At 51.2% G+C, this 285717-nt stretch overlaps 2 protein-coding genes across 4 annotated transcripts; both read right to left on the bottom strand.

Moving 5' to 3' along the window:
• Window positions 1-49624: 49624 nt before the first annotated feature.
• Window positions 49625-178614, bottom strand: CPQ (carboxypeptidase Q). 3 transcript variants are annotated; one of them, XM_068164318.1, is made up of 8 exons: window positions 178456-178614; window positions 152107-152568; window positions 143514-143721; window positions 129097-129304; window positions 71578-71689; window positions 69496-69587; window positions 64873-65074; window positions 49625-50107 (listed from the first exon to the last, which is right to left on the bottom strand). In XM_068164318.1, exons 2-8 carry the CDS (start codon window positions 152531-152533, stop codon window positions 49947-49949), a joined length of 1410 nt encoding a protein of 469 aa, XP_068020419.1. In that variant the 5' UTR covers window positions 152534-152568; window positions 178456-178614; the 3' UTR covers window positions 49625-49946. The 3 variants fall into 3 exon arrangements, with proteins under 3 accessions (XP_068020419.1, XP_068020420.1, XP_068020418.1); XM_068164319.1 differs by having other exon boundaries at window positions 152107-152565; XM_068164317.1 differs by lacking the exon at window positions 178456-178614 and adding an exon at window positions 177401-177510.
• A 19538-nt stretch (window positions 178615-198152) lies between these two features.
• On the bottom strand, window positions 198153-284923 carry SDC2 (syndecan 2). The gene is made up of 5 exons (XM_068164332.1): window positions 284580-284923; window positions 214147-214258; window positions 203811-203944; window positions 201657-201792; window positions 198153-198425 (listed from the first exon to the last, which is right to left on the bottom strand). The coding sequence occupies exons 1-5, from the start codon at window positions 284637-284639 to the stop codon at window positions 198262-198264; spliced, it is 606 nt and encodes a 201-aa protein (XP_068020433.1). The 5' UTR covers window positions 284640-284923; the 3' UTR covers window positions 198153-198261.
• Window positions 284924-285717: the final 794 nt, after the last annotated feature.

The raw sequence follows: 285717 nt of genomic DNA, 5'->3' as shown, positions 1-285717 counted from the left end.
GCCCTCTTCAATCAACTCATTAACTCTGAGAAAGGAAAGCATTATTTTCTTTCCCTGCCACAGTATCCATCATCCTCCTCTGAGGTCTTCCTCTTTATTATTGTTTCCAGAGTCTGCCCGTGGCTTGCTTGCAGCACAGCAGCAGGAGCCACTAATTCCCTCTGAGCAGAGGGGAATCCAGGAGGCTGGAACTGCTTCCACTAGGTCAGAAGGGTAAAACAGTCCTGGTTTGGATAGATTGGCATTTCTAGATCCTAGATCTGGGTCCCAGGAGAATCATAGATCAATAAGGCTGGAAGAGACCTCAAAGATCCTCAAGTCCCAGCCTGTCACCCAAGAGCGTGGTTGCTCTCCATGGCTTTGGGGTTCCTTTTCCTGCTGCCCTGAAGTCATTGATGGAGAAAAGCAGTGAAGGAGAGTTGTTCAATCCTGTGACCAAAAAGAAAAGAGGCAAAAGCAGAGTCATACTGCAGATTAATTTACACTAATAGGAGTCTTGGTCTCCACAACCACTGATTATAGCTTCAGCTGGAGTGGAAAGAGAACAGTGGGTACTAAGAATCTATATTGCACATGAAGTGAAGTCATAGGACTTGGCTATAGTCACCAAAGGCTCAGGGTGACCTCAGGCACACAGAATTCACACTGAAGCTCTTTTGGTTTTCCTGCTGCCTGGACATTCAGGCAAAGAAATCACTGAGCTGAAACACAGTCACATACCTTCTGTGTTAAAAAGCAAACAAACCAACCAAACCAAACGAGCAAACAAAAATGCAGAGCTCCTAAGTTGTTAGGAGCACTCTGGAGGGTTATCACTCCAGGCATTCATTACTTCAGGCTTCACCCTCTTTGGTTATCTTAAAGCTAAATAATGGTCACAGGATCTCAGGATGTTAAGGGTTGGAAGGGACCTCTGGAGACCTTCCTGTCCAACCTCCCTTGCCAGAGCAGGACCATAGAATCCAGCACAGGTCACACAGGAACACACCCAGGCAGGCCTGGAAAGGCTCCAGAGAAGGAGACTCCACAACCTCTCTGGGCAGCCTGCTCCAGGGCTGTGGGACCTTCACAGTCAAGAAGTTCCTCCTCATGCTGAGATGGAACCTCCTGTACTGGAGTTTATATCCATTGCCCCTTGTCCTATCCCACGGTGCAACTGAGCAGAGCCTGTCCCTGTCCCTTCCTTCCTGACCCCCAGCCCTCAGATGTTGATAGTCATTGATCAGATCCCCTCTCAGTCTTCTCCTTTCCAGACTAAACAGCCCCAGGGCTCTCAGCCTCTCCTCCCCAGGCAGTGCTGCAGTCCCTTCAGCATCCTTGGAGCTCTCCCTTGGACTCTCTCAAGCAGATCCCTCTCCCTCTTGAACTGGGGAGCCCAGAGCTGGATGCAATATTCCAGGGGAGGTCTCACCAGGGCAGAGTGGAGGGGGAGGAGAACCTCTGGCTCTGCTGGACACACTCCTCTGAATGCAGCCCAGGATCCCATTGGCCTTCTTGGCCCCCAGGGCACATTGCTGTCCCATGCAGAACTTGTTGTCCACCAGCACTCCCAGCTCCTTCTCCCCAGGGCTGCTCTCCAGCAGATCCCCTCCCAGCCTGTGCTGCTGCAGTTGATTCTTCCTCCCCAGGTGCAGGACTCTGCACTGATCCTTGTTGAACCTCCTTAGGTTCCTCTCTGCCCAGCTCTCAGTCTCTCCAAGTCTCTGAATGACCTCACAGCCTCCAGGTGCCTCAGCCAAGCCTCCCAGCTTGGTATTGTCAGTCTGGTATTGTCAGCCTGCCTTGCCTCCATTATGTGAGCTGGGTGGTTTGTTTCCTTTTTTTCCTGAATAAGAAATACATCACAAGCCAGAGAGAAGTGGTTTAACTATCTTTGTAATTCAGAGCAAAAGCAATTTCTCTTTCACAGCTGAAGGAGCTTACACCACGCCTGTTGAAGATGAGAGTTTAATGGAAGAGTTTAATGGAAGCTGTAAGTTCTCTCTGACAATTTCCCAGAAGAACAAACCCAAAGCTGTTTGGAATAGTGACACTCTCTGGGTGGAAATGTAAAGTGAAAAATGTCAAAGGAAGCCTCACTGCTTTCCTTCAGGAAGCCACAGCAGCTGCAAAGGAGCAGCACCTGGACAAACTGCTAAAGCTAGGAGCTTGAGCTGGGCTTGCTCAAGGCACTCTGCCAGAGCTTCCCAAGCTCTCTGAACTCTCAGCACTTCCCCAGCAACATGTTTGGCCATGCAAACCAACAGGCACCCCCCTGGGCCCCGCCCAGCCAGGACATAGGGATGGGCAGGGAGTGAGGTGGATGGGAACTGGTTGAAGGGAAGAAGTCAGAGAGCTGTGGTCGATGGGAGAGAGGCTAGTTGGAGGCCTGTGCCTAGTGGAGTCCCTCAGGGCTCACTACTGGGACCAGTACTACTCAATATATTCATCAGTGACCTGGATGAGGGCACAGAGAGCACTGTCAGCAAGTTTGCTGGTGGCACCAAGCTGGGTGGAGTGGCTGACACAGGAGGGTGGTGCTGCCATTCAGCCAGACCTGCACAGGCTGAGAGTTGGGCAGAAATGGAATGGAATTCAAGAAGGGCAAAGGGAGAGTCTGGCACCTGGGAAAGAACAACCTCATGGAGCAGGAGAGGTTGGGGACTGAGCTGCTGGAGAGCAGTGAAGGGGAAAAGGACCTGAGGGCCCTGGTGGATGGGAGGTTGACCATGAGCCAGCAATGTGCTCTGGTGGCCAAGAAGGCCAAGGGCATCCTGGGGTGGATTAGAAGGGCTGTGGTGAGTAGGTCCAGAGAGGTTCTCCTGCCCCTCTACTCTGCCCTGCTGAGGCCACATCTGGAATATTGTGTCCAGTTCTGGGTCCCGCAGTTCAGGAAGGACCTCAGGGAACTGTTTCAAAGAGTCCAGCACAGAGCAACAAAGATGAAGGCAGTGGAAGATCTTCCTTAGGAGGAGAGCCTGAGGGAGCTGAGGGCTCTGTAGCTTGGAGAGGAGGAGCCTGAGGGTGACCTCATTGATGTTGATAAAGATGTGCAGGGTGAGTGCCCAGAGGCTGGAGCCAGGCTCTGCTGGGTGATGCCCAAGGACAGCACAAGGGGCAGGGGTGGAAGCTGAGGCAGAGGAAGTTCCATGGAAACAGGAGGAGGAATTTTTCCCTGTGAGGGTGACAGAGCCCTGGGACAGGCTGCCCAGAGGGATTGTGGAATCTCCTTCTCTGGAGATATTCAAGGCCTGCCTGGATGTGTTCCTGTGTGACCTGCCCTGGGTGCTCCTGCTCTGGCAAGGGGGTTGGACTGGATGAGCTTTTAATGTCCCTTCCAACCCCTAACATTCTGTGACTCTGTGACTCTGTTACAGTGCCTGCCAAGAGCCACTGCCAAGATGTCCCTGTCATGGTCTGAAGGGGTTGAGCTCACTCATGCTAATGAGGGATGCCCTCCGTGCTAGCTGCAGGGCTACAGGCAGGAGGTAGACAGACACAGAGGGACAGACACAGCCTGTGAGCCTAGGGCTGCAGGGAGAAAAGATGCAGCCAGACACCAGGGGATGTTGAAATTAGACACAAATGACCTGAAGGTTTCCTGGAGTAACACCATTTAAATTAGCTGATGTTCACCAAAATGCCCCCTGAAGCCTCTGACACATTTCCTTGCCTACAAGGAGAGTTTTCACTGCTGCTCCTCTGCAGCATGGGCAAGCCCATGCCCCCCAGGCTGTGCTTACACCTTACAGACTCACAGCATTGTCAGAGTTGGAAGGGACCTCAAGGATCAGCCAGTTCCAACCCCCCTGCCATGGCCAGGGACACCTCACACTACAGCAGCTTGCTCACAGCCACAGCCAGCCTGGCTGCAAACACCTCCAGGCATGAGGCTTCCACCACCTCCCTGGGCAACCTGTGCCAGGCTCTCACCACCCTCATGGAGAACAACTTCTTCCTCACATCCAATCTCAATCTACCCATTTCTAGTTGTGCTCCATTCCCCCCAGTCCTATCACTTCCTGACACCCTCAAAAGTCCCTCCCCAGCTTTCTTGGAGCCCCTGCAGATACTGGAAGGCCACAAGAATGTCTCCTTGGAGCCTTCTCTTCTCCAGACTGAACAGCCCCAACTCTCTCAGTCTGTCTCCATAGCAGAGCAGCTCCAGCCCTCTGATCATCCTTGTGGCCCTTCTCTGGACACCTTCCAGCACCTCCAGATCCTTCCTGTCCTAGGGAAGGATGCTGGATGTGGGCTGCTGGGCTGGTTTGTGGCAATGGGATCACTGCCTGGGCCCATCTGGAGCATCTCTAGGACCTGTCTGTCCAGCACAGCTCAGGCAGGAGCACAGGATACACAGTGGGGCCAGGGGACACTGATGGCTGCTCTGTCCACATGGCAGTAACAGCAAAAATGGAAGTTGCCTGAAAAACACTGGGCCATAAGCTTTAGATATCGGCAAAGGCTCTCCAAAGAGAACATGGATGTAGTCTCCCTACCAGGTCCCATACCTGGGTGGGATTTTGCCTTCTTGCAGTGCTGGGGACACTGCAGTAGGAGCTGATCTGTGGAGGGAGATGGCACAGAGCTGTTGGAGTGAGTCCAGAGAAAGTCCACAAAGATGATCCAAGGGCTGGAGCAGCTCTGCTGTGAGCACAGGCTGAGGGAGCTGGGGGTGTTCAGCCTGGAGAAGAGAAGACTCTGGGAGGACCTTAGAGCTGCCTTCCAGTAGCTGAAGGGATCCTCCAGGAAGGCTGCAGAGAGACTTTTCCTAAGACAGGCCAAGGGGGAATGGTTTGAAGCTGAGGGAGAGCAGGGCTAGACTGGAGCTGAGGAAGAAGTTTCTCAGTGTGAGGGTGGTGAGACTCTGGCACAGGCTGCCCAGGGAGGAAGTGGCTGCCTCCTGCCTGGGGATGTTGAGGGCCAGGCTGGATGAGGCCTTGAGCAGCTGAGTCCAGTTGAGAGGTGTCCCTGGGCATGGTGGGGAGGTTTGAGCAGATGATCTCTGAGGTCCCTTCCAACCTGAGCCATTCTGTGAAGTCCAGAGCAAGCACCAACCCTTTCTGGCTGGGTCAGCAGGGCTTGCCACATGGATGTTGCCATGCCATGCACACCACCAGGGCAGTTTGCCCCAGCTGCTGCATGAGCAGGGGCACAAACCATTGCAGCTTACCCACAGCAGCAGGTTGCTCCCAGCAACGTTGTGAACTTTAGCCTGAAGCAGGAGGAGGCTGTTTGTGGGGATGGGCTCCAGAACAAAGAGCCAGAAGTGGGTCCAACATCGCAGCAACATCAAAGCAGCCTTGTGCTTGTGAAAGACATGAAAGGGATTTGAAGCCAGACCCTGCTCTAAGGAGAGGTCTCAGCTTATTGCTGCTCTTTGTCACATTGCAGTCTCCCCAGGAAACTATGAGCATGAACAGGGGGGAAATGGCTTTTTCTTCTTTCTGAGAAGAAATGATCACTTCTGCTAGTTTAGCAAGTCAAATGCTGCTTCTGGAGTCAGTCTGAAGAAGCTGCCAGGGAAGCCCTCCCAAAAGCAGAGTTACCTGAGCTGGAAGGCAAATCCCATGAGTTTCTGGACATAAGCAGGTCACAGCCTTCTTCTGAACCTCTGCTGGTTTAAAACAGGCTTCAGCATCTCATTCCTTAAGGAATTAAATCCAAGAGAACCAAAGGACTTAGAAAACAGCAGTGACAGGGAAAGGAGGCAGCGCTGCCAGGGACCAGGGCTTCTGGAGAGCAACATGAGCAGAGGTGTCCTGTGGAGTTACAGATTCACAGAGGGCATAGGGATGGAAGGGAGCCTCAAAGGGCAGCTTGGCCAACCCCCCTGCACTCAGCAGGGACACCTCCAGCTACAGCAGGCTGCACAGGGACACATCCAACTACAGCAGGCTGCACAGGGTCACATCCAGCCTGATCTTGAATGGCTCCAGCATGGGGCCTCAACCACAGCCCTGGGCAGCCTGTTCCAGTATTTCACCACTCTCACTGTGCAGAGCTTCCTCCTGATGGCCAACCTGAATCTGCTCTGCTCCAGTTTCAAACCCTAGCCCCTCATCCTATCCCCACAGGCCCTTCTGAACAGTCCCTCCCAGCCTTCCTGTAGGTCCCCTTCGGATACTGTAATGCAGCTCTAAGGTCTGCCTTCTCTTTTCCAAGCTGAACAGCTCCAATTACACAGTAGTATCACAGTATCACCAAGGTTGGAAGAGACCTCAAATATCATCGAGTCCAACCTATCACCACAGACCTCATGACTAGACCATGGCACCAAGTGCCACATCCAATCCCCTCTTGAACCCCTCCAGGGATGGGGACTCCACCACCTCCCTGGGCAGCACATCCCAATGGCCAATGACTCTCTCAGTGAAGAACTTTCTTCATTCAGCCTGTCTTCATCTCAGAGGTTCTCCAGCCCTCTGATCCCTTTGGTGGCCTCCTCTGGACCCACTCCATCAGGTCTGTGCCTGTCTCATGTTGGGGACCCCAGAGCTGGAGGCAGCACTGCAGGTGAGATCTGAGAGGCCCCCGTCTGCTTCTTCAGAGCAAGACTAAGGCTCATGTCATGACCTAGTCTCCACAGCTCACACAAAACTTCAGCTGCTACAAGGTTCTCACGTAGATTTCATTAACTGGAGAGAAGAGTGCAGAAAGAGAAGCATGGGCTAGAACAAAATGAATGAGTCAATGCCTCAGGCAGGGGAAGCACAAGAAGAGCCTGAGCTGTGTGCCCATGCACGTGTGTGACCTGCTAGATGGAATCATCTTTGCCAAAAGAGAAGGAAACCCACACTCTTCTCCTCACAAGAGTGGGTTGCTGGACACCTAGCACCTAACAACTGGACCCTGGTTTCTCCTCACACCTTGGAACCCCTCACTAACCTCCCACAGCTTTGCCAACCCTCCTGCCTGTCAGTAGGCAGAATTCACCTCCACGGCTGTTGAACTGTGGAGTTGTGTCAAGGATTGATTCCCCCTCCAGTCTGGGTCCTCTAAATTGCCTACTAACCCTCCTCCCCCCTTCCTCAAATTCAAGGAGCACAGGAAGTGGCTTTCTGTTGAAGCCCTCACATGGTTCTCTATTGACTCAAGGCAGATAAGGCTCTCAGGCAGGTTTGGGGAATCAGCTGAGCAAAGATGTGCAAATTGTTTTGCTGGGAAGAGATAAGTGGGGAAAGATTAAAGCTGCAGAGCAACTGTACTGCTGATTGTGGGCTGGATCAGTGCAGAATAACAACCTAACCCAGCAGCAGGAGCCAAAGGGGCAGCCAGTATCTAGCCACCTAGAAGGCATCATCCTTTCAAGACCCAGTGAGCAGAGGGAAGGCTACCAGGCAGCTCTTCAGTAATGCCACCAGCCTGGCTGCCAGGGAAAGCAGAACTGATGCAGCACCCCCCAGAGAGCAGGGTGTGAGGCTGTCACATCCCAACAGGAGGCAACCTGCACCACTGCTAGATAACAGAATCATAGACTCACAGCATTGTCAGGGTTGGAAGGGACCTCAAGAATCAGCCAGTTCCAACCCCCTGCCATGGCCAGGGACACCTCACACTACAGCAGCTTGCTCACAACCACATCCAGCCTGGCTGCAAAAACCTCCAGGCAGGAGGCTGCCACCACCTCCCTGGGCAACCTGTGCCAGGCTCTCACCACCCTCATGGGGAACAACTTCTTCCTAACATCCAAGCTCAATCTACCCATTTCTAGTTTTGCTCCATTCCCCCCAGTCCTGTCACTCCCTGACACCCTCAAAAGTCCCTCCCCAGATTTCTTGGAGCCCCCTTCAGATACTGGAAGGCCACAAGAAGGTCTCCTCAGAGCCTTCTCTTCTCCAGGCTGAACAGCCCCAACTCTCTCAGTCTGTCTCCATAGCAGAGCAGCTCCAGCCCTCTGATCATCCTCATGGCCCTTCTCTGGACACCTTCCAGCACCTCCAGATCCTTCCTGTCCTAGGGGCTCCAGAACTGGACACAGAGCTCCAGGTGTGGTCTCAGCAGAGTGGAGCAGAGGGGGAGAATCCCCTCCCTGGCCCTGCTGGCCACACTTCTCTTGCTGCAGCCCAGGCTCTGCTTGGCTCTCTGGGCTGCAAGTGCTCACTGCTGGCTCCTGTTGAGCATCTCATCCCCCAGCACCCCCAAGGCCTTTTCTCCAGGGCTGCTCTCAAGCCAGTCCCTGCCCAGCTATATCAGTGCTTGGGTTTGCCCTGACCCAGCTGCAGGACCTTGCCCTTGGTCTTATTGCACCTCATGAGGTTGTGATGGGCCCAGCTCTGCAGCCTGTCCAGGTACCTCTGAATGGATCCCTTCCTTCCAGCCTGTCAGCTGCAACACACAGTTTGGTGCTGAGGGATCCTCAGTGCCACTGTCCATATTGCCAACAAAGATGTTAATCACAGAATCAGCCAGGTTGGAAAAGACCTTTGAGATCATCAAGCCCAACCTATCACCCAGCAGCATCTAATCAACTAAACCATGGCACCAAGTGCCTCATCCAGGGTCTTTTTAAACACCTCCAGGGGCAGTGACTCCACCACCTCCCCATCCAGCCCATTCCAATCTCTTTCAGTGAAGAATTTCTTCCTCACATCCAGCCCAGACCTCCCCTGGCACAGCTTGAGGCTGTGTCCTCTCCTGTCACAGGCTGCCTGGGAGAAGAGACCAACCCCCACCTGGCCACAACCTCCCTTCAGGGAGTTGTAGATGGCAGTAAGGTCTCCCCTGAGCCTCCTCTTGTCATCTTTGTCCTTGCAGCCAGCTCTGGTGGGGCAGGCAGGACCCGAGTGTGCTGCTCAGCTGGCACCAGTCCATCCATGCTGCTCTTCAGGACTGACAAAGCCTCTTGGTGAGGTCAAGCCCAACGAGGCAGTGCCCTCCCTTGGGTAGGAACTTCAGGATGATGTCCAAAGGCAGCTGTGTCCTGGCACCTAGCCCAAGATCCCTCCCCAGTGCAAGGAGAGAACCTGTCTGTGAGCTTCACCTCAGCTTGCAAGCTTCACTCTGCCCTCAGGCAGGGGAAAGGGATGAGAGCAAGGAGCAGGCTACACCCCGAGCTGAGCAAGGGCTCTGGGGGTCCACCACTGCCTCCTTGAGTACTCTCCAACCTGCCACAGGTAGGAGTGGGCCCTGCCATTACAGACAGCAACTGGAAGCCACTGGTGGGCCTCACCAGGGGAATTCAACTTGGATGGCAGACTCTAGGGTGAATAGCTGCCAGAGGACAGACTGCAGATGCTGTGCTGGGTAGCCACTGTGAATACATTTGTCCCAGCCCTTCCTCTATTGTGTTCCTACTTCAACCTTAACATTATCTGACAGAATCAGAGAGATACCTGAGTGGACCAGCTGAGAGATGGAGCTGGATTTATCACCACAGGAGTCCTGGATGCTGTGACATTCGATTGAGTTGTTTTGCAGAGCCAGAGCAGACAAAACTCATGGCTATTCAGGCCCTCTCCAGCCTCTCAGAACCCCAAGGTTCAGCCATTAATCACAGGAAACATCACTCTTCTCAAACCTGGCTGCTGCTTCTGATGGGTTACCCTGCTGCTCACATCCCTTCAGGGGACCACATTGTTCCTCCTCCTGCTCAGCCACTGCATCCAGCTGCCTTGTAAGCTGCTTTTCAACCTGGAGAGAACTCATCCATTCTTTCTGACAGACACCAGAACAACTTCTTCAGCTGAGAAGGCTCATGGAAGATTCCCATTTCGTGGCACAGGGAGCTCAGCATGAATCACTGCTCTGGGACACCAGGACTCAGGCTCACACAGCTCCTGGGAATGCCAGGCAGGGTTTGTAGCAGAGGTGGAACTGGGCAGAAGGATGATTGCAGCACAGGCACTGCTCCTTTGCAGGGCATCCCTGGAGTGTTTGCTATCACTGATCACCACCAGCACCCTAGATGTGCCCAGATCTCTCTCTCTCAGGAAAGCATCAACAAAGCAAACACATTTCCATGGAAACATGAGGAAATGTTTGCACTGTGAAGGTGACAAAACACTGGAACAGGCTGCTCATGGGGGTTGTGGAGTCTCCCTGTGTGGAGATATTCCAAACCCACCTGGAAGTGTTCCTCTGTGACCTGCCCTGAGTGACCCTGCTCTGTCAGGGGTTTTGGACTGGATGATCTCTGGAGGTCCCTTCCAGCCCCTACCATTCTGTGATTCTATGATATGGAACTGTTTTCCATAAGGAAAGACCATAAAGAAAGATGTCTCTTTGCCCTTTTCTTTACTTCCTTTCTTTTTTCCTGTGAATGATACACTTCATTGTCATTATTGAGAGAGAAATGTCTGTATCTGTTGTGCTGGTTTGTTGTTTCATCAGCATCACTCAATCACAGAGTGTTACAGGTTGCAAGGGACCTCCAGAGCTCAGCCAGTCCCAACCCCCCTGCCACAGCAGCATCACCCAGGGCAGTCTGCACAGGAATGCATCCAGGTGGGGTTGGAAAGGCTCCAGAGAAGGAGACTCCACAACCTCTCTGGGCAGCCTGCTCCAGGGCTCTGCCACCCTCACTGCAAAGAAGTTTCTCCTCATGTTGAGTTGAAACCTTCTCTGTTTGTATCCATTGTTCCTTGGCTTATTCCTGTGCACCACTCAAAAGAGCTTGGCCCCCTCCACTTGACACCCACCCCTCACATATTGATAGACATTGATCAGATCCCCTCTCAGCCTTCTCTTCTCCACACTAAACAGCCCCAGGGCTCTCAGTCTCTCTTCACAGGGGAGATGCTCAAGTCCCCTAATCACCCTCATGGCTCTCCCTTGGACTCTCTCCAGCAGGTCTCTGTCTCTCTTGAACTGGGGAGCCCAGAACTGGACACAGGATTGCAGGTGTGGCCTCAGCAGGGCAGAGCAGAGGGGGAGAAGAACCTCCCTAGCCCTGCTGGCCACACTTTGCTTGCTGCACCCCAGGATCCCAAAACTGGGACTACTTGCTGTGTGTTCCTCCTGCTCAAGCCTGGAGGGATTTTCTTCCTTCTCCTCTGTGAGCTAAGATGCTCTTCACCCACTGTGCTCCTGCTACCACTTGAATTACTTCAAAACCTACAATATAATTAGCCTAAAGGAGCCAAAATACAGGGGGAGGGGGGATAGAAAAAGACAAACAAAATGAGTTTCCTCTTCCCTGCCTTCTTGGAATCAAACCAGGACTTAATGAATGAGAAAGTTAAAATTAAGTTTGAAATTAACTGTAATGAATTACTTGCTCCTGCAAATGTGATTTGCATGCAGGAGCAGGCAGCAGCCCTCTGCAAAAGGACAGAGCCACCCAAGGCTCATGGCAAAGGCACTGCTTATTCAAGCTTTATTTTTCCCCCTCCTGCTATCTCATGCTGCAAAACTTTGTCTTGTTCCCAATTTCTCTACCCTCTTCTTCAGGGAATGATGGATTATTCTTTATCCAAGTAATAAAGTGGGACTAAGTGCTTGACACCAAACACTGCTGAGCTGGCTGCTGCAAGCCTTTCTAAAGAGAAACCAAACCCAAACAGCAGAACTGAAGCCTTCTGCAGGTCATGGGATGGGTTGGGGTGGTGCTTTGAGCCTTAACTGGGGTTTAAGAGCTCAGATGGGGGCAAGGATGAGAATACTTCCCCTGCTTCCCCCCAATACCCCCCCTTTCCCAATAGAGAGGAAAAGAAAGGGAAGGAGCAAATCCACCAAGAAATAATCTGGAGTTGGCTTGGAAGTAGAGAGGCAAAGAATTTTCTTTAAACAATATAGAATCATAGAACCAATAAGGTTGGGAGAGACCTCAAAGATCATCAAGTCCAACCTGTCACCCAACGCCTCATGGCTAACTAGACCATGGCTCCAAGTGCCACATCCAATCCCCTCTTGAATACCTCCAGTGATAGTGACTCCACCACCTCCCTGGGCAGCACATTCCAATGGCTAACAACTCTCTCTGGGAAGAGCTTTCTCCTCACCTCCAGCCTAAACCTCCCCTGGCACAGCTTGAGACTGTGTCCTCTTGTTCTGGTGCTGCTTGCCTGGGAGAAGAGACCAACCCTCTCCTGGCTACAACCTCCCTTCAGGTAGTTGTAAAGAGCAAGAAGGTCTCCCCTGAGCCTCCTCTTCTCCAGGCTAAGCAACCCCAGCTCCCTCAGCCTCTCCTCACAGGGCTGTGCTCCAGACCCCTCCCCAGCCTTGTTGCCCTTCTCTGGACACCTTCCAGCAACTCAACATTCTTCCTAAGATGAGGGGCCCAGAACTGGACACAGGACTCAAGCTGTGGTCTAACCAGTGCTGAGCACAGGGCAGAATGACTTCCCTGCTCCTGCTGGCCACACTGTTCCTGATGCAGGCCAGGATGCCATTGGCCTTCTTGGCCACCTGGGCACACTGCTGCCTCATGTTCAGCTTCTGTCAACCAGTCCCCCCAGGTCCCTTTCTGCTTGGCTGCTCTCCAGCCACTCTGACCCCAACCTGTAGCTCTGCATGGGGTTGTTGTGGCCAAAGTGACCAAAGATATTTAAGGTGAGGCTCAACAAGGCTTTGAGCAACCTGATCTAATTGATGATGTCCCTGCTGACTGCAGGGCAGGTTGGACTGGATGACCTTTGGAGGTCCTGTCCAACCCAGACCATGCATGGGGTTGTTGTGGCCAAAGTGCAGCACCTGGCACTTGGACTTGTTCAATGCCATCCTGTTGGACTCTGCCCATCTGTCCAGCCTGGCAAGGTCCCTCTGCAGAGCCCTTCTACCCTCTAACAGATTCACACCTGCCCCCAGCTTGGTGTCATCTGCAAACTTACTGCTGATGGACTCAATCCCCTCATCCAGATCATCAAGATACTGAACAGGATGGGGCCCAGCACTGATCCCTGGGGCATCCAGCAGTAGCAAACCCTTGACAGGTTTCCAGTGCCATTGTGCAGAGTCAGGGAGGAAAGCACTAAGGCAGCCAGCATGCCGGATGAGGAGGAACATGAAGAGGAAGGCATCTCCTCCACCTCTTTGCTTTGCTGCTGAGCCTCCACCTCTTTTCATTCAGAGCACAGCTGGTCCTTTGGGTAGAATTGGACATGCTCAAACTCTTTCTACACTTCTTTCTCTTCCTTTTGTGCCATCAAGCAGTTGCCTTTAAAACTCTTCTGGCTGGGCAGCATCACAGGATCCTAGAATGGCTCAGGCTGGAAGGCAGCTCAGAGCTCATTTAACTCCAACCTTCCCACCATGGGCAGGGACACCTCTTAATCAAACTCAGCTGCTCAAGGTCCTGTCCAGCCTGGCCTTGAACACCCCCAAGGAGGAGGCAGCCACAGCATCCTTGGGGCAAGCAATGGCAACAAACAGAGGCAGCAGCAGCAAGTGAAGGGGTGCCAATGCCCATTTCATAACTCTTCCACAGAATCTCCATTTTGTCAGTTCATTGATATCCAGAGGAGGCCACCAAGGTGATCAGAGGGCTGGAGAACCTCCCCTATGGGGACAGGCTGAGAGAGCTGGGGCTGTTTAGGCTGGAGAGGAGCAGGCTCCAGGGACAACTTAGAGCAGCCTTCCAGTACCTGAAGGTTTTACAAGAAGGCTGCAGAGGGACTGTTTCCTGCAGGAAAGCCAGGAAGGGACTTTTGGCAAGGGCTGGCAGTGATGGGATGAGAGGGAATGGATTGAAGCTTGAGGAGGGCAGACTTAGATTGGAGATGAGGAAGAAATTCTTTGCAGTGAGGGTGGTGAGACACTGGCACAGGTTGCCCAGGGAGGCTGTGGATGTCCCCTCCCTGGAGGTGTTCAAGGCCAGGCTGGATGAGGCCTTGAGCAAACTGAGCTGGTGGGAGGTGTTCCTGCCCATGGCAGGGGGTTGGAACTTGGTAATCTTTAAGGTCCCTTCCAAATCAAAGCATTCTATGAATCTACCTCCATGATGCATAATTCATAGTTGTCAGTCTCTCTGCTGGCATATGAAAGGGAATTGAAAACTCCTCAGCTGAGGAGGCAAAATGATTTATCAGCTCAGCACCAGTTAGCAGCTGAAGCTGGGAGGTATTAAAAGCTATTTTTCTCTAGGAATGTTTGCTGGGCTGCCTGGTGGCATTTCTGGTAACCAGCTGGACTCCTTGAAGCAAAAAGGTGCAGACTGACTTTGGCAGAAAGGCCAAGCTTGGAGGCAGGCTGGAGGCTTTGATTTCAGCTGAGCTTTCAGCCCTTGTTTCCCTCACTGCAATCTGCTTCCCCCCCTGCTGACTCTGATGCTGTGCCCATCTTCAGGGGAGCTTTGTGAGGCCAGCCTTCTCAGTTCTCTTTTAGCACCTCCTAGGCTTGAAGGATGGAGACATATCCCCACAACATGGTATAGCTAACATTTCAGGGGAGCTTTGTGAGGCCAGCCTTCTCACTTCTCCTTTGATACCTCCTAGGCTTGAAGGACAGACAAAGGTCCCCACAACCTTGTAGAGCTAACATTCCAGGGGAGCTTTGTGAGGCCAGCCTTCTCACTCCTCCTTTGATACCTCCTAGGCTTGAAGGACAGACAAAGGTCCCCACAATCTTGTAGAGCTAACATTCCAGGGGAGCTTTGTGAGGCCAGCCTTCTCACTCCTCCTTTGATACCTCCTAGGCTTGAAGGACAGACAAAGGTCCCCACAATCTTGTAGAGCTAACATTCCAGGGGAGCTTTGTGAGGCCAGCCTTCTCACTCCTCCTTTGATACCTCCTAGGCTTGAAGGACAGACAAAGGTCCCCACAATCTTGTAGAGCTAACATTCCAGGGGAGCTTTGTGAGGCCAGCCTTCTCACTCCTCCTTTGATACCTCCTAGGCTTGAAGGACAGACAAAGGTCCCCACAACCTTGTAGAGCTAACATTCCAGGGGAGCTTTGTGAGGCCAGCCTTCTCACTTCTCTTTTAGCACCTCCTAGGCTTGAAGGATGGAGACATATCCCCACAACCTTGTAGAGCTAATATTTCAGGGGAGCTTTGTGAGGCCAGCCTTCTCACTTCTCCTTTGATACCTCCTAGGCTTGAAGGATGGAGACATATCCCTCCCCACAACCTTGTAGAGCCAACAGTTCCAAAAAGCCACAAAGTGGCTGTAAAGGAGAGGTCCCCAGCATGGGGCTGGGCTCTGACATCATTTCTGTTTCCAGATGAAATGAAGAAAGCTTCCTTTTGCCCCACACAGCTTTCCTCCCAGCACGTGGCTGAACTGAACTTCAATGGCACTGTCTGGGTCCTGCTCAGGAATTTTCCCTCTACTGTGCTTGGGATGAAATAAAAAGTGCTGAGGCTCCATTAAAGTGGCAAAAATGTGCTGTCTGAGATTGCTGCCCTGGGCTCTGCTGTGCAAGAAAGACAAATGGAAGAGGCGTTTTTCCCTTCAATCCCTGCTGCCCTTCGCTTCAGCTTTTGACTCTAATCCTCCTTCCTTGTAAGAAGTTTAGTATTTGTTTAATGTTTTCCTTTTGCTCCTCTGGAAGTGAGGGAATTAAGAGAAACAGGATGATTAATAGCTGCTTGTGGAGACAGCAGCCTGACAGCCCCCTCCCACCAGCTCCAGCCTGTGGCACTGGGAGCCCATGGGGACAGTGATGCTGCCAAGCTGCAATGGAGGGAGCTATGCCCAGGCCTGGAGCTGCAGCACTGGGGCAGTCTGAGACCTGTGTCCCAACTCACACCTGAATCAGGCTCAAGCCTGGGCCCCAACCCACATCTAAACCAGACTCAAGCCTGTGTCCCAACTCACACCTGAATCAGGCTCAAGCCTGTGCCCCAACTCACATCTAAACCAGACTCAAGCCTCATGGGCACAGCCAGGAGACCACCACTGCTTATTCTTGTAGAGAAGCAAGGGCACAATGCCAGGGTTTCCCACAGAGAGGAAGGAGAGTTCCAAGAGGTGGGAGGTGACTGGAGAAGCAGTGCCAGAGAGGCAGTGGCAGCCTGGCCACAGTGTTTGTGAAATGGGCAGAAAGTCACTGTGCCCTCTGGTGTGCCCTGAGGGGCTGCTTTGCCTCAGGCACCAGGTCCTGCTGCTGCTGCTCAGTCCAGCTGGGAACACAGGTACAAGGCTTGCCAGGTCAAGGCTTGGGAGGTGGCTTAACCATGGAAGAGTGGAACAGGGAGCTGCATTTCATAGAATCATGGAACACTTGAGGTTGGAAGCGACCTCCAGTCTGACCCCCTGCCAGAGCAGCATCACCCAGGGTAGTCTGCACAGGAGCACATCCAGGTGGGGTTGGAAAGGCTCCAGAGAAGGAGACTCCACAACCTCTCTGGGCAGCCTGCTCCAGGGCTCTGCCACCCTCACTGCAAAGAAGTTTCTCCTCATGTTGAGCTGAAACCTTCTCTGTTCAAGTTTGTATCCATTGGTCCTTGGCTTATTCCTGTGCACCACCCAAAAGAGCTTGGCCCCCTCCACTTGACACCCAGCCCTCAGCTATTGATAGACATTGATCAGATCCCCTCTCAGCCTTCTCTTCTCCAGACTAAACAGCCCCAGGGCTCTCAGTCTCTCTTCACAGGGGAGATGCTCAAGTCCCCTAAGCATTCTCATGGCTCTCCCTTGGACTCTCTCCAGCAGGTCTCTGTCTCTCTTGAACTGAGGAGCCCAGAACTGGACACAGGATTGCAGCTGTGGTCTCAGCAGAGCAGAGCAGAGGGGGAGAAGAACCTCCCTAGCCCTGCTGGCCACACTTTGCTTGATGCACCCCAGGATGCTGTTGGCTCTCTTGGCCACCAGGGCACCTTGCTGTCCCATGCAGAACTTGCTGTCCACCAGCACTCCAAGGTCTTTCTCCATGGAGCTGCTCTCCAGCAGGGCAGCTCCTAACCTGTCCTGGTGCCTGCTGTTATTCCTCCCCAGATGCAGGACCCTGCACTTGTCCTTCTTGAACTTCCTGAGGTTTTAGGACCGTGATTGCTTCCTCTGCCTTTAATCACAAATGGAAATGTAGATGCTATGCTGCTTGGGGAGATTCTCATTCTCCATGTGGCAGTGAGCTGACTGTGCTTCCAAAAAGAGCTTTCTGAATGAGCAATGCAAAGGGAAAGAAAGAGAAAAGCTGCACTTGAAAAGTGCCAGTACAATGATGTGAGGGGCACAAGCACAGCAAACCTGAAGGGGGAACTGTGCGTCAAAAGCAAGCAGAGCTCATCCCACTGGAAGAGGAGAAGCAGCTGCTAGTCCCATCAGCCCCCCAGAGTCCGGGACTCCGGGTGTATTCCAGGTAAAACCTCCAATCTGGAGTGAGAACGGACCTGGGCTCAGGCAGTCACATTCAGCAATGCCTCTTCAGCTTGGCAAAAGAGATTTGTCACCTCAGATTTGCTCTGCTGTCCCAGCATGACCTGCTCTCCTCCTGGGAGGCCGTGCTGCTTGACACGCTTCGGGACCGCTGCCGCCACCTCCCTCGACCGCCGCTTCTTGCCTGCAGCCCCTTCGGCGGCACACCAGGCTCTGGCACTTGTGTCAAGAGACATAAAAGCCAGCTGGAGTGATGTGAAAGTGCAGGTGCTGCTCTGTCCTCAAACTCAGAAGCTGAGCTGAAGAATTTCACCACCTTTTGCTGAGAACAGGTTCGACAATGGGGACAAGCGGTGTCGGTGGAGTCACCCACCGCAGCAGTGCCCCTCAGGAGCTGCCCCCCGATGTCAGTAGTGCTGGCTGCCATTTACTGGAGTGGGGGAACAGCTTCCTGCAATGCTCTGTCATGGGGATGCTCTCCAGTTCTGGGCCACTCAGATGGTCTCCCCTGGGCAGGGAGACACTGAATGAAATCCAACGAGGGGAGAGGCTGGCCTCCAGGAAAGCACAACCCCAGGGAGCAGGACAGGTTGGGGACTGACCTGTTGGAGAGCAGCAAAGGGAAGAGGGACCTGGGGGTCCTGGTGGAAAACAGGATGCCCAGGAGCCAGCAGTGTGCCCTTGTGAATATGAAGGCCAAGGGCATCTTGAGGTGGATTAGAAGGGCTGTGGTTAGCAGGTCCACAGAGGTTCTCCTCCCCTTCTACTCTGCCTTGCTGAGGCCACATCTGGAATATTGTGTCCAGTAATGGCCACTTCACTTCAAGAAGGACCTCAGGGAACTGCTTGAGAGAGTCCAGCACAGAGCCACAAAGCTGCTGCAGGCAGTGGAACATCTCCCTGCTGAGGACAGGCTGAGGCAGCTGGGGCTTGGAGCAGAGGAGCCTGAGGGTGACCTCATGGCTGGTGACAAAGATGTGCAGGGCAGTGTGGGGAGGATGGAGCCAGGCTCTGCTCAGGGATGCCCAAGGACAGCACAAGGGGCACTGGGGGCAAGCTGGAGCAGAGGAGGTGCCACAGGAACAGAAGGGGAAACTTTTTCCCTGTGGGGGTGGCAGAGCCCTGGAGCAGGCTGCCCAGAGAGGTTGTGGAGTCTCCTGCTCTGGAGACTTTCCAACCCCACCTGGATGTGTTCCTGTGTGACCTGCCCTGGGTGATGCTGCTGTGGCAGGGGGGTTGGACTGGGTGATCTCTGGAGGTCCCTTCCAACCCCCAACATTCTGTGATTCTGTGACTGGGACAGCACAGAGGAACCTTCCCTTTCCCATGACAGCCCTCAGTACAAAACCACTTCAGCCACCAGCAGCCAAGCTCTCCTCCCAGGACAAATGCCTCCCTCCTCCTCGAGTGGTGTTTGAGAGGGCATCGGGAGGATGGACAACCTTCCCCTCCTTCTCCTTCAGCAGGCAGCATGGGCCAAGGCAAACCGTGGAAGGGAGCTGCTGCCCCCCTGCTGCATTCGGTGCCGTGCAGCACAGCCAGTCAAGGCCACTCGCTGAACTCTGGGGAGAAAAACAACCCCTGAGCAGCTGCTCTTCCCAGCAGCATTCCTCACCCTCTGCAGCAAGAAGAGGCAGGACCCCCAGGGGAGGCACTCTGCTGGTGCCAGGAATGCACAGAGGATGCTGCCATGTGCAAGGGGAGGAGCTGCAGGTCCTGGTACCATCTTCTGCCTTTTCCTCACTTCAGGTGCCTGGCTTCCTACCTTTACAATGCCCCAAGAGTGAAACTGTGATAGTTCTGGAAAGAGAGATTCTTTCTTGTGTGTCTTTGGCACTGCTAAAACAGAGCTTAGTGCTGCTGAGAGCCCTGAATTCATCACTGCCTGCCACATTCTTCTTCCCAAGCTACAGAAACTCCTCACAGCTTGTGCTGATCTCCAGATCTCATCCTATCGCAGAGACCTCAGACTTCACCTTGTCCTTACCTGCTCAATACTGGCAGCCCTAAAAGCCTGGCCAGGGCTTTAAGTGCCTTATTCCTTCCTGCACAAGTGTTGCACTGAGCTGCTCAGCCACCTCTTTACAAACTCTATCTGTGGACCAGAGCACTCTGGCACCTCTTGGGCAGGCTGAAGCAAAGAGCAAAACAAACTAGGGATGAAGAAACCATCAGCCCACCTTTTCCTTCTGTCACTTGCCCTTCTACCAACAAGTTCTGCACCATGAGGCTGGTGACACACTGCAACAGGTTGCCCAGGAAGGTAGTTGAGGCTCCATCCCTGGTGAGGCTCAAGAGGACTCTGGGCAACCTGATCTGTTTGAGGGTGTCCCTGCTGACTGCAGGGGGGATTGGACTGGAAGAGCTTTGGAGACCCAGACCATTCTTTGATTCTATGACTCTATGATCTGTAACTCTATGATCTGTAACTCAATGACTGTATGAGTCCATGACTCTATAATTCTATAATTCTATGACTCTATGATTCTATGATTCCATGACTCCATGGCTCTATGACTCTATGACTCTATGATTCTATGACTCCATGACTCCATGACTCTATGATTCCATGACTCTATGACTCCATGATTCCATTACTCTATGACTCCATGAGTCTATGATTCCATGACTCTATGATTCTATGACTCTATGATTCGATGACTCCATGATTCTATGACTCCAAGAGTCTATGACTCTATGACTCACTCTATGACTCTATGATTCTATGACTCCATGACTCTGTGATTCTATGACTCTATGATTCGATGACTCCATGATTCTATGACTCCAAGAGTCTATGACTCTATGACTCACTCTATGACTCTATGATCCTATGACTCCATGATTCTATGACTCCATGACTCTATGATTCTATGACTGCATGATGCTATGACTCCATGACTCTATGATTCGATGACTCTATGATTCTATGTCTCTATGACTCTATGATTCCATGACTCTAATATTCCATGACTCTATAATTCCAAGACTCTATGATTCTATGACTCTATGACACTATGATTCTATGATTCTATGACTCCATGACTCTATGATTCTATGACTCTATGACTCTATGTCTCTATGACTCTATGATTCCATGAGTCTATGATTCCATGACTCTATGACTCCATGATTCTATGACTCTATGGCTCTATGGTTCAGTATCAGAAGGAAAATGCTTGGTGCTTTTTAATGTGGGTGAGGCACTGTGATATTGCTGGAGCGGGAGCTGATGAGACATCCTCTGTGAGACTTCACTCTGGCACACAGCAGAGCAGATTGTTGTCGACCCCTGCCTCAGGCCAGGCCAGCTCAGATCAAGCAGGAAACCAAATGTTGATGTTTCAGGGAATTCTTAGCTCTGAGGTACTCCACCACAGCGAAATATTTGTGCCACAGAAATGGGATTCAGTGCCCTCGCTATTTTCTCACACTGCTCGAACGCCCACGAGGGGTTCCCATGAAGGCCTGCCTGGAAGCAGGCAGGGGGCTGCTGATGCCATAATTATCTTGAAATGCTTGCATTGCTTCTTTTTTTATTGGATTAGCATTGAAAGCCCCAAATGTGAGCTTTCTGTGGGGTGCTTCAGTGTAATTAGATGTTAGAGGACACGTAGATGTGTATGTGCCAGGCAGGAACATCATCTGTCACTTGGAAGCAGGCAAAAGTGCCACTGCCACTGTCGTCTCTGCATTGCAGTCACAAGATCACAGGATCCCAGGATGTTAGGGGTCAGAAGGGACCTCTGGAGATCATAGAATCAATGAGGTTGGAAAAGACCTCAAAGATCATCAAGTCCAACCTGTCACCCAAGCCCTCATGACTACTAAACCATGGCTCCTCTTCCAGTCCACTCCCCGTGCCAGAGTAGGACCAGAGAATCCAGCACAGGTGACACAGGAATGCATCCAGATGGGGCTTGAAAGTGTCCAGAGGAGGAGACTCCACAATCTCTCTGGGCAGCCTGCTCCACAGTGAAGAAGTTCCTCCTCATGTTGAGGTGGAACCTCCTGACCCAGCTGCAGGACCTTGCACTTGGTCTTGTTGAACTTCCTGAGGCTGGCTTGGGCCCAGCTCTGCAGCCTGTCCAGGTCCCCCTGGATGAATCCCTTCCCTGTAGTGTGTCAAACAGCCCACACAGCTTGGTGCCATCATTGCAAGGGGAAAATCTGACACTCATGGAAGCTCAGCAGAGGCAAGGAGCTGGGCAAGGTTCACCAGGCCTCAGCAGCACTGGATGCCAAGGGCAGCTGTGGCAGGCCCCACTTCAGCTTTTCCTTCCTCTCAGGGTACAGAATACAGATGAACCAGGTTGGGAAAGACCTCAGAGATCATCAAGTCCAACCTATCATCCAACAACTTCTAATCAACTAAACCATGGCACCAAGTGCCTCATTCAGCCTTGTTTTAAACACCTCCAGGGATGGGGACTCCACCACCTCCCTGGGCAGCACATTCCAATGGCCAATCTCTCTTGCTGGGAAGAATTTCTTCGTCACCTCCAGCCTAAACCTCCCCTGCCACAGCTTGAGACTGTGTCCTCTTGTTCTGCTGCTGGCTGCCTGGGAGAAGAAACCAACCCCCACCTGCCTACAGCCTCCCTTCAGGGAGTTGTAGAGAGCAAGAAGGTCTCCCCTGAGCCTCCTCTTCTCCAGGCTAAGCAACCCCAGCTCCTTCGGCTGCTCCTCACAGGACTTTTGCTCCAAACCCCTTCTTCCTGGAGCCTGAGCTTGTGACCTTTATCACTGTGAGCTTTATTTACAGGCTGGGGAAATGGCAGGGTGTCCTTTAAGATGAAAGGAAGCAGACCACAAGGGAGAAAGGAAGGTTTTGAAGAAGCACAAGATCTGAGTGTAGAACTGTTTAGAGAAGTCTGTATAAACAGCCCTGCCTGGCTGCTATCTCACATTTTAGCCACAGCTTTTTTGGGAGCCTTTAACTAGATAATGAAGGGAGCTTCAGGCTTTGGACTCCCTCATGCATCTGCCATTTAACAACACCTCTTTCCTCACGCCTTTGCAGCTGACCCCAGTGTCACTTTCCTCTGCCTTTCATGGCTCATTTTCCCTCTCTGTTCTCTCACCAGTTGTCAGCAGGTAACAGCCACTGCTTTAACATTTAAATGCTTTTTTGTCCTGAAGATGCTAGAAAACCTTTTGCAGCCTCCTGGCCCCATCCAGTCTGTTGCAGCCTATGAAAGAGGATTAATTGCTGTGCTGCTAATAGCAGCCCCTGTGTGATGGGTACACACAAATTAATCCAGGCTCAGCAAGAGGCAGATGACCGGTGCAGGCACCAAACAGAGATGTTCCCTACCACCCCCAGCCCCACTGCATTATACACAGCATGGGGGAAAGAGCAGCTGATGCCAGGCAGTTGAGCAGGATCTCAACAGCCTGGTCCAGTGCCAGAACCCCCTCTGGTAGCCCAAAGTGGGACCCTGGACTGCAGGCTGTTTGTGACTGCCCAGGCTACAGAAATAGACTTCAGCTCCCAGGGCAGTGCACTCAGATCCACCCCAGGGCTCAGCCAGGCAGACAGCAACACACAGAAGCACAGAACGTTAGAGGTTGGAAGGGCCCTCCAGAGATGATCCAGTCCAACCTGCATCCAGGTGGGTTTTGAAAGTCTCCAGAGAAGGACTCTCCACAACCTCTCCAGGGTTGCTCACAGCCTGCTCCAGGGCTCTGTCACCCTCACAGCAAGGAGGTTTACCCTTATGTCGAGGTGAAACCTTCTATGTTCAAGTTTATATCCACTGCTCCTTGTCTTATTACTGTGCACCACCAAGAAGAGCTTGTCTCCTTCTCTGGAGCCTTTCCAGCCCCACCTGGATGCATTCCTGTGCAGACTGCCCTGGGTGATGCTGCTGTGGCAGGGAGGTTGGACTGGCTGATCTCTGGAGGTCCCTTCCAACCCCTAACATTCTGTGATTCTGATAAGTCAATACGCCCAACAGATCCCAGGATCCCAGGATGTTAGGGGGTGGAAGGGACCTTGACATCTTCGAGTCCACACTCCTCTCCTCTGCTCTGGAACAGACTGGCCAGGGGGTTGTGGAGTCTCCCTCTCTGGAGATATTCAAAACCCACTTGGATGAGTTCCTGTGTGACCTGCCCTGGGTGATGCTGCTGTGTCAGGGGGGGTTGGACTGGCTGATCTCTGGAGGTCCCTTCCAGCCTCTAACATTCTGATAATGTGAATTCTTTCCAGAAATGTTACTCTTTCTTGGGGGAAATAAAATGCAATACAATAAAATGATTCATGCAGAAAATTCCCACTGGGTCCTGCCCTAACATCTTTGCTATTTGAAGTGCTGGTGTGTAACCAAACTGCATCCTGCCACCCATTTATGGACATCTGTGTCATCCAGAGGATGCAGCCTTGAATGTAGTCAGTCACATAGAAGAATTTGAGTTGATCATAGAGTCACAGGATGTCAGGGGTTGGAAGGGACCTCTGGAGATCTTCCTGTCCACCCCCCTGCCAGAGCAGGACCAGAGAATCCAGCACAGGTCACACAGGAACACATCCAGACAGGGCTGGAAAGGCTCCAGAGAAGGAGACTCCACAACCTCTCTGGGCAGCCTGCTCCAGGGCTCTGGGACCCTCACAGTCAAGAAGTTCCTCCTCATGTTGAGGTGGAACCTCCTGTGCTGGAGTTTCCATCCATTGCCCCTTGTCCTATGCAAATGAGTGCAAATGTCCTATGCAAATGGGTGCAAGTGAGCCGAGGCTGTCACTGTCTCTTCCTTCTTGACCCCCAGCCCTCAGATATTGATAGACATTGATCAGATCCCCTCTCAGTCTTCTCCTCTCCAGACTAAACAGCCCCAGGGCTCTCAGCCCCTCCTCACCAGGCAGTGCTGCAGACCCTTCAGCATCCTTGTAGCCCTCCCTTGGACTCTCTGCAGCAGATCCCTGTCCCTCTTGAACTGGGGAGCCCAGAGCTGGATGCATTATTGCAGGGGAGGTCTCATCAGGGCAAAGTAGAGGGGGAGGAGAACCTCCCTGGCTCTGCTGGACACACTCCTCTGAATGCAGCCCAGGATCCCATTGGCCTTCTTGACCACAAAGGCTGCAGCCTTGAGCTTAGCCAGTCACATACCAGAATCTGACCTGATCTAAAGTTCATTTATTTGACCTCATCCTGTAGGGAGAGTTCACTAACAGGCCACTAAAAATAAAACACAGAACAAAACAAGATAGGAAAGAAGAAAAAAAAAAGAGAATCTGTTTATAGATTCATGGAACAGGTTGGGTTGGGAAAGACCTTAAAGATCACCTAGTTCCAACCTTCCTGAGTTTAAAGCCCTTGCTCTGCTCACAGCTGTACTGGTGACTCACAGGTATCTACCTGAATTAGAGCTTCTGAGGGTAATCAGGACCTGCAGATCTCCCATGCAGAGGGCAGGTGTGGGAAGCAGCTGAAGGTTCATGCTTTCACATCACTTGCACTGTTAATGCACTTTGGAAAGAGTGGAAGGACAAGCCTGGGTTCACTCTGCCAAGGGTCTGCATGCCTCCTCTGATGCATTTAATGCCTTAGAGCTGGGGGGAGAAAAAAATTAACAAGCAAACAGAAGATGTTGTCAGCAGTTGGGCAGGGTGAGCAGGGAGAGAAACCTCTCCCAGGTCAGTCACTTAGCACTCCTGGGCTGCAGGCAGAGCAGTGTGGGCAGCAGGGCAAGAGAGGGGATTCTGCCCCTGGACTCTGCTCTGCTGAGACCCCACTTCCAATCTTGTATTTCACCACTCTCACTGTGCAGAGCTTCCTCCTGATGGCCAACCTAAATCTGCCCTGCTCCAGTTTCAAACCACTGCCCCTCATCCTATCCCCACAGGCTCTTCTGAACAGGCCCTCCCCAGCCCTCCTGTAGGTCCTCTTCAGATACTGAAATCACAGAATGTTAGAGCTTGGCCCCCTCCACTTGACACCCACCCCTCAGCTATTGATAGACATTGATCAGATCCCCTCTCAGCCTTCTCTCCTCCACACTAAACAGCCCCAGGGCTCTCAGTCTCTCTTCACAGGGGAGATGCTCAAGTCCCCTAATCACCTAATCTCCCTTGGACTCTCTCCAGCAGGTCTCTGTCTCTCTTGAACTGGGGAGCCCCAAACTGGACACAGGATTGCAGGTGTGGTCTCAGCAGGGCAGAGCAGAGGGGGAGAAGAACCTCCCTAGCCCTGCTGGCCACACTTGGCTTGCTGCACCCCAGGATGCCATTGGCTCTCTTGGCCACCAGGGCACATTGCTGTCCCATGCAGAACTTGCTGCCCACCAGCACTCCAAGGTCTTTCTCCATGGAGCTGCTCTCTAGCAGGGCAGCTCCTAACCTGTCCTGGTGCCTGCTGTTATTCCTCCCCAGATGCAGGACCCTGCACTTGTCCTTCTTGAACTTCATGAGGTTTGCCTGCACCCAGCTCTCAGCCTGTCCAGCTGTGGTTGGATGTCAGCACAGCCTGACAGGTGTCAGCCTCCCCCAGTTTGGTATCATCAATGAACTTCCTGAGGGTACAAACACTGGAGGGGATGGCTGATGCAGCTCTGATATCAGGAGAATCAATTCCCAAAGACCACAGGGAAGTATTTTCCTATTAAAAAAGCAGTAACCAAAGCTTAACTTGGAGCAACCATTCCAACTCCCTTCCATTGCTCTGTGTACAAAGCTGCACAGGGCTGTGCCCACTAGTCCCAGATGAAACACAGCCAAGGAATAGTCTGCAGCTCAGGAATGGGTAGATCAGGATGGTTTGATCTCACACAGTTTATCTCAGGACTAGGGCTAAGGACTGCAAACAAATCCCTTGGCCAGAAGCCCATAAAGTCCTACTCAGTAGGCCTTGTGCTCTGTAGTGGTGGTCAGCCCTCAGTGGCACACAGCCTTTGCAGGCTCTCTGTGGGCTCTTTGGAAGAGTTTCCACTTCCAGCACTGCCCAGGCACCACAAGTAGGAGAGCACAAATGCGGAGCTTCTGCTTCAGCACAGATGTACTTCTGAACAAGTCACTTGGCTGCTGCTGATGGCCAGGATGCCCAGGCAACAGAGTTTGAAACAGCTCCCTCTCATCAATCCTTGCTTGGATGGGACAGAAGTTAGATGGATTGAGTGGAGAAATAATGTTGGAATCACAAAATCACAGAATGTTAGGGACTGGAAGGGACCTCGAGAGACCATCCAGTCCAAGCCCCCTGCCAGGGCAGGGTCACCCAGGGCAGGTCACACAGGAACACATCCAGGTGGGTTTGGAATCTCTCCAGAGAGGGAGACTCCACAACCCCCCTGGGCAGCCTGTCCCAGGGCTCTGTCACCCTCACAGGGAAAAATTCCTCCTCCTGTTTCCATGGCACTTCCTATGCCTCAGCTTCCACCAGTGCCCCTTGTGCTGTCCTTGGGCATCAAATCCACTTGTCTCCTATCAGAAGTGACCCAGGTCACAGAGGCCTGCAGCAGCAGTCCTTTCTCAGCGCTGTCAGGCACAGTTCTGGCCTGCTGTTTGTGGTTTCCATCTTATCAAGCCCTGTTTGCAGGTCAAACACAAGCACCCTGCCCACACACGGGCAGCCAGTGCCACAGGCCAGCAGCACGCCAGCAGCAGGCAGCCCCAGGGCTCTGCAGCCAAAGAAAGCTGCACCACTGCCCTGAAGTTTGCTTTGCAAACAAGGGCAGAGCCTTGGGTCATTGCTGATCTCAGTTCTGAGTGGCTGCTGGCAGCGCTGTAAGCTGATACAATTGACTCAGGCTTGGATTTCAGAGCTATCATTTCATTGTGCACCACTTTCTACCAGGCAGTGTAACTTAGGACCACAGAATGGTCTGGACCAGAAGGGACCTCCAAAGGCCATCCAGCTCAGCCCTCTCTGCAGTCAGCAGGGACATCCCCAACTAGATCAGGTTGCTCAGAGCCTTGTCCAGCCTCACCTTGAATATCTCCAGGGATGGGACCACAACCACCTCCCTGGGCAACCTGTTCCAGTGTTCCAGAACCCTCATGGTGCAGAACTTGTTCCCCACATCCAATCTAAATCTGCTCTGCTCTAGTTTGAAGCCATTGCTCCTGATCCTGTCCCTGCAGGCCTTTGCAAACAGTCTCTCTCCATCCTCCTTGTAGCCCCCTTCAGGTACTGGCAGGCTGCTATTAGGTCTCCCTGGAGCCTTCTCTTCCCTAGGCTGAATACCTTCATCTCCCTCAGCCTCTCCTTGTAGCAGAGGTGTTCCAACCCCCTGATGATTTTTGTGGTTCTCCTCTGGACCCTCTCCATCAGCTCCATGTCCTTCCTGTGTTGAGGGCTCCAGACCTGAACACAGTACTTCAGGTGAGGTCTCCCCAGAGTGCAGTAAAGTGACAGAATCACAGAATGTCAGGGGTTGGAAAGGACCTTGAAAGCTCAGCCAGTCCAACCCCCCTGCCAGAGCAGGGTGACCCAGGGCAGGTCACACAGGAACACAGCCAGGTGGGTTTTGAATCTCTCCACAGAGGGAGACTCCACAACCCCCCTGGGCAGCCTGTCCCAGGGCTCTGTCACCCTCACAGGGAAAAAAATTCTTCCTCCTGTTTCCATGGCACTTCCCATGCCTCAGCTTCCACCACTGCCCCTTGTGCTGTCCTTGGGCATTTCATTTCATCTCTATCACAAAGGAAAGACAGGGCTGAGCTTTCCTCAAGGCCAAAGGAATTGGTTTGTTCCTCCACAACCAGTCAGGGACAGAACTCAGCTTTTGGGGCAGTGGTGCCAAGGATGGGGGTAATTGTGAGGATGGTTTTCAGTTTCTTGTGAAAGCTCCTGTTTGGCACAAACTAGAGAGATGTAATGACCTCACTTTCCTTCACACAACTTCTGACCAACTTTGTACCCAGGAATAGGATCCAAGGGCTGCAGCAGCTCTGCTGTGAGGACAGGCTGAGGGAGCTGGGGGTGTTCAGCCTGGAGAAGAAAAGATCCTGGAGGGACCTTAGAGCTGCCTTCCAGTATCTGAAGGGATCCTCCAGGAAGGCTGCAGAGGGACTTTCCCTGAGGGTGTCTGGAGACAAGGGGGAATGGTTTGAGGCTGAGGGAGAGCAGGGTGAGAGTGGAGCTGAGGAAGAAGTTCTTCGGTGTGAGGGTGGTGAGACTCTGGAATAGGCTGCCCAGGGAGGCTGTAGCTGCCTCCTCCCTGAGTGTGTTTAAAGCTAGGTTGGATGAGGCTTTGGGCTACCAAGTCTAGTTTAGAGGTGTCCTTGCCCATGATGGGGAGGTTGGAGTAGATGATCTGGTGAGTGGTCTGGAGCACAGCCCTGTGAGGAGAGGCTGAGGGAGCTGGGGTTGCTTAGCCTGGAGAAGAGGAGGCTCAGGGGTGACCTTATTGCTCTCCACAACTCCCTGAAGGGAGGTTGTAGCCAGGTGGGGGTTGGTCTCTTCTCCCAGGCAGCCAGCAGCAGAACAAGAGGACACAGTCTCAAGCTGTGCCGGGGAGGTTTAGGCTGGATGTTAGGAAGAAATTCTTCCCAGCAAGAGAGATTGGCCATTGGAATGTGCTGCCCAGGGAGGTGGTGGAGTCACCATCCCTGGGGGTGTTTAGGAAGAGACTGGATGAGGCACTTGGTGGCATAGTTGAGTTGATTAGATGGTGTTGGGGGACAGGCTGGACTCGATGATCTCTGAGGTCTTTTCCAACCTTATTGATTCTATGATCTCGAAGGTCCCTTCCAACCTGAGCTGTTCTATGATTGTATGACAAAAACCTTTGCAGGGCAGGGAGGCAAATCCAGGCACATCCTTTATAAGGAAAGGTGAGGCAGAAATGGCCTTTGGATTTTGTAAGCCTTGTCTGGCTGTGATGCTGAGACATTGAATTTGCAGTGGCATCTGGAAGGCAAATAGCACTGCAATGGGATGACGGACAGGCCCTGCCTCGGCTTTCCATGTAGCAGTTCTCTTTTTACCTGCTATTGCCAGGCTGATGCAGGGGTTCCAGAAAGCTGCTGACCTCAAAAGACTGCAGGAAGCAGCCAAACAGTTGGGGTTTGCTTGCTTTCCTTCTTCAATTAAGGTTCACTGCATGCAACACAAATAACTCATCAGCAGTGGCAGGAAGGTGGTTTTCTCCTCGAAGACAAATTAGAGGGCAGGTTTGGGGTTTTTCCTTTGGTGCCTGCAGATTGTGCAAGCAGACTGAAAGCCAAGCCTTAGCCCACTGCTAAGTTACAAGCCCCAGAGAAGTTTGGAGAGAAGATTTCATGGCAAAGAAAACTTGCTCAGGGGCAATCGTGGGAAGCCCAGCAATTTGGCCACAACAACCCCATGCAGTGCTACAGGCTGGGGTCAGAGTGGCTGGAGAGCGGCCAGACAGAGAGGGACTTGGGGGTGTTGATTGACAGCTGCCTAAACATGAGCCAGCAGTGTGCCCAGCTGGCCAAGAAGGCCAATGGCATCCTGGCCTGCATCAGGAAGAGTGTGGCCAGCAGGAGCAGGGAGGTCATTGTGCCCTGGCTAGCACTGGTCAGCACTGGTTAGACCATACCTGGAGTCCTGTGTCCAGTTCTGGGCCCCTCAGTTTAGGAAGGACATTGAGACTCTTGAAGGTGTCCAGAGAAGGGCAACAAGGCTGGGGAGAGGCCTTGAGCACAGCCCTGTGAGGAGAGGCTGAGGGAGCTGGGGTTGCTTAGCCTGGAGAAGAGGAGGCTCAGGGGAGACCTCACTGCTCTCTACAATTACCTGAAGGGAGGTTGTAGCCAGGTGGGGGTTGGTCTCTTCTCCCAGGCAACCAGCACTAGAACAAGAGGACACAGTCTGAAGCTGTGCCAGGGGAAGTTTAGGCTGGAGGTGAGGAGAAAGTTCTTCACTGAGAGAGTTGTTAGCCATTGGAATGTGCTGCCCAGGGAGGTGGTGGAGTCACCATCCCTGGAGGTGCTCAAGAGGGGATTGGATGTGGCACTTGGTGCCATGGCCTAGTCATGAGGTCTGTGGCAACAGGTTGGACTTGATCTTTGAGGTCTCTTCCAACCTTGGTGATTCTGTGATACTGTAATTTCAGGCTGTAATGTGGATCTTGACAAAAGGCTCAGCACTGGCTGCTGTCTCGGTCTGGAGAGGGAAAGAGCCTCAGCTCCTTTGAATATTCCTGTGTTGTGAAATGAGAGGCATAGCAACAGCCAGGATATTTATTACACAAATAAAGTGGATGGATCAGAAGGAGAGAGAGAAAATAGAGAGGGAGAGAGAGAGGAGAGAGAGAGAGAGAAGAGGAAAGGAATTATTTTACCACACCCCTCACCCCCCAAGACAGTTTGAGTCTGTGGAGGAAAGGTGCTGCAGGAGATGTTGGGTCTGCAGAGGAAGGCTGATGAGGCTGAGGCTGCAGGCAGAGGAGTGTGGGCAGCAGGGCAAGAGAGGGGATTCTGCCCCTTGACTCTGCTCTGCTGAGACCCCACCTCCAATCCTGCCTCCAGTTCTGCTGTCCCCAGCAGAAGAAGGACACAGAGCTGCTGGAGTGAGTCCAGAGGAGGCCACAAGGATGATCCAAGGGCTGGAGCAGCTCTGCTGTGAGGACAGGCTGAGGGAGCTGGGGGTGTTCAGCCTGGAGAAGATAACACCCCAGGGGAACCTTAGAGATGCTTTCCAATAGCTGAAAGGATCCTATAGGAAGGCTGCAAAGACACTTTTCCTGAGGGTGTCTAGAGACAGGAGAAGGGGGAATGGTTTAAGCTGAGGGAGAGCAGGGTAAGAGTGGAGCTGAGGAAGAAGTTCTTCAATGTGAGGGTGGTGAGACTCTGGAATAGGCTGCCCAGGGAAGATGTAGAAGCCCCCTCACCCAACCTGGCCTCAAACACTTCCAGAGAGGGGTTACCCACAATCACTCTGGGTGATCCAGAAGAGCAGTTTTGCACAGTCCAGTTGTGGTGCAATGGCTTTTGTCAAAGAGGTTCATTTAATAGCAGCCATCAAATCCAGAGCTGGGGCTGGTTGCTGAAAAAGTGAATAATCAAAGTAGGGGGGTTGGAAGACTGAGTACTGGGTAAAGGACTCCTTAAGCCTTCACATTTTAACTGGATTTATGCCCTGAGAAGCCTTCAGTGCTGCTAATTGTATCCACTAAGAAAAGTGAGAGGACAGTGGATTAATTTGTAATAAAACTGAACATAGAGGGAAATCCTCTGGCATTTCACTACCTTGTAAAGGTGTTTTATGGGGGCTGACTCCTAATGATGAGTGCTAAAGGCTCAGGAAGCGCCAGGAGAAGAAGCAGAAGATGTAAGGTTCCTGCAGATTTATGTTCAGGGTACTGAAGATGGGTTGGACCCATTCTGTTTGCTGAATTCCCTCTGATTTGGCTCCAGTTGGGTTGATTTCCTGCAGCCATAGGAAACTTACTGTGGATAAACTTACTTAATATCACTGAATCAGTATCATCACCTGGACTGCAGCAAGGCCTCTGACCCCATCCCCCATAGCAAACTCCTGGCCAAGCTGTCAGCCCTGGCTTGGACAGCAGCACTCTGAGCTGGGTTAGGAACTGGCTGGAGGCTGAGCCCAGAGAGTGGTGGTGAATGGTGCCACAGCCAGCTGGCAGCCAGGCACCAATGGTGTCCCCAAGGGATCAGTGCTGGGCCCCAGCCTGTTCAATATCTTATTGATGATCTGGATGAGGGCATTGAGTCCATCATCAGTATATTTGCTGACAACACCAAGCTGGGGGTAGGGGTTGATCTGCTGGAGGGTAGAGAGGCTCTGCAGAGAGACCTCGACAGGCTGGACAGATGGGCAGAGTCCAAGGGCAGGAGATTGAACACATCCAAGTGCCAGGTTCTGCACATTGGCCACAACAACCCCATGCAGTGCTACAGGCTGGGGTCAGAGTGGCTGTGAGAGCAGCCAGGCAGAGAGGGACCTGGGGGTACTGGTCCGTGGTAGGCTGAACATGAGCCTGCAGTGTGCCCAGGCAGCCAAGAGGGCCAATGGCATCCTGGCCTGCATCAGGAACAGTGTGGCCAGCAGGAGCAGGGAGGTCATTCTGCCCCTGTACACTGCACTGGTTAGGCCACACCTTGAGTCCTGTGTCCAGTTCTGGGCCCCTCAGTTTAGGAAAGATGTTGAGTTGCTGGAAGGTGTCCAGAGAAGGGCAACAAAGCTGGGGAGGGGTCTGGAGCACAGCCCTGTGAGGAGAGGCTGAGGGAGCTGGGGTTGCTTAGCCTGGAGAAGAGGAGGCTCATGGAGACCTTCTCGCTCTCTCCAACTCCCTGAAGGGAGGTTGTAGGCAGGTGGGGGTTGGTCTCTTCTCCCAGGCAACCAGCCCCAGAACAAGAGGACACAGTCTCAAGCTGTGCCAGGGGAGGTTTAGGCTGGATGTTAAGAAGAAATTCTTCCCAGACAGAGAGATTGACCATTGGAATGTGCTGCCCAGGGAGGTGGTGGAGTCCCCATCCCTGGAGGTGTTTAGGAAGAGACTGGATGGGGTGCTTGGTGCCATGGTTTAGTTGATCAGATGGTGTTGGGTGATAGGTTGGACTCCATCTCTGAGGTCTTTTGCAACCTGGTCTGGTCTATTCTATTCTATCCTATTCTATCCTATTCTATTCTATTCTATTCTATTCTATTCTATTCTATTCTATTCTATTCTATTCTATTCTATTCTATTCTATTCCATTCCATTCTATCCTATTCCATTCTATCCTATTCCATTCTATTCCATTCCATTCCATTCCATTAAATGAATATTACTACATTACTATCACTGAATTAACATTATCACTGATTTAATATAACTGAATACCCTTAAATGAATGTTACTAAGTTAATGTTACTAAATGAATGTTACTAAATTAATATCACTGAGTTGCTACCACTAAACTAATATAATTGTGTTAATATTACTCAATATCACTAATTTACTATCACTGGATCAGTATCACTACATTAATATCACTAAATTGGCATCACTGAATCAATATGGCTAAATTAATGTTACTAAGTTAGCATCACTAAATTAATATCATGAAATTAATATCACTAAATTAGCCTCACTGAATCAATATGACTAAATTAATATCACTGAATTAACATCACTAAATTGGTATCATGAAATTAATATCACTAAATTAGCCTCACTGAATCAATATGACTAAATTAATATTCCTAAATTAGCATCACTGAATTAATATGACTAACTTAATATCACTGAATTAACATCACTAAATTAATACCATTAAATTACTAGTACTAAATTAATATCATGAAATTAATGTCACTAAATGAGCATCACTGAATCACTATGATCAAATTCATATTCCTAAATTAGCATGCCTAAATTAATACAATTACATTAATATCACTAAATTAGTATCACTGAATCAATACCATTAAATTAAAACTACTTAATATCACCAAATCAATATCATTAAATCAATATCATTAATATCACTAAAGTAATAGCATTAAATTACTAGCATTAAATTAATATTACTAAATTACTAGCATTAAATTAATATCATTAAATTAATATTACTAAAGTAATATCATTAAATATCACTGAAGCAATATTGCTAAGTGAAAATCACTTAATGAATAGCACTGGATCAATATCAATATCAATATCATTACCATTCCTGCATTAATAACACTGAATTAACATTGCTGCATTAATGTCATTAAATGGCTCTCACTGCTCTCACTGCATTAATATCACTGAATTAATCAACTTAATTAATATCACCAAATGAACATGACTAAGTTCTTCTTGCTCTGCAGTTTCATTATCCTCTTATTCTACAAACAGCAACACAAAAATCCCACAGGAAAAAAACAGACACCCCAAAGACAAGCCCACTAAAAAGCTCCCACAAACCACACAGGCCCCAAAAGAGCCCAAACCCACCAAAGGATGCCAAGCCCAGCACTCCTGTTTGCATGCTCCTGGCATGACTGCTCCTGAGGGTTTCTGTACCAAGCAGTTACTGTGTTCACAGCATCACACAATGCTTTGGGTTGCAAGGGACCTCCAAAGCTCATCCAGTCCAACCCCCTGCAGTCAGCAGGGACATCCCCAGCTAGATCAGGTAGAGCCCTGTTGAGCCCATCATTGAATATGTCCAGGGATGGAGCCTCAACCACCTCTGGGCAACTTGTTCCAGTGTTCCACCAGCCTCATGGTGCAGAACTTGTTCCTCATATCCAATCTAAATCTACTCTTCTCTAGTTTGAAGCCATTGTCCCTCATCCTGTCCCTGCAGGCATTTGCAAGCAGTCTCTCTCCATCCTTCCTGTAGCCCCCTTCAGGTACTGGCAGGCTGCTATTAGGTCTCCCTGGAGTCACAGTATCACAGAGTCACTGTAATGGGTTGGGGCAGACCCCCTCCCCACCACGCGCAGAAATAATGACTCAAACAAACAGATTGCAAAGGTGATGGAAAGTTTAAATAGAACAGTGAGTGTGTGCAGGAAAAAAACTAAAAATACAGTGACGAGAGAGAGAGACCCAAAAACAAACCCAGAGAAATCCCATCCCTACCTGAGGGTACACCCGAGACCCCCAGGGCTCCTTCTTCCCCCTCCCATTGCTAGGCTAGTCTCAGCTGGCCAGATCTGAGACTGCCCATCCCCCCGTGGCCTTGGGCCTAGCCAGGCCCATGGCCGGGAGATCTCTCCCCCATGTTACCGACTGACGGAGGAGGAAGAAAAGAGGAAGTGCCAGACCCCGCCGCGAAACTTATAGTGGTGCAAGGGATCATGGTAGGAAATAACCTAATTTCCTGTGTCCACCCACTGGGCTGGACTTCTGGACACAGGAAACACCCCTGTAGCAGAGGGCACCCAGCCCAAACTACGACAGGAGCCACCCCTTTATTTCAAACCATGATGCCTGCACCCAAACACATCATCAAATCAGAAAACTGATGACATGTCCGGCGAAGTCCGTGTCTTCATCTGGGCGTCCACTCAAACAGTCTCTCAGTCAGGCTCTAGTGTCTGTCCATTCCAGTTCTTCTTCCTTCATCCAGTGGAACCTCCCGGCAATGCAAAGCTCATTCTCCTGCGGTGCAAGTTCTCCATGGATCCGTTGGGCATCCTGGTCACCTGGAACAGCCTCACGACTTCTCAGCCAAGCCTCTACTTTTCACCCATGGTCACTCGGCGGCATATTCTCCACCCCTGGGGCAGGCCAGTCGAAACAATCCAACCCGCGACTGCCTTTTTCAATCCATCCAGGGTGCCGCAACCAACCGCTTCCAACTGCGGTCCCACTACACGGATGCTTGTCCGAGGTACTCCGCCCCCCCACCAGGCGTACCCGTACCAAAGCAAGACAGCATCCGGCTGCACACCCCCCCCCCTTGGAAAGGGAGGGGCTGCACCACAGCTCACCGAGAAGAAGGGAGGTGGAGCCAGGTGCTCGGCGCCAGTTTCGGAACTCGTCCGAAAAAGTCGGGGAAGAGACTAGGGCCGGGCCCGCCGCAGCCCGAGCGTACGGCCGGGTCCGCCGGCGCCGCTCGCCATGCAGCAGGGCTCCGCCCACCTCTGCCGCCGCGGCACAGAATCAAAATCACCTCCACCCCTCGGACACTCAAACGGCTTCTCCAGCGAAAGCCATACGCGCGTTCTCAGAGCCCTTGAAAACGGCTTTCCAGCTGGAGTCCCCGTCGGCCCCCCGGGGCTTCGGGAGCTGGCTCGCCCACTCGCAGCGGCTGGCTCTATCCCCGCAGCGAGAACGGACCTGACTCTGATCTGCTTGCCGCTGCCCCTCCCCCACTTCACTGCCCGCCGCGGAGGAGGGGCAGGTTCCGCATTCTCAAGCGGTACCCCGATGCCGATGGTCGAGAACCACCCCTGCCTGAAATAGCAGGGGAGGGTCCGTGCCACTGGCAGCGCACCAGTCATCCCCCCACAATCCACAAGAGCTTACACGGTCGCCCCGGCAACATCACTTGAGCCCCCAACTGCCAAACCCAAACCGACGCCCAGAACTGAATTTAAACTCTCCATCCTTTGCAATCGATCTGCAGAGTGGGCACAACAGCCAGCCCCACGTTGGGCGCCAAAATGTAATGGGTTGGGGCAGACCCCCTCCCCACCACGCGCAGAAATAACGACTCAGACAAACGGATTGCAAAGGTGATGGAAAGTTTAAATAGAACGGTGAGTGCGCGCAGGAAAAAAACTAAAAATACAGTGACGAGAGAGAGAGACCCAAAAACAGACCCAGAGAAACCCATCCCCACCTGGGGGTGCATCCAAACCCCCAGGGCTCCTCCTTCCCCCCCCCCCCCCCCACTGCTAGGCTAGTCTCAGCTGGCCAGATCTGAGACTGCCCATCCCCCCGTGGCCTTGGGCCTAACCAGGCCCATGGCCGGGAGATCTCCACCCCAGTTACCCGGTGGCGAGGAGGAAGGAAAGAGGAAGTGCCAGACCCCGCCGCAAAACTTATAGTGGTGCAAGGGATCATGGTAGGAAATAACCTAATTTCCTGTGTCCACCCACTGGGCTGGACTTCTGGACACAGGAAGCACCCCTGTAGCAGAGGGCACCCAGCCCAAACTACAACCGTCACCAAGGTTGGAAGAGACCTCTAAGATCATTGAGTCCAACCTGTCACCACAGACCTCATGACTAAACCATGGCACCAAGTGCCACATCCAATCCCCTCTTGAACACCTCCAGGGATGGGGACTCCACCACCTCCCTGGGCAACCCAATACAGTGGCAAACAACTTCTCCAGGCTGAACACCGCCAGCTCCCTCAGCCTGTCCTCCTAGCAGAGCTGCTCCAACCCCCTGAGCATTTTGGTGGCTCTCCTCTGGACCCTCTCCACCAGGTCCATGTCCTTCCTGTGCTGGGAGCTCCAGAGCTGGCCACAGTGCTCCAGGTGAGGTCTCAGCAGAGCAGCACATCAGAATCCCCTCTCTCCATCTCTGGCCATGCTGCTTTTGTTGCAGCCCAGGCTGTGATTTGCCTTCTGTGCTGCAGGCTCACACTGCCTGCTCATGTCCAGCTTCTTATCCACCAGCACCCCCAAGTCCTTTTCCTCAGGGCTGCTTTCTGTCACCTCCTCTCCCAGTCTGTACTGAGAGTGAGGATTGCTCCAGCCCAGGCACAGCACCCTGCACTTGCTCTTGTGGAACGTCATGAGGTTCACCTTGGCCTATCTCTTCAGCTTGTTCAGGTCCCCCTGATGTTATTTCCTAGAAGCCATTCTGCAGAGAACCTTGAAGGGGAACCATCTATGCAGTTTAACAAGCAGAAAGCCCACTTTTGCTTTTAGCCACCAGAAAATACTCCATGGCTCCCAGGTTCCATCTCTTCTGAGGTCATAAAAAAGACCTCACCAAATTCTGATGTCTTTTCCATTCCAAACTGTGAATCAGCCCCTGTGAAGACAGCCCACATCGGGATTCAGCTTGCAGCCAAACCTGACCACTACCCAGATGCAAGGCAAATTCATCTAAGGAGTGGAAATTAAAAGATGCCCCAAGTTCAACTGTTTTCAGGTTGTGACTGGAGACAGAGGATACCTCACTGGAACAAGCTGCATCCCATGCCTCCAGGCTAGGAAATGGACCAGGGCTTATTCAATCCTTGACAAATTAAACCTGCACAGAGCCTTGAGGGTGTGCCAAGACCACCCAGCAAGGTGGTTACTGAGGCAAGGATTAGAACTTGGGAGTTCCTGGTTTATTGTCTTTAAGTTAAAACCACCAGACTGAGCTTATTCTGAAGGGGGGTGGGGAGGAAACCAAAATCATGTGGCCAGAAAGGAAACTTTTACAGCATGGCAGTGAAGTTAGAGCTTTGTAGGATGTTGGAGATTAATGGCAACAGGAGGGCTTTCACCAAAGCATGAGGATAACATTAGGAAAAAGAAAGAGCCTCACAGGACTGCAGGCTCTGCAGTGCAGGACACCCAACACCATCTGCAAAGGTCTTTAAAGGAATGCCTGCTGAGGTGACCAGTGCTTCCCTGAAGCTGCAATCTCTGCTGCTTCACCTGGACAGGCTTGAGAAGTGTGCCAGTGCCAGCTGCATGAGGCTCAACAGGTCAAAATGCCAGGTCCTGCAGCTGGGTCAGGCCAACCCCAGGCACAAATCCAGGCTGGGTATAGAGTGGGCTGAGAGCAGCCCTGAAGAAAGAGACTTGGGGGTGTTGGGTGCTGAGCAGCTCCCCAGGAGCCAGCAGTGCCCTCATGCAGCCCAGCAGGCAGCTGTGTGCTGGGCTGCAGCCAGAGCAGTGTGGGCAGCAGGGCAGGAGAGGGGATTCTGCCCCTTGACTCTGCTCTGCTGAGACCCCACCTCCAATCCTGCCTCCAGTTCTGCTGTGCCCAGCAGAAGAAGGACACAGAGCTGCTGGAGTGAGGCCAGAGGAGGCCACAAGGATGATCCAAGGGCTGGAGCAGCTCTGCTGTGAGGATAGGCTGAGGGAGCTGGGAGTGCTCAGCCTGGAGAAGAGAAGACTCTGGGGGGACACACCGTAGAGCTGCCTTTCAGTACCTGAAGGGATCCTCCAGGAAGGCTGCAGAGAGACTTTCCATGAGGGTGTCTAGAGACAGGCCAAGGGGGAATGGTTTGAAGCTGAGAGAGAACAGGGTTAGACTGGAGCTGAGGAAGTTCTTCAGTGTGAGGGTGGTGAGACTCTGGAACAGGCTGCCCAGGGAGTAGATGATCTCTGAGGTCCCTTCCAATCCAAGCATTTCTGTGATATTTGAAGCCTGTGTACATTAACAGAACTCTGGGACCTCTTCCTACCGTTATTTTAAACTGGCCTGAGGCAGGTTTTTCCAGGGAGGAATCTGAAAGTGGCAAGGTGAAAAAAAAAAAGACCAAACCCAAACCAAAACAACAAAAAAAAAGCCCACCCCAAAAAAATCCAGCAACAGGAACCTGAATTTCACTTTGTCAGTTTACAACAGCAAGGCAGCAGAGGTCTTTCACAGCTTTAGCTGGTCAGCAAAATGTTTCTGCAAGCAGTGCCAAACTCTTCCCCTTTCAAAGTCTCATCCACTGCTACCCTGTGAACACACCAAGCTGCTGCATGTGCAGCTTCCCTGGAGTCTGCCCACCTCCTGGTGTCTCCCATAATCTTACACCTCAGTCTAGGAGTCTTGTAGCTGCAGCACTAAGAGTGACTGCTGCAGAAGGGCAGAGCAGTCATCTTCTCCCCATCCATCACTTCACAGATGAGGGAGGGAGGGAGGAAACTCTCCCTTGGCACCTAATAGAGCAGGCACAGCCAATGTTTACCCCGGCTCTTCTGCTTTGAAGATACTGTCAAGTGCTCTGCTGACAGCCATTCCTGGGGCCTGCTTGTTTAGACACAGCTCTGAAAGGCTCAGATGTGGAACATGCAAAGTCTCAGAGTTTGGTGATGGCACAGTGTGGTGACAACGTGACAAATCCACTGCAAACCCAGGCCTAAAGGACACGGCTGTTTGAAGGGGAATTCAGGCTGTTTGGGAGGGAAAAAAGAGCCTCTGAGCCTGGGCTCCTGCTGAACTTCTAGCAGTGGAGTGAACAAAACCAAAGGTATTCATCTCCACAGGGTCACCAAGCACCAAAACTTCCCTCTCATTCTAGTCCTACGGCAGCATGGATGCAAAAGAGCTCTGCTGCACCAGGGAGTCAGCACAAAGAGCTTCTGTGGCGATCCCACATTAGTGCTACAAAGGTCAAACAAGCAGGTGATTGACCCCAGCTCTGGTCAGTGACCTTCACAGAATCACAGAGTGCTTTGGGTTGGAAGGGACCTCCAAAGGTCATCCACACCAACCCCCTCTGCAGTCAGCAGGGACATCCTCCAGTAGATCAGGTTGCCCAGAGCCTTGTCCAGTCTGACCTTCAATATCTCCAGGGATTAGGCCTCAACCACCTCCCTGGGCAACCTGTTGCAGTGTTCCAGAAAGCTCATGGTGCAGAACTTGTTCCTAACATCCAATCTAAATCTGCTCTGCTCTAGTTTGGAGCCATTGCCCCTCATCCTGTCCCTGCAGGCCTTTGCAAACAGTCCCTCTGCAGCCTTCCTGTAGCCCCCTTCAGGTACTTGCAGGCTGCTATTAGGTCTCCCTGGAGCCTTCTCTTCTCCAGGCTGAACATCCCCAGCTCCCTCAGCCTGTCCTTGTAGCAGAGGTGCTCCAACCCCCTGATCATTCTTGTGGCCTCCTTTGTGGTGAATCCTGCAGAGCTGACAAACCTGAGAAGGGACCTTTCTTCTCCCTGCATATCTAACAAGTAGGTCAGACAGGAAGGGGGTCACCTTCAAGGGAAGCTAACAATTTTAGTTCAAAATGGTTGCTTGATTTATTGCTATTTATTCTGACATTGAGGTGTTTTGCTCAACCAAGCAGTTCTGGTGCATGCCCTGTACATAGAATCATAGCATCAAGCAGGTTGGAAAAGACCTCAGAGATCATCAGGTCCAACCTGTCAGCTAATACCTATCACTTCCTGACAACTAAACCATGGCTCCAAGTGCCACATCCAATCCCTTCTTGAACACCTCCAGGGATGGTGACTCCACCACCTCCCTGGGCAGCACATTCCAATGGCAAATTACTCTCTCTGGGAAGAACTTTCTCCTCACCTCCAGCCTAAACCTCCCCTGGCACAGCTTGAGACTGTGTCCTCTTGTTCTGGTGCTGGGTGCCTGGCAGAAGAGACCAACCCCCACCTGGCTACAACCTCCCTTCAGGGAGTTGTGGAGAGCAAGAAGGTCTCCCCTGAGCCTCCTCTTCTCCAGGCTAAGCAACCCCAGCTCCCTCAGCCTCTCCTCACAGGGCTGTGCTCCAGACCCCTCCCCAGCTTTGTTGCCCTTCTCTGGACACCTTCCAGCAACTCAACATCTTTCCTAAACTGAGGAGCCCAGAACTGGACACAGGACTCAAGGTGTGGCCTAACCAGTGCAGTGTACAGGGGCAGAATGGCTTCCCTGCTCCTGCTGGCCACACTGTTCCTGATGCAGGCCAGGATGCCATTGGCCTTCTTGGCCAGCTGGGCACACTGCTGGCTCATGTTCAGCTGCTGTCAACCAGCACCCCCAGGTCCCTCTCCACCTGGCTGCTCTCAGCCACTCTGACCCCAGCCTGTAGCACTGCATGGGGTTGCTGTGGCCAATGTGCAGAACCTGGCACTTGGATGTGTTCAACCTCATGCCCTTGGACTCTGCCCATCTGTCCAGCCTGTCCAGGTCCCTCTGCAGAGCTCTCCTACCCTCCAGCAGATCAAGTCCTGCCCCCAGCTTGGTGTCATCTGCAAACTTACTGATGACGGACTCAATGCCCTCATCCAGATCACAAATAAAGATACTGAACAGGATGGGGCCCAGCACTGATCCCTGGGGCACACCACTGGTGCCTGGCTGCCAGCTGGCTGTGGCACCATTCACCACCACTCTCTGGGCTCAGCCTCCAGCCAGTTCCTAACCCAGCTCAGAGTGCTGCTGTCCAAGCCAGGGGCTGACAGCTTGGCCAGGAGTTTGCTATGGGGGACGGTGTCAAAGGCCTTGTTGAAGTCCAGGCAGACTACATCCACAGCCTGCCCCACATCCACCAGGCAGTCACCTGGGCATGGAAGGAGATCAGGTTGGAGAGGCAGGACCTGCCCTTCCTAAATCCATGCTGTCTGGACCTGATCCCTTGGCCATCCTACAGGTGTGCTGTGATTGTCCCCAAGATGGTCTGCTCCATAACCTTGCCTGGCACTGAGGTCAGGCTGACAGGCCTGGAGTTTCCAGGCTCCTCCCTCTGGCCCTTCTTGTGGATGGGCATCACACTGGCCAGTTTGCAAGCTTCACAGTATCACCAAGGTTGGAAGAGACCTCAAAGACCATCAAGTCCCACCTGTCACCACAGACCTCATGACTAGACCATGGCATGGAAGGTGGTTTGGCACTGCTTGGTTGATGGTTGGACTCCATGATCTTAAAGGTCTCATTCAACCAAAATTATTGGGCAGAAGGGTAGGGTAGAAGAAGAAGTAGGGGAGATTTAGACTGGAGATTAGGAACAAATTCTGTGCAGTGAGGGTGGTGAGACACTGGAACAGGATGCCCAGGGAGGTGGGGCATGCCTCCCCCTAGAGGTGCTGAAGGCCAGGTTGGATGAGGCCTTGAGCAAGCTGGGCTGGTGGAAGGTCTGCCCCAGGTGGTCCTGCTGTGGCACTCACTGCTCTCTACAGCTCCCTTCCAGCCCCTGGCATTCTGTGACTCTGTGATGGTCCAAAAGCAGATAACAAACCACCCACACCTGAAAGCTAAAAGGACTGAGCTGTTCCTGCTGTGGCTGTTAGCAAGCTTCAGGTCACCAGGAAGATGAGTTTAATGAAAGGGATTACTGGAAAGTGAGTCATAAGGCATTTAACCATGGAAAGTTTAGCAGGCATAAATCATTACAGAGTTTCTGAATGGAAAGAAAATGGTGACAGCTTCCCCCCTCCTAACTGCTCATGACAGAAGCAGAGGAAGCTATAAATATCCATAAGGGAACGCATGCTTCCCTCCAGCAGTGATTCCCAGTGCTGACTTCTGCACTGCAGTTATTTTAAGCCTCTCTAATGAAATCTGAACCTTTTAACATGAGAATTCAAGAAGTAAATCCACAGTCACTGTAAATTCCTCCATGCTTTCCCTGCCCTGATAAACAGGATGCAGCTCTGCTGGGGGCTTAACCTGGCATTAGTACTGCTGTTTCTTCAAGCAGCAGCCCCTCCTGGCACTGTGGCAAAGCTACTGACAGGATCCAATCAGCCTGGAGAAGAGAAGGCTCTGGGGGGACCTAAGAAGAGGCTGCCAGTACCTGAAGGGGGCTGCAAGAAGGCTGCAGAGGGACTGTTTGCAAAGGCCTGCAGGGACAGGGCAATGGTTTGAAATGAGAGCAGAGCAGATTCAGATTGGATGGTAGGAAGTTCTGCACCATGAGGGTGGTGGAATCATAGAACCACAGAATTGTCAGGGGTGGAAGGGACCTCAAGGATCAGCCAGTTCCAACCCCCCTGCCATGCCCAGGGACACCTCACACTACAGCAGGTTGCTCACAGCCACATCCAGCCTGGCTGCAAACACCTCCAGGCAGGAGGCTTCCACCACCTCCCTGGGCAACCTGTGCCAGTCTCTCACCACCCTCATGGGGAACAACTTCTTCCTAACATCCAAGCTGAATCTACCCATTTCTAGTTTTGCTCCATTCCCCTAGTCCTGCATACAGGCTGCCCAAGGAAGGGATAGAGGCTTCATCCTATGAGATACTCAAGGCCAGCTCTACAAGGCTCTGAGCAACCTGACCTAGTGGAGGATGCTCCTGCTGCCTGCAGGGAGGGTTGGACTGGATGCCCTTTGGAGGTCCCTTCCAACACAAACCTGTGGTAGCCCACTCTCTGGGCTCAGCCTCCAGCCAGTTCCTAACCCAGCTCAGAGTGCTGCTGTCCAAGCCAGGGGCTGACAGCTTAGCCAGGAGTTTGCTGTGGGGGACAATGTCAAAGGCCTTGCTGCAGTCCAGGCAGACTACATCCACAGCCTGCCCCACATCCACCAGGCAGTCACCTGGGCATAGAAGGAGGTCAGGTTGGAGAGGCAGGACCTGCCCTTCCAAAGTCCATGCTGGCTGGGCCTGATCCCTTGGCCATCCTTTAGGTGTGCAGTCATTGCCCCCAAGATAATCTGCTCCATAAGGAACATCCAGGATCTGCTCCAAGGTACATCAAGCCCCCTCCTTGGTACCTCCTCAAAGACAAGATGGACCCTGCACACAACAAAAGTCTGACCAGGCTCTCCTATTGTTTAGCAGAGAAGAGGAACACATAGGTGAATGAAATGCTTGCCTTCCAGAAAGTCCTGAATTTCCCCATCCAGGAGCTGTGATGCATGCACTATTAATTTCCATGCAGAAAAAACATTGTTCACTTCAACCAGCAATTAGTGAGCAACATCTCCAGCCTGTGCAGTGATGTGATTTTTATGCTAATGGCCCCACAGCAGTAAATTAATCATCTGGGCACATTTAGCTGGGATGTATATTTCATGAGACAGATACAGATATCAAGATCAGTTTGATATTTACCCCTGGCAAATGAAGTGTCTCAAATGGTGGTGGGGGAAGCATGCAAAGTGAATACACAGCAAACAGGGATGTTAGCAGCTGCAGCACTGCTTCAGCTCTTGCTCCAGGAAACAGCTCTCTTTTCTTTGCCTTTAATTATGTTAGGAGAGGTCAAAAACTCGTGGGATCACCCAGAACTGAATCATTGGATGTAACCAGCTGGATGGATGATGGTAGAGCAGGGGCTGTGGTTTGTCTTGACTTCAGTAAAGCATTTGACACTGCCTCCCACAGCATCCTCACAGCTACACTGAGGCAGTGTGGTCTGGAGGGTCAGGGAGTGAGGTGGATGGGAACTGGTTGAAGGAAAGAAGTCAGAGAGTTGTGGTCAATGGGACAGAGTCTAGTTGGAGGCCTGTGTCCAGTGGAGTCCCTCAGGGCTCACTACTGGGACCAGTGATCTTCAATATATTCATCAGTGACCTGGATGAGGGCACAGAGAGCACTGTCAGCAGGTTTGCTGATGGCACCAAGCTGGGTGGAGTGGCTGACACAGGAGGGTGGTGCTGCCATTCAGCCAGACCTGCACAGGCTGAGAGTTGGGCAGGGAGAAATGGAATGGAATTCAACAAGGGCAAAGGGAGAGTCTGGCATCTGGGAAAGAACAACCCCATGGAGCAGGAGAGGTTGGGGATTGAGCTGATGGAGAGCAGTGAAGGGGAAAAGGACCTGGGGGTCCTGGTGGATGGGAGGTTGACCATGAGCCAGCTCATAAACCAAGGGCTGTAGTTAGTAGTTTGAGAGAGGTTTTCCTCCCCTTCTACTCTGCCCTGCTGAGGCCACATCTGGAGTATTGTGTCCAGTTCTGGGCCCCTCAGTTCAGGAAGGACCTCAGGGAACTGCTTGAAAGAGTCCAGCTCAGAGCCACAAAGATGATGAAGGGAGTGGAACGTCTTCCTTAGGAGGAGAGCCTGAGGGAGCTGAGGGCTCTGTAGCTTGGAGAGGAGGAGCCTGAGGGTGACCTCCTTCATGTTGATAAAGATGTGCTGGGTGAGTGCCCAGACTGGAGCCAGGCTCTGCTGGGTGATGCCCAAGGACAGCACAAGGGGCAGTGGTGGAAGCTGAGGCAGAGGAAGTTCCATGGAAACAGGAGGAAAAAAATTTCCCTGTGAGGGTGCCAGAGCCCTGGAACAGGCTGCCCAGGGGGGTTGTGGAGTCTCCCTCTCTGGGGATATTCAAGACCTGCCTGGATGTGTTCCTGTGTGATCTGCTCTAGGAGACACTGCTCTGGCAGGGGGGTTGGACTGGATGATCCAGCCCCTAACTGTCTGTGATTCTGTGATTGACCAAGGCAGTGGAACTCCAATAACATCGTGACACATGGAAGACAAAAGCACCAACTGGGTTTCCCATCCTGCAGTTCTTCTTTCACTACTGGCAGAATTACCTCTGTGGCATTATGCAGCACTGAACAGATACTTTTCAGCATCAGTTTTGCTGGAGTCTAGGCTGTTGGATGAATTATCCATTGGCCCCTGTAACTATGCCTGAAAGCTTTGAGTTGTGGCAGGCAAACAAGCAAGCTACCCAGGGGCTTCCCTCTTCAGCAGATTCCAGAGGCTTGTTCACACCTTAAAGGAAAAGTTTCTTTGAGATGTACAATTTGGGACACATATTGAAGTATTACCTCTGCTCTGTCACCTCTCAGCTCACAATTTTGCAGGCAGAAAGCAGCCTAGTCCAAAGGTGAGATTGCTTTGATTTACTGGAAGGAAATGTGCACATGGTCCCTCTGGCTTAGAATCACAGAAGTTTAGGGGTGAGAAGGGACTTCCAGAGATCAGCCAGTCCAACCCCCTTGCCAGAGCAGCATCACCCAGGGCAGGTCACACAGGAACACATCCAGGTGGGTTTGGAATGTCCCCAGTGTCAGATGTGGCTCAGCTGGTAGCGCATCAGACCCTTAATGGGAAGGTCTTGAGTTCAAGCCTGCAGTGGGCAGTAGTGTCCTCCCTACTCTAGTCATGAGGTCTGTGGTGACAGGTTGGACTCGATGATCTTTGAGGTCTCTTCCAACCTCTGTGATACTGAATACTGGGTATCATAGAAGGAGACTCCACAACCTCTCTGGGCAGCCTGCTCCAGGGCTCTGCCACCCTCACCACACAGAAGTGTCTCCTCAGGTTGAGGTGGAACCTCCAGTGTTCCAGCTTCTACCAATTATTTCTTGTCCTATCACTGGGCACCACCAAAAAGAGACCATCCCCTTCATCCTGACACCCACCCCTCACCTATTGATAGACATTGATCAGATCCTCTCTCAGCCTTCTCCTCTCCAGACTAAACAGCCCCAGGGCTCTCAGTCTCTCTTCACAGGGGAGATGCTCAAGTCCCCTAAGCATCCTCCTGGCTCTCCCTTGGACTCTCTCCAGCAGGTCTCTGTCTCTCTTGAACTGGGGAGCCCAGAACTGGACACAGGATTGCAGCTGTGGTCCCAGCAGGGCAGAGCAGAGGGGGAGAAGAACCTCCCCAGCCCTGCTGGCCACACTCTTCCCCATGCACCCCATGCTAACTTTATTTCAACACAGCTTCTTTACAAAGGAAAAGCAGAGCCCCCCCAGGCAGCTTTTGTGTTCCTGAGGTTATGTGGAGGGAAACCTGCACTGTTTAATAAATCTGACATAAAGCTGCTATTGTCATGGCAAACAGATGTGATGGTTATTCATCCTGTAAAAGCAAATGGTTCATCACTCAGGCAGGGATCACCTGCAGGAGTGATTCACAGCTCCAGGGACCGCCTGCCATTGGCTTTGATGGTGCTCCTCACGGTAGCTGTCTGCTGCTGATTGTACTGCAGCAGCTCTTCACATCAGCAGCTTCTAGGATTTAACAGCACAAAGGAGGAGCACACCACAGAGAATTGAGCAGAAATCATACCTCTTCAAATATTCCCCAACACCAGCTGGGCCTTCTCTACAGACAGCCCTGAACCTCATCTGAGTGTTGGGGAAACAAAACAAACCACAAACAAACCAACAAAACCCACAGCCAAGTAACCAGGAACTGAATTCCCAGCTGAAGTCCTCCACCAAAGTGCACACACAGCAGCACAGGGAGACCTCACCTGCAGGGCTGTGTCCTGCTATGAAACCCTCAATGCAAGAGGGACATGGACCTGATGGAGCACATCCAGAGGAGGCCACCAAGATGCTCAGAGGGCTGCAGCACCTCTGCTGTGAAGACAGGCTGAAAGAATTGGGGATGCTCAGCCTGGAGAAGAGAAGGCTTCAGGGAGACCTTAGAGCTGCATTTCAGTATCTGAAGGGGACCTACAGTCAGGCTGGGGAGGGACTGCTCAGAAGGGCTGTGGGGATAGGACAAGGAGCAATGGTTTGAGACTGGAGCAGGACAGATTCAGGTTGGCCATCAGGAGGGAGTTCTGCACAGTGAGAGTGGTGAAATACTGGAACAGGCTGCCCAGGGATGTGGTTGAGGCCCTGACCCTGGAGACATTCAAGCTCAGACTTGTGGCTCAGTTGGTAGTGCATCAGACCGTGAGCTCAAGCCTGCAGTGGGCAGTAGTGTCCTCCCTACTCTAGACATGAGGTCTGTGGTGACAGGTTGAACTTGATGATCTTTGAGGTCTCTTCCAACCTTAGGAATACTGAATACAGACTGGATGTGTCCCTGTGCAGCCTGCTGTAGCTGGAGGTGTCCCTGCTGAGTGCAGGGGGGTGGCCAAGCTGCCCTTGGAGGCTCCCTTCCATCCCAATGCACTCTGTGAATCCTCTTGCCCAGCCTCCAGCAGGGGAGAGCATCCCTTCATGACATGAGTAGCAGGGAATGGCTTCAGGAGCCAGAATGACAATCTGCTCTTACACTTTGCCTATCAGCTGGCAGGTGGTGAAGGTCACAAATCACAGCTGGGATGCCACGTGTGAAACATGAAGGCATTTCAGAGTACAACCTGCCCTGCAGAATTCACTGCACATCTCTGTGGCACCTCCCCCACCACAGAGAAAAGGACACACAGCTGTCCCCAGGAGGGGCCTGCAGAGGCACAGGACATCTGCCTGTGCTGTGGCTGCCTTCCTGTCCTGTGTGTTCTGGTTTACCTGAAGTCTGACAACAAGCAGCCTTTCCTAAGGTTGAACAGGGGCACCTGAATGAGAACAGACTGAGGGAGCTGGGGGTGTTCAGCCTGAAGCAGAGAAGGCTCTGGGGGGACCTTAGAGCTGCCTTCCCATACATGAAGGGATCCCAGAGAAAGGCTGCAGAGAGACTTTTCCTGAGGGTGTCTGGAGACAGGCCAAGGGGGAATGGTTTGAAGCTGAGGGAGAGCAGGGTGAGAGTGCAGCTGAGGAAGAAGTTCTTCAGTGTGAGGGTGGTGAGACTCTGGAACAGGCTGCCCAGGGAGGTTGTGGATGCCTCCTGCCTGGGGGTGTTCCAGGCCAGGCTGGATGAGGTGTCCCTGCCCATGGCAGTGGGGTTGGAGTAGATGGTCTCTGAGGTCCCTTCCAACCTGAGCCACTCTATGACCTTTTCAGAGCCCTCCTATTTTAGCATTTTAACCATTATTTGACCATTTTATCCTACACTACCATGGAAGCAGCCGAGATTAATTTGTCCTATAGCCTTATGACCTGAAAACTGCACACAAACTGCAGTATTATCAATGTTATTACATAAACAGTAGTGATGAGGATGATGATGATCACAGGATCACCAAGGTTGGAAGAGACCTCAAAGATCATCCAGTCCAACCTGTCACCACAGACCTCAGGACTAGACCATGGCACCAAGTGCCACATCCAATCCCCTCTTGAACACCTCCAGGATGGTGACTCCACCACCTCCCTGGGCAGCACATTCCAATGGCCAATCTCTCTTTCTATGAAGAACTTTCTCCTCACCTCCAGCCTAAAACTCCCCTGGTGCAGCTTGAAACTGTGTCCTCTTGTTCTGGGGCTGGTTGCCTGGGAGAAGAGACCAACCCCTCCCTGGCTACAACCTCCCTTCGGGGAGTTGGAGAGAGCAAGAAGGTCTCCCTTGAGCCTCCTCTTCTCCAGGCTAAGCAACCGCAGCTCCCTCAGCCTCTCCTCACAGGGCTGTGCTCCAGACCCCTCCCCAGCCTCATTGCCCTTCTCTGGACACATTCAAGTGTCTCAATGTCCTTCTTAAACTGAGGAGCCCAGAACTGGACACAGGACTCAAGGTGCGGCCTAACCAGTGCTGAGCACAGGGCACAATGACTTCCCTGCTGCTGCTGGCCACACTGTTCCTGATGCAGGCCAGGATGCCATTGGCCTTCTTGGCCAGGTGGGCACACTGCTGGCTCATGATGATGATGATCTACAGCATTATTAAAAGAGTAAATTAACAAACAGAAGGGTTGGTTTATTGGCTCCATTCTAATGCAGAGAGTGACCAACCTGAACACTAACTCAACACATGAATTATTCTGATGCAACAAGTTTATTTGCTGTATTTTCCTTTGCACCCTGATGCTCAGAGGGGTATCAGCCCCTCATCAGGCATTGCAGAAGTCATCACAAGAAGATATTTTGAGTGAAAAATCCCAGATGGAAGAAAAAAAGCCAAAAACAACAACCAGAAACCAGGAAGAAAGTGGGAAAGAGCACATGATTGGAGGAAAACAGACATAACACTGTATAAAATCAGGGGGGAGAGCAGAACTGCCCACAGCTGTGGCCAGCATGCCTTAGAGGACTCCCAGTCTTTAGGAAACAAGGGAAATCTTCTTTCTTGCTGCTTTGATTACCTTGGCAACATCTCCTCCATGTCAGCAATTACATAGGAGACCACAGTCCAAACAGCAGCACAGAGGTTCATCTGGTGTGGATCCTGAACTGTCATCGTGTCCCCTTCAGAATGATGAAACCAGAAGTATTTGCTGAGGTCATCCCGCAGGCTGGCACCTACAGAGGCAGATGGGCAATGCCCCATGAGAGGAATACAAACATGTCATGAGCAATACTAACTGGCATCCATCCCTGGGCTGCCCAGCATCAAATCCACATGCAGCTGCATGATGGCCTACAGGAAGGATGAGCAGAGACTGTTAGCAAAGGCCTGCAGGGACAGGATCAGGAGCAATGGCTTCAAGCTAGAGAAGAGCAGATTGAGATTGGATGTGAGGAGCAAGTTCTTCACTAGGAGGGTGGTGGAACACTGGAACAGGTTGCCCAGGGAGGTGGTTGAGGCTCCATCCCTGCAAATATTCAAGGTGAGGCTCAACAAGGCCCTGGGCAGCCTGATCTAGTTGGGGATGTCCCTGCTGAGTGCAGAGGAGGTTGGACTGGATGAACTTTGGATGACCTTCTGGCCTGGCCCATTCTATGACTCTATGACTCTATGATTCTATGACTCTCTGACTCTGATTCTATGACTCTGACTCTATGACTCTGACTCTATGACTCCATGATTCTATGACTCTATGACTCTGATTCTATGACTCTGACTCTCTGACTATGATTCTATGACTCTGACTCTGATTCTATGACTCTGACTCTCTGACTATGATTCTATGACTCTCTGACTCTGATTCTATGACTCTGACTCTATGACTCTGACTCTATGACTCTATGATTCTATGACTCTAAGACTCTGATTCTATGATTCTGTGACTCTATGACTCTGATTCTATGACTCTCTGACTCTATGCTCCATAGAAGGGCTGCACTGAGCTGTGGCATTTGCAGTTTGCAGCCCCTGGATTAATTGCCTTGAGTGAGCATGAGGCAGCAAACACTCACACTGGGGAATAGTTGACCTTCCCCTGGAACACTTTTCTCCTCAGTGACAGCAGACAGCCACCTTCCTCTAAGGCTACCAGAATCCAGGCAGAGCAATCCCTCCAGAAACCCCACAGGTGGCAGAGCTTCCTCCAGTCTTCATCCCATTGAACTGATGAACCTCTCCTTGCTGCTGTTTGTATCAGGGAATGATCTGGAGTTTGCTTCTGAAGGGAGCCTACAGCAAGGCTGCAGTGGGACTTTTCCTAAGGGTGTCTAGAGACAGGGCAAGGGGGAATGGTTTGAAGCTGAGGCAGAGCAGGGTGAGACTGGAGTTGAGGAAGAAATGATGTGGCATGAGAGTGGTGAGACTCTGGAACAGGCTGCCCAGGAAGGTTGTGGCTGCCTCCTCCCTGGAGTTCAGGGCCAGGTTGGATGAGGTTGTTCAGTGCTGCAGGTGGGGTCTCAGCAGAGCAGAGCAGAGGAGCAGAATCCCCTCCCTGTGCTGCTGCTCTCCCTGCTCTGGCTGCAGCTCAGCACACAGCTGCCTGCTGGGCTGCCAGGGACCATTGCTGGCTGCTGGGGAGTTTGTCACCAGCTGACACCCCCAAGGCCTTCTCCTCCAGGCTGCTCTCCAGCCACTCTCAAGCCAGTCCTTGGCCCAGGATGTTTCCTTCAGAGCACATGTGCCAGAGTTACCAAAGCAAAACACCAGACAGAAGAGATGGAGAGGAACATCACTTCTCCTTCTGGTTTTTCTAGTTACTTTGTTTTCATTTGGAATCTTTCCAAAACCTGGCAGAGTCACAAATCTGAGGTGGTCAGGGAGTGAACCTGCTGCAACAGGAGGTGTTTGGGGCAGGCTGGCTGGAAGGCTTGCCCTGTGCCACATCATCCCTGCCGCTGCCAGCCCTGTGGAGAGCTCAGCCTGGTGAGCTGGGTGCTGCACAGGTGCTTTGTGAGCTGGCCTCACTTCAGCACAGCCTGCAGAACTGTTCCTGCCATGAAAACTCAATTATTGCCTTGCCTGTGTTTCAGTGCCCACATTAACCTCTTCTTTCACAGGCTAACCTGTAGCCCATAGCTGCCTTTCATGCCAATTAGTTCATTCTCCACATTTCAATTAAGCAGAAGCACTGGAGAAGGCTGATGCTGGTTTGAGTGGGGCACTGGCAGCAGTCCCTCTCCTGTCATTTAGGCTCAAATGATGAGAGCTAAGCTGCTTGAGTTTCACAACTACAGAGACTGAAAGTTTCCAGTGCAGGGCTCATAAATGCCACCAGAAGCCCTGCTGTGCCACCTGCCTTGAGTCATGCTCTCAAAGGAATCAAACAAGAAGGCAGAGGGAAAGCTTTCAGTGGGCTAATTAAATGAGACTGGAGTGTGAAGGAGACAATCTGAAGTGTGCATTATTTCCTGTTTGGCTTAACAATGCCTTAGAGAATTCATCCTCTGGCTACACTGAACTGACTAAATTACAGCTCAGGATTATCACAGTTACTTTGGCAACATGTTAACTTCTCCCTCCTTGCAGCAGAGGAGCTGTGACAGCTGGGGATTCAGGCTGCACTCACATGAAACCCTGTGGAGGAAGGTCTCAGGGAAGGCAGCAGCTCTACTCCATAAAGCACAGGGGAACAACACTCTAAAATGCCAGCACAGAAGCATGGAATGCCAGGAGTTGGAAGGGACCTCCAGAGATCAGCACAAAGGGAAGACCTGGATGAGGCACTTGGTGCCACGGTTTAGTTGATCAGATGGTGTTGGGTGATAGGTTGGACTTGATGATCTCATAGGTCTTTTCCAAACCTGGTTAGTTCCATTCCATTCCACTCCACTCCACTCCATTCCATTTCATTCCATTCCATTCCGTTCCATTCCATTCCATTCCATTCCATTCTATCATCTTTGTGGGCTCCTCTGGCCTCACTCCAGCAGCTCTGTGTCCTCCTTTTGCTGGGGATACCAGAACTGGAGGCAGGATTGGAGGTGGGGTCTCAGCAGAGCAACGGGGCAGAATCCCCTCTCTTGATTCTGACAGGCAGCCAAGTTCAAAGCTCAACTTTACATTCCAAACAGTTACTCTTGCTGCTGCACCCTGCCCTGCTTCACCTGAGGGGAAGGAGGTGGAAGTGACACAGAGGGGAAGACCTTTGTGGGTTTTTTTCTTGCTTGTTTTATTTTGTTCCACCCTCAGAGCACTCTCCCTTCCCAAGGAATGTATCCTACACAACCTTGGTGCCTGAGCTTCATGCTGCCACCTGACAGGCTGGCAGAAGCTTGCTCATCAAGAACACTGTGTGAGGCACTAGCTAGTGGTTGGTGTCCCAGCATGTGTGGTGAGAGCTGTGGGGTGTGTTGGTCTAAGGGGCTCCTGTGAACAGCCAACTTGGAAAAGCTTCAGAGAGTATTAGACTCTTACTCAGTGGGGGTAAAAAGAAGCAGAGCTCTCCCCTACACACCCAGGTGAGCACACTGCAGTTTGAGAGACTGTGAAGGGATCTGACCCTTGGAAATAAAATACCTTTCATCATTCATCTCTCATCTTCATGGGTCCCTCCTTTCTGCTACGAGAATCAGAGAATCACAGAACTGTCAGGGTTGGAAGGGGCCTCAAGGATCAGCCAGTTCCAACCTCCCTGCCATGGCCAGGGACACCTCACACCACAGCAGGTTGCTCACAGCCACATCCAGCCTGGCTGCAAACACCTGCAGGCATGAGGCTTCCACCACCTCCCTGGGCAACCTGTGCCAGTGTCTAATATAAGTCTCCCCTTCTCTCACTTTGTCAGGGTCAAAAACCAGACAAGTGAGATTTTAAAGGAACTCATTCCAGCTAAGCACAGCCAAATGATCATAGAATCAATAAGGTTGGAAAAGACCTCAGAGATCATCAAGCCCAACCTGTCACCCAACACCTCATGACTAACTAAACCATGGCACCAAGTGCCACATCCAATCTCCTCTTGAACACCTCCAGGGATGGTGACTCCACCACCTCCCTGGGCAGCACATTCCAATGGCGAATGACTATCTCAGTGAAGAGCTTTCTCCTCACCTCGAGTCTAAACCTCCCCAGGCTGCCAGCAGGGTCCCTGCTGTGACTCCAAAGGTGGCTCTGGGTTTGGATAAATCTTGGGTGTGGCAGAGAAGGCAATTAATCATTACTTCAGCAATTAGTCTTGTGCTGTGTACTAGGAGGCCAAGGCTTATCTGCAATTAGAGCCTTTGCAGCTCTCTGTTGGAGTGTCTGGAGCAATCAGCCACCCTCTTCTGGAAAGAGTGAAAGAGCAATCACACTTTTCCTGGCTCAGTGAATTTACAATGCACTGCACATCACAGAGGAAAAGAATGACTGGAGAACAGCAGCAAAGGGCAAGGCCTAACTCTATCCACGGTGAGGACAGGCATTCAGTGCTGTTTTCCATAGGAAGGATGCTCTACACCCCAGCAGATGAGATAGGAGCCCAAGCCAAGACTTGCAGAGGGGAGGGGGAGCCAAGACATGAGCAAGAGCAGACACAGCACTGCTGTCTATTGCCAGAGGCAGGCAGCTGGCTCGGCAGGCAGGAGCTCTCCTGCCTGGGAAATGACTGCAGGAGGGTTTCTTAGCACTCTCTTAACTCAGGCTCCAGGGACCACACACAGCCCCTTCCCACTTGCTCTCTTAGCTGAAAGTTGAAGTTGTTACTTGGGCCAAGGGACAGAGAATGAAATTGTCACTAGGTTGAGGATGGAGTGGAAAAATTTGTAGAGGTTCTCAGCACTATGATTCTATGGCTCAGAGCTGGTTTAGCATTAGTATTAGCATTGCTGAGTTGCACCCTGGGACAGGACAAGGGGCAGCTGATACAAACTCCAGCATAGGAGGCTCCACCTCAACATGAGGAGGAACTTCTTCACTGTGAGAGTCTGAGCAGGCTGCCCAGAGAGGCTGTGGAGTCTCCTTCTCTGGAGCCTTTCCAGTCCTGCCTGGATGCATTCCTGTGCAACCTGCACTAGATTCTCTGGTCCTGCTCTGGCAGGGGTGGTTGGACTGAAGGATGTTCAGAGGTCCTTTCCAACCCCTAACACCCTGTGTGCTCCTGTGATTAGTAGGTGGCTTAGCAGCTACTTGTCTGGCAGGAAGAGAGAAGCTGCATGGAAAGGAAGCAAGCAAGCAAATGACATTTCTAACTGTCTGATGATCCCTTCTTTCCCCCAAGCATCCTGAAGTAAAACCCATCAGTGCAGAGCACTTGGAGGCTTCAGCAGCATCAAATGCATATGCTTTTAATCAGGAGTGCATGGGAACATCTGCCCTCAACTCAGGCCAGCAGCTTTTAGTGGACAAGAAAAGTACTCTTAGTAATTAACAACTCAAGCAAGAGGCAGGCAGGCTAAGTAACTCTCCTCCATGCTTCCCACCTGGCACATCTTGGGGATTTAAAATCAGATGCTTTCAAAGTCAAGATGTCTTAAACCCTGCCCATTAGTTCTAGCTGTTTCTTAGCTAGGAGGTAGAAGGGATACAGTTGTTGAGACCAAGAAAAGATGCAGCTGCAGTGGAGTGTTGAAGCCCTGACATCTGCAGCCTGTGGTTCTCACACTCCAGCACAGCAGGAGAGGGAGAGCTGTCCTGTCAGACCTGATTCCTTCATGCTGCTGGCATTTTTAAGATCAAGAGTAATTGTGGCTGAAGAGCAGGTCCAGATGATGATCAGGGGACTGGAGCACCTCTACTATGAGGACAGGCTGAGGGAGGAGAAGGTATTCAGCCTGGAGAAGAGGAGGCTTCAGGGAGACCTAATAGCAGCATAACAGTACCTAAAGGGGGATGCAAAAGGCTGCAGAGAGACTGTTTGCAAAGGCCTGCAGGGACAGGACAAGGGACAATGGCTTCAAACTAGGCAACAGCAGATTTAGATTGGATGTTAGGAACAAGTTCTGCACCATGAGGGTGCTGGAACACTGCAACAGGTTGCCCAGGAGATATTCACCAGGGCTCTGGGCAACCTGATCCAGTGGAGGATGTCCCTGCTGACTGCAGAGGGGGTTGGACTGGATGACCTCAGCAGCTTCCTTCCAACCCAGACCACTCTATGATTCTGTGATACTGTTCAAGGCCAGCAGTGGCACTGTGCACACAGCTTAGGAACCTCCCCAGCCCTTTTGCATAGGGAAAAAAGTCACCCTCAGAATTAAGCTATGCTTTGCCGAAGCCAGGGGCCTGAGCTATGAGTGCCAACCTATTTCACAGTATCACAGTATCACCAAGGTTGGAAGAGACCTCAAAGATCACCCAGTCCAACCTGTCACCACAGACCTCATGACTAAACCATGGCACCAAGTGCCACATCCAATCCCCTCTTGAGCACCTCCAGGGATGGTGACTCCACCACCTCCCCGGGCAGCACATTCCAATGGCTAACAACTCTCTCTGGGAAGAACTTTCTGCTCACCTCCAGCCTAAACCTCCCCTGGCACAGCTTGAGACTGTGTCCTCTTGTTCTGCTGCTGGCTGCCTGGGAGAAGAGACCAACCCCCACCTGGCTACAACCTCCCTTCAGGGAGTTGTAGAGAGCAAGAAGGTCTCCTCTGAGCCTCCTCTTCTCCAGGCTAAGCAACCCCAGCTCCCTCAGCCTCTCCTCACAGGGCTGTGCTCCAGACCCCTCCCCAGCCTTGTTTCCCTTCTCTGGACACATTCAAGTGTCTCAATGTCCTTCTTAAACTGAGGGGCCCAGAACTGGACACAGGACTCAAGGTGTGGCCTAACCAGTGCTGAGCACAGGGCACAATGACCTCCCTGCTCCTGCTGGCCACACTGCTCAGAGGCTCTCTAGGGACCTCCTTGCCAGCTCTGTGGTTCTTTGAAATCTCTGTTTATAAACAGCTGAAATAGCTCCTTAGGGGGCTACAGATCTTAGCTCTCTGTTGCTTGACTTGACCCATGGCTACAGCCAGCTTTGGCCTTGTGAGCCTGAGGGCAATTCAGGATCACTATTCCAAGTGACCCTTGCACACAGCATTAAACCAGGCAGCAAACATCTGCAGTAACCTTGCTGCATTTTACAAACAGCTTAGGAGTAAGAACTTTCCACCAGAGAAATGCCCTGCTGCTGTACTTCACAGAAGTTGCAATGCATGGGTGAGGTTCATTAAGGTAAAATGCAAGGTCCTGCACCTGGGCAGGGCCAACCCCTTCCAACCTGATCCATTCTATGATGAAGAAGGGTTTCTGGCTCTTTGGCTGGAGAATTTGAATGAACTGCTGCATACTGCTTTGCTCTGGCAGACAGAGTTGTCTACACATCCCTAAAGTACATTTGTAGGAAGCTCTTTCCACAGACACTGCTACATTCATAGCATCAGAGAACGACTCAGGTTGGAGGGGACCTTAAAGATCATCTACTCCAACCCTCCTACTGCCATAGGCAGGGACATCTCTCAGCTAGACTTGGTTGCCCAAGGCCTCATCCAGTCTGGCCTTAAACACCCCCAGGGAGGAGGCAGCCATAGCCTCCCTGAGCAGCCTATTCCAGAGTCTCACCACCCTCACACTGAAGAACCTCTTCCTCAGCTCCAGTCTAACCCTGCTCTCCCTCAGCTCCAAACCATTCCCCCTTGTCCTGTCTCTAGACACCCTCATGAGAAATCCTCTGCAGCCTTCCTGTAGGAGCCCTTCAGGCATTGGAAGGCAGCTCTAAGGTCCCCCTGGAGCCTTCTGTTTTTCCAGAGCTGGGACAGTAACCCTGTACCTTCTCTCTTGCACTCCTGTGCAGCCCATCATCCCTTCCTGAGGATTTGCCACTCTAAAATTCAGCTTCTTTCACACTTGTGTTTTTCACTGGTGTATTCCATGGCTGAATTACCTCTCCTATGAGGACAGACTGAAGGAGTTGGGGCTGTTCAGTCTGCAGAAGAGAAGGCTCCCAGGTGACCTCATTGTGGCCTTCCAGTATCTGAAGGGGGCTACAGGAAGGCTGGGGAGGGACTGCTCAGGATCTCAGGGAGTGATAGGACTAGGGGGAGTGGAATTAAGCTGGAGGTGGGGAGATTCAGGCTGGAGGTGAGGAGGAAGTTCTTCCCCATCAGAGTGGTGAAGCCCTGGAATGGGTTGTCCAGGGAGGTGGTTGAGGCCCTGTCCCTGGAGGTGTTTAAGGCCAGGCTGGATGAGGCTCTGGGCAGCCTGATCTAGTGTGGAGTGTCCCTGCCCATGGCAGGGGGGTTGGAACTGGATGATCCTTGTGGTCCCTTCCTACCCTGACTGATACTGTGATACTATGTTACTATACTATGAATTGACTGGGATTACATCACTGGAAAGAGTGCTAAATAGGGGGGGGGAAATTGGTGCTCAGTAATTCTGGCCTTCAGAAAGTCAGTAGCACTGTAGGTCACATCTGTAGAATCAGTTTTGAAGACAAACAGGTAGAAGGGCTCCAGTTTTGGAGTAGATAAATGTTAACAGTGTCCTGAAGAGACTGAGACTGAAATCATCCTGAACTTTCTGCTGTGAGGAAGATGTCTCTACAAATGGTTTCTGAGCTTTGTGTTTGCTCAGCTAAGCTCCGCTATCAAAAGCCTTCTCCAGAAGCCTCAGACATTTACACCTCAAATGTCACCTGCAAATGAAAGCCTGAGGTGTTTGCTGCTCCAGGAAGGGATGAGTTTGCTGAGCAATATCTAAGGCGCTGCCAGTAAAAAGCTTTCAGATCCATACCAGACTCAAACCTGCAATGTGCTCTGCAGAGGCAGGATGCTTTTACAGCCTCCTTTCCAGGTAAAACTATATTGCATGGGAGAAAATGCTGTGCAAGTGCTCTGTTATTGGCTCTAATGAGTACAGAAAGGAGAGTAAGGAACACAGCCCTGTGAGGAGAGGCTGAGGGAGCTGGGGTTGTTTAGCCTGGAGAAGAGGAGGCTCAGGGCAGACCTCATTGCCCTTTACAACTACCTGAAGGGAGGTTGTAGCCAGGAAAGGGTTGGTCTCTTCTCCCAGGTACCCAGCACCAGAACAAGAGGACACAGTCTCAAGCTGTGCCAGGGGAAGTTTAGGCTGGAGGTGAGCAGAAAGTTCTTCACTGAGAGAGTTGTTAGCCATTGGAATGTGCTGCCCAGGGAGGTGGTGGAGTCCCCATCCCTGGAGGTGTTGAAGAGGGGATTGGATGTGGCACTTGGTGCCATGGTCTAGTCATGAGGTCTGTGGTGACAGGTTGGATTTGATGATCTTTGAGGTCTCTTCCAACCTTAGTGATACTGTGATACTGTAATTGTAGTTTAAAGTAACTCTCAGGTCTCTGCCTGTCAGCAGGGATGGGGAAAATGGAGAACAGGTACTGCCCATGGTACAGGAAAAGGAACCTGGGGATTCAGCACCACAAAGATGATCCAAGTGGGCTGGAGCACCTCCCTATGAGGATAGGCTGAGGGAGCTGGGGGTGTTCAGCCTGGAAAAGAGAAGGCTCCAGGGAGACCTTACAGCTGCCTTCCAGTACCTGAATGGATCCTACAGGAAGGCTGCAGAGGGACTTTTCCTGAGGGTGTCTAGAGACAGGACAAGGGGGCATGGTTTGAAGCTGAGGGAGAGCAGGGTCAGACTGGAGCTGAGGAAGAGGTACAAGGGATGATGGGGATGGGGGGACAAGGGTCAGCATGCTCCAGAAAAAGGGTGAAACTGAAAGATTTAACCTCTTCTGAAGTAAGAAAGGAAACCATGCATGTCAAAGTCTAGGGCCCAAACAGATCTGCTCTCAGATGAAGGTAATAAAGCAGCACTCTGAAAACATAAAAATGAGAGAGCTGATCTATGCTAGTCTTTATGTGCCACCTCTGAGGAAATGCCTAATAGTCTGGGTTAGCACTGAGTTTTTTCTTTGTGAAGAAGCATTACAGTTAGATGAACTCCTGCTTTATTAGTTCCTGGAAGAATAATTCCCCCTCTTGTGCAGTGAAACACACAGCAAGAAAAGTAAGAGGAGGCCACTGCGGAGGCAGAGAGACACAAGCAGCCATCAAGGTTCAGGCTGACATTGTCACAAAGGAGTTTCACCTGTAGGTCACTGGTTGAATTTTAAATAGAGGAGTTGCCACATGTGCCTGGGGAGTTGTTTGATGTCCTGGGTCACCTTGATCTCACATGCAGCTCAGCTCTTACCTGACAAGTGCTCCCAGCATGGGCGCTGCAGCGACAGATAACTTCCCCGAGGAGCCCAGAGAGGAGCATCCTCGAACCAGCCCTCCTGCAAGCACTGTGCCACAACAGCCTTCCCTCTGCAGAGACAGCACAGCTCCTGTGCTCCTCTCCCCCAGCACCTACAGCTGAACTAGTGTTCACTGGATGCCACAGCACAAATATCATCACTCCAGCCTCCCTTCTCAGTCTCTGAAGCTTTGCTCTGCTGCTGTTAGAATCATAGAAGTGTTAGGGTTGGAAGGGAACTCATCTAGTCTAGTCCTATCATTACCCAACAGCCTAAAAACTCCCTCCCCAGCTTTCTTGGAGCCTCCTTCAGACACTGGAAGCACACAGGAAGGTCTCCTCAGAGCCTTCTCTTCTCCAGACTGAACAACCCCAACTCTCTCAGTCTGTCTCCAGAGCAGAGCAGCTCCAGCCCTCTGCTCATCCTCGTGGCCCTTCTCTGGACACCTTCCAGCACCTCCAGATCCTTCCTGTCCTAGGGGCTCCAGAACTGGACACAGAGCTCCAGCTGTGGTCTCAGCAGAGTGGAGCAGAGGGGCAGAATCCCCTCCCTGGCCCTGCTGGCCACACTTCTCTTGCTGCAGCCCAGGCTCTGCTTGGCTCTCTGGGCTGCAAGTGCTCACTGCTGGCTCCTCTTGAGTTTCTCCTCCACCAGACCCCCAAGGTCTTTTCTTCAGGGCTGCTCCCAAGCCAGTCCCTGCCCAGCCTATATTGGTGCCTGGGCTTGCCCTGACCCAGCTGCAGGACCTATTACCTCAGGAAGTGGTTTAAATCACGTTTGAAGCATCCCTGTGACCAGCAGATCCCTCACTTTTCCAGTAGAAATACCCAAGTCCTGGTCTAGCAGGGCTTGCTGAATGTCTTTTCAAAATCATTTCAGACACTGACAAAGCCTGTAGTGAAAAAGCAGGCAAAGAAACCAACCAACCAAAGCCAAGCAACTCATCTCATCATCCTGGAGAGCTACCCTATGAGGAGAGGCTGAGAGCCTTGGGGCTGTTTAGTCTGGAGAACAGAAGACTGAGAGGGGATTTAATCAATGTTTAGAAATATCTGTGTGCTGGGGCTCAAGAGGGAGGGGACAGGCTCTGCTCAGTTGCACTTTGGGATAGAACAAGGGGCAATGAATGGAAGCTACAGCACAGGAGGTTCCACCTCAACATGAGGAGGAACTTCTTCACTGTGAGGGTCCCAGAGCCCTGGAGCAGGCTGCCCAGGGAGGTTGTGGAGTCTCCTTCTCTGGAGCCTTTCCAGCCCTGTCTGGATGCGTTCCTGTGTGACCTGTAATGGATTTTCTGGTCCTCCTCTGGCTGGTGGTGGACTCAATGACCTTTGGAGGTCCCTTCCAACCCTAACATCCTGGGATCCTGGGATCTCCAAACCCAGACCTGCATGTTTTGACCAAACTTGATTAGCACTTTGCCTTGGGAAGCAAAGGCTTTAGGTGTCAATAGTTTAGATGTATCCCTACCTAAAAATAACTACCTAATGGAATCCTTAAAAAGGGAGCTGTGGAAGATCATTGCATAGTGACTAAAGGAGCAGCCTGGGAACCAGTGGTCAGCTCCAAGTGTGAAAGCACAGCATGAAATGTGAGCCCAGGAGAGCTCCGATTCGTTTTGATCGATGGTTCATGAGAAAGGAAAACAAAAGATACACAAAGATTTCCAGGAGCTGGAAACTGCCTCTCACTGGGAAAACACAGCTACAGACGTTCCTCACTGAACTCTTGGAATCATACCATGGTCTGGGTTGGACAGGACCTCCAAAGGTCATCCAGTCCAACCCCCTCTGCAGTCAGCAGGGACACCCTCAACTAGATCAGGCTGCTCAAAGCCTTGTTGAGCCTCACCTTAAATATCTTTGGTCACTTTGGTCACAATAACCCCAGGCAGAGCTACAGGCCGGGGTCAGAGTGGCTGAGAGCAGCCAGGCAGAAAGGGACCTAGGGGTAGTGGTTGGTAGTAGGCTGAACACAAGACTGCAGTGTGCCCAGGGGGACAAGAAGGCCAATGGCATCCTGGCCTGCATCAGGAAGAGTGTGGCCAGCAGGAGCAGGGAAGTCATTGTGCCCTGTGCTCAGCACTGGTTAGGCCACACCTTGAGCCCTGTGTCCAGTTCTGGGCCCCTCAGTTTAAGAAGGATATTGAGACTCTTGAATGTGTCCAGAGAAGGGCAGCAAGGTTGGGGAGGGGTCTGGAGCACAGCCCTGTGAGGAGAGGCTGAGGGAGCTGAGTCTCAGGGGAGACCTTCTTGCTGTCTACAACTCCCTGAAGGGAGGTTGCAGCCAGTGGAGGTTGGTCTCTTCTCCCAGGCAACCAGCACCTGGAGGACACAGTCTCAAGCTGCGCCAGGGGAGGTTTAGGCTGGAGGTGAGGAGAAAGTTCTTCCCAGAGAGAGTAATTTGCCACTGGAATGTGCTGCCCAGGGAGGTGGTGGAGTCACTGTCCCTGAAGGTGCTCAAAAAAGGCCTGGATATGGCACTTGGAGCCATGGTTTAGTTGTGAAGATGTGTTAAGTATTAGGTAACAGGTTGGACTCGATGATCTCTGAGGTCTTTGCCAGCCTTATTGATTCTATGATTCTGCCTCCAGGGATACTCAACCACTACCAAGGACAACCTGTTGCAGTGCTCAGCAGCCTCATGGTGCAGAACTTGCCCCTATCATCCACTTTGAATCTGCTCCTCTCTCCAACCAATCCAGTCTGGGGGAAGTGTTTCTAACAGCATTCACCTGCTGTGTTTGGGGCAGCTCACCCTGCCTCTGCTTTAGCAGCACAACCTATTTGACACTGAAAAGAAGGAATTCTTCTTGAGAAACCCTATCAGAAACTGCTGTCATTGTTCAAGCAGAGCACCATAGCTCCTCTCAGTGTTGCAGAAACAAAGCCATCAAGTGCATTTTCACACAAATAGTTCCAACAGAACTGATGAAGTGTCAACAGTTGACTGCTTGTTGAAATTGGCCTCAATTAGAAAAGCTGTTACAGGGTGTTCCATTTGTTGCACTGCTAGGAGACACCAGAAGGGCTCACTCGGAGCAGTCAGAAGCCTGCAGACAAAGCATGGAGCTCACCAGATGCTTCAGACTTTTTGCCCTGCTCCAGGGCAATCTAAAGCAGCTAGAAGCATTTTGGTGGAGCTAATTCCTTCCCTCTGGGGCGCAAGGGGGCAAAAAAAAAAAGCATCCCTGTTCCTTTATGCTGCAGGAACTCTTTGGTATTTGGTTAACAGGCAGTGCTCCATGACATGGGGCTGCTGGAGAGAGGCCAAGGGAGGGCTGCAAGGATGCTGAAGGGACTGCAGCACTGCCTGGTGAGGAGAGGCTGAGAGCCCTGGGGCTGTTTAGTCTGGAGAGGAGAAGGCTGAGAGGGGATCTGATCAATGTCTATCAATATGTGAGGGGTGGGGGTCAAGAGGGGGTGGACAGGGACAGCTTCTGCTCAGTTGCACCTTGTGATAGAACAAGGGGCAATAGATATAAACTACAGGACAGGAGGTTCCACCTCAACGTGAGGAGGAACTTCTTCACTGTGAGGGTCCCAGAGCCCTGGAGCAGGCTGCCAGAGAGGTTGTGGAGTCTCCTTCTCTGGAGACTTTCCATCCCTGCCTGGATGTGTTCCTGTGTGACCTGTGCTGGATTCTCTGGTCCTGCTCTGGCAAGGGAGGTTGGACTGGAAGATCTCCAGAGATCCCTTCCAACTCCTGACATCCTGGGATCCTGTGATCCTCCCCTAGATCAGGTTGTTCAGAGCCTTTTAAATGCCAGGCCTCAAAAAGATTGTTTCTTTGGCATACAAAACAGGGAGGAAAAGCCCTGCATTTCAAACTCAAAGTGTTAATAACAAAAAAAAAAGGATGATTTGCTCTGCATTGGAGAATTCACCCTTGCCTGAGTTTACTATTTATAAACCAGCAGGCTGGGATTAATTATTACAAATCCTTAAAGCTGAAAAGAAGATTTCAGGCCTGTTATGCTCTGCATAATCTACAGCGCTTGCAAGCGGCACCGCTCCGTGGCCTAGTTCTGTTGCTCACCCTTGAACAGCTCAGCATTTCCCCTACAGCAAATTTTCCTTCTTGGGAGAAAGCAATTCCTCCCCCTGAACCTGTCCAGAGAAGGGCAATGAGGCTGGGGAGAGGTCTGGAGCACAGCCCTGTGAGGAGAGGCTGAGGGAGCTGGGGTTGCTTAGCCAGGAGAAGAGGAGGCTCAGGGGAGACCTTCTTGCTCTCTCCAACTCCCTGAAGGGAGGTTGTAGCCAGGTGGGGGTTGGTCTCTCCTCCCTGGCAACCAGCACCAGAGCAAGAGGACACAGTCTCAAGCTGTGCCAGGGAAAGTTTAGGCTGGAGGTGAGGAGAAAGTTCTTCCCAGAAAGAGAGATTGGCCATTGGGATGTGCTGCCCAGGGAGGTGGTGGAGTCCCCATCCCTGGAGGTGTTCAAGAGGGGATTGGATGTGGCACTTGGAGCCATGGTTTAGTGGTCAGGAGGTGTGAGGTATTAGGTAATAGGTTGGACTTGATGATCTCTGAGGTCTCTTACAACCTGGCTCATTCTGTGATTCTCTTTCCAAACCACCTCTCTGAATGGGCTGCCCAAAGAGTTTGTGGAGTCTCCTTCTCTGGTGACTTTCCAGCCCTGTCTGGTGACCTGCAATCGATTCTGTGCTCCTGCTCTGGCAGGGGGGGTGGAATGGAAGATCTCCAGAGGTCCCTTCCAAGCCCTCACACCCTGTGATGCTGGCAGTGCCAGTCAGGGGGATGCTCACCAGGTACCCCTGCTCTCATCCAGTAGGCAATGTCAGTTCCGTCAGCGCCGTCGTAAAGCTGTGTAGCGTTGATGGGCTGCAGCAGAGCCAGGACCTCCTTCATGATGGCCTGAGCTTCAGCACTGCCAGTAAAACCCACTCCAGATGGCCTGAAGGTGCCCTCATCAGACTCCATGACAATGTCGAAGTTGGAGATGTTTTCCTGAGCAGGGAAAGAGAGAAGAGATGGTTTGGTGATTGCTCTTTGTGCTGCTGCTCTGTGCTGTGTTCTAGAGGTCAGGGTGAGCACAGCCACACACAGCTGCTTCGGACATGCTTCCTCTGCTGCTGTGCTAGAAGCATAAATGAAGGGAGCTGATCCTTGGGGTGAGTGTTGGTCTGGTAGAGGGTAGCAGAGCTCTGCAGAGGGACCTTGAGAGGCTGGACAGATGGGCAGAGTCCAGGAGCAGGAGATTGAACACATCCAAGTGCCAGGTGCTACACTTTGGCCACAACAACCCCAGGCAGTGCTACAGGCTGGGGGCACAGTGGCTGAAGAGCAGCCAGGCAGAGAGCGACCTGGGGGTACTGGTTGACAGCAGCTGAACATGAGCCAGCAGTGTGCCCAGGTGGCCAAGAGGGCCAATGGCATCCTGGCCTGCATCAGGAACAGTGTGGCCAGCAGGAGCAGGGAAGTCATTGTGCCCTGTGCTCAGCACTGGTTAGGCCACACCTTGAGTCCTGTGTCCAGTTCTGGGCTCCTCAGGTTAGGAAAGATGTTGAGTTGCTGGAAGGTGTCCAGAGAAGGGCAACAAAGCTGGGGAGGGGTCTGGAGCACAGCCCTGTGAGGAGAGGCTGAGGGAGCTGGGGTTGCTTAGCCTGGAGAAGAGGAGGCTCAGGGGAGACCTTCTTGCTCTCTACAACTCCCTGAAGGGAGGTTGTAGCCAGGTGGGGGTTGGTCTCTTCTCCCAGGAAGCCAGCACCAGAACAAGAGGACACAGTCTCAAGCTGTGCCAGGGGAGGTTTAGGCTGGAGGTGTGGAGAAAGTTCTACACAGAGAGAGAGATTGGGCATTGGAATGTGCTGCCCAGGGAGGTGGTGGAGTCCCCATCCCTGGAGGTGTTCAAGAGGGGATTGGATGTGGCACTTGGAGCCATGGTTTAGTTAGTCATGAGGTGTTGGGTGCTAGGTTGGACTTGATGATCTCTGAGATCTTTTCCAACCTTATTGCTTCTATGATTCTAAGAGCTTTTGGTTGACACAGTATGGCAGCTCTTGCATTCTCATCAAGCTCTGAAGAGCCAAGAAACCTCTCACTACTTCTAATGATCAGAAAGCTCTACAGGAATACCCAAGTGAGCGAGGTCATGCCATTATGGGGTGCTTGGTGCCAAGGTTTAGTTGATTAGGTGGTGTTGGATGATAGGTTGGACTTGATGATCTTGAAGGTCCCCTCCAACCTGGTCTATTCTATTCTATTCTATTCTATTCTATTCTATTCTATTCTATTCTATTCTATTCTATTCTATTCCATTCCATTCCATTCCATTCCATTCTATGCTATTCTATCCTATCCTATCCTATCCTATCCTATCCTATCCTATCCTATCCTATCCTATCCTATCCTATCCTATCCTATCCTATCCTATCCCACTCTATCTACTCAATTCTACTCTACTCTACTCTACTCTGCTCTACTCTATTCTATTCTCTTCAGGGAAATGAGTTAAGTATTGGCACCATACTAAAACCACCCTGCTGCTGCTGCTGCTCTCTGTTATTTCTGCAGGACCTTAACCACTTCCTAGCATTGCCACCCTACCATGACAGATGAGGGAGAAGGACCTCAAATGAAATGGAAAGAAATAATAAAACAGGCTACAAAAGTACTTGTACTTGCCCAGTACTATATTGTCTTCATCTCTCCTCCCTTGCCACATGCCCACTGGCAGGAGGAGGTAATTTACCACCTCAAGGTAATCCATGTCTGTCTGTGCTGAATTACTGCACTCATATTTCCACTGGCTTGTAGCTAACTAAAGCCATAATAAGCCCAGCCATGCAGATGAGTCACAGAGACAATCTTTCACTTCACAAGGCATCTTGAAATACCACTCACAGTTAACTTGCACTCATTATCATCAGCAAGCAACGTTCCAGCCACCCTACCCTAATTGCCAGAAATTTGCCAGAGTAAATCATGAAAAGGTGAAGCTATTTTTCATGCTAAATATGATGCACAACAGTCATCTGCTTTATTTTGCTGCTCTGAGTAATGCAGTGTCCCACACTCCTAGCTAGATATCATTCTGCCAGATCAGATGGCTGGGGTGGGGGGGAAGGAAGAGGAGCCACAACCAACAGAAGGGTGTCATGCCTGCTGAAATTCTCTGTGTAGAACTAGAATTAGAAATAGAATTAGAATTAGGATTAGAAATGGAATTAGAATTAGAATTAGAATTAGAATTAGAATTAGAATTAGAAATAGAATTAGAATTAGAATTAACCAGGTTGGAAAAGACCTTAGAGATCATCAAGTCCAACCTATCACCCAACATCATCTAATCAACTAAACCATGGCTCCAAGTGGCACATCCAATCCCCTTTTGAACACCTCCAGGGATGGTGACTCCACCACCTCCCTGGGCAGCACATTCCAATGGCAAATTACTCTCTCTGTGAAGAACTTTCAGTGGAATGTGCTGCCCAGGGAGGTGGTGGAGCCCCTATCCCTGGAGGTGTTCAAGAGGAGGTTGGATGTGGCACTTGGTGCCCTGGTTTAGTCATGAGGTCTGTGGTGACAGGTTGGACTTGATGATCTTTGAGGTCTCTTCCAACCTTGATGATTCTGTGATTCTGTGATCTTTAAGGTCCCTTCCAACCCAAACCATTCTATGAATCTCTGAAAGCTATAGCAGACAGCACCATGAAACACCTGCTGCAGAGGAGGTTTGTGACAGTATCTGAGGTCAAGTGGAACAACATGACACTTGCTGTTGGATGTTGTGAGAGACTAAAAGTTTGTCTCTCTTGGTGTGACTCAACAAAGATAAAATCACTTGCTGTTTGCCCAGACAACATGTGTTGGGCAGAGCCACTAGAAGGACTCTTGGAAGGTGCAAAGATAACATTGCTCACTGGGCCACAGCTGGCCTACAACAATGACCCAGCCATTCACGCCTTCAGGACAAGATAATCTCCACTCATCAAGTACCCTGGAAAGGGTAGACAATGACGTGTAATGAGTGTGGGGGTTTGTCTGGAGGGAGACGGAGGAGGCAGAGGGCCCCCCTCCACCCCCCATCCAGATCTCTTGCCCAAACACACAGAAATGCACAGAAAGATTTCCAGGGGGAACGATACCGGAACATTTACCTAAGGATGTTTTCCTGGCCCCTGGAATTCCTGAGGGACAATACTTGGATACATACCTAAGGACTAAAAACTTTATAAAAGACTTAAGGAACTATTGGCATGTTAGGGAGAAGAAAAACGGAGATGAAGGAAAACACAGGAGAAGGACCATGCCGCTGAGGAGGAAAAGTTCTGCCTGCTGCAACTCATGGAGAAAAGAGGCTGCCCAGAGAACCACAGCTCTTCTCCAGCCAAAGCCTCAGCATCCTTTATTTCTAAATAAAGGTTTATTCTAAATAGTTTAAAAAGTGCTTGGAAAATGTTACTACATCAGCAGGCAACCAATACTGAAATACTGTACATTTCCTTCAAGACTGAGGGAGCTGGGGTTGCTCAGCCTGGAGAAGAGGAGACTCAGGGGTGACCTTAGCACTCTCTACAACTACCTGAAGAGAGGTTGTAGACAGGTGGATGATGGTCTCTTCTCCCAGGCACCCAGTACCAGAACAAGAGGACACAGTCTCAGGCTGTGCCAGGGGAGGTTCAGGTTGGATGTTAGGAAGAAGTTCTATACAGAAAGAGTGATTGGCCATTGGAATGGGCTGCCCAGGGAGGTGGTGGAGTCACCATCATTGGAGGTGTTCAGGAGGAGACTTGATAGGGTGCTTGGTGCCATGGGTTAGCTGTTTGGGTGGGTTGGATTGGTTGATGGGTTGGACACGATGATCTTGAAGGTCTCTTCCAACCTGGTCTGGTTTATTCTAAATAAAAGTTTATTCTAAATCCTTTCTCTACAGACCCAGGCTGCCCAGAGGACCACAGCTCTTCTCCAGCAAAAGCCTCAGCACCGTTTCTCTACAGACCCAACATCTCCTGCAGCACCTTTCCTCCACAGACTCAAAATGTCTTGGGAGGTGGTGAGGGGGTGTGGTAATACAATCCCTTTCCTCTTCTCTCTCTTCTCTCTCTCCCTCTCTATTTTCTCCCTCTCCCTTTCTTATGTCCACTTTATTTATGTAATAAATAGTCTAGCTGTTGATACTTTGGCCTCGTTTGTGCCTCTCATTTCACAACACGGGAATATTTAAAAGAACTGTGTCTCCGGACCGAGACAGATGTACAATGAAGTTTACACTTAGGGTGGAAAGCCAAAACCAGACATCCAGGCAGAACCGGAATCACTGCGCTGAGTCTGACACTGAGCTGAACATTTTGACACAAAACAATATGCAAGAGAGAGGACCAGGAAGAAAAGAGCTGTGAAGCAGACCATCTGAAGAGATCACTCACCTTGTGCAGCTGATAGTACTGCTGGGCACCTACTCCTCCTTGCTCTTCTCCTGTCCACAGCACCACACGCAGAGTCCTCTTGGGGCGCAGGCCTAAACCAGAAGGGTAAATATTGGCATGAGTATCAAATCCCTACACACCTGAGCACTTGGACTGCACTCAACACCTCCAGGGAGGGGGCATCCATGGCCTCCCTGGGCAACCTCTTCCAGTGCCTCACCAACCTCACTGCAAAGAATTTCTCCCTCATCTCCAGTCTCAATCCTGACAACTAAAACATGGCACCAAGTGCCACATCCAAGCCTTTTTTGAACACCTCCAGGGATGGGGACTCCACCACCTCCCTGGGCAGCACATTCCAATGGCTAACAACTCTCTCTGGGAAGAACTTCCTCCTCACCTCCAGCCTAAACCTCCCCTGGCACAGCTTGAGACTGTGTCCTCTTGTTCTGGTGCTGGCCTCCTGGGAGAAGAGACCAACCCCCACCTGGTTACAACCTCCCTTCAGGGAGTTGGAGAGAACAAGAAGGTCACCCCTGAGCCTCCTCTTCTGCTGGCTAAGCAACCCCAGCTCCCTCAGCCTCTCCTCACAGGGCTGTGCTCCAGATCCCTCCCCAGCTTTGTTGTCTTCTCTGGACATGTTCAAGAGTCTCAATGTCCTTCTTAAACTGAGAAGCCCTGAACTGGACACAGGACTCAAGGTGTGGCCTAACCAGTGATGAGCACAGGGCACAATGACTTCCCTGCTCCTGCTGGCCACACTGTTCCTGATGCAGGCCAGGATGCCATTGGCCTTCTTGGCCCCCTGGGCACACTGCTGACTCATGTTCAGCTGCTGTCAACCAGTCCCCCAGGTCCCTTTCTGCCTGGCTGCTGTCCAGCCACTCTGACCCCAGCCTTTCCTTTGCACAACAAAGGAACAGGAATTCACAGGGGTGTCTGATGTTTGCTGTTGAAGTGTGAGAGTGGCTAATCACACAGCAGAGCTCACCTACAAAGAACTCTTCCATTATCAAGGAGATTGTTTCAAGTGCACAGATCCTACTCATGGGCAGCAGGGAAGGTTTGTTCATTACTGAAAACCTGCCAGAGCCAAGAGCAGGAGCAGCAGCTGATTTTAGTTGCTAAGGAATTGATGGTGCATTCCCCTTGACCACAGGTGACACCTCTGGAAAAGAGGGAATACTGAGGAAAAACAGATTCCAGCTGATGAAGGAGGAAAAACCTCCTGGGATATCAACAAGGCAGTCTGGGAAGTTTTGAAATAGTTCTGCCTTCTCTACAGACATCCCTGAAACTCATCTGAGTGTTGGGGAAACAAAACAAACCACAAACAAACCAACAAAACCCACAGCCAAGTAACCAGGAATTGAATTCCCAGCTGAAGTCCTCCACCAAAGTGCACACACAGCAGCACAGGGAGACCTCACCTGCAGGGCTGTGTCCTGCTATGAAACCCTCAACACAAGAGGGACATGGACCTGATGGAGCACATCCAGAGGAGGCCACCAAGATGCTCAGAGGGCTGCAGCACCTCTGCTGAGGAGAGAGGCTGAAAGAATTGGGGCTGCTCAGCCTGGAGAAGAGAAGGCTTCAGGGATACCTTAGAGCTGCATTTCAGTATCTGAAGGGGACCTACAGTCAGGCTGGGGAGGGACTGCTCAGAAGGGCTGTGGGGATAGGACAAGGAGCAATGGTTTGAGACTGGAGCAGGGCAGATTCAGGTTGGCCATCAGGAGGAAGCTCTGCACAGTGAGAGTGGTGAAATACTGGAACAGGCTGCCCAGGGATGTGGTTGAGGCCCTGACCCTGGAGACATTCAAGCTCAGACCGGATGTGTCCCTGTGCAGCCTGCTGTAGCTGGAGTTGTCCCTGCTGAGTGCAGGGGGGGGCCAAGAACCCTTTGAGGCTCCCTTCCAACCCAATGCACTCAGTGAATCTGAGTTTAAGAGACAAACTTGCAATACTAAACATGAATATCTGTGCTCAGAGGACTGGCTGCAACAGAAAAGCTGCTAAGACCCCCTTCAATATGCCCTGCAAACACAGTGCAGTAAAACTAAATTCACATTTAGTATTTACCTAGATCCTTAATGAGTGACAATGCTTCCCAGGATATAAATGCTCCACCACCATCATCCATTGCTCCCTGCCCAACATCCCAGCTATCCAGATGTCCGCTGATCAATACGACCTGGAAAAGCAATGGGGAGAAAACACATCCACATGAAAACACCGAATCAGGAAAGCCAGCCCAGCATTTCAGTGTTTCAATCAGTCTGTCACCAATTTGCCTTTCATGTTTAGAGCAGGAGGAAGAGAACATTTCAGCTGAAGTCTTGTTCTGTAGTCATTCAAGTGTCAAGTCTGGCACCTGGGAAAGAACAATCCCATGGAGCAGGAGAGGTTGGGGACTGAGCTGATGGAGAGCAGTGAAGGGGAAAAGGACCTGGGAGTCCTGGTGGATGGGAGGTTGATCACGAGCCAGCAATGTGCCCTTGTGGCCAAGAAGGCCAAGGGCATCCTGGGGTGGATTAGAAGGGCTGTGGTTAGTAGGTTGAGAGAGGTTCTCCTGCCCCTCTGCTCTGCCCTGCTGAGGCCACATCTGGAATATTGTGTCCAGTTCTGGGCACCTCAGTTCAGGAAGGACCTCAGGGAACTGCTTGAGAGAGTCCAGCACAGAGCCACAAAGATGATGAAGGGAGTGGAACATCTTCCTTAGGAGGAGAGCCTGAGGAAGCTGAGGGCTCTGTGGCTTGGAGAGGAGGAGCCTGAGGGTGACCTCATGGCTGGTGATAAAGATGTGCAGGGTGAGTGCCCAGAGGCTGGAGCCAGGCTCTGCTGGGTGATGCCCAAGGACAGCACAAGGGGCACTGGGGGCAAGCTGGAGCAGAGGAGGTGCCACAGGAACAGAAGGGAAAACTTTTTCCCTGTGAGGGTGGCAGAGCCCTGGAGCAGGCTGCCCAGAGAGGTTGTGGAGTCTCCTGCTCTGGAGACTTTCCAACCCCACCTGGATGTGTTCCTGTGTGACCTGCCCTGGGTGATGCTGCTGTGGCAGGGGGGTTGGACTGGATGAGCTTTTGAGGTCCTTTCCAGCCCCTAACATTCTGTGATTCTGAGAGATGACCAAAGGCATCCTCCTGCTTCAACCCACAGCCTCAATCCAACTAGATGTGCTGTGAGAAATGTTCCCATGAGAGGCTTTGTCTGGAACATGAACAAAGTGTCTGCTTCCCAGAGAGACAGGACAACCACACTGCAGAAGGGTGAAGATGTCTTTCATACTCCAGCTGTCTAAGCTCTTAGGCCTGAAACTTGATTAACCTTATTTTTAGGTGCATGAAGAAGAAATATGAACTTAGACTGAAGTGCTCCCAGAAGAGAGGCTGTTGGTTTATTTTGTATCTATCATACCTGGCACAAAGGAGCTGTAGTTGATCACTGGATCCCACATGTGCTACAACAAGGACAAGGTATTTAAACTATCTCTATGACTAATGGAACTATAAAACTAAGTATTACATGGTAGCAAGACCCAGATGAGCCTTCTGCAAAACAAATGTTGTACTTACAGCAGGGGATAGTAGTCTGTGTATCACCAGGTACTTGCCAAAGCTCAAAACCAGCCATTCCTCCTAGCACCTTGTCCCAGTGAGAATAAATGTGATCCTCCTGGAATATCATCTCAGCCTTCATTCATTTGGTGACACCAGACCTGGAATATTGTGTCCAGTGCTGAGCTCCTCACTTCAAGAGGGACCTCAGGGAATTACTTGAGAGAGTCCAGCACATAGCCACAAAGCTGCTGCAGGCAGTGGAACATCTCCCTGTGAGCACAGGCTGAGGGAGCTGGGGCTTGGAGCAGAGGAGCCTGAGGGTGACCTCATTGCTGGGGATAAAGATGTGCAGGGCAGTGTGGGGAGGATGGAGCCAGGCTCTGCTCAGGGATGTCCAAGGACAGCACAAGGGGCACTGGGGGCAAGCTGGAGCAGAGGAGGTGCCACAGGAACAGAAGGGAAAACTTTTTCCCTGTGAGGGTGGCAGAGCCCTGGAGCAGGCTGCCCAGAGAGGTTGTGGAGTCTCCTGCTCTGGAGACTTTCCAACCCCACCTGGATGTGTTCCTGTGTGACCTGCCCTGGGTGATGCTGCTGTGGCAGGGGGGTTGGACTGGCTGATCTCTGGAGGTCCCTTCCAACCCCTAACATTGTATGATTCATCCCAGGACAACTACCCTAGCACAGGCAATGAGAACACAATGAATGCTTCCCCTTATCACCCCTGGAGGGTGATAGCCTTTGCTGTCACATGCACAGCTCTCTTTGCAAGGGACTAATTTGAAGCCCAAGAACAAAAGTTCTCTTATTTTCCCCTACACATGAGAGAAATCTTAGTATGTTCTCACCTGGTATGCAAAATAATGGGCAGGCAGATCATGGCAAGACAAAAATAAACCTCAGCCCACTGAAATTTCTCATGCAACCCAATATGAGCACAGGTCACAGAAACATAGAATCATAGAATGGTCTGGGTTGGAAGGAACCTCCAAAGCTCATCCAGAACAACCTCCCTGCAGTCAGCAGGGACATCCTCAACTAGATCAGGTTGCTCAAAGCCTTGCTGAGCCTTGGTGAGCCTGACCTTCAGTATCTCCAGGGATGGGGCCCAACACCTCCCTGGAAAATCTCTGCAGCCTCATGGTGCAGAACTTGTTCCTAACATCCAATCTAAATCTGCTCTTCTCTAGTTCAAACCCATTGTCTCTCATCCCTGCAGGCCTTTGCAAACAGTCTCTCTGCAGCCTTCTTGCAGCTCCCTTCAGGTACTGGCAGGCTGCTATTAGGTCTCCCTGGAGCCTTCTCTTCTGCAGGCTGAACACCCCCAGCTCCCTCAGTCTCTCCTCAGAGCAGAGGTGCTCCAACCCCCTGATCATTTTCATGTCCCTCCTCTGGACCTGATCCATCAGCTCTATGTCCTTCCTGTACTTAGGCTCCAGAGCTGGACACAGTGCTCCAGGTGAGAGCAGAGCAATACAACTACAACTCCCCTTTATATCAAACCAGATCAACTACTAGACAGAGCCAGGCTATGTGCAACCAGAATGCACCAGACCTCTTCCAATTCAGAAAGCACACTATGAAATGTTTATAAACACATCAGACACATCAGCAGTGTCATGATTCAGAAGGTGGGAAAGTTTGTGATCACAATCTAAAGAGCAGCTTGTTCTTTCTTTCTCAGAACTTTCAACTCTCTTTGCTTCCTCTCCAAACTTAACTCACCACGTGCTTGCTTGCCAGCACAGGCTGATGTGCTTGCTAGCAGACAGACATGCCACAACCTTTATTCCCAAACCATAGAATCATAGAATAAACCAGGTTGGAAAAGACCTCAGAGATCATCAAGTCCAACCTGTCACCCAACATCTCCTGACGACAAAACCACGGCTCCAAGTGCCACATCCAAGCCTTTATTGAACACCTCCAGGGATGGGGACTCCACCACCTCCCTGGGCAGCACATTCCAATGGCCAATCTCTCCTTCTGGGAAGAACTTTCTCCTCACCTCCAGCCTAAACTTCCCCTGGCACAGCTTGAGACTGTGTCCTCTTGTTCTGGTGCTGGGTGCCTGGGAGAAGAGACCAACCCCCACCTGGCTACAACCTCCCTTCAGGGAGTTGTAGAGAGCAAGAAGATCTCCCCTGAGCCTCCTCTTCTCCAGGCTAAGCAACCCCAGCTCCCTCAGCCTCTCCTCACAGGGCTGTGCTCCAGACCCCTCCCCAGCTTTGTTGCCCTTTTCTGGACACCTTCCAGCATCTCAACATCTTTCCTAACCTGCGGAGCCCAGAACTGGACACAGGACTCAAGGTGTGGCCTAACCAGTGCTGAGCACAGGGCACAATGACTTCCCTGCTCCTGCTGGCCACACTCTTCCTGATGCAGGCCAGGATGCCATTGGCCTTCTTGGCCACCTGGGCACACTGCAGGCTCATGTTCAGCTGCTGTCAACCAGCACCCCCAGGTCCCTTTCTGCCTGGCTGCTCTCAGCCACTCTGACCCCAGCCTGTAGCACTGCCTGGGGTTGTTGTGGCCAAAGTGTAGTACCTGGCAATTAGACTTGCTCAATCTCATGCCCTTGGACACTAAGCAATATGCTTTATTACTGCTTACCCACACAGCAAAGCTGCCACTGGGACCCACAGCAACCTTCCCCTTTTAAAGGAATGAGTCTGCAGGCTGTCTGTTTCCCTCTTTTTAGGACAAAGTTCTATCATCTGGATCAAAATGTGGTTGATCTTTTTCCCTGACCCATTGTCTTCCTTGCTCCACCTCAAACCTTCAACTCACAGAGCAAAATGAATGAAAACTTCAAGAGTTATTAAAACTTTCAATTGGATATTCCATGGCTGGACAGAATCATCTTCCTGTACACAAACCAACACTCCTCAGGTTTCAAAGTATTTCCATCAGCTCTTTCTTTGTCTCCTGCAGTAAGACTCTGGAAATGAATTGCCTGTAGTTTTTTTTTTTACCAAAGGCCTCCCAAAATCTAAACAATCAGAACTTGTAACCTAAGTGCTGCAGCAGCACACAGGCTGCAACAGATGCTTCACACATCATCTTCCTTTCTGGAATCCAACCCAGACCTTCCAACAGCAGGAGAGAGACTGGAAGGGAATGTCTCAAGCACTGCATCATAAAGATAAGCATTTAAAGAGCTCTTGCAGTGACACTGTGTTTGGCATCCACACAACCATTAGTTAAAGCACAGCTTCCCAGCATCCAGGGAGAACAACACTGATGGAGTTGAGTGCTCATCATCAAGAGACTTACATGCAAGGTTAGAGATACATTTGAAACCCCCTGGGGGTACTGGTTGACATTAGGCTGAACATGAGCCAGAAGTGTGCCCAGCTGGCCGAGAAGGCCAAGGGCATCCTGGCCTGCAGCGGGAACAGTGTGGCCAGCAGTAGCAGGGAAGTCATTCTGCCCTGTGCTCAGCACTGGTTAGGCCACACCTTGAGTCCTGTGTCCAGTTCTGGGCCCCTCAGTTTAGGAAAGATGTTGAGTTGCTGGAAGGTGTCCAGAGAAGGGCAACAAAGCTGGGGAGGGGCCTCGAGCACAGCCCTGTGAGGAGAGGCTGAGGGAGCTGGGGTTGCTTAGCCTGGAGAAGAGAAGGCTCGGGGGAGACCTTCTTGCTCTCTACAACTCCCTGAAGGGAGGTTGTAGTCAGGTGGGGGTTGGTCTCTTCTCCCAGGCAAGCATCACCAGAACAAGAGGACACAGTCTCAAGCTGTGCCAGGGGAGCTTCAGGCTGGAGGTGAGGAGAAAGTTCTTCCCCCAAAGAGTAATTGGCCATTGGAATGTGCGGCCTGGGGAGGTGGTGGAGTCACCATCCCTGGAGGTGTTTAAGAAGAGCTTGGATGAGGCACTTGGTGCCATGGTTTAGTTGATTAGATGGTGTTGGGTGATAGGTTGGACTTGATGATCTTTGAGGTCTTTTCCAACCTGGTTTATTCTATTCTATTCTATTCTATTCTATTCTATTCTATTCTATTCTATTCTATTCCATTCCATTCCATTCCATTCTATTCTATTCTATTCTGGTCTAGTCTAGTCTAGTCTAGTCTAGTCTAGTCTAGTCTAGTCTATTGCTATGAATTTGAATGTAAACTCTCCTGTATTTAAAATTTTGTCTTCATTACTACCAGACAAAGAGAATTGATATTTTTGTCCAATTGTGTTTAAACACTGCTGAGTAGAATTCATAGATTCACAGAATGGTTTGGGTTGGAAAGGTCCATGAAGATCATCCAGTTCCAACATCCCTGCTGTTGGCAGGGACAGCTCCCACCAGCCCATGTTGCTCAAGGCCTCATCCAACCTGGCCTTAACCATGTCCAGATGATTAAGGCCTCCCTGGGCAGCCTGTTCCAGTGTCTCACCACCCTCACTGCAAGTAATTTCTTCCTAATCTCCAGTCTCAATCTGCCCTCCTCAAGCTTCAGTCCATTCCCTCTCATCCTATGACTACAGCCCTTGTCAAAAGTCTCTTCCTGGCTTTCTTGTAGCCCCCTTCACTTACTAGAAGGCTGCTCTAAGCTCTGCCTGGAGCCTTGTCTTCTCCAGCCCCCACTCTATTAGCCTGTCCCCATAGGGAAGTTTTTCCAGCCCTCTGATCATCTTTATGGCCTCCTCTGGACCCCCTCCATCAGCTCCATGTCTCTCTTGTGCTGGGGGCACCAGAACTGGAGGCAGTGCTGCAGGTGGGGTCTGAGCAGAGCAGAGGGGCAGAATCCCCTCCCTGTGCTGCTGCTCTCCCTGCTCTGGCTGCAGCTCAGCACACAGCTGCCTGCTGGGCTGCCAGGGACCATTGCTGGCTCCTGGGGAGTTTGTCACCAGCTGACACCCCAAAGGCTTTTTCTTTCAGTCTGCTTTTGAGCCTCTCCTCACCCAGCCTGGATTTGTGTTGGGGATTGCCCCAAACCAGGTGCAGGACCTTGCACTTGGCCTTGTGGGAACTTCATGAGTTCCACTTCAGCAGCTGAATTCAAGGACAGAGCTGTATCAGAGATACTCAGTTGTAAATGCTTACATGGTAAAAACTCCTCCTGAAAGTCTACCTTGACCCTTTCCCAAATACTTGGTTTGGGCTACAACTATGTGAGGAAAAAAAAGACTTGTGAGCTTCTGCACTTGTCCTGCAGAGAACACTGCCTGCCTTCAGCTCTGGTGCAGCTGGATTAAATCATGCCCTACATGTAAGGCAGGAACATTACCACACTTAGTGGCTTTTATTTTGGGTATGGAAGAGTATTCCTCCAAATGACTTTTCAAGCTTTGGTGTCCTAATGATGTGACTCCGTGGTGCAGCTCCTTTCATTAGATTTCATGCACATTAGGAATGGTTCTTAGCTGATCATTTTAGCTGTCTCAAGTAATTTACAGCCCTAAAGAGACAGTGAAGTTCAGAAGGAGAAGGAAAAGGATTCAAGCAAAAAGAATTGTCTTTTCTACTTAATATGCACTGTAGTAAAAACTTAACTCCCAGGCTTCTGATTAAATGACAGCTCTGCTCCTCACACAGAAGTGACTCATCAAGTCACAGAAGAATCCAACCCCACTATTGCTGATTAACCTTCCAAGAGCTTCTGTGGCACAGGATACAGGAAACTCTTGGAAGCTCAATCTCTGCTTTGGAAAAAGGGATTGCAAATGGAAGTGTCCTCAGAAAGCACTGCAACCAAAGCTCCCTTGTTGAAGGCAAGCTCCAAAGCACTGAGTAGTTGATATAGCATTGGCTGGGATCATTTGTGGCAGATAGGAGAGTGAAGGAGGAGAAGAATAGAATAGAATAGAATAGAATAGAATAGAATAGAATAGAATAGAATAGAATAGAATAGAATAGAATAGAATTAACCAGGTTGGAAGAGACCCTTGAAATCACAAGTCCAACCTATCACCCAACACCATCTAATCAAATAAACCATGGCACCAAGTGCCACATCCAGGCTCTTCCTAAACATCTCCAGGGATGGTGACTCCACCACCTTCCCGGGGCAGCACATCCCAATGGCCAATCTCTCTTGCTGGGAAGAACTTTCTCCTCACCTCAAGCCTAAACTTCCCCTGGTGCAGCTTAAGACTGTGTCCTCTTGTTCCGGTGCTGGGTGCCTGGGAGAAGAGACCAACCCCCACCTGGCTACAACCTCCCTTCAGGGAGTTGGAGAGAGCAAGAAGGTCTCCCCTGAGCCTCCTCTTCTCCAGGCTAAGCAACCCCAGCTCCCTCAGCCTCTCCTCACAGGGCTGTGCTCCAGACCCCTCCCCAGCTTTGTTGCCCTTCTCTGGACACCTTCCAGCAACTCAACATCTTCCTAACCTGAGTAGCCCAGAACTGGACACAGGACTCAAGGTGTGGCCTAACCAGTGCTGAGCACAGGGCACAATGACTTCCCTGCTCCTGCTGGCCACACTGTTCCTGATGCAGGCCAGGATGCCACTGGCCTTCTTGGCCCCCTGGGCACACTGCTGACTCATGTTCAGCTGCTGTCAACCAGTACCCCCAGGTCCCCTCTCTGCCTGGTTGCTCTCCAGCCACTCTGCCCCCTGCCTGTAGCACTGCCTGGGGTTGTTGTGGCCAATGTGTAGGATTACTGATAATGGAAGTGCAGTAAAGTTAAGGAGCCATAAAAAGCATACAAATGTGGGGGAGATAACCAAATGTTGGAATGCCTACCCCCTTGATGTCACATTCAGCACTTGGCATGTCCATTGTTTAAATCCCTAGAATCTCTCACTCCCTATTTTTGAGCTGAAACATTTCAGAAGTAAGAGCACACTTGTTCAGACTGTCTTTTGAAACTCAGGATTTTAATTGCTGCATTTCAGACTGGCTCAGGGTGGTTTAAGAGGAAGAGACATAATAATGACTGCCTCTGAACAAAACCCAGGTACCACTCACCCCTGCACAAAGTAGTTGCTGTTTTTGTAGTTCTAAGATGAACAAAGAATCTCTGCAATGTCCCTGAGGGAAAGCTGAAACAGCTTCAGACCTGAGGTACAGAGAGAATCATCCTTGAGAGAGGGGAGGGGAGGGGAGGGGAGGGGAGGGGAGGGGAGGGAGGGGAGGGGAGGGGAGGGGAGGGGAGGGGAGGGGAGGGGAGGGGAGGGGAGGGGAGGGGGAGGGGAGGGGAGGGGAGGGGAGGGGAGGGAGGGGAGGGGAGGGGAGGGAGGGGAGGGGAGGGAGGGGAGGGGAGGGGAGGGGAGGGGAGGGAAGGGGAGGGGAGGGAAGGGAAGGGAAGGGAAGGGAAAGGGAAGGGAAGGGAAGGGAAGGGAAGGGAAGGGAAGGGAAGGGAGGAAGAGGAAGGGAAGGGAAGGGAAGGGAAGGGAAGGGAAGGGAAGGGAAGGGAAGGGAAGGGAAGGGAAGGAAGGGAAGGGAAAGGGAAGGGAAGGGAAGGGAAGGGAAGGGAAGGGAAGGGAAGGGAAGGGAAGGGGAAGGGAAGGGAAGGGAAGGGAAGGGAAGGGAAGGGAAGGGAAGGGAAGGGAAGGGAAGGGAAGGGAAGGGAAGGGAAGGGAAGGGTAAGGGAAGGGAAGGGAAGGGAAGGGAAGGGAAGGAAGGGAGGGAAGGGAAGGGAAGGGAAGGGAAGGGGAAGGGAAGGGAAGGGAAGGGAGAGGGAAGGGAAGGGAAGGGAAGGGAAGGGAAGGGAAGGGAAGAAGGGAAGGGAAATGGAATGGTGGCAAGCAACATGATCAGAGGAAATGGTTCCAAAGTGCACCAGGGAAGGTTGAGTCTGGATGCTAGGAGAAACTCCTTCCCAGAGAGGGTTCTCAGCCACTGGAATGGTCTGCCCAGGGCAGTGCTGGAGTCACCATCCCTGGAGGTGGTTAAGCAGCTGTAGGCCTGGTGCTTAGGGACGTGGTTTAGTGTTGACCCTTCTGCAACAGGTTGAAGGTCGGACTGGATGAGCTTTGAGGTCTCTACATCTGGATGTTTTATGTGATTCTGTGGACCTTCCAAAGGTCATCCAGAACAACCTCCCTGCAGTTAGCAGGGAAATCCTCCACTAGGTTTAGGTTGCCCAGGGCCCTGCTGAGCTGCACCTTCAGTATCTCCAGGGATGGGACCTCAACCACCTCCTGGGCAACCTGTTCCAGTGTTCCACCACCCTCATGGTGCAGAACTTGTTCCTCACATCCAATCTAAATCTGCTCTGCTCTCATTTCACACCATTGTCCCTCATCCTGTCCCTTCAGGCCTTTGCAAACAGTCCCTCTGCAGCCTTCCTGTACTCCCCTTCAGGTACTGGCAGGCTGCTATTAGGTCTCCCTGGAGCCTTCTCTTCTCCAGGCTGAACACCCCCAGCTCTCTCAGCCTCTCCTTGTAGCAGAGGTGTTCCTGGCTCTTGATCATTTTTGTGGCCCTCCTCTGAACCTGCTTCACCAGGTCCATGTCCTCCCTGACACGAGGGCCCCATGGGAAGCTTTTTGAGCTCGTGCTGTTCACAGCAGCATTTTCCCCCCACCCCCATGCCCAGCTACAGACAGGAGAACAGAAGAAAAGATCCAGGAAGAGCAGCTAGGCCCAGGTTATACAGGCTAGCTTGTGATGCGGGTTTCTGTCTACTTGGACTTACCATCACATTTATGTCCCTAGGCCACTCAAAATCTGTCACTGCTAACAAACACTCCCTGTCACTGTACCTTACATTTGAATCCCTGACCTTCCTCTGAAAGGTTGAGCCTCTCATTGCCAGTGACACATCCATTTTCTTTCCCTCCCCAGAGTTCTAAGCCGATATAACTAATTTACTGAACTCCACCATTTCCCACATGGCAGAGGGATGAACGCCCACAGGAGCTCTGACATCCACACAGCACTAGCAAGCACCACTGTCTGCCATCACACATCACAGATCCCAGGATGTTAGGGGTTGGAAGGGACCTCTGGAGATCTTCCTGTCCAGCCCTCCTGCCATATGCAGGACCAGAGAATCCAGCACAGGTCACACAGGAACACATCCAGACAGGGATGGAAAGGCTCCAGAGAAGGAGGACTCCACAACCTCTCTGGGCAGCCTGCTCCAGGGCTCTGGGACCTTTACAGTGAAGAAGTTCTTCCTCATGTTGAGGTGGAATCCCCTGTGCTGTAGTTTACATCCTGTCCCTGTCCCTTCCTTCCTGACCCCCAGCCCTCAGATATTGATAGACATTGATCAGATGCCCTCTCAGTCTTCTCCTCTCCAGAATAAACAGCCCCAGGGCTCTCAGCCTCTCCTCACCAGGCAGTGCTGCAGTCCCTGCAGCATCCTTGGAGCCCTCCCTTGGACTCTCTCCAGCAGATCCCTGTTCCCTCCCTGAACTGGGGAGCCCAGAGCTGGATGCAATATTCCAGGGAGGTCTCAGCAGGGCAGAGTAGAGGGGAGGAGAACCTCCGTGGCTCTGCTGGACACACTCCTCTGAATGCAGCCCAGGATCCCCTTGGCCTTCTTGGCCCCCAGGGCACATTGCTGTCCCATGCAGAACTTGTTGTCCACCAGCACTCCCAGCTCCTTCTCCCCAGGGCTGCTCTCCAGCAGATCCCCTCCCAGCCTGTGCTGCTGCAGTTGATTCTTCCTCCCCAGGTGCAGGACTCTGCACATAGTCCCAGATCACCTTTAAAACATGCATAGAAGAGACCCTATCCTCATTCAGCCTCCACAACCCTGACACAAACACAATGAAGGTTATGGGGCTTGTGAATGAAACCTTGAGTCACCCTGAAGGGATTCCTGTTCTGTTTTGTACTTCACTTCCTGCCTGTTCATGTTGAAATGAATTCACTTCCCCTTCAGGCCCTGTTCTTGGAGGCTCCTGTTCCAATGGTATTTGAGCCTTTAACTTTCAGCATCACACCCAGTGCTGTACACAAAACTGAAGACATGTTCTGGATTGGTAAGTCTGGAAGGCAGATTTAGTTGAGATCATATCAGGGCTGTCCCTGATTAAAATCTTGCAGTGGTGGAACATCAGAAGAAACTTATCCCAGCCTTCAAATACACTTCTGAGAAGGCTGTGCACAGAATCAGGGGCATGAGGAGCAAGATTTTCCTCATGCAGCCCCTCCAGCCCCTGTTGTCAGATGTAACTGCATGATAAAGCTGCTTCACATGGTCAGAATTTGAGTGCACTCAGCAAATTTTATTCCCAGGTTAAAGGATTGAACAGCAAAAGAATTTCAGAGTCACTGATAGCAATCTGCAGCTCTCCCTAAACTCTTCTCCTCCCACTGATCTCTTAGAAAATCTACTACTGACTTCCCAAGGCATTCCTGGATGTCTCACTCCTGCTGAAAGAAGAAAAGATGCTTGAATGCTGGCCAGCATTTTGGTCCACCAAGTTCACAGAATCAAATAGTAGGGCACAGAACAGACACACTTAGAATTCACTCCAGTTCTGGGCCCCTCAGTTTAGGAAGGAGGTTGACTTGCTGGAGTGTGTCCAGAGAAGGGCAACAAAGTTGGTGAGGGGTTTGGAGCACAGCCCTGTGAGAAGAGGCTGAGGGAGCTGGGATTGCATAGCCTGGAGAAGAGGAGACTCAGGGGTGACCTTATTGCTCTCTACAGCTCCCTGAAGGGAGGTTGTAGACAGGTGGGGGTTGGTCTCTTCTCCCAGCCAGCCAGTACCAGAACAAGAGGACACAGTTTCAAGCTGTGCCAGGGGAGGTTTAGGCTGGAGGTTAGGAAGAAGTTCTATACAGAGAGAGTGATTGCCCATTGGAATGGGCTGCCTGGGCAGGTGGTGGAGTCACCATCACTGGAGGTGTTCAGGAGGAGACTGGATGGGGTGCTTGGTGCCATGGGTTAGTTGTTTAGATGGTGTTGGATTGGTTGATGGGTTGGACACGATGATCTTGAAGGTCTCTTTCAACCTGGTTTGGTCTATTCTATTCTATTCTATTCTATCCTATCCTATCCTAGCCTATCCTATCCTATCCTATTCACCTTCAAAACCAGCTGCCTTCAAGTTTGGTGGCCCTCCAGCACCCTTTTTACATGGGTTTGTTGTGATAGGACAAGAGACAATGGATTGAAGCTTGAGGAGGGCAGATTTAGACTGGAGATTAGGAAGAAATCAGTTGCAGTGAGGGTAGCAAACAGGCTGCCCAGGGCGGCCTTAATCACCTGGACATGGTTAAGGCCAGGTTGGATGAGGCCTTTAGCATCCTGGGCTGGTGGGAGGTGTCCCTGCCCATGGCAGGGGGGTTGGAACTGGATGGACTTTCAGGTCAATTCCAACCCAAAGCATTCTGTGATCCTGTTCTTTTTTAAACTTCAGGGTGGAATGTGGATTCCAGCACAGCTGACACTACAGAAACCTCACAGGTGTGAGGGTAGGTCACCTTTGGTGGGTTACTGTGACTACCTGGCATACCAAAAGAGAGAACATTTCTCTCCTCAGCATGTTCCTTCTCCTCTCCCACTGCCCAACTCAGGCTGAATTTGAGTAACTTCACCTGAAAGATAGGAAAATGAATACTCACAGTAAAGACAGTGGGGAGGGGACAGCCTACCTTTGGTAACCAGAGACTGTGAAAATGAGACATGCAGGGACTCTGTCACATCCCTGGAAAGCTACTTTATCATCCAGTATCAGCCTGCAATCCTGCATTTCAAGTATTCTGCTCCAGTTCCACACAATCACAGAACTGTCAAGGTTGGAGGGACCTCATCCAATTCCAACCCCCCTGCCATAGCCAGGGACACCTCACACTACAGCAGCTTGCTCCAGCCTGGCTGCAAACACCTCCAGGCAGGAGGCTTCCACCACCTCCCTGGGCAACCTGTGCCAGGCTCTCACCACCCTCATGGGGAACAACTTCTTCCTAACATCCAAGCTCAATCTACCCATTTCTAGTTTTGCTCCATTCCCCCCAGTCCTATCACTCCCTCACACCCTCAAAAGTCCCTCCCCAGCTTTCTTGGAGCCCCCTTCAGATACTGGAAGGCCACAAGAAGGTCTCCTCAGAGCCTTCTCTTCTCCAGACTGAACAACCCCAACTCTCTCAGTCTGTCTCCATAGCAGAGCAGCTCCAGCCCTCTGCTCATCCTCATGGCCCTTCTCTGGACACCTTCCAGCACCTCCAGATCCTTCCTGTCCTAGGGGCTCCAGAACTGGGCACAGAGCTCCAGCTGTGGTCTCAGCAAAGAGGAGCAGAGGGGCAGAATCCCCTCCCTGGCCCTGCTGGCCACACTTCTCTTGCTGCAGCCCAGGCTCTGCTTGGCTCTCTGGGCTGCAAGTGCTCACTGCTGGCTCCTGTTGAGCTTCTCCTCCCCTAGCATCCCCAAGGCCTTTTCTTCAGGGCTGCTCCCAAGCCAGTCCCTGCCCAGCCTATACTGGTGCCTGGGATTGCCCTGACCCAGCTGCAGGACCTTGCACTTGGTCTTGAACTTCATGAGGTTGTCTTGGGCCCAGCTCTGCAGCCTGTCCAGGTCCCTCTGGATGGATCCCTGCCCTCCAGCCTGTCAGCTGCACCACACAGCTTGGTGCTGAGGGAGCCTCACAGCCACTGTCCATGTCCCTGATGAAGATGTTAAACAAGCCAGGTCCCAGTACTGGTGCCTAAGGGACTCCACTTGTCACTGGACTCCACTTGGACATGGACTCATTGACAGCCACTCTCTGGGTGGCTCTGAATTAATTCATCCCTGAGATCCTCTTTACTGACAGCTTGACCACCATGAAGGACACAGAGAATAAAACCAGGAAAGACTTCATCAAGCACTATTCACCTTCAGAACTTCATCATGGGTCAGCTGTGACATGTGCACACATTCTAGCCAGGAAATGCAACATTTCAAGCACCCTTAAATGCCCACAAGTTATTAAATGTTAAGTTTCTAGACTCTAATCTCAGATCAAAGGCTTAACTCAACAACAGTTTATGCCTCAAATGAGAGGCACATGTTTTTCAGGGTGGGAAAGTGCATGAGCATCCACAACACAACAGAGTGCTGCAAGATCAAAGTTCATGTAGTACGACATGTGCAACAAATTCCTGTACTGAAGGAAAACTGCAGAGCCCAGAACCACAGAGGAAGATCTCCTTGCATTTGAGGGAAAATCCCACTGATAAAACTGTCCATGGCTGTGTTAAAAATGTGTTAAAGAACCTGCCCTCAGTGCCTTTGCATTTGGATAGGATAGGATAGGATAGGATAGGATAGGATAGGATAGGATAGGATAGGATAGGATAGGATAGGATAGGATAGGATAGGATAGGATAGGATAGACCAGACCAGGTTGGAAGAGACCTTCAAGATCATTGTGTCCAACCCATCAACCAATCCAACACCACCTAAACAACTAAACCATGGCACCAAGCACCCCAGCAAGTCTCCTCCTGAACACCTCCAGTGATGGTGACTCCACCACCTTCCCAGGCAGCCCATTCCAATGGGCAATCACTCTCTCTGTGTAGAACTTCTTCCTAACCTCCAGCCTAAACCTCCCCTGGTGCAGCCTGAGACTCTGTCCTCTTGTTCTGGTGCTGGCTGGCTGGGAGAAGAGACCAACCCCCACCTGGCTACAACCTCCCTTCAGGGAGTTGGAGAGAGCAAGAAGGTCTCCCCTGAGCCTCCTCTTCTCCAGGCTAAGCAACCCCAGCTCCCTCAGCCTCTCCTCACAGGGCTGTGTTCCAAGCCCCTCACCAACTTCGTTGCCCTTCTCTGGACTCGTTCCAGCAAGTCAACCTCCTTCCGAAACTGAGGAGCCACTCAGGGCCACTCACTCAGGGCCACTGCTCTGCTCTGATGAGACCTCACCTCAGTGTTGCGACCTCACTTCAGTGCTGTGTCCTCACCTCAGTGTTGTGTCCAGCTCTGGGGCCCCCAATGTAAGAGAGACATAGACCTGCTGGAACCAGTCCAGAGACCACCAAGATGCTCAGAAAGCTGGAGCACCTCTGCTATGAAGACAGGCTGACAGAATTGGAGCTGAGCCTGGAGAGGAGAAGGCTCCAGGCAGACCTTAGAGCTGCATTTCAATATCTCAAGGGGACCTACAGTCAGGCTGGGGAGGGACTACTCAGAAGGGCTGTGGGGATAGGGTGAAGGGCAAGGGTTTGAAACTGGAGCAGGGCAGAGTTAGGTTGGCCATCAGGAGGAAGTTCTGCACAGTGATTGTGGTGAAATACTGGAACAGGCTGCCCAGGGATGTGGTTGAGGCCCTGACCCCGGAGACATTCAAGCTCAAACTGGCTGTGTCCCTGTGCAGCCTGCTCTAGCTGGAGGTGTCCCTGCTGAGTGCAGGGGGGGTGGCCAAGATTACCTCTGAGGGTCCCTTCCAACCCAATGCAATCTGTGAAGCTGTGAATTTTTCATAACCCACTATTTACCAGCTAGATAAGAAATCATATTCCTTGACTCCAGACACCTATTATTTGTTTTTTGGAAGCATTTTCTTCATGCTACAGCAAGAAAACTTCTCCAAGCAGTTTTCACTAGAAGGGAAATTACTGAGGAGATTATTACCAGGCTAGGAACATTTAATGGTGACCATGCAATCAGTTGAAATTCCAGTGAACAGATACCTGAGGGGGGTTTGGGCCATAGGAGACAAAAGAGCTTTTGAATCCAGGCAACACATGATGTCAGTGGCACTCAAAGACATTAACCTGCCAGCCTGGAGAAGAGAAGGCTCCAGGAAGACCTCACAGTGGCCTTCCAGTATCTGAATGGGGTACAAGATAGGATGAGAGGGAATGGAGTGATGCTTGAGGAGGGCAGATTGAGACTGGAGAGTAGGAAGAAATTCTTTGCCTTGAGGGTGATGAGACACTGGCACAGGTTATCCCCTGCCTGGAGGGGTTCAAGGCCAGGTTGGATGAGGCCTTGAGCACCCTGAACTGGTGTGAGGTGTCCCTGCCCATGGCAGAGGGGTTGGAACTGGATGATCTTGAAAGCTCCTTCCAAACCAAACCTCTCTGTGAATCTATGACAGGAGTGCAAGTAAGAACACTCCTATCAGCAGAGCAACAAAGCAGAGAGGGACACAGTCTTTTCTCATGGCTTTTATAGCACAGGGACATTCTAACCCTGCCTAAAAGCCTTTGAAGCCAGATATGGGCCAAGAAACAGCAGGCAAGAAACAATGTTCTGTCTCTTATCTCAACTCTTCTAGCAAATCCCCTTTAAACCTAGCTGTGATTAGTCTGGTTGCATCCATCAGGAGCAATGTTTACTGTATTTTCTCCTCTCTTTTGGTTTGCAGAACTTGCTCCATGCATTAACCATATGCATAACCAGCAATGAGTACCAATGTCTAGCAAATGGCCTCACATTTCCTGTAGCCTCATGAGGTAAAACTTCTGATACAGCAGACAGTCAGCTCATCTCTCTTTTCCATGAGACACTTGGATGGAAATACACAGACTAGAACTGATCCCCAAGTTGGACAAACTGTCTTGACAATAATTTTGTTGTAGCTTTCACAGAGCTCAGCAAAATGCATTCAGCTTGGAGAAGTCACAGCATCCCAGGATGTTAGGGGTTGGAAGGAACCTCTGGAGATCTTCCAGTCCACCCCCCCTGCCAGAGCAGGACCAGAGAATCCAGCACAGGTCACACAGGAACACATCCAGACAGGGCTGGAAAGGCTCCAGAGAAGGAGACTCCACAACCTCTCTGGGCAGCCTGCTCCAGGGCTCTGTGACCCTCACAGTAAAGAAGTTCCTCCTCATGTTATAGTTTACATCCATTTCTCCTTGTCCTATCCCAGGGCACAAGTGAGCAGAGGCTGCCCCTGTCCCTTCTTTCCTGACCCCCAGCCCTCAGATATTTATAAACAGTTATAGATTCCCCTCTCAGTCTTCTCCTTGCCAGCCTCAAGGTCCCTCAGCCTCTCCTCACCAGGTAGTGCTGCAGTCCCTTCAGCATCCTTGTAGCCCTCCCTTGGACTCTCTCCAGCAGATCCCTGTCCCTCCTGAACTGGGTAGCCCAGAACTGGATGTAATATTCCAGGTGAGGTCATAGTATCATAGTATCAGTCAGGGTTGGAAGGGACCACAAGGATCATCTAGTTCCAACCCCCCTGCCATGGGCAGGGACACCCCACACTAGATCTCCCCAGGGCAGAGGCAGAATACCTTGTCTTGAGAGCTGGCTTTTACTCTGGAGGAGCCCTATAACCAGGTCAGCAAAACAGACACTGGGAGAGGATGAATTGTTTCAGAGAGTGGAACACATTATCTCCAGCAAGCTGCCATGAGAGCCCAGGCTAGTTTCAATTTTCATCAAAACAGAAGAGATCAAAGGATTGGATGAGCAGGAGGAAAACACACTAACTGCACACTGTGAATACCAAAGCAACAGCAAAGATCTACAAGGCTGCAATGCACTGCCAGCAGAAAGAAGTTCAGCCAGTGCCAGAAGTGTCTTACACAAATCAACTGCAATGGAGCCTTCTCCCAACAGCTGTACAATTGCTGCCACTGCTGCCTTGGGGCTGATTCCCTGACTGGGCAATCACCAGATGCAAACCACCTCTCTCTCCTCTGCAGCCTGCACATGCAGCTGTTTTACAAACTCCTTGCTTTCTCCTTTCTCCCAAACTTTCCAGGTCACAGGAACAGTCCCACATGAATCAAATGAAAGCCTTCCTCACCAGCTCTGACATGCTTCTGTCACAGAATCATAGAATGGTCCAGGCTGGAAGGGACCTCCAAAGCTCATCCAGTCCAAACTTCCTGCACACAGCAGGGACATCCCCAACTAGATCAGGCTGCCCAGAACCCTCTTTGAGCCTCACCTTGAATATCTCCAGGGAAGGAGCCTCAACCACCTCCCTGGGCATATTCACTGAGTAAGGTAAAAAACAAACCCAAAACTCAACTTTGAGGAAAAGCAACTGCAAGGCTTGAGGTATGGATCTGCCAGCTCACAATCCTGCAGCCCTCTTTCCTTTTTGGATTGCACACATCCCAAGGACTCTCCAGCAAGCAGACAGCTGAGCAAAGGTTATTTATCACAGTATCACAGTATCACAGTATAACTTAGGTTGGAAAGGACCTCGAGGATCATCAAGTCCAACCTATCAACACAGACCCCATGACTAGACCATGGCACCAAGTGCCACATCCAATCCCCTCTTGAACACCTCCAGGGATGGTGACTCCACCACATCCCTGGGCAGCACATCCCAATGCCGAATGGCTCGCTCGGTGAAGAACTTTCTCCTCACCTCGAGTCTAAACCTCCCCTGGCGCAGCTTGAGACTGTGTCCTCTTGTTCTGGTGCTGGGTGCCTGGGAGAAGAGACCAACCCCTTCCTGGCCACAACCACCCCTCAGGTAGTTGTAGAGGGCAGTGAGGTCACCCCTGAGCCTCCTCTTCTCCAGGCTAAGCAACCCCAGCTCCCTCAGCCTCTCCTCACAGGGCTGTTCAAGGCCTCTCCCCAGCCTTGTTGCCCTTCTCTGGACACGTTCAAGTGTTTCGATGTTATCCATGCATTGGAATATGGTTTGCCTTTTTAAAGCAGAAGTTTGTTTGACAAGATAGTGGAACTAAAAGGTTGCCCAGGGATGGGTTTGAGGCCCTGTCCTTGGAGACATCAGAGTGGCTCTGGGTAGCCTGCTCTAGTTGGCCTGCAGGGGGGTTGGACAAGATGACCTTTGAGGATCTCTTCCAAGCCAAAACACTCTGTGAACTGAGTATGTGGTGGTGTGGCAGCTTTGGGAATTCTGCTCCAGAAAAGTGCTGTATTAGCCTAGGAAAAAAGTGATGAAGAGGAATTACCTGTTCTTGAAATACCAGTCACAGAAAGGGCTGGGGGGGGGGGGGGGGGGGGGGGAAATCACATTGGGAGAATTTAAACCCAGATGCAAACAGCAAGAACAAAATCTCTGAAGAGTGGCAGACACCTCTGGGACCTGCAAGAAATGCTGGCTGTGCAAACAGCCTTGGGTTTCAGAGGAGCTGAACAGAGCCTTTCAAAGCTATTATCTGACAGCTCTCATTTCTCCCCCAGGGGTTTAAAAATCTTGGCTCCCCTGTCCCTCACGACCCTATGAAGTCATTCATGTTTCAATTCCCAGGGCACACACTGGGATCCACACCTCCTGTCTCCATCCCTTTTTGCTCTAACCTCCTTTTCTCTGGCGTCCCTAATTCCTCAGTTAAACATGAAAGAGTAAAAGGATTTCTCCTTCTACTGCCCAACCATGTCACTCCCCATGCCACAAAATCCTCTTAGTGGGTTTAATCCCTCAGCTCCCCCCCACACACACTTCCCTCCAGCAGCTCTCTGTACTTGCTCTGAACTTTGGAACTTTCCTTTCAAAATCTCTACTTCCAAACCTTTGCCACAGCAGCATTTTAATAGCTCCCTGCATGTCAGCCAGCTCTGCCCTCACCCCCAGTTTCACCTGTAGAATCTTTGGGGGAGCAACTACTCTGTCATTTTATTTCGGGGTCCTCTTTGGCTGTTAAGATTTGAGCTTGAGGAGGGCAGATTTAGACTGGGCATCAGGAAGAAATTCTTTCCAGGGGGGAGACACTGGAACAGGCTGTTCAGGGAGGCTGGGGATGTCTAAGGTCAGCCTGGATGAGGCCTTGAGCAACTTGGGCTAGTGGAAGGTGTCCCTGCTCATGACAGGGAGGTTGGAACTGGGTGATCTTTGAGGTCCCTTCCAACCTAAACCATTCTATGAATCTATGAATAAAAATGATACAGACACCTAAGTGGTTTACCTCATGCAACCTCTTCACCAAACACTATGGAGTGGCATAACACACCTTGAGTCCTCTGTCCAGTTCTGGGCCCCTCAGTTCAGGAAAGATGTTGACTTGCTGGAAGGTGTCCAGAGAAGGGCAACAAAGCTGGGGAGGGGTCTGGAGCACAGCCCTGTGAGGAGAGGCTGAGGGAGCTGGGGTTGCTTAGCCTGGAGAAGAGGAGGCTCAGGGGAGACCTTCTTGCTCTCTACAACTCCCTGAAGGGAGGTTGTAGCCAGGTGGGGGTTGGTCTCTTCTCCCAGGCAACCAGCACCAGAACAAGAGGACACAGTCTCAGGCTGTGCCAGGGGAGGTTTAGGCTGGAGGTGAGGAAAGTTCTGTAATTGGCCACTGGAATGTGCTGCCCAGGGAGGTGGTGGAATCACCATCCCTGGAGGTGTTCAAAAAGAGATTGGATGTGGCACTTGGAGCCATGGATTAGTTAGTCAGGAGGTGTTGGGTGACAGGTTGGACTTGATGATCTCTGAGGTCTTTTCCAACCTGGCTGATTCTATGATTCTATGATAATTCCTCTCAAATGCTCAGAAAACTGACAAACAAAAGAATGCTGGGTTGGAGGTTTCCACACACTTAAAATCATGCTTTGCCCACTTTACATTCACAGATTCACAGTATCACAGTATCACCACGTTTGGAAGAGACCTCAAAGATCATCGAGTCCAACCTGTCACCACAGACCTCATGACTAAACCATGGCACCAAGTGCCACATCCAATCCCCTCTTGAACACCTCCAGGGATGGGGACTCCACCACCTCCCTGGGCAGCACATTCCAATGGCTAACAACTCTCTCTGGGAAGAACTTTCTCCTCACCTCCAGCCTAAACCTCCCCTGGCACAGCTTGAGACTGTGTCCTCTTGTTCTGGTGCTGGTTGCCTGGTGGAAGAGACCAACCCCCACCTGGCTAGAACCTCCCTTCAGGTAGTTGTATAGAGCAAGAAGGTCTCCCCTGAGCCTCCTCTTCTCCAGGCTAAATAATCCCAGCTCCCTCAGCCTCTCCTCACAGGGCTTGTGCTCAAGATTGCACTGGGCTGGAAGGGACTCTGCGAGGTCATCTTGTCCAACTCCTCAAATATGATGGCATCTGCATTGCTGTCATTTTTGTTTTGAATCCTTTGTAAACAATTTAGAGAAGCAGAGCAGTTCCCATGATCAGCTTTTTAGATATAGGTACAATCTTTTGCCTCCCCCTCCCTCCCCCTGCTGAAGCCTTCCCTTACACAAACCACCATCCTCTCACCCCATTTTTAAACCTTTTAGAAAGGCAGAAGAGAAAGAAGCCAAGCATGGTTCAGATGATAAAAAGTTCCTGCAGGGAGGGGACAGTAAAAGCTAAACCAGATTCTTTTGCCTGGGTTTTGGGGCTGGGTTTTTTTTTGTGTGTGTCTTTCTTTCTTGCTTATAAAAATATCACACTTAATTAAGGGGCTTTTGAAAACTTTCTGACTGAGCATAAGATTGGCAAAAACACATCAGGCAGCAGTCAAAACAAATAATGCCTTTGATTTACTCCTCTGCCGACTCGGACTGGTTGAGTGTAATTCATTCTTGAAAGAGCCCTGCTCCCCTCCCCCTCCCCCCCCCAAATCCCACCCTGTGAGCAGCTTTTGGGCCCTGTGAACAAAGTGAAGTGGTCTCTGTGTTTTTCCCGGGGAGGCTTCAGTGATGTGGAGAACCTTGGCAGGGCTACAAAGGCTCCACAGAACGGAGGCAGTCTAAACAGAGAGGGCTGTTTGGTTTCTCTGCCGGAACTGCTGAGCACAGAAGTAAACTGTACGAACCCTGTTGACTCGCTCAAAGCACCACACAGAGCAGAGCTCAAGCTGAAGTCAGCTTCCTCCTACAAGTGTGTTCACAACAATCCCTGGACAACAAGTGTGTGCAGGAAAAAAAACCCACCCCAGACAATCCAACTCTCAGTGTGAGCGATGTGAAGGGTTCTGTGCAAACAAAGGAACACCAGCCCTGTGAGGAGAGGCTGAGGGAGCTGGGGTTGCTTAGCCTAGAGAAGAGAAGGCTCAAGGGTGACCTTATTGCCCTCTACAACTCCCTGAAGGGAGGTTGTAGCCAGGAAGGGGTTGGTCTCTTCTCCCAGGCAACCAGCACCAGAACAAGAGGGCACAGTCTCAAGCTGTGCCAGGGGAAGTTTAGGCTGGAGGTGAGGAGAAAGTTCTTCTCTGAGAGAGTCATTGGTCATTGGAATGTGCTGCCCAGGGAGGTGGTGGAGTCCCCATCCCTGGAGGTGTTCAAGAGGGGATTGGATGTGGCACTTGGTGCCATAGTCTAGTCATGAGGTCTGTGGTGACAGGTTGGACTTGATGATGTTTGAGGTCTCTTCCAACCTTAGTGATACTGTGAGACTGTGATCAGCTGAGACTGCTGAAAGCAGAGAGGAAACCTGAGCAACACAAAGGACACAACCTGAGGCAGGAAATGAAACCTTGTTCTGCCTCCCAAACACAGACACAGAAGTAATTTTAAAGCAGAAGTTTGTTTGACAAGATAGTGGAACTAAAAGGTTGCCCAGAGATGGGTTTGAGACCCTGTCCTTGGAGACATCAGAGTGGCTCTGGGCAGCCTGCTCTAGTTGGACTGCAGGGGGCTGGACAAGATGACCTTTGAGGGTCTCTTCCAAGCCAAAGCATTCTGTGAACTGAGTATGTGGTGGTGTGGCAGCTTTGGGAATTATGCTCCAGAAAAGCTCTATATTAGCCTAGGAAAAAAAATGATTGAGAGGAATTACCTGTTCTTGAAATACCAGTCACAGAATTTAAAGCCAGATGCAACCAGCAAGAACAAAACATCTGAAGAGAAGGGTGGCAGACACCTCTAGGACCTGCTAGAAATGCTGGCTGTGCAAACAGCCTTAGGTTTCAGAGGAGCTGAACAGAGCCTCTCAGATCTATTATCTGTCACTTCCAATTTCTGCCCCAGAAGTTAAAACCCTTGGCTCTCCTGTCCCTCACTACCCTCTGAAGTCTCAAGCTGAAGTCAGCTTCCTCCTACAAGTGTGTTCACAACAATCCCTGGACAACAAGTGTGTGCAGGAAAAAAAACCCACCCCAGACAACCCAACCCTCAGTGTGAGCGATGTGAAGGGTTCTGTGCAAACAAAGGAACATCAGCTGAGACTGCTGGAAGCAGAGAGGAAACCTGAGCAACACAAAGGACACAACCTGAGGCAGGAAATGAAACCTTTTTCTGCCTCCCAAACACAGGCACAGAATCACAGTATCACTAAGGTTGGAAGAGACCCCAAAGATCATCGAGTCCAACCTACATCAGGCACTCAGTGGGTACCTGGAAATCCTTGAAGGAGATCCTTGTCTGAGAAACTTCACACTTCAGTAAGGGGAAGAAACAGAAATACAGATCAAGAGGTGCTGCACCTAGGATGGGGCAATCTTACATATCAATCCAGGCTGGGGGAGGAGAAGATTGAGAGCAGCCCTGCAGGAAAGGACTTGGGGGTGCTGGTGGCTGAGAAGCTGGGCAGGAGCCAGCAATGGGCACTGGCAGCCCGGAAGGCCAATGGCAGCCTGGGCTGCATCCAAAGCAGTGTGGCCAGAGATGGAGAGAGGGAATCCTGCCCCTCTGCTCTGCTCTGCTGAGACCTCACCTGCAGGGCTGTGTCCAGCTATGGGACTCCCAACACAAGACAGATATGGACCTAATGGAGCAGGTCCAGAGGAGGCCACCAAGATGGTCAGAAGGCTGCAGCACCTCTGTTATGAAGACAGGCTGAAAGAATTGGGGCTGTTCAGCCTGAAGAAGAGAAGGATCTGGGCAGACCTTAGAGCTGCATTTCAATATCTGAAGGGGACCTACAGGCAGGCTTGGGAGGGACTGATCAGAAGGGGCTGTGGGGATAGGATGAGGGGCAAGGGTTTGAAACTGGAGCAGGGTAGAGTTAGGTTGCAGGGTAGAGTCAGGAGGAAGTTCTGCACAGTGAGAGTGGTGAAATACTGGAACAGGCTGCCCAGGGATGTGGTTGAGGCCCTGTCCCTGGAGACATTCAAGCTCAGACTGGCTGTGGCCCTGTGCAGCCTGCTGTAGGTGGAGGTGTCCCTGCTGCCTGCAGGGGGTTTGGATGGGATGACCTCTGAGGGTCCCTTCCAACCCAATGCAATCTGTGAAGCTGTGCAAGCAGCCTGATGCTCCTGGTTTAAGGTAGTAAATCCCTGCCATGGAATCACCTAACTGCTGCTTCCTGGGTTCAGTTCCTCCAACTTCATGGAGACACCTCCAGGGCCATGAATGTCTGTGAGCTAAAGCTGGAGCAGACTGAATGCAACCATATTGGTGCAAGTGGGTCTCGATGCATCTCCATTTGGGCCTCATTGCCCTCACTGGCTGGCTTCACAGAGCTGCTCCTGCAGACTTGCTGTCACAACATGGCAGAGTGGCCTGGAGCACAGGAGGGCAACTCCAGTGCTAAATCTGGATGGGTGAAGAAAGAAAGGGCTGCATTTCTCCAGCACAATCACTTGTGGCATCTCAATGAATCTAGTGCTCCATATTCTGCCTGATATCCCAAGCCTCTCCCCACTAAGGCTCAGTAAAATGATTTATTCCACACCAGAAAAAAAAGGGCTGCATTAGCTTGTCAAGGAAAGAAAGCACTGCTCAAAATATTTAATTTCCCTCTACAAACCTTTTGTTGTGGCTGTTGCCTGATCCTTTTGGTAATTCAGTTACAGCAAAAGTGATTTGCTTCAAGTTGCTAAGGCAGTAATTTATTAATCATTCTGTCTAGCCAAGTAACTGCTGCATAAAATGCACTCAATAAAAGTCACAGGCTCTTTCCTCCTGAGCAGCTTTCCCTGGATACACAGCAAGCCACTCACAGCAGGCAGGGACAAGTGGGTGATGGGGTTAGAACAATTTCTTTCATCCTTGCAATCACAGAATCACAGAATGGTCTGGACCAGAAGGGACCTCCAAAGGTCATCCAGCTCAGCCCTCTCTGCAGTCAGCAGGGACATCCCCAATTAGATCAGGTTGCCAGAGCCCTGTCCAGCCTCACCTTGAGTATCTCTAGGGGTGGGGCTTCAACCACCACCCTGGGCAACCTCTTCCAGTGTTCCAGCCCCCTCATGGTGCAGAACTTGTTCCTCACATCCAATCTAAATCTGCTCTTCTCTTATTTCAAGCCATTGCCCCTTGACCTGTCCCTGCAGGCCTTTGCAAACAGTCCCTCTGCAGCCTTCCTGTAGCCCCCTTCAGGTACTAGCAGGCTGCTATTAGGTCTCCCTGGAGCCTTCTTTTCTCCAGGCTGAACACCCCCAGCTCCCTCAGCCTGTCCTTGCAGCAGAGGTGCTCCTGCCCCCTGATCCTTTTTGTGGCCCTCATCTGGACCTGCTCCATCAGGTCCATGTCCTTCCTATACTGAGGACTCCAGAGCTGGATGCAGTACTCCAGGTGAGGTCTCACCAGAGCAGAGGGATCAAAATCCAGCACCATGAGTGTGCTGGAACACTGCAATAGGCTGCCCAGGGAGGTAGTTGAAGCCCCATCTTGGGCAATCTTCAAGGTCAGGCTGGACAGGGCTCTGAGCCTCCTGATCTAGTGGAGGATGCCTCTGCTGACTGCAGGGGAATTGCATTAGATAACCTTTGGAGGTCCTTTCCAACCCAAACCATCCTGTGGAAACAATGCACAACATCCACTGGGTAGGTTACCAATGGTGCAGGTATGGGAGAAAAAACAAAATGCCCCAACAAAGAGCAAGTGAATCTCTTGGCTTCAGTCACTGCACCTTGCTGTCTACAACTTGGTTGTCTACAGCTCCCTGAAGGGAGGTTGTAGCCAGGTGGGGGTTGGTCTCTTCTCCCAGGCAAGCAGCACCAGAACAAGAGGACACAGTCTCAAGCTATGCCTGGGGAGGTTTAGGCTGGAGGTGAGGAGAAAGTTCTTCACAGAGAGAGTTGTCAGCTGTTGGAATGTGCTGCCCAGAGAGGTGGTGGAGTCACCATCCCTGGAGGTGTTGAAGAGAGGATTGGATGTGGCACTTGGAGCCATGGTTTAGTCATGAGGTCTGTGGTGACAGGTTGGACTCGATGATCTTTGAGGTCTTTTCCAACCTTATTGATTCTGTGATTCCTTTCTAACCTTCTCCTCCACCCAGCCTCTTGAATAAACAGCTGCATAAATCCAAATCAGAACTTGAGTTTGCAGATGCAATCCTGGTTATTAGATATAATTGAAACAGAACTCTCTCCTGAGATTCTCAGCCAGATTAGAATTCCAAAGCACACTGAGCTGCTCTTGAGTTGTTGTTCTATGAAGCTGTGCTCTGGGCCATGCCCAGTTCTGACAACGCTCACTGGATGTCTTCCTGATTAGATCACCAAGAACAATGTTGACTCCATCCCCAAGCACGTCAGGCAGGCATTAGCTGTGTGCTGTCACACCCAGAAACAAAGCATCTCCTGCAGCAAAACCTTCTCCCAAAGCCTGCCAACTGGCCTTGCACTGAGCAGGGTCAAGTGAACAAAACTATCCCCACTTCAGAGCAGAGAGCGCCTTTCCAGCCCAAAAAGCTTGCTCCAGTATGCAAGCCTGGATGTGCAGCCCAGCTTTCAGCAAGCAAAAAGGAGATGTAGCATATTCCAGAGAAGGGCAACAAAGCTGGGGAGGGGTCTGGAGCACAGCCCTGTGAGGAGAGGCTGAGGGAGCTGGGGTTGCTTAGCCTGGAGAAGAGGAGGCTCAGGGGAGACCTTCTTGCTCTCTGCAGCTCCCTGAAGGGAGGTTGTAGCCAGGTGGGGCTTGGTCTCTTCTCCCAGGCACCCAGCACCAGAACAAGAGGACACAGTCTCAAGCTGTGCCAGGGGAGGTTTAGGCTGGAGATTAGGAAAAAATTCTACACAGAAAGAGAGACTGGCCATTGGAATGTGCTGCCCAGGGAGGTGGTGGAGTCACCATCACTGGAGGTGTTCAGGAGGAGACTTGATGGGGTGCTTGGTGCCATGGTTTAATGGATTAGGTGGTGTTGGGTGATAGGTTGGATGCAATGATCTTGAAGGTCTCTTCCAACCTGGTCTATTCTATTCTATTCTATTCTATTCTATTCTATTCTATTCTATTCTATTCTATTCTATTCTATTCTTTATCTATTCTATTTACTTATTTATTTATAGTAAAAAACAATTTAGAGTAAATTTTCCTTGGTACTTAAGGACACACAGACACACCCCCCTTGGCATACCAACATATTCTCACATATGTAAAAAGAGAAAAATCTCTTCCCTCAAGCCCTCTTCATGACACTGTGAAGAAAGGAAGCTGTGGTCCCAATCCCTGGAGATATTCAAAGCCAGGCTTGACAAAGCTCTGGGCAACCTGATCTAGTTGGGGATGTATCCATGTATCATAGTATCACAGTATCAGTCAGGGTTGGAAGGGACCACAAGGATCATCTAGTTCCAATCCCCCTGCCATTGGCAGGGACACCCCACACTAGATCAGCCTGGCCACAGCCTCATCCAGCCTGGCCTTAAACACCTCCAGGGACGGTGCCTCAACCACCTCCCTGGACAACCCATTCCAGGGCTTCACCACTCTCATGGGGAAGAACTTCCTCCTCACCTCCAGCCTGAATCTCCCCACCTCCAGCTTCATTCCATTCCCCCTAGTCCTATCACTACCTGAGAGCCTGAGCAGTCCCTCCCCAGCCTTCTTGGAGCCCCCTTCAGATACTGGAAGGCCACAATGAGGTCACCTTGGAGCCTTCTCTTCTCCAGACTGAACAGCCCCAACTCCTTCAGTCTGTCCTCACAGGAGAGGTGCTCCAGCCCTCTGCTCATCCTCCTGGCCCTTCTCTGGACACGTTCCAGCACCTCCAGATCCCTCTTGGAATAGGGGCTCCAGAACTGGAGGCAGTACTCCAGGTGGGGTCTCCCCAGGGCTGAGCAGAGGGGGAGAATCTCCTCCCTTGCCCTGCTGGCCACACTTCTCCTGATGCAGCCCAGGATCTGATTGGCTTTCTGGGCTGCAAGTGCACACTGAGAGCTCCTGTTGAGCTTCTCCTCCCCCAGCACGCCCAAGTCTCTCTCCTCAGGGCTGCTTTCCAGCCAGTCCCTGCCCAGCCTGGATTTGTGCCTGGGATTGCCTCGACCTATGTCCCTGCTGACTGCAGGAAGGTTGGACTGGATGAGCTTTGAAGGTCACTTCACATATGTAAAAAGAGAAAATTCTCTTCCTTCAAGCCTTCCTCATGACACTCTGAAGAAAGGAAGTAGCTGTGGTCCCAATCCCTGGAGATATTCAAAGCCAGCCTCAAAAAGGCTCTGGGCAACCTGATCTAGTTGGGGATGTCCCTGCTGACTGCAGGAGGGTTGGACTGGATGAGCTTTGGAGGTCCCTTCCAAGCCAGACCATTCAACTACTGGTTGGGACAAGCAGGATGTGAGCAGAAGGGGAAGTTGAAATTCTAATCAATGGATATGAAGTCTGATTTTGTTTTGTGTCCCCTTGGGAGAATCCACTTCATCATCTTCATCATCTATATTCATATCCCCTGGCAGTTGTCTCCTGTTCACTGGCAGACAAGTGAGCTGCAGAGGTTTTGAAAAGGACATAGTTTTAACTGGACAGTGAAGTCATGCAGAGCATTCCAATCAAGGTCCAGCAGCAGATCAGGATTCTGCAGCCAGCAGAAAACTGCTGCAGTCAGCAGATCTCTGGCATGGAGGCTGAGCACACAGGCTGCTGCCATTTGGTAGTTGCTGTCTCTCTGAAAAGCTGATGAATTTCTTGCAGAAGAAAGAAAGGGAGGATGAAGAAAGGAAAAAAAAGATAACAGCTCATCATGAGTCATGGATCTGGCCCTGCTGCTGCATCTTTGGCAAACTCAGCTTAAGCCAGCATCTACTAGCATCACAATCAGCTGGGCAGCCACACAGACTACAGAATCCAAGAGAATCCCCAGGAAGCACAGAAAGCATCTGGTTGGAACAGACCCTCAGCATCATCCAGTCTAACTCTCTACCCAGCACTGGAGGGTCAACACTAAACCCTAGGCACCAGGCCCACAGGCTGCTTAAACACCCCCAGGGGTGGGGACTCCAGCACTGCCCTGGGCAGAGCATTCAAATGGCTGAGAACCCTCTCTGGGAAGAAATATTTCCTAGCATCCAGCCTGAACCTCCATTCATGCAGCTTGGAGCCGTTTCCTCTGGGCCTGTCTCTTGCCACCAAGGAGCAGAGGCTGCCCTCTCCTCACTCCAACCTCCCTTCAGGGAGCTGTAGAGAGCCAGGAGGTCTCCCTCAGCCTCCTCTTCTCCAGGCTGAACACCCCCAGCTCCCTCAGCCCCTCCTCATAGCCCAGCTGCTCCAGGCCCTTCTCCAGCCTCCTTGCCCTTCTCTGGATACTCTCAAGCCCCTCAATGTCCTTCCTGGAGTGAGGAGCCCAGAACTGAACACAACACTCAAGGTGTGGCCTCCCCAGTGCTGAGCACAGGGGGATGGTCAGCTCCTGTCCCTGCTGCCCACCCTGTTCCTGATCCAAGCCAGGATGCCTTTGGCTTTCTTGGCCACCTGGGTACTGCTGGCTCATACTCAATTGACTGTCAACCAACATCCCCAAGACCCTTTCCAAGTTGCAGCTTTCCAACCACGTATGCCCAATCTGTAGCTTGCCATGGGGATGTTGTGACCCAGTTGGAGGAGCTGGCACTTGGCCTTGTTGAACCTCCTACAACCAGCCTTGGCCCATGGGTCTCACCTGTCTAGATCCCACTGCAAAGGCTGCTTACCCTCTAACCATCCACTCAACCATCAGGCTTGGTGTCATCTGCAAACTTACTGAGGCAATGACTTCACCAAGAAGAGAACTTGCATACAGTTGTGGTCCTTTCACCTGCTGGGTCCCACCTGTGAGCCCTCCCAGGGATGGCTGCTCTGGCCTCTGTACCACCATGGTCATTCCTCTGCACAGGGAAATAGAAATGTGATCTTTAAGTGCATGACCAGTCCAGATGCATCTGGCAGGAAGATGAGAGAAGAAAGGCTTCCACAGCCCAGATACAGAATGAGAACACTTCAGCCAGGTGCCATTCTGCTGCTCCTTACCCTGAGTTCAGGTGATGTCCTACCTCCTGTGGGAACGCCCTGCAGTTGAAAGAGCACAGCACCACACAATTGGAGAGTAATAGAGAAGGATCAATACCTTGCATACAACTAAATAAACTTCATCACTATAATGTCCAAGTCTTCAGCAGGAGACAGAGGTCCCAGGTTTGCACATTGTTCAGGTCTCTTTCTCCCAGCAGGATTCTCCTGTCTCAGGTTCACCTTCTTCTAGCTCCTCTTAACTCATTAACTAATCTCATCTAAGCACAAGATCAATATCTTGGGGGAGGTGATTCTCCCCCTCTGCTCCACTCTGCTGAGACCACAGCTGGAACACTGTGTCCAGTTCTGGAGCCCCTAGGACAGGAAGGATCTGGAGGTGCTGGAAAGTGTCCAGAGAAGGGCCATGAGGATGAGCAGAGGGCTGGAGCTGTCTGCTATGGACACAGACTGAGAGAGTTGGGGCTGTGCAGTCTGGAGAAGAGAAGGCTCTGAGGAGACCTTCTTGTGGCCTTCCAGGATCTGAAGGGGGTTACAAGAAAGCTGGGGAGGGACTTTTGAGGGTGTGAGGGAGTGATAGGACTGGGGGGAATGGAGCAAAACTAGAAATGGGTAGATTGAGATTGGATGTTAGGAAGAAGTTGTTCCCCATGAGGGTGGTGAGAGACTGGCACAGGTTGCCCAGGGAGGTGGTGGAAGCCTCTTGCCTGGAGGTGTTTGCAGCCAGGCTGGATGTGGCTGTGAGCAACCTGCTGTAGTGTGAGGTGTCCCTGTCCATAGAAAGAGGTTGGAACTGGCTGATCCTTGAGGTCCCTTCCAACCCTGACAATTCTGTGAGTCTATGATTCTATGAATATAATCTTGGTCCCATGGTTACAGAAACCTGTGGCAAGGAAGAAAGGACATGTGGACTTTTCTCAACCTCATGTTATCAGTGCTTGAGTCCATGTGGCCTTATCAGCTCACCCCACAATTCTAAGGCTGCTGAAAAGCAGGAAGAGAGAACTGAACAAGAGGAGTTTCTTTACCACCCATGGAGATGGCTTCAGGAAGGACATGGAGCATTTTAGCAAGGAAGTCAAGAAGCAGTGAATGTTGTCCCTCTTTTAACCATTAACATTGCATTGTCTGGCCTGGACACTCACCCTGCCAATTCTAGAAGGTTAAATTGTCAGACAAGCTTCTAGAGGCATTTGAGTGATCCCTCTCTGGTTTTGCCTGGCAAGGAGAGTTTCAGAAGAGGACAGCAGCTGGCACACTCCCTTTCTTAGGAGTTGCTTTAACACACAAATACCTGAAGGAGAAACTACCCCTAGAGTGCTTCTCCCATTTCCTTTCAACTCATAAATCAGAGAAGAGGTTACAGCACTGGGCAGGAGAGGCAAACCTCTCTAGGTCACCCTGAGCTCAGAGAGCAGCTACTTTAACTTTGTAACTGAATGGAATGTGCCTCACAGGGCTGGTACTGCATGGATTACATCCAGGAGTCACCAAGCTTAGAAACAGCCAGAGGCAAACCTCCACCTCCAACTGCCTTCAGTTTTACCCAGGACTAGTCCTTGTAGAGCTACCACTCCCCAGCCCACACCATCAATGCTGGGCAAGGGTTAGAATAGAATAAACCAGGTTGGAAGAGACCTTCAAGATCATCGTGTCCAACCTATCATCCAACACCACCTAATCAACTTACAAGCAGGAGCACAGGAGGTTCCAACTCAACACCAGGAGAAACTTCTTTACTGAGGGTGTGGCAGAGCCCTGGAGCAGGCTGCCCAGAGAGGTTGTGGAGTCTCCTCTGGAGACTTTCAAGACCTATCTGGATGTGTTCCTGTGTGACCTGCCCTGGGTGGTGCTGCTCTGGCAGGGGGGTTGGACTGGATGAGCTCTGGAGGTCCCCTCCAACCCCTACCCCTCTGTGATTCTGTGATTCATTCACCACATGCAGGCAAGGGAAGGGCAGAGCAGGCACAAATCAAGCACCACACGAATAAGTCAGGTTGACAGCAAGAAACAGAATGGAGATGCCAATGCAGCTCTTCATTCAAAACCATGCTGCCAGCCCACTTTATGACCACCCATTCATGGCAGAGCCACAGAGCTCACAGGCTGGGGACCTGCTCAGCACTTCCTGCCTCTTCCCAGCATTGCAGCCTGCCCAGCAGCTGACTCCTTTTATCAACCACCACAAAGGCCTCCAGCATTTGCTACTCCGAAGGCCACAGTGCCAGAACCTGACTGTAGCACACAGCAGAACAACTCCTCCTGCACTTAACATCAAACAAATGGGAGAAGGAGGAAAGGCTCCACACCACTTCAAAAAGTGACTGCAGCAAGCCAGATGGTGTGGGTGAGGACTGGGGGAAGGCTGCTGCTTTGCAACCACAGGATGTGAAGGGAAGTCAGCTGGAAATGGAACATCCCCAGCAATGCAAACCTAGCACTTCAGCGCAGCTCCTCTTCTAGGGAGAGTGTCCCAGTGGGGAACATTGCACCTCCAGGTCCAAGGCTGAAACAGGTGGCTACATAGACTCATAGAATCAATAAGGTTAGAAAAGACCTCAGAGATCAGCAAGTCCAACCTATCACCTAATATCTAACACCTTCTGACAACTAAACCATGGCTCCAAGTGCCACATCCAAGCCTTTTGTGAACACCTCCAGGGATGGGGACTCCACCACCTCCCTGGGCAGCACATTCCAATGGCCAATCTCTCTTGCTGGGAAGAACTTTCTCCTCACCTCCAGCCTAAACCTCCCCTGGCACAGCTTGAGACTGTGTCCTCTTGTTCTGGTGCTGCTTGCCTGGGAGAAGAGACCAACCCCCTCCTGGCTACAACCTCCCTTCAGGGAGTTGTGGAGAGCATCAAGGTCTCCCCTGAGCCTCCTCTTCTCCAGGCTGAGCAACCCCAGCTCCCTCAGGAATGATGGTGTCTTGAACTCACCTGTCCCTTGGCTTTGTAAATTTGTGTGAGAGAGGTTACCCTCAGAGAGGTTTTAGCCATCACAATTCAGTACTCTTGTGCCATTTGTTATGCATAGAGTAGAGTAGAGTAGAGTAGAGTAGAGTAGAGTAGAGTAGAGTAGAGTAGAATAGAATAGAACAGAATAGAATAGAATAGACCAGACCAGACCAGACCAGACCAGGTTGGAAAAGACCTTTGAGATCATCAAGTCCAACCTATCACCCAACACCATCTAATCAACTAAACCATGGCACCAAGTGCCTCATCCAGGCTCTTCCTAAACACCACCAAGCTGGGGGCAGGAGTTGATCTGTTAGAGGGTAGAAGGGCTCTGCAGAGGGACCTTGACAGGCTGGACAGATGGGCAGGGTCCAAGGGCATGAGATTGAACACATCTAAGTGCCAGGTTCTACACACTGGCCACAACAACCCCATGCAGTGCTACAGGCTGGGGTCAGAGTGGCTGGAGAGCACCCAGGCAGAATGGGACCTGGGGGTACTGGTTGACAGCAGCTGAACATGAGCCACCAGTGTGCCCAGGCAGCCAAGAAGGCCAATGGCATCCTGGCCTGCATCAGGAACAGTGTGGCCAGCAGGAGCAGGGAGGTCATTGTGCCCTGTGCTCAGCACTGGTTAGGCCACACCTTGAGTCCTGTGTCCAGTTCTGGGTCCCTCAGTTTAACAAGGACATTGAGAATCTTGAACGTGTCCAGAGATGAGCAACAAAGCTGGGGAGGGATCTGGAGCACAGCCCTGTGAGGAGAGGCTGAGGGAGCTGGGGTTGCTTAGCTTGGAGAAGAGAAGGCTCAGGGGAGACCTTCTTGCTCTCTCCAACTCCCTGCAGGGAGGGTGTAGCCAGGTGGGGGTTGGTCTCTTCTCCCAGGCAAGCAGCATCAGAACAAGAGGACACAGTCTCAAGCTGTGCCAGGGGAGGTTTAGGCTGGAGGTTAGGAAGAAGTTCTTCATAGAAAGAGAGATTGGCCATTGGGATGTGGTGCCTGGGGAGGTGGTAGAGTCACCATCCCTGGAGGTGTTCAGGAGAGGATTGGATGAGGCACTTGGAGCCATAGTTTAGTTGTCATGAGGTGTTGGGTGACAGGTTGGACTTCATGATCTTTGAGGTCTTTTCCAACCTGGTTGATTCTATGATTCAACTAAACTACACTAAGGTAAGCTAAGCTAAACTAAGCTGAACTAAGCTAAGCTACACTAAACTACACCAAACTAAACTAAACTAGACTAAGCTAAGCTAAGCTAAACTAAACTAAACTAAGCTAAGCTAAACTAAACTAAACTAAACGAAGCTAGTAAAATAAATCAGTTCTCTGCTGCAAAGATTCAACCCAAGGTTTTAAAGCATTCATAGGAGCAAAATTAAGGTACTGAAAAGCCACCGGTACCTTTCTGCCCCATCCAGAGAGAAGAAAGCTCAATCTGCTTCTAACAGCTCCCCATTCCCATGAAAATGCAATCACAAAGAAGCTTCCTTCAGACCTCTCAACCTGCACTTCCAGCAGAGCTGCAAGGCCACTAGATTGAAACAGCTGAGCTCACAGCAAGCCAGCAGCTCTTTCCTCAGCTCCTTCCTGGCTTTCAAAGGTCATCTTGATGAGAGATACGAAGTGATTCCCGGTTAAGCAGGGAAAAGCTTGGATGCAACCTGTTGCTCTTCCTATGAAACACACAGAGCCTTTCCCAAGTAGGGCAAAGTTTCTTATAACAAAACAACAACAACAGCAGCAACAAAGAGATTTATTTGTGCCTTCACCACAAACTGGGATGCTTTTATCCTTTCACCACACTGAATTTAGCAGCAAGTGATTTGGGTGTGACAGACACACAAACGATGTATTTCCCTCATCTACATATTATTGGCTGGATCTTAAATAGCAAACATTGGGGCTTTGTGATCCTGCAGAACCCTCTGGTGAAAGGTCACTGAAAGAGCTTTAAATATGCTACAGAGAGAACTAGAAGAACAAAGCCTTAGCGCAGAGGCTTTGAAACAAACTGCAGCAAAGAGAGCATGCCCAAAGCTCAGATGCTCTCCCAGGAGCCTGAGCTGCTTGTGCTCAGGAAAGATTGCCTAGATGCCTCCACTCATCTCTGTACAAACACAGGACCACAGAATGTTAGGGGTTGGAAGGGACCTCCAGAGATCATCCAGTCCAACCCCCCTGCCAGAGCAGCATCACCCAGGGCAGGTCACACAGGAACACATCCAGGTGGGGTTGGAAAGTCTCCAGAGCAGGAGACTCCACAACCTCTCTGGGCAGCCTGCTCCAGGGCTCTGCCACCCTCACAGGGAAAAAGTTTTCCCTTCTGTTCCTGTGGCACCTCCTCTGCTCCAGCTTGCCCCCAGTGCCCCTTGTGCTGTCCTTGGACATCCCTGAGCAGAGCCTGGCTCCATCCTCCCCACACTGCCCTGCACATCTTTGTCACCAGCCATGAGGTCGCCCTCAGGCTCCTCTGCTCCAAGCCCCAAGCCCCAGCTCCCTCAGCCTGGCCTCACAGGGAGATGTTCCACTGCCTGCAGCAGCTTTGTGGCTCTGTGCTGGACTCTCTCAAGCAGTTCCCTGAGGTCCTTCTTGACCTGAGTGGCCCAGAGCTGGACACAATATTCCAGATGTGGCCTCAGCAGGGCAGAGTAGAGGGGCAGGAGAACCTTTGTGGACCTACTGACCACAGCCTTTCTAATCCACCCCAGGATGCCCTTGGCCTTCTTGGCCACAAGAGCACATTGCTGGCTCATGGATATCCTGTTCTCCTCCAGGACCCCCCAGGTACCTCTTCCCTTTGCTGCTCTCCAACAGGTCAGTCCCCAACCCGTCCTGCTCCCTGGGGTTGTGCTTTCCTGGATGCCAGCCTCTCCCCTCGCTGGATTTCATTCAGTGTCTCCCTTGCCCAACTCCCCAGCCTGCCCAGGTCTGGCTGAACCTCACAGGTTCCTTGGGTGTTCTTCAGTGGCCCAACTTGTGGATGTGTCTGCAGCTGTGAGGGCAGGACAGCCCTTCCAAGGAAAAGCTGAAAGTCATCCCTTCACTTTCATGCTCCAATTCTCACCTTGCAGCTGTGCTTGGCCAACATGGACCCTGTCTGAGCCCACCCCCCTGCCAGGAGCATGCTGTAGGTTGAGTTTCTGCCTCCTGCAGAGAAGCAGCTCACATTTCATCCTGATGAGCACTGATGATACCCAGCAATCTGCCCAGCCTATTCTGACTTGTTTTGCTCTCCTCCAGAGGATTTAGCACTTTATCTCTGTGACCCTGGCAACGCTTGCAATTAATTCTTCATTCCCTCACCCTGGTGCAGAAACCACAGTTATCACAGCATCACAGTATAACTTAGGTTGGAAAGGACCTCGAGGATCATCGAGTCCAACCAATCAACACAGACCTCATGACTAGACCATGGCACCAAGTGCCACGTCCAATCCCCTCTTGAACACCTCCAGGGATGATGACTCCACCACCTCCCTGGGCAGCCCATCCCAATGATCAATGACTCGCTCGGTGAAGAACTTCCTCCTCACCTCGAGTCTAAACCTCCCCTGGCGCAGCTTGAGACTGTGTCCTCTTGTTCTGGTGCTGCTTGCCTGGGAGAAGAGACCAACCCCTTCCTGGCTACAACCACCTTTCAGGTAGTTGTAGAGGGCAATGAGGTCTCCCCTGAGCCTCCTCTTCTCCAGGCTAAGCAACCCCAGCTCCCTCAGCCTCTCCTCACAGGGCTGTGCTCAAGGCCTCTCCCCAGCCTTGTTGCCCTTCTCTGGACACACTCAAGTGTCTCAATGTCCTTCTTAAACTGAGGGGCCCAGAACTGGACACAGGACTCAAGGTGTGGCCTAACCAAAGCAGAGTACAGGGGCACAATGACCTCCCTGCTCCTGCTGGCCACACTATTCCTAATGCAGGCCAGGATGCCATTAGCCCTCCTGGCCACCTGGGCACACTGCTGGCTCATATTCAGGTGGCTGTCGATCAGCACCCCCAGGTCCCTTTCTGCTTGGCTGCTCTCCAGCCACTCTGACCCCAGCCTGTAGCTCTGCATGGGATTGCTGTAGCCAAAGTACAGCACCCAGCACTTGGACTTGTTGAATGCCATCCTGTTGGACTCTGCCCAGCTGTCCAGTCGGTCGAGGTCCCTCTGCAGAGCCTTTCTACCCTCTAACTGACTAACATCTGCCCCTAACTTTGTGTCATCTGCAAACTTGCTGATGACTGACTCGACCCCCTCATCCAAATCATTGATAAAGATATTGAACAGGATGGGGCCCAGCACTGATCCCTGGGGCACACCACTGGTGACTAGCCTCCAGCTGGCTGTGGCACCATTCACCACCACTCTCTGGGCTCAGCCTCCAGCCAGTTCCTAACCCAGCTCAGAGTGCTGCTGTCCAAGCCTAGAGCTGACAGCTTAGCCAGCAGTTTGCTGGGGGGGACGGTGTCAAAGGCCTTGATGAAGTCCAGGTAGATCACATCCACAGGCCTCCCCACATCCACCAGACAGGTCACCTGGGCATAGAAGGAGATCAGGTTGGAGAGGCAGGATCTGCCCTTCCTGAATCCATGTTGGCTGGACCTGAGCCCTTGGCTATCCTTCAGGTGCGCAGTTATTGCCGCCAGGATAATCTGCTCCATCACTTTCCCTGGCACTGAGGTCAGGCTGACTGGCCTGTAGTTTCCAGGTTCCTCCATCCGACCCTTCTTGTGGATGGGGACCACGTTGGCCAGTTTCCAGTCATCTGGGACCTCACCTGTGAGCCAGGACTGGAGGAAAATGATGGAGAGCGGCTTGGCCAGCACATCTGCCAGCTCTCTCAGCACCCTAGGATGGATCCCATCCGGTCCCATGGACTTGTGAGTGTCCAAGAGGCTCAGCAGGTCCCAAACTAATTCCTCATGGATTTCCGGGGCATTACACTGCTCCCCGACCCCATCGCCCAGCTCCGGAGACCACTCGTCCTGAACTCCTGCCGTGCTGTTAAACATTGAGGCAAAGAAGGTGTTCAGGACCTCAGCCTTTTCCTCCTCTTCAGTCGCCATGTTCCTCTCCAGGTCCAATAGGGAGACCACACTCAGAAGGGGACACTCAAGCTGGGAACATTTCCAAAGCCCTTCTGAATTCACAGAAAGACCTGCTGCAGACCAAGGAAAATGGAAGGAATATGAGCTTTGCCAAAGCTGTCTTTGTGCAATGAATGGTCTCAGGCACTGCTGGGTGTTTTGCAGGGGCAGGCAGGGCTGGGCTTGCTCTCTAGCAGGAAATTCTGTGCATAACCAAGTGCAGAGAGAGGAGGATACAAATCTTCACATAATCTACAATATCAGCTTTACCAGTTTGGTTGAAATGCAGCCCACCCAGCAAAGTTAGGTTAGTTGTGTTTCTTTCCACTTTGCTGCATCTTTCCTGAAGCTCAGTGTTTGGTGCCCCATGCAGGATGGCAGCATCAGTGTGCCTGGGCAGCCAAGAGGGCCAATGGCATCCTGCCTGCATCAGGAACAGTGTGGCCAGCAGGAGCAGGAAGGTCATTGTGCCCTGTACTCAGCACTGGTTAGGCCACACCTTGAGTCCTGTGTCCAGTTCTGGGCTCCTCAGGTTAGGAAAGATGTTGAGATGCTGGAAGGTGTCCAGAGAAGGGCAACAAAGTTGGGGAGGGGTCTGGAGCACAGCCCTGTGAGGAGAGGCTGAGGGAGCTGGGGTTGCTTAGCCTGGAGAAGAGGAGGCTCAGGGGAGACCTTCTTGCTCTCTACAGCTACCTGAAGGGAGGTTGTAGCCAGGCAGGGGTTGGTCTCTTCTCCCAGGCACCCAGCACCAGAACAAGAGGACACAGTCTCAAGCTGTGCCAGGGGAGGTTTAGACTGGATGTTAGGAGGAAATTCTACACAGAGAGAGTGATTGCCCATTGGAATGTGCTGCCCAGGGAGGTGGTGGAGTCACCATCACTGGAAGTGCTCAGGAGGAGACTTGATGGGGTGGTTGGTGCCATGGGTTAGTTGATTAGATGGTGTTGGATGATAGGTTGGACTCAATGATCTTGAAGGTCTCTTCCAACCTGGTTAATTCTATTCTATTTTATTCTATCTGCTGCCCCCAGCAAAAGGGCTGCTGGACCAGGTACATGCCACCAAGATGATCAGAGGGCTAGAGATCCTCCCTTGTGGGGACTGGCTGAGAGAATTGGGGCTGTTCAGGCTGCAGGGAGACCTTAGAGCAGCCTTCCAGCACCTGGAAGGGGCCTACAAGAAAGCCTAGAAGAGGCACTAGAACAGAATGCCCTGGGGCTTGTGGAGTCTCCCTCTCTGGAGATACTCAAACCCCACCTGAATGAGTTCCTGTGTGATCTGCTCTAGGTGATCCTGCTCTGGCAGGGGGGTTGGACTGGATGAGCTTTTGAGGTCCCTTCCAGCCCCTAACATTCTGTGATTCTGTGACTTTTGACAAGGGCTGGGAGCGATAGGATGAGAGGGAATGGATTGAAGCTTGAGGAGGGCAGATTGAGACTGGAGATTAGGAAGAAGCTCTTTGCAGTGAGGGTGGTGAGACACTGGCACAGGTTGCCCAGGGAGGCTGTGGATGTCGCCTGCCTGGATGTGTTCAAGGCCAGGCTGGATGAGGCCCTGAGCAACCTGAGCTGGTGTGAGGTGTCCCTGCCCATGGCAGGGGGCTTGGAACTGGATGACCTTCAAGGTCCCTTCCAACCCAAGCCATTCTGTGAATTCATGAAGTTATAAAGTTATCCAGGGACTTTTAAATTAAGCTACCAAATTAATCAATAAAGGAGAAAATGCAGCAGCCTTAGTGGGCAAGGGATGCAATCCAATTATTCTGTCAAACTTCTCTGAAGGCTGGAAACTAATGAATGAGAGAAGAAAGAGAGAAAAAAACACCCATACAAAACAAAACAAATTAAAAAGAAACCCTCAGCATCAACTGGGGCTGGCTATTAATAGGCTCATTAATAGGCCTATTTCTATGCACAGCTGCAGCCCTCCAGAAAGGCTTGCAGAACACTTGCAGGATGTGCAGAGACACAGACAACGAAAGGATCATCTGAACAGTCATTCCAGCCAAGCTCACAGCTCCCTGCAGCACTTCAGCACAGAAGCTGAGCTCAGTGGAGCAGGTCAGGCAGAAGTGGAGAACATAAAGCCACAAATTCAGGTTCACAGTGCTAAGAAACCAAATCCTGCAAGGAGAATCCTGCATCAGGAACAGTGTGGCCAGCAGGAGCAGGGAGGTCATTCTGCCCTGTGCTCAGCACTGGTTAGGCCACACCTTGAGTCCTGTGTCCAGTTCTGGGCTACTCAGGTTAGGAAAGATGTTGAGATGCTGGAAGGTGTCCAGAGAAGGGCAACAAAGCTGGGGAGGGGTCTGGAGCACAGCCCTGTGAGGAGAGGCTGAGGGAGCTGGGGTTGCTTAGCCTGGAGAAGAGGAGGCTCAGGGGAGACCTTCTTGCTCTCTACAACTCCCTGAAGGGAGGTTGTAGCCAGGTGGGGGTTGGTCTCTTCTCCCAGGCAGCAAGCACCAGAACAAGAGGACACAGTCTCAAGCTGTGCCAGGGGAGGTTTAGGCTGGAGGTGAGGAGAAAGTTCTTCACTGAGAGAGTTGTTAGCTCTTGAAATGTGCTGCCCAGGGAGGTGGTGGAGTCCCCATCCCTGGAGGTGTTGAAGAGGGGATTGGATGTGGCACTTGGTGCCATGGTTTAGTCATGAGGTCTGTGCTGACAGGTTGGACTCGATGATCTTTGAGGTCTCTTCCAACCTTAGTGATACTGTGAGACTGATACTGAGAACAGCCCATGAGCTGCAGTATCTGCTTGTGAGATAAGACAGGGAGGAGCATACTTGTCAACAGTGCAAGGTCTTAGTTTCATAGTTTCATAGTTTCATTCAGGGTTGGAAGGGACCACAAGGATCATCTAGTTCCAACCCCACACTAGTTCAGGCTGGACAGAGCCTCATCCAGCCTGCTCTTAAACAAATCCAGGGACAGGGCCTCGACCACCTCCCTGGACAACCCATTCCAGGGTTTCACCACTCTCCTGGGGAAGAACCTCCTCCTCACATCTAGCCTGAATCTCCCCACCTCCAGCTTCATTCCATTCCCCCTAGTCCTATCACTCCCTGAGATCCTGAGAAGTCCTTCCCCAGCCTTTCTGTAGGCCCCCTTCAGATACTGGAAGGCCACAATGAGGTCACCTGGGAGCCTTCTCTTCTCCAGACTGAACAGCCCCAACTCCTTCAGTCTGTCCTCACAGGAGAGGTGCTCCAGCCCTCTGCTCATCCTTGTGGCCCTTCTCTGGACACCTTCCAGCACCTCCACATCCCTCTTGTAATAGGGGCTCCAGAACTGGACACAGTACTCCAGGTAGGGTCTCACCAGGGCTGAGTAGAGGGGGAGGATCACCTCCCTCGATCTGCTGGCCACACTTCTCCTGATGCAGCCCAGGATCTGATTGGCTTTCTGGGCTGCAAGTGCACACTGAGAGCTCCTGTTGAGCTTTTTGTCCACCAGCACCCCCAAGTCTCTCTCCTCAGGGCTGCTTTCCAGCCAGTCCCTGCCCAGCCTGGATTTGTGCCTGGGATTGCCTCCACCCAGCTGCAGGACCCTGCCCTTGCTCTTATATTTCCTTTCATATATGTCTTGTATTTCCTTTCATAGAATCAGAGAGAATCACAGAATCAATAAGGTTGGAAAAGACCTCAAAGATCATTAAGTCCAACCTGTCACCCAACACCATCTAATCAGAATCACAGAATCAACAAGATTGGAAGAAACCCCAAAGATCATCAAGTCCAACCTGTCACCACAGACCCCATGACTAATCCATGGCACCAAGTGTCACATCCAATCCCCTCTTGAACACCTCCAGGGATGGGGACTCCACCACCTCCCTGGGCAGCACATCCCAATGGCGAATCACTCTTTCTGGGAAGAACTTTCTCCTCACCTCCAGCCTAAACTTCCCCTGGTGCAGCTTGAGACTGTGTCCTCTTGTTCTGGTGCTGCTTGCCTGGGAGAAGAGACCAACCCTTTCCTGGCTACAGCCACCTTTCAGGTAGTTGTAGAGAGCATCAAGGTCTTCCCCGAGCCTCCTCTTCTCCAGGCTAAGCAACCCCAGCACCCTCAGCCTCTCCTCACAGGGCTGTGCTCCAGACCCCTCCCCAGCCTTGTTGCCCTTCTCTGGACACATTCAAGTGTCTCAATGCCCTTCTTAAACTGAGGAGCCCAGAACTGGACACAGGACTCAAGGTTTCCTGCAAAGAATGATGTGACCTAAGGTACTCTTCCTGATTTAAAGAAGAGGATGGAGGACGTCATGTTTTAGAGCTCAGTGATGGTTCTTCTGGCAAGGAGCTGGCTGACAGACATACCATGGGATGGCAGAACATGCTCTGCTCTGCTGGGCAGCCCACCACAGAAGGGGGTGTCTGAAAATCACATACACACCTCACAGCATCAAATTCCATTACAGTGAAGGAACATTACTGCACTAAATACCTTCTCCTACAAGCAGCACATTAAACTTGGCACACCCAATGGAGGAAAAAATACCTTCTGTCAGTTGACAGCACCAAAAGCAGCAGTTAAGCAGAATGATTATTAGACCAAGCACACAACTGAAATAAAGCTTAGCAGATGGAATGTTGTGTCCAGCTCTGGGCCACTAAGGTCAAGAAGGACCTCAGGAAACTGCTTGAGAGAGTCCAGCACAGAGCCACAAAGCTGCTGCAGGCAGTGGAACATCTCCCTGTGAGGACAGGCTGAGGCAGCTGGAGTTTGGAGTAGAGGAGCCTGAGGGTGACCTCATGGCTGGTGATAAAGATGTGCAGGGCAGTGTGGGGAGGATGGAGCCAGGCTCTGCTCAGGGATGTCCAAGGACAGCACAAGGGGCACTGGGGGCAAGCTGGAGCAGAGGAGGTGCCACAGGAACAGAAGGGGAAACTTTTTCCCTGTGAGGGTGGCAGAGCCCTGGAGCAGGCAGCCCAGAGAGGTTGTGGAGTCTCCTGCTCTGGAGACTTTCCAACCCCACCTGGATGTGCTCCTGTGTGACCTGCCCTGGGTGATGCTGCTCTGGCAGCGGGGGCTGGACTGGATGATTCTTTGAGATCTCTTCCAACCCCTAACATTCTGTGATCCTGTGAATTTTAAGTGACATGTAAGTAGTGAGGCAGCATTAATATCCTTCCTTGCTGACTTCAAATACTGTAAACACAACCAAAACCCTGCTTTGCTTTGCTTCTGTGGCAAGGATAAAGCACTGACCTGCTGCCATCTCTAAAGCACTTTTGTTTCCAGACTGTTTCATCTTCCATCAGGACATTGTTCCATTCTCCACCCTCTTATGTGATAATGTATGCATGATGAGATGAAATGGGCCACAGGGGGAGGTTTTATGAGTAATTTCTACCAGGACATGATACACTGTTCTTGAGACTCATATTTCACAGTGATGGCTGTAAATTTGAATGCTATGATAAAAATCAGATGTCAAGGGACTCTGTAACCATGAGCAGAAAACACAGTTCAGTTTATTTTTGTCCCAGTTTGTAAACCAGGCTGGGGGATAAATGACAGAACAAAAATCTGGTGGGAAAAAGCAAATGCAGGCTCTGAGGAATGTGATGTTTTGTTTGTATAAAGAAGGAAATCACAGAATGGCTCAGGGTGGAAGGGGCCTCAGAAATCATCTATTCACACAATCACCAAGGTTGGAAGAGACCTCTGAGATCATCAAGTCCAACCTGTCACCACAGACCTGCCAACCCCCTGGCCACGAGCAGGGACACCTCTCAACTGAATCACAGAAACATTCAGGTTGGAAAAGACCCTCAGGATCACCAAGCCCAACCATTAGGATAGGATAGGATGGAATGGAATGGAATGGAATGGAATGGAATAGACCAGGTTGGAAAAGACCTCAGAGATCATCAAGTCCAACCTATCATTCAACACCACCTAATCAACTAACCCATGGCACCAAGCACCCCATCAAGTCTCCTCCTGAACACCTCCAGTGATGGTGACTCCACCACCACCATTAACTCTGTCCTGCAAGGGTCACCCCTAAACCACCTCCCCAGGCGCCACATCCAAACCACTTTTAAACACACCCAGGCTTGGGGACTCCACCACCTCCCTGGGCAGCTCATTCCAGTACCTGACCACTCTTGAGGGGAAAAAAAATTCCCTGCTGTCCAGTCTAAACCTCCCCAGTCACAGCTTGAGGCCATTCCCTCTTGTCCTATCACTAATCACCTGTGAGAAGAGACCAGCACCAACCTCTCCACAAGGTCCTTTCAGGTAGCTGTAGACAGTGATGAGGTCTCCCCTCAGCCTCCTCTCTTTCACACTAACCATCCCCAGCTCCTTCAGTTGCTCCTCATCACATTTATTCTCCAGGCCCTTCACAGCTTCCTTGCCTTACTCTGGACTCACTTCAGCACCTCCACAGCTCTCTTGCATTGAGGTGCCCAGCTAGACTCAGCTGCTCAAGACTTCATCCAACTTGGCCTTGTACACCCCCAGGGAGGAGGCAGCCACAGCCTAATCCAGAGTCTATAGGGCAGCCTATTCCAGAGTCTCACCACCCTCACACTGAAGAACTTCTTCCTCAGCTCCAGTCTCACCCTGCTCTCCCTCAGCCTCAAACTATTCCCCCTTATCCTGTCTCTAGACACCCTCATGGTAAGTCCCTCTGCAGCCTTCCTGGAGGATCCTGTAGGACTACAAAGTCCTGTTCCCAGTAAAAGAAACAGACAGAGAGGCAACTGCTTCCTCCAGCAAGTACTGATACAGAAACTTCCAGGAAACTACCTCATTTGTCATGGGGTGAGTTGAATCTGCTGCTGGTATTCAGTCCCAGGCTGCCACCATGCCAGCTTCAAAAGGAAAGGACTTGCTGGAGCAAAGCACTAGGGGGCTCGACCTTCAGACTGGAACAGCAGAAGCTTCCTGTTCCAGTTGCTGCTTTCTCTTTCTCATCACTAAGTGGTGGACTCATTCTCAAACCTCAGCCTCCATGGGCACCTCCTAAATTCTTCTAAAGTGTCTTCAGTTCTGGCAGTGACAACCACGAGCTCACAGTCACAGGAGAGAGGCTTGCAGAGGTGCACTTAAAGGCTCACAGCTTGCATTGGGTGGGAAGGGAGCCTCCAAGGGCATCTTGGCCAACCCCCTGCACTCAGCAGGGACACTCCAACTAGAGCAGGCTGCACAGGGCCACAGCCAGTCTGAGCTTGAATGTCTACAAGGACAGGGCCTCAACCACATCCCTGGGCAGCCTGTTCCAGTGTTTCACCACTCTCACTGTGCAGAACTTCCTCCTGATGGCCAACCTGAATCTGCCCTGCTCCAGTTTCAAACCATTGCCCTTCACCCTATCCCCACAGCCCTTCTGAACAGTCCCTCCCCAGCCTGCCCGTAGGTCCCCTTCAGATATTGAAATGCAGCTCTAAGGTCTCCCTGGAGCTTTCTCTTCTCCAGGCTGAGCAGCCCCAATTCTTTCAGCCTGTCTTCATAGCAGAGGTGCTGCAGCCCTCTGACCAGCTTGGTGGCCTGCTCTGGACCAGCTCCATCAGATCTCTCCTGTGTTGGGGACCCCAGAGCTGGACACAGCACTGCAGGTGAGGCCTCAGCAGAGCAGAATAGAGGGGCAGAACCACCTCTCTCCACCTGCACTTCTGATACAGCCCAGCTCCTCACCATTTCTGGGCCCCTCAGTTTAGGAAAGATGTTGAGCTGCTGGAAGGTGTCCAGAGAAGGGCAACAAAGCTGGGGAGGGGTCTGGAGCACAGCCCTGTGAGGAGAGGCTGAGGGAGCTGGGGTTGCTTAGCCTGGAGAAGAGGAGGCTCAGGGGAGACCTCCTTGCTCTCTATAACTCCCTGAAGGGAGGTTGTAGCCAGGTGGGGGTTGGTCTCTCCTCTCTTAGGCAAGCAGCACCAGAGCAAGAGGACACAGTCTCAAGCTGTGCCAAGGGAGGTCTAGGCTGGAGGTGAGGAAGAAGTTCTTTATAGAAAGAAAGATTGGCCATTGGAATGTGCTGCCCAGGGAGGTGGTGGAGTCACCATCATTGGAGGTGTTTAGGAAGAGCCTGGATGAGGCACTTGGTGCCATGGTTTAGTTGATTAGATGGTGTTGGGTGATAGGTTGGACTTGATGATCTCAAAGGTCTTTTCCAACATGGTTAATTCTATTCTATTCTATTCTATTCTATTCTATTCTATTCTATTCTATTCTATTCTATTCTATTCTATTCTACCCACCATAAGGCCTTCAACATTCTGCAATGTACAGCAAAGCCATCCACATGCAGAAAACATGGTCATGGAGCCAGAACTTGATGGCATCAGGCTCTTAAACATTTATAGCCCAGGCTCTGTTGTTTGCATGATCTAGTTTGAGCACAGGGCTATCTGGGAGCCACATCCCAGTGCTAATGGACAGACATTTTGTTAACACATGTACAAGTGATGCCAGGCCATAAAGTAACACTGCTGTGAGCATTTCCCATCTGCAGGCAACTCTTGGGTTGCTTTTATTGTTGTGCTTGGGTGTCAGGGTTTCTTTCTGGACTAGGAATTACTTCATCCCTCAATGTGCATGAATGCCTAACAGGCTCAGAAGCCTGGCCAATTTTCATGTTCTCTTGTTCCCTGGAGCTCTGCCCAGTAGCACAAATCCCAAAAGACTTTTGAAGTAAAAAGTAAGAGAAGGAAATCAGCTGCAATTTCCTTTGCAGAACAGGGTCTGTGACATCAGCCATACCCTGGTAAAGGACTTCATAATCCCTTGCCTTAGCATTGCTGATCCTCAGGTCATTCCTAGGACTGCTACTTTTGAAGTGCTCAGAGCTATAGATGATTTATTAAGAGTCTGTCACCCTTTTTGATGCCCCTGTGTTCCAAATAGAGTCACTGTTCAAAGGAGACATTATGGAGATACAGCACTCCCTAACAACAGGAGGCAAAAGGGCTGTGCAGAATCAGTCCCTGGAAAAGCTCCTCAGCATGCCAAAAGAGCCACTTGTGAGCTCCTCAGTTTCTGCTCTGCAGTATGTATGCCAGATCACAGAATAATGAGCAACCATTACATTCAGACACTTTCCAGGACACATAGGAACCCAGTTTTCCATCACTCAGTAAGCTGAATAAATCTGCACTGCACCCCAAGAGATCCACAGCACAGGAAGATGCTGAAAGTCAGGATTGCACTAGAGTTGTGTCTTTATCTAATTGATACCTTTGCATCACAGAATCACAGAATGGATTAGCTTGGAAGGGATCTCAGAGATAAGAATAGAACAGAACAGAAAAGAATAGAACAGAACAGAACAGAACAGAACAGAACAGAACAGAATAGAATAGAATAGAATAGAATAGAATAGCAGTGAACCAGGTTGGAAGAGACCTTCGAGATCATGAGTCTAACCCATCACCCAACACCATCTGATCAGCTAAACCATGGCACCAATTGCCCCATCCAGTCTCTTCCTAAACACCTCCAGGGATGGTGACTCCACCACCACCCTGGGCAGCACATTCCAATGGCCAATCTCTCTTGCTGGGGAGAACTTTCTCCTCACCTCCAGCCTAAACCTCCCCTGGCACAGCTTGAGACTGAGTCCTGGTGCTGGTCACCTAAGAAAGGAGAGACCAACCCCCACCCGGCTGCAACCTCCCTTCAGGAAATTGCAGACAGCAAGAAGGTCTCCCCTGAGCCTCCTCTTCTCCAGGCTAAGCTCCCTCAGCCTCTCCTCACAGGGCTGTGCTCCAGACCCCTCCCCAGCTTTGTTGCCCTTCTCTGGACACCTTCCAGCAGCTCAACATCTTTCCTAACCTGAGGAGCCCAGAACTGGACACAGGACTCAAGGTGTAGCCTAACCAGTGCTGAGCACAGGGCACAATGACTTCCCTGCTCCTGCTGGCCACACTGTTCCTGATGCAGGCCAGGATGCCATTGGCCTTCTTGTCCACCTGGGCACACTGCTGGCTCATGTTCAGCCTACTATCAACCAGTACCCCCAGGTCCCTTTCTGCCTGGCTGCTCTCAGCCACTCTGACCCCAGCCTGTAGATCATCTGCTCCAACCTCCCAACCATGGGAGGGGACACCTCTCAACTAGACTCAGCTGCTCAAGGCCTCATTCAGCCTGGACTTGAACACCCCCAGGCAGGAGGCAGCCACAATCTCCCTGTGAAGCCTATCTCAGAGTCTCACTACTGAAGAACTTCCTCAGCTCCAGTCTCACCCTGCTCTCCCTCAGCTTCAAACCATTCCCCCTTGTCCTGTCTCTAGACACCCTCAGGGAAAGTTCCTCTGCAGCCTTCCTGGAGGATCCCTTCAGCTATTGGAAGGCAGCTCTAAGGTCACCCCAGAGTTTCCTCTTCTCCAGCCTGAACACCCCCAGCTCTGTCAGCTCATCCTCCCAGCAGAGGTGCTCCAGCCCTTGGACCTTTTGGCCTCTCTCCAGCAGCCCTGTGTCCTTCTTACACTGGGGACAGCAGAAGTGGAGCCAGTATCATTTTGAGCTCATCAAGTGTTTTGTGGTTCCATGTTTGGCAGGTTAGGTACATTGAAGCCAGCCTAACAAGAACCAGCTGCTATTTATAGCATTGCCCTGGAGAAGGGAACAGTTGCTTCTACACTTTCAGCCCAATCATGTTACATTTGTATTGAAATGAGAAGACAAACGTGTTTCACTGCCAGCTCGGCCTGAACTGCAAATGAAAACCACATTAGCCACATTCTGAATTCCTCAGTCCCTCTCCAGTGGCAGCTTTACAGGCTGGAAGTGAAGCATCTCTCCCATGCAGCACAGCAGGATGCTAACAACAAGGGCTCAGCTTCAACCTGCTGCTTCAGAAACTCCTCCTGCAAGACAAAAGTTGGGAATGGACTGCCAATGTCCCTAGCCTGCAGCAGGCTGGCCCTCAGCAGGTTCTGCTGCTCCACCTATCTTATTTCCCAGACCCCTGTGGCTCAGCTGTCAGCAGTCTGGCAGAAAGAATAGAATAGAATAGAATAGAATAGAATAGAATAGAATAGAATAGAATAGAATAGAATAGAATAGAATAGAATAGAATAGACCAGGTTGGAAGAGACCTTCAAGATCATCGTGACCAACCCATCAACCAATCCAACCCACCTAAAAAACTAACCCATGGCACCAAGCACCCCATCAAGCCTCCTCCTGAACACCTCCAGTGATGGTGACTCCACCACCTCCCCAGGCAGCACATTCCAATGGGCAATCACTCTCTCTGTATAGAACTTCTTCCTCACATCCAGCCTAAATCTCCTCTGGCACAGCTTCAGACTGTGTCCTCTTGTTCTGGTGCTGCTTGCCTAAGAGAGGAGAGACCAACCCCCACCTGGCTACAACCTCCCTTCAGGGAGTTGGAGAGAGCAAGAAGGTCTCCCCTGAGCCTCCTCTTCTCCAGGCTAAGCAACCCCAGCTCCCTCAGCCTCTCCTCACAGGGCTGTGTTCCAAGCCCCTCACCAACTTTGTTGCCCTTCTCTGGACACCTTCCAGCAAGTCAACCTCCTTCCTAAACTGAGGAGCCCAGAACTGGACACAGGACTCAAGGTGTGGCCTAACCAGTGCAGTGTACAGGGGCAGAATGACCTCCCTGCTCCTCCTGGCCACACTGTTCCTGATGCAGGCCAGGATGCCATTGGCCCTCTTGGCTGCCTGGGCACACTGCAGGCTCATGTTCAGCCTACCATCAACCAGTACCCCCAGGTCCCTCTCCACCTGGCTGCTCTCCAGCCACTCTGACCCCAGCCTGTAGCACTGCATGGGGTTGCTGTGGCCAATGTGCAGAACCTGGCACTTGGATGTGTTCAATCTCCTGCCCTTGGACTCTGCCCATCTGTCCAGCCTGTCCAGGTCCCTCTGCAGAGCCTCTCTACCTCCAGCAGATCAACTCCTGCCCCCAGCTTGGTGTCATCTGCAGATTTACTGATGCTGGACTCAATGCCCTCATCCAGGTCATCAATAAAGATGTTAAAGAGCACAGGGCCCAGCACTGATCCTTGGGGCATACCACTGGTGCCTGGCTGCCAGCTGGATGTGGCACCATTCACCACCACTCTCTGGGCTCAGCCTCCAGCCAGTTCCTAACCCAGCTCAGAGTGCTGCTGTCCAAGCCAGGGGCTGACAGCTTGGCCAGGAGTTTGCTATGGGGCACGGTGTCAAAGGCCTTGATGAGGTCCAGGCAGACTACATCCACAGCCTGCCCCACATCCACCAGGCAGTCACCTGATCATAGAAGGAGATCAGGTCGGTCAGGCAGGACCTGCCCTTCCTGAATCCATGCTGGCAGGATGAAGTACCTCAAGCCCCACAAACCACACGTTTTCCACCCTCCTAAGAACCGTGAGAATGGGCTTGGCTCTGACAGGCTGAAGAGGCATCAGGTCCTGACTTGTTTGGTCCTACTGCTTCCAATCTGCTTATGTGAAGAACAGCTTGATCCTGAATCACAGAAGTTATCTGCTTGGAAGAAGCCTTCAAGATTGCCCAGTCCAACCTTCCACCCCCCACTAACTCATGTCCCTAAGCACTAGGTCCACAGGCTGCCTGAACACCCCCAGGGATGGTGACTCCAGCACTGCCCTGGGCAGCTTGTTCCAATGTTTGAGAGCCCTTCCAGTGAAGAAGTATTTCCTAACAGTCATGATCTTACAGAGACAGGCTCACCTTTGGGCAGTCCAAAGGTATTCAGGCCTCAGGAAGCATTAAGTGTGGGACCACCAGTGAGGATGGTGGACCTCTGCTCAGGTCATGCATGGTCATGCCCACCCTGATATCACCAAGGGTCAGAATCACAGAAAGCATCTGGTTGGAAGAGACCTCAAAGATCACCCAATCCAACCTTCCACCCTGTTTGGGGTCAATCCTACACCACATCCCTAAGCACCAGGTCCCTGTGCTGCTTGACCTCCTCCAGGGATGGTGACTCCAGCACTGCCCTGGGCAGAGCATTCCAATGGCTGAGAAACCTCTCTGGGAAGAAATATTTCCTAGCATCCAGCCTGAACCTCCACTCATGCAGCTTGGAGCCATTTCCTCTGCTCCTGTCTCTTGCCACCAAGGAGCAGAGGCTGCCCCTGCCTCACTCCAACCTCCCTTCAGGGAGCTGTAGAGAGCAATGAGGTCTCCCCTCAGCCTCCTCTGCTCCAGGCTGAACACCCCCAGCTCCCTCAGCCCCTCCTCAGAGCCCAGCTGCTCCAGACCCTTCTCCAGCCTCCTTGCCCTTCTCTGGACACTCTCCAGCCCCTCAATGTCCTTCCTGGAGTGAGAAGCCCAGAACTGAACACAACACTCAAGGTGCTGAGCAAAGGCGGATGGTCAATTCTTGTCCCTGCTGCCCATCCTGTTTCTGATCCAAGCCAGGATGCCTTTGGCTTTCTTGGCCACCTGGGCACTGCTGGCTCATGGTCAGTGACTGTCAACCAACACCCCCAGGTCCCTCTCCAAGCTGCAGCATTCCAATCACACTTTCCCAAGTCTGTAGCTTGCCATGGGGCTGTTGTGACCCAGGTGGAGGAGCTGGCCCTTGGCCTTGGTGAACTTCATACAGTCAGCCTGTCTGTGGAGAGCAGTCCTGCCCTAACTCAGAAGGGCTAATGGAAAGGCAAGAACAGAGACATTGGTGAGGCACTGAACTTTACTGACAGCCATGACAAAGCTCTTTACTTGTTCTATTCAGATGCTTTCTTCATCACTCAAAACCTTGGCAGTGCAAAGCTGCAACCTAGGGGAGGTTTCAAAGTCCATTTTTCTCACTCAGAGCAATCGAGGCTACAGCACTTGCTGACTGCTGCTGGCAGGCCAAACAGAAGCACAAAGCAGAACAGGACACTGAAATACCAGTGGGTCAGCTTTTCATCAGCACCTGCACACCCTGGGTGCAGAGCTGCCTCCAAAAGAAACAGGACATCTGCACCCACATCACAGAACCACAGAATGGGTTGGGGTTGGAAAGGATCCTTCCCCCCTCTGCTCAGCTCTGGGGAGACCCCACCTGGAGTACTGTGTCCAGTTCTGGAGCCTCTATTACAAGAGGGATCTGGAGGTGCTGGAAGGTGTCCAGAGAAGGGCCACAAGGATGAGCAGAGGGCTGGAGCACCTCTCCTGTGAGGACAGACTGAAGGAGTTGGGGCTGTTCAGTCTGGAGAAGAGAAGGCTCCCAGGTGACCTCATTGTGGCCTTCCAGTATCTGAAGGGGGCTACAGGAAGGCTGGGGAGGGACTGCTCAGGATCTCAGGGAGTGATAGGACTAGGGGGAATGGAATGAAGCTGGAGGTGGGGAGATTCAGGCTGGAGGTGAGGAGGAAGTTCTTCCCCATGAGAGTGGTGAAGCCCTGGAATGGGTTGTCCAGGGATGTGGTTGGGGCCCTGTCCCTGGAGGTGTTTAAGGCCAGGCTGGATGAGGCTCTGTCCAGGCTGATCTAGTGTGGGGTGTCCCTGCCCATGGCAGGGGGGTTGGAACTAGATGATCCTTGTGGTCCCTTCCCACTCTGACTGATACTATACTATGATAAGGTCACCCAGTGCAACCCCCCTGCAGTCAGCAGGGACATCTGCCAATACAGCAGGTTGCTCAGAGCCCTAAACAACCTGACTGGAAAGGTTCGGGATGGGGCACCTACCATCAATAAGGACAACTTGAACCAGGGTCTCATCACCCCCAGTGACAAAAATTGCTTTCTTCTCTTTTAGTTCAAACCATCACCCCTTAGACTAGACTAGAATAGGATTAACCAGGTTGGAAATGACCTTTGAGATCATCAAGTCCGACCTATCACCCAACACCATCTAATCAACTAAACTATGGCACCAAGTGCCTCATCCAGGCTCTTCCTAAACACCACCAAGCTGGGGGCAGGAGTTGATCTGTTAGAGGGTAGAAGGGCTCTGCAGAGGGACCTTGACAGGCTGGACAGATGGGCAGGGCCCAAGGGCATGAGATTGAACACATTTAAGTGCCAGGTTCTGCACATTGGCCACACCAACCCTAGGCAGAGCTACAGGCTGGGGGCAGAGTGGCTGAGAGCAGCCAGGCAGAAAGGAACCTGAGGGGACTGGTTGACAGCAGCTGAACATGAGTCAGCAGTGTGCCCAGGTGGCCAAGAAGGCCAAGGGCATCCTGGCCTGCATCAGGAACAGTGTAGCCAGCAGGAGCAGGGAAGTCATTGTGCCCCTGTACACTGCACTGGTTAGGCCACACCTTGAGTCCTGTGTCCAGTTCTGGGCCCCTCAGGTTAGGAAAGATGTTGAGAGTTGAGCTGCTGGAAGGTGTCCAGAGAAGGGCAACAAAGCTGGGGAGGGGTCTGGAGCACAGCCCTGTGAGGAGAGGCTGAGGGAGCTGGGGTTGCTTAGCCTGGAGAAGAGGAGGCTCAGGGGAGACCTTCTTGCTCTCTCCAACTCCCTGAAGGGAGGTTGTAGCCAGGTGGGGGTTGGTCTCTTCTCCCAGGCAAACCATGGCACTAAGTGCCTCACCATCTACCTCCAGGGATGGTGACTCCACCACCTCCCTGGGCAGCACATTCCAATGGGCAATCTCAACTAGATGATCCTTGTGGGCCCTTCCAACCCTGACTGATTCTATGATACTGTATGTGAGATCACTTGGGGGAAAAAAACCTACTTTAAAAGGGGGACCTGAACTGGACATGTGGCAAGGCTGGTGAAAGAAAGCAAAACCAGGAGAACAAGCACCCCAAAAAGATGACCTGGGTTAAAAACAAAACAAAACAAAACCCCAACCCAACCCAATGAAACCAAACTCCAATCAAACAAAAAACCCTCCTACCAACCAGCAACACCAAAACCTAACTGAAACACACCAAAACCCCAACTACAAAAACACAACCAGCCCCCAGAAACTGGTGGGGTTTTGCTTTCTTCCATGGATTTTAATATCCAACATTGCTTGGAACAGATACAATTGTCAGACAGAAAAAAATGTTCTGGGTGATTGTTTCTAATAAATATGCTCAAGACTCAGGGGAGGAATGAATGAATTATTTAGAAGTCAAGCAGCATGTTAAATTCTGGTCAATACATAGATGAGCACAGGCATGCCTGCTGTGGAGTTACACCCTGAACTCTATCACTTCTCACCAGACTGCTTCAGGATCCTTCAGCAACACTAAGGGTATGGTTGGTAGGTCAAGAGAGGTTCTTCTCCCTCTCTGCTCTGCCCTGATGAAGCCTGCATCTGGAATGTTTTATCCACTACTGGGCCACTCAGGTCAAGAAGGACCTCAGGGAACTGCTTGAGAGAGTCCAGCACAGAGCCACAAAGCTGCTGCAGGCAGTGGAACATCTCCCTGTGAGCACAGGCTGAGGGAGTTGGGGCTTGGAGCAGAGGAGCCTGAGGGTGACCTCATGGCTGGGGATAAAGATGTGCAGGGCAGTGTGGGGAGGATGGAGCCAGGCTCTGCTCAGGGATGTCCAAGGACAGCACAAGGGGCACTGGGGGCAAGCTGGAGCAGAGGAGGTGCCACAGGAACAGAAGGGGAAACTTTTCCCCTGTGTGGGTGGCAGAGCCCTGGAGCAGGCTGCCCAGAGAGGTTGCGGAATCTCCTCTGGAGACATTCCAAACCTACCTGGATGTGTTCCTGTGTGAGCTGCCCTGGGTGATGCTGCTCTGGCAGGGGGGTTGGACTGCATGATCCCTGAAGGCCCCTTCTAAACCCTACCACTCTGTGACTCTGATTTGAGCTCCACTTCCAAATGCTGTCACTTGCTGCAGTGCCTGTGACCAGTTACCTTTCACAGCCTTCAGCCTCATTTCAAACTGGTTTGCTTTAAAGCTTTGCAAGAGAAATTCCACCCACTGCTGATTTCTCCCCCAGAGTTCAGAGATCCAAAATGCCTCTTGTTTCACTTCACAACTCCGAACTGCAAACTGTTGGCTGGTGGAAATGGCACCTTTCTACTCCCCTGCATTTGCACTGCATTTGCAAACACTTTGGCTAAAGGGGCATTGTAAGTGTTTGGGTCTGGAGTGCATTCCACTGCTTTAAGAGTGAGATGGCTCCCATTTTTAGCAGAGGAACACAGAGGAATGAGTGTGGTGAGGCACCCATGAAGGCTCCAAGAGGAGCTGACTACTACAAAAAATCCAAGCATTCACTTGTTGTATTTTTCTGTTTCTTGGTTACATTCTCAAAGTGTGGCCACTACCACTGGCATTAACATCAGCAGGGGGCTTGACAAGAACTCTTTACCCAGTGTTCCAAATCCAAGCCTCTCACTGGAAGAAGTGAGGAGATTCCAGCCCCTTTCTTTACTTAAAGAAACAGCACAGGCCAGCAAAGAGAAAACTGGAGCACAGACAAGCACCTAGTTGAAAGGCATCCCTGTCCATGGTGGGGAGGTTGGAGCAGATGACCTCTGAGCTCCCTTCCAACCTGAGCCATTCAGTGATTCTATGATCTTTGGCAGTTACATTTGGACACTTCATAACCTGAACTTAATGCCAGCTTTTGCCATACATCAAGGCTAATTCAACAAAGATAGCCTGAGTTATGCCATCAGCATATTTCTGTTAGCTGATCCTTGTATGAGCTGATTGGAAGCATGGCTGGAGATTCAGATGGCTAAATCTAATTAGCTGCACTCTGATTGCAAAGTTGGGGCATTGTCTTTGGCTTGATAAATGTGCTTCATGAAGCTAGACTTGTAGGTGATAGGATGTAAACCAGCCAGGAGGGTTGTTATTTTCTCCCTGCCTACTCATCATAGAATCACAGAATTGTCAGGGTTGGAAGGGACCTCAAGGATCAGCCAGTTCCAACCCCCCTGCCATGCCCAGGGACACCTCACACTACAGCAGGTTGCTAACAGCCACATCCAGCCTGGCTGCAAAAACCTCCAGGCAGGAGGCTTCCACCACCTCCCTGGGCAACCTGTGTCAGTCTCTCACCACCCTCATGGGGAACAACTTCTTCCTAACATCCAAGCTGAATCTATTCACTTCTAGTTTTGCTCCATTCCCCCCAGTCCTATCACTCCCTGACACCCTCAAAAGTCCCTCCCCAGCTTCCTTGGAGCCCCCTTCAGATACTGGAAGGCCACAAGAAGGTCTCCTTGGAGAAAACCACCAAAATTTCTCTTCTCTTGCTTTTAATATGAAGAAGCTGGAGTCTGCCTCTATACCTAATGTAGGGAAGAGTCTATCCAACACAGACAACCATGAAGCTAGACTTGTAGGTGATGGGATGTAAACCAGCCATGAGGGTTGTTATTTTCTCCCTGCCCACTGATCACAGAGTCATAGAATTGTCAAGGTTAGAAGTGACCTCAAGGATCAGCAAGTTCCAACCTCTCTGCCAGGGGCAGGGACACCTCACACTAGATCAGGCTGCTCAGAGCCACAAGGTTCCAAACCCACCCCTTCATGAAAGCACTGAGGATCCCCCTGCCAGTACAAGAAGGCTGCAGAGGGACTGTTTGCAAAGGCCTGCAGGGACAGGAGGAGGAGCAATGGTTTGAAATGAGAGAAGAGCAGATTGAAACTGGATGTTAGGAACAAGTTTTGCACCCTAAGGGTGGGGGACCAGTGCAACAGGTTGCCCAGGGAGGTAGTTGAGGCTCCATCCCTGGAGATATTCAGACTCAGGCTCAACAGGGTTCTGAGCAACCTGATCTAGTGGAGGATGTCCCTGCTGAGTGCAGTGGGGTTGAAATAGATGAGCTTTGGTGGTCCCTTTCAACCCAGACCATTCCAGGAGCTATGACTCTCTTTAAACCAACACTGCCTTTATTGGAGTGCTATGATGTCACCTCTGCTTGTATACAGACTGGTTTTGTCAGTCTATGCATGTGAGGCTGCTTAAAATGAGCTTTAACATAGGGAAACAAAAAGGAGGAGGTTCTGATGTGGTGGAGTCCCCATCCCTGGAGGGGTTCAAGAGGGGATTGGATGTGGCACTTGGTGCCATGGTCTAGTCATGGGGTCTGTGGTGACAGGTTGGACTTGATGAGCTTTGAGGGCTCTTCCAACCTTGGTAATACTGTGATGTGGACAGTCTAGTTGGCTTTCTGCTCTTAGAACAGTCATCCTTACAGTTCTCTAAAGTACATCCTGTTAAGGTAGAACTGAGCCTGGTGGGTTCAAACCTGCTGCCTGCAAAAGATCCAAAGGCTGAGCTGTCTGAAATGTGGAAGAGTAGGTGGGTGAGAGTTCCTACTCCGAGGGATTTCTCAGGCAGGGCTGTACCTTGGGGTTGTCTTTTCCCTGCTTTTAAACAACAAACCACATTTATTCATTTTCATCTGCTCACTCACCTGCTCTGGGTACTTGCTTCCAACTATCTCTGCCACAGTGTTAAAGGAAGGAGAGTCTGGGTAGGTCTTTGCCCCCATCCTCAGGTGCACGACGATCTTGGAGCCCCTGAGGGCCATTCGTGCCATCATTTCAGCATCTTCCACAGAGATGCAAGCAGTGGGAATCTGGGGCACACCAGCCTGGTAACTCTGCCACCCTGTGTGTGGGCTGTGAATACACAAACACTGCTAAACACCCAAGCCCTGAAGTTATCATTATTAGACAGTTGAAAAGAACATTTATAAGACCATCCCCAGGAGACTCTCAAATAAGATATATAGACAATAGAATAGAAGAGAATTAACCAGGTTGGAAGAGATCTTTGAGATCATCAAGTCCAACTTATCATCAAACACCATCTGATCAACTAAACCATGGCACCAAGCACCCCATCAAGGCTCTTCCTAAACACCTCCAATGATGGTGACTCCACCACCTCCCTGGGCAGCACATTCCCATGGCCAATCTCTCTTGCTGGGAAGAATTTCTTCCTCACCTCCAGCCTAAACCTCCCCTGGCACAGCTTGAGACTGTCTCCTCTTGTTCTGGTGATGGTTGCTTGGGAGAAGAGACCGACCCCCACCTGGCTACAACCTCCCTTCAGGGAGTTGGAGAGAGCAAGAAGGTCTCCCCTGAGCCTCCTCCTCTCCAGGCTAAGCAACCCCAGCTCCCTCAGCCTCTCCTCACAGGGCTGTGCTCCAGACCCCTCCCCAGCTTTGTTGCCCTTCCCTGGACACCTTCCAGCATCTCAACATCTTTCCTAACCTGAGGAGCCCAGAACTGGACACAGGACTCAAGGTGTGGCCTAACCAGTGCTGAGCACAGGGCACAATGACTTCCCTGCTCCTGCTGGCCACACTGTTCCTGATGCAGGCCAGGATGCCATTGACCTTCTTGGCCCCCTGAGCACACTGCTGGCTCATGTTCAGCTGCTGTCAATCAGCACCCCCAGGTCCCATTCTGCCTGGCTGCTCTCCAGCCACTCTGCCCCCAGCCTGTAGCACTGCATGGGGTTGCTGTGGCCAAAGTGCAGCACCTGGCACTTGGACTTGTTGAATGCCATCCTGTTGGACTCTGCCCATCTGTCCAGCCTGTCGAGGTCCCTCTGCAGAGCTCTCCTACCCTCTAACAGATCAACTCCTGCCCCCAGCTTCTTGTCATCTGCAAACTTACTGATGATGGACTTGATCCCCTCATCCAGATCATCAATACAGACATTGAACAGGATGGGGCCCAGAACTGATCCCTGGGGGGACCTCACCGGCAGTGCTGTGTCCACCTATGGGGCCCCCACTAGAGGAGAGAGATTGGACATGATGGAGCAGGTACAGAGGGGAGGCCACAAAGATGATCCAAGGGCTGCAGTGCCTCACCTATGAGTACAAGCTGAGGGAGCTGGGGGTGTTCAGCCTGGAGAGGACTCTGGGGGGACCTTAGTGCTGCCTTCCAGCACCTGAAGGGATCCTACAGGAAGGCTTCAGAGGGTGTCTAGATAAGGGTCATAAGGGTGTCTATAGACAGGCCAAGGGGGAATGGTTTGAAGCTGAGGGAGAGCAGGGCTAGACTGGAGCTGAGGAAGAAGTTCTTCAGTGTGAGGGTGGTGAGACTCTGGAACAGGCTGCCAGGGAGGCTGTGGCTGCCTCCTCCCTGGGGCTGTTCAAGGCCAAGCCGGATGGGGCCTTGAGCAGCTGAGTCTAGTTGAGAGGTGTCCCTGCCCATGGCAGGGAGGTTGCAGTAAATGATCTCTGGGGTCCCTTCTAAGCTGAGCCATTCTATGAGTGCCTATTCTGTGACCACATGGACTCCATTTGCCATTCAGAAACCTGCATCTCATCAGCTCCAGGCACTCATTAAAATCAGGCCTCAAAAAACAAGCAAAGCAGCTTTGAGGTCATTAGCTCTGTGGCAGGGCACAGAAGGCAGCTCTCACAGACATGTTCAGATCTCACTGGCACATTCAGTGTCCCACACACACCAAGGGAATCCTAGAACCACAGGAGTGTTTCAAAGCTCAGTGCAGATGAGCCATGGCTTGTGAAGCAAGCAGCAGAACACAACTGTGCATGGGAACATGATCAAATGAAGCAAGCCCAATGAACCCCACCCTGGGACTGTCCAGCTGCTAGGAAAGCAGGAAAGCCTGCAGCATCCTTTCCAAGCACCTGTAGGAAATGGAGCTTTGCTCAGCTGCTCTGCAACTGGAAAAGGAACTCTCTGCCTCTTACAGACTTGAGGATCATCCTCCAGCAGCTGACAATACCTTGAGGGAACCATTTCTTTCATACACCTGTTTGGCCTCCTGCTCCAACTGAAGAATCAAGCTCCCTCCTCCCATGCTTTCACATCTGCCCTGGGAGGACACAGCTGCTGGCTGCACACCACCAGAGCTCTGCCAGCCCAGAGCTCCTGGAGGGACCCCAGTGACAACCCTGACTGCCAGCAGCTGCAAGGCTTCTGCCTTCATGGGGTGGCTGTTTTGTTGTTGGTCTCCTGGCTTCTCAGCTTGGAGAAGAAATCACATTTATAACCTCAGTGACCCCTCCATCACCAGAGGCCAGCGAGCACACAGGGCACATTAAAAACCCCTCAGTACTAACAGCTGCTCTGTTGTGTGCCTGTAGCAAGGATATAAATAAATCCAAGCAAAAACCCCAAACCACCACCAGAAAACCCACCTCAGACCTCCTTCATTTGGAAAGCAGAGAATAGGACAAAAAATGCATCACAGGGTTAGCAAGACATAAGCTCAGGGAGGGCAGGGAGGCCATCCAGAAGTTTCTTGACAGGCTTGAGAAGTGTGCCAGTGCCAGCTGCATGAGGCTCAACGAGTCAAAAAGCAAGGTCCTGCAGCTGGGTCAGGCCAAGCCCAGGCACAAATCCAGGCTGGGTGCAGAGTGGGCTGAGAGCAGCTCTGAAGAAAGAGACTTGGGGGTGTTGGGTGCTGAGCAGCTCCCCAGGAGCCAGCAGTGCCCTCATGCAGCCCAGCAGGCAGCTGTGTGCTGGCTGCAGCCAGAGGAGTGTGGGCAGCAGGGCAGGAGAGGGGATTCTGCCCCTTGACTCTGCTCTGCTGAGACCCCACCTCCAATCCTGCCTCCAGTTCTGCTGTCCTCAGCAGCAGAAGGGCACAGAGCCAGAGGAGGCCACAAGGATGATCCAAGGACTGGAGCAGCTCTGCTGTGAGGATAGGCTGAGGGAGCTGGGGGTGTTCAGCCTGGAGAAGATAACACTCCAGGGGGACCTTAGAGCTGCCTTCCAATAGCTGAAGGGATCCTAGAGGAAGGCTGCAGAGAGACTTCTCCTGAGGGTGTCTGGAGACAGGCCAAGGGGGAATGGTTTGAAGCTGAGGGAGAGCAGGATTAGACTGGAGCTGAGGAAGAAGTTCTTCAGTGTGAGGGTGGCGAGACTCTGGAACAGGCTGCCCAGGGAGGCTGTGGCTGCCTCCTCCCTGGGGGTGTTCCAGGCCAGGCTGGATGAGGCCTTGAGCATCATCTGACACCCTCAAGTCACCCCCTTAACACTGCTCTCCAGCCACTCCTTGCCCAGCCTGGATTTGTGCTTGGGAATTGCCCTGACCCAGCTGCAGGACCTTGAACTTGGCTTCACCGAAATTCATGAGGTTGGCTTGTGCCCACCTCTCCACCCTGTCCAGGTCCCTCTGGATGGATCCCTTCCCTCCAGCCTGTCTGCTGCACCACACAGCTTGGTGTCATCAGCAAACTTGCTGAGGGGGGATAGGATAGGATAGGATAGGATAGGATAGGATAGGATAGGATAGGATAGGATAGGATAGGATAGGATAGGATAGGATAGGATAGGATAGGATAGGATAGGATAGGATAGGATAGGATAGGATAGGGTAGGATAGGATAGACCAGGTTGGAAAAGACCTCAGAGATCATCAAGTCCAACCTATCACTCAACACCATCTAATCAACTAAACCATGGCACCAACTGCCTCAGCAAGTCTTCTCCTAAACACCTCCAGGGATGGGGACTCCACCACCTCCCTGGGCAGCACATTCCAATGGCCAATTACTCTTTCTGGGAAGAACTTTCTCCTCACCTCCAGCCTAAACTTCCTCTGGTGCAGCCTGAGACTGTGTCCTCTTGTTCTGGTGCTGCTTGCCTGGGAGAAGAGACCAACCCCCACCTGGCTACAACCTCCCTTCAGGGAGTTGGAGAGAGCATCAAGGTTTCATAGTTTCATAGTTTCATTCAGGGTTGGAAGGGACCACAGGGATCATCCAGTTCCAACCCCCCTGCCATGGGCAGGGACACCCCACACTAGATCAGGCTGGACAGAGCCTCATCCAGCCTGCTCTTAAACACCCCCAGGGACGGGGCCTCGACCACCTCCCTGGACAACCCATTCCAGGGTTTCACCACTCTCATGGTCTCCCCTGAGCCTCCTCTTCTCCAGGCTAAGCAACCCCAGCTCCCTCAGCCTCTCCTCACAGGGCTGTGCTCCAGACCCCTGTCATTTCCAATTCCATTTAGGGTCTGAGGGTGGCCCTCAGAGGAACAAGCTGCATTCTCCTCTCCTTCCTCAGCTGCATGGTGATGTTCTTCAGTTACCTGCCATCTTTTCACACTTGTCTGGGTTCTGCCTTCTCTTCATTAACTTCTAAGTCATTCCACTAAGCACCACTGACAGATCCAAGGACTAAAAGGAGCTGTGCTACATGGGAAAAGGTTGCATGGATGTCAACCCATCACTGATTGCCACTCAGAAGGACCCTACAAAGATTTACACCACTGAGGCCTAATTTTAGGCACTGAGATAGAGTTGTGCTTCTAAAATGCTAAATTGCAGCTGCACTAATTATTCCAAGTGGCTCTGCTAAACTTTTCTCAGGGGTGTGCTTATTCACTTTGTATTTTTGGCAATACTGCAATGCTAGAATTCTCTCAGACACTGCAGGAAACCGTTTCTGCTTCCCTGGACTGAGAGATTAAAAACAAAGTGAAGGAAGTTGGGGGGGGGAGGGTGGAAACCTGCATGGGTTTCATAGTATCATAGTACCAGTCAGGGTTGGAAGGGACCACGAGGATCATCTAGTTCCAACCCCCCTGCCATGGGCAGGGACACCCCACACTAGATCAGCCTGGCCACAGCCTCAGCCAGCCTGGCCTTAAACACCTCCAGGGACAGGGCCTCAACCACCTCCCTGGACAACCCATTCCAGGGCTTCACCACTCTCATGGGGAAGAACTTCCTCCTCACCTCCAGCCTGAAGCTCCCCACCTCCAGCTTCATTCCATTCCCCCTAGTCCTATCACTCCCTGAGATCCTGAGCAGTCCCTCCCCAGCCTTCTTGTAGCCCTCTGCAGATCCTGCAAGGCCACAATGAGGTCACCTGGGAGCCTTCTCTTCTCCAGACTGAACAGCCCCAACTCCTTCAGTCTGTCCTCACAGGAGAGGTGCTCCAGCCCTCTGATCATCCTCCTGGCCCTTTTCTGGACACCTTCCAGCACCTCCAGATCCCTCTTGTAATAGGGGCTCCAGAACTGGACACAGTACTCCAGGTGGGGTCTCCCCAGAGCTGAGCAGAGGGGGAGAATCACCTCCCTTGCCCTGCTGGCCACACTTCTCCTGATGCAGCCCAGGATCTGATTGGCCTGTGTCCAGTTTTGGGCTCCCCAGTTCAAGAGTGACAGAGACCTGCTGGAGAGAGTCCAAGGGAGAGCCAGGAGGATGCTTAGAGTACTTGAGCATCTCCCCTGTGAAGAGAGACTGAGAGCCCTGGGGCTGTTGAGTCTGGAGAAGAGAAGGCTGAGAGGGATCTGATCAATGTCTATCAATAGCTGAGGGGTGGTTGTCAAGTGGAGGGGGCCAAGCTCTTTTCAGTGATGCACAGGAATAAGCCAAGGATACAAACTTGAACAGAGAAGGTTTCAGCTCAACACGAGGAGAAACTTCTTTCCAGTAAGGGTGGCAGAGCCCTGGAATGTGTCCAGCAGATCCAGGGAGGTTCTCCTCCCTCTCTACTCTGCCCTACTTTGACCTCCCCTGGAATACTGCATCCAGCTCTGGGCTCCCCAGTTCAGGAGGGACAGGGATCTGCTGGAGAGAGTCCAAGGGAGGGCCACAAGGATGCTGAAGGCACTGGAGACTGCCTGGTGAGGAGAGGCTGAGAGCCCTGGGGCTGTTTAGTCTCCTGTCTCAGAGTATCTGCAGTACTCCCATTAGACAGCCAGTGCAGGAGTGCTGTGGACAGTGATTAGCAATGGAAGGTAATGGGGACACAGTTTAGCAGAAGGCACAGACCCTGCTCATCTACCCAGCTACCACCACATGGAAATGGTCTATAAATACCAAACTAAAGGTCAGATTCAGAAAGGAAAGCTGGCAGAAAGCCACAGCTTTAGGTTTGCAACATCCTCCTAAACAGAGAAGGAAAATGAGAGAAAAGAAGGTGCCTGAAGGAGAGGAGAAGAGGCAAGTAATCAAAGCTGGCATTACTGGCAGAGCACAGACAGCAGTTGGCACCTCTCATTTAATAAACCAGATGGAGAAGGATCTCACCACTTAGCTCTACCCTGCAGGCAAGACCAAAGGATTAGTATTTGATGCAACAAGATGGACATGCGAGAGGCTCAGGTGACTGATTGGGTTCGAAGGGGAATACAAAGGAGAAAACTGTTAGTTGAAATGGTTACACTCAGAAGGCACAAGATACCAGTTCCAGTTCTGGAGCCCCTATTACAAGAGGAATCTGGAGGTGCTGGAAGGTGTCCAGAGAAGGCACTGGAAGGCTGCTCTAAGGTCTGCCTGGAGCCTTCTCTTCTCCAGGCTGAACAGCCCCAACTCTCTCAGCCAGTCCCAGCAGGGGAGACTCTCCAGCCCCCTGATCATCTTCATGGCCTCCTCTGGACCTGCTCCAGCAGCTGCATGTCCCTCTTATGCTGGGCTACCAGCACTGGCAGCTGTGCTGCAGGCTGAATCAAGGACTTGCTGTGTAACTTGGTATCAATGGAGTTAATTCTAGAACACATCTCCAATAAGCAGACTCTTGACTCTCTCTTACATTTCTCTGTTGTTTTTTGTTTTCACTGAAAAAGCAGAGCATTATGCTAGGATACCCCAAACACCACTGCTGTACCACTCTGGCACAACCATTCTGGCACTATTTAACCTCTTCCAGTTGTGCAGAGCCAGGTGCTCTTGTGCTCTGCAAATGATTGCTGCAGGTGAAGCCCAGAGTGCTGCATTTATACCACCAACCAAAAACAAAAGACCCCACAGAGGATTACAGAGACATGGAATTACAGCCTACAGACCTCTCAGACCTTATCAGCAGTGGAAAATAAATAACCCCCTTGTGAAAAGAATTCACTGCCATTGGTATCACTCAGATCCTTCTCTGTTCAGCCTGGAGAAGAGAAGGCTCCAGGGAGACCTTAGAGCTGCATTTCAATGTCTGAAGGGGACCTACAGGAAGGCTGAGTCAGAAGGGGCTGTGGGGATAGGATGAGGGGCAAGGGTTTGAAACTGGAGCAGGGCAGAGTTAGGTTGAACACCAGGAGGAAGTTCTGCACAGTGAGAGTGGTGAAATACTGGAACAGGCTGCCCAGGGATGTGGTTGAGGCCCTGACCCTGAAGACATTCAAGCTCAGCCTGGATGTAGCTCTATGCAGCCTGCTCTAGCTGGAGGTGTCCCTGCTGAGTGCAGGGGGGTTGGCCAAGCTGCCCTTGGAGGCTCCCTTCCATCCCAATGCACTCTGTGAATCTGTAACTCTACAGCACACCTCTGCTCATGTTGCATTATGTGCTCTCCAGAAGCCCTGGGCCATGGCAGCACTGCTTCCTTTCCCTACCTCTGTCCCTGTCTCTGGAGACATTCAAGCTCAGACTGGATGTGCCCCTGGGCAGCCTGCTGTAGTTTGAGGTATCCCTGCTGTCTGCAGGGGGTTTGGATAGGATGCCCTTTGAGGCTCCCTTCCACCCCAATGCAATCTCTGTATCTACAATCTTCATCTGCATGTTGTTGTCTGTTTTTCCTTCAGTTCCATACATGTAATGGTCACCATGTACTAGTGAGCCACTTACTCAGTTTCCTTACTTACCCTGACACTTGTGAGAACATTAAATCAGATCCTGCAGTTGATGAGGACAGCACAATCATGTCAGATGGCTCTGAACTGGCTGCCAGGGCTTTCATAGGCACAGCAGCTCATTCAGACTCAGAAGGGGCTGTGAGCACTGAAGAAAGGCAAAGCTGATTAGGGAGAAACAGGAAATCACAGAAAACAGCTCCAGTTCCCAGTGCTCAGCCCACAGCAAGCACAGCTGTAACTCCTTAAAGATCAGCACAGCAAGCTCAAAGCTTGGCAGTTTTATGTGCTCAACATCTTTGTACTCCTGAACCAGTAAGGCAGAGGAAGAACAAAACTGTTCCTTGAGCCCTTATGAACTCCAGAATGTTACCAAATCAAATCAGTGGTGCTCATGGCACCCAAATCAGACCACATGTTGTCCATGCTATGGGTGGCCAGCTAGCCACCAGCAAAACCTCTCAGCCAGCTATGTTAGCAGAGTGGGTGGGCCAGAAGAGGAAAAACAGCACCACTTGAACACTGCAGTGATAAAAGTTTGCCTGGGGTAGCTACTGGTGAGGAAGCAAGGATTCCAGTATCTTTCTTGATGGTCAATATCTACATTGATGGTCTGGATGAGGGCATTGAGTCCATCATCAGAAAGTTTGCAGGTGTCACCAAGGTTGGGGCAGGAATTGATCTGTTAGAGGGTAGGAGAGCTCTGCAGAGGGACTTTGGCAGGCTGGACAGATGGGCAGAGTCCAAGGGCAGGAGATTGAATACATCCAGGTTCTACACATTGGCCACAACAACCCCATGCAGTGCCACAGGCGAGGGGCAGAGTGGCTGAGAGCAGCCAGGCAGAGAGGAATGTGGGGGGACTGGTTGATAGCAGGCTGAACATGAGCCAGCAGTGTGCCCAGGTGGACAAGAGGGCCAATGGCATCCTGGCCTGCATCAGGAACAGTGTGGCCAGCAGGAGCAGGGAAGTCATTCTGCCCTGTACTCAGCACTGGTTAGGCCACACCTTGAGTCCTGTGTCCAGTTTAGGAAAGATGTTGAGTTGCTGGAAGGTGTCCAGAGAAGGGCAACAAAGCTGGGGAGGGGTCTGGAGCACAGCCCTGTGAGGAGAGGCTGAGGGAGCTGGGGTTGCTTAGCCTGGAGAAGAGGAGGCTCAGGGGAGACCTTCTTGCCCTCTACAACTCCCTGAAGGGAGGTTGTAGCCAGGTGGGGGTTGGTCTCTTCTCCCAGGCAACCAGCACCAGAACAAGAGGACACAGTTTCAAGCTGTGCCAGGGGAGGTTTAGGCTGGAGGTGAGGAGGAAATTCTTCCCAGCAAGAGAGATTGGCCACTGGAATGTGCTGCCCAGGGAGGTGGTGGAGTCGTCATCTCTGGAGGAGTTTAGGAAGAGCCTGGATGAGGCACTTGGTGCCATGGTTTAGTTGATTAGATGGTGCTGGGTGATAGGTTGGCTTGATGATCTCAAAGGTCTTTTCCAAGCTGGTTAATTCTGTATTCTGCTTTCTGAAGGACCATTATCCCCACAGCATCTCTCTGGATAACAGAATCTGTTCTCCCTAGCCCTATACCCACCTCTACCACAGTTTCCTGACACTGCTTACATTACTGACACTGAATGGATGAAAATCTTCCCAGTTCCATGAGCCAGCTCCTGAGGAGGAGCAGCCAGAGCCAGGAGAAGGCAGAGCAAGCCCTTGTCAGTCTCAGCAGCATTTGACTGACTTTATCAGAAAGCAAACATACCAGCTGAAGGAAACCACCCAGAGGTTTCAGGTGTCACATCAAGTTCTCTCTACTGGAAACAAAGAGTTAGGCAGTTCAGAGCAGAGAGGGGAAAAAAAGAGGGGGGAAAAAAGAAAGGGATGCTATGGGAATTAAAAAGTCATCACCTCCAGATTTCTCCCTGGTACAAAGTTCCCTGAAACTGGACTCCTAAAGCACTGCTCAAGCAGCAAGAGCCCACTGTGCAGTGCATCCATCTCCTGAAGCACAGGCTCCACTTCTTCTAAGGACATCCAAGTTGTCTTGCTGACAGCTAGGATTTGCCCCAAAGGCAGCACAAAGGCTGCACAGCAGAATGCAGTCTGGCATGTTGGCCTTCAGGGAACACAGGGAGCAAAGCCACAATCACTGATTTGTCAGCCCCTCACAGCCCCAGAGCTCCTGGAGGGAAAGGCCCTAACTGAATCCCACAGCACAGCACCACTTCAGCTCTCTGAAGGCAGCAAGACAACGTGCCCAGCACTATGACACACAACTTTCCTCAGCTCACCAGAGCCTTAGGTCTGCTCTCATCTCTTCTTCTCACACCACAAGCAAGGGTTTCACCTTTGCTTCCTGGTCCCTCAGTAGAACAATCTGGCTGTATCCTGTTGCCACAGGACGCTGCCTTAGGACAGGCTCCCAGTGAGATGTTGGGAGGTTGATGGAATGGAATGGAATGGACCAGGTTGGAAGAGACCTTCAAGATCACTGAGTCCAACCTATCAACCAATCCAACACCACCTAAACAACTAACCCATGGCACCAAGCACCCCATCAAGTCTCCTCCTGAACACCTCCAATGGTGGTGACTCCACCACCTCCCCAGGCAGCGCATTCCAATGGGCAATCACTCTCTCTGTAGAACTTCTTCCTAACATCCAACCTGAACCTCCCCTGGCACAGCCTGAGACTGTGTCCTCTTGTTCTGGTGCTGGTTGACTGGGAGAAGAGACCAACCTCTGCCTGTCTACAACCTCCCTTCAGGTAGTTGTAGAGAGCAATGAGGTCACCCCTGAGTCTCCTCCTCTCCAGGCTAAGCAACCCCAGCTCCCTCAGCCTCTCCTCACAGGGCTGTGCTCCAAGCCCCTCCCCAGCTTTGTTGCCCTTCTCTGGACACCTTCCAGCAACTCAACATCTTTCCTAAACTGAGGAGCCCAGAACTGGACACAGGACTCAAGGTGTGGCCTAACCAGTGCAGTGTACAGGGGCAGAATGACCTCCCTGCTCCTGCTGGCCACACTCTTCCTGATGCAGGCCAGGATGCCATTGGCCCTCCTGGCTGCCTGGGCACACTGCTGGCTCATGTTCAGCCTACCATTGATCACCACCCCCAGGTCCCTCTCTGCCTGGCCGCTCTCAGCCACTCTGACCCCAGCCTGTAGCTCTGCATGGGGTTGCTGTGGCCAATGTGCAGAACCTGGCACTTGGATGTGTTCAATCTCCTGCCCTTGGACTCTGCCCATCTGTCCAGCCTGTCGAGGTCCCTCTGCAGAGCCTCTCTACCCTCCAGCAGATCAACTCCTGCCCCCAGCTTGCTGTCATCTGCAAATTTCAGGCCCCATCCCTGAAGATGTTTCCTGTGGGCAATTCCTGCCACCACACCCATCCCACAAGCAAAAAGTGTTCACAAGCTATCAGTGGTGCTTCCTGATCTCTTCAGTCAGGTTACAGCATTACCATTCCATCTCCAGAGTTTAGCAGCCAGATTCCTGCTGCCTTAATGGCCCACACATTCCCCAAGCCTCCACAAAGCAGCAAGAGGATGCTGCCTGCTCAGAAGGAGCCTACTTTTGCAACACAGAATCACAGAAGGTTAGAGGTTGGAAGGGACCTGTAGAGAGGACCTGCAGAGGGAGGTGGTTGAGGCCCCGTTCCTGGAGGTGTTTAAGCCCAGGCTGGATGAGGCTGTGGCCAGGCTGATCTAGTGTGGGGTGTCCCTGCCCATGGCAGGGGGGTTGGAACTAGATGATCCTTGTGGTCCCTTCCAACCCTGACTGATACTGTGATACTATGAGATCACCCAGACCAACCCCCCTGCCACAAGCAGGATCACGCAGGGCAGTCAATTCTGCAGCATCAAGAGGAAGCACACACAGAATCAAGGAGAGCAGAGTGAGGTTCAGCAGCCTCCCAGTTCCCTCAGAGATCTACTCTAAACTATCCTGACCACAACTGCATTCTTCTCCCCAGTGAAAGAAAACAACTCTTCAACAGGCACAGTCACCACTTCACCTCCTGTGCCTAAACCTCACATGCCAGGAAGGAAAAGAACCACTTAAAAAACCACAAGAAGGCACAAGAAGAACAGGCACTCTGTCAGCAGGAGATAAGGAGCCAAGCAAGCTCTCAGTGCAAGCATTAGATCCACACAATGGAGGCAAACTCCTGATCTTCAATGCTGGAACAAGTACTGGACAATTGGACAAGTATGGGCTTGAGGAGTGGCCACTAGCTGGACAAGGAATTGGCTGGATGGCCACACCCAGAGAGCTGCAGCTCAAGGTCCAAATGGAGACCAGTGGCAAGTGGTGTCCCACAGGCCTTGGTGCTGGGCCCAGTGCTCTTTGACATCCTTGTCAGTGACATGGAGAGTGGGTGGCACTGAGGCACCCTCAGCAAGTTTGCTGATGACACCAAGCTGTGTGGTGCAGCTGACAGGCTGGAGGGAAGGAGGTGTTCAAGAGGGGACTGGATGTGGCACTTGGTGCCATGGTCTAGTCATGAGGTCTGTGTTGATAGGTTGGACTTGATGATCTTCGAGGTCACTTCCAACCTTGGTGATACTGTGAGGGACCTGGAGAGGCTGGAGAGCTGGGCCCAAGCCAACCTCAGGAAGTTCAGCGAGGCCAAGGGCAAGGTCCTGCACCTGGGTCAGGGCAATCCCAAGCACAAATCCAGGCTGGATGAGGAGTGGCTGGAGAGCAGCCTGGATGAGAAGGCCTTGGGGGTGTCAGTTGGTGACAAACTCCCCAGGAGCCAGCAATGGTCTCTGGCAGCCCAGCAGGCAGCTGTGTGCTGAGCTGCAGCTAGAGCAGGGAGAGTAGCAGCACAGGGAGGGGATTCTGTCCCTCTGCTCTGCTGAGACCCCAGAACTGCCTTCAGTTCTGGTGCCTCCAGCATAAGAGGGAAATAGAGTTTCTGGAGTGGGTCCAGAGGAGGCCATGAAGCCTTTTTATAAGGGATTGTATTGATAGGAGAGGGAAGGGATTGAAGCTTGGGGAGGGCAGATTGAGACTGGAGATTAAGAGAAATTCTTTGCAGTGAGGGTGGTGAGACACTGGCACAGGTTGCCCAGGGAGGCTGTGGATGTCCCCTCCCTGAGGTGTTCAAGGCCAGGTTGGATGAGGCCTTGAGCAACCTGAGCTGGTGTGAAGTGTCCCTGCCCTTGGCAGGGGGGTTGGAATTCGATGATCTTTGAGGTCCTTTCTAACCCAAACCATTCTGTGAATCTATGAATCACAAAGCCTGCTGCTGAAGTGTTCTAAATAATCCTATTCCAAGCAGCCTGCTCCTTCATCTAGTACAAGCCAGCCTTGTGCCAGGAAAATGGCCAAGAAAAAGCCCCTTGCACAATCAACACTGCAGTCAACCACACAGCTCCTATCCACACTGACAGTCTTCTACAGGTTCCTCACTGAACACATCTGATTTGGGTTGATCTCAGAACACTTCTGGCAGCCTGGAGAATGCAGGAAGTTCTTTACAGAGAAACAGGATACAAAATTGGGAGCAGTAACAAGGCAAAAGAAATGAAAACTTTGGGAAAGAATGACCAAGCACAGAGGGAAAGAACTTTTTGTGCAGCCAGTGGTTTCAAAACCAAACACCCACCAGTAAGTGGCAAGGTTTAAGTCCTGGAGAACAACATGACATGTGGACTAAAGGCTGAAATGAGAGAATCATAGAATGGCTCAGGTTGGAAGGGACCTCAGAGATCATTTACTCCAACCACCCTGCCATGGGCAGGGATGCCTCTCAAGGCCTCATCCAGCCTGGCCTTGAACAGCCCCAGGCAGGAGGCAGCCACAGCCTCCCTGGGCAGCCTATTCCAGAGTCTCACCACCCTCACACTGGAGAACTTCTTCCTCAGCTCCAGTCTATCACAGTATCACCAAGGTTGGAAGAGACCTCAAAGATCATTGAGTCCAACCTGCCACCACAGACTAAACCATGGCACCAAGTGCCACATCCAATCCCCTCTTGAACACCTCCAAGGATGGGGACTCCACCACCTCCGTGTCTCACCCTGCTCTCCCTCAGCTTAAAACCTTTCCCCCTTGTCCTGTCTCTAGACACCCTCAGGAAAAGTCCTCCTTCCTGGAGAATCCCTTAGAATCCTAGAAGGCAGCTCTAAGGTCTCCCTGCAGCTCTCTCTCCTCCAGGCTGAACACCCCCAGCTCCCTCAGCCTGTCCTCACAGCAGAGCTGCTCCAGCCCTTGGATCATCCTTGTGGCCTCCTCTGGCCTCACTCCAGCAGCTCTGTGTCCTTCTCACGATGAGGACACATCCCCATCATAACTGCAAGTGCAAGGGAGAGAAGAGAAAGCTGCTCACCTGTGTATGGAGAAGGCAGCAACAGATCTAATGAGGGATGCCACTGCTCCAACCTTCGCAGCCTCCACCGCTCCCTGCGCTCTGTACCTCACAGTCTCACCATAGCTGAGGAAAGGTTCATTGTAGACAACAATCTTCCCCTTGGCCTCCTGAGCTCTTCTGTGCAGTTCATCAAAGGAGGTGACCACTATGACCTCTGCTGTAATTCCTGAAAGAAAGCATCCCAAGTGGTTTACCACTGCTTGCCTGCAGCTCTCCTGCAGCAGGCTTTCACAGGCAGCCAGGTACAGCCTGTGAGGAACACAGGAAATCAGATTTAACCTAAGACTGGAAAAGGAAGACTGCATGAAATGCTTCATCAAGATGGGCACTGAAGAGCTGTAATGGCACCCAGAGCCAAGTACACAGTTCTCTGAATCACCATGGAATGGCTCAGGTTGGAAGGCATCTCAGAGATCATCTACTCCAACCTGCCTGCCATGGGCAGGGATGCCTCTCAACTAGACCCAGCTGCTCGAGGCTTCATCCAACCTGGTCTTGGTTGGATAAGGCATCTACAACCTCCCAGGGCAGCCTATTCCAGAGTCTCACCACCCTCACACTGAAGAACTTCTTCCTCAGCTCCAGTCTAGCCCTGCACTCCCTCAGCTTCAAACCATTCCCCCTTGCCCTGTCTCTAGACACCCCCATGGAAAGTCTCTCTGCAGCCTTCCTGGAGGATCCCTTCAGGGACTGGAAGGCAGCTCTAAGGTCCCCCCAGAGTCTTCTCTTCTCCAGGCTGAACACCCCCAGTTGCCTCAGCCTATCCTCACAGCAGAGCTGCTCCAGCCCTTGGATCATCTTTGTGGCCTGCTCTGGCCTCACTCCAGCAGCTCTGTGTCCTTCTTCTGCTGGGGACAGCAGAACTGGAGGCAGGGTTGGAGGAGACAGGCCTGTATTAAAACATAACTTGAGGGGCAAGAAGGCTACAAGGATTCTCTGCAAGGGCCTCAATGCCTCACTGCACTCATCTCAAGTACAAAACCATTTGCAAAAGCTGCCTGTGGAATTAATAAAAACAGACAGGAAGCTTTTCATGGAATTGTTTGGATATGTTGCTAAACAACTTAGCTGAACATTAGACAACTGGAAAGACAGACTGAGAGGCTTACAAAAATAGTTAATCCATAAATGAAAAGAAATTAAATCTCTGAAGTTTCAGCAAATTTTACAGTACAGAAAAGCCCAGGCAAACAAACTGAAAAACCCAAACCACCAAAAAGAAGTGTGCCAGTGCCAGCTGCATGAGGCTCAACAAGTCAAAAAGCAAGGTCCTGCAGCTGGGTCAGGCCAAGCCCAGGCACAAATCCAGGCTGGGTATAGAGTGGGCTGAGAGCAGCTCTGAAGAAAGAGACCTGGGGGTGTTGGGTGCTGAGCAGCTCCCCAGGAGCCAGCAGTGCCCTCATGCAGCCCAGCAGGCAGCTGTGTGCTGGGCTGCAGCCAGAGGAGTGTGGGCAGCAGGGCAGGAGAAGGGATTCTGCCCCTTGACTCTGCTCTGCTGAGACCTCACCTCCAATCCTGCCTCCAGTTCTGCTGTCCCCAGCAGAAGAAGGACACAGAGCTGCTGGAGTGAGGCCAGAGGAGGCCACAAGGATGATCCAAGGGCTGGAGCAGCTCTGCTGTGAGGATAGGCTGAGGGAGGTGGGGGTGTTCAGCCTGGAGAAGAGAAGACTCTGGGGGGACCTTAGAGCTGCCTTCCAGTACCTGAAGGGATCCTCCAGGAAGGCTGCAGAGAGACTTTTCCTGAGGGTGTCCAGAGACAGGACAAGGGGGAATGGTTTGAAGCTGAGGGAGAGCAGGGTCAGACTGGAGCTGAGGAAGAAGTTCTTCAGTGTGAGGGTGGTGAGACTCTGGAATAGGCTGCTCAGGGAGGCTATCCTGCCTGGGGCTGTTCAAGTCCAGGCTGAATGAGGCCTCGAGCAGCTGAGTCTAGCTGAGAGGTGTCCTTGCCCATGGTTGGGAGGTTGGAGTAGATGATCTCTGAGGTCCCTTCCAACTGAAGCCATTCTATGGTGCTATGACTATCTGCATGGCAAAACTCCCACCACCTCCATACAAGTACAACCCTTAGTCCAACCCAGTTTACTGCAGAGGGGATTGGATTAGATGCCCTTTGGCATCCAACCCAGACCATTCCATGAGTTGATCATTGTAAGCCTGGATCAAGTTTCATTGACAATTCAGCAAAAACACCCATGACTCCAACACAAAAACTAGGGACAAGTCTGCTAGGACATCACCTTCACATTTATATTCTTTCAGCTTTTGTTTTTCAACCTTCACCTCTATTTAGATTAGAATAGAATTAACCAGGTTGGAAAAGACCTTTGAGATCATCAAGTCCAACCTATCACCCAACACCATCTAATCAACTAAACCATGGCACCAAGTGCCTCATCCAGGCTCTTTTTAAATACCTCCAGTGATGGTGACTCCACCACCTCCCTGGGCAGCACACCCCAATGGCCAATCTCTCTTGCTGGGAAGAATTTCTTCCTAACCTCCAGCCTAAACCTCCCCTGGCACAGCTTGAGACTGTGTCCTCTTGTTCTGGTGCTGGGTGCCTAAGAAAGGAGAGACCAACCCCCACCTGGTTGCAATCTCCCTTCAGGTAGTTGTAGAGAGCTAGAAGGTCTCCCCTGAGCCTCCTCTTCTCCAGGCTGAGCAACCCCAGCTCCCTCAGCCTCTCAAGACACAGCACACAGGGAGCCTGTTCCTTTGCCCAGGATACAGCTCAGGAAGGCTGCACTCTGGAGCTGGTTCTCCTTGTCACTATTCCTTTAAAATGAAAGGGCAGGGTCACCCACCAGGAGAAGGAAAAACCAAGAGTGCAATTTAAAACAGATGCCCAGAAATGAATTCTCTGATAGTTTATGGTCAAACATCTGCTGAAGTGCTGCTTTCTTTCAATTATGGGATTGCCCAAGCAACAATTATATCTATTTTCCTCCTAGTTTAGGGATATAATCAGTCCCACCCCAAAACAACACAGGCTCTACAGAGCTCTATATGTTTTGCCAGTGTTGAGCCACTGGAGATGATTTGAGGACACTAAATATGGTAAAACTCCAGTCTGTCAGCTCCCTACACTGAGCCCATTCAGTCCTGGTTGCTGCCTTGGCATCCTCCTTCCTCAAGGAGGTGACCATTTTCAATTTGCCAACTTCTGGAGATCCAGGTCACCCTTCATAGAATCACAGAATGGTTTGGGTTGGAAGGGACCTCCAAAGGTCACTCAGTCCAACCCCCACTGCAGTCAGCAGGCACATCCCCAACTAGATCAAGTTGCACAGAGCCCTGTCCAGCCTGACCCCGAGTATCTCCCAGGGATAGAGCCTGACCACATCCCTGGGCAATCCACTGCAGTGTTCCAGCAGCCTCATGGTGCAGAGCCCCAGGGATCAGTGCTGGGCCCCATCCTCTTTAATATCTTCATTGATGATCTGGATGAGGGCATTGAGTCCACCATCACCAAATTTGCAGATGACAGCAAGTTAGGAGCAGATGTTAGTCAGTTAGAGGGCAGAAGGGCTCTGCAGAGGGACCTTGACAGGCTGGACAGATGGGCAGAGTCTAACAGGATGGCATTCAACAAATCCAAGTGCCAGGGGCTGCACTTTGGCCACAACAACCCCAGGCAGAGCTACAGGCTGGGGTCAGAGTGGCTGGTGAGCTGCCAAACAGAGAGGGACCTGGGGGTGCTGATTGACAGTCACCTAAACATGAGCCAGCAGTGTGCCCAGGGGGCCAAGAAGGCCAATGGCATCCTGGTCTGCATCAGGAACAGTGTGGCCAGCAGGAGCAGGGAGGTCATTCTGCCCTGTGCTCAGCACTGGTTAGGCCACACCTTGAGTCCTGTGTCCAGTTCTGGGCTCCTCAGGTTAGGAAAGATGTTGAGTTGCTGGAAGGTGTCCAGAGAAGAGCAAGAAAGCTGGGGAGGGGTCTGGAGCACAGCCCTGTGAGGAGAGGCTGAGGGAGCTGGGGTTGCTTAGCCAGCAGAAGAGGAGGCTCAGGGGTGACCTTCTTGCTCTCTACGACTACCTGAAAGGTGGTTGTAGCCAGGTGGGGGTTGGTCTCTTCTCCCAGGCAGCCAGCACCAGAACAAGAGGACACAGTCTGAAGTTGTGCCAGGGGAGGTTTAGGCTGGAGGTGAGGAGAAAGTTCTTCCCAGAGAGAGTTGTTAGCCATTGGAATGTGCTGCCCAGGGAGGTGGTGGAGTCCCCATCCCTGGAGGTGTTCAAGAGGGGATTGGATGTGGCACTTGGTGCCATGGTTTAGTCATGAGGTCTCTGGTGACAGGTTGGACTGGATGATCCTCAAGGTCTCTTCCAACCTTAGTGATACTGTGAGACTGTAACTTGTTCCTCACACCCAACCTAAATCTGCTCTTCTCTCATTGTAAACCATTGCTGCTCATCCTATCACTGCAGGCCTCTGGAAACAATCCCTCTGCAGCCTTCTTGGCTCATGCCCTCCCAAGCTGAGGGGGGGAGGGGGGCAGGTAATGGGAAGGGAGGAACACAGGGCATAACTGTGAGATGAGAAGCAAGAAATGGTCTCAGGTACCTCCTGCTGGGACACAGGAGTCCTCTTCTTTCATCTAATTCTCATACATTAAAAGACAAAATGTCCAGGCAGTGCTGTTCTCTGCCTCTAAGCAGGCATCAGTAGTGCCAAGGAAGGGATCTGTCAGGGCTCTACAGAGACAGGAGTTTGCAAACCAAGGTGTCTGAAACGTACCCTGATGGGAACACTGCTTTAAAACACACAGTATGTATCGAGAGAGCATTGAACACCTGCAGGGCTCACCTGCACAGTCCACTCCAGAGCAAGCTCTGAAGGTTCTGGCAGAATCCAGGCACTGAGGGCCAGATCATGGAGGAGACACCTGAGGGCCAGTCCTTGGCCTTTCTTGCATTCCTCTGGGCAAAGCTCAGCCCAGCAGCAGCACATGTCTCTGGTTTGATCCCACACAGCAATGGCAACACAAGGCCAGGAGAATCAGCATCAAGCAACTCTTATTGAGCTGCTTCATTTTAACCACAGGCTGACTCATGCTCCCACAGCTCCCTGGCCAAAACAGGACACATCAGAGCTGCTGCTATTCCCTCAGGGCAGCCACCTCCCCGTGCAGGAACAGGGCATGGTGACAACTGCTGCTCAGAGCAGAGGCAGTGGAGCTGGGAAGGAATGCCTCAAAAGTGAAGACATGGTGATTTTCACAGGCATAGAATCATGGTGTGTTAGGGGTTGGGAGAGACCTCCAGAGATCACTGAGCCAAGGCCCCCTGCCAAAGCAGGCCCACAAAGGGCAGGTCACACAGGAACACATCCAGGCAGGTTGTGAAGCTCTCTAGAGAAGCCCTGGTGGGCAGCTCAGCACATACTGCAAAGACACAGATGCCAGAGAAGCTCCTTCCAGGCACTAATGGGAGCCTATGGACTCTCCCTCTCTGACTGAATACAGAATACAGAATCAACCAGGTTGGAAAAGACGTTCGAGATCATCGAGTCCAACCTATCACCCAACACCGTCTGATCAACTCAACCATGGCTCCAAGTGCCTCGTGCAGTGTCAGGAATGGTGACCCCAGCATCTCCCTGGGCAGCACATTCCAATGGCCAATCTCTCTTGCTGGGAAGATCTTCTTCCTAACATCCAGCCTAAAACTCCCCTGGCACAACTTGGGACTGCGTCCTCTTGTTCTGGTGCTGGGTGCCTGGGAGAAGAGACCAACCCCCACCTGGCTATAACCTCCCTTCAGGGAGTTGTAGACCAACCCCCCAGCCACTCAACATCTTTCCTAAACTGAGGAGCCCAGAACTGGACACAGGACTCAAGGTGTGGCCTAACCAGTGCTGAGCACAGGGCACAATGACTTCCCTGCTCCTGCTGGCCTGATGGAGGCCAGGATGCCATTGGCCTTCTTGCCTCCTGGACACCCTGCTGGCTCATGTTCAGCTGCTGTCAACCAGTCCCCCCCAGGTCCCTTTCTGCCTGGCTGCTCTCAGCCACACTCCTTAAATCAGAAACATTTCCTAGGGTTTTTATTCCTTTGCACTGACTAACTCAGTGTCAGCAGGCAAACTGTAGATGCTTCTGAAGACAGGTAGGATACATTTAATAACATCACAAATCTTGTGCCACACTGCACTTTGTTCTTCAGGACTATGCTACATGCATGGTTAAAGTATTCCCCAGAGACAGCCATTCTTCTCCCTGAAACTGTACTTTCAAATTGAATAGAATAGAATAGAATAAACCAGGTTGGAAAAAACCTTTCAGATCATTGAGCCCAACCTATTAACCAACACCATCTAATCAACTAAACCATGGCACCAAGTGCCTCATCCAGTCTGCTCCTAAACACCTCCAGGGATGGGGACTCCACCTCCCTGGGCAGCACATTCCAGTGGCCAATCTCTCTTTCTGGGAAGAACTTCCTCCTCACCTCCAGCCTAAACCTCCCCTGGCACAGCTTGAGACTGTGTCCTCTTGTTCTGGTGCTGGTTGCCTAGGAGAAGAGACCAACCCCCACCTGGCTACAACCTCCCTTCAGCAAGAAGGTCTCCCCTGAGCCTCCTCTTCTCCAGGCTAAGGAGCCCCAGCTCCCTCAGCCTCTCCTCAGAGGGTTTGTACTCTCCTCATAAATGTCCATGTTCATTTTCTTCTAGAAACAGCAATAAACCAAATCCAATTTTGAGACTCTTAAGCACATGTATCTCAGCACATGTGTATGCACATACACTGAGGCCCAGCACAGACCATAACCCCCCTCCAAGAACCCCATAGGCCTGGAGGGCACAAGGGAGCAGAGAGATGGGCCCCAGCCTTGCTGAACAGAGGCCTGCTGCCTCCTGCACCAAGCCATTCCCTGTGCCAGGCCTCGCCAAGGGCCCCCTCTGCAGCAGGGTTGGGCAGGTGGATGGAGGCCATTTCAGCAGCCCCCCACTCATCCTGCCTGGAAAGCAGCACAGCTCTCTGTTCAGTTCTTGGGGTGAGTGCTGGTTTTAGGACAGCTCACCTTGCAGATCTGTGCTCTGGAGAGGCTGGCAAGCAGCAGCCCTCCCCAGGCAGTTCCAGCCAGCAGGAAGAACGAGAGCCAAGAGCTCACCAGGGACCAGCTACCCCACACAACCTCCTCAAGCACAGCAACCTGTCACAGCCTGCACAGAGCAAGATGAGCCCAGCAGACACTGCAGGATAAAGTCAGAAGGTAAGGCATGGGATCAGAATGATTGCAGTGAGCATAAGGAAGGGTCTGCTCTTCTGGGAGGGATCTCACTGCCAGGCAGCCTCCCAGCGCCGGCACAGAAACCTCTTCAGAAACAGGGCAGGAGTCAGGGAAAGCAAACAGGTGAGGAAGAATAAAGTGGGGGGTTAGTTTGACACAGTAGAAATCAGTGAGGGATAAACAGAATCATAGAATTGTCAGAGTTGGAAGGGACCTCAGGATCAGCCAGTTCCAACCCCCCTGCCATGCCCAGGGACACCTCACACTACAGCAGGTTGCTCACAGCCACATCCAGCCTGGCTGCAAACACCTCCAGGCAGGAGGCTTCCACCACCTCCCTGGGCAACCTGTGCCAGTCTCTCACCACCCTCATGGGGAACAACTTCTTCCTAACATCCAATCTCAATCTACCCATTTCTAGTTTTGCTCCATTCCCCCCAGTCCTATCACTCCCTCACACCCTCAAAAGTCCCTCCCCAATGCCAGGGCAATGTGCAATTAAACTAACATTCTGGGACATAAAAAAACATGGATTTTGCTGAACCTACCTAACAATTATTCTGGGAATGAACAATCTCATGGACCAGAATATGCTGGGGGCTGAGCTGCAGGAGAGCAGTGAAGGGGAAAAGGACCTGGGGGTCCTGGTGGACAGAAGGATGTCCAAGAGCCAGCAATGTGCCCTTGTGGTCAAGAAGGCCAAGGGCATCCTGGGATGGATTAGAATAGTTGTAGTTAGTAGGTCAAGAGAGGTTCTCCTCCCCTTCTAACCTATTCTGCTGAGGCCACATCTGGAATATTGTGTCCAGTTCTGGGCCTCTCAGGTCAAGAAGAACCTCAGGGAACTGCTTGAGAGAGTCCAGCACAGAGCCACAAAGCTGCTGCAGGCAGTGGAACATCTCCCTGTGAGGACAGGCTGAGGCAGCTGGGGCTTGGAGCAGAGGAGCCTAAGAGTGACCTCATTGCTGGTGATAAAGATGTGCAGGGCAGTGTGGGGAGGGTGGAGCCAGGCTCTGCTCAGGGATGCCCAAGGGGTACTGGGGGCAAGCTGGAGCAGAGGAGGTGCCACAGGAACAGAAAGGGGAAACATTTCCCCTGTGAGGGTGGCAGATCCCTGGAGCAGGCTGCCCAGAAAGGTTGTGGAGTCTCCTTCTCTGGAGACATTCCAAACCCACCTGGATGTGTTCCTGTGTGACCTACCCTGGGTGATGCTGCCCTGGCAGAGGGGTTGGACTGGATGATCTCTGGAGGTCCCTTCCAACCCCTAACATTGTGTGACTCAAAGGGAAGAGACACTTCATTCCAAAACAAAGAGTTACCTTCTGGAGGAGTTGCAACACTGCTCCCAAGCCCCAGGATAGCAATGCTGTGATTCCTTGGTTTGAGCATCAGGGCAAACTCTTCTCCTCTTTCCCAGTGTGGCACTTTCACAGGCTCCAGGTGCACATTCTCCAGCCCATCCTCCTGCAGGGCACTGGCCATGTACTTGATGGCTGCCTCTAGACTTTTTGAGCCACTGAGTCTGGGCCCTATGGTGTCAGCAAAAACTGCCAGTCTCTCATAGGATCTGTTCTGAGCTTTCCCATGGACAGCCAGGTCAATAATAGCTTTAGCAATATCTCTGTAGCCAGCTATCTCCTTTTTCATGTCTTCAAATGTCTTTGGGTAACTCACACCTCTTCTCACAGACTTGCCAGCACAGTGAGGTAAGAAAGCCATGAAACATATTAGCAGCAAGTACTTCATTTTCCCTCTCTTGTTGCTTTCCCACAGCTGGCCTGCTGGAGAGACACAAAAAAGGAAGGGGGAGGGAGAGGGGGGAGGGAAAAATAAACAACCCAACATAATGATTGAAAAGACAATCATGAAAATCATACAGCTATCAGCAATGCTTTTTGTTATTTGGATTGGCAGGCAGGGCAAAAGGGAATGAAATCAGCTTATCATGAAAATGCTTTGATCAGAGCTGGCAGGGAAGTAAACTCAGAGACACAATTATTGAAAGCAAATGAGTAAGATACTCAGAGCACTGCACCCAGGCTTTGTTGTGGTCCTCAGAAACAGCCTTGGAATGCTGCATCTCTATAAATGACCACATCCTTCACTGCAGCAAAACCCAGGCCTGCTGCCATCCAAGAGGAGCTCTTCTCTCAGGAGCAAGGCTTGCCAGGATTGCCAAACCAAATGTCTTCACACACAGCACCTCCCCAGAGCCACTGCTTAAACCATTCAGCAATAAAAGGCCTTCTTAATCCCTAGCTCCAGAACCAGGGAAGGACTTTTTACTGCACTGGAAAGATACCAGAGCAATTCAGATGCAAGGTCCTCCCAGTTCTTTATTCCCATTAGGTGCACTGTCCCCCCCAGTTCCCTTCTCCCATTTGGGTGCAGTGTCCCCCCCCCCCAGTTCCTTATTCCCATTAGATGCACTGTACCCCCCAGCTCCCTTACCCCATTTAGGTGCACTGTTCCCCCCTGAACCCCCCACCAGCTCCCTTACCCCATTTAGGTGCACTGTTCCCCCCTGAACCCCCCCCAGCTCCGCAATGTCATCCTCACCCAGCTCCCTTACCCCATTTAGGTGCAATGTCACCCCCAGTTCCCTATCCCATTTGGGTGCAATGGGTCCCCCCACCCAGTTCCCTTACCCCATTTGGGTGCAATGGGTCCCCCCCTCCCAGTTCCCTTACCACATTTGGGTGCACTGTCCCCACAGTCTCCCATTTAGGAAAGATGTTGAGTTGCTGGAAGGTGTCCAGAGAAGGGCAAGAAAGCTGGGGAGGGGTCTGGAGCACAGCCCTGTGAGGAGAGGCTGAGGGAGCTGGGGTTGCTTAGCCTGGAGAAGAGGAGGCTCAGGGCAGACCTTCTTGCTGTCTCCAACTCCCTGAAGGGAGGTTGTAGCCAGGTGGGGGTTGGTCTCTTCTCCCAGGCACCCAGCACCAGAACAAGAGGACACAGTCTCAAGCTGTGCCAAGGGAGGTTTAGGCTGGAGGCGAGAAAGTTCTTCCCAGAAAGAGAGATTGGCCATTGGGATGTGCTGCCCAGGGAGGTGGTGGAGTCCCCATCCCTGGAGGTGTTCAGGAGGAGACTTGATGAGGCACTTGGTGCCATGGTTTAGTTGATTAGATGGTGTTGGGTGATAGGTTGGACTTGGTGATCTTGAAGGTCTTTTCCAACCTGGTTTATTCTATTCTAATCTCTTAAGGACTGGGGGAAAGTACAGTGCCAGGGCTGCTGGCCCTGTGCTCAACAGCAAGAGTTTATCTTTGTTAACAGTCCACAGTTTATTCACCTTATTAAGGGTTCTCATTTACCAATTCTCCCCCCACTTGGGCTGTACTATTAATGAAAACTGACAACCAAACCCTCCTGGAATCAGCTGGAGCAGTTGCACAGTTGTGTTGTAACACAGGGAGTATGGTGGTTAGCCAAAGCCAAAAGGTCAATTTCTCTATTGCTACACACAAAATGAAGTGTAATTGTTTCACTTTCCTTTGAATTTAAATCAGTCCAACCCCCCCTGCCAGAGCAGGGTCACCCAGGGCACAAAGTCTCCAGAGAAGGAGAGTCCACCTTTGCTTCAGGCCACTGCTGTGTCTGCCAGATCAAATGGTGAGCACTGCAGGTCTGAACCTCTCTGCCTACAGAGGATCACAGAATCACTGAATGTTAGGGGTTGGAAGAGACCTTCAGAGATCAGCCAGTCCAACCCCCCTGCCACAGCAGCATCACCCAGGGTAGTCTGCACAGCAGTGCATCCAGGTGGGGTTGGAAAGTCTCCAGAGGAGACTCCACAACCTCTCTGGGCAGCCTGCTCCAGGGCTCTGACACCCTCACCATACAGAAGTGTCTCCTCAGGTTGAGGTGGAACTTCCTGTATCCCAGATTGTACCCTTTGCTCGTTATCCTATCACTGGGCACCACCAAAAAGAGACCATCACCTTCATCCTGACCCCCACCCCTCACCTCTTGATAGACATTGATCAGATCCCCTCTCAGCCTTCTCTTCTCCAGACTAAACAGCCCCAGGGCTCTCAGTCTCTCTTCACAGGGGAGATGCTCAAGTCCCCTAAGCATCCTCCTGGCTCTCCCTTGGACTCTCTCCAGCAGGTCTCTGTCTCTCTTGAACTGGGGAGCCCAGAACTGGACAGAGGATTGCAGGAGTGGTCTCAGCAGGGCAGAGCAGAGGGGGAGGGGAAACACCCCCTGAGCTTGACATCAAGGCAGTAACAAATTCTGTGTACAGTGAAGTGCCACTTTCCCAAGAGCATGGCAAACACCAGGTGTGATTTGATCTCTGAGTGACACAGCTATCACACAGAGACACACAGGGCCAAGGTCTCACCCAACCAGCAGCACAAGACTTGGGTTATGTGAGGACACTGCCAGAGAAGTGTAAAATGCCTCTTACAGCCTGAGCTGCTGTTTGTGGTCACACTAGAGAGGGCACTGGTGTATTTTTACTGCTCTGCTCTCTACACTCCCCATGCTCCTTCCCTTTGGACCAGTTAATTACATGCTTCTAGACCTCCTCTCCTAGAGGCACCAGGCATCTGCTGAAGGATGACCACGCTTGTTCCCTGTGTTTTGCCAAGCTGATCACCCACACAGAAGCAAGCAAGGTAACCTGCTTTCTGCCACAAGACAAATTCAAAGATGACAGCTTTGGAGAGTGAGTCTCAAAAACTACAGGTTTGGTTGGAGCTCTGTTTGTTTAAGGGTTTGCAAAGCTGACAGCTCAGCTGCTAAGCAGGAAACCCACGAGGATTGTTTAACCAGCACTGGCCACCTCAAGAGCCCCCCAGGACACCAACTTCATGTATTGTTTTCAGTGGAGAGCTGGACCCACAGTTAGCACATTTCTCTTAATGCTTCCCTTGTGCTCCCCTGGCCTCACTCCCAACCAGCAGCAGCCTCATTCCAAAGGCTGCTCCAGGGGAGCAGGAACTGCCCCAGAATCACAGAAATGTTCAGGTTGGGAAAGAGCCTCAGGATCACTAAGTCCAACCATTAACCCTGCTCTGCAAGGGTCACCCCTAAACCAGTGCCCCAAGCACCAGCTGTAAGCATATCCAGGCTTGGGGACTCCCCACCTCCCTGGGCAGCTCATTCCAGTGCCTGACCACTCTTGAGGGGAAAAAAATTCCTCCTAATGTCCAGTCTAAACCTACCCTGGTTGAGGCTGTTCCCTCTTGTTCTATCATTCTATCACTAATTGCCTGTGAGAAAAGACCAGCACCAACCTCTCCACAACCTCCTTTCAGGGAGTTGTAGAGAGCCATGAGGTCTCCCCTCAGCCTCCTCTTTTCCACACTAACCATCCCCAGCTCCTTCAGCATGGCCAGCAGGAGCAGGGAGGTTATTCTGCCCTGTGCTCAGCACTGGTTAGGCCACACCTTGAGTCCTGTGTCCAGTTCTGGGCTCCTCAGTTTAGGAAGGATGTTAGCCTGGAGAAGAGGAGGCTCAGGGGAGACCTTATTGCTCTCTCCAACTCCCTGAGGGAGGTTGTAGCCAGGTAGGGGTTGGTCTCTTCTCTCAAGCAACCAGCACCAGAACAAGAGGACACAGTCTCAAGCTGTGCCAGGGGAGGTTTAGGCTGGAGGTGAGGAGAAAGTTCTTCACAGTTCTAATCAACTAAACCATGGCACATGCCTCATCCAGGCTCTTCCTAAACACCTCCAGTGATGGTGACTCCACCACCTCCCTGGGCAGCACATTCCAATGGCCAATCTCTCTTTCTGGGAAGAATTTCTTCCTACTAATATCAGCCTAAACCTCCCCTGGCACAGCTTGAGACTGTGTCCTCTGCTCTGTTGTTGTCCCATTCTCTGCAGCATTCTCACCCCAATCAGCTCAGAGGCTATGGATTTTTGCACAACTCACCAGTTAAGACTCAGTAGATGAGCTTCACAGTGACAGACACAGAACCACAGATGTTAGGACGTTTGGAAGGGACCTCCAGAGATCAGCCAGTCCAAACCCCCTGCCAGAGCAGCATCACCCAGGGCAGGTCACACAGGAACACATCCAGGTAAGTCTGGAAAGTCTCCAGAGCAGGAGACTCCACAACCTCTCTGGGCAGCCTGCTCCAGGGCTCTGCCACCCTCACAGAGGAAAAAGTTTCCCCTTCTGTTCCTGTGGCACCTCCTCTGCTCCAGCTTGCCCCCAGTGCCCCTTGTGCTGTCCTTGGACATCCCTGAGCAGAGCCTGGCTCCATCCTCCCCACACTGCCCTGCACATCTTTATCCCCAGCAGCGAGGTCACCCTCAGGCTCCTCTGCTCCAAGCCCCAGCTGCCTCAGCCTCTCCTCACAGGCAGATGTTCCACTTTCTCAAACAAAAAACTAAACTAAAATATATAAAAGCAAGAGGACAATCTCAGTGATTGGATCCATCTGACTGCTCACTGCAAACAGCCTTTCAGCAAGCACAGTTCTTCCTTCCCAACAGGCACTGGGGCAGCCACACTTCAAATCCTGGGGGGAGTTTTGGGTCCCTCTCTCCAAGAGAACATTGAAGGACTAGAGGGGGTCTGGAGAAGGGCAACGAAGCTGGTGGAGAACAGGTCTGGTGAGGAGCAGCTGAGGGACCTGGGGTTGTTTAGTCTGGAGAAGAGAAAGCTGAGGGGAGACCTCATTGCTCTCTACAGCTCCCTGAAAGGAGGTTGCACCGAGGTGGAGGTTGATCTCTTCTCCTTAGTGTCAGGTGATAGAACAAGAGGCAACAGCCTAAAATAGTGCCATGGGAGAGACAGGCTGCAAGAGTGGTGAGGTGCTGGAACAGGGAACCCAGGGAGCTCAAGGAGTCACCATCCCTAGAGGTGTGCAAGAAGTGTGTGGCTATGGCAATTCAGGACACGGTTTCATGGCCATGGTGGTGCTGTGTTGATGGTTGGACTGAATGGTCTTAGAGGGCTTTTCCAACTGAAACAGTTCTATGCTTCTCCAAGTCCTAGTGGTACAAAACAAAGCTTTTCTAAAGTAGGAATAGGCCTCTGGGAGTCTCCTTGCCCTTCCAGGAAGCAAGGATGCTCATTAGAGGGCTGCAATCCCTCTGCTCCATTTCTCTATGGAAAGGACACAGAATGGCGCCATTCCAGCCCTGCCTGCAGCCTCAGTCTTGAGGCTTTTCTCCTAAATCCTGAAGCTGTCAAGACCACATAACCAGACCTACAATCTTCAAAGAGCCTTCTAATCACTGACACAACCAGCAAAAAGTGGGAGCCAGCACTGCTCCTCTCCCCATTCTGTGCAGAACTGGAAGCCACTCACATATCAGACACCCATGTTTATGTCAGAAGAATTTGGTCTCCTCAGAAGCTTCTGCAAGCTTCAAGGGCTTGATCATCCCCAACTTAAAGAGTCAGGAAGGCTCCTAGCCTTCCAGCATGGAAAGACTGCACTCAGGAACCATGGGAAGGCTGTGGTGCAACATGAGGACAAAGCTAAAGGGCAGCAATGTAAAATGCTGACACTTTAGGATTTAGGGCAGGGGGCATCCAGCCATGGCAGGAGCTGGAGCCATACACAGAAGGAAGGATGTGGTCTGGACACAGTCCACAGAAGACAGAGATCTCTCCCCACAAAATCCTAGCAGAACATTTCAAAGAGTCTGGAGCAAGGAATACAGTATCACAGTATCACTTAGGTTGGAAAGGACCTCGAGGATCATCGAGTCCAACCTATCAACACAGACCCCATGACTAGACCATGGCACCAAGTGCCACATCCAATCCCCTCCAGGGATGGTGACTCAACCACCTCCCTGGGCAGCACATCCCAATGACGAATGACTCGCTCGGTGAAGAACTTCCTCCTCACCTCGAGTCTAAACCTCCCCTGGTGCAGCTTGAAACTGTGTCCCCTTGTTCTGGTGCTGGTTGCCTGGGAGAAGAGACCAACCCCTTCCTGGCTACAACCACCTTTCAGATAGTTGTAGAGGGCAATGAGGTCACCCCTGAGCCTCCTCTTCTCCAGGCTAAGCAACCCCAGCTCCCTCAGCCTCTCCTCACAGGGCTGTGTTCAAGGCCTCTCCCCAGCCTTGTTGCCCTTCTCTGGACACCTTCAAGTGTTTCAATGTCCTTCTTAAACTGAGGAGCCCAGAATTGGACACAGGACTCAAGGTGTGGCCTAACCAAAGCAGAGTGCAGGGGCACAATGACTTCCCTGCTCCTGCTGGCCACACTATTCCTAATGCAGGCCAGGATGCCATTGGCCCTCTTGGCCACCTGGGCACACTGCTGGCTCATGTTCAGGTGGCTGTCAATCAGCACCCCCAGGTCCCTCTCTGTTTGGCAGCTCTCAGCCACTCCGACCCCAGCCTGTAGCTCTGCATGGGATTGCCGTAGCCAAAGTGCAGCACTCGGCACTTGGACTTGTTGAATGCCATCCCATTGGACTCTGCCCATCTGTCCAGTCGGTCGAGGTCCCTCTGCAGAGCCTTTCTACCCTCTAACTGACTAACATCTGCCCCTAACTTGGTGTCATCTGCAAACTTGCTGATGACTGACTCAATCCCCTCATCCAGATCATCAATGAAGATGTTGAAGAGCACAGGGCCCAGCACTGATCCCTGGGGCACACCACTGGTGCCTGGCTGCCAGCTGGCTGTGGCACCGTTCACTACCACTCTCTGGGCCCGGCCCTCCAGCCAGTTCCTAACCCAGCACAGAGTGTAATGGTCCAATCCACGGGCTGACAGCTTAGCCAGCAGTTTGCTGTGGGGGACGGTGTCAAAGGCCTTGCTGAAGTCCAGGTAGACCACATCCACAGGCCTCTCCCTCTCCTTGGTGAAGGAAGACCCAGGAGAGATTCCATCAATGGCTATAAACACAGATGACAGGGCCAGGCCCTTTCCAGCAGTGCCCATCAACAGAGCAGGAGGCCATGGCCACAAACTGAAACACCTGAAACTCCATCTGAACACAGGAATGCACTTTCTTACTGTCAGAGTGATCAAGCACTGGAACAGGGCACCCAGGAAGGTTCTGAAGTGTCCATGTGAGAGAGATTCCAAACCTGACTGGTTTAGGGTAACCTGCTGCAGCTGACCCTGCTTAAACAGGGGGTTGGACTAGACTGAGCTCAAAGGATGCCTTCCAACCCAAATCTGAGACTCCAAATGTGAAAGAAGCCACTCAAAAGATGCCTTCCAACCTTCATTTGTGAACTCTAACTGTGAAAAGAAGCCATTAACACAAGCTGGAAGGATTATAAAAACCAAGGGGGAAAGGTTTTTGCATGTGCAGAAGGGAGAAAGAAATGAAAGGCTGGAAATGAGTCTCCTCCAGCTCCAAGGAGGATGAAAGAGAATGCAAAGTACAGCTTGATGATGCCCCCTTGGAGTGCAGGGTCATAAGGGGTGCTCATGCTTACACCTATTGTCTGATCCATTTGTCCAGAGCTTACTGCTGTCTCTGATGTTAAAGGTCTTTAGGATCTTCATCTCTTATGGCCCCAGGATATTAGGGGGTGAAAGAGACCTCCAAAGATCATCAAGTCCACTCCTGCTGCCAGGACAGGAACAGAGAGCAGGTTGGAGCAAACCAGCGAGGTTTGCTGGGGTGTTTGAACAAACAAAGTAAACAGGAGGAGGCTCTGGCATTTCCAGAGCCTCTCTGGGTATTAACAGGGGACCAGCACATCACAGAGATTTTCCACGTGGCTCCTCTCATGCTCTGCCTCTTTGTTTCCTATGACATCAGGAGATACATCAAAACTATTCCTTGGATGCATGAGGCAGATACTGAAGCACCCAAATCCAGTCAGAGTCCCTCCACAAACCTGTGTTCACAGGATCTCAGGATGGGAGGAGTTGGAAGAGACCTCTGGAGAGGTCTCTTCCAGGAGGACCTGCCAGAGCAGGACCAGAGAATTCAGCACAGGTCACACAGGAACACACCCAGGCAGGCCTGGAAAGGCTCCAGAGAAGGAGACTCCACAACCTCTCTGGGCAGCCTGCTCCAGGGCTCTGCCACCCTCAACAGTCAAGAAGTTCTTCCTCACATTGAGATGGAACCTCCTGTGCTGTAGTTTCCATCCATTGTCCCTTGTCCTATCCCAGGGTGCAACTGAGCAGGGCCTGTCCACTCCCTCTTGAGCTCCAGCCCTCAGATATTGATAGACATTGATCAGATCCCCTCTCAGTCTTCTCCTCTCCAGACTAAACAGCCCCAGGGCTCTCAGCCTCTCCTCACCAGGCAGTGCTCCAGTCCCTTCAGCATCCTGGTAGCCCTCCCTTGGACTCTCTCCAGCAGATCCCTGTCCCTCCTGAACTGGGGAGCCCAGAGCTGGATGCAATATTCCAGGGGAGGTCTCCTCAGGGCAGAGTAGAGGGGGAGGAGAACCTCCCTGGCTCTGCTGGACACACTCCTCTGAATGCAGCCCAGGATCCCATTGGCCTTCTTGGCCCCCAGGGCACATTGCTGTCCCATGCAGAGCTGCTTGTCCACCAGCACTCCCAGCTCCTTCTCCCCAGGGCTGCTCTCCAGCAGATCCCCTCCCAGCCTGTGCTGCTGCAGTTTGTTCTTCCTCCTCAGGTGCAGGACTCTGCACTGATCCTTGTTGAACCTCCTTAGGTTCCTCTCTGCCCAGCTCTCAGTCTGTCCAAGTCTCTGAATGGCCTCACAGCCTCCAGGTGTCTCAGCCAAGCCTCCCAGCTTGGTATCACCATGCCCTTATATAAAAGAGCTTCAGCACACCCAGTCTGTAACCAGGCTAAGTGGTGTTGCCACCATCACAATCCTTACAACACAAATACCTTAAATGCAATAGATGCAAAAGCATGGGAGAAAGAGGATTAGAAAAAGAGACGAGAAGAGTGTCAGCAGCAATTGGATAACTGAAAGAGGAGCTGCGGGAACAGAAACAGGATAAACAAAGCCAAGGGAATGCTGCTTCTCCAGCGTGGCACAGCTTCCCCCAAATCCCAGTTGCAAATGCAGACAAAAGGATAGAGAGTTCCCAGAGAGTGATGGTTATGGGAAATGAGGAAAGAAAACAATAAGCTCAGGATATTAACCACTTAACTGCTCAAGCTCTGCTAAATCTGCAGAGTATCTATGCATTGCCCAGCCATGTATCATTTGGTTTGCCTCCAAGGAATGTAGGAACAAACGTTGGGATCACATGGTGGGTTGGATAACATGAGAATAGACTGAAGAGCCCCAGGGCAGTACACTCACAGGCTGCAGAGTGATGTGTGATACACTTAAGAGCATCTGAAAGCAAGTGTGTGGTGACAGCTGTGGGGCAGGATGGCTGGAAGGCTAGGTGGACCTGCACAATGAGGAGATCCCTGCCTCAAAATAAAGTCATGGAGTTCTTCATCACTTATGAAGATACAAGGGGCAGGGGGGAAGGCTTTATGATCTTGCAGAGTGAAGCAGACGTGCCTCAAAGCCTGCTTTTCCATAGCTGTCAAGAAGCCTCATGGGGGAGAAGGCTTTAATCAGGTAGAAAACCTTGGCTTTGGGAACATCACAGAACCACAGAATGTTAGGGGTTGGAAGGGACCTGCAGAGATCATCCAGTCCAACCTCCCTGCCAGAGCAGCATCACCTACAGCAGGTCACACAGGAACACATCCAGGTGGGGTTTGTAAGTCTCCAGAGAAGCAGACTCCACAACCTCTCTCCTTTACATTATGAAGTGCTTCAAAGGAGCCTTCTTGAGCTTACAGCTAAGGGGAGGAAGAGTACAACATGATATGGATACAAGACTCTGAATGCAAACTAAATCAGATTACTTGGACCAAAAAGGCTGAAACTCCAAGGAAACATCTGAGCTGTTTAGCAACTTTAGAACTACCTTGATTTGCTACAGCTGCAAATATGTCAAACTAGAGAAGGGCAGATTCAGGTTGGATGTCAGGAACAAGTTCTGCACCGTGAAGGTAGTGGAACACTGCAACAGGTTGCCCAGGGAGGTGTTTGGGGCTCCATTCCTAGAGATATTCAAGCTGAGGCTCAACAGGTGTCTGGGCAACCTGACCTAGTGGAGGATGTCCCTGCTGAGTGCAGAGGGGGTTGGACTGCATGACCTTTGGAGGTCCCTTCCAACCCAAACCATTCTATGATTCTAAACCCTTCTAAATCCTAAGAGTGACCTAGCAGGGTATGGCCATGTAAGCCCAAGCCCAGGGCAGTAGTGCTGAGGTACACAGAACAGGAAGTGAAACGTTTGAAGAAAGCTAAGGATTCAAGCAGAAAGTCCAAAGGTGCCACTGGACACTGCAGGCAGAGCTCCCCATTCAGCAAAAGATAAAGTTCACAGCTGATTTAGGCTCTGTGTGCTGGATTTCTACCCTCTGTGGCCCAGCAGGCAGCTGTGTGCTGAGCTGCAGCCAGAGCAGGGAGAGCAGCAGCACAGGGAAGGGATTCTGTCCCTCTGCTCTGCTCTGACCCCACCTGCAGCACTGCCTCCAGTTCTGGTGCCCCAAGGACAAGAGGGACATAGAGCTGCTGGAGGGGTTCTGCAGGAAGCAACAAAGATGAGCAGAGGATTGGAGAACCTTCACTATGGAGGCATGCTGGAGAAGAGAAGGCTCTAAGGAGACCTTAGTAGAGCAGCCTTCCAGCACCTGAAGGGAGCTACAAGAAAGCCAGGAAGGGACTTTTGACAAGGGCTGTAGGGATAGGATGAGAGGGAATGGGTTGAAGATTGAGGAGAGCAGATTTAGACTGGAGATTAAAGAATTTCTTCCTACAGTGAGGGTGGTGAGACATTGGTACAGGTTGCCCAGGGAGGTGATGAATATCCTCTCCCTGGAGCTGTTCAAGGCCAGGTTGAATGAGGCCTTGAGCAACCTGGGGTGGTGGAAGCTGTCCCTGCCCATGGCAGGGGTTTGGAACTGGATGATCTTTAAGGTCCCTTACAATCTAAACCATTCTATGAATAACAATTCTAAGCAAATGCCTGAACAGAAGAAATCTCTCTCTGAAGCAGCCAAGAAGTGACAGCACAAATCCCAGTGAATACTCAAAGCAGAATCAAGTCTAAAACATCAGAAGAACATAAAGACATGAGGAGCAAGTTCTTCACAACGAGAGTGGTGGAACACTGGAACAGGCTGCCCAGGGATGTGGTTGAGGGCCCATCCCTGGAGACATTCAAGGTCAGACTTGACGAGACCCTGGGCAGCCTGATCTAGATGGAGGTATTCCTGCTGAGGGTAGGGGGGTTGGACAAGATAGAATACAATAAACCAGGTTGGAAGAGACCTTTGAGATCATCACATCCAACCTATCACCCAACACCACCTAATCAACTAACCCATGGCACCAAGCACCCTATCAAGTCTCCTTCTAAACACCTCCAATGATGGTGGCTCCACCACCTCCCTGGGCAGCACATTCCAATGGGCAATCACTCTGTGAAGAATTTCTTCCTAACAACCTCCCCTGGCACAGCTTGAGACTGTGTCCTCTTGTTCTGGTTGCCTGGGAGAAGAGGCCAACCCCCACCTGGCTACAACCTCCTTACAGGGAGTTGCAGAGAGCAAGAAGGTCTCCCCTGAGCCTCCTCTTCTCCAGGCTAAGCAACCCCAGCTCCCTCAGCCTCTCCTCACAGGGCTGTGCTCCAGACCCTTCCCCAGCTTTGTTGCCCTTCTCTGGACACCTTTGAGCAACTCAACCTCCTTCCTAAACTGAGGGGCCCAGAACTGGGCACAGGACTCAAGGTGTAGCCCAACCAGTGCAGTGTACAGGGGTACAATGACCTCCCTGCTCCTGCTGGCCACACTGTTCCTGATGCAGGCCAGGATGCCATTAGCACTCTTGGCCACCTGGGCACACTGCTGGCTCATGTTCAGCCTACCATCAACCAATATCCCCAGGTCCCTTTGAAGGTCCCTCCCAACCCAATGGAATGTGTGTATCTATTTTAGAGGCCTGTGTTGACTTCTCAGTACACAGGATGAACACTAGGAAATGCAGCAATTACCCAGTGAATTATCTATAAAGCTAAAGGCAGAATATGCCTGCAGTAGAGTTTTCAGGTTCAATAAGCCATTGGTCTTGATCAGCAGCTTTCAAGAGTTTTCAGACCAAGTTTCCACAAAGCTGGGCTGTAGAGAAGTTTTTCATCAGGGAAAAGTCTTCAGAAAAATCTCAGAATAAATAGAATAGATTTTAGATGATGCTATCCAAGCAGAAACAAAAGCCTTGTTCTTGCACAGCTGCACTTGCAGAGATACCATAGAACAAACATGCACAGACACCAGTAGCAGCTTCAGAATAAATGAGGAGAGTCCCACAGACAAAACACCTTCAGGAGCTACACTGGGGAGCTTTCCAAGATGGCAAAAGAAAGTATTTGTGAGAAGGAAAGTAGTTTAGTGAATGATGAAACTCCCTTCAATCAACACTGTTATTACTTGGATCAGGGCATGGGACAAAAAATAACAAGATAGAAATCCATCCTTTAAAATCACAGAATGGCTCAGGTCAGATGGGACCTCAGAGATCATCTGCTCCAACCTCCCCACCAGGGGCAGGGACACCTCTCAACTAGACTCAGCTGCTCAAGGCCTCACCCAACCTTGCCTTGAACACCCCCAGGGAGGAGGCAGCCACAGCCTCCCTGGGCAGCCTGTGCCAGACTCTCACCACCCTCACACTGAAGTTCTTCCTCAGCTCCAATCTAACCCTGCTCTCCCTCAGCTTCAAACCATTCCCCCTTCTCCTGTATCTAGACATCCTGAGGAAAATTCCCTCTGCAGCCTTCCTGGAGGATCCCTTCAACTATTGGAAGGCAGCTCTAAGGTCCCCCCAGAGTTTTATATTCTCCAGGCTGAACACCCCCAGCTCCCTCAACCTGTTCTCAGAGCAGAGGTGAAACTGGAGCAGGGCAGATTCAGGCTGGTCACCAGGAGGAAGTTCTGCACCGTGAGAGTGGTGAAATGCTGGAACAGGCTGCCCAGGGATGAACCTGGTTGAGTCCCTGACCCTGGAGACATTCAAGCTCAGGCTGGATGTGGCCCTGTGCAGCCTGCTCTAGGTGGAGGTGTCCCAGCTGAGCACAGGGCTGTTGGCCAAAATGCCCTTGGAGGCTCCCTTGCAGCCCAATGCAGTCTGTGGAGCTGTAAACCTGTAATTAACAGAGAACTGTTTGATGAGTGCTCCACAGTGAGTGAGAGCAAAACATGACAATCCCTTTGGTGCTGCTGCTGCCAAAGGGGATTTGTTAGCAGTACCTAATGCACAGACACATGGATTAAAAGCTCTAAGAGGTTATTTATATAGCTGGGCAAAATTTTTCCCTTTTAACCCACTGCAACCAGAGGTGATGATAAAAGACCTGTGGTCTTGAAACCTGACCTGAGAAGATGCTGTTTCAGAAAAGGCAAAAATCCACTCCAATGCATCTCAGTTCTCCAAGACAAAACTTGAAATCAATGCTCCACAGGCTGTAGTGAGGGGAGGTTAATCTCAGGTCATCAGGAAACACAAACAACTGAAGTCTTTTCAGACTTGCCTGACTGATCACCCTGCATTCTGTTACAGTATTGACAGTTTCCACCAGCCCAGGATTTGCCCAGACCTGTTTGGTGACCCCACAGAAGCAGCATCTTGTGCAGCTGAGAATTGCTTTCACCCTTGTGAAGCCTGTTGGAGAAAACACTTCTGGGTTTAAGCCTCTGAGTGTTGTTGTCTCTGGGGTTTGCGGCTTGGGGTTTTTTAATTGCAAGCTGCTGGTTATGCTGCATGATCCTCTCCTTAAATGTACTGCTGGAACAGGATGAGCAGAGGGCTGGAGCACCTCTCCTGTGGGGACAGACTGAAGGAGTTGGGGCTGTTCAGTCTGGAGAAGAGAAGGCTCCCAGGTGACCTCATTGTGGCCTTCCAGTATCTGAAGGGGGCTACAGGAAGGCTGGGGAAGGACTGCTCAGGATCTCAGGGAGTGATAGGACTAGGGGGAATGGAATGAAGCTGGAGGTGGGGAGGAAGTTCTTCCCCATGAGAGTGGTGAAGCCCTGGAATGGGTTGTCCAGGGAGGTGGTTGAGGCCCTGTCCCTGGGGGTGTTTAAGGCCAGGCTGGATGAGGCTGTGGCCAGGCTGATCTAGTGTGGGGTGTCCCTGCCCATGGCAGGGGGGTTGGAACTAGATGATCCCTGTGGTCCCTTCCAACCCTGACTGGTACTGTGATACTATGAAAAGGGAATGAGATCTCCTCTGCTCTCCCCTCACTGGTCCAGCTTTCATCTCTTCCATGTGCATTGAGATCTGTGCCTTTGAGTGGGGAGGGTTTTATTTCAGAGAAGGCACTTGACTGTGAATGTAGGTGAGAAAGGGAATCAGAAGGAGTTCTGTGTTTTAAGCAGCCCCCACAAAGCAGGCTTTTCTTATGCCGTGTGTGTGTGCCAGCAGCCATTTGAGAAAGAAACGTGCTTTTCTGGGGCCTTAAAATGAGATCTGAGCTCTAGGGAAAGCATTCACTTTTTCTTCTTTTTATCTGTAACTTTTGAAGACCAAAGAATGAATTTGATTCATCTGTAATGGTTTCTTCCCTCTGCTCTTCACAGATTTTGAGATTAGCTTCTCTGATCTTGCTGCTTTTTGCTGTTCTGAATTACAGGGCTCACCTCCTAGCGCTCCCTGGTCGTGTTCTCCCATACAAAACATCAGTGCTCTTCTGTGGCAGACTGGATTTAGGAAGGGCAGGTCCTGCCTCTCCAACCTGATCTCCTTCCATGCCCAGGTGACTGCCTGGTGGATGTGGGGCAGGCTGTGGATGTAGTCTACCTGGACTGCAGCAAGGCCTTTGACACCGTCCCCCACAGCAAACTCCTGGCCAAGCTGTCAGCCCCTGGCTTGGACAGCAGCACTCTGAGCTGGGTTAGGAACTGGCTGGAGGCTGAGCCCAGAGAGTGGTGGTGAAATGGTGCCACAGCCAGCTGGCAGCCAGGCACCAGTGGTGTGCCCCAGGGATCAGTGCTGGGCCCCATCCTGTTCAGTATCTTTATTGATGATCTGGATGAGGGGATTGAGTCCGTCATCAGCAAATTTGCAGATGACACCAAGCTGGGGGCAGGAGTTGATCTGTTAAGAGGGCAGAAGGGCTCTGCAGAGGGACCTTAACAGGCTGGACAGATGGGCAGTGTCCAACAGGATGGCATTCAACAAGCCCAAGTGCTGGGTGCTGCACTTTGGTCACACCAACCCCATGCAGAGCTACAGGCTGGGGTCAGAGTGGCTGAGAGCAGCCAGGCAGAGAGGGACCTGGGGTTACTGATTGACAGCCACCTAAACATGAGCCAGCAGTGTGCCCAGGGGGCCAAGAAGGCCAATGGCATCCTGGCCTGCATCAGGAACAGTGTGGCCAGCAGGAGCAGGGAAGTCATTATGCCCTGTGCTCAGCACTGCTTAGGCCACACCTTGAGTCCTGTGTCCAGTTCTGGGCTCCTCAGTTTAAGGACATTGAGACACTTGAAGGTGTCCAGAGAAGGGCAACAAAGCTGGGGAGGGGTCTGGAGCACAGCCCTGTGAGGAGAGGCTGAGGGAGCTGGGGTTGCTTAGCCTGGAGAAGAGGAGGCTCAGGGGAGACCTTCTTGCTCTCTCCAGCTCCCTGAAGGGAGGCTGTAGCCAGGTGGGGGTTGGTCTCTTCTCCCAGGCAACCAGCCCCAGAACAAGAGGACACAGTCTCAAGCTGTGCCAGGGGAAGTTTAGGCTGGAGGTGAGGAGGAAGTTCTTCACTGAGAGAGTTGTTAGCCATTGGAATGTGCTGCCTAGGGAGGTGGTGGAGTCCCCATCCCTGGAGGTGTTGAAGAGGGGATTGGATGTGGCACTTGGTGCCATGGTCTAGTCATGAGGTCTGTGGTGACAGGTTGGACTCAATGACCTTTGAGGCCTCTTCCAACCTTGGTGATACTGTGATACTCTGAAAACACTTCTTGGAGCTGGAGTTTAATGGGATTCCTGGTTGCTTTGGAAGCAGAAAGAATTGTAAGCTGCTAATTTCTTGCAGATTGATCATCTACTGCAGTGAGCTATTATTATTTTTCTCTTCTGACAACTAGCTAAGTCAGAAAAGTCCATTACTAATCTCAGGTCTAAGAGATTCAGTGCTGCCCCAAAATTACCCAAACAATTGCTGCCTTTGTGATGCACTGTGAGGTACCCCAGAAGGAAAACAAACTCAGCTTGATTGTAATCACTTGTTCAGTTTGGTTGTCTTGAAGTAATTGCTGGGCAAGGAATCTCTAGAGGGTTTTCAGAAGCACAACAGCTCAGACACAAGGGACCTTACAGGAAGGCTGCAGAGGGACTCTTCATCAGGGTGTCTAGAGACAGGACAAGGGGGAATGGTTTGGAGCTGAGGGAGAGCAGGGTTAGACTGGAGCTGAGGAAGTCCTTCAGCAGGAGGGTGATGAGCCTCTGGAATTGGAATGTAGGTCTAAGGTCTGCCTGGAGCCTTCTCTGCCTCCAATAAAATATTATTAAGGTCAAAATGAAATAAAAAAAGGAATCCAAGTGTGCTGGGTGTCTGAATGCTGACCATGGGGAAAAAAATAGTTCCTTTTGAGAAAACAACCTCCCCCACTCTGGGTCCATGCTGTCTCAACAAAAGCCAGAAATCAGGCCTCTTGTAAGTCAGCAGGGCAAGAGAGGGGATTCTGCCCCTTGACTCGGCTCTGCTGAGACCTCACCTCCAATCCTGCCTCCAGTTCTGCTGTCCTCAGCAGCAGAAGGACACAGAGCTGCTGGAGTGAGGCCAGAGGAGGCCACAAGGATGATCCAAGGGCTGGAGCAGCTCTGCTGTGAGGATAGGCTGAGGGAGCTGGGGGTGTTCAGCCTGGAGAAGAGAAGACTCTGGGGGGACCTTAGAGCTGCCTTCCAGTACCTGAAGGGATCCTCCAGGAAGGCTGCAGAGAGACTTTTCCTGAGGGTGTCTAGAGACAGGAGAAGGGGGAATGGTTTGAAGCTGAGGGAGAGCAGGGTGAGACTGGAGCTCTGCTGTGAGAATAGGCTGAGGGAGCTGGAGGTGTTCAGCCTGGAGAAGAGAGGACTCTAGGCAGGGACCTTAGAGCTACCTGATGGGATCCTACAGAATCCTACAGGAAGGCTGGAAAGAGACTTTCCATAAGGATGTCTAGAGAGGAGAAGGGGGAAGGGTTTGAAGCTGAGGAAAAGGAGATTTAGTCTGGAATTTAGCAAGAACCACACAGAGGAGCTAAGCCCCAGCAAGGAGCCCAGCCCCAGCAAGGAGCCCCAGCCAGCACCTGTGGATGATATTGAAGCAGTCATCAATCCTGGCCCTAACAACCGGGGGGCCACCAGGCCCCCCGGCCTTTGTTGTCACCACCACCATCACCCAGTGTGCACCATGGGCACTCACCAAGGATGAGAGGAGGATCCTCAGCCCAGATGAGCCCAGCTTAGGGCTGCTGCCTTTCCTGGGGGGGACTAAAAAGGGGAGTGGGTGGGGAGGCCAAAGTGGCCACACCTGGGGTGGGAGGAGACTGCAACAGAGCCCAGGTGCTCTGGGATGTGAGGGGGAAAAGGGGTGGGTGAGGGACTTTCAGGTAATGATAGGACTGGGGGGAATGGGAAAAAAAGATAGAAATGGGTAGATTCAGAATGGATCTTAGCAAGAAATTCTTCCCCATGAGAGTGGAGAAGATACTGGAAGAGTTTGCCCAGGGAGGTGGTGGAAACATCATCCCTGGGAGATTTTCAAGCCAGGATGTGGCTCTGGGCAACCTGATCTAGTGTGAGGGGTCCCTGCCCATGGCAGGGGGGTTGGAATTGGATGATCCTTGAGGTCCCCTCCAATAATTCTATGATTCTATGTTTCTAAAACAAATTTGCAGTTTAGGCTGGATGTCAGGAAGAAATTCTTTCCCAGAAAGAGAGGCTGGCCATTGGAATGTGCTGCCCAGGGAGGTGGTGGAGTCACTGTCCTTGGAAGTGTTTTAAAAGGGACTGGGTGAGGCACTTGGTGCCATGGTTTAGTTGATTAGATGGTGCTGGGTGATAGGTTGGACTGGATGATCTCTGAAGTCTTTTCCAACCTGGTTAATTCTGTGATTCTGTGACAAGGGGCAATGGGTGGAAGTTCAGGCATAGGAAGTTCCATGGAAACATGAGGAAAAAATTTTTCCCTGTGAGGGTGAGAGAGCCCTGGAAGAGGCTGCCCAGGGGTGGTTGTGGAGTCTCCCTCTCTGGAGGTATTCAAAACTCACACAGGTTCATTCCTGAGTGATCTGGTGTAGGTGATCCTGCTCTGGCAGGGGGGCTGGACTAGATGATCCTTTGAGGTCCCTTCCAACCCCAAATATTCTGTGAGGTTTTTCTGTGATTATATATTAAGAAGTTGGAGTAGATGATCAACACTGCCCTGCACCACATCCTGGTCTCTAGGCTGGTGACACATGGGTGTGATGGGTGGACCACTAGATGGATAAGGAACTGGCTTGATGGCCGCACCCAAGGAGTGGCTGTCCATGGGTCCATGTCCCAGTGGAGGCCAGGGACAAGCAGAGGCCCTCAGGGATCAGTCCTGGCACCAGGCTTGTTCAACATCTTTGTGGGTGCCATGGACAGTGGCATTGAGTGCACCCTCAGCAGGTTTGCTGATGACACCAAGCTGTGTGGGGCAACAGACAGGATGGAGGGAAGGGAGGCCATCCAGAGGGACCTGGACAGGCTGGAGAGGTGGGCACAAGCCAACCTCAGCAGGTTCAACAAGACCAAGGGCAGGGTCCTGCAGCTGGGTGGAGGCAATCCCAGGCACAAATCCAGGCTGGGCAGGGACTGGCTGGAAAGCAGCCCTGAGGAGAGAGACTTGGGGGTGCTGGTGGACGAGAAGCTCAACAGGAGCTCTCAGTGTGCACTTGCAGCCCACAAAGCCAATCAGATCCTGGGCTGCAGCAGGAGAAGTGTGGCCAGCAGGGCAAGGGAGGTGATTCTCCCCCTCTGCTCAGCTCTGCTGAGACCCCACCTGGAGTACTGCCTCCAGGTCTGGAGCCCCTATTGCAAGAGGGATCTGGAGGTGCTGGAAGGTGTCCAGAGAAGGGCCACAAGGATGAGCAGAGGGCTGGAGCACCTCTCCCATGAGGACAGACTGAAGGAGTTGGGGCTGTTCAGTCTGGAGAAGAGAAGGCTCCCAGGTGACCTCATTGTGGCCTTCCAGTATCTGAAGGGGGCTACAGGAAGGCTGGGGAGGGACTGCTCAGGATCTCAGGGAGTGATAGGACTAGGGGGAATGGAATGAAGCTGGAGGTGGGGAGATTCAGGCTGGAGGTGAGGAGGAAGTTCTTCCCCAGGAGAGTGGTGAAGCCCTGGAATGGGTTGTCCAGGGAGGTGGTTGGGGCCCTGTCCCTGGAGGTGTTTAAGGCCAGGCTGGATGAGGCTGTGGCCAGGCTGATCTAGTGTGGGGTGTCCCTGCCCATGGCAGGGGGGTTGGAACTAGATGATCCTTGTGGTCCCTTCCAACTCTGACTGATACTATGATACTATGATCTCTGAGGACCCTTCCAGCCTCAGCCATCCTATGATTCTATGACATTATCAATTATGTTTTACAACTGCAGGCTAACACAGATAACATTTTTCTCAAGCTGACATGAATTTTTTTTTCCCCTTGTGAAACTGAACCCAAAAAAGAAGCCTTCTCCACAGATCCTGTCAGAAAAGTGACTTGATGAAGTAATTGGCATTTAGGAGATCAGAAATCAGAACTCAAACTTCACTGCTGCCACTGCAGTGACAATGTGATAGTGTCTGGGGGGGGATCAGCTGAAGAAAGACCTCACATGTATTGCACTGCTTTGGGATTGCTGCAGACATTTGGTAAGCAAACGTGAGTGGTAAGCAATGCCACTTGTGACAGAACAGAAAGAGCTCTGGAGCTTCAAGGCTGTAATCATTTTGTACATTTCTAGGCACAAAGTACTTTTTAAAGCAAAATATTTCCCCCCTGCAGCTGCTCTCTCCTAGATGTACTGTCATCCTGCATCTTCCTCCTCCCACAACTGGAATGGAAGGAAGAAATGACAAGACAAAGTGCTCAATCCTAAAACATTACAGCTCTCCACACCTCAGCAGGAGCAGACCCTACCTTGGGTACTACATCCAGTTCTGCTGTCCCCAGCAGGACACAGAGCTGTTGGAGTCTGCCTGCCTGTCAGAATCAAGAGAGGGGATTCTGCCCCTTTGCTCTGCTCTGCTGGGACCCCACCTCCAATCCTGCCTCCAGTTCTGCTGTCCCCAGCAGAAGGAGGACACAAAGCTGGTGGAGTGAGTCCAGAGGAGGCCACAAGGATGATCCAAGGGCTGGAGCAGCTCTGCTGTGAGGATAGGCTGAGGGAGCTGGGGGTGTTCAGCCTGGAAAAGACTCTGGGGGGGACCTTAGAGCTGCCTTCCAGTACCTGAAGGGATCTTCCAGGAAGGCTGCAGAGAGACTTTTCCTGAGGGTGTCTAGAGACAGGACAAAGAGGAATGATTTGTAGCTGAAAGAGAGCAGGGTTAGACTGGAGCTGAAGATGTTCTTCAGTATGAGGGTGATGAGACTTTGGAAAATGGCTGCCCAGGAGTTTGTGGCTGCCTCCTCCCTGGGGGTGTTCAATTCCAGACTGGGTAAGGCCTTGGGCGACCCAATCTGGCTGAGAGGTGTCCCTGCCCATGGCAGAGATGATCTCTGAGATGACTTCCAACCTAAGCCACTCTATGATTAATAGACAAAAAAAAACCCCATGTGCATGATGAGTTGGTGCAATTACAATCAACCATGCAAGTTGCTTCCTTTCCCAATATTGACACTAAAGACACACAGGCACTTGTAAAACCCTGTCATAAACCAAGTAGGAATTCACAGGAGCTCCTACTGACAGATGTCTCCCAACAGGGGTCAATGCCAGGTTGCTCTTTCCCAGCTCAGCTTTGCAATCTGTTCTTATCTGGTTTATTATCTTATTGTTCTGCTGCTCTGAAGAATTATACAGATTTGAAACACCAAGAAAAAAGCCTGGATAAGACAAAGGCTTTAGATGAATCTCTAAAGCTGTGGTGGCTCTGATCCAAGTTTAGCTCCACAGACTTCAGCTGAAAGACTGAAGTCTGGGTAAAGGAAAATTGATTGCAAGGCACAACTGATAGCTGCTGTGCAAAGAGATGATCCAAGGGCTGGAGCAGCTCTGCTGTGAGGACAGGCTGAGGGAGCTGGGGGTGTTCAGCCTGGAGAAGAGAAGACTCTGGGGCGACCTTAGAGCTGCCTTCTAGTACCTGAAGGGGTAGGGTAGGATAGGATAGGATAGGATAGGATAGGATAGGATAGGATAGGATAGGATAGGATAGGATAGGATAGGATAGGAAAGAAAATAGAATAGAATAGAATAGAATAGAATAGAATAGAATAGAATAGAATAGAATAGAATAGAATAGAATAGAATAGAATAGAATAGAATAGAATTAACCATAGATCATTGAGTCCAACCTATCACCCAACACCATCTAATCAACTAAACCATGGCACCAAGTGCCACATCCAGGCTCTTCCTAGGGATGGTGACTCCACCATTCTGCTGGGTGCTCCTGGGCAGCACATTCCAATGGCCAATCTCTCTTTCTAGGAAGAACTTTCTCCTCACCTCCAGCCTAAACTTCCCCTGGCACAGCTTGAGACTGTGTCCTCTTGCTCTGGTGCTGGTTGCCTGGGAGAAGAGACCAACCCCCACCTGGCTACAACCTCCCTTCAGGGAGTTGTAGAGAGCAAGAAGGTCACCCCTGAGCTTCCTCTTCTCCAGGCTAAGCAACCCCAGCTCCCTCAGCCTCTCCTCACAGGGCTGTGCTCCAGACCCCTCCCCAGCTTTGTTGCCCTTCTCTGGACACCTTCCAGCAGCTCAACATCTTTGCTAAACTGAGGAGCCCAGAAATGGACACAGGACTCAAGGTGTGGCCTAAGCAGTGCTGAGCACAGGGCAGAATGACTTCCCTGCTCCTGCTGGCCACACTGTTCCTGATGCAGGCCAGGATGCCATTGGCCTTCTTGGCCAGCTGGGCACACTGCTGGCTCATGTTCAGCTGCTGTCAACCAGTACCCCCAGATCCCTTTCTGCCTGGCTGCTCTCAGCCACTCTGACCCCAGCCAGTAGCACTGCATGGGGTTGGTGTGGCCAATGTGTAGAACCCTACAGGAGGGCTGCAGAGGGACTTTTCATGAGGGTGTCTAGAGACAGGACAAGGTGGAATGGTTTGAAGCTCAGGAAAGAGTGCTTTTAGGCTGGATCTTAGGAAGAAGTTCTCCATTCTGAGGGTGGTGAGAGTCTGGAACAGGCTGCCCAGGGAGGTTGTGGCTGCCTCCTAGCTGGAGGTGTTCAAGGCCAGGTTAGGTGAGGCCTTGGGCAGCTGAGTCTAGTTGAGAGGTGTCCCTGCTCATGGGAGGGAGGTTGGACTAAATGACCTCTGAGGTCCCTTCCAACCTGAGCCATTCTATCATGCTGTGATTGCATGATTCCATGAAAATGGAGAGAATATGTCTAAAAAATGAGTTAGTATTTACAAGGAAGCAAAGGATGTAAGGTTTTGTAGGGTTTCTCCCAGGAAAGAATTGTGTGAGGTTTATTCACAGTAATAGCCAAACAGAGGGGACACCAGACAAGACTGAAAAGTGATTTGTAAGTGATAAAAAAGCGATAAAAGTGACAAAAACAGTGCAGAGCAATCCTCAGAGCAAAACCAAGGCCAACTGCTGTCACCTCAGCTTAAATCTTACCCATTTCTGAAGCCAAAATTGACTGATAGCATTCTAGACAGATGTAGATGGAAGCAGTTCTTTCATTCCCACACAGGGAATCTGTTCTACAGCTATACCAAGTCCTGCTTTATGAAACACCCACAGGCTTCCCTTCCATCCACAGCCTACAACAGGCTTTTGCTGCTAAAGGGCAAACAGATGTGGAGCTGCCTGCAGAAACAGTAAAAATCCATCTAACTTTGAACAGAGTGAAAAGCACAGATAAGCAGAAGTGAAAGAAATGAGGCTCACCAAACACCACATCAGGATGTCTGGTGTTGCACATGTGTGGCCCTCCCTAAGCAGGCCTTTTGGGGTGTTCATGGAAAGTCAGGTACCATAAAAGTCTGCAGTTTGAAGTGTGGGGGGAGGGGAACATCAAGAAGAACTGCAGTGTTTTTATCTTGAACTTTCTCTCCAGTATTTCTGAGCAGACATGGAACTTGTCACACCACCACCACATTCCAAAGGCTTCTCCCCATCTGTTTCCTTCGTAAAATCTGATTCAGGCTTGCAGAACCTGCAGCTTTTCAAGGGGGTTTTTGCTATCTTTCTTTCCTGTCTCTCATATATATATGTATATTCTAGTACTTTCATTAAATATGTATGTGCATCTACACACAACTTGGATTAGGAACTGGCTTGATGGCCGCACCCGAAGAGTGGCTGTCCATGGGTCCATGTCCCAGTGGAGGCCAGGGACAAGCAGAGGCCCTCAGGGATCAGTCCTGGCACCAGGCTTGTTCAACATCTTTGTGGGTGCCATGGACAGTGGCATTGAGTGCACCCTCAGCAGGTTTGCTGATGACACCAAGCTGTGTGGTGCAGCAGACAGGCTGGAGGGAAGGGAGGCCATCCAGAGGGACCTGGACAGGCTGGAGAGGTGGGCACAAGCCAACCTCAGCAGGTTCAACAAGACCAAGGGCAGGGTCCTGCAGCTGGGTGGAGGCAATCCCAGGCACAAATCCAGGCTGGGCAGGGACTGGCTGGAAAGCAGCCCTGAGGAGAGAGACTTGGGGGTGCTGGTGGACGAGAAGCTCAACAGGAGCTCTCAGTGTGCACTTGCAGCCCAGAAAGCCAACCAGATCCTGGGCTGCAGCAGGAGAAGTGTGGCCAGCAGGGCAAGGGAGGTGATTCTCCCCCTCTGCTCAGCTCTGGGGAGACCCCACCTGGAGTACTGCCTCCAGTTCTGGAGCCCCTATGACAAGGGAGATCTGGAGGTGCTGGAAGGTGTCCAGAGAAGGGCCAGGAGGATGAGCAGGGGGCTGGAGCACCTCTCCTGTGAGGACAGACTGAAGGAGTTGGGGCTGTTCAGTCTGGAGAAGAGAAGGCTCCCAGGTGACCTCATTGTGGTCTTCCAGTATCTGAAGGGGGCTACAGGAAGGCTGGGGAGGGACTGCTCAGGATCTCAGGGAGTGATAGGACTAGGGGGAATGGAATGAAGCTGGAGGTGGGGAGATTCAGGCTGGAGGTGAGGAGGAAGTTCTTCCCCAGGAGAGTGGTGAAGCCCTGGAATGGGTTGTCCAGGGAGGTGGTTGGGGCCCTGTCCCTGGAGGTGTTTAAGGCCAGGCTGGATGAGGCTGTGGCCAGGCTGATCTAGTGTGGGGTGTCCCTGCCCATGGCAGGGGGGTTGGAACTGGATGATCCTTGTGGTCCATTCCAACTCTGACTGATACTGTGATACTATCATACCAAAAAATGCCTCCCTCCTTATACACTTCTCCCTTTTGGCACCAGTTTGAAATAGTCTTTGAAGAAAAAAGTCCCATCAAACCAAACCTGATGGGTAGTAGAAACTAGAATTGCCTACTTAGAAGCACTAAATCATGTTAGATGCTAGGACTTCTTGACTATGAAGTGTGCCATAAAACATAATTAAATACCTAATGAACCCATCTGGTATCGATGAGGTTGCTCCACTTATCAGGGGCAGAGCCTTCAGCCAGTCACAGATGAGGCTGTTCAGCCTGCAGAGAAGGCTCCAGGGACATCTTACAGCAGCCTTCCAGTACCTGAATTGGCTACAAGAAAGCCAGGAAGGAACTTCTGACAAGGACTTGTGGTGATAGGATGAGAGGGAATGGATTGAAGCTTGAGAAGTGCAAATTTAGACTGGAGATTAGGAAGAAATTCTTCAGAGTGAGGGTGGGGCGACAGTGGAGCAGGTTGCCTGGGGAGGTTGTGGATGTCCCCTGCCTGGAGGTGCTCAAGGCCAGCCTGGATGAGGAGTCCTTGAGCACCCAGGGCTGTGGGAGGTGTCCTTGCCCATGGCAGGGGGCGGGTGGAACCAGATGATCGTCAGGGTCCCTTCCAACCCAAACCCTTCTATGAATTTAGGAATCACAGCAGCCTTGCCTGGTGCTGCCCATGTGTGCCCCCAGCCCGTGCAGGGCAGCCAGATACAACCCAGGGTCGGGCTGGTTTGAAACCGAGAGGGCTGGTGGGGTAAGCAGGCATTTCTGCTCAGGCCATGGCATGTCCACGTCCCTGCTGGGCAGCCCAGCTGCTGCCTGTCCCACTCCCGACACGGGCGAGCAGATGGCCGCAAGGTGCACCCCAGGCCCCGCCGCCAGGCTCCAGCCCCCCGAGGCAGGGCAGGGCAGGGCTGCCCGCAGGGCATCACCCAGGTCTGCGGCCCCGCGGCGGGGGGCGACCTCAGCACACGCTGCAGGGCGTTACAGCGAGGCCTCGGCAAGAGGAGGAGAGGGCGCTGAGCGCGGCCGAGGCGCCGGCAGGCTGCGCGCTTCCCCTCGCCCCGGCGGCAGAGCTGCAGCAGGCGGCGGAGCTGCAGCAGGCGGCGGGACCCCGCGGGACGGGCGGCCCCGGGCCAGCGCTGCAGCCCCGGGCCAGCGCTGCAGCCCGGCGGAGGGGCGCCGCCAACCCCGCAGCCCCGCTTCCCCCACGGGAGAAGGGTGAGGGGAGCCCAGCAAACACGCACCTGGCCCGCGCAGATCCGGCCGCGCCGGCACCAGCAGAGCCCCCGGCACGGGCGGGGCAGGCACAGCCCCCGCAACCAACCGGCCGCCTGGGGAAGGAGGAGCCGGCGCCGGAGGGGACGGAAAGGGGGCGGGGGTCGGCCGGGCCTGGTTGGTGCTGTATGCCCCGAGGCTGCCCGCCGCAGTGCGGAAGGCGCCTCAGGGGCCGCGCCCCGCCGGGGCGGCCCAGCAGGGCAGGTCGGGCCGCGGCGCTCCGCAGGCCTCGCTGGGGGGAGGGGAGGCAGGCCCGGCCCGGGCCCTCCCGCCTGAGCTGGGTGTGTGGAGGAGGAGGCCTAAACAGCGCCGTCCGTGCGCCGTCCCCGGGGCAGGAGTGCGCTGCCGGCTACGGGCAAGCAGCTGGACGTGAGGAGGCTTTCCAGCTGCTGCCTGCGGGCAGAGCCTGGCGATACCATAGCGGAGTCACGGGGTGTGAGGGGTTGGAAGTGACATCGAAAGATCATCCAGTACCACCCCCTGCCAGAGCAGGCTCACCCAGGAGCACATCCAGGCAGGTTTTGAACGTCTCCAGAGAAGGAGACTCCACAGCCTCTCCGGGCAGCCTGCTCCAGGTCTCTGTGACCTTCACGGTGAACAGGTTTTTTCCTTGTTCTCCGTGTTGTTTGCTGATGGTCTCCAGCAGGTTGAGAGCCACCGCTGCAGTCGCACTGCTGGCAGCCAGGGCAAGGAGCCCTGCACCCCTCCCGCCCGCCCGGCAGCCTCCTGCCCGGCAGCCTCCTGCCCGGCAGCCTCCTGCCCGCCCGGCAGCCTCCCGCCCGGGTAGCATCACACTCGTTTCAATAAAGGTGTGTTTCTGAAAGCACTTAGGTAAATGAGTGCAGTTTCTTCTGTAGATACGATCTGAAAATACAAACAGGAGACTTAATCTGCAGACGCATGAACTGCAGCTCGTGGTTGGTTCTGTTTCAGCCAGTAGGGCTACCCAGGTGGTTACACGGGCTGAGTGTTTACAGGATCAAAGCCCTCGGTGCCTTGCCAAAAGGCTGCTGTAGCAGGAAGGCAGCGAAGAATTTCCCTCTAATATTCGAGGTGATATTCCAATATTCATGAACTGGCTGCCTAAGTAAAAAGACTAAACCTAATGAGCTTCATGGGTGTGTGTCTTGAGAAGGGATTTGAAACCCATGGTATTAGCAGATAATGGCTGTCCCTGCCAGCCTGACTCCTCCACCTGCTTGTTTGAGGTGACTCATTTCTAGTTTTTCACTTGCATTTTTCACTGCGTGCTCTGGATGGTACCTTTCTGCCACTTTTGCTCTGGTAAGACACCACCTGCATCCAGCTCTGGAGCCCTCAACACAGGAAGATGACATGGGCCTGATGGAGAAGGTCCAGAGGAGGGCCAAGAAAATGATGAGGGGGTTGGAACACCTCTCCTACGAGGACAGGCTGAAGGAGCTGGGGGTGTTCAGCCTGGAGGAGAGGAAGCTCCGGGGAGACCTAATAGCAGCCTGCCAGTACCTGAAGGGGGCTACAGGAAGGCTGCAGAGGGACTGTTTGCAAAGGCCTGCAGGGACAGGATGAGGGACAATTAGAGAAGAGAAGAATTAGATTGGATGTTAGGAACAAGTTCTGCACCATGAGGGTAGTGGAACACTGAAACAGGCTGCCCAGGGAAGTGGTTGAGGCCCCATCCCTGAAGATATTCAGTGTCAGGCTGGACAAGGCTCTGAGCAACCTTCTATAGTGGAGGATGTCCTTGCTGAGTGCAGGGGAGTTGGACTGGATGACCTTTGGAGGTCCCTTCCAATCCAAACCATTCTATGATTCTGTGATTTTTTGGAGCTGGGGCTGTGTCCTCTCCTGGGAGGACCATGGGAGCATGCTGGTGGTGTGCAGCAATGTATTTCTTTCAGTCACAGTCCTTGAGCTTCTGTTCCATGGATGGTAGCAAACTAAAGCAAAGCTACAGAAGTAAGTGGCTGTTAGATGTCTGCCTGTCCATCTGTCATTTTCATGTGCATCCTGTCTGTGCCTGAGTGTCCACCTGCAGCTGGAAAGAGATTCTACACAGTCACTAGTTATCAATGTGTCACTGTAGGCCATGCAAGAAAATATTCCATCAAAGGTTGGCTGTGGCACCCACCAGCACCCTGAACCTAAGCACCAATGCATGGCTTTCCTCTGTTGGCTGTGGCACCCACCAGCACCCTGAACCTAAGCACCAATGCATGGCTTTCCTCTGTTGGCTGTGGCACCCACCAGCACCCTGAACCTAAGCACCAATGCATGGCTTTCCTCTGTTGGCTGTAGCACCCACCAGCACCCTGAACCTAAGCACCAATGCATGGCTTTCCTCTGTTGGCTGTAGCACCCACCAGCACCCTGAACCTAAGCACCAATGCATGGCTTTCCTCTTTGCTTCCAGTAGGAGACAGAGGACATGGACAAGCTGGTGTAAAATTGGACTTGCAGTATTTGAATTTAGGATTTTGGATGATTTCTCCTCTCTTCATTTGCTGCCTCTAGAATTAAATCATTTCCCAGCACCTGGTTTACCATTATATTTTCTTGAGTTGGGTTCCTTTGTTAATCCTTGCCCAGCCAGGGAGGCAGACTGGTGGGTGATAAGGAGCCATCTTTTTTCCCCTATCATCAAACAGTCAGAAGGATTGAGAAAGCTTGCTGTGGCTGACATAAATCCCAGGTCAGAGGGAAGAGACTCCACTGTTTGTGTCTTTCACAGATTCACAGATTTCGCTGCTTTGAAAGGGATCTTCAAAAGTCATCTTGTCCAACCTCCCTGCACTCAGCAGAGACACCTCCAACTACAGCAGGCTGCACAGGGCCACATCCAGTCTGATCTTGAATCTCCAGGGTCAGGGCCTCAACCACATCCCTGGGCAGCCTGTTCCAGTATTTCACCACTCTCACTGTGCAGAACTTCCTCCTGATGGCCAACCTGAATCTGCCCTTTCCTGAGAAGCACTAAGAGCAAGTGCAGCACCATAACAACGAACCCCAGAACTCCACCCCAAGCCTCTGCTGCCAGCACATGCACAGATCTGTTTAGGGTTTTGAAGCACATCAACATGCACTTAGCCTGGGGAAAGGTATTTCCAGCACACCCAGCTCCTGCAGTGCTTTCTCATGTTTTGCATCGTTCACCAAATGCATACTTTTGGTTCCCTTTCCTTTGCAGCTTCAGGACTTTCAGATTGCTGTGCCTCCTTAGCATTGTAATTGTAAAGCAGGGAGAGGCTGGAACTGAGGAGACCTGTACTCAGTTTCCCAGACTTTACAGGCTGCCATGCTGGGCAGAACCCTGCTCCTCCCCTGCAGGAATCACCTCTGTGCTCCACTTGGTGTATTTCTGAGCTCAGTGGAACTGTGCAGGTGCCAGAAGGTCCCTGTGTGGATGTACCTTGACACCGGTGTGATTGTGGACACCATCAGAGGCTGGAGAGCCTCTCCTGTGGGGACAGGCTGAGAGGGCGGGGGAGGTTCAGCCTGGAGAAGAGAAGGCTCCAGGGAGACCTTAGAGCAGCTTTCCAGTATCTGAAAGGGGTTACAGGAGAACTGGGAAGGGACATTTGACAAGGGCTGTAGTGACAGGATGAGAGGGAATGGATTGAAGCTTGAGGAGGGCAGATTGAGACTGGAGATTAGGAAGAAATTCTTTCCAGTGAGGGTGGTGAGACACTGGCACAGGTTGCCCAGGGAGGTTATGGCTGCCCCCTCCCTGAATGTGTTCAAGGACAGCCTGGATGAGGCCTTGACCACCCTGGGCCAGTGGGAGGTGTCCCTGCCCATGGCAGGGGGGTTGGACCTGGATGGTTTTCAAGGTCCCTTCCTACATAAGCCATTCTGTAAATCTATGAATTACACTGGTAGGAATAGTTTCAGAGCCCAGAACTTAACATTCAAGAACTTCATGTTCAAAACCAGTCAGAATTATCTGATTATAGCTTGGTGCTTCAGGGAATAAACCAGGCAGGATCTAACTCCTGGGAAAGAGAAAGAAATGAAGTGTGAGGACAGATGAGGCTTCTGACTGCTGGGCTTCTTTCACCTTCTCTTACACAGTGTATAAAGCAAATGCTGGGTGTGCAGACAGGCACAGGCCACTGCCTGAACAGACTCTGAATCTCTTCTGGCAGGACACTTGCTTGGTACCACATCCCTCCTTGCACACAGCGGGGGTGATAGGTGATGTTCTCCCTCTGCTTTGGTTTTCCAGTCCATTTAGGCTGCATGGGTTTTCATGATGGCATCACAGAATGGCTCAGGTTGGAAGGGACCTCAGAGATCATCTACTGCAACCTCCCCACCAGGGGCAGGGACACCTCTCAACTACACTCAACTGCTCAAGGCCTCATCCAACTTGGCCTTGAACACCTCCAGGCAGGAGGCAGCCACAGCCTAATCCAGAGTCTATAGGGCAGCCTATTCTGGAGTCTCACCACCCTCACACTGAAGAACTTCTTCCTCAGCTCCAGTCTCACCCTGCTCTCCCTCAGCTTCAAACCATTCCCCCTTGTCCTGTCTCTGGACACCCTCAGGAAAAGTCCCTCTGCAGCCTTCCTGGAGGATCCCTTCAGCTATTGGAAGGCAGCTCTAAGGTCCCCCTGGAGTGTTATCTTCTCCAGGCTGAACACCCCCAGCTCCCTCAGCATCAAGGACTGCTTTGGTGGAGCTCTGAAGTCTCTCAGATGTGACTGCATTAAAATGATAATAAGAAATCAGCGGCATATTCCCAGAGTAATTATTATGCAAAGTGGGGAAGGGGGAGGGAAGAAAGGCTGAGATGCCTTTGAGCAGCTGCCAGCACAGGTCCAAACACAAAAGGTGTTTGAAGTGGGAGCACAGTGTAGCAGCCTGCAGGGATTACCTGTACAGCAGCTACCCTTTGTGTAGAAGCATTCCCTCAAATCTCCTGCTCCCCACCTGTATGTATTTACCAAAGCATTTGCTATTTCTTTGCCTCAGCCTCCCAAAAGCCTTCTGGAGGCCCACCCTGGATTTCAGTACCACTGGAAGGTGTTTTCTTCATTTAAAGCTTTGCTTTGCACTGTGGGCAGGTAAGGGTAGCCTGCTAATGAATGCAACCTTCAGATTTCATTTCCTCTGCTTTTTTTTTTTTTTGTTTCAATGAAAGGAGCTGAAAAGAAATATTCCTTAGCTTCCCACAAGCACTGGTTTGCAGTTTTCCCTAGGAAGACGTCTTCAAGCTTGACTCTGCCTTGTGTATTGCTCTTGCCACAGCCTGGCAGCAGGTAAAATGAGGGCAAAGGTAGGGACATGGTGAAAGGAAGCCAGCAGGCACTTCAAGCCATGCACTGCACTTAAGCTGTGGTTTAATAGTCATGAGGTGTTGTGTGACAGGTTGGACTTGATGAGCTTTGAGGTCTTTTCCAACCTTATTGATTCTATGATTGTTCTGCACCGTTCTGCCAGCTCCCCTGCTGCTATCACACAGTGTTAGGGCTTGGAAGGGACATTCCAGAGATCAGCCAGTCCAACCCCCCTGCCAGAGCAGGTCACACAGGAACACATCCAGGAGGGTTTTGAATGTCTCCAGAGAAGGAGACTCCACAACATACCTGGGCAGCCTGCTCCAGGGCTCTGCCATCCTCATGGGGAAAACATTTTTCCTCCTGTTTCTATGGAACTTCCTGTGCCTCAGCTTCCAGCAGTGCCCCTTGTGCTGGCATTGGGCATCACCCAGCAGAGCCATCCTCTGGGCACTCACCCTGCACATCTTTATCTCCAGCAATGAGGTCACCCTCAGGCTCCTTTCCAAGCTACAGAGCCCTCAGCTCCCTCAGGCTCTCCTCCTAAGGAAGATGTTCCACTCCCTTCATTATTTTTGTGTCTCTGAGCTGGACTCTTTCAAGCAGTTCCCTGAGGACCTTCCTCAACTGAAGGGCCCAGAAGTGGACACAATATTCCAGATGTGGCCTCAGCAGGGCAGAACAGAGCAGAGCAGGAGGAGAACCTCCCTCAACCAACTAACCACAGCTCTTCCAATCCACCCTAGGATGCCCTTGGCCTTCTTGGCCACAAGAGCACATTGGTCATCTCAACTTGGTGAAAATGTGATTCTGCAAGAGAGTCCTCATGGCTCCATCAAAGCCAGCTGAAGTTCTGGACTCCTTCTCTAAGCCTCTGCAGTAGAGCTGTAGAAGATGGCAGGATTCTTTCCCTGGATCTGTGAAGTCTGCTTCCAGTTGGAAAGCTTTGATGCATGTGCTCAAAAGCACAAAGCTTTTGCTGTCAAAGGAATAGCTCACTTCCTTAAGGAGAGCTATGGCATTGCTTGGAATCTTGGAGAGATAGAACTGGAAGAGTCCTTGGAGTTTCAGAATCTGCAAGTAGAAGCCCCATCAGGAAATGCTGAAGTAAAATCCCCCTGAGCTTTGAGTGGTCCTAGAAAGCAGAGACTGGCAGGGAAAAATGGGTGATTGCTGCTGCCAGAGCTGATACAGGAGGTTCCACCTCAACATGAGGAGGAACTTCTTCACTGTGAGGGTCACAGAGCACTGGAGCAGGCTGCCCAGAGAGGTTGTGGAGTCTCCTTCTCTGGAGACTTTCCAGCCCCGTCTGGATGTGTTCCTGTGGGACCTGTGCTGGATTCTATGGTCCTGCTCTGGCAGGGGGGGTGGACTCAAGGATGTCCTGAGGTACCTTCCAGCCCCTAACATCCTGAGATCCTGGCATCTGTGATAGAACAGAACAGAATTAGAATAGAATTAACCAGGTTGGAAAAGACCTTAGAGATCATCAAGTCCAACCTATCACCCAACACCATCTGATCAACCAAACCATGGCACCAAGTGCCTCATCCAGGCTCTTCTTAAATGCCTCCAGGGATGGGGACTCCACCACCACCCTGGGCAGCACACTCCAGTGGCCAATCTCTCTTTCTGGGAAGAACTTTCTCCTCACCTCCAGCCTAAACTTCCCCTGGCACAGCTTGAGACTGTGTCCTCCTGTTCTGGTGCTGGTTGCTTGGGAGAAGAGACCAACCCCCACCTGGCTACAACCTCTCTTCAGGTAGTTGTAGAGAGCAAGGAGGGCTCCCCTGAGCCTCCTCTTCTCCAGACTGAGCAGCCCCAGCTCCCTCAGCCTCTCCTCATAAACAATCAAAGCAGGGGTTGGGAGGAGGCAGGTGGCTGAGAACCTGTGACCAGCTTTTGAGACCAGAATGAAAACTTTAGTCTGACTTCATTATTTTTCACAATTACTGACTGAAATCACTTTAATTAAGGTCCATTTAAATGATTTTTCCTATTTAATTATTTTTTGACAGTTATTGACTGTAGTCACAGAATCACAGAAGCACCAATGTTGGAAGAGACCTCAAAGATCATTGAGTCCAACTTGTCAGCACAGACCTCATGACTAGGCCATGGCACCAAGTGCCACATCCAATCCCCTCTTGAGCACCTCCAGGGCAGTCAATCACTTCAATTAATCCATCTTCATTCTTTTAATAAGCTGTTAGTTAGTTTTTATTTGCAGTTATTGACTGTAGTCAATCCTTTTAATTAGTTGTTGTTCAGTTTAATTCCTTTACTATTGCAGTTAGTTTTCATTGGCAGTTATTGACTGTAGCAAATCACTTTAATTAAGCAATGTTCAGTTTAGTTATTGTGATATTTAATTGTTAGTTTTTATTGACAATTACTGACTGCAATCATTTTAATTAATGCTTGTTGTAATGGTTATATGTATTAATTATTAGTAATTATTCATTTTATTGACAATTCTTGGCTGTAGTCAATCCTTTTAATTGATTACTGTTCAGTTTAGTTATTGTAATACTTAATTAGTAGTTTTTCTCTACAATTATTGACTGCAATAGTTTTAATTAATGCTTATTTTAATAGTTATATTTATTAATGATTATTAATTATTCATTGTATTTACAATGATATATTGCAGTCAATAATTTTAATTAATGTTAATTTTAGCTGCTGTAATATTTCATGAATATTATTAGTATTTGCACTTATTAACTGTAATCAGTCATTTTAATTAATTAAAGTTCCTCTTAGTTATTATATTTATTTTATTAATTTTATTTATAATTATTGACTCTAGTCAAGCTTTTTAATTGATTCCTGTCCAGTTTAGTTATGGTAATATTTAATTATTACTTTTAATCTACAATTATTGACTGCAATAATTTTAATTATTGCTTATTTTAATAGTTATATTTATTAATGATTATTAATTATTCATTTATTATTATATTTTAATGGTTATATTTATTATTAGTTATTCATGTTATTTACAATTATATATTACAGTCAATATTTTTAATTAATGTTAATTTTAGCTGTTGTAATATTACATCATTATTAGTTTTTATTTGCACTTATTAACCGTAGTCAGTAATTTTAATTAATTAAAGTTCCTTTTAGTTGTTATAATATTTATTTTATTACTTTTATTGACAATTATTGACTGTAGTCAATCCTTTTAATTGATTACTGTTCAGTTTAGTTACTGTAATATTTAATTAGTAGTTTTTATTGTCAATTATTGACTGCAGTCATTTTAATTAATACTTATTTTAATTGCTATATTTATTATTAGTATATTTATTATTATTTATTTACAATTATTGACTTACAGTCAATAATATTAATTAATGTTAATTTTAGCTGCTGTAATATTTAATGAATATTATTAGTTTTTATTTGCACTTATTAACTGTAATCAGTAATTTTAATTAATTAAAGTTCCTCTTAGTTATTATAATATTTATTTTATTAATTTTATTGACAATTATTGACTGTAGTCAATCCTTTTAATTGATTACTGTCCAGTTTAGTTATTGTAATATTTAATTAGTAGTTTTATTGACAATTATTGATTGCAATCATTTTAATTCTTATTTTAGTTGTTATATTTATTATTAGTAATTATTAATTTTATTTACATTATTGACTACAGTCAATCATTTTAATGAATGTTAATTTTAGCTGCTGTAATATTTCATGAACTTTATTAGTTTTTATTTGCACTTATGAACTGTAGTCAGTCATTTCAATTAATTAAATTTCCTCTTAGTTATTACAATATTTCATTATTTTATTAACTTTATTGACAATTATTGACTGTAGTCAATCCTTTTAATTGATTACTGTCCAGTTTAGTTATTGTAATATTTAATTAGTAGCTTTTACTGACAATTATTGCCTGCAATAGTTTTAATGAATGCTTATTTTAATGGTTATATTTATTAAGTATTACTCATTATTCATTTTATTTACAATGATTGACTGCAGTCAATAACTTTAATGAATGTAAATGTTGTGCTATTTTAATATTTAATGCTTTTTATTAGTTTTTATTTGCAGCTATTGCCTGACTCTGAGTCTCAGGGAAAGTTCTCCTACAGGATGCAGCTCAGACAATTTAAGCTTGCTTAGAACTTGATTTCACTGCCTGTGGTGGTGGTGGGTTGCAATTAGGTGATCTTTAAGATCCCTTCCAACCCAAACCATCCCTTGAATCTCTGAACTGTTCCTGCAGGCTTCCCTCAGCAGCGTGAGGCAGTGGGGGACCAGGTCATAGAATGGCTCAGGCTGGAAGGGAGCTCAGAGATCACAGAATCAACAGAATCGTTGAGGCTGGAAGAGACCTCTGAGAACATCAAGTCCAGCTTATGACCTGACACCACCACCTCGACCAGACCATGGCATTAAGTGCCACAAGATCCAACCTCCCCCCCAGGGGCAGGGAGACCTCTCAGCTAGACTCAGCTGCTCAAGGCCTCATCCAGCCTGGCTTTGAACACCCTAAGGGAGGAGGCAGCCACAGCCTCCCTGGGCAGCCTGTGCCAGAGTCTCCACCACCCTCAGAACGAAGAACTTCTTTCTCAGCTCCAGTCTCACCCTGCTCTCCCTCAGCTTCAAACCATTCCCCCTTGGCCTGTCTCTAGACACCCTCAGGAAAAGTCCCCCTGCAGCCTCCCTGTAGGATCCCTTCAGGTCAGGGCAGTGTCCTTCAGTCTGAGCAGGAGTGAAGTTGTGCCCTCAGCCATCTGAGCCTTGTCCCTGGGAGCTGCTCCTCTGCAAGAAGAGGGTTTTGCTGAGGTCAGCAGTAACTCAGCTGGCCTTGGGCTGGTGCAGAAGGCAGAGGCCTCTCTGCTTCGCTTCCCTTCACGAGAGGCTCTTCTGTTAGCTCTGTGGTAACAAAAATTACAGGGCTGAAGGAGGGGAACTGAGCTTTGGACTCTTTGCATCCTTGTTTGCTGTGATGGCTGTTGACTTCTCCCCTGTACTTAGGAGCAAGGAGATGAGCGTTGGTATTACGGGTTATGACACAAAAACATCCAAAAGTCTGTTCCCAGTTCTCTTTGGTAGCCCCTGGGGAGCTGCAGTGTTTAGAGAAGGCTCCTGGCCCACCACAGGGGCTGAGGAAAACGGGCACCAAACTTTGTTTAGACTCCATCTGGCCAGAGAAGGTGGGTGGGTAACTAGGACATGGAGCTTTTTCCTTCACTCAGCTTAGTTTCCCACCACCAGATAACCTCCAAGTAGCTTGTCTGGGTGAAATTGTTGCTCCTTGTATGTCAGCACTTGGATTAAAAATAGTGGGGGGGGAGGGGAAAGTAAAAGAAATCAGAAGCTTCCTCTGCATTCAAGCAAACAACAAAAGATCCATGGGAAAAAAGATATATTGCATAATGCCCCAGAAGAAATCTCCATTCATTAAAGTCACCCCCTGCAGGGAACTTGGGCCTCTGTTTATTTGTGACAAACTCTGAGAGGGCTTGCAGTATTTTCAGGGCAGTTTTTCACAAGCATTCCTGCTTCCTCTCGTTCCAGGCTGGGGCTGAACTGCCAGGCTGCAGGACTTCTTTGGACCTGACCTTCAGCTGTGAGAGAGTGGCCCTCAGCCCCAGCCCAACCCCAGCCCAGTTTTGAAGCTGCAATATGAATTAAAAAACCCCATCAAAGTCAAGAGCTCTGCAGGCTGCACCATAACCACACACTGAAGGATTAAGGAGTAGTGAAAGGGCTCTGGGTGACTTGAGCTAATTGAAGATCACAGAATCACCAAGGTTGGAAGAGACCTCAAAGATCATCAAGTCCAACCTGTCACCACAGACCTCATGACTAAAGCATGGCACCAAGTGACACATCCAATCCCCTCTTGAACACCTCCAGGGATGGGGACTCCACCACCTCCCTGGGCAGCACATTCCAATGGGCAATTACTCTTTCTGGGAAGAACTTTCTCCTCACCTCCTGCCTAAACCTCCCCTGGCACAGCTTGAGACTGTGTCCTCTTGTTCTGGTGCTGGGTGCCTGGGAGAAGAGAACAACCCCCACCTGGCTACAACCTCCCTTCAGGTAGTTGTAGAGAGCAAGAAGGTCTCCCCTGAGCCTCCTCCAGGCTAAGCAACCCCAGCTCCCTCAGCCTCTCCTCACAGGGCTGTGCTGCAGACCCCTCCCCAGCCTGGTTGCCCTTCTCTGGACACGTTCAAGTGTCTCAATGTCCTTCTTAAACTGAGGGTCCCAGAACTGGACACAGAGGGGGTTGGATTGGAGGACCTTCAGAGGTCCCCTCCAGCCCAGACCATTCTACGATTCTATTGACTTCTCCCAAACATGGAAAAGAAAGGGAAAGTTGCTCCAATACACAACACCACAGCTCAGCTGCAAAGCCTCAGTTGCACGTCTCAGCCATTTCAACCCACTTCCCATGGACAAAAGACAATCCAGAGCCTTCTCACAGTGACAGAACAAGAGGGAAAGGCCTCAAGCTGCAACAGGGCAGTCTGGAGAGGAGAAGACTGAGAGGGGATCTGATCAATGTCTATCAATATCTGAGGGCTGGGGGTCAGGAAGGAAGGGACAGGGAAAGACTCTGCTCACTTGTGCCCTGGGATAAGAAAAGGAGCAATGGGTGGAAACTCCAGCACAGGAGGTTCCACCTCAACATGAGGAAGAACTTCTTGACTGTGAGGGTGACAGAGCCCTGGAGCAGGCTGCCCAGAGAGGTTGTGGAGTCTCCTTCTCTGGAGCCTTTGCAGCCCTGTCTGGATGTGTTCCTGTGGGACCTGTGCTGGATTCTCTGGTCCTCCTCTGGCAGGGGGGGTGGACTGGATGATCTCCAGAGGTCCTTTCCAACCCCTAACATCCTGGGATATGTGACCCAGGGTAGATTTATACTGGACATTAGGAAAAATCTGAACAGGCTGCCCAAGGAGGTGGTGGAGGCACCATCCCTGGGAGTGTTTAAAGGTCACTTAGATGTGGTGCTTGGACATATGGTTTAGCGGTGAGCTCTAGAGTAGAGTAGAGTAGAATAGAATAGACTAGACTAGACTAGACTAGACTACACTAGAATAGAATAGAATAGAATAGAATAGAATAGAATAGAATAGAATAGAATAGAATAGACCAGGTTGGAAGAGCCCTTCAAGATCATCATGTCCAACCCATCAACCAATCCAACACCACCTAATCAACTAACCCATGGCACCAAGCACCCCATCAAGTCTCCTCCTGAACACCTCCAATGATGGGGACTCCACCACCTCCCCAGTAGACTATATCCACAGTAGGGTTGGACCTGATGATCTTAAGAGTCTTTTCCAACCTGGATGAATCTGTGATTCCATGTGCAATGTAGCACTGTAGCCACTGTCTCCTTCCATGCTCCCAGCACCTCCTGTGGGCAGCAGAAGCTGTGCAGGGCCAGCCCCATGGGACCTCCACCCGTTCTGCTGAGGCAGTTCCTCCGCAGATCCATGGGGCCAGCAGCCAGTGTGGCTGGCAGCATCTGCAACAGGTAGCAGAGATCTCTGCTGTGCCAGGAAGCTATGTGCACCACAAGCATCACTCAGAGCACGACACCAACACCTGCCCACTCCCCTACCGATGGAATTCCTCTGCTCAGAGCAAATTCAGTCTGACTGCAACAACTCCAGAAAACAAAGTGCCTTGGACCTTCCAGTGGAGAACGTGGGCTGCCAGGAGAGTTTCTCTTCCTGCCTTCTTTCCACTACCCCAAATTGATGTCATTAGTCCTACACAGGCTCCATCCCTTTCCCTCACCCCAGCCCTGAGCTCAGGATGATGCAAACATACAGAGTGCTTGCCAGATTTCCACCCACTGCAAATCCCATGGACACATGAAACTGCTTCATAAGGGCCAGGGCAGGAGCCCTCCCATTTCCATTCCCAGCTCTACTCAGCTGAAGTTTTATCAGTTGTTTGTTTTCAAAGAAATAGAAGAAAAGAAAAGAAACTAATAGGCAACTTCCTTCAGAGGGGCAGAAACCTCAGCAAAGCATCTTTTCCACTGGCAGCCTTGGGTTTCAGCTCCCCCCTCCCACCCACGCAGCTGAACCCAGCGCCTGGGCAGCCCGAGAGCCGGCAGGAAATGAAACGCACATGGTCAGCATCCCCTGCTCCAGCTCCTCAGCTAAACCACTCCTCCGCTCCAGCCCCAAGCCGTCCCAGCCCCGGCAGACGTGTCAGGCAGAGAGATGCAGCCTGCATCTGTTCTCAGGCAAACGCTACAGCGAAGTCCTGCTTCCTCCACGCGAGGATCCAAGTTTTGGCCAAGGCAGGGCTCCGAAACATCACAGCACCCAGTTTTCACGCCAAGGTTCCGAGCTGGGAGACACAGAAAAGAACTTCAGTGGAAGGACGCTGGGACTGCAACTCATTAAAATGGACAACAAGGTTGCGAAGTGCTTAAGAGAAATGATGCCCCAGGCTGGGTTAGCAAGCGCTGAGTAACAAAAGTAACTGATTGCAAGCTTGATGTCCATCAGGCTCTATTATTGCTACCTGTAAGAACAATCATTTCCTCAGAGAGCTTTGCCCCTCTGGTTCCTTCTCCCCCTTTGCTCGCTTGAGCAAAGAATACAACACTCAGCAGGCTATCATCATCTCCCTCACACGAAGAGGTTTGGGGTTTGTTTGTTTGATGTCTAGCTGGATATTTCCCTCATCCCCCGAGTTTCCTGTATTCCGTATGTTGCTTAAAAATAGTATCTGGCCTTTCAGGCTGCACTCCACCACCATTTCAATGCACAGCTCCCAGGGCAAACAAACAAACAAACCAACCAACCAACCCCGAGGAGCGAGGAGCAGCCAAAGCTGCAAAGTCTGCTGCTGTTCTCCTCTTGGGGGACACACAAGAGAACCCTTTTGGTTTGAATTTAACCCCGTTTCAATGAAAGGCAATGCTGGAAGTGAAGGAGCAGCCAGCTCTGCAGGCTGCAAACATGAGCCACCATCGAATTCGTAACGCTGGCAAGCAGAGGAAGCAGGAACTCAGCTTCTGAAGTGATTTTTGCACGACTAAAGCAAAGGCAAGAGGCTGCTCTCCACATAAGCTTTCTATTACTTGCCTTGGGCTCCACTTGCAGAGAATCTAAGAGGAAGCAACCAGGGGAAAGTCAAAGCAAAACGGCACTTTGATAAACACCGCAGCCTATCAATCACGTGGGGGATGCCCCATCAGGTTGCTGAGCAATTTCAGAGCTGCTCCAGCAGAGCAGAGCCCTGGATCTCTAGGAAAAGCCATCCCAGAGCTCCTGCTGCTAGCTGCAGGCAGACAGCACAGCATCCACAGCTTGGCACAGGGACTCCCAGCTGCCCAGCAACATCCACGAGCAGCCAGAGTATTGCTAGAAAAATATCCAGGAAGGGCAGAAAACAAAAGGGAAGCAGAAGCAAAGACCAACTTGTGCTAGGAAGCCTCAGTGTGGGAGATGCACATTCAGCTGCTGATTTCCTCTGAAGAGAGCTGGGGGTCTGCAGCAGCCTGGTGAGCACTGATTTTATAGTTAAGGTGATAGCTGTGTTAGAATCTTTCCTTAACAGCACAGCCTGGCACTGCAAACAGGAAGGCAAAGAGACTGCAAGGTGCTAAATGCTGCTGCCATGCCTACTGCATGCTTGAAGAAGCTTCAGGTTGTTGTCAAGGGGGCAGTAAGTCGATGGTCAGAGCTGAAGCATTGAACCCCTTCTGCATATTTGGATGTGGAGGAGGGAAAAAAACAGTGAGTGGTGAAATAGAGCTGAAGCTTCACATTCCTGCTGCTTGTAAGCAGATGCAGGAGGAAGTGGACAAGCATTTGGTAGCCTGCAGGATTGCAATGGTTGTCTGTGTTGGATTGAGTCTTCTGTACATTAGCTATAGAGGCAGACTCCGGCTTCTTGATATTAAAAGCAAGAGAGGAGAAATCTAGGTGCTGCTTGGCTCCAAGGAGACCTTCTTGTGGCCTTCCAGTAATCTGAAGGGGGCTCCAAGAAAGCTGGGGAGGGACTTTTGAGGGTGTCAGGGAGTGATAGGACTGGGGGGAATGGAGCAAAACTAGAAATGGGGAGATAGAGATTGGATGTCAGGAAGAAGTTGTTCCCCATGAGGGTGGTGAGAGACTGGCACAGGTTGCCCAGGGAGGTGGTGGAAGCCTCCTGCCTGGAGGTTTTTGCAGCCAGGCTGGCTGTGGCTGTGAGCAACCTGCTGTAGTGTGAGGTCTCCCTACCCATAGCAAGGGATGTTGGAAGTGGCTGAGCCTTGAGGTCCCTTCCAACCCTGGCAATTCCCTGATTTACAGCAACATTCATCACACCCTTAAAGAAAATTCAGATCTAAAAGTGGCCTTCAAAAAAAACCCACAACCAACCAAACCCCAACCCCAAACCCAACCCCCCAACCCCCCAGCTGGATGTCAGACTATACAAATCAAGCATTAGTTTAGGCATGGTAGACTTTATTTTGGCACTTGAACAAATGCTTTTATTTTACAGCAGTGGCACAGCATTTGCCAGAAATGTTCTCTTTTGTGTGTGTGGTTTTTTTTTGCTTCTTGGCATAGTTCTTTCAAGCAGTTACTTCACTCATCTGAGGTTCACTAAAATATTGCACAAGGAGATAAACCTGGTAAAAATTCTTACCCTGTTGTTGTTTGTTTTGTTTGTTTGCTTGTTAACTTCTTGAAACTTGGTATGGCTTTGAAAAAAATAATACCCCAACAACAACAACAACCACCACCCCCCTCAACAACAACAAAACCCTTGCCCCAGAGTAAGTGATTTTAATAAAGCAATATATTAAATTAGATATTTTAAGCACAGGACAGAGTTCATTTGCTCCTAGCTGACCACTGAGCTTGGGAGAGCAGCAAGCACAGGTTGTGCAACCCTTATCTGTAGAGCTCCCCAGCTCTTCCGTACATGCCCTTGCCATTTCTGAGAAGCAAGTTCAGCTTTGATGTTCTGAACACTTCTGGCTTGGAAATCTGAAGGAGTTAAGAACTGAGGAGAGGTTAAACAGAGCAGAAGACGAAGCCATTTGTCTGTTACAAAGCATAATAGGAGGTGGCAGACTGTCATCTTCTCCACCTGCCCCTCTACCCAACAACTACCTGCAGTCTAAGAGCCTTTTCCCTTCCACTTGGGATATTGCTTTCTTCTCTTAGGAGGATATTCCACTTGTCTCAACTCCTCTGCTGGAGGCTGAGCAGAACAACCCAAAACTCTCCAAAAGGCCAGGGAGAAAATAAAACAAACCAAAACACAACACCAAACCAAACCCAACACAACACAAACCCCAACCGAACCAAAACACAGCACAAACCTCAACCGAACCAAACCCAACCCAAAACCAAACCAAACAAAACACAACACAAACCAAAACAAACCAAACACAACACCAAACTAAATCAAACTCAACCCAAACCCAACCCAACCCCAAACCAAATTCAACCCAAAACCAAACCAAACCCAACCCAAAACCAAACCAAACCCAACCCAACACCAAACCAAACCCAACACCAACCAAAACAAACCAAACACAACACCAAACTAAATGAAACCCAACCCAACCCCAAACCAAATTCAACCCAAAACCAAACCAAACCCAACCCAAAACCAAACCAAACACAAAACCAAACAAAACACAACACAAAAATGAATCAAACCCAACCCAAAACCAAACCCAACCCAAACCAAACCCAAGACAAAAACGAAACCAAACCCAACACCAAACCAAACTGAACCCAAACCAAACCCATGACAAAACCATACCAAACTCAACACAAAACAAAACCCAAACAAAACACAACACAAAACTAAAACCAAACCAAAACCAAACCCAACACCAAACCCAACCCAACACCAAACCCAACCCAACCCCAAGACAAAAACCAAACAAAATACAACAGCAAACCAAACCCAACCCAAACCCAAGACAAAACCCAAACCAAACACAACACAAAACAAAAACCCAATGCAACACAAACCCAACCCAAAACCAAACCAAACCCAACCTAAACCCAAGAGAAAAACCAAACCAAACCCAAGAGAAAAACCAAACCAAATGCAGCCCCAAATCAAACTCTACACAAAACAAAACCCAAACCAAACACAACACAAAACAAAAACCCAATGCAACACAAACCCAACCCAAAACCAAACCAAACCCAACCCAAACCCAAGACAAAAACCAAACCAAACGCAGCCCCAAATCAAACTCTACACAACACAAAACCCAAACCAAACACAACACAAAACAAAAACTCAACACAAACCCAACACAAAACCAAACCAATTACAACACAGCACAAAACCCAAACCAAACACAACACAAAACAAAAACCCAACCCAACACGAACCCAGCACAAAATCAAACCAAACCAAACACAACACAATACCAAACAAAACCAAACCCAACCCAGAACAAACTAGAATAAGAAATTAACCCTCCCTCCCCCAATATACATAAGGAATGAATCCAGGAACTCCTCTGACTTTTACAGCACAGAAAGCAACATTCTGAGGAAGAACAGCTCTGTGGCAATACTGCCTTTAAATGTAAGGTGAAGGCCAAATGACTCAAACATCAGATGCAAGACTCACACATTCCTGCTTTTCCCTCTGCCACTTCAGCAAGGAACCTGCTCTGGAGGCTCTCAGCCTGCTCCCTTCCCTCTCTTGTTTGGGGGGCTAAGGATTTCGCTGTCCTCTGTGACATCAACACATTAAAGCAAACAAAAAACCAGCAGACAAGGGGAGGGGAAAAAAAAAGGCATAGAAAAAGTCTTAACCACGAGGGAATTTCTCAGTATTAGGCCACATGATTTATTCAGTAGTGTTTATGCTCCCAAATTACAATGAGGTCTATCCATGTGAGGCTACAAAAGTTAACCATTGTCTGTGCTTATAAAATGCCAACATTTGTTTGCTTGTTTGTTTGTCTTTTGACTGTTATCTACTCATTGACAGCGGTCTGCGACGAGTTACAGAGAATCAGAGGCACTTCAAAGGCTTTAAAAGACATTTTTGACAACTGAAATGCATTTGGAAAAGAACAACCAAAACAAAACCATCCCCCTCCCCACCCTCCCCCCCAAAAAAAAGGTCAAACACTTCCCCTCCCCCCTCCCCCCCCCACTCCCCACCAACTTGTACCTTCAGCTTGCAAATAATCAACCAAACACAGTGGCCATAGAAAGCTGCAGCAACTTCTCCACAACACTGTTACAGAGTCTTTGGGTTTTGCTTAGGTTTGTCAGTAGCTTACTCCCAAATCTTCCTCAGGAGGAGGTTTGCTTAGTGGGAAAAGAGTTTGTAGCAATGCTCTGATTTTTAGGGGTGGTTTGTTTTGTTTTGTGGTGTGTTGGTTGGTTGGTTGGTTTTCCTTAGGCAGGAAAAGTTTGCTGTCACCAACCTCACTCCGAGCTACAAGGCTGAGGAAACAAAAGCAACGCCAGGACACCGAAGAGAACCAAACCCAAAAAGCATGGAAGTGGAGATCCCCACACCCCCCCACACCTCCCCAGGCTGAAATTTACACAAAGTGGAGCTTGAAGTCGACAGAGCTGGGGAGGGGGAAAAAAAAAACCAACACAACCCCCAAAAACCAAGGAAAGAAACCAAAAAAACCCCAAATTCCATTGACACTCAAAGTTAGCTGAATGAGCTGAGGCTAAATTGCACCTTAGGGAGGAGAAGAAGAAGAAGAAGAAAAACAAAGAGGCATTATTTTTTTGTTTTGTTTTGCTGGAAAGAGATAAATTAATGCAAGGGGGGGGGGGGGGAAACACCAAACCCCAACCCTAACCCTGTGAGCTGGACACAAAGGAAAAGCACTTTCATTGCCCCATAGGATAAAGCAATACATTGTTCTTTGTCTTCCTTCTTTTGCTATTAAAAATAATAACAATTAAAAACAACAAGAAGAACAACAAAAATAAAGGGGGGTGTGGTGTGTTCAGTGGGTTATTCCAAAAGCTTTGCCACTGTTATCCCCCACACCATCACCACCCCCCCCTAGATGTTTGGGGTTTGCCTTGCCAGAACACCAGCACGGTGGCAGGGGTTGGAAGGGACCTGTGGAGATCCATCCACCCCTATGCCAAATGTGGTGGGGGGGTGAAGGCAGAGCCTGAAACTGCCGCACCAAGCATGGGCACCCAGGCTCACAACCTCCAGGTGGGGTAGGGATGAAGGGGGGAAGGGGTTTGGGAGACTTTTGTTTGGTTTTGGTCAAAAATAGGAGGACAGGAAAAGTTTTAAATAGGATGGGGTTTTCCTCATCAGGCTGCCCTTGAGGGCTCTGTGATGGAAGGAGGGGGGGAGAGGGAGGGGAAACAGCAACCAAAGGGATTTCTCTTCTTAAATCTTCATTATTCTATGCAAAAGCTTTATTTAAAAAAAAAAACAAAAAACAAAAACAAAAACAACAAAACAAAACAAAAGTTCAGTGATCTCAGAAATAGAGACACTTCAAAAATAAAGGAGGAAAAAAAATAATAAGAGGAATTTCTATGCATAAAACTCCTTGGTTGGTGCCTTTTGGTAGGCAGCACAGGATGGTTTCCGTTCCCCGAGGTCGTAGCTGCCTTCGTCCTTCTTCCTCATGCGGTACACCAGCAGCAGGATGAGGAAGATGGCAAAGAGGAACCCGATGACTCCACCAGCAATGACAGCTGCAGGCAAAGGAACGCAGTCACAAAGGGGTCACAGTGCATTGGAGCTTGGAAGGGACCTCAAGAGATCACCCAGTCCAAGAACAGAATGGAACGGAATGGAACAGAACAGAGCAGAACAGAATAGAACAGAACAGAACAGAATAGAATAGAATAGAATAGAACAGAATAGAATAGAGCAGAATAGAATAGAATAGAATAGAATAGAATAGAATAGAATAGAATAGAATAGAATAGAATAGAATAGAATAGAATAGAATAGACCAGACCAGACCAGACCAGGTTGGAAGAGACCTTCAAGATCATTGCGTCCAACCCATCAACCAATCCAACCCACCTAAACAACTAACCCATGGCACTAAGCACCCCATCAAGTCTCCTGAGCATCTCCAATGATGGTGACTCCATCATCTCCTTGGGCAGCCCATTCCAATGGGCAATCACTCTCTCTGTGTAGAACTTCTTCCTAACATCCAACCTAAACCTCCTCTGGTGCAGCCTGAGACTGTGTCCTCTTGTTCTAGTGCTGGCTGCCTGGGAGAAGAGACCAACATTTCCCTGTCTACTACCTCCCTTCAGCCCACTGCCACAGCAGCATCACCCAGGGCAGTCTGCACAGCAATGCATCCAGGTGGGGTTGGAAAGTCTCCAGAGAAGGAGACTCCACAACCTCTCTGGGCAGCCTGCTCCAGGGCTCTTGCTATCCTCACTGTAAAGAAGTTTCTCCTCATGTTGAGCTGAAATTGCTGTCTACAACTGCTTGAAAGGAGGTTGTAGCCAGGAAGGGGTTGGTCTGTTCTCCCAGGCAACTGGCACCAGAACAAGAGGACACAGTCTCAAGCTGTACCAGGGGAGGTTTAGGCTGGATGTTAGGAAGAATTTCTTCCCAGCAAGAGAGATTGGCCATTGGAATGTGCTGCCCAGGGAGGTGGTGGAGTCCCCATCCCTGGAGGTGTTCAAGAGGGGACTGGACGTGGCACTTGGTGCTATGGTTTAGTAGTCATGAGGTCTGTGGTGACAGGTTGGACTTGATGATCTTTGAGGTCTCTTCCAATCATATTGATTCTATAAAATCTTCTGTGTTCAAGCTTGAGTTGAGTTTTTAACACAAAGGGCCTCCCTCAGGTCATGAGCCCAGTGAAGACCTGGAAGAAACCTTCTCAGGATCATCATTCCACGCATGCCCACTTCCAAGTCCTTTATACAGATTTTGTAGGCATGGCACTGGGCTGAGATGCCAGCAGGCTCAGGGGATTGGAGAGACGTTAAACTCTGGATTATTGTGTGTCTTTTTCTAAAGGTCTGGGTTGGAAGGGATCTCTGAAGGTCATCCAGCCCAAACCAAATGCCAGACAGATTAAACACCGACTGCCTGAGTCCTTCCCACCACCTGCACCCCACTGGCTGCTGAGCACACGGCCAGGCACTGCCCCTCCTCACACACCTCCTGCTGCCTACTGCCTTCAGCTAACTGACAGCACCCAGCCTTCAGCTCCACTTGGTGAGACAATGTAGATGTAAAGTGAAGAGTCTCCCTGTCTTGTCTTGTTGGCCTCTGGAGCTGTTCCACTCTTTGCATTCTTGTGTTGGCTGCATTTAATTCAACAACAGATCTCATTCTTTGCTGGACAGCAGAGCCTTGCTTAGAGGTGGCCACAGAATCATAGCATGGTCTGGGTTGGGAGGGACCTCCAAAGGTCATCCAGCCCAACCCCCCTGCAGACAGCAGGGACATCCTCAACTAGATCAGGCTGCCCAGAGCCCTCTTGAGCCTCACATTGAGTATCTCCAGGGATGGGTCCTCAACCACCTCCCTAGGCAACCTGTGTCCCCAAAACAGGGCTACCAGCATCTTTCACCAAAGAAACAGAGTCACAAGGTGCCCCCCAAAACAAGGATACCACCACCTTTCCTTCTCATAGAATCAATGAGGTTGGAAAAGACCTCAAAGAGCATCAAGTTCAACCTGTCACCCAAGACCTCATCTCACACAAATGAGTTTGCCATGGACCTGATGGAGCAGGTCCAGAGGAGGGCCATGAAAATGATCAGGAGGTTGGAGCAGCTCTTAATGCAAGGACAGGCTGAGGGAGCTGGGGGTGTTCAGCCTGGAGGAGAGAAGGCTCCAGGGAGAGCTTAGAGCAGCCTGCCAGTACCTGGAAATGTTAACTGTTCAAAAATGATGTTGAAAGAAAATTAAATGTTGTAATTAGGAATGAAGACAACTTCCAGCTCTGCTTCTATTGGTGGCTTTCTTCATTAGGCTTTTTGAGGGTCATTAATAACCTTTCTACAGCTGCAGGTTCTTGGATTCCTGACCTGTATGTGCAGTGCCCTCAGGAATGGTATCTGGAGCACCTCTGCTATGAGGACAGGTTGAGGGAGCTGGGGATGTTCAGCCTGGAGAAGAGGAGGCTCCAGGGGCTCCCCTACACTTGGGGAGGAAGAATAAACTGCAGCAATACAGGTTGGGAGGGGATCTGCTGGAGAGCAGCCCTGGGGAGAAGGAGCTGGGAGTGCTGGTGGACAACAAGTTCTGCATGGGACAGCAATGTGCCCTGGGGGCCAAGAAGGCCAAAGGGATCCTGGGCTGCATTCAGAGGAGTGTGTCCAGCAGAGCCAGGGAGGTTCTCCTCCCCCTCTACTCTGCCCTGCTGAGACCTCACCTGGAGTATTGCATCCAGCTCTGGGCTCCCCAGTTCAAGAGGGACAGGGATCTGCTGGAGAGAGTCCAAGGGAGGGCTACCAGGATGCTGAAGGGACTGCAGCACTGCCTGGTGAGGAGAGGCTGAGAGCCCTGGCGCTGTTTAGTCTGGAAAGGAGAAGACTGAGAGGGGACCTGATCAATGTCTATCAATAGCTGAGGCCTGGGGGTCAGGAAGGAAGGAAGGGACAGGGACGGCCTATGCTCACTTGTGCCCTGGGATAGGACAGGGGGCAATGGATATAAACTCCAGCACAGGAAGTTCCACCTCAACTTGAGGAAGAACTTCTTGACTGTGAGGGTCCCAGAGCCCTGGAGCAGGCTGCCCAGAGAGGTTGTGGAGTCTCCTCTGGAGCCTTTCCATCCCTGTCTGGATGTGTTCCTGTGTGACCTGTGCTGGATTCTCTGGTCCTGCTCTGGCAGGGGGGTTGGACTCGATCTTTGGAGGTCCCTTCCAACCCCTAACAATCTGGAATCCTGGGATCCTGTGTTTCTGGTAAGATGAACCCTGGCAATCGCTGCCTCACCTGCCAGAACTTCTGTTCTCTGGAAGAGGTTTTCTGAGTGCTTCTCGGTGAACACGTCGCTGTCATCCCCCGGCTCCTCGCTCTTTTTCTTGGCACCTGTCTCAGCTCTTTCCTCTTTATCAATTTCTTCAGGTGTCTGCAGCAAAGAAAGGAAAACATCATCACTGACAGCCAGGGCTCAGCAGCAAGCAGCACTCATTGCAGCCATGAAGCTGGGGCTCCACCAACAAACACAACAGGTGAGAAGCTCTTTGACTACAGGAGGCTGGGCCAGACCTGCTAACTGGATCTGATTGTTGTCACCACATCAGAATGACAAACCACTTTACTGTGCCCAGTTCTGGGCCCCTCAATTTGAGAAGGACATTGAGACACTTGAAGGTGTCCAGAGAAGGGCAATGAGGCTGGGGAGGGATCTGGAGCATAGCCCTGTGAGGAAAGGCTGAGGGAGCTGGGGTTGCTTAGCCTAGAGAAGAGGAGGTGCAGGGGAGACCTTCTTGCTCTCTCCAACTCCCTGAAGGGAGGTTGTAGCCAGGTGGGGGTTGGTCTCTTCTCCCTGGCAATCAGCACAAGAACAAGAGGACACAGTCTCAAGCTGTGCCAGGGGAGCTTAGGCTGGAGGTGAGGAGAAAGTTCTTCCCAGAGAGAGATTGGTCATTGGAATGTGCTGCCCAGGGAGGTGGTGGAGTCACCATCCCTGGAGGTGTTTAGGAAGAGCCTGGATGAGGCACTTGGTGCCATGGTTTAGTTGATTAGATGGTGTTGGGTGATAGGATGGAGTTGATGATCTCAAAGGTCTTTTCCAACCTGGCTGATTCTATGTAAATGCCCCCCAAATATTATCTCTACCAGAAGGAGGGCATCTGAATTAAGGTAACAGTTCTGAAATGAATACAGATGTGTATTCCTCTGAATCCAGATGTATCTGAATACAGAACTGTACTCCTCTGAAATGAACACCTGTGAAGCTACCTTAGACAATGGTATGGCAGCAAAAATGATGAAGAGAACCTGGCAAGTGTTCAACTGCAGCCAAGCCACACAGTGTCCTGCATGAAACTGCCCTCCTCAATGGAGAAGGTCTCAGTTCCTCTGAAAAAGGTACAGCTCAGGCTTAAAGGTATGGTGAGAAACTGCCTGGTGTATCATGAGAGATTCTTTATTGGCACCCCTGTCTTCTTTCATGTGAAATCAAAGAGGAACCAAATGAGGTTCAACAAGGATCAGTGCAGAGTCCTGCACCTGGGGAGGGAGAATAAACTGCAGCAGCACAGGTTGGGAGGGGATCTGCTGGAGAGCAGCCCTGGGGAGAAGGAGCTGGGAGTGCTGGTGGACAACAAGTTCTGCATGGGACAGCAATGTGCCCTGGGGGCCAAGAAGGCCAAGGGGATCCTGGGCTGCATTCAGAGGAGTGTGTCCAGCAGAGCCAGGGAGGTTCTCCTCCCCCTCTACTCTGCCCTGCTGAGACTTCACCTGGAGTATTGCGTTCAGCTCTGGGCTCCCCAGTTTCAGAGGGACAGGGATGTGCTGGAGAGAGTCCAAGGGAGGCTACAAGGATGTTGAAAGGACTGGGGTACTGCCTGGTGAGGAGTGGCTGAGAGCCCTGGGGCTGTTTAGTCTGGAAAGAAGACTGAGAGGGGATCTGATCAATGTCTATCAATAGCTGAGGGCTGGGGGTCAGGAAGGAAGGGACAGGGACAGCTTCTGCTCAGTTGCACCCTGGGATAGGACAAGGGGCAATAGATGGAAACTGTAGCAGAGGGAGTTCTACCTCGACATGAGGAGGAACTTCTTTACTGTAAGGGTCACAGAGCCCTGGAGCAGGCTGCCCAGAGAGGTTGTGGAGTCTCCTGCTCTGGAGCCTTTCCAGCCCAGCCTGGATGCATTCCTGTGCAACCTGCACTAGATTTTGTGCTCCTGCTCTGGAGTGGGGTTGACTGGATGATCTCCAGAGATCCCTTCCATCCCCTACCACCCTGTGAAATCCAGACAGCTCTGTGCAGACCTTCTGGTGGCAATGGAACATGTGATGGGTTGTAGTACCAGTAAGTAAAGCTCTTGGGAGCATTTTAATCCACCTCCATCAAAGAGAGCTCCCATCAAGCCCTCAGTGGGCTGAGCCATTTGAAGCGGTGGTGCCCTCCAGCCACCCACCTTTGTTTGTGCAGGCACCTTGGTCTGCATCTTCACCGTGGTGGTCTCAGCCCTGGAGGCATCACTCGTTGTTGGGAACTTTGGCAGTGCTCTGGATGTTGTTATCACTGAACTGTCCTCATCTTCTTCAGCACCTAAAGACCAGACAAAACAGAACAACAAGAAAAAAGTGACACTTCATCCACCTGGGGGATCCTTGCAGGGCAGTTCCAGTTTTGATTAGGACACCAAGGTGCAGGCAACCCACACCTGAACAAGAGGACACAGTCTCAAGCTGTGCCAGGGGAGGTTTAGGCTGGATGTTAGGAAGAAATTCTTCCCAGCAAGAGAGATTGGCCATTGGAATGTGCTGCCCAGGGAGGTGGTGGAGTCACCATCCCTGGAGGTGTTTAGGGAGAGCCTGGATGAGGCACTTGGTGCCATGGTTTAGTTGATTAGGTGGTGTTGGATGATAGGTTGGACTTCATGATCTTGAAGGTCTTTTCCAACCTGGTTAATTCTATCCTATCCTATCCTATCCTATCCTATCCTATCCTATCCTATCCTATCCTATCCTACCCTATCCCTATTCCTATTCTATTCCTATCCTCATTCTATTCCTATTCTATTCCCATTCCTATTTCTATTGCTATTCTATTCCTATTCCTATACCTATTTCCATTCCTATTCTATTTCTATTCCTATTCTATTCCTATTCCTATTCCCATTCCTATTCTCATTCTATTCCTATTCCCATTCTATTTCTATTCCCATTCTATTCCTATTCTCTTCCTATTCCTATTCTCATTCTATTCCTATTCTATTCCTATTCTCATTCTATTCCTATTGCTATTCCTATTGCTATTCCTATTCCTATTCCCATTCTATTCCTATTCCCATTCTCATTCTATTCCTATTCCCATTCTATTCCTATTCTCATTCTATTCCTATTCTCATTCTATTCCTATTCCCATTCTATTCCTATTCCCATTCTCATCCTATTCCTATTCCTAATCCTATTCCTATTCCTATTCTGCTTGCTTGCACAGCCCACCCTATGGAGGTAGCCTTGGTGCCTGCTAAGATAAAGACAGAAGTGCAGAATGCCCCAAGCTGCCAGGGGGATATTTACCCCAGGGGATCAGATGAAAGACAAAGGGAAGGCCATCAGCTGGTAACCAAGAAACCATCATGATCAGAGGGCTGCAACACCTCTGCTGTGGGGACAGGGTGATAGAGCTGGGGCTGTTCAGCCTGGACAGGAGAAGAGCAGTGAGGCTGGGGAGGGGGTTGGAAGGTGTTATATGAGGAGCAGCTGTGGGAGCTGGCATTGCTTAGTTTGGACAAGGCTCCAGGGAGACCTTAAAGATGCATTTCAGTATCTGAAGGATACCTACAGGTAGGCTGAGGAGGGACTGTTCAGGAGGGCCTGTGGGGATAGGACAAGGGGCAAGGGTTTGAAACTGGAGCAGGGCAGATTCAGGTTGGCCATCAGGAGGAAGTTCTGCACACTGAGAGTGGTGAAATACTGGAACAGGCTGCCCAGGGATGTGGGTGAGGCCCTGTCCCCAGAGACATTCAGGATCAGACTGGATGTGGCCCTGTGCAGCCTGCTCTAGCTGGAGGTGTCCCTGGGGTTGGAAAAGAAGCCCTTTGAGGATCCCTTCCAACCCAGTGCAAGCTGTGAATCAACAGCAGTGGGGGAGTGTGGGCAGGGGGTCCTGCACACCCGGAGGAGGGGAGTTTCAGCACCCCACACATCCTGAAGGGGTGCACACAAGGCTTTGTGTGACTGTGGCACTTTAGGGGGCAGCTCCAGGAGGGCAGCTGGGAAGCTGCAGTTGCATGTGACCATTCTGCAAGTGGCTGCTATTGGGGTTGCCTGTTGCATTGATGCTGTTGAGACTACAGCTCAGGGGCTGCCAGTTAGTGACAGCAGGTAGATTAAGCAATCAATAAACATCTTTGATCCTGACTTGACTCCAAACTACACAAACTGGCAGCTTGTCCCTGTTACACACTGCTGGACAGATGGGCAGAGTCCAACAGGATGGCATTCAACAAGTCTAATTGCCAGGTGCTGCACTTTGGCCACAACAACCCCAGGCAGAGCTACAGGCTGGGGTCAGAGCGGCTGGAGAGCAGCCAGGCAGAGAGGGACCTGGGGGTGCTGGTTGACATCACCTGAACATGAGCCAGCAGTGTGCCCAGCTGGCCAAGAAGGCCAATGGCATCCTGGCCTGCATCAAGAACAGTGTAGCCAGCAGGAGCAGGGAAGTCATTGTGCCCTGTACACTGCACTGGTTAGGCCACACCTTGAGTCCTGTGTCCAGTTCGGGGCTCCTCCATTTAAGAAGGACATTGAGACTCTTGAATGTGTCCAGAGAAGGGCAACAAAGCTGGGGAGGGATCTGGAGCACAGCCCTGTGAGGAGAGGCTGAGGGAGCTGGGGTTGCTTAGCCTGGAGAAGAGGAGGCTCAGGGGAGACCTTCTTGCTCTCTACTACTCCCTGAAAGGAGGTTGTAGCCAGGTAGGGGTTGGTCATTAATTGGCCATTGGAATGTGCCGCCCAGGGAGGTGGTGGAGTCACCATCCCTGGAGGGTTTCAAGAGGGGACTGGATGTGGCACTTGGTGCCATGGTTTAGTTGTCAGGAGGTGTTGGGTGACAGGTTGGACTTGATGATCTCTGAGGTCTTTTCCAACCCTATTGATTCTGTGATTCTTCAACAAGATTTCTCCTGTACAGCAAATCTGTTAACCCCCAGACATAAAACCCAAAGTACTTCCTACCCACAGCAAGACATCCTGCCATTACTTTGTGTGTCAGTCATTAGAAATTCATGGCTTTAAACTCCACATAATTCAGAAGCCTTTTTCTTCTGAAATAAAAGGACAGAAAACTCCCTAAAGATGACCTTAAATTTCATTTCCTGTACATTCAAAGCCCAACTGGAGGCTGAGGGCTCCTTTAGAATAAGATAACAGCCATGTTTAATAAATACCCTGGAAGGAGGAAGATACAGGCAAGAGGCTAAATTATTGCAAGACCAGAAAGTAAAAGAATCAGCTCCTTCTGGGACCACTCCTTATGAATCTCAGTCATAGAATTGTCAGGGTTGGAAGGGACCTCAAGGATCAGCCAGTTCCAACCCCCCTGCCATGCCCAGGGACACCTCACACTACAGCAGCTTGCTCACAGCCACAGCCAGCCTGGCTGCAAAAACCTCCAGGCAGGAGGCTTCCACCACCTCCCTGGGCAACCTGTGCCAGTCTCTCACCACCCTCATGGGGAACAACTTCTTCCTAACATCCAATCTGAATCTACCCATTTCTAGTTTTGCTCCATTCCCCCCAGGCCTGTCACTCCCTGACACCCTCAAAAGTCCCTCCCCAGCTTTCTTTTAGCCCCTTTCAGATACTGGAAGGCCACAATTAGGTCTCCTTGGAGCCTTCTCCAGAGTGAACAACCCCAACTCTCTCAGTCTGTCTCCACAGCAGAGCAGCTCCAGCCCTCTGCTCATCCTCGTGGCCCTTCTCTGGACACCTTCCAGCACCTCCAGATCCTTCCTGTCCTAGGGGCTCCAGAACTGGGCATGGTGCTCCAGGTGTGATCTCACTCAGTGAGTTCTGCTCACTACAGACAGCAGCTGCCCAAGGAATTGTTGGGTAATAAATGCAGGAACTGCACAGAAGAGTAATTCCTAACAAGTAAAAAGACATCCTCTTCAAAGAGAATGGGATGACTCCCTCATTCTGCTCTGCTGAGACCCCACCTGCAGCACTGCCTCCAGCATGAGTGGGACATAGAGCTGCTGGAGTGGGTCCAGAGGAGGTCACAAAGATGATGAAAGGACTGGAGAACCTCCCCTGTGGGGACAGGCTGGGAGAGTTGGGGCTGTTCAGCCTGGAGAAGAGAAGGCTCTAGGAAGAGTGACTCTTAAGAGATGTCAGCTGCTGACATGAAAGGAGCTTTTGGCACAAATGATCTTTGCCTTCTCACTTGTCAAATGCTGCCTGGTCATTGCCTGTCTCCATTCAATTGCTGTACAGGATGGCATAGCAAACAGGAGAGCCACCAACGTGATCAGAGAGCTGTGGGGACAGGCTGGGAGTGTTGGGGCTGTTTAGCCTGGAGAAGAGGAGGCTTAAGGGAGATCTTAAAGCAGCCTTCCAGTACCTGAAGGGGGCTACAGGAAAGCAGGGAAGGGACTTTTTAAAGGGCTTGTAGTGATAGGATGAGAGGGAATGGATTGAAGCTTGAGGAGGGCAGATTGAGACTGGAGATTAGGAAGAAATTCTTTGCAGTGAGGGTGGTGAGACACTGGCACAGGCTGCCCAGGGAGGTTGTGGATATCCCCTCCCTGGAGGTGTTCAAGGCCAGGCTGGATGAGACCTTGAGGAACCTGGGCTGGTGTGAGGTGTCCCTGCCCCTGGCAGGAGGGTTGGAACTGGATGAGCTTTAAGATCCCTTCCAGCCTCCACCATTCTATGAACCTATGAATCTTACTGTTGCAGGGAAAGAAACCAGGCTGAAAATGTGAGTGCAACAGCAAAGACCTCAACTCAGGATCAAGAATGACCCACACTGGGCATCAAAAGGAAGGGCATTAACAAAGACAATGACTAAAGCAACTCTGTACTGTGAAAAAGAACATTTGGAATCATGGGGGAAAAATAATAAGTCAAGCACAGAGTAATGCTGGAAAAACTTCCAGAGGTACCAAAAGTACACAGTGCAAGCTCCAGAACAAAGACCTCACACCAGGAATTAGGGATTTGCCTGAAATGCTACCCAAAGATCAAAACCCCAACATCCTGCTTCAAAACAGAGGTGAGGAAAGGCATCCAACAGGAAAAAAATCTCCTGGCTTTGCCTCAAGAGTTTTCTTTGGGAACTGAAGGCCCAGAGGATACCTCAAGCCTGCTTCAGCTTCCAAAGCTCCTCCAGGCTGCACAAGGCTTTCACAGGCAAGGAAATGAAAATGGGTGATCAGATTGGAGAGCTGATGAGCCACACTTGGAGAATGAACAACTGTATGTACTGGATATGAAATGCTAAGCTCCATTTAATTACAACCTGCTCCTCCAGATCCTTAAATGCCACCTTTGCTTCAGGCCACAGCTGTGTCTGCCAGATCAAATGGTGAGCACTGCAGGTCTGAACCTCTCTGCCTACAGAGGATCACAGAATCACTCAATGTTAGGGGTTGGAAGGGACCTCCAGAGATCACCCAGTCCAACCCCCCTGCCACAGCAGCATCACCCAGGGCAGTCTGCACAGGAATGCATCCAGGTGGGGTTGGAAAGGCTCCAGAGAAGGAGACTCCACAACCTCTCTGGGCAGCCTGCTCCAGGGCTCTGCCACCCTCACTGCAAAGAAGTTCCTCCTCATGTTGAGCTGAAACCTTCTCTGTTCAAGTTTGTATCCTTGGCTTATTCCTGTGCACCACCCAAAAGAGCTTGGCCCCCTCCACTTGACCCCAACCCCTCAAATCTTGATAGACATTGATCAGATCCCCTCTCAGCCTTCTCCTCTCCAGACTAAACAGCCCCAGGGCTCTCAGTCTCTCTTCACAGGGGAGATGCTCAAGTCCCCTAAGCATCCTCCTGGCTCTCTGCTGGACTGGCAAAAGTCAGGCTGAACACTTGGCCAACAGGGAGATTTGGGCTACAACAGTATCACACAGAATCACAGAATCAACCACGTTGGAAAAGACCTCAGAGATCATCGAGTCCAACCTATTACCTAATACCTAACACCTCCTGACAACTAAACCATGGCTCCAAGTGCCACATCCAAGCCTTTTTTGAACACCTCCAGGGATGGGGACTCCACCACCTCCCTGGGCAGCACATTCCAATGGCTAACAACTCTCCCAGTCAAGAACTTTCTCCTCACCTTCAGCCTAAACTTCCCCTGGCACAGCTTGAGACTGTGTCCTCTTGTTCTGGTGCTGGTTGCCTGGGAGAAGAGACCAACCCCCACCTGGATACAACCTCCCTTCAGGCAGTTGTAGACAGCAATGAGGTCTCCCCTGAGCCTCCTCTTCTCCAGGCTAAGCAACCCCAGCTCCCTCAGCCTCTCCTCACAGGGCTGTGCTCCAGACCCTCCCCAGCTTTGTTGCCCTTCTCTGGACACCTTCAAGTGTCTCAATGTCCTTAAACTGAGGAGCCCAGAACTGGACACAGGACTCAAGGTATGTCCTAAGCAGTGCTGAGCACAGGGAAAGAACATCCATGAGGACTCAAGAGGCTATGAAAGAGAAGAACAGAAGCAGGACACCATCACCTTTCCTTCTCCTCACAAAAGGTGCTCAGCCCATTCCCAGTGTGAAATGTGTCACAGTGACATGTTGATGCTGCTTGCAGCCCTTCAAGGGCATTCCTGGTGCTGCTGGTAACTCCTGCTTATCTCCACAGGCCTGGTGGCAGCTAACATTCTACACAGCAAGGAAAGAAGGCAGAATGCTGTCATCTTGGATCTGTTTGCATGGAGTGGAATTGCCAGCAAGAAAACCACTCTAGAGTGGAAGAGCTCTTCCTGCTGGGAACACTACAGAAGTCAGAATCAAGTCATGAGAGACACATTCAGGATGACATGAAGAAAATTGATCATTGATACATCTACAGGCCACTTCCTCCTTCATAAAACTGAGCTAACAGGATGAGTAGGGTGGAGGAGATGCTGAAATGCTTCCTTCTTCAGATTGTTTCCTTAAGTGACTACAGCTAGGCTCACAGATTGCTCAGAAGGCTCTTTGAACTTAAGAGTTCTTCCTTTGTTCAAGAGTATTAGATTGTGGTACTATTATGTGAGCTCTTTGGAAGGGCACTCAGTCTACACTGAGACTTCTCCTCTTTTCTTGTAGGAAAGAAACAGAGCTTGGCAGAAGGAGCAGGAGTGTGTCATACAGTCCTGTTGGTTAGCTGTGTAAAGGTAGCTTCTGTCCATCTGGCTCCACTTCTATCACTGAGATCATAGTATCACAGTATCAGTCAGGGTTGGAAGGGACCACAAGGATCATCCAGTTCCAACCCCCCTGCCATGGGCAGGGACACCCCACACTAGATCAGCCTGGCCAGAGCCTCATCCAGCCTGGGCTTAAACACCTCCAGGGACAGGGCCTCGACCACCTCCCTGGACAACCCATTCCAGGGCTTCACCACTCTCATGGGGAAGAACTTCCTCCTCCCCTCCAGCCTGAATCTCCCCACCTCCAGCTTCATTCCATTCCCCCTAGTCCTATCACTACCTGAGATCCTGAGCAGTCCCTCCCCAGCCTTCTTGTAGCCCCCTTCAGATACTGGAAGGCCACAATGAGGTCACCTCGGAGCCTTCTCTTCTCCAGACTGAACAGCCCCAACTCCTTCAGTCTGTCCTCACAGGAGAGGTGCTCCAGCCCTCTGCTCATCCTCCTGGCCCTTCTCTGGACACCCTCCAGCACCTCCACATCCCTCTTGGAATAGGGGCTCCAGAACTGGAGGCAGTACTCCAGGTGGAGTCTCCCCAGAGCTGAGCAGAGGGGGAGAATCACCTCCCTTGTCCTGCTGGCCACACTTCTCCTGATGCAGCCCAGGATCTGATTGGCTTTGCGGGCTGCAAGTGCACACTGAGAGCTCCTGTTGAGCTTCTCCTCCCCCAGCACCCCCAAGGCTCTCTCCTCAGGGCTGCTTTCCAGCCAGTCCCTGCCCAGCCTGGATTTGTGCCTGGGATTGCCTCCACCCAGCTGCAGGACCCTGCCCTTGGTCTTGTTGAACCTCCTGCGGTTGGCTTGTGCCCACCTCTCCAGCCTGTCCAGGTCCCTCTGGATGGATCCCTTCCCTCCAGCCTGTCTGCTGCACCACACAGCTTGGTGTCATCAGCAAACTTGCTGAGGGTGCACTCAATGCCACTGTCCATGGCACCCACAAAGATGTTGAACAAGCCTGGTGCCAGGACTGATCCCTGAGGGACTCTGCTTGTCCCTGGCCTCCACTGGGACATGGAGCCATTGACAGCCACTCTTTGGGTGCAGCCATCAAGCCAGTTCCTTATCCATCTAGTGGTCACCCATCAAACCCATGTGTCACCAGCCTGGAGATCAGGATGTGGTGCAGGACAATGTCGAAGATTTTGCTCAGGCCCAGGTAAATGACATCAGTTGGGGTAATAAAACCTAAAGCCAGTTCTTATATATTCCCTTCCCCTTCAAAAGCAGAGCTGCATCTTGAATCACCTGTATTAGAACCAGCCAAACTCCACAGAGGGATGCAAAGATCCCCAAAAGAGACCAATCTCTACATGGTTGTTTATTGCCAACCTCCCTCCTTTCCTGACACAAAGTCACCAGCATCAGAAGAAAGAGAATCAGAGAACAGTCTGGGTTGGAAGGGACCACCAAAGCTCATCCAGTCCAGGGACATCCTCAACTAGATCAGGTTGCTCAGAGTCTTGTCCAGCCTCACCCTGAGTATCTCCAGGGATGGGACCTCAACCACCTCTCTGGGCAAACTGGTCCACCCCCCTCATGGTGCAGAACTTGTTCCTAACATCCAGTCTAAATCTCCTCTTCTCTGAGTTCACACCATTGCCCCTCATGCTGCAAACAGTTCCTCTGCAGCCTTCCTGGAGGATCCCTTCAGCTACTGGAAGGCAGCTATTAGGTTTGCCCAGAGTCTTCTGTTTCCTAGGCTGAACACCCTAAGCTCCTTCAGCCTGCCCTCACAGCAGAGCTGCTCCAGCCCTTGGATCATCTTTGTGGCCTCCTCTGGACTCACTCCACCAGCTCTGTGTCCTTCTTCTGCTGGGGACAGCAGAACTGGAGGCAGGATTGGAGGTGGGGTCTCAGCAGAGCAGAGTCAAGGGGCAGAATCCCCTCTCTTGCCCTGCTGCCCACACTCCTCTGGCTGCAACCTAGGACAGGATTTGCCTTCTGGGCTGCAAAAACATCAAATCATTACAAAAAAGGCAACAACAAGCACACTAGGAAAAGAAATGGGATGTCTACAAAGGCTCAGCAAATACAACAGTAAGGAAAATTCTCTTCCAGAACTACCATAAAGTCCTGCACTTAACTTTTCAAGGCTGGAAGCTCCTAGCTGGTCTAGGAGATAGTCAACAAAGAGGCTTTCAGAGAGAAATGATTCATGAGGTTGCAATGACAGCCTTTGGAAAACTGATGAGCTAGCTACATGCCTCTACGGGGGCTGAAAAGCCACTATGCTATGTTTTAAAATGTCTTTATTTCCTGTATGGATGAAATTACCTCAGAGTAAACTCAAGGGCTTGGCAGTATCTGGAATTCTAAATGTCAAAGAAACCAGAGGAGGAATGGACACCAACTGCACGTGAACCGGAATGGGAAAACAAGATTGCTGCTGCTGCTGCTGCTATGTGCTCTTACAGACTGCCAGAGTAGAGTCAGAGAACTGTCAGGGCTGGAAGGGACCTCAAGGCTCAGCCAGTTCCAACCCCCCTGCCATGGCCAGGGACACCTCACACTGCAGCAGGTTGCTCACAGCCACAGCCAGCCTGGCTGCAAACACCTCCAGGCAGGAGGCTTCCACCACCCCCCTGGGCAACCTGTGCCAGTCTCTCACCACCCTCATGGGGAACAACTTCTTCCTCACATCCAAGCTCAATCTACCCATTTCTAGTTGTGCTCCATTCCCCCCCGGCCTATCACTCCCTGACACCCTCAAAAGTCCCTCCCCAGCTTTCTTGGAGCCCCCTGCAGATCCTGGAAGGCCACAAGAAGGTCTCCTCAGAGCCTTCTCTTCTCCAGACTGAACAACCCCAACTGTTTCAGTCTGTCTCCAGAGCAGAGCAGCTCCAGCCCTCTGCTCATCCTTGTGGCCCTTCTCTGGACACCTTCCAGCACCTCCAGATCCTTCCTGTCCTAGGGGCTCCAGAACTGGACATAGTGCTCCAGCTGTGGTCTCAGCAGAGTGGAGCAGAGGGGCAGAATCCCCTCCCTGGCCCTGCTGGCCACACTTCTCTTGCTGCAGCCCAGGCTCTGCTTGGCTCTCTGGGCTGCAAGTGCTCACTGCTGGCTCCTGCTGAGCTTCTCATCCACTAATTAGCATTCTGCCAGGGGAGAACTAAGCCTTCTCTAATCCTCATATCTAAAGCCTGGGGAGATCTACACAGAAACCAGAGAGGCAGCAGAAAGAAAATAATGCAACTAAGGATTAAGAGAGGAGAGCAGAAAGGTAACATTTAAAGCCCAGCCCACAGGGGTGCTCAGTGCTCTGTAAACAGAGAGCCAGGCACTCTCCCAAGTTAACATCTCAAGGCTTCAAGCAGGTATTTCCCTCCCCCAGTAATCACATTACTTCTTACACCTTCTGAAATCACATTGTGGCATGTTGTCTCACCTGAGCCTGACCCAGAAGAATAATCATCATCATCGATTGGATAGACTCCTGATGCTTCTTCCACAGAGCTGTTGTCAAGGTATAAATCCTTATCAGAGACAGACTCTGTTCTCTGCAAAACAGAGGAGAGGGAATGGTTACACAGAGAACAGTCCTGCAATGAAGCACTCTCTTCATCTTTGCTCCTACTTCCAAAGCTCACATTGCCACACAGTGTGAGGGGTTGGAAGGGACCTCCAGAGATTAGCCAGTCCAACCCCCCTGCCAGAGCAGCATCACCCAGGGCAGGTCACACAGGAACACATCCAGGTGGGGTTGGAATGTCTCCAGAGCAGGAGACTCCACAACCTCTCTGGGCAGCCTGTTCCCAGGGCTCTGCCACCCTCACAGGGAAAAAGTTTTCCTTTCTGTTCTCATGGCACCTCCTCTGCTCCAGCTTGCCCCCAGTGCCCCTTGTGCTGTCCTTGGACATCCCTGAGCAGAGCCTGGCTCCATCCTCCCCACACTGCCCTGCACATCTTTATCCCCAGCAGTGAGCTCACCCTCAGGCTCCTCTGCTCCAAGCCCCAGCTGCCTCAGCCTGTCCTCACAGGGAGATGTTCCACTGCCTGCAGCAGCTTTGTGGCTCTGTGCTGGACCCTCTCAAGTAGTTCCCTGAGGTCCTTCTTGACCTGAGAGGCCCAGAACTGGACACAATATTCCAGATGTTGCCTCACCAGGACAGAGTAGAGGGGCAGGAGAACCTCTGTGGACCTACTGACCACAGCCCTTCTAATCCAGCCAGGATGCCACAAGAGCACATTGCTGGCTCCTGGGCAGGCTGAGGAAGGCCCAGTTTTATACTTCCAGTTTATGTGATGCAATTGTCTAAGATGCTGAAGTAATCTGTAAAATGATGCCATAAAACAAATAAATAAATAGAACTGTAGAGCTGTCCAATGAGAACTAAGAAACCTCCCAGCCTTTAGGAAGCAGCTCCCCTTCTGCCCACACTTCATCTCACTAAACGCATGAATGACCACATGGGATTTGCAATATACCCTGCAGAGCTTCTGGAGCAGGAAAAGAAGCAAATCACAGAATGTTAGAGGTTGGAAGGGACCTCCAGAGGTCATCCAGTCCAAAACCCCTGCCCAAAGCAGGCTCAGCCAAGGGCAGTCCACACAGGATGGGGGAGCCCAAAACTGGACACAGGATTGCAGGTGTGGTCTCAGCAGGGCAGGGTAGAGGGGGAGAAGAACCTCCCCAGACTGAAGCCCTCTGACAACATCTCAAGTGCCAAGCCATGAGAGCACATGCCAGAAACCACCTCAGAGGTTCACCAAGCCAAACCTCAATGAAGAGCTGAGACTACAGAATACAGGGCACTTGGAGCCATGGTTTAGTTAGTCAGGAGGTGTTGGGTGATAGGTTGGACTTGATGATCTCTGAGGTCTTTTCCAACCTGGTTGATTCTATGATTTTATGATATGATTCTATAAATGCTTCCAGGACAGTGCTGGTGAACTGTCCCTTCCCTCTTGACCCCCAGCCCTCAGATATCGATAGACATTGATCAGATCCCCTCTCAGTCTTCTCCTCTCCAGACTGAACAGCCCCAGGGCTCTCAGCCTCTCCTCACCAGGCAGTGCTGCAGTCCTTTAATCATCCTCATGGGATGATGTCAGGAAGGAAAAAACAGCCTCTACTCACTTGTGCCCTGAGACAGGACAAGGGGCAATGGATGGAAACTGTAGCAGAGGGAGTTCTACTTCAACATGAGGAGGAACTTCTTCACTGTGAGGGTCACAGAGCCCTGGAGCAGGCTGCCCAGAGAGGTTGTAGAGTCTCCTTCTCTGGAGCCTTTCCATCCCTGCCTGGATGTGTTCCTGTGTGACCTGTGCTGGATTCTCTGGTCCTGCCCTGGCAGGGGGGTTGGCCTGGCTGATCTCTGGAGGTCCCTTCCAACCCCTAACAGCCTGGGATCTGTGACCTGCTCCTGCTCGTTCACAGGCTCTGTCTGGAACTGGCTGCAGTCCAAAGCAGCAATTCAAGATGATGTCTGGTCACCATGCAATGGCTTAATTCCTTTACAAGATGTCTCCAAAGGAAGGCCTGAAGGCCCTCAGTGGGTGTATGGGTGGTATTCTCCTTAAGAGGCAGCTGAGACAGTTTCCTCCTGGGAAAACAAGCCCCTGTCATAGGTCACACAAGCTGCTGCTGATCAAGCTGCCACAATGGCCACACTACTCTGTCCTCCTTTACTTGAGCCACAGTCATGCTGCAAAACAACCCCCAGCCCTCACCACCAGGCAGGAAAAGAGCAAAACATGTTGCAAAGGAAATGCAGGTGGCTGGCCATGAGCACAGAAAAGGCAGACAATATCCAAAAGGTAATAAATGTTATCCATTGCCAAGCTGGGGGGTGGGGAAACAAAGAATTGAAGGGCTACCTGTTGACACTTCCTAACCATGGGAACTGCAGGTGGTAACAGCTGAGGAACAACCTGAGTTTGCCAATGCTAGTGAGTGCAAAGCAGTCCTCCTGAGAACAGAAGCAGCACACACCCATGCTCAGAATTGTTAGGGCTCAATAAAGAGATAAACTTAGTAACCAATGTATTCCCTAGGCCGTTGCCCTCATCTGTCTGCAGCAGAAGCACAGAATTATTGAGGCTGCAATAGATCTCTCACATCATTCAGGCCAGCCTATGACCTGACACCACCACCTCGACCAGACACTGAGTGCCACATCCAATCTGTCCTTAAACACCTACAGGGGTGGAGACTCCACCACCTCCCTGAGCAGTCCATCCCAGTGTCTGATTCCCCTTTCCATGAGGAAGTGCTTCCTAACATCCAACCTAAACTTCCCCTGGCATAACTCCAGGCCATGCCCTCTTGTCCTGTCACAAGTTGCCTGGGAGCAAAGCCTGACCCCCACCTGACTACAGCTTCCCTTCAGGTAGCTGCAGAGTGTGGTAAGGTCCCCCTGAGCCTCCTCTTCTCCAGGCTAAGCAAATGTAGAACTTAAAACCCAAGCAAAACCCCAAAACACCTTCCCCCCCAAACAAACAAATCTTCCTCTTTCCAGCCTCACAGCACTAAGGGAAGACAGAAACATGATCCCTGAGAGCTCTGAGGAGTCAGATTTTGTGAGGCAGCTGAGAAGGTAACACCTCCCAGCCCAAGCTGCAGGTGCCTGGGCAGCCAGGCTTCCCACCAGCACATTCTCTCCCTTCCTTGCAACGAATTACAGCTTTTCAGCAGCTCAAAGCATTCATTTCTACCTATGCTGAGATGTTCTCAGAGATTTAAACCAGCTGAAAAGGGGAAGAGAGCAGGCAGAAAAGCCTGGGTAGTTTTCAGCAGCAATTTGAGAATCCATTGTGTTACATTCTGGGGATGCAAAAGACACAATGCAAAACATTCTTTAATATCTGCTGTTAGGGAAGGCACAACTCCAGCAGCACGAGGAAATCACTCCTCACAGTGCCATAGATCCAATACAATAATTACTAGTGGGGAAAATACATGGGACAGTGAATCCCAAATGCATTCACATCAAACAGGCTCCCTCTGAAGAAGATGCTCTGCAGCTTCTCTGGCCAGAGTCATAGAATCAGAGAACTGTCAGGGTTGGAAGGGACCTCAAGGATCAGCCAGGTCCAACCCCCCTGCCATGGACTGGGACACCTCACACTACAGCAGCTTGCTCACAGCCACAGCCAGCCTGGCTGCAAACACCTCCAGGCAGGAGGCTTCCACCACCTCCCTGGGCAACCTGTGCCAGGCTCTCACCACCCTCATGGGGAACAACTTCTTCCTAACATCCAATCTCAATCTACCCATTTCTAGTTTTGCTCCATTCCCCCCAGTCCTATCACTCCCTGACACCCTCAAAAGTCCCTCCCCAGCTTTCTTGGAGCCCCCTGCAGATACTGCAAGGCCACAAGAAGGTCTCCTCAGAGCCTTCTCTTCTCCAGACTGAACAGCCCCAACTCCCTCAGTCTGTCTCCACAGCAGAGCAGCTCCAGCCCTCTGCTCATCCTCGTGGCCCTTCTCTGGACACCTTCCAGCACCTCCAGATCCTTCCTGTCCTAGGGGCTCCAGAACTGGACACAGAGCTCCAGCTGTGGTCTCAGCAGAGTGGAGCAGAGGGGCAGAATCCCCTCCCTGGCCCTGCTGACCACACTTCTCTTGCTGCAGCCCAGGTTCTGCTTGGCTTTCTGGGCTGCAAGTGCTCACTGCTGGCTCTTGTTGAGCTTCTCATCCCCCAGCACACCCAAGGCCTTTTCTCCAGGGCTGTTCTCCAGCCAGTCCCTGCCCAGCCCATATTGGTCCCTTGCTTCAGTCTGTTTCCAGTACAAATCACTTTCGTCTAGAGGAACTCAGGCTGGACATCAGCAACCTCTCAGACCAAACGCACAGAGAAGCACACTCTAGCTTCAAACTCTCCAGGCATTTGCAATGATAAATGCACTCAGACTCTTTGCAAGCTGGCTAGTAGGACTTGGGACCCCCAAAGTAGGGGTAGCCCCCTCTAATCCTCCAGCTTGCCCCTCTTTGCCCAGTGACTCTAAAGCACTTGGAATGAAAACTGCCTTCAGGTTCAGAACAGATAGAAAAGCCCAACAGTTAACTAAAACAAAATGCACAGTCACAAGAAATACTTCTGTGACAATGAAGCTTAGGAGAATCACAGAACCATAGAATGGTCCAGGCTGGAAGGGACCTCCAAAGCTCATCCAGTCCAACCTCCCTGCAGTTAGCAGGGACATCCCAACCAGATCAGGCTGCCCAGAGCCCTGCTGAGCCTCACCATGAATATCTCCAGTGAGGGAGCCTCAACCACCTCCCTGGGCAACCTGTTCCAGCGTTCCACCACCCTCATGGTGAACTTCCTCCTGCTGTCCAACCTAAATCACCTTTTCTCCAGTTTGAAGCCATGAGAGATGCATAATGAAAAGAAAACAATCCTTCATGCTGCCTAAGTGAGGATCAAGCACTGAAGCTCAGCTTTGCAATTTTATGCTAGGTAAAACCAACATTTCATATTTGCTCTAGAAATGTTTTCTGATTTGTCAGCTGCTTTCAGGGTGCTCAGAAAAGGCAGGGTGGGAAACCAAACCAAGTTTGCTCTCAGCAGGCTTAGACACAGAACAGTCTGTAGCAGCAATTCAGTATTTTGGGGAGGGAAAATAAAATAGTTTGCACATTCTACCTCCACAAACCCATTTGTGGTTATTATGAAGTTCAAGAAGGACAAGTGCAGGGTCCTGCATGTGGGGAGGAATAACAGCAGGCACCAGGACAGGTTAGGAGCTGCCCTGATGGAGAGCAGCTCCATGGAGACAGGCCTTGGAGTGCTGGTGGACAGCAAGTTCTGCATGGGACAGCAATGTGCCCTGGTGGCCAAGAGAGCCAAAGGCATCCTGGGGTGCAGCAAGCAAAGTGTGGCCAGCAGGGCTAGGGAGGTTCTTCTCCCCCTCTGCTCTGCCCTGCTGAAACCACACCTGCAATCCTGTGTCCAGTTCTGGGCTCCCCAGTTCAAGAGAGACAGAGACCTGCTGGAGAGAGTCCAAGGGAGAGCCAGGAGGATGCTTAGGGGACTTGAGCATCTCCCCTGTGAAGAGAGACTGAGAGCCCTGGGGCTGTTTAGTCTGGAGAGGAGAAGGCTGAGAGGGATCTGATCAATGTCTATCAATATGTGAGGGGTGGGTGTCAGGTGGAGGGGGCTAAGCTCCCCTACCAGTGGGTTGCTGTATCTGAAATCTCCAGGTCTTTTATTTTCCAAAAACCTAAATTTGAAGTGATTTTAAAACTAGCAAATGGAGATCATCCAGGACATGTTTCTTTAAAACCCTCCTTCGGACGCTAAATAAGAGAAGATGTCTCCTCATCCGATGAGAGGCACACATCAGTCAGCAAAGCTATGATGGCAAAACACTGAAAACACCCTTCAGACAGCAGCAGGGTTGAGAGATGGTGGCACAAAGTGCCCTGTCACAGCCATTCACTTCTCAAGTGCTGCTGTTACAGTCAGTCCTCCTGCTACATGCTGGAGCTCCTCTCCTAAGGAGACAGACTGAGAGTTGGGGTTGTTCAGTCTGGAGAAGAGAAGGCTCCCAGGAGACCTAATTGTGGCCTTCCAGTGCCTGAAGGGGACTACAAGAAAGCTGGGGAGGGACTTTTGAGGGTGTCAGGGAGTGATAGGACTGGGGGGAATGGAGCAAAACTAGAAATGGGTAGATTGAGATTGGATGTTAGGAAGAAGTTGTTCCCCATGAGGGTGGTGAGAGACTGCCACAGGTTGCCCAGGGAGGTGGTGGAAGCCTCCTGCCTGGAGGTTTTTGCAGCCAGGCTGGCTGTGGCTGTGAGCAAGCTGCTGTAGTGTGAGGTGTCCCTGCCCATGGCAGGGGGGTTGGAACTGGCTGATCCTTGAGCTCCCTTCCAACCCTGAGAATTCTGTGAATGATTTAGCAGTAAAACCCTTTATGCCATGTGGATGAAGCCAAGCATGCTGGTGTGAGGAGCAGGAAACCTCTACCATGGCTGTCGTGGCTGTTTGAAAACAAATCAGGCAGAAGAGAAGTAAGTAACTGACACATGGAAGGAAACATTTTATTGCTTCCAGATGTGCTCAGATTTCTCTCCTCTGCCTTTTGGGGTGTAGGGATGGGGCAGAGAATTTGAGATCTGCAGCTGGGTTACCAAGGGCAGATTGCTTCCCCTTTTCTCCAGATGGAAATCTTTTAGCTGCTGCCCATCCAGTATGCAGAGAACCAGAGCCTAGTGTTTCTAAATTGATGTTATAGCCCAAAGAGAAAAGCCAGAGGGCTATGAAAGTGTGCAAACATGACAGCTGTTGATTAGGCAGAGATGTTACATGTGAGAAGGAGAAAGAAAACAGGTTCTCCTCTTAACAGACCATGCTGTTCTACCGCTGCTTGTATAAAAGCACATCCAGCTCCGGTTACAGAGGCCCCCAAGTGATTTATTAGAATAGGATGGAACAGAATAGACTTAACCAGGGGGGAAAAGACCTTTTAGATCCTAGAGTCCAACCTATCACCCAGCACCATCTAATCAACTAAACCATGGCACCAAGTGCCTCATCCAGGCTCTTAGAATAGAATAGAATAGACCAGGTTGGAAGAGACCTTCAAGATCATCGCATCCAACCAATCCAACACCACCTAATCAACTAACCCATGGCACCAAGCACCCTGTCAAGTCTTCTCCTAAACACCTCCAGTGATGGTGACTCCACCACCTTCCCAGGCAGCACATTCCAATGGGCAATCACTCTCTCTGTGTAGAACTTCTTCCTAACATCCAGCCTAAACCTCCCCTGGTGCAGTTTGAGACTGTGTCCTCTTGTTCTGGTGCTGGCTGCCTGAGAGAAGAGACCAACCCCCACCTGGCTACAACCTCCCTTCAGGCAGTTGTAGAGAGCAAGAAGGTCTCCCCTGAGTCTCCTCTTCTCCAGGCTAAGCAACCCCAGCTCCCTCAGCCTCTCCTCACAGGGCTGTGCTCCAGACCCCTCCCCAGCCTCATTGCCCTTCTTTGGACACCTTCAAGTGTCTCAATGTCCTTCTTAAACTGAGGGACCTAGAACTGGACACAGGACTCAAGGTGTGGCCTAACCAGTGCTGAGCACAGGGCACAATGGCTTCCCTGCTCCTGCTGGCCACACTGTTCCTGATGCAGGCCAGGATGCCATTGGCAGGCCTAACTCTTGCCAGCAAACCCCACCTAGGTGCACTTTGCCAGCTGCAGCAGGGCCTTCAGCAGAAGAGAAGTAAGATGCTAATAATAAGTGATGTAACAGGTACCACAGAGGCAATGGCCTGGAATTGTGCCAGGGGAGGTTTAGGTTAGACATTAGGAACAATTGTTTTTTTTTGCCACAAGAGTGGACAGGGACTGGAACAAGCTGCCCAGGGAGGTGGTGGAGCCCCCATCACTGGAGCTGTTCAAGAAACCTGTGGCCATGGCACTCTGGGACATGGTTTAGTGGCCTTGGGGGTGTTGGGATGAAGGTTGGGCTCAATGATCTTAGAGGTCCCACCAAAACAATTCTACAAAGCTGTGATGGCTCCTGAAGTGAAACCATACTGCCTGCACAGCAGGGATGTTGGAGGGGTGGGTACTGGCCACAGGAAGGCTGAGCTCACCATGGTCTCAGGAATTGTGATCACAGCAAAAATACTCTTTCCACAACAACAGGCCTCAGACTGAATTTTCCAAGTTCAAGAGCAAGGGTTTCATACAGCAGCCAACATACGCACTGCTCATTCTCCCCAAACATTTTGACATGGTTACCATCTCCCAATTTTACCTCAAGAAAGGCTTAAACCCCTTCAAGCACTCCCCAAGGCTGCTGTCTTTCTGTGCTCATCCATGTGCCCAGGATAAGAAACAGCCTAGTGATGGGATCACAGGATATCAGGGGTTGGAAGGGACCTCTGGAGGCCACTAAGCCCAACCCCCCTGCCAGAGCAGGACCATAGAATCTAGAGCAGGTCACACAGGAACACATCCACATGGGTCTTGAAAGTCTCCAGAGGAGGAGACTCCACAACCTCTCTGGGCAGCCCTGTGCCAGTGCTCAGTGAAGAAGTTGCTGCTCACGTTGAGGTGGAACCTCCTGTGCTGTAGTTTATATCCATTGCCCCTTGTCCTATCCCAGGGTGCAACTGAGCAGAGCCTGTCCCCTCCCTCTCGACCCCCAGCCCTCAGCTATTGATAAACATTTATTAAACCCCATCTCAGTCTTCTCTTCTCCAGACTAGACCCAATTCACCCAGGCCACCTCCTGCACCACTGGCCTTGGCCAGCTAACTAAAAACCTTTGGCTGTGGTGACTCTGGAGAGCTTGTTTGCAAAGGGATTGCAAAATATTTTGGAGGACATTTGCTGTCCTTCTTCAGGTAAGGGTGGAAGAGCAAACTGGCTCTGTAGGGCTGGCCCTGCCTGCCTTCTCTGTGGGGTGTTTGCCCCCGGGGAGAGCGCCAGCAGCGGTGCACCAGGCTGAGCGCCTCTCTAGTGCAGCACAGAGCCACTACCAGGGCTGCAGCACATGCCAGAAAGATTATTCACGCTCCTTGGACCTGGTGCAGAACTTCCTGATGCTGCACAAAACTGTAGCTTCAGGGCCTTCAACCTCTCACAGCGGATAAAGAAAGGGGCCGACCGCTCGCGGCTGCCCAGGAAAGGCGGAGAGCCCAAAATAAACACAAGGACTGCAAACTGCTGCTGCTACCACCAGCATCCAGCAGGAGAGGAGGCTCTGCACATCAGCTGGGTTACAGAGATTGCCTCGTGTCAGAGCCAAGAGTCAAAATGTGCTGGCTTAGGATGTGCACAGTCTGTCACGCCAGACTAATCACCAGGACAGGGCTGGGTTTGACAGGGACAGCAACAACAAAGCAGCTCCTGCTGGGGTCAGACATGTCAGCAGCCTGGATCATAGCATGGCTGAGGCTGGGAGGGACCTCAGAGATCACAGTTTCACAGTATCACCAAGGTTGGAAGAGACCTCGAGGATCATCGAGTCCAACCTGTCACCACAGACCTCATGGTTAGACCATGGCACCGAGTGCCACATCCAATCACTCCAACCCCCCTGCCATGGGCAGGGACACCTCTCAGCTAGACTCAGCTGCTCAAGGCCTCAACTAGCCTGGCCTTAAACATCCCCAGGGAGAAGGAAGCCACAACCTCCCTGAGCAGCCTGCTCCAGAGTCTCACCACCCTCATAACCAAGAACAACTTCTTCAGATCCAGTCTCACCCTGCTCTCCCTCAGCTTCAAACCTTTCCCCCCTGTCCTGCTGTTAGACATCCTTTTGAAAAGTCCCTCTCCAGCCTTCCTTCAGGCATTGGAAGGCAGCTTTGAGAGCCTCCCCTCCCCAGTCTGCTCTTCTCCAGGCTTAACAACCCCAGTTCCCTCAGCCTATCCTCACAGCAGAGGTATCACGGCTTGCACTGAAGAAAATACACCACATCCATGGTGCTTGCAAGGAAAAACTCCAAGGCCAGCAGGGTAGGGAGACACCAAGAAGCCACCACCACATCAGCCACTGTTCATTTATAGACATGCATCAAAGAATCTAGACTTAAGTTCCCATTCTTCATAAAGCTGTGGAAACTTGTGTGCCTGTTTCCTAACTGCCACTTGTGCCTTTAGAAACATAATCACATGCTGGATGGCAGATTAAGTGCTAACAGACCTTAAAGCAATAATAGGAGAAGTTGGCCAAGCTTAACTGAAAATGGGTTGGGGGGTGGGGGGGATGGTTGGGGGGGCCATTATAAAGGCTCACAGATCTGTGTAGCCTGCCTACAGCTTTGGAGTTGAGGCTTGACCTGCCTTGAAGAGAACAATAAACATCCTCTTAAGTTCTGACCTGAGCGAAGTAAATTCCAGCGGATAAAGTTTCTGTCTTTCTGCTTCTTTTCAGAGCTTCATTTCCAGTTGTGCATCATTCACAAGAAGGATCTGGAGGTGCTGGAAGGTGTCCAGAGAAGGGCCAGGAGGATGAGCAGAGGGCTGGAGCTGCTCTGCTATGGAGACAGACTGAGAGAGTTGGGGCTGTTCAGTCTGGAGAAGAGAAGGCTCTGAGGAGACCTTCTTGTGGCCTTGCAGTATCTGAAGGGGGCTACAAGAAAGCTGGGGAGGGACTTTTGAGGGTGTCAGGGAGTGATAGGACTGGGGGGGATTGAACAGAACTAGAAATGGGTAGATTGAGATTGGATGTTAGCAAGGAGTTGTTCTCCATGAGGGTGGTGAGAGACTGGCACAGGTTGCCCAGGGAGGTGATGGAAGCCTCCTGCCTGGAGGTGTTTGCAGCCAGGCTGGATGTGGCTGTGAGCAACCTGCTGTAGTGTGAGGTGTCCCTGGCCATAGCAGGGGGGTTGGAGCTGGCTGAGCCTTGAGGTCCCTTCCAACCCTGACAATTCTCTGATTCTATGAATGAGGGTCAGGGACCTTCCTAATCCACATAAATGTACTCCAACATAAAAAAAGGGCTATTTAGGAACGATTGAGGGGCAGGACAAATCTGATGACACCCCAGCTCAAGAAGGAAGTGCTGCTGTGCTTTTTATGTGCCCCCCTTCCTCTGAGACTGTATCACATTCCCTCACTCTGCACCAACAGGACTGTCCTTGTACATGAAACCCAGAACTAACCACTGCATTTTAGTCATCTCCTTTACCAAGTCCAAGGCATCTGAGCACTGCTCTTTAGTACAGCATGGGCATTTGTCTAAATCTGTGTCCAGTTCTGGGGCCTTCAGGTTAGGAAAGATGTTGAGTTGCTGGAAGGTGTCCAGAGAAGGGCAACAAAGCTGGGGAGGGGTCTGGAGCACAGCCCTGTGAGGAGAGGCTGAGGGAGCTGGGGTTGCTTAGCCTGGAGAAGAGGAGGCTCAGGGGAGACCTTCTTGCTCTCTCCAACTCCCTGAAGGGAGGTTGTAGTCAGGTGGGGGTTGGTCTCTTCTCCCAGGCAAGCAGCACCAGAACAAGAGGACACAGTCTCAAGTGGTGCCAGGGGAGGTTTAGGCTGGAGGTGAGGAAGAAATTCTTCACAAAAAGAGTGATTTGCCATTGGAATGTGCTGCCCAGGGAGGTGGTGGAGTCAGCGTCCCTGGAGGTGTTTAGGAAGAGCCTGGATGAGGCACTTGGTGCCATGGTTTAGTTGATTAGATGGTGTTGGGTGATAGGTTGGACTTGGTGATCTTGAAGGTCTTTTCCAACCTGGTTAATTCTATTCTATTCTACCTTCTAAACCTTGAGGCTGCTGAGCAGCCCAGACAGGGCACACAGCAATTCTTCTTTTTCCCCCACATGAAAGCAGAACTTGAAGCCCAAAACGTTTCTCCAGGAACACCAAAAGGAAAAGATCCAAAGGGCCTTTCAGCTGTCCCCGGTGCAAAGAACAGTTCCTTCCCCAGCTCTGCCTTTGACGTCAGGCACCATACAGCAGGGAAGCTCTTTTCAAAGGCCTGCAGCTGAATCAGCTTCCAAAGTGCTACTCCAGACTGCAAGATTAAAGGGCAAGGCGCGGGCGAAGCAGCGGCGGGAGCCGGCAGCGCGCAGCAGCACAGATTGATTCCTCTCCATTAGCACAGCAATTTGCTGCACCTTTCCCCCTCAAAAGCCCCCAAACGAGGGTCAAACACACAGACACAGACACACACACCCTCATCCCTCAGCAGGCAAATCACTGTCACAGCACAAAACGCTGGTGGGTTTGCTTAAGGACGCATCAGCCCACGCCGCAGGCAGGTTGCGTTTAAGGCCCAGCCGTGACCAAGAAGCTAAAACGCAGCCCTTTGAAAACGCTGAATGAGGAGAGGTCAGCCTGGCTCTGGCTCCCCACTCACAGCTCTGACAGCAAGGGGAAAGGCAGAGAGCCTGTGGTTTAGAGGTCATAACTGCAGCTACCTGCCCTAGTATGTTTCAATCTAAGGAGCGCTGCCTCTTCCACGCACACCTCCCCTCTCCTTTCATGTTTTACTGATGCTTTTCCCCAGTCAATCAGAAGAACTAACACTTACATTTTCCTCCCTCCTCTAGAGACTGTGGATGAATGATTAAAGCTGCCAGGGTAACCTCTTTGGCATGCATGCCAATAACTCCCCACCTCACAGCCTTCCCTCTGCCTCGCTGCCCTGGCCCGCTGGTGATTACTGCAATCCCTTCAAGTGGTCAAATTGCAGGGCAGCCCCCATGGAAACCTATTTGGAGCTGTTGGAGCTCATAGCAAAGAATGATGTTTTTAATACAGATTGTTCTTTTAACCTCCTTACAAAAGCAGCTGTAATCAGTCGTAGCAGGAGCGCTGCAAACCTCCAGCGCTCTCCAAAGCCCCGTAGTGATTCCTTTCCACTCCCTGGACACCAATAAAAATGACCCCATGTGAGGAACCCAGAATCAAACCCATGTGAAATCACTGAAATTAAGATATTTTTGCCATTAGAGGCAAGAAGTACAGAATCACAGAATCAAGCAGGTTGGAAAAGACCTCAGAGATCAGCAAGCCCAACCTATCACCCAACACCATCTAATCAACTCAACCATGGCACCAAGTGCCACATCCAGGCTCTTCTTAAACACCTCCAGGGATGGTGACTCCACCACCTCCCTGGGCAGCACATCTCAATGGCCAATCTCTCTTGCTGGGAAGAACTTTCTCCTCACCTCCAGCCTAAACTTCCCCTGGTGCAGCTTAAGACTGTGTCCTCTCGTTCTGGTGCTGGTTGCCTGGGAGAAGAGACCAACCCCCACCTGCCTACAACCTCCCTCAGGGAGTTGCAGAGAGCAAGAAGGTCTCCCCTGAGTCTCCTCTTCTGCTGGCTAAGCAACCCCAGCTCCCTCAGCCTCTCCTCACAGGGCTGTGCTCCAGACCCCTCCCCAGCTTTGTTGCCCTTCTCTGGACACTTCCAGCAACTCAACATCTTTCCTAACCTGAGGAGCCCAGAACTGGAGACAGGACTCAAGGTGTGGCCTAACCAGTGCTGCCTCAATCAATTGCATCAATTACAATCTATTACATGAGCAGGGAAATGGCACATACAACAACCAGGCTATTAAGTTTACCTTAAGCACCAATTAAATATCACTAGCAAAGGTTATGGATCACAGCTGAAGTTTGTCAAAGGTGTGGAGGAATCAGACTTCCCAGCTTCAAGAGTGAGCATTTCCAATCCTTGAATGCTTAATCTGATATTCAGTAGAGACTTCTGAGCAACCTGATCTAGTGGAGGATGTCCCTGCGCACTGCAGGGGCATTGGACAGGAGAACCTTTGGAAGTGCTTCCCAACGCAACCTATTCTGATGGTTCTTATTAACTGAACAACAAGGTCCACAAATCTTTCCAACAGACACTTCTCTGCCACCTGCAGCCAGCAAGCTCTTGGTGATGTCCCACCAAAGGTCCCCACAGGTGGAAGCACCTGGTAGATCTGAAATCTGTTTGAACTTTCTACAATTGTGTGTTACCACAGAAGTTAGCTGAAGAAACTTCCCTCCCTCCCACAAACATACACAACCTATTTCAAAAGCCTGTGGTGATAGGACAAGAGACAACGGCTTCAGACTGGATGTTAGGAATGAGTTCTGTACCATAAGGGTGGTGGAACACTGCAACAGGTTGCCCAGGGGAGGTGGCTGAGGCCACATCCCTGGGGATCTTCAAGGTGAGGCTTGATCAGGCAACCTGCAGGGGGTTGGACTGGATGAGCTTTGGAGGTCCTTTCCAACCCAAACCATTCTATGATTCTATGGTCATGAAATGAAGAGGAATCCCAAGATCTGAGATGAAAGAGCTGAGACAGGAACACATTCACATCCCAGGTTTGCTAGGTTCTTACTTAAGGAAAGTCAAGTTTCAAGCATGCTGAAGTGAAACACCTTTGTGTCACAGAAGGGTAGGGCTTGGAAGAGACCCTCCAGAGATCATCTAGTCCAACCTCTCTGCTACAGCAGGGTTGCCTGGCTCAGGACTCTCAGTTTCATTATGACAGAATATGCAGGATATGCACAAGAGGAAAGACTCAGCCTTCAAGCAAAGAGCATTCCAAATCCCCAACACCCAACCAACCAACCACCAAATCATCATCTTTGTGCTGCTTTGGGTGCTGACAGAGAAGATATTGTGCTCAAAACTAGGGCTGTCTAATGATGCCAAATGCAAACTGATCTGCAGCTCCACATGAACTTGGCCTTAGCCAAACTGTCCAGGTCCATCCAGGTGAGACACCTCTGTGTATCCCAGATCCCCAAGCACTAACACAACAAAGACAGCTTCATCGCTGCTTCCAGGTGCCAGCTCCCACTCATCTCACTGCTCTCCAAGATGCAGCTGCTGGATGCAGCACTCTGATCCTGTTGTACTTCACTGAATTCTTCTCCAAAGCCTTGGTGTTCATACCCTCATTGATGCACAGGAGGATAAGAAATGAGTTGCCTTCAGATAGGATAAAGCTTCACTCTCAGTGCCACATGGCTTCAGGAGCTGTCTTCTGTCTGGTATGCTGCCCTTCAGGCATGGTTGCCCTCCTTCCATGCAGGGAGATGAAACTGCTACATCACAAGGCAAGACTGCCTGACTCCCTAGCCAGGACAGCCAGGCTAGGCTTGGCAGGGAGCAGAGAGTGGATAAGACACCACAGTACCTGCCTGCAGTGCCAGCCAACCTCCTAGCCAGGTGCAGCAGAGGCAAGGAGGAAGAGTTTTCCCTCCTGCCTTTGACTCTCCTGGCAGCTCCCCAGGGCTGCAGTGCAGCATCTGACTGGGCAAGGGAACCCAGAGGGCAATTTCTGCTGAAGGGCTGCATTCAGAACCTAGGTGGGTGAAGTGAGCAGAACTGCTACAAGACAATTTGAATGCTATGGTTAGGAATTTCTCCCAACAGGGTTTTGCAGCTGGCTGACCCTCTACCAACTGCCTAGCAAGACAAAGGGAGGCAGACCCTAAGTCAGGCAGTCTGCTGTGAGCCTCCACACCTGCTGCAAGACAATTCTACATCCTGTAGAGTGCTGCTCACCTTTGTATTGATGCCACTGGGACTGTTGTAGCAAGACTTAGAGTTGGCTGTAGACAAACTGAAATCTTTGTTCCCTTCAGCAGAACACTAAAGCATGACTGCTAGAAAGAAAGGCATTGATGTGCCTTCATATTCCTGCTTAGAACCATCTGACACATAACTGCAATTAAAAACCTCATAACTGCACTTAAAAAACACCACACAGCTGGAATAGAATTAACCAGGTTGGAAGAGACCATCATCAAGTGCAACCTATCACCCAACACCATCTGATCAACTAAACCATGGCACCAAGGGTCTCATCCAGTCTCCTCTTAAGCACCTCCAGGGATGGTGACTCCACCACCTCCCTGGGCAGCACATTCCAATGGCCAATAACAGCATCAAGCTGAAGCCATGTAGTATGAAGTGCACTAAGATAGAAGTTTCTCCATGAGCAGTTGAAAGACTGACACCTGATTTCCTGCAGAGCTTTCCCCCTCCTACCACAAGCCCAGCTCCTGTTCCTTTCCTCTGTGCTACTCCCTCCCTACGAGCTGGACAAACGGATGTGGCAGAATGGGTGACACATGGGTTTGATGGGTGATCACTACATGGATACAGAACTGGCTTGATGGCCACAACCAAAGAGTGGCTGTCAATGGCTCCATGTCCCAGTGGAGGCCAGTGACAAGCAGAGTCCCTCAGGGATCAGTCCTGGCACCAGGCTTGTTCAACATCTTTGTGGGTGCCATGGACAGTGGCATTGAGTGCACCCTCAGCAAGTTTGCTGATGACACCAAGCTGTGCGGGGCAGCAGACAGAGGAGAAGCTCAACAGGAGCTCTCAGTGTGCACTTGCAGCCCAGAAAGCCAATCAGATCCTGGGCTGCATCAGGAGAAGTGTGGCCAGCAGGGCAAGGGAGGTGATTCTCCCCCTCTGCTCAGCTCTGGTGAGACCCCACCTGGAGTACTGCCTCCAGTTCTGGAGCCCCTATTACAAGAGGGATATGGAGGTGCTGGAAGGTGTCCAGAGAAGGGCCAGGAGGATGAGCAGAGGGCTGGAGCACCTCTCCTGTGAGGACAGACTGACGGAGTTGGGGCTGTTCAGTCTGGAGAAGAGAAGGCTCCAAGGTGACCTCACTGAGGCCTTCCAGTATCTGAAGGGGGCTACATGAAGGCTGGGGAGGGACTGCTCAGGATCTCAGGGAGTGATAGGACTAGGGGGAATGGAATGAAGCTGGAGGTGGGGAGATTCAGGCTGGAGGTGAGGAGGAAGTTCTTCACTGTGAGAGTGGTGAAGCCCTGGAATGGGTTGTCCAGGGAGGTGGTTGGGGCCCTGTCCCTGGAGGTGTTTAAGGCCAGGCTGGATGAGGCTGTGGCCAGGCTGATCTAGTGTGGGGTGTCCCTGCCCATGGCAGGGGGGTTGGAACTAGATGATCCTTGTGGTCTCTTCCAACCCTGACTATGATACTACTATGATGGATCAAACACCTCTGCAGATGCACACACAGGATTTCTCAGAGCTTCAGCTGGAATTCCAGCAGGGACCACCTTCAAACAGCACGTTAACATTTTGTGGTTGAAATCACAGTCAAGAAAGCTGCTGCTTGAATTGAAGGATTAATGAGCTGGTAACATAATCTCTCCCAGTTACCAGGAGTTGTCATTACCTTTAATGAAAACTGGTTGAAATCAACTCCATACTGACTACCTTCAGCTGTTGCCTTAAAAATGATGCTACACAGGACCACCACTAATGAGATTCATAGAGAGAGTAGGGATAACTCACACTGTATGGGATATATGAGGGGACTGACTCCACCACAGGTCAGTTTGCAGATGACACCAAGTTGGGGGGAGAAGTCAATCTGTTAGAGGGTAGGAGGGCTGTGCAGAGGGACCCTGACAGGCTGGACAGATGGGCAGAGTCCAACAGGATGGCATTGAGTGAATCCAAGTGTTGGGTGCTGCTCTTTGGCCACAACAACCCCATGCAGTGCTACAGGCTGGGGTCAGAGTGGCTGGAGAGCAGCCAGGAAGAAAGGGACCTGGGGGGACTGGTTGACAGCAACTGAACATGAGCCAGCAGTGTGCCCAGGCAGCCAAGAGGGCCAATGGCATGCTGGCCTGCATCAGGAACAGTGTGGCCAGCAGGAGCAGGGAGGTCATTCTGCCCTTGTACACTGCACTGGTTAGGCCACACCTTGAGTCCTGTGTCCAGTTCTGGGCTCCTCAGGTTAGGAAAGATGTTGAGTTGCTGGAAGGTGTCCAGGGAAGGGCAACAAAGCTGAGGAGGGGTCTGGAGTACAGCCCTGTGAGGAGAGGCTGAGGGAGCTGGGGTTGCTTAGCCTGAAGAAGAGGAGGCTCAGGGGAGACCTTCTTGCTCTCTACAACTCCCTGAAGGGAGGTTGTAGCCAGGTGGGGGTTGGTCTCTTCTCCCAGGCAACCAGCACCAGAACAAGAGGACACAGTCTCAAACTGTGCCAGGGGAAGTTTAGGTCATAGGTGAGGAGAAAGTTCTTCCCAGCAAGAGAGATTGGCCATGGGAATTTGCTGCCCAGGGAGGTGGTGGAGTCATTGTCCTTGGAGGTGTTCAGGAAAGGCTTTGATGTGGCACTTGGAGCCATGGTTTAGTTGTCAGGAGGTGTTGGGTATTAGGTGATAGGTTGCTGATCTCTGAGGTCTTTTCCAACCTGGCTGATTCTGTGGTTCTGTGATGGTTCTATGAAATTCGCTTCCCTTGACTGGAGAGGCAAGCAAGCCAGGCAAGCTGTCTGACAGCATTTGCAGCACTCACAGATCTGACTGAAGGGCAAAACACAGCAAAGACCCTTAATGGTAGTGAATACCTGTTAACAAAGAACAAGAAGCCTTTCTCTCTAGCAGTCATACTTTAGAGTTCTGCTGAAGGGAACAAAGATTTCAGTTTATCTACAGCCAACTCAAAATCTTCCTACAACAGTCCCAGCACCCTCACGACAAAGGTGAGCAGCACTCTGCAATCTTTGCTGCCTTATCAACTGTCTGAAGCTTCTCCAAATCCATATGTCCTACAAAACCTCCTGGAGCTGTTAGACATTGAGGATTTCACAGCATTATTGACCTGGGCAGCCTCTTTATCCTCCAGCAAGTTATTTTAAGCAACTTTCTGCCAGCAAGCAAGTCTCTCTGTGAGGCTTTGTCTGTAAAGCACTGCTTACAATACAGCTCAAAACCAGGAGGTACTAAACACAAAGCAGAAAGGGGCCTGTGGCAAGGTCCCTTCTCGTTTATTTCTCTTTATTTCTTCTTATTTCTACTTTCCTGATAGGATTCTGATATCCTACAGATCACTGCCCTGCTGCCAGGAATTGGGCTGCTTCCTGAGAAGGGGCAATGAACAGCAGAGAAATCTGTTACAGGGTAAGAGAGCTCTGCAGAGGGACCTTGCCAGGCTGGACAGATGGGCAGAGTCCAAGGGCAGGAGATTGAACACATCCAAGTGCCAGGTTCTGCACTTTGGCCACAACAACCCCATGCAGTGCTACAGGCTGGGGTCAGAGTGGCTGAGAGCAGCCAGGCAGAAAGGGACCTGGGGGGACTGGTTGACAGCAGCTGAACATGAGCCAGCAGTGTGCTCAGGGGGCCAAGAGGGCCAATGGCATCCTGGCCTGCATCAGGAACAGTGTAGCCAGCAGGAGCAGGGAGGTCATTGTGCCCTGTACTCAGCACTGATTAGGCCACACCTTGAGTCCTGTGTCCAGTTCTGGGCTTCTCAGGTTAGGAAAGATGTTGAGCTGCTGGAAGGTGTCCAGAGCAAGACAACAAAGCTGGGGAGGGGTCTGGAGCACAGTTCTCTGAACTACTAAAATCTACCCTGTTTTATTCCAAGGGCATACTTTCAAATGTACTCAACAGCACAGAGAGATTTAGATCTGATACCAGCTCCTGTAAACCAGCTGATACCTAGACTCTAAGCTGAGGCCCAAGGCATCCAGAGGAAGCTTCCCAGAGAGAGGGTAACAGAAAAATTTCAACTGAATTGAGTCCACAAAATCTCTGCTAGTGATTTTTTAGTGATATTTTTCCTTTTTAAACCTGTACCTTGTGGAGTGAAGGGAAAGAACAGATGTTTTCCAAGCTAGCAATTCAGTAAAGTTATCTATATCTACTTTAAACTGGGGATTAGGAGGAAATTCTTTCCAGTAAAGGTGGTGAGACACTGGAACAGGTTGCCCAGGGAGGTTGTGGATGTCCCCTGCCTGGAGGTGTTCAAGGCCAGGCTGGATGAGGCCTTGGGCAACCTGGCTGGTGGGAGGTGTTGGCTGGAACTGGATGATCATGCAATCATAGAATCTAGCAGGTTGGAAAAGACCTAACACCTCCTGACAACTAAACCATGGCTCCAAGTGCCACATCCAAGCCTTTTTTGAACACCTCCAGGGATGGTGACTCTACCACCTCCCTGGGCAGCACATTCCAATGGCCAGTAGCTTTCTGTGAAGAATTACTCTTCAAGACCCATTCCAACCCAAACCATTCTGAGAACCTCTGGAATGATTTGAAGTGCCAGAACCCCACCTTTTAACAACCTTTAGAAGAGCAACGAATTCAGCACTGGCTTCTCTATGCTACTTTACAGCTGTGCTTCATCTAAAGTCATGCAGGGCTGAAGGTTATTTATGCATTGTGTCCACTGGGGTTTTAACATATTTCTTTGTTTGGTATTCTTATAGAATGGAATAGAATAGAATAGACCAGACCAGGTTGGAAGAGACCTTCAAGATCATCATGTCCAACCCATCAAGCAATCCAACCCACCCATGGCACCAAGCACCCCATCAAGTCTCCTCCTGAACACCTCCAGTGATGGTGACTCCACCACCTTCCCAGGCAGCCCATTCCAATGGGCAATCACTCTTTCTATAAAGAACTCCTTCCTCACCTCCAGCCTAAACCTCCCCTGGTGCAGCCTGAGACTGTGTCCTCTTGTTCTCCCTAGATTTGTTGCCCTTCTCTGGACACCTTCCAGCAAGTCAACCTCCTTCCTAAACTGAGGAGCCCAGAACTGGACACAGGACTCAAGGTGTGGCCTAACCAGTGCAGTGTACAGGGGCAGAATGACCTCCCTGCTCCTGCTGGCCACACTCTTCCTGATGCAGGCCAGGATGCCATTGGCCCTCTTGGCTGCCTGGGCACACTGCAGGCTCATGTTCAGCCTACCATCGACCAGTGCCCCCAGGTCCCTCTCTGCCTGGTTGCTCTCAGCCACTCTGACCCCAGCCTGTAGCACTGCATGGGGTTGTTGTGGCCAATGTGCAGAACCTGGCACTTGGATGTGTTCAGTCTCCTGCCCTTGGACTCTGCCCATCTGTCCAGCCTGTCGAGGTCCCTCTGCAGAGCCTCTCTACCCTCCAGCAGATCAACTCCTGCCCCCAGCTTGGTGTCATCTGCAAATTTACTGATGATGGACTCAATGCCCTCATCCAGATCATCAATGAAGATGTTAAAGAGCACAGGGCCCAGCACTGATCCCTGGGGCACACCACTGGTGCCTGGCTGCCAGCTGGCTGTGGCACCATTCACCACCACTCTCTGGGCTCAGCCTCCAGCCAGTTCCTAACCCAGCTCAGAGTGCTGCTGTCCAAGCCATGGGCTGACAGCTTGGCCAGGAGTTTGCTCTGGGGAACAGTGTCAAAGGCCTTATCTGCACCTTACTTCTGACAGCTCTGCTTCAGAGCTACCCCACATCATCTGCTCCAGCAATGATGGACAAATTCTTTGAAGGCTTCTTGAGGATCTCTGAGGTCTTGGTGATTCTGTGTGATTCCCTCTGGATATGTCCAAAGCAACTGCACTTTACAAAGCTACCCTCAGCTTAATAACAGAAGTTTAATTCAAGCCACAGGTTGGGTTGGTTGTTTTTTTTCCCCTCAGTGAGCAATAAAAAAAGGTTGGCATGCTGGCAGCATCAGAAAGCTTCTTAGTTCCCATGCCTGTTTACTGCAGTGAAAGGGGCACTCAGCACTCAGCAATGGGAAAAGCAAAAAGGAGTTTTCATCAGCCTAAGTGTTAGTGATGTGGGCTGCTTAGCAGGCCTAACCTCACACAAACCTGCCCACCTGCCTGGGTTCTGGGAGCTTAAAAGACATCCCAAGGACAAAGAGAGGAGGTGTAAAGACTCTGCTTAGGAAGACCATAAGGCCAGACACTTACATCTGCCACAGCAAGACAGCACTGAATAGTTTTGCAGCGTTCCTAGTCCACTTCAATAACTATATCTAAGGCAACAGAGTGGGCAAGGACTGGGTTTTAAACAAGAGCAATGCAACACACAGCAGCACTTTATCAGCACAAGCCCTTTGAGGAGAGGCTGAGGGAGCTGGGGTTGCTTAGCCTGGAGAAGAGGAGGCTCAGGGGAGAGCTTCATGCTCTCTACAACTCGCTGAAGAGAGGTTGTAGCCAGGTGGGGGTTGGTCTCTTCTCCCAGGCACCCAGCACCAGAACAAGAAGACACAGTCTCAAGCTGTGCCAGGGGAAGTTTAGGCTGGAGGTGAGGAGAAAGTTCTTCACTGAGAGAGTTGTTAGCCATTGGAATGTGCTGCCCAGGGAGGTGGTGGAGTCACCATCCCTGGAGGTGTTCAAAAAGGGACTGGACATGGCACCTGAAGCCATGGTTTAGTTAATCATGAGGTCTGTGGTGAAAGGTTGGACTTGATGACCTTTGAGGCCTTTTCCAACCTTACTGATTCTATGATCTACATCAACCCAGCTAGACAGAAGCAGGCCCTTGTAATGCGCTTTTAGTAGTGAGTGCAGAGGGGTACACAGTAATACTGTGTTTAAATTCTACTCAGATTAGACATTTTGACAAAGAACAAACCTCCCCTCCCAAGGCAGGGCAGGAAATGTGCAAATCAAGTCTTCTGATACACATACATGCAAAAATTCGACCAAGAACTTGTCAATAAATACGAGACTGCAAGCAAGGCACAAGTGGAGGCTGCTTTTGTGGCATGCTGGGGAGGGCAGCTCTAAGGAGACAACTACAATGTGTTCCATAAAGGCAAGCAGCACTGCTTTGCTTGCTTTGACCAGGCAGAAGAGATCAGAATGATTCATAAAATGGTTTGGGTTGGAAGGAACCTTGAAGATCATTTAGTTCCAACCCTCCTACCACAGACAGGGACACCTCACACCAGCCCAGGTTCCTCAAGGCCTCATCCAGCCTGGCCTTGAGCACTTCCAGGGAGGGGCATCCCCAGCCTCCCTGGGCAGCCTGTGCCAGTGTCTCACCATCCTCACTGCAAAGAATTTCTTCCTAATCTCCAGTCTCAATCTGCCCTCCTCAAGCTTCAATCCATTCCCTCTCATCCTACCACTACAAGCCCTTTAAAAAGTCCCTTCCTTGCTTTCCTGTAGCCCCCTTCAGGTACCAGAAGGGTGCTCTAAGATCTCCCTTAAGCCTCCTCTTCTCCAGGCTAAACAGCCCCAACTCTCCCAGCCTGTCCCCACAGCCCTCTGATCATGTTGGTGGCTCTCCTGTTTGCTATGCCATCTTCCTGCACAGCAATTGAATGGAGACAGGCAATGACCAGGCAGCATTTGACAAGTGAGAAGGCAAAGATCATTTGTGCCAAAAGCTCCTTTCATGTCAGCAGCTGACATCTCTTAAAAGTCACTGAGAACTTCATTCAGCTTCACCACAAAGATCACTAAGCAGAAAAGCCCAGCAGCTCCTGGCATTCTGATAGGATCACAGAATCAACCAGGTTGGAAGAGACCTCAGAGATCATCAAGTCCAAACTATCACCTAACACCTCCTGACAGCTAAACCATGGCACCAAGTGCCACATCCAAGCCTTTTTTGAACACCTCCAGGGACAGGGATTCCACCACCTCCCTGGGCAGCACATTCCAATGGCCAATTGAAGAGTCCTCAGCTCATTTCATTTCTTCTGATAAAAATTAGTTTACATCAGATATCCCATGAAAACCAGCAAGAGTCATCCAGTGAAACGTGTCTCTGCATGTCACTGGCAGTAAAACTGACTTAGCAAGTGAAACTGGCACCCCAAGAGTCTCCTGGGCTCAGAAACAATGGCTTAGCAAGTGAAACTGGCACCCCAAGAGTCTCCTGGGCTCAGAAACAATGGCTTAGCAAGTGAAACTGGCACCCCAAGAGTCTCCTGGGCTCAGAAATAAAGGCTTAGCAAGTGAAACTGGCACCCCAAGAGTCTCCTGGGCTCAGAAATAAAGACTTAGCAAGTGAAACTGGCACCCCAAGAGTCTCCTGGGCTCAGAAACAATGGCTTAGCAAGTGAAACTGGCACCCCAAGAGTCTCCTGGGCTCAGAAATAAAGGCTTAGCAAGTGAAACTGGCACCCCAAGAGTCTCCTGGGCTCAGAAATAAAGGCTTAGCAAGTGAAACTGGCACCCCAAGAGTCTCCTGGGCTCAGAAATAAAGGCTTAGCAAGTGAAACTGGCACCCCAAGAGTCTCCTGGGCTCAGAAACAATGGCTTAGCAAGTGAAACTGGCACCCCAAGAGTTGGCTGTGCTCAAACTGTTCACTTCACAGCCTGACAGAGCACAGACCCTGTGGAGAGCCAAGGCCTTGGGCCAGCACCTGGCAGGGGCTGTGTTCCCTCCATTAATTACATGTCCACACGCATAGGGCATGCTGCAGTCCTCTGATGGGCTGCAAGAGCAGATTACTGTGGGCTTAGGGCTCAGAAACAGCAGGTTATGCAACCAAAAGGCTTAACAAGCCTCCATGTCATTCTTTCAAAATTAATTTGAAAGGGGGAAAAATTAATCTGAAAGGGGCAAAAAATAAATAAATTAAGGCCTATAAAGAACAGATCAGAATAGAATAGACCAGACCAGGTTGGAAAAGACCTCACAGATCAGCAAGTCCAACCTATCACCACACACCATCTAATCAACTAAACCATGGCACCAAGTGCCACACCCAATCCTTTTTTGAACACCTCCAGGGACAAGAACTCCACCACCTCCCTGGGCAGCACATTCCAGTGGCCAATCTCTCTATTCTGGGAAGAACTTTCTCCTCACCTCCAGCCTAAACTTACCCTGGCACAGTTTGAGGTACCTAGAGGAACAGTGTGGCCAGCAGGAGCAGGGAGGTCATTCTGCCCTGTGCTCAGCACTGGTTAGGCCACACCTTGAGTCCTGTGTCCAGTTCTGGGCTCCTCAGTTTAGGAAAGATGTTGAGTTGCTGGAAGGTGTCCAGAGAAGGGCAACAAAGCTGGGGAGGGGTCTGCAGCACAGCCCTGTGAGGAGGGGCTGAGGGAGCTGGGGTTGCTTAGCCTGGAGAAGAGGAGGCTCAGGGGAGACCTTCTTGCTCTCTCCAACTCCCTGAAGGGAGGTTGTAGCCAGGTGGGGGTTGGTCTCTTCTCCCAGGCAACCAGCCCCAGAACAAGAGGACACAGTCTCAAACTGTGCCAGGGGAAGTTTAGGTCAGAGGTGAGGAGAAAGTTCTTCCCAGAGAGAGATTGGTCATTGGAATGTGCTGCCCAGGGAGGTGGTGGAGTCACCATCCCTGGAGGTGTTTAAGAAGAGCCTGGATGAGGCACTTGGTGCCATGGTTTAGTTGATAAGATGGTGTTGGGTGACAGGTTGGACTTGATGATCTCTGAGGTCTTTTCCAACCTTACTGATTCTATGTACCTCCCCTGGCACAACTTGGCCTATTGCTTGTACCTGGGGAGAATGGACTCAGCCTCCTCCTTTCAGGGAGTTGTAGAGAGCAAGAAGTCTCCCCTCAAGCATCCTTCTCCTCAGGCTAAAGTCCCCAGCTCCCTCAGCTGCTCCTCCCCAGCCCTGTTTCTCCAGACCTCACCACCCTCATGGGGAACAACTTCTTCCTAACATCCAAGCTCAATCTACCCATTTCTAGTTCTGTTCCATTCCCCCCAGTCCTATCACTCCCTGACACCCTCAAAAGCCCCTCCCCAGCCTTCTTGGAGCCCCCTTCAGATCCTGGAAGGCCACAATTAGGTCTGCCTTTCCAGTCTGCTATCCTACTGGTTTAATACTGAGCAGTGTTTTAACAGTAACACTGTCTGCAACTGCTGCTCTGTAATCTGGGAGTAACCAATCTCAGTGCTGAGCTCCCATCACTGCTTCTCCCCAAGCAGCTGAGAAGCTTTTCAGGGCACACATTCTTTAAACCCCAGTGCTAAAAGGGAGCTGAGCACAGATTCAGTCTGCATTGCCAGTGCTCCTGGGCACATGTCAAGTATCAGACTGCCATTTGCAAAGCAAAGCACAGAGGATACCCTGAAAGCTCCAGCGATGGCTGCTATTTGCCATCCCCTCTGGCTCCATTATTGCAACAACCCCCCTGAGGAGCTGCCAAAGCAAAGCAGAGTGTCCCCCACCAGAGCCTTCAGCCCTTCTCTTCTTTGCAGTCTCAGCACCATGGGGATTGCCTCCTTCAGCTTGATGGCATCCCATCTGTGTGGACAAGTTCTGGTTGAAGATCTAAGTGTTCCTAACTCTCAGAACTACATGGACCCTGCCAGGCAAACCTGTGCATGCCAGCAGCTGATGACTCTGCTCAAGGAAAGTGAAGAGTTTCCATTTAAGCAGGGGGAGAGCAAGGAGGAGATGTGGGCACTCTGGCCCACGCATGGGAGTCAGGTTGGAGTGAGGACAGAGGTGAAGACAGGTAGCTCCCAGAGGCTTGGAGCACCCTGTGATGGGGTCACACCCGGATTAGCCTGCTTCCCCAGCTGGATGTTGACAGGTCCAGGCCACTCCTCTTATGCAAGAGGTAGCTTCCAGAGGGGATTAATGCTAAACCTTTTCAATGTTCCTTTATTCTGCCATGCCCAGGTTGTTGCACAGTGCTCTCCAGCGTGGTATATAAAGCATAGGACACATCCATCACATGCTTGTCCTTTCATCCCCTTCTGAAAGCTAGGATTTCATGTGGCAGAGCCCCTTGCTGTATCTGGATCACAGGATATCAGGATGATTGGGGTTGGAAAGGAGCTCCAGAGATCTTCCAGTCCATCCTCCCTGCCAGAGCAGGAGCATAGAATCCAGCACAGGTCACACAGGAACACATCCAGACAGGGCTGGAAAGGCTCCAGAGAAGGAGACTCCACAACCTCTCTGGGCAGCCTCCTCCAGGGCTCTGGGACCCTCACAGTGAAGAAGTTCCTCCTCATGTTGAGGTGGAACCTCCTGTGCTGCAGAAGGACAGGTTGCCCCACAAATGCAGAAGTTCCATCATTCAGTTTAGACACAGCAAAAGGGAAATCAGATGCTGGCTTCACACCTTGCAGCTGACAAGTTTAAAGGCAGATCCTGCCCCACATATTCGTTCATCAGTAAGTTCTGAGTTTCCAGCAGGTTTCCAGCCTGGTGGATGGTCAGGACAAGGAGCCCAGCAGAAGGGCACTGCTCCTTACAGTGCCAGTGCTCAGCTCTGCTGCCAGCTGTTCCACTCCAACATGAGGGAGAACTTCTTCACTGTGAGGGTCACAGAGCCCTGGAGCAGGCTGCTCAGAGAGGTTGTGGAGTCTCCTTCTCTGGAGCCTTTCCAGCCCTGTCTGGATGTGTTCCCGTGTGACCTGCACTATATTCTCTGGTCCTGCTCCGGCAGGGGGGTGGTCTGGAAGATCTCTGGAGGTTCCTTCCAACCCCTGACATCCTGGGATCCTGTGAACTGCAGCCACCCAATCTCAACAGTGCATCCTGCATGGGCTGAGGGTTTCAGATGGCTTGACGAAAAGTGCCATGGCTTAAAACACAACATCAGCCTTGGATGAAACCTGAGGTCTCTCCCCAGAGTTATCTGCATCTCCTATTATTCTTTATGCCCCTTGCTGCCTGGCACAGGGAGGCAAAGGATCAAAGTGAGTCCCCAAAGACTCACTTTGCACATTCTTTCCCCACTCATTCTCTCTGCACAATTAGCACAATCACTACAAATCGTCTTCATTTGTCCTTTTGAACCAACTGGCCTCACCCTGGGTGATTGAGTTCAGGGCTTTCATGCAGCAGCACTCTCAAGTGAGACTAAGGAGGTGCTGAGACAGAAAGCCACTGTGTATTTCAGACAGTTCAATACAAAGCAGCTAAATATAAGGCCCACAGTCCTTACACAGATCAATGGAGAGAGGACTACTTCTCTACAGGGCTGCTCACAGTCCTGATGTCTGAACTCAGACTCAGCTGAACAGTCCTTCCAACACATGTTCAGCAATGTCTGGCTGAAGTGGCACCTCTGACATCGGGTCCCAGGGGGGGCTGAAGGAGTTTTAGGATGACCCAGCAAAGAGGCACATTGCAAAGCCAGCACATCTCCTGAATTCCCCAAGGGAACAACCACTGTGCCAGCAGCACATTCACAAGGCTTGGAAAGAAACCTCAGTGTCTCAGAAGTGCCAAACCCACACCCCACAACTTCAGGCTGCAGACCTGTACTTTTGCAGCTGGTGGTTGCAGCTGAAGGCCTCTGTTTATGAGCACTGACATGGCACAACCCAAGCAAGTGAGGGACTCCTCCCTGCCCTGGGACAGTGGGGACCCGTTTCTCTGGATGCTTTATAAGGAAGGGCAAAAAAGCAACTACAGCATAATTCCTGGAAGATGTATTCCTCTGACCATGTCCAGCAGCAGCTCTTTCAGTGCTGAAGCAGACAAGCACCCAGACCATCATGCAACTTCATGTGCAGGCCTGGCTGTACAGAAACCCAGTTCTGCTGGCTGGCTGGCTGGTTACCTCACTACTATGTACCAAAAAGTTCTTCCAGGTAAACCTTTTACCTCTTCTTAAACTGCTTATAGTCACAGAATCACAGAATACAGCTGGTTGGAAGAGACCTTCAAGCTCATCCAGTCCCACCTTCCACCCAGCACTGAAGGGTCAATCCTAAACCATGCACCAGGTCCACAAGCTGCTTGAACACCCCTAGGCATGGTGACTCCAGCACTGCCCTGGGCAGACCTTGCCAATGGTTGAGAACCATTCCAGTGAAAAAATATTTCCTGATATCCAGCCTGAACCTCCCCTGCTGCAGCTTGGAGCCATTTCCTCTGCTCCTGTCTCTTGCCACCAAGGAGCAGAGGCTGCCCCCTCCTCACTCCAACCTCCCTTCAAGGAGCTGTAGAGAGCAATGAGGTCTCCCCTCAGCCTCCTCTGCTCCAGCCAGAACACCCCCAGCTCCCTCAGCCCCTCCTCAGAGCCCAGCTGCTCCAGGCCCTTCTCCAGCCTCATTGCCCTTCTCTGGACACTCTCCAGCCCCTCAATGTCCTTCCTGGGGTGAGGAGCCCAGAACTGAACACAACACTCAAGGTGTGTCCTCCCCAGTGCTGAGCACAGGGGGATGATCACCTCCTGTCCCTGCTGCCCACCCTGTTCCTGATCCAAGCCAGGATGCCATTGCCTCTCTTGGCCACCTGGGCACTGCCAACTGTCAAGCTGATGACTGCTATGGAAGTTGTATTGTTCCACACTTGGGAGCACTGCAACTCCTCTCCAGTTATCCATTCTGCCCTGGTCAGCCATCAAGTAAATGGTAACATTCTTCATGCCACCCAGGGTGTACAGAATGCATGCTGAGCATCATACTTCAGAAACAAGACCTTCCACAGGCCACTTTGAGGAAGGGAAACCAAAGGAACCAAAGCTGCCTTGTGGTGCAGTAATCCAAGTGCACAGGGTGCACAGCTCCTCGGACCTCTGCTACATGGGAAAGATGCAAGGGTTTGTAAAACCTGCAGGCTGGGGATTTTTCCTTCCTCATGCACAATGAAAAGGAAGGGTAACCTATGAAGGCTTAGAATCAAACCACCTGTATGTATCATGGGCTAAGACAGAAACCAGTCAAACCAGTTCAAAATTCACAGTTGTTTTCTATATGTATATATAAAAAAAGAGCACCTCTCAATTACAGAAGAGGAGAAAAATTGACCTAAGGCCAACTTGTAAATGTGAGATGTGCTTGTGTTACAAAGTGCTTGAGATTTCTGCTAACTATACACCTTATCCTACCTACAGGCAGCGAGGGCCAACTCCCTCAGCAGAAGACAGCACTCCAGTTCCTCCTATTCCTGTGTCATCATCTTCTCTTTCAAGCCAGGCTCCTGATAAATGCCCACACAGCATGAAAACCCCCTCAGGATACCTTGCATGTAATGCACTTACAGACAATGGTGTCCTGGTTAGCAAGATGAAATTACCTTACAGTGGCTTAGAAAACCTTCCTAGAGGGACACATTGTCCTAATGTAATAGGAGGCTGTGGGAACAAACAAGCCAGGAGAACAAAACAAGACAATTACACAAAAGCAACTTCCCTGCTAAGGGCTGAAAGGCAATTACAGGATATCACTGTGCTTCCTGGCCCCAAGCTGAAGGACCACTGCTGTTCCTCAGCGATAGGGGAAAAGGAAAAGGAGGGGGGGGGGGGGGGGAAGCACAAACAAGCATGGAGAACTTAAAACTCACTCCCAAAGAGCCCCAGGTGCCCAGAGGGCCAGGCTTAAGGACAGGGATTCACCTCCAAAGACACTTAGGCATGCACCTGCCTTGAGCTCAGTGTCCCAAATCATAGAATCAGAAAGGTTGGAGAAGACCTCAAAGATCATCAAAGATCTGTTAGAGGGCAGAAGGGCTCTGCCAAGGGACCTCGACTGACTGGACAGATGGGCAGCATCCAACAGGATGGCACTGAACAAACCCAAGTGCTGGGTGCTGCACTTTGCCCACAACAACCCCAGGCAGAGCTACAGGCTGGGGTCAGAGTGGCTGCAGAGCAGCCAGGCAGAAAGGGACCTGGGGGGACTGGTTGACAGCAACTGAACATGAGCCAGCAGTATGCCCAGGGGGCCAAGAAGGCCAATGGCATCCTGGCCTGCATCAGGAACAGTGTGGCCAGCAGGAGCAGGGAGGTCATTCTGCCCTGTACTCTGCACTGGTTAGGCCACACCTTGAGTCCTGTGTCCAGTTCTGGGCTCCTCAGGTTAAGGAGGACATTGAGACTCTTGAAGGTGTCCAGAGAAGGGCAACAAAGCTGGGGAGGGGTCTGGAGCACAGCCCTGTGAGGAGAGGCTGAGGGAGCTGGGGTTGCTTAGCCTGGAGAAGAGGAGGCTCAGGGGAGACCTTCTTGCTCTCTACAGCTCCCTGAAAGGAGGTTGTAGCCAGGTGGGGGTTGGTCTCTTCTCCCAGGCAAGCAGCACCAGAACAAGAGGACACAGTCTCAAGCTGCACCAGGGGAAGTTTAGGCTGGAGGTGAGGAGAAAGTTCTTCCCAGAATAGAGATTGGCCATTGGAATGTGCTGCCCAGGGAGGTGGTGGAGTCACCATCCCTAGAGGTGTTCAGAGGGGATTGGACCTGGCACTTAGTCATGAGGTCGGTGGTGACAGGTTGGAATTGATGACCTTTGAGGTCTCTTCCAACCTTGGTGATTCTGTGAAAAAGTGAAGAGTGTTTGCCTTCTGCCCTCTCAGTGTGGGACAGAGGAGCTGCAGGCAGAGGGAGGGAGGCTAACTGAGTCAGGGACTAGTCTGTGACATAGGAGCCAAAGGCCCCTGAATGAAGGCTGCACAGATGTCTGAAACACTTCTGGAATGCTCAGCTCTGTAACCTCAGCACACTTCCTATACACAGGTGCTGAATGGAACATGAGTAAGGCCTGGCTTATCACCCTTCAGTGACAAGCACAGCAGGGCAAGCTTTGGAGAGTGCTCCAGGTTGTCACCAAACAAGTCTAGAGTCCACTTACAGCACCTAGAAACTCCTGGGAAGATCAGATAGGAGCCAAAGCCCAAAATGCTGCTTGCAGCAGTGGCTAGCACTGCAGACTACTGGATCCTATGTATGCAAGAGGACTGCACAGCACACAAGCACCTTCCAGAAGGTTCTCTCTTAGTTTCCAAGCCTTCCAAACCTGCAGGCAGCAGTCCTGAACTGAATCTTGTATTAGGTTAGCGGGTGAAGTGTTACCAGCTGCCTGTGTTAAAAACACCTGGACATCTTCTACTGCCAGAGCTTCTCATTGTCCAGCTCATCAGCCATAATCTACAGAGAGATCAGCAGAACATCTTGGTGAACATCTCCTCCTCCCTGCAAGGCCAGAAAGACAGGTCCAGGCTGGATTTGCAAAGGCTGACACATTTCCACTGATGTTTCCCTCTTGTCTGGATGAAGCTGGGAAGTGGCCAGGCAGGGAGCTGACGGCAGCGCTCCTCTCCTCATCAAGGTGTCGATGAAAGCTCCAAATAACGCTTCCAAAATAAATGCTACTCTGGCATTTTTCAGGGTGCAGACACACCCCAAAACCTCATAAAGCCACAAGAGGGCTTTTGTTCTCTTGACTGAAGGCCGTGCCTTCCGCAGCACTCCACTGAAAGCTAACCAGAGAGGCTACCTATTTCCTTCCTTCCTACCCAGGCTTTCCAGAACACTGGCAATGGTATTTTTCTTCAGCCATAAATCAGACTGCACCAGGAGGTCCCTGCCCATGGCAAGCAGTCCAAAAGAAAAGATAAAATAAAAAGACCTGCCTGTGCTCTACACTGCACTCACTCCCAGTAAAAACCAGCCACTTTGCTTTAGAGCAGCCCACAAAGCCAATCACATCCTGGGCTGCACCCACAGGAGCACAGCCAGCAGGCCAAGGGAGGTGATTCTCCCCCTCTGCTCTGCCCTGGTGGGACCCTACCTGGAGCACTGTGTCCAGTTGAGTTTGAATCTAGAGTATGCTTCTTTGTGCCTTTGGTCTGAGAGGTTGCTGATGTCCAGCCTGAGATCCTCTTGACAAGAGTGATTTGTAATGGAAATAGAATTAAGCAAGGGACCAATATAGGCTGGGCAGGAACTGGCTTGAGAGCAGCCCTGATGAAAAGGCCTTGGGGGTGCAGGTGAAGGAGAAGCTCAAGAGGACCCAGCAGTGAGCACTTGCAGCCCAGAGAGCCAAGCAGAGCCTGGGCTGCAGCAAGAGAAGTGTGGCCAGCAGGGCCAGGGAGGGGATTCTGCCCCTCTGCTCCACTCTCCCGAGACCTCACCTGGAGCACTGTGCCCAGTTCTGGAGCCCCTAGGACAGGAAGGATCTGGAGGTGCTGGAAGGTGTCCAGAGAAGGGCCATGAGGATGAGCAGAGGGCTGGAGCTGCTCTGCTATGGAGACAGACTGAGAGAGTTGGGGCTGTTCAGTCTGGAGAAGGGAAGGCTCTGAGGAGAACTAATTGTGGCCTTCCAGTATCTGAAGGGGGCTCCAAGAAAGCTGGGGAGGAACTTTTGAGGGTGTCAGGGAGTGATAGGACTGGGGGGAATGGAGCAAAACTAGAAATGGGGAGATTGAGATTGGATGTTAGGAAGAAGTTGTTCCCCATGAGGGTGGTGAGAGACTGGCACAGGTTGCCCAGGGAGGTGGTGGAAGCCTCCTGCCTGGAGGTTTTTGCAGCCAGGCTGGCTGTGGCTGTGAGCAAGCTGCTGTAGTGTGAGGTGTCCCTGCCCATGGCAGGGGGGTTGGAACTGGCTGATGCTTGAGGTGCCTTCCAACCCTGACAATCCTATGATTCTGTGATCTCCTTTTGGAGCCACTGAGCTGACATGGCTTTCATATGCAAGACATCACCCAAATGTTTCTACCGCTTTCAAACGCACGCGTAAGAGTCCTCTGTGTCTTGGTGATACTGCTGTCGCACAGTAGCATTAAATCAAATGTCTTTTTAGGAAGCAATGAGCTTTACTTTCAAACTTGAGACAGCAAATAGTACTAAGTATATGTTTAGATTTACTTATTCAAGAGTAGCTTGCCACAGTTACAAAATCCTCAAATGGCTCAGGTTGGAAGGGACCTCAGAGATATCTATTCCAACCTCCCCACCATGGGCAAGGACACTTCTCAACTACACTCAGCTCTCAAGGCCTCATCCAGCCTGGCCTGGAACATTCCCAGGGAGGAGGCAGCCACAGCCTCCCTGGGAAGCCTCTTCCAGAGTATCACCACCCTCACACTGAAGAACTTCCTCAGCTCCACTCTCACCCTGCTCTCCCTCAGCTTCAAACCATTCCCCCTTGTCCTGTCTCTAGACACTCTCAGGAAAAGTCCCTCTGCAGCCTTCCTGGAGGATCCCTTCAGGTACTGGAAGGCAGCAATAAGGTCCCCCCAGAGTCCTCTCCAGGCTGAACACCCCCACCTCCCTCAGCCTATCCTCACAGCAGAGCTGCTCCAGCCCTGGGATCATCTTTGTGGCCTCCTCTGGTCTCACTCCAGCAGCTCTGTGTCCTTCTTCTGCTAGGGACACCAGAACTGGAGGCAGGATCTCTGCAGAGCAGAGCCAAGGGGCAGAATCCCCTCTCTTGCCCCGCTGCCCACACCCCTCTGGCTGCAGCCCAGCACACAGCTGCCTGCGGGGCTGCATGAGGGCACTGCTGGCTGCTGTTTTGTGTGCACTGCTGACTGAGAGATGCCTGATCTTCAGCACCTGTAATGAAGCCCACCTCATGTGGGTTGAACCCACAGCACAGCTAACATTACTGCCCTTGGAAGAAGCAGTCTTGAATGATGGAAACCTGTTCCTGATCCTTACTGATGAGGGAGGAAAAAGCAAAGCTTAGCTCAGCTCATGCTTTAGCATATTCCTCTAAGGCTACAGACTGTTGAAGCACTGAAGCAAAACAAGAGAGAGATTTCACCCCTCCCCCCCCAGAAATAATTGAATCACACTAGTAAAATAACATTAGAAAGACAAAAACATGAGTAGAGGTAGCCTACAAACCTATCTTTTATATCAGACACTAATTGAAAATGATACAAACCCCAAATAAGTTTAGGAAAACATTAACCTTAATTACCCTGTGAAAAATCCATGGCCTGTTAAACCAGCATCCACATCTGATCCTTCCCTTATTATGGCCCTTAAGTAAATCTGGGTGCCTGGCTGGAGGGAATCTCTGCTTCAAAATTAAACATAAGTAAACTGCAGCGCAATAAGCCTCCATGATTTAAAGGCAGTGCTCCCTGAAGTACAGGCTGGGAACAAAAAGTCTTACTCCAGCATCTCGTTTCAGTCTGTGCCTAGAGAGCTACCCCATTAGGGGAGCAAATCTACAAGCAGAGAATGCAGCAACTCCTGCCAAGCTGCTTGATAGAAACCAGGCACTGATCTAAGCTAATCTCTACAACTTCCCATTAGCAATACCACTTCCTAAGAGGAAGGCATTAAGGTTGAAGGGCTCTCCTAGAGCAGCCACCACAATTCACTGCACAAAGCAAAGCAAGCCCAGCTGAATGGCTTGTCCAGAAGGTGAAATGGTCACCCCCAGAGGTCTCTCCACAGCAGAACTATTCAATGGTCCTTACCACAGACAAACTGGTAGCACCCTATAGAATTTCCCAGTAATTTAGTTATTTCCTTTTTGCAGCCACTCAGATGGGACTTAGAATCATAGAACCATAGGATTGTCAGGGTTTGAAGGGACCTCAAGGATCAGCCAGTTCCAACCCCCCTGCCATGGCCAGGGACACCTCACACTACAGCAGCTTGCTCACAGCCACATCCAGCCTGGCTGCAAACACCTCCAGGCAGGAGGCTTCCACCACCTCCCTGGGCAACCTGTGCCAGTCTCTCACCACCCTCATGGGGAAGAACTTCTTCCTAACATCCAAGCTCAATCTACCCATTTCTAGTTTTGCTCCATTCCCCCCAGTCCTATCACTCCCTGACACCATCAAAAGTCCCTCCCCAGCTTTCTTGTAGTCCCCTTGAAATACTGCAAGGCCACAACAAGGTCTCCTTGGAGCCTTCTCTTCTCCAGACTGAACAGCCCCAACCCTCTCAGTCTGTCTCCAGAGCAGAGCAGCTCCAGCCCTCTGCTCATCCTCATGGCCCTTCTCTGGACACCTTCCAGCACCTCCAGATCCTTCCTGTCCTAGGGGCTCCAGAACTGGACACAGAGCTCCAGGTGTGGTCTTAGCAGAGTGGAGCACAGGGGCAGAATCCCCTCCCTGGCCCTGCTGGCCACACTTCTCTTGCTGCAGCCCAGGCTCTGCTTGGCTCTCTGGGCTGCAAGTGTTCACTGCTGGCTCCTGTTGAGCTTCTCCTCCACCAGCACCCCCAAGGCCTCTTTTCATCAGGGCTACTCTCCAGCCAGTCCCTGCCCAGCCTCTATCAGTGCTGGGGATTGCCCTGACCCAGCTGCAGGACCTTGTTATCCAGCCTCCTTCCTTCTACCTTAGCTCTTGGCTAGGCTGAAAGCAACGCTGCTGTCACTTCTTGTTTAGTTAGAGAGACCTCAGTGCTGTGGTGAGAAACACCCTGACTCAGTGGGATCTGTATTTTCTCTCTCTGCACCCTTTCTGGGGATCACAGCTTGCTTTTACATGCCTGAAGGCCATCACACTGAGCTGTTGGTACTCAGCTCTCCCAACATTCAGATTAGCAGAATAAAACCAACCCAAAAGCACCCTAAAAACGCTTCCCTTTGGTTTGGTTTTGTTATGAAATAGCTCTTCAGAGATTCCTGGAATACCTGCAATTCTTTCCATTCCCTGCTAAGAAACTCTCCTAAAGCTCAATGGCTTGCAGAAACATTAAACACTAACAAGGGCAAGATGCTTCAACAAACAGCAGGAATGCTCACTCAGCACCACACAGCACTGAAGGGAATGACACTGGAACCCAAAAGAAGTAGATTTGCTAAAAACACCCCACCACATGTATGGAAAGGATGTAAAAGCAGGACAAAACCCCTCACTTCATGAACTGCCATCAGAAGCACTTTGTGAACTGCCACAATAGCTCTGTGTCATAAGGAGTGCTGGAGTGAGGTCAGAGGAGGCCACAAGGATGATCCAAGGGCTGGAGCAGCTCTGCTGTGAGGATAGGCTGAGGGAGCTGGGGGTGTTCAGCCTGGAGAAGAGAAGATTCTGGGGGGACCTTAGAGCTGCCTTCCAGTACCTGAAGGGATCCTCCAGGAAGGCTGCAGAGATACTTTTCCTGAGGGTGCCTAGAGATAGGCCAAAGGAAAATGGTTTGAAGCTGAGGGAGAGCAGGGTTAGACTGGAGCTGAGGAAGAAGTTCTTCAGTGTGAGGGTGGTGAGACTCTGGAAGAGGCTGCCTCCTGCCTGGGGGTGTTCCAGGCCAGATTAGATGAGGCCTTGGGGTACCATGTTTAGTTGAGAGGGGTCCCTGCCCATAGTGTGGTGGTTGGAGTAGATGATCCCTTATGAAAAGTCCCTCTGCAGCCTTCCTGGAGGATCTCTTCAGGTATTGGAAGGCAGCTCTAAGGTCCCCCCAGAGTCTTCTCTTCTCCAGGATGAACAACCCCAGCTCCCTCAGCCTATCCTCATAGCAGAACAACCACCCTGCCATGTAGCCCACATCAGTTTCTTCTGCTTTCCAAGTCCCCACCTCCCCTTTGCTGCTGGTGAGGCAGTCTCAGGAGCAGACCAGCCCTCCAATGAGGGACACCTGCCCATGGGAGAAGCAGGTACCACAGCTAGCACCTCACACACCTCAGGTTTGCCATACCACACCACATAAGGACATCCAGGTGCAGGTCACTGCCTGCCAGCTACTCCTCAAACTGAGGGAAGGTCTCACTAACAGCCAGCAAAGGAGGTCTCATCACCTGAGCTCTGAGGCTGCAGTGGGGAGATTAAAAAGGAGGGAGGGAGGGAAGGAAGGAAGGAAGGAAAGGCAGGGGTAATAAAGGTGCCATTTCCCAGGGTAGCTTCTCTTCACTAGAGCACCTCAAATTTTCCAGTAGCACAGATGAGTGAGACAAAGGCTGAGCAAGTGCAGAATCACACTGTGATGAATAAAGCCCTGATTGCAGGAAGGCAGCTTTTCAGCACTGATTCACCCCAAGAGGATAAATCCTGGTCAAAGTCCTATTCCATGGAACTCCAGCCACCTGGGAACTCAGGCACTTGGTGACCAGATCTGTTTTCAGTCACACTCACCTGCCAGGCCCAACAGCAGCAAGGCCAAACCCTCTGCCAGGGAGCAGGACTGACCACGGGGTTTGGAGGTACAACCTTACTGCACTGACCACAGGGCATGTGCCTACAGATCCTGACAGCCCCCCCCTGGCCAGGGCAGAGCAACCAGCTCTGGAGAACACCAGAGTGAGAACAGTTTCAAGCAAAGTACTCCAAGATCAACCAGACCTCATTTCTGCCATAGGATGTGACACCAAACTTTCTCTGGCAGGAAATAGAACAGAAACAGAAACATAAACAACTTCTAAGGATAGCTGGAGTGGGTCCAGAGGAGGCCACCAGGATGATGAGAGGGCTGGAGCACATCCCCTCTGAAGAGAGGTTGAGAGAGTTGGGGCTGATTAGCTTGGAGAAGAGAAGGCTCAGGGCAGACCTTAGAGCTGCATTTCAGTATCTGAAGGGGACCTAAAGGAAGGCTGGGGAAGGACTGCTCAGAAGGGCTGTGGGGATAGGGTAAAAGGCAACGGTTTGAAACTGGAGCAGGGCAGATTTAGGCTGGCCATCAGGAGGAAGTTCTGCACAGTGAGTGGTGAAACACTGGAACAGGCTGCCCAGGGATGTGGGTGAGGCCCTGTCCCTGGACACATCCAGGATCAGACTGGACGTGGTCCTGTGCAGCCTGCTGAGTCCTTGCTGAGTGCAGGGGGGGTTGGACAGGATGCTCTTTGAGGGTCTCTTCCAACCCAGTGAAATCTGTGAAGCTGCAAACCAGGAAGTATGTCAGATCAGAGTTAAGGCCTCACTCAGTGCATGTACCACATGTGGCATCAGCCTCTGCAGGGTCACTGATGTTCATGTACATAACCTTTGCACTGCTAGACCAAAGCCTGCACCTGCAGATTCCCAGGCACTGCAAGGCAGTTCCAGCCCTTGCAAACATGCTCTGCTTGTGCCAGGTGGAATATCCTGAAGCAGGAGCAAGGCAGTGGCCATCCAACAGCCTGGGCTTTGATCAGACCTGGGCTGCAGCTCCAGAGATCATAAAATCATAGAATCAATAAAGTTGGAAAAGACCTGAGAGATCATCAAGTCCAAGCAGTCACCCAACATCTCATGACTACTAAACCATGGCACCAAGTGCCACAACCAATCCCCTCTTGAACACCTCCAGGGATGGGGACTCCACCACCTCCCTGGGCAGCACATTCCAATGGCTAACAACTCTCTCTGGGAAGAACTTTCTCCTCACCTCCAGCCTAAACTTCCCCTGGCACAGCTTCAGACTGTGTCCTCTTATTCTGGTGCTGCTTGCCTGGGAGAAGAGACCAACCCCCACCTGGCTACAACCTCCCTTCAGGGAGTTGTAGAGAGCAAGAAGGTCTCCCCTGAGCCTCCTCTTCTCCAGGCTAAGCAACCCCAGCTCCTTCAGCCTCTCCTCACAGGGCTGTGCTCTAGACCCCTCCCCAGCCTTGTTGCCCTTCTCTGGACATGTTCAGGTGTCTCAATGTCCTTCTTAAACTGAGGGGCCCAGAACTAGACATAGTCAAGATGCCATGGGTTCATCCTTACTCAGCTTAGCAATTTGAGTTTGGGGTGAGGATGAGAATTTGGGAGGAGAGAAGAGCAGACTGCTGCCAGTTATCAAGTTGGGAGGTGGGGAAGAAGAGTGCTTCATCAATAAGCCTGCAAGGAGAGCTTGGGATAGGAAGGATTACTGAACTGGGGACACTGCACACGTGCTTCACTTAGCAACTGGTAACAGCATCACACAGGCAGTGACAGCCACTGGTCTCCTTCACATGATGCACAGAAGAAGCATCCATCCTTCCACCTAGCACAGTGGAAACCTGCTCCAGACTCAGACTTCTGTCATTTCACACAATGCTAAGGCTTAGAAGGGACCTCTTGGGATCATCCAGTCCAACCCCCTGACAGAGTAGGATCACCCAGGGCAGGTCACACAAGAACACATCCAGGTGGGGTTTGAAAATCTCCAGAGGAGGCTCTGCAACCTCTCTGGGCAGCCTGCACCAGGACTCTGCCACCCTCAACAGTAAAGAAATGTCTCCATGTGTTGAGGTAGAGCCTCCTGTGTTGCAGCTTGTATCCACTGTTCTTTGTCCTGTCACCAGGCACCACCAAAAAGAGACCATCACCTTCAACCTGATACCCACCCCATGACCAGTTTCAGCGAGCCACTTGTACAGGACTCTCTTCTGGAGTAACTTCTCTTTTTCCACTGAGAAACCTCCAAACCTGCCTGGAGTGATCTGCATCCCCTATCTCAGCTGCATTCCTAACTTGAGCTGCCAAGCACAGCACACAAACTGCCTTTGCTATACAGAACTGCTTCAATTTTTGGTTTTTTTGGAAGCAACAGTTCCTAGGACAAACTTGCAAGGCAGCCAGCTGCATCTTCTCTGCATCCAGCAGCTCCTCCTGCTCCTCCTGATGCAATTCTTACAGAATCAGAGCATTGTCAGGATTGGAAGGGACCTCAAGGGTCAGCCAGTTCCAAGCCCCCTGCCATGCCCAGGGACACCTCACACTACAGCAGCTTGCTCACAGCCACAGCCAGCCTGGCTGCAAACACCTCCAGGCAGGAGGCTTCCACCACCTCCCTGGGCAACCTGTGCCAGTCTCTCACCACCCTCATGGGGAACAACTTCTTCCTCACATCCAATCTCAATCTACCCATTTCTAGTTTTGCTCCATCCCCCCAGTCCTATCACTCCCTGACACCCTTAAAAGTCCCTCCCCAGCTTTCTTGGAGCCCCCTGCAGATCCTGGAAGGCCACAAGAAGGTCTCCTGGGAGCCTTCTCCTCTCCATACTGAATGTATTGAGACTCTTAGCACTGAGATCCCACAGCAGTGTTAAGACAACCTGTGCAGTGTTAGTCTCAGTGTTCATGCCATTTGCTGCTTAAGCTGAATCCTCTCCCCCCAGCCCAGAGCACTCCAACTGTTGAGGCTATTTTTCAAGTTCACCAATAAATGGACAGATCTCCAGCAGAGCAAAGCAGCTCTGGTCTGTCCTAGACCAAGCCAAACCCATGCAACCACTTTGTGGAGCATTTTAAGGAAGCCAGCAAACCCTGCAAGGAACACACTGGGTCAAGTTTTGGCCCAAGGTACTGCTACCAGTTTTGCATTGGGGCTTGCCCACAAGCTGTGCCTCTGAGGGTCTTAAAGGGTGGGTGTCAGGAGGGTGGAGCCAGTCTGTTTTCATAGAATGATAGAATCAGCAGCTTGGAAAGGACCTCAGAGACCATCAAGTCCAACCTATTACCTAATACCCAGCACCTCCTGACAACTAACCCATGGCTCCAAGTGCCACATCCAATCCCCTCTTGAACACCTCCAGGGATGGGGACTCCACCACCTCCCTGGGCAGCACATCCCAAAGGCAAATTACTTTCTCTGGGAAGAACTTTCTCCTCACCTCCAGCCTAAACCTCCCCTGGCACAGCTTGAGACTGTGTCCTCTTGTTCTGGGGCTGGTTGCCTGGGAGAAGAGAACAACCTCTACCAGGCTACAACCTCCTTCCAGTGGTGCCCAGTGACTGGACAAAAGATGATGGACACAAACTTGAACGTAGGAAGTTCCATCTAAACACAAGGAGAAACTTCTTTATGTTGAGGGCAGGGGAGTACTGGAGCAGGCTGCCCAGAGAGGTGGTGGAGTCTCCATCTCTGGAGTCATTCAAAGCCCACCTGGATGTCATCCTGCGCAACCTGCTCTGTGCTCTGACAAGAAGTTGGACTGGATGATGTCAAGAGGTGCCTTCCAACCCCTATCATTCTGTGTGAGCTTGGACTTCCAGCAGATGTTCCCACATATGCCTCACTTTATGGACAACAAGAGTCCCACCAGGGACCCTATGTGGGCTTGCTCAGCTTGCTTCACTTGGAGCCTGTTCTTCAGTCATGGATTGCATCTGATGTGCTTTCATTTACTTATTTGCAACTCTGAAAACACTCATGGACACCACAGAAGCAGGTGCCTGTACTTTAAACACCTATGGTCTTTTTATTTGGCTGTACTCACAACTGAAAGGTCCTAGAAAATGAGATACAAAGAACAATGCATGGGATCCACCTGAACTGACCACCAGCACCAGCCTCTGCAGACCACAGCTACTGCACATATCAAACATCTGAAGCCAAAGCTTGTCCCCTGTCACAGTACAAATGGTATCACAGCTGCACAAAGTCTTATTTAAAGGTCAAGGACCAAAAGCTGAACAGAGCAAAGTGTGGTGATGATCCAACCCTTCTTTAGTGTTGCAATATGACCAAAAGCTGAACAGAGCCAAGTCTGGTGATGGATCAATCACTCTCTACAGAATCACAGACTGTTAGGGGTGGAAGGGACCTCTAGAGATCACCCAGTCCAACCTTCCTGCCAGAGCAGCATCACCTAGAGCAGATCACACAGGAACACATCCAGCTGGGTTTTGAGTATCTTCAGAGAGGAAGATTCCACAACTCCTTCTTTAGTGTTGCTCAACCTAAACTCTTTCTTCAGCAGTATCTGGTCCTAGAGTAGAGACTGGGATGGCCCTAAACTCCAGCAAAGTAAAGACCAACATCCAGCAGAGTGCTCATCTCTGGTCCTAAATAGAGACTGGGATGGCCCTAAACTCCAGCAAAGTAAAGACCAGCATCCAGCAGAGTGCTCACCTCTGGTCCTAAGAAGAGACTGGGATGGCCCTAAACTCCAGCAAAATAAGGACCAACATCCATCAGAGTGCTCACCTCTGGTCCTAAATACAGACTGGGATGGCCCTAAACTCCAGCAAAATAAAGACCAACATCCATCAGAGTGCTCACCTGTATCCTACTCAAAGCAGCCATTACTATTCATTGTATTGGAAGGGTGCTTGCTAGCTCCAGGGTGAATTTGGGACAGCACCAGCCTCTCTCTTCACATCACAGACTCTCAAATGCAGCTGGAGGACTGAACTCTTCCTTCCCTCAGAGCAAGAGCCTTAAAATAAGGTTGCAGCCTGAGGGTGGGAAAGCAGCTCAGGCTCTAAAAGAAGACCCTTTTCACTTTGTCACCTGAGTTTCTAATGTAATGGAAGTGGGGTAATGGGTAGCAAATGACAAGGGGGTGGGTTGGTTTACATATTAACTCTGGTGGTACACAAGGCTTCACACAAAGGGCAAATTCAGCTGCAGAGTGACAGTTTGCAAAACCAGTGTAAGGCAGGGGGAGCTGAGCTCTCAGCACACCCTTGGAAGTTACTGTTAATCCTCCTGTGGCCTCCAAAACCAGAAATCAATAAACTGTGACACGAATCACAGTGACTGCAAAGGAACTGAATACAGAATCCAGAGCTCCTCACACCAAATTGCTAACAAGTGTTGACTTCTTTAAATGATAAAAGCCTATATCTGGCTCCATAATCCATGCTGATCACACTGCTGCATGGAAGTCTCTGGACTGCTAGGCAAGAGATACTTTTCCATTAAGTCTCTTAACTTGTTTTGATTCCTTAAGGCAACTCTCCAGCAAACCATCACCTAATGCATCAGCAAAACACCACTTACTAATCATTACTGCTCAGAAGACACAGCAGCATATCCCAAGCTATTGTTTAAGGCTGTCCTGCTACATCATGCTAAAAACCAGTAAGGCTTTATGGTGAATCATTGCTCTTGGTGACAGGTTGGACTTGATGATCTTTGAGGTCTCTTCCAACCTTGGTGATTCTGTGATCCTAGGGGGTGGCTGACACCTGTCAGGCTGTGCTGACATCCAACCACATCTGATAGGATGAGAGCTGGGTGCAGGCAAACCTCATGGAGTTCAAGAACAAGTGCAGGGTCCTGCATCTGGGGAGGAATAATAGCAGGCACCAGGACAGGTTAGGAGCTGTCCTGCTGGAGAGCAGCTCCATGGAGAAAGACCTTGGAGTGCTGGTGGACAGCAAGTTCTGCATGGGACAGCAATGTGACCTTGTGGCCAAGAGAGCCAATGGCATCCTGGGGTGCAGCAAGCAAAGTGTGGCCAGCAGGGCTGGGGAGGTTCTTCTCCCCCTCTGCTCTGCCCTGCTGAGACCACACCTGCAATCCTGTGTCCAGTTCTGGCCTCCCCAGTTCAAGAGAGACAGAGACCTGCTGGAGAGAGTCCAACAGAGAGCTATGAGGATGCTTAGGGGACTTGAGCATCTCCCCTGTGAAGAGAGACTGAGAGCCCTGGGGCTGTTCAGTCTGGAGAAGAGAAGGCTGAGAGGGGATCTGATCAATGTCTATCCATAGCTGAGGGGTGGGTGGGGAGGGGGCAAATTTCTTTTGGGTGGTGCACAGGAATAAGCCAAGGACCAATGGATACAAACTTGAACAGAGGAGGTTTCAGCTCAACATGAGGAGAAACTTCTTTGCAGTCAGAGTGGCAGAGCCCTGGAGCAGGCTGCCCAGAGAGGCTGTGGAGTTTCCTGCTCTGGAGACTTTCCAACCCCACCTGGATGCATTCCTGTGCAGACTGCCCTGGGTGATGCTGCTGTGGCAGGGGGATTGGACTGGCTGAGCTCTGGAGGTCCCTTCCAACCGCTAACATCCTGTGATCCTGACCTCACATCCAGTACAGAAGAGTGGCAGGGAGTTGGCTGTGGGCAGTGCAGCTGGAGGGGCAGTGCAGCTGGAGGGGCAGTGCAGCTGGAGGGGCAGTGCAGCTGGAGGGGCAGTGCAGCTGGAGGGGCAGTGCAGCTGGAGGGGCAGTGCAGCTGGAGGGGCAGTGCAGCTGGAGGATCTCTGGAGGTCCCTTCCAACCTCTAACACTGTGTGATTCTGTGATTATCAACAAAAAAATACAACTCTGGCCAATTCTGTTTAGCTTCCCCTTCTCCTGTGTTTTTCCCCCCCGCAACATATGATGCCTCATAGAGAAATGGTGTGAAACAGCCACAGTGCACAGCTGAATGGTTTTCCTGTCCTCTAGAAAATCCTGCCCCCTCCACCTCAAACTCTGCATGCATTCACATGGCCCATGGTGTCTTGGAAAATGACCCAAACTTGCCACCCCCTGAGTCTAAAGCTGAATGAGCAACTTCAGGTAGTCTAATGCCTTATTTTAGCACTGCCTTCACACTTGCCACTGTCAAGTCCTAAAAAAAACCCACCAAAACCAACAGAGCAGCCCATCAATTCTGGATCTTTAAGCTTCAGAGATGAGTCTATTGACATTTAAGAGCATACTTTAAAAAGGAGAATGTGCACAGGAGCTCAGCTGTGTGGCATGCATAATATCCACCTAAATTCCCAAGGAGAAATTACAGCAGGGCTTTAGCAGATGATCCATTTCAATCCTGCCTGCAAAGCAAACAAATTCACAGCTCTAAGAGGATTTATCCTGGAGAACTGGTCCCTTTCTCCCTGCTGGCAACTGTGAGATACCCACATCTCCAGCCTTGGTGGCCAGCACTGAAATGGGACATTCCAATGGCAGTGGGTGGGAGAGATGGCCCAGGGCCTTGTCAAGCCTGCCCTTGAATATCTCCAAGGATGGAGCCTCAACCACCTCCCAGGGCAACCTGTTCCAGTGTTTCACCACCCTCATGGTGCAGAACTTGTTCCTAACATCCAATCTAAATCTGCTCTGCTCTCATTTCAAACCATTGTCCCTCATCCTGTCCCTGCAGGCCTCTGCAAACAGTCTCTCTCCATCCTTCTCATACCCCCCTTCAGGTACTGGCAGGCTGCTACTAGGTCTCCCTGAAGCCTTCTCTTCTGCAGACTGAATACCTTCACCTCCCTCAGCCTGTCCTTGTAGCAGAGCTGCTCCATCCCCCTGATCATTTTCATGGCCTCCTCTGTACCCTCCCCATCAGGTCCATGTCCTTCCTGTACTGAGAGAGCAGGAGAAAGATGCTTTCCCAGCTGAAGCTGCCTCCTGAAGAACCTCATTTATCAGACATGAATAACTGATATTTAACCTTTTAGGTTGAAAAATCAATAAGTCTTAACAAACTGTGGATAAATCTTACTCATTTGATGAAAATTAGCAGATAATACTATAACCATTATGCACTGCAATGCATAACCTTTACCCTGGTTAATTCATATGCCGAATCATAGAATCAGTAAGGTTGGAAATGACCTCAGGGATCATCAAGCCCAACCTGTCACCTAACACCTCATGACTAACTAAACCATGGCTCCAAGTGCCACATCCAATCCCCTCTTGAGCACCTCCAGGGATGGGGACTCCACCACCACCCTGGGCAGCACATCCCAATGGCCAACAACTCTCTCTGGGAAGAAGTTTCTCCTCACCTCCAGCTTAAACCTCCCCTGGCACAGCTTGAGACTGTGTCCTCCTGTTCTGGTGCTGGTTGCCTGGGAGAAGAGACCAACCCCCTCCTGGCTACAACCTCCCTTCAGGGAGTTGGAGAGAGCAAGAAGGTCTCCCCTGAGCCTCCTCTTCTCCAGGCTAAGCAACCCCAGCTCCCTCAGCCTCTCCTCACAGGGCTGTGCTCAAGGCCTCTCCCCAGTCTCGTTGCCCTTCTCTGGACACCTTCAAGTATCTCAATATCCTTCTTAAATTGAGGGGCCCAGAACTGGACACAAAGCCCTGAATCCCCTAGAATTCCCAAACTGAAGCTGCTAAAACAGAAGCACCTGAGCACAACAACACAGGAACTGATGTGCTGGTGTTGCAGCAGGAGCTAGCAACTTCTGGCATTCTATTGGATTATGGTCAGAGCAGCCACAGCACTTGGTGTATTTTCACATCAGTTCAGGTGTGAAATAGCACAAAGGGTATTTGGTCTTTTTTTCCACCCAGACAGAGAGCTCCAACCTGCCACTCTGTCCTGCCTTAGGGGAAGCAGGCCTCGCTTCACACGAATGGATCAGCTTTCACCGCCCCAGAAAGTCCCACATAGAAATCCACCATGCTCTTCACCCTCATCTCTCACAGCTTTACTTGCCATGCTCTCACATTTGCCTGAAGAAGCACCAGTTTGGAGGAGGTGAAGGCTCAGAGACCTGTGAGATGAGGTAACTCCTTCACCTCCTAGCATCTCTGCCAGCAGCGGTGGTGCCAGCTGCCCACTCGCTCTCCATCAATCCTTCAACTTGGCTCTTGGGCAGAGTAGAGCAAAGAACTGACTGCAGTCACATCCCCCATGGAATGAAAGAAAAGCCAAGATGAATAAAAGCCAAAAGTGAAAGGAACCAAAAGTTACAGCAAGGGAGCCTTCCTGAGGGTTCTTCCTCCTTTTCAGGGAAAGCCACCTCTCTCCAGGTGCCTCTTGCTGCAGTCTGCTGTCAGCTGTAAGCAGTCACAGGATGGTTTTCAGCCAGTGAAGCCACACTGTGGCTCTCCTCTCTTCTTTGCATCTCTGACTTGCTCCATAGCCACATGAGACCAGCAGCAGTGCAGCATAACTCCATCCCCTCCACCAAACTTTCAGCAAAACAAGGTTTGACATGCCCCATGAAGTGTGGGCAGACCTCCACACCACAGACTCACAGAATGTTAGGGGCCAGAAGGGACCTCGAAAGCTCCTCCACTCCAACCCCCCTGCCAGAGCAGCACCACCTAGAGCAGGTCACACAGGAACACATCCAGGTCAGTTTTGAATATCCTCACAGAGGGAGACTCCACAACCCCCCTGGGCAGCCTGTCCCAGGGCTCTGTCACCCTCACAGGGAAAAATTGCTTCCTCCTGTTTCCATGGAACTTCCTCTGCCTCAACTTCCACCAGTGCCCCTTGTGCTGTCCTTGGGCATCACCCAGCAGAGCTGGGCTCTATCCACTTGGCACTCACCCTGCACATTTTTATCAACAGGAATGAGGTCACCCTCAGGCTCCTCCTCTCCAAGGTAAAGAGCCCTCAGCTCCCTCAGGCTCTCCTTGTAAGGAAGATGTTCCACTCCCCTGGTTCTCAGCTATCTTACCTTCCACAGAACATGCTGAGACTCCACTTACTGGAGTTATGGCTATCTCATCCCTAACTTGTGCTAATTACAGCAGAAACCCAGCAACCCAGACCATTAGCCAGACTCAAGAGCTGGGCACACAGGAACCAAATGAGGTTCAGCAAGGAGAAGTGAAGAGTCCTGCACCTGGGGAGGAAGAATGAACTACAGCAGCACAGGCTGGGAGGGGATCTGCTGGAGAGCAGCCCTGGGGAGAAAGAGCTGGGAGTGCTGGTAGACAACAAGGTCTCCATGGGACAGCAATGTGCCCTGGGGGCCAAGAAGGCCAAGGGGATCCTGGGCTGCATTCAGAGGAGTGTGTCCAGCAGAGCCAGGGAGGTTCTCCTCACCCTCTACTCTGCCCTGGTGAGACCTCCCCTGGAGCATTGCATCCAGCTCTGGGCTCCCCAGTTCCAGAGGGACAGGGATCTGCTGCAGAGAATCCAAAGGCAGGCTACAAGAATGTTGAAAGAACTGGGGTACTGCCTGGTGAGGAGAGGCTGAGAGCCCTGGGGCTGTTTAGTCTGGAGAGGAGAAGACTGAGAGGGGATCTGATCAATGTCTATCAATAGCTGAGGGCTGGGGGTCAAGAGGGAGAGGACAGGGACAGCCTCTGCTTACTTGTGTCCTGGGATAGGACAAGGGACAATGGATATAAACTCCAGCATAGGAGGTTCCATCTCAACAAGAAGGTGGAACTTCTTGGCTGTGAGGGTCCCAGAGCCCTGGAGTAGGCTGCCCAGAGAGGTTGTGGAGTCTCCTTCTCTGGAGACTTTGCAGCCCTGCCTGGATGTATTCCTGTGTGACCTGTGCTGAATTCTATGGTCCTGCTATGGTGGTGGGGGAGGGCAGGGATTGAATATCTTCAGAGGTCCTTTCCAGCCCCTAGCATCCTGTGAGCCTGTGACAATGTGATCACAGAATTAAGAAGGAATTTTAAACTCATGAAATATGGAAAAAAACCAAGCCAAACCAAACAAAAAAAAACTCAAAACCCCCTCACCCAACACCAGAAACCAAGAAAACAACCCAAACCCACGATGATGGGACAGACCCATCAGTGTTTGCAGAATGAGGCTCCTTACCAATGCACATATTGACTCATTGGACCACGATGCTGCCAAAGGAGACACCATGTGCTTTCAGAAAACGTCATCCATTTCACAACCCACCCAAAATGACACCTTCTTATGCCTTTGTGAACACCTTAGCATGCAAACACAAGCAGAGAACACGCAAGAAAACAACCTATTGAGAGTCATAGAATCACAGAATTGTCAGGGTTGGAAGGGACCTCCAGGATCAGCCAGTCCCAACCCCCCTGCCATGCCCAGGGACACCTCACACTACAGCAGCTTGCTCACAGCCACAGCCAGCCTGGCTGCAAACACCTCCGGGCAGGAGGCTTCCACCACCTCCCTGGGCAACCTGTGCCAGTCTCTCACCACCCTCATGGGGAACAACTTCTTCCTCACATCCAAGCTCAATCTACCCGTTTCTAGTTTTGCTCCATTCCCCCCAGTCCTGTCCCTCCCTGACACCCTCAAAAGTCCCTCCCCAGCTTTCTTGGAGCCCCCTTCAGATACTGCAAGGCCACAAGAAGGTCTCCTCACAGCCTTCTCTTCTCCAGACTGAACCACCCCAACTCTCTCAGTCTGTCTCCATAGCAGAGCAGCTCCAGCCCTCTGATCATCCTTGTGGCCCTTCTCTGGACACCTTCCAGCACCTCCAGATCCTTCCTGGCACAGAGGCTCCAGAACTGGACAGAGAGCTCCAGCTGTGGTCTCAGCAGAGTGGAGCAGAGGGGCAGAATCCCCTCCCTGGCCCTGCTGGCCACACTTCTCTTGCTGCAGCCCAGGCTCTGCTTGGCTCTCTGGGCTGCAATTGCAAAATGCCAGAGTCTCTTAATCATGGGCTGCTTCTCCCAGCAATAGAAAAACTAAATCAATCAATCCTGGCTTGGCATGCCAGGATATTATTTTCAATAAGTAGGAGGGATGAAAGAAATTTCCCCCCTTAATCTGCTAAACCCCAAGAGAAAATGAAGGAGCTCTTTCCAGAGCACATACTCAATGACCAGCCAGTGAAGCCTATTCATATTTTGGTCATGCTTCACCAAGTCCTGCACCATACCTAATGAACACACTGCCTTCTTCTGATGCCTCCTATGCTGCCAGCAGGAAAGCAGTAGAAATAATGACTGCAAAAAGAAAAACAAAACAGCCCTAAAGAAATCCTCGCTGCAACATCTCCCCCTTCAATCTGTTTGGTGTTTGCTCCTGCTCCTTTGGTGGAAGCTGTCACCTCATGTAAGAGCTCTTCCTTACACATTCATCCTGAGGGCTGAAGCACCTCTTCTGTGAGGACAGACTGAGGGAGTTGGGGCTATTCAGTGTGGAGAAGAGAAGGCTCTGAGGAGACCTTCTTGTGGCCTTGCAGGATCTGAAGGGGGCTCCAAGAAAGCTGGGGAGGGACTTTTGAGGGTGTCAGGGAGTGATAGGACTGGGGGGAATGGAGCAAAACTAGAAATGGGTAGGTTGAGCTTGGATGTCAGGAAGAAGTTGTTCCCCACGAAGGTGGTGAGAGACTGGCACAGGTTGCCCAGGGAGGTGGTGGAAGCCTCCTGCCTGGAGGTGTTTGCAGCCAGGCTGGCTGTGGCTGTGAGCAAGCTGCTGTAGTGTGAGGTGTCCCTGGCCATGGCAGGGGGGTTGGAACTGGCTGATCCTGGAGGTCCCTTCCAGCCCTGACAATTCTCCGATTCTGTGATCCTTGCCCTGTCAGCAAAAAAAAAGAAAATAAAACCCTCAAGAATTGGGAAAACAGAAGCATAAGGGATCTCTGCTGCAGCAGCAGGGGCTTCACACACCCCAGCCCTCCTTCTGAAAGGGTCGAGGTCAACTAAGTCTCCTGGGAAAGAGAGGCAACCATGGTTGTGGTGGCCACCAGAGCTGACTCTCCTGCCCATGGGAGATTTGGTTTTGAGGCACCTACTGCTCCAGACCTTCTAGGAGCACTCAGGAGGGACAAAAGCTCTGTCAGTTATTCATACTCTCTTCCTACCAAGCAGTTTCACTGCTTCAAAAACCTTGCACGTCTCCCAACACAGTCTCCACAGAGCAGAGGCTTCACCCCAGAAAGGATAATAGGATAAACCTGGTGCTTTGAAACAGCCAAGCAGCTACAAGCCAGAGATGGAGACTGTGCTCTACCAGCACCTTCACTCTCACTGTTCTTTTGCCTTGGTCCTGCCTTGGGAGGACTTTGCATATCAAATTCCATACAAGGATCAATGGATACAAACTTGAACAGAGAAGGTTTCACCTTAACATGAGGAGAAACTTCTTTCCAGTGAGGGAGGCAGAGCCCTGGAGCAGGCTGCCCAGAGACGTTGTGGAGTCTCCTTCTCTGGAGACTTTCCAACCCCACCTGGTTGTATTCCTGTGCAGACTGCCCTGGGTGATGCTGCTCTGGCATGGGGGTTGGACTGGCTGATCTCTGGAGGTCCCTTCCAACCTCTGACATTCTGTGTCTTTCTTGATGGGAGCATCAGCACTGCTCAGAGCCTACTCTCATCTGTGGCAACATTTCACATCATTGACCACAAATGAAGTGACACAGACCTGCTTTTCTGTATGCTGGAGAAGGCTCTGTGGCCAGGGAACTGGAAGATTTCCAGTTATGCTGGCAGCCTGGTAGAACAGGAGGCCTGCATGGAAGGAGCTTATGCCCAGGAAGAAGCCTCCTGCAAACCCCAAAGCTGAGTCTGCTACCTTCCCTCCAGCCTCAGGCTTTTACAGACAGCTCTTAAAATATGCCCAGAGAAACTCCTGGTGCAGTTTATCAGATCTGTGAGAGTTAACTTTAATCCAGGTGGCATTCCCAGAGTCCTTTCATTCCTTGTCCTTGCCCTTCCTAACCACAGAAAGGGCACGTGGCAGCCAGCACCTAACACTAAAGCTATGCTTCCCACACAGTGAGACTCAGCAGGCAGAACACTCTTGTCTTTCCCCCCAGTCTCTGAGTCTCTGTTGCCTTGACAGATTCACCCTCTGCAGGTCAAGCTTCCTTTTGCTGATGCCATTTGTTGCAGCAGAGGCCTGGGGAAAGGTCCCTCTGCCTTGAAGGAAACTGCTCCTGCAGCAAGCCTCTGGCAATCCAAAGACTAAGGCACAGACTATTTTCTTTTCCCTGAAGACCAGCCTGTTAAAAGAATGCTTTGTACCAGGGGATGATTTCTAAATCTTTTAGTCACAGTCCCAAAATCACAAGAAAATAGCCTTCATTGATCTTTTTTCTTTCACATAAGCCTCTTCCCCACAGATGCTTTGTCTTTCATCGCTGGAAACCAACTGCACCCAAAACCCAGCAAGGTATTTTTGTGGGTTTGGTTGGTTGTTTTTTTTTTCCCCTGTGGCTAAGGCAGCCACAGGAGTTTTTGTATAAAATCAGATCAACTGGTATTATTAGAAGGGAGGTATGACTGGAGCTCAGGGAGGGCTCATAGCCTGTTCCTCAAACACTCCTCTCCCGAGCAGCTATTTCGAGCAGCACCTCCCCTTTTTCACTCCTGAGTGCCTCAAAGTGTGTCAGCTTAAGGAGCCAAAGAAAGAAATGGTGACTTAAGGGCAAGTGTAAATACCTCAGAAGGGATGGGAGGGAAATGGAGTTGTGTTAACAGGTTGCTGGAAGAAGCAAGCATCCAGACAGCAGCTGCTGAGCTACAGATATCCCCCCCAGGCGTCCTGGAGCCCACCCTTCCTCTTGCCCCTGTGCCACGCTCAGCACCTACAGCAGGTGCACAAGCACCCCAGAGAGGAAGCACTTCCCTGCCTGTGCTGCCTGCCTTGAAACTGTTCCTTAGCACACAGAGAGGCCTAAGCACTCTGGGGATGGCAGCACTCAACATTTTCCCCTCTGGTGTCCATGGAAAGAGATCATCACTCCCAAGATTTCATCAGCCAACAGCGCTAAGCATTCCACCAACACGTGGAAAGAGCAAGAGCGCCCAGCTTAAATGAATGTATTTGGGGAGGCTCAGGGAACACTTTGGGATATTTTGTTTCAGTACAGCACAAGGAAAGCAGCTGTCACCTTGATTATAGAGCGCTCAGTAACCTGATACTTCAAACCAGCCCAACTCCAGCCTGCTCCCCCTCCTTCTGGGCCAGCGCCACTGACTGAGCACTTCAACAGTCAGAGGGTGACTTGCACAAAAATCAGTTATGAAGGGATGCTGTAGGTCAGAGAAGCAACACCAGCTTGATGCCCCCCCACACACACTTTGTGCCCACCACGCTCAGCGTTCCCCGCTCCAAGAGAAGGCAGCAAAGGCTCTGAACAGAACCTGAACGGCAGAGAGAATCCAAGCTGCAGAACTCTGGCTCCGCACACACAACTTTCCCAAAAGCAAAGGGGATGAGGGATGTGGTGCTCAAATCATCCACATCTGCTTAAGCACTTGGTTCACGTGCTCCAGAGGTGTCAGACACAGCTGACCAGTCAAAGATGAAGCCAATATCCCTGGTACAGTGACTCTTCTCACTCCACACCAGTCCCCTGCAGGTGTTTCATAGAATCACAGAACTGTCAGGTTTGGAAGGGACCTCAAGGATCAGCCAGCTCCAACCCCCCTGCCATGGCCAGGGACACCTCACACTACAGCAGCTTGCTCACAGCCACAGCCAGCCTGGCTGCAAACACCTCCAGGCAGGAGGCTTCCACCACCTCCCTGGGCAACCTGTGCCAGTCTCTCACCACCCTCATGGGGAACAACTTCTTCCTAACATCCAAGCTCAATCTACCCATTTCTAGTTTTGTTCCCTTCCCCCAGTCCTATCACTCCTTGACACCCTCAAAAGTCCCTCCCCAGCTTTCTTGGAGCCCCCTGCAGATACTGCAAGGCCACAATTAGGTCTCCTCAGAGCCTTCTCTTCTCCAGACTGAACAGCCCCAACTCCCTCAGTCTGTCTCCACAGCAGAGCAGCTCCAGCCCTCTGCTCATCCTCGTGGCCCTTCTCTGGACACCTTCCAGCACCTCCAGATCCTTCCTGTACCACGGGCTCCAGAACTGGAAACAGAGCTCCAGGTGAGGTCTCAGCAGAGTGGAGCAGAGGGGCAGAATCCCCTCCCTGGCCCTGCTGGCCACACTTCTCTTGCTGCAGCCCAGGCTCTGCTTGGCTCTCTGGGCTGCAAGTGCTCACTGCTGGCTCCTGTTGAGCTTCTCATCCCCTAGCACCCCCAAGGCCTTTTCATCAGGGCTGCTCTCAAGCCAGGCTCAGCTTTGAATCATGGGTCTGGCCAAGGTGTGCCAGCAGTCCAGCATCCCCTCCCCACCAACAGCTCTGCCAATATTTCAGTCACTCCCAACCACCCCCTTCCCCACTGCCTCTTTCTCAAAGCTGTAAGCTGAGCAAGCAGGATTCCTGAGGGTGGGCAAAGGATCAGAGCAGGCCCAGATTTTCATCTACCTTTTTCTTCTGCTCTTGGATTTTGTACTTGCAACACGAGACTGAGGAGCAGTGCCAATGCTAACAGTTACCTGGCTTGCCTGACAGCACAAAAGCAGCAGGGAGAAAGAATACAGGGCGGGGGGAAAAGTAAAAATAGAAAGCCTAATGAGGTTGGAAGCAGAAGAGACCACAGAGAAAAAGAGCAAGAGAACTTAAGATGCAAAATACATTTAAGTGCAGTGTAGTTACCGTGTACTGCACAGCGCTGCTCAAAAACACCATTAGCACAAGTCACAAAACACACATGGAACAAAACCCAACGTTTCTGGTAGGGAACTGGTATTTTTACCCCACCACTGCAGTGATAATGGCATAAGAAAACATCCCAAGTGACAGGTTAGGATCTAAAAGGCCTCGGTTCAGGTTGCTTTGTTTGGTTTTATCTTCTGATGAAAATGGTCTACACCTCCACAGACAGGAACAAGGAGAACTCACTCAGCACAGCAGAGTGCTCTGTGGTACCACCACTGAAAAAAAAGACTTTATTCCCCAGCTGCTTTTGAAGGCAAAAGCCCATTAAGATAACATTATTATATCTGCTTTGAGGAAGGATGGAGCCAGGCTATGCTCAGGGATGTCCAAGGACAGCACAAGGGGCACTGGGGGCAAGCTGGAGCAGAGGAGGTGCCACAGGAACAGAAGGGGAAACTTTTTCCCTGTGAGGGTGGCAGAGCCCTGGAGCAGGCTGCCCAGAGAGGTTGTGAAGTCTCCTGCTCTGGAGACTTTCCAAACCCACCTGGATGTGTTCCTGTGTGACCTGCCCTGGGTGATGCTGCTGTGGCAGGGGGGCTGGACTGGCTGATCTCTGGAGGTTCCTTCCAACCCCTAATATTCTGTGATGTATCCAAAAGGCAAATCAAGGCACTTATGCTTTAACTGATAAATTCACATAGCTCCATGGACAGTATTATATAAATTAAAGAACTGATTTATCTGGAAAAGAAAGCAACCTTTTATTTAAAAGCTATTTCCCATTTTAAAGGTGCTCACTGAAAGAGGAATTCATAGAATTCATAATCATAATCAACCAGGTTGGAAAAGACCTCAGAGATCATCAAGTCCAACCTATTACCTAATACCTAACACCTCCTGACTGACTAAACCATGGCTCCAAGTGCCACATCCAAGCCTTTTCTGAACACCTCTAGGGATGGTGACTCTACCACCTCCCTGGGCAGCACATTCCAATGGCCAATTAGTCTTTCTGGGAAGAGCTTTCTCCTCACCTCCAGCCTAAACTTCCCCTGGGAAAGGGGATTATGAAAAAGGAAAGGTTCACTTCCCCCCTCCTCAATTTGGAGGAGTCCTCAATTGTCAGGGTTGGAAGGGACCTCAAGGATCAGCCAGCTCCAACCCCACTGCCATGGCCAGGGACACCTCACACCACAGCAGCTTGCTCACAGCCACATCCATCCTGGCTGCAAACACCTCCAGGCAGGAGGCTTCCACCACCTCCCTGGGCAACCTGTGCCAGGCTCTCACCACCCTCATGGGGAAGAACTTCTACCCAACATCCATTTCTGCTTTTGCTCCATTGCACAACTCAGCACAGCACGAAGCCCTTCCTCCTACACACACACAGCCAGTGCTACACTTCAGGCTCTGCAATCAGGCACCAAGGGAAACAAGAAAAGGACACAGCAAATAAAATAACAAATAAATAAGCAAACAGAGCAAGCCTCAAGGAAAGCTAATTGACAACTGCAAAGCACAGGAGAAGGGCCCCTCCTCTGCTTCATTGAAGGTCACTTCTGTTAAGCTGGATGCTCCATTTACCACCTGGCTTGTGATGGCTGCTTTCATTCAGATGCTCTGGGATCAAATATAGGCACGTGGAGGGGATGAAGGCTCGATCATTGAAACCTTCTGCGAGAAATCCAGGGAAGGAGGGGAGGCTCGCACACTTCCGCCGCAAAATTAGGTCAGGATGCCTTTGAAGGGCTCCAGCTGAAGGCTGTGCCAGCCTGCAGATCAAACACACTTTTTTAGTGCATTAGACCCAAAGGCTGGAGCGATGAACTACACTGCTGGTGATGATTACTGCTGCTTGTGCGCGGCTGCCTCCCGCTCCACCTGTGGAGGATTATAAATAGGCTGCAGCTTCCAGCCCCTGACATATGGCCCTCGGTTACAACAGCGCCTCCCAAACCCATCCTGTCCAGCCGTGGGGGTCACACAGTGCAACCATGACCGCCACACTGCTCTGCACGGATCAGGAAATCATGGCTTGCCTCCTGGATACTCTGAACTCAGCGCTCCCTGAATATACACCCAGGGCTCAGCGACATTAGCATCGGGGTAATTAACTGTGTGAAGCTGGCAAGTGCCAAGCTGCCCATTCAAATGCAAATCTGTCTCTGCCCTCTGGTGCCTGCAGAAAGCCCTCAACCCTGCAGCCAGGGAGCATCGCTGCCCAGGGCTGACAGCTCTCCACCAGCTCAGCTCTTACTCTTGTTGGGCATCAGGGCTATTTCCCCCCTCCCGATAAAGTAGGATAGGATAGGATAGGATAGGATAGGATAGGATAGGATAGGATAGGATAGGATAGGATAGGATAGGATAGGATAGGATAGGATAGGATAGGATAGGATAGGATAGGATAGGTTGGAAAAGACCTCAGAGATCATCGAGTGCAACCTATCACCCAACACCATCTAAATCAACTAAACCATGGCACCAAGTGCCTCATCCAGGCTCTTCCCAAACACCTCCAGGGATGGGGACTCCACCACCTCCCTGGGCAGCACATTCCAATGGCCAATTACTCTTTCTGGGAAGAACTTTCTCGTCACCTCCAGCCTAAACCTCCCCTGGCACAGCTTGAGACTGTGTCCTCTTGTTCTGGTACTGGCTGCCTGGGAGAAGAGACCAACCCCCACCAGGCTACAACCTCCCTGGCAGGGAGTTGCAGAGAGCAAGAAGGTCTCCCCTGAGCCTCCTCTTCTCCAGGCTAAGCAGCCCCAGCTCCCTCAGCCTCTCCTCACAGGGCTGTGCTCCAGACCCCTCCCCAGCTTTGTTGCCCTTCCCTGGACACTTTCCAGCATCTCAACATCTTTCCTAACCTGAGGAGCCCAGAACTGGGCACAGGACTCAAGGTGTGGCCTAACCAGTGCTGAGCACAGGGCACAATGACTTCCCTGCTCCTGCTGGCCACACTGTTCCTGATGCAGGCCAGGATGCCATTGGCCTTCTTGGCCACTTCGGCACACTGCTGGCTCCTGTTCAGCCTACTATCAACCAGTCCCCCCCAGGTCCCTTTCTGCCTGGCTGCTCTCCAGCCACTCTGACCCCAGCCAGTAGCAGTGCATGGGGTTGTTGTGGCCAATGTATAGAACCCAGCACTTAGATGTGTTAGTCAAGCTGGGAGAGCAAAAAGGCCAAAGAGCTGTCCCTAGATATATCAGCAGTTAATTCATACCCCTCCCACCCAGCCTGATAGCACACACCTCAAGCAGCGGGCAACAGAGCCCACCAGCACCACCAGTCATGTGCCTACCCATGGCAGTGGGGTTGGAACTGGCTGAGCCTTGAGGTCCCTTCCAACCCTGAGAATTCTGTGATTGTGTCAAACTCGAGAGAGGAAGGGGCAAAGCGCGGGGAGGGGAAGAGGAGAGGAAGGGGCAAAGCGCAGGGAGGGGAAGGGGAGGGGAAGGGGCAAAGCGCGGGGAGGGGAAGGGGAGGGGAAGGGGCAAAGCGCGGGGAGGAGAAGGGGAGGGGAAGGGGCAAAGCGCGGGGAGGGGAAGGGGAGGGGAAGAGGCAAAATAATAAAAAAAGAAAAACTAATTTTAAAAGAAAGTTAAAGAAGACAATCAATGAAGGTGTTTACTCTTTAAGTCCTTAAAGCCTCAGACTCTTCCATTTTTTCAAACTCTCAGAAGTCACAGTCAAGCTCACTCCAGCCAGCTTGGCTGTTGAGGCGCACAGAGGTCTCCACCTTCCCTACCTCTCCTTGTTCTGGTGAACACTACTCATGGTAGAGCTGCTCCAGCTAGCTGCCAGAGACATCTCAAAGGAGGCTTTCCAATTCTGTTAGCTGAGTTAAAGAGAGAGAAACATTAGCTCAAGGAAGATGAGAAATCCCCCAAATCCTCCTGCTAACCCTCCCTTAGGACCCCTTCATCTCTGATCACCAACACAGCCATGAGGTGTGAGCCCCTCCGCAGGCACCGTGCCAGCTCTGTGTGTGTGCAGCCGCTACCTTCGTGGCCATGGATCCTACCGATGTCTTGGAGAGGCTGCCTGCATCTGCCAGAAGTTGCCTTCTCCTCAGCCTTCCTCAAGTCAAATACCTTTACATATTTCAATCAGTGGAGATAAGGTCCTCTGATGTTCATGGGATATAGCAGGAAGTAACACAGCAAAAGAGCATCACAGGGACTTTTATCTCTGTATTATCAAAGCACAACACTTCCCTCCTCCCCAGACTAAGGGTTTGGGGTTGTTTTCTGTCACAGAATCATAGAGCTGTCAGGGCTGGAAGGGACCTCAAGCAACATCCAGTTCCAACCTCCCTGCCATGGCCAGGGACACCTCACACTACAGCAGGTTGCTCACAGCCACAGCCAGCCTGGCTGCAAAAACCTCCAGGCAGGAGGCTTCCACCACCTCCCTGGGCAACCTGTGCCAGGCTCTCACCACCCTCATGGGGAACAACTTCTTCCTAACACCCCAAAGCTGCCTAATTCCTCCAGTGCAGACAGAGAAGGTCAGAAAACCACAAAATCTGCTGTCTACAGCTACCTGAAGGGAGGTTGTAGCCAGGTGGGGGTTGGTCTCTTCTCCCAGGCAAGCAGCACCAGAACAAGAGGACACAGTCTCAAACTGCATCAGGGGAGGTTTAGGCTGGATGTTAGGAAGAAGTTCTTCATAGAAAGAGTAATTGGCCATTGGAATGTGCTGCCCAGGGAGGTGATGGAGTCCCCACCACTGGAAGTGTTTGGGAAGAGCCTGGATGAGGCACTTGGTGCCATGGTTGAGTTGATTAGATGGTGCTGGGTGATAGGTTGGACTCAATGATCTCAAAGGTCTTTTCCAACCTGGTTAATTCTCTTCTATTCTAAAATAAAATGGCAGGCACATGACCTTGGTGGCATTACTAAATATTAACAAGCCCAGATGATTCCTTTAATCCAGACAAGACTCATGGCCCTCAAGAAAAAAAAAAAAGAAAAGTCTTGGGAAGCCTTCATTATCTGGCTTTTGGGATAGGACAATTTATGCCACCAGGCTGAAGACCAATTACAGGTGTCCACCAGAGAGACCTACATCAAGGTGCCAAGTCACCAGCTCGAGGTTGAGTGGCAGAGATACAGTCAAAGGAAGCAGCATTAGTGAAAGCACAGAATCCCAAGCAGCCATGGGCAGAATAAGCTTTTCAGGTTGTGAATCACAGTAAGAACAGGAACAAAAGGAAAGAAAGGTCATTTCCCCTCTCTAATGCCCTACAGTTACACAACAGAGAAGAAGTGGCATTTCCAGCACAGCAGTGCTATTAAGAGCACTGTCTCAAATGATTTTAGACCCAATGGTCTCCTGTTACCGGCAGCTCAGGACTTGCCTCCATCCAGCAAACCCCAGGATGGGTGCATGGGCACACCTCTGCCTCCCCACCCCAGCAGGAAGGCTGTTTCTCACTGGGCCTGAGCCTCCCCAAAGGTAGAGATCTTCTCTTGCAGAACACAGGGCACGGCTGCTTGGCCTAAACGCCACCAGAGAGAAAGAGCATCTCCAGCAGGCAGCACCACTGGAGGCAGCCACAGGCAACTTCAACACCCTGCCCCTCCAGCACAGAGGTAAGTTTAACAGGGGGCCACGGTGCCTGCCTTCCTTGACCCTGCAAGTCAGGCCATTAAGCAGCAACTGAGGTATCCAAACATGACTCAGTAGGTTGGAGATAAGGCTGCTTAATGGGATCAGCAGAGTTTAGGGCAGTTTTCAGAGCTGTCACTTCTTCAGCATCCTTCCTATCATTCCTCTGCATGCCAACAGACGTTCTAGGATGCTCCACAAGACCACAGCTCCTACCAGAAGAGCAGAACCCATCTCATCATTTGCCATAGGGCTCCCTCACCTATCTCCCACTCACTGCCAAACTCTCTGAGAACTTCTAGAGACACCTAGACACTTCCACACAGCAGAGAGAGTTGCCCAGCAAAGCATTTTGGTCAAAAGGGCCCAGGGAGGTGGTGGAGTCACCGTCCCTGGAGGTGTTCAAGAGGGGATTGGATGTGGCACTTGGTGCCACGGTCTAGTCAGGAGGTCTGTGGTGACAGGTTGGACTTGATGATCTTTGAGATCTCTTCCACCCTTAGTGATACTGTGGTACTGTGTGTGATAAAAGACAATTCAGTTGATCCTAGCTGCAACATGGCCATACAGGGAGAAATTTCATGACATTCAACCAGGGCAAGGGGACAGTTTTGCACCTGGGAAAGAACAACTTCATGGAGCAGCATAAGTTGGGGACTGACTTGTTGGATAGCAGTGAATGGGAAAAGGACCTGGGGGTCCTGGTGGGTGGGAGGTTGACCTCCCAGCAATGTGCTCTTGTGGCCAAGAAGGCCAAGGGCATCCTGGGGTGGATTAGAAGAGCTGTGGTGAGTAGGTCCAGAGAGGTTCTCCTGCCCCTCTACTCTGCCCTGATGAGGCCACATCTGGAATATTGTGTCCAGTTCTGGGCCCCTCAGGTCAAGAGGGACCTCAGGGAACTGCTTGGAAGAGACCAGTGCAGAGCCACAAAGTTTAGGAAATCAGTGGAACATCTTCCTTAGGAGGAGAGCCTGAGGGAGCTGAGGGCTCTGTAGCTTGGAGAGGAGGAGCCTGAGGGTGACCTCATTGCTGTTGATAAAGATGTGCAGGGTGAGTGCCCAGAGGCTGGAGCCAGGCTCTGCTGGGTGATGCCCAATGCCAGCACAAGGGGCAGTGGTGGAAGCTGAGGCAGAGGAAGTTCCATGGAAACAGGAGGGAAAGACACCTGTGGGAGCTACAGAGCATCAAACCATACTTATGGAGGAAAATTGATATCAAACTGATGCTTTGAATCACAAGTGAAGAAACTGGAAGAAAAACCTTTGGTAAAGATTGCTTTCTTTTTGAGGGTTTTCTCCTCCCTGGTAAGGTCAGAGGCCCCAGCTGCTCCTCCCACCCTAATTCAGACCAAGATAATTATTATGAAAGTTTTGAGAGCAATTCTTGTTCTGTTTATTTAACCAGGAGCCCTTCTCATGTTCTGTGGGGTACTTCTTCTCCTGAACAGATGAAAGACATGCTGCCTTGAGTAAGAGACACACACAGAGCAGTGGATAAAACAAAAATACATATAAAATGAAGACCTAGGTAGAATAAAGCCCTGTATCAAGTAGTCATAGGCACCCAAAAGATTCAAAGACCTTCCAAGTCACAACTGCAACAGCTGCAGAGAGCTCAGTGCTGAAGGCTCAGTAGAAGATAAAGTCTCTGGGGGCACTTAATTTCCAGTGTACTCCAAGAAGCTTCCTCTTGTGCCATTTTAGATGGTACATTCAAAAGAAAACTCAGCCTTCACAGACAAGAAATAATCAAAGAGCACATGGCTGAAGAATTCTGAGCAGCTCCAACAATGACAAGAATTTAGAAGATTTATACAGCCTGTCTGTATCTTTTCCTGTGTACCTCCAGCACTAAACCTCTTTCTTGCTCCACCACAGAGAAAGAGACCTGTAGGGTCCCCATGCTACAGATGCTTGAGTCATTGATGAGCCTGAAGCATTCATCTTTTGCCATTGCTCTTGGGAACTTCTCACCCTTTTACAAGGAGACTGACACAAGCCAGTTACTAACACCCCCACATTTCCCATCTTCAAAGCCTCTGGTCATGGAGGCTCCTTCTTGCTGCACAAACACTTCCATTCCCTGTGCTTGCACTGCCACCAGTGGTGGCTGCTGAGTGCCCCTGAACTCCCAGCTGGGAGGAGACACAGTCCCATAGCCAGGACAGGACTGTGTCCAGTTTTGGGCTCCCCAGTTCAAGAGAGACAGAGACCTGCTGGATAGAGTCCAAGGGAGAGCCAGGAGGATGCTTAGGGGACTTGAGCATCTCCCCTGTGAAGAGAGACTGAGAGCCCTGGGGCTGTTTAGTCTGGAGAAGAGAAGGCTGAGAGGGCATCTGATCAATGTCTATCAATAGCTGAGGGGTTGGGGTCAAGTGGAGGGGGCCAAGCTCTCTAGGGTGGTGCTCAGTAATAAGCCAAGGACCAATGGATGCAAACTTGAACAGAGAAGGTTTCAGCTCAACATGAGGAGAAACTTCTTTGCAGTGAGGGTGGCAGAGCCCTGGAGCAGGCTGCCCAGAGAGGTTGTGGAGTCTCCTTCTCTGGAGCCTTTCCAACCCTACCTGGATGCATTGCTGTGCAGACTGCCCTGGGTGATGCTGCTGTGGCAGGGGGGTTGGACTGGCTGAGCTCTGGAGGTCCCTTCCAGCCTCTAACATTCTGTGATTCTGTGAATATTCTGACACCCTCCTTCCACAGAAAACTCAGAATCTTGCTTCCCAGCAGCATTATTTTAGACTCCTCCTTGCTGCAGGTATTATCCAGTGTTATTATTTATGCAGGGCTATGCCATATCCATTTTTATTCATGCAATGTCACAAATTCACATTCAAGGGAAGCTCCATTTTGCTATGTCTCCATTACTCTGAACTACCTTCACCTTTCTGCTTTGCTTCCCTGGCAGGTTTTCATTTTACATAATAAAGAACACCACCAATGTCACACCTCCACACCTCTAGATCTGAGCCCAGCAGTGCAGACCACTTGAAAGGGATTCTGAAGGAAAGGCTTTGTGGAGGCTTTCCCTTGGTATAATCAATTCAAGCAACACACTGATTCTAGGATCTCCAGATCAAGAGTGAGCATGGAGAAACTACTCAGCAGAGGAAGAATCTGTCTGCTGGACATCTCTCCTTAGAATCATAGAATGGCTTGGGTTGGAAGGGACCTGCAAAGCTCATCCAGTCCAACCCCCCTGCAGTCAGCAGGGACATCCTCAACTAGATCAGGCTGCCCAGGACCTCGCTGAGCCTCACCTTGAGTATCTCCAGGGATGGAGCCTCAACCACCTCCCTGGGCAACCTGTTCCAGTGTTCCACTACCCTCATGGTGCAGAACTTGTCCCTCACATCCAATCTAAATCTGCTCTTCTCTAGTTTGAAGCCATTGCCCCTTCCAACGCCCTGTAAGCTACACCATGTATGCAAGGCCATTATCAGCCTTCCCCTGCAAACCTCAGTCCATGAGGCTTGGCTGGACACAGCTGTGCCCTCACATTGCTGTGTCCAGGCAGATGTTTCTGCAGAAACACCACAGCTGGAATTAATGCAGCTCAGCCCAGAGAAAGAGGAAAGCTTGCTTCTACTTGTGTAACTAATGGAGCAGGCATACCAGAAAGGATCCTGGGGAAGCTAGGAGTGATGAAAGACCTGGTTAGGTTATTCATCCATGTGGCAGCAAGTCCATTACATCCATTTCTCCTCTCTCAAAACTTCCTTGGCCTTGAGGCCACACCAGTCATGCACCCAACTGCTTCTGGAGATGTACTTCACCTCCCAGCCTACATTACTCCAGCAGCACCGCTCCCCACAGCTCTGCCAGACCATTACAGTCAGAACTCTTGAAGACACTTCAAAAAATAAGGATGGGCCACTTCACACTGCTCTGAAAGGTGACAAGTGACCTCCATTAGGGTGGAAGCACCTCTAGAGAAAATTACCCTTTATTATGGTTAATCAAGCCGGAACAAAACACATTCTGACAACATAGTATCTAAATACAGACAATGAATTCTGGCTGCTCATCACACTGCGGGGCTCTGAGCACTTGGATTCAGTTCCTGAGTATACCACAGGCTGTTTGACCTTCTGCACAAGTCCCTTTGTCTCCTTAATGTGAGTAAGAGTACAAAGTATGTATTTATCTTCATGCTCACAACTCAAACACGGCCAAACAGGTTTTTATTTGAACTTTCCCAACTCAATTCACCTTTGGAACAAAACAATTCAGCTTCAGAAGGGAGATTTCTGAAGAAGCTGTTTATATCAAAACCAGAATTAGTGATTGCAGATGGAGTGTCCAGCTCAGGCTTTGGTTAAGCACAGCTTATGTGACATACTAATAGCTTATCTCCAGACAAGGCCGAGCCCTGCAGATTCATCACCGCCCTGTTAGCCATCACTTGACTTTAAATGCAGCTCCTACTTAAGATGTCAGCAAAAAGAATAGAAGAAAATCATTTGTTCAGCACATCAGCACTTGTTGCAAGCAGTTGTTTAATGCTATGTTTGCTCCTACTACAACCAGCTTCCCAAAAGTTTGGAGGGTGAGATGGATTTCCCATTTCTGCCTCAGTAGCTGGCGTGCTTTGGAAAGCATCCCTCGGGGCTGAGCTAATCCAGAAAGCAGCAGACAGACACACAGAGACCTGCCATTATCCCAGGGGCAGGCACTAATGCAGTCCTTACAGAGGGGATGGCAAATCACACCTCGATGGGAGCATGAGAAACCTCGTACCCAAACAGAATCAGCCAGGTTGGAAAAGACCTCAGAGATCATCAAGTCCAACCTATTACCTAATACCTAACACCATCTAATCAACTAAACCACGGCTCCAAGTGCCACATCCAATCCCCTCTTGAACACCTCCAGGGATGGGGACTCCACCACCTCCCTGGGCAGCACATTCCAATGGCCAATCTCTCTTGCTGGGAAGAACCTTCTCTTCACCTCCAGCCTAAACTTCCCCTGGCACAGCTTGAGACTGTGTCCTCTTGTTCTGGTGCTGGGTGCCTGGGAGAAGAGACCAACCCTCACCTGGCTACAACCTCCTTTCAGGTAGTTGAAGAGAGCAATAAGGTCTTCCCTGAGCCTCCTCTTCTCCACGTTAAGCAACCCCAGCTCCCTCAGCCTCTCCTCACAGGGCTTGTGGATACTGCCATGTGTAACCCAGGAATAAATGACTAGCCCTGAGAAGATTGCAGACAGCAGTTCACTGTTGTCTTGGAAGCATGCACCAAAGATACCCAAACCAAACAACAAGCTGCTCACAGAACAGCCTGCAGTAACTCTCTCATGCTTGCTACAAGGAGTGGGAGAGAGAGCAAAGCCACTTGAACGGGGACCAAAATCTCTTGCTCATGACTCGTGCACCCTCTTCCCAATGCTGCAGGCACAGAGGGCACCTTTATGACTTACATTCAAGTAGGGTCTTAACATGGGGCCTCCAATAAGCTTGCCAGACTCAAACACAACATTTCTGTTAAAAACCTTTGTGGGTCAGATCTATTCAAAAGACAAAAGAGCACTTTTCTGTCACTAGACAAGAGCCCTTTGTTCAGCCACTGAGCCTTCCTAAGGCCCCTAATTCTTTGCCATAAGGAAAATGTTTTAACTGGTCAATGGCAAAAGTCAATTTGGTGAGATAATGTAATTAATAAATGCCATCCATATGCCTCTGCTTGATGTTCTGTAAAAGACAAGTGGCCGTGGAGAGCAGGGCTCTGCAGACCAGTGGCTGCTCTGCAGGGAGCTCAGCTGCTGCAGGGAGAAAGGAGCTCTCTTCCAAGCTCAGGACTCCCTGCCAAACTGCCACGTTCCCCACTGAAGATAGCAGGTAGCTCTCCCCATCCTGGCTGTGTGTTTGACCTGGGGCACCTCTGCTTGCCAAGACATTAGGCCTTGATCTGGTCAACCCGAGATTACGCTTAAGATTGGGACCCCAGAGACTGAGATCCAGCGAAACTTCAAACAAGCCCAAGGCTTACAGCTCATTCCCCAAAGTTCACCATCTTTATCCCATTAGCTGCAGCAATTGCCTCAAACCTACCACAGAGGTATCACCTACACAAGAACCACAATCCCAGTATCTGACTTCAAACCCTGAGCTATTTGTCCTGACTTGTCCCTGAAGATGGAGGCTCTCATCTACTTCCTTGATAAGGATCTAGCAAAAAATGCAGAGAAAACATCTCTGCACTTTAGGCCTGAATATTAAGTCAGTTGCAACGCAGACCTCAGGGCTATGAGATAGAAAAAGAACCAACAAACCCGCATCAGTGTTTGATCTCAGGTCCAGAATTATCTGTCCTTTAATTTTTCAAAGACAAGCTAAGCTGGGAGGCAAACCTGTCCCCAGAAAGTGGCTCCCCAGACCATCACGCTAAAGGGTGGCTTCGCTGCAGAACTGTAATCCCCAAGTCTGGAAGCAAAACCCAGAGCGGCCCTGGATTCCCAGTGCAGGGCAGTGCAAGCAGCTTTGGGATGGCAGCACCCAGATGTTCAGTCAAAGCAAGGGAAGCAGTCATGGTGAATAGAATAGAATAGACCAGACCCTCAAGATCATCAAGTCCAACCTATCATCCAGTCCAACCTATCATCCAACACCACCTAATCAACTAAACCATGGCACCAAGCACCCTATCAAGTCTCCTCCTAAACACCTCCAAGGATGGTGACTCCATCACCTCCCCAGGCAGCACATTCCAATGGGCAATCACTCTCTCCTAACATCCAGTCTGAACCTCCCCTGGCACAGCTTGAGATTGTGTCCTCTTGTTCTGGTGCTGCTTGCCTGGGAGAAGAGACCAACCCCCACCTGGCTACAATCTCCCTTCAGGGAGTTGTAGAGAGCAGTAAGGTCTCCCCTGAGCCTCCTCTTCTCCAGGCTAAGCAACCCCAGCTCCCTCAGCCTCTCTTCATAGGGCTTGTGCTCCAGACCCCTCACCAACTTCGTTGCCCTTCCACTGCCAAGCCACAAAAGGCAGTGGACAGATGATAATTAATTCTACAGTGAGAAGAAAAAGCTCATGAGTTGGGGAATGGTGCAAATAAATCAACACTAAGGGAGGGGAAAAAAAAAGCTTCCTACCTTTCTTTGGAGCTTACTTGGCAACACAGCTTTAACACCACTTAGGAGAGACACACACAGCATACAAAGCTGAGACACCACCCATCTCTTCAGCTTGCTCTCTTCTCCCCTAATTACCATCTCCAAAATCTAGCTGCCTTTTTAAAGGGAAAACCCAAGAAAAACACAAACCCCAACATTCCTCCTCTCCAGCACACTATTAATTTTCTGAATTCCAAAAAGCAAAGCAAAGCAACCAACTGCATGAAAATTACAGCATCATGCTGCTAGAACACCAAATGCTGCTGAAAAAGAAAACCCCACTCCAAATATTGCTCTTGGATCATCCTTCACTAACTCCATTTATGCAAACAAATCAGTGCTCAGACACTTAAAGGAGAAACAGAAAAGACCACCCACCAGCTGACATCGATGCCCCTGTGCTCTATTTCACTGAGAAGTCTAAAGCCCAACCCCACACACATTGCACTGCCGAGATGAAGTCTCCTGAAACCTCACAAGGAGAGCTGTGCTTGACCTTCTGTTAGGAGAGCAGCACCTCAGTGCAGGGCTATGCAGCACAACCTGCTAGCCAGCAAGTTTCACAACAGGCACTTGGGCTTGCAGAGGGGACAAGACCTTCACAAAAGCTTGGAAAACCATTCATCCCACCTCTGAGAAACAGGATGAAATGAAAAGGTTCCTCAGTCTCTCCCAAATGGGAGCTGACCAGTCCAGCTGCATATTTGGTGCTGCTGCTTTCTGGTGCTACTGAAATCAGCCAAGAGCTAACTCCTGAACCCAACCTTTTCAAAGGCACCTCAGGCCTCTCGCTTACACAGTTTGCCTCTTCTTTCTAGTGGTTCACATCACTCTCTTCACCCCGCCTCAAAGCAAAGCAGGGAACTTTTCAGGTAGCTAAAAAGCACATATTTTGCCATCCAGAGCAGGCTGGGCGAGTGCACCACACCCGCTGGCATCACCAGACCCCGCTCCAATCTGACATCTCAGGTTTGCTGCACCGGCGACAGCAAACCGCCCCGCAAGCCCTGGCTGCCAGCCACCAGCTTTGATGTGGGCAATGCTTGCCACCACACATGAACAGAATCACAGAATGTTAGGGGCTGGAAGGGACCTGGAGAGATCACCCAGTCCAACCCTCCTGCCAGAGCAGCATCACCCAGGGCAGGTCACCCAGGAACACATCCAGGCAGGTCTTGAATATCCCCACAGAGGGAAACTCCGCAACACCCCCTGGGCAGCCTGTTCCAGTGTCCTGACACCCTCACAGTGAAATAATTCTTCCTCCTGTTTCCATGGAACTTCCTATGCCTCAACTCCCACCCAGGTCAGGCTCCTCCTCACCCCGTGTCCCCACACGGGTGGTGCCCCAGGGGAGCTGGCACAGCGCAGCAGAGCACATCTGCGGCACGACAGCCCACGTCAGGGCACACCAAGCATGCATCCAGCACAGGCAAACCGCTCCCAGGTTCAGTGGCAGGTCCAATGCAGGTCTCATTCCCCCTGCATGTTTAAAGCATAGCTCTGACATCTGCCTGGCCCACACCAAGCAAGACGTTTGCTGGTTACACCAAGTATAAACACACAGAATTCTTGCTGTAGGAGCTGCTGTCTTCTCCTGTGCTCAGAAGCTCCTGAGTAATTTACCCCATTAGAAATGAGGGATCTTTTTTTGTTTTAATTATTATTGTGGTTTTTTTTAACCTTGCAGCTTTGCCCAAATAATAATAAATAGCAGAACCAAACCAAATGGGAAGAAATTTAGAGCTGAAACCAGTCGAGAGTGCTCTGGAGAGCTAATAGGTTTTTTTTTCCCAAGCATCCTTATAAAATTCCTCATACAACCAGGACAGCCTTCTACAGAGACAACAGACTTGGTATCTTTCTTTTCCCAGAAATTGGTCTACAAAATCCTACTATAAGGGACAACGTAGCTGCTGCCAGACAGACTGAAGGAAAAGGAGAAGAAATAATAAAAAAATAAAAGAAAAGGGAAGGGAAAAGAAAAGAAAAGGAAAATCCCAGCCTCCTTTTACTTTTCCAGCCTCTCCACAACTTTCTGGCAGCGGTGAGGCTGCCGCACCAGAGCCAGGGCAGGCTCCCCCCCTCCCGCCCCGCCTTACTCTCCCCACTGCCCCGGTACGCCCCATAGAACTCGCCTTGCGCTGCCACAATGTGTTCATCCTAAGGCAAAAAACCCATAAAACTTAATACTTTACTAATTACTGTGGCAATTTAATAGTTACTACGCCACCCGAGAACTTCAGAAGCAGAGCAGTTCTATAAAATTAAAGCCTATTGCACCTCATTAGCCAAGGGTGTTTGTGCAGCGCTGCTAGGCTCAGCGGAAGCAGGAGCCCGAGTCCTACACAGCCCTTGTTTTAATTAGTCCTTAAGAAAAGTGTTTTGCAACTGTATCCTTGGCAATCCCGCCCGATGAGCCAGGTTTCAGGAAGGCTGTGACTGGGCTAATTTATACAACCGCTAGACAACTTCAAAAGTTAACCCAACCTGGCGACATTATGCAGTTCAGCGGAGCAGCTCATTTTAATTGGATTAAATTGTCATGGGTTTTTTAATTTCATCCTCAAACCTCCATTTGTTATTTCCTAATATTTGGCCAAACACTGCAGCGGTGTCATTTGCACGTCCCTTTCCCACGCAACAGTCTCAGACCTGCCGATTGAAGCCCAAAACCCTCCGGATGGCCTTTCCCGGGCTGGCTGCCGCGGAAGGTAGGCGCACATCGCCGGAGTGGCTTTTCCAGACGTACGAATGCCGAGGTAACAACAGCGTTCAGCAGAGATCCCCGATTAACAAACGTTCCTGTGGCTCGGGAGAAGTGCAAACGGCAGCACTCTCCCGAGAACCAGCTTGCCAGCAGCAAGCACCTACGGGAAGGGCCGGCTGGGGTTCCACGGCCGGGACAGGCGGCCGGGCGACAGGCGCGCAGCTCTGCGCCCCTGCTCACGGTGGAGGCGCAGCAACGCGATGTACCGGAGGGTTTAGGGGGGTCCTGAGCAGAGCAGCCAGGAGTAAAAGCCACTGCTTTTGTTTGCCTTTTGCGTAGGCCGGCCGGGCAGGGTTGGTTTTGCAAGGAGACGCTCCTGACTCCCAGCCCGCGGAGCCGGGGCTAGGCGGCGGTTCCCTCGGACCGCCGCTCGGAGACCGCCTGCCCGACACCCAGCGCTTGGCCGGGCTGGGAACAAAGCGCCCTGGACCTGACCCAACGCCGCGCCGCCGCTGCCCCTCGGGCGCCCCACGGCTGCCCCACGGCCGCCGGGCAGCCCCTCCACATCCCTCCTCCGGGGCAGCAGGAACAGAGGTACCGGGTCGGAGGGTGCTCCGGTCCGGCAGGCGGCTGGGTCGCCGCTACAAACTTCGGATGAGGCTCACCGGAGAGCGGCGGAGTGCGCTGCTTCATGGGGTTCTTTTAAGGACTCCCTGGGGTTTTTTTTAGGGGGAGGGGCGGTGCATTCTGCTTGCCGAGCGCTCAGCTATCAACAGATTCTACCGCGGACCGCTCCGCTGCCCCGGCGGGCGGCGATGCCGCGGAGCAGGGCCGGGGCTGCGCGCCCCGCACTCAGCAGACGGAGCCGAAGCGGCCGCCGCCATCCCGTCCCTCCGAGCCCCGCGGGGCTGCCGCGCCACCCACCACCGCCCCGGCACTCACCGGCTGCCCAGAGGCGCAGGCCACGAAGCTGACGGTGAGCGCTAGCCACACGCCCCGCATTATTCCCGCGGAGCCGGCGCGGCGGCGGCGGCCGCCGGGGGCCGGGCACAGAGAAGAAACCGGGGGTCGGCGGCGGCGCTCAGCAGCGCCCGGGGAAGGGGGGGCGCGGGGCAGGCCCGCGGGCGCCCTCCGGCCCTCCGCGCTTCTTCCGCTCCTGTCCGCGCTCCGCTCCGGCGGGCCTGGTGCTGCGCGGCGTTCGGGTGCCCGGGGGCTGCAGGCTGCGCGCTGCCGGCTCCGCCGCCCTCCGCCGCCCTCCGCCCCGAGTGCGTGGCGGCGGCGGCGCGGCTCCCAGTTAAACCCCGCAGAAATTCCTGCAGGATTACAACACAGATTGGCAGCTCCCCCAGCCAGTGGAAGGAGGCGGCGCGCCGCTGCCGCCGGCTCTCGCCCCTCGCAAATTCAAGCAACTTTCCCCCCTCTGCTCCTCCGCCCCGCTCTCGTCCTCCCCCCCAGTGGAAAACATGAGCAGCGCCGCGGGCCGAGCGAGCGAGGGCCGGCCCGGTTACAAGAGCCGGGGCGGGGGAGAAGCTGCGTCCTTCCAGGGCAAATCCGGCCGCGGCCGCCGGTTTTCAGCGCTCTGCCGCCGCACTCTGCTCCGCCTGGGTGCGCGACATTGAGCGGTGGGGGAAAAAAACGGGACGAGGGCTTAAAAACCACGGGGATGGAGAAATAGCCCCAAATGTCGGTTCATTTTGGACCCCCCTTTGGCTTTCTATCTCAAGATACCTCTTTGTTTGTTTATTTGTGTGTCGTCGTCCCCCTTTTCTCCATCAACAAGATGAAGAGAAACTTTTGGGGGCAAGGGAGTGGCAAGTAAGAGACGGCTGTGACTTGCACCTAGCTACACGGATTCGGGAACCGGGTCTTCAACATAAATGTCGCAGGACCTGGCAGATCCAGAAGCCACAACCAGAAGTCTTGCTATGGCTAGTCCATGGTGTTTCTCAACTAGGGAAAACGGTGGTATTACAGAGCTTGGGAGCCTCAGCCTGATCCAGTTGCCTGTGCCAGTGCATTTCCACCATTGAACATGTCCGTGTTTCACATCAGGGAAATGACCAATAACCAGGAGAGTAAA

Source organism: Melanerpes formicivorus, unplaced genomic scaffold (genome assembly GCF_026170545.1).
Source record: "Melanerpes formicivorus ecotype bairdi unplaced genomic scaffold, bMelFor1.0.p_v2 SCAF_79, whole genome shotgun sequence".
In the NCBI taxonomy this organism is placed as follows: Eukaryota; Metazoa; Chordata; class Aves; order Piciformes; family Picidae; genus Melanerpes; species Melanerpes formicivorus.
Note: the sequence above shows the minus strand (reverse complement) of the source record. Positions and strands in the feature narration are given on the sequence as shown.

Coding starts and splice junctions, on each gene's coding strand:
- CPQ (XM_068164317.1), bottom strand. Junction 69,588..71,577: donor GTCACTCATTAAGGATCTAG/GTAAATACTAAA, acceptor CTTCTGGTTTAG/GCCTGCGCCCCAAGAGGACT. Junction 50,108..64,872: donor GATGAGAGCAGGGGTACCTG/GTGAGCATCCCC, acceptor CTGCCTCTGTAG/GTGCCAGCCTGCGGGATGAC.
- SDC2 (XM_068164332.1), bottom strand. CDS start 284,639: ATGCGGGGCGTGTGGCTAGCGCTCACCGTCAGCTTCGTGGCCTGCGCC. Junction 214,259..284,579: donor CCTGCGCCTCTGGGCAGCCG/GTGAGTGCCGGG, acceptor TCTGTTTTGCAG/AGAACAGAGTCTGTCTCTGA. Junction 198,426..201,656: donor GAGAACAGAAGTTCTGGCAG/GTGAGGCAGCGA, acceptor CTTTGCCTGCAG/CTGTCATTGCTGGTGGAGTC.